Below are 288,358 nucleotides of genomic sequence, written 5' to 3' on the forward strand. Positions count from 1 at the left end.
AAGCCAGTGGAGAGAGCGGAGGAGCGGGGTGACGTGAGAGAATGACAAAACTTGCCCACAAGAAGGACCGTCGGCCCACTTTCCTGTTCAAGTGAACACAGCACAACAAGGTGAGTCCAATAATGTATTGTATGCTGCTGCATAAATTATGTCATATGCAAGGGAGATATGTATACTGTAGCTAAGGAAGTAATACTAAGCGTATGTTGTGTACTAAGCTGTTGGTAGCCTATGTGCCTCACCCTACTGTTTTAGAGAAATGTCATCATCTAATTTTGTAAGAGCTTTCATTGTCTGTTTATATGCCCCCTTTATTTATCCTACGGTTCTGACTTGGTGTACAGGGAGAATACTATAAGAAAAGCCCATGTTCTGAATTCTGTCACTGTACATTTCAAAAGTGCTGAACAAATAGTTATATTGACTACGTCTTTCTTAGCTCGCTCATTAATGTCTTTATAGAAATTACGGATTGCCTCTTATCCCCTTGTCGTCCCCATATGCCACAGCTTGTACATCTCAATTGTCAGTAGAAACCACATTTGTTTAAGCAAGTCAGCTATGTTTTCTAAAATGGCAGTAAATGAGGCTGAATGAACTGTTTCCCTGCCAGACAAGGCTCTGCTGATAGCCAGGTATAGCAGTGGTAAGGATTCACTCCATGGTGCTGAAGAGAAAGCTCTGCTGTTGGGACAGCTTTATATAGGCCCTAACTGCTTGTCATTATTATAGTGCAATTCATGAATTGTTTAGTGGCTTTGCTGGCATGCAAATATAAACTTTTTTTTTTTTTTTACTTTGCCCCACCAAGATTTACATGCTATAATCGCCATTGGGCAGTGATCATTTCCCTGTCATGCAACATGGATGTGCAACATAGATCTTCACGTACTGTAGCAGTCAAAAGTTTGGACACACCTACTCAATCAAGGGTTTTTCTTTATTTTTACTATTTTCTAAATTGTAGAATAGTAGTGAAGACATCAAAACTATGAAATAACACATATGGAATCATGTAGTAACCAAAGAAGTGTTAGGGAGACATGTCCTTGAGTGGCCCTACTCAACTGTAGCATTGATTGATAAGAGGTTCCTTTGTCTTCTTCAACCTCGTGTTGCGTTTTGGGGTCATGACTAATCATAGACCTCGGCAGCAGCGCGTGGTCATCCTCTGGTATGTTAATTCTTAACTCAAATGCTTTATACCCTCGGGGAGAAAGGGGCGTTTCCGTCTTGCTGGCACGCTCTCTGGGTTCCCTGGGGCGTAGCTAGTTACGAGGCAAGGTATCACAATTTACTATGATCTCGTTTAGATAACAACTAAAATCACAGTCTCATTGTCACGAAAACATTCTCTTTAATCTGGATATTTTCTACACAACGTAAAGTATGTAAACATCATAAACCCATTATGAAAACTCTTCAAGTTACAATGTTTTTGTCATAACGTCTTCATTTAACACATCTTTTCATGAAATATATTCTTCCCGTGTCCATTGTTTAATGTTGTAGTTTTGGGCTGTAAACTCTTCATAAGGCACACAAAGACATTCCAATCGCTCATGCTAGAGAAGAAAGGAATCGTCTGCTGCCTTACAATTTACGAAGGGCGTGAGGTGTCATAAAACCTCCACATCCATCCCTCTCCCCCTCTGCGGGAGAGAGAGTTCTGTAGAGTTGATACACTGTAACCTGATCCTTTGGATCCTCACAGGAGAGTCATGACACAGGATTAAGTGAACTGTTGGGGAAATCTTAAGGAGATGTAGTATTTAATTATGTATTTAGTTTCCTTAGGGAGATGGGGATTTTTATTTTTTAAATGGTGCCGATAGATAGGGCAGCCGTGCTTCTAGCCCCTAGGCAACTTTGCACAGTTTTTTTGTGTTATTTCTTACATTATTAGCCCAGAATTTATTTTGTGTTATTGCATACAGCCGGGCTTTTGCATATCAGAGCGGCTGTAACTCACTTTGAAGTTTGTAGAAATGTGAATGTAGGAGAATATAACACATTAGATCTGGTAAAAGATAATACAAAGAAAAAAACATGCGTTTAAAAAACAAGATTTATCTTTGAAATGCAAGAGAAAGGCCATAATGTATTCTTCCAGATTAGGTGCAATTTAGATTTTGGCCACTAGATGGCTGCAGGTTATGTGCAAAGTTTTAGACTGATCCAATGAACCGTTGCATTTCTGTTCAAAATGTTGTATCAAGTCAGCCCAAATGTGCATAATTGGTTTATTGATACATTTTCAAGTTCATAACTGTGCACTGTCCTCAAACAATAGCAATGTATTATTTTACTGTAATAGCTACTGTAAATTGGACAGTGCAGTTAGACAAGAATTTAAGCTTTCAGTGGAGGAAAGGGAGAGTGGAGGGATATTAAGAGGCGGACCCTCAGTCTGTTGCTCTCCCTCCGCTGACCATCCGGTCAGATGCAGGCACCATCAGCCCAGTAAAATAAAAACTCAGCTGTGCCTGACAAGTAATACAACAACGGATCTATTACCGATGTGATCATATAGCCTATCTCCATTTTTTGTATATATATATTTTTTAATGGCCCAAACAACAATGCATTGGCAGGGCAAAGCTATACGGTGATAATGTATTGGGCCTATAGCTTACGGCACAATCTTCATTGCTACAGTACTGTTTTTAATTGGTTGATGTTGCATTGGCTTACGTTTTTTAATCAGTCATGTTAAAAAAAGAGTGGTAGATCTCAGCTTGCATTTTGACTCGAAGTGAACTTGACTCAGAAAAGGTTGGTGACCACTGTTCTAGAGTTTTCCCTTTTTATTTATTTACATTTTTTTTTTATTACAAAAAACACAAGGAAGGGGTAACATTAAAGTATTTGAACATGAAGGACAAACAATACAGCATCAAGACACTATCAAACATGTATCAGTCTTTCCGCAACAGAGCCATCCTTATGTGTGAGGGTGCGTGTGCATGATAGTGATATAAAATATATGTCATAGTTTCCTTTTTCATGATCACAATCTTGTGAAGCTCGAACCCTCCAAGATGCCTCCCACAGTTCCCCAATAGCTGTCCCTCAACCATTTGAGACCCCTTCCACAGTCCCCCCCCTCTCCCGGAAACAAAAAAATAAAAAATACAATTAATTCCATTCCCCACCCCCAAGAACCTCCCAATGCACCAACAACCAAGAGAATGAACTAAAGAGAAAAAAGGAAAAGACAGAAGAAAACAGCAAACAACAATGCAAAAAAATAATAAAACAAAATAATACAATTAAAACAAAGGACATCAAGGACAACTGAAAACATAACAGCAATGCCTACTTTATATGTTTGTGTGCATGTCTGGCACTATTACATGTATGTGTGTGTTCTTGTATGTGTTTATTTGAATGAGAGTGTGTGTGTATATGCATGTGTACAAACACCTGCACGGCATCAGCCTCAGGCAAACTGGTATTAGTTGTAAAAACACTGCCACTTAGTGTCATTCAAATGTACTTTTATTATGTTTTATTTAGACTTTTTTTTCCTTTATATTTTGACCATCATTCTCTCTCTCACACAGCCACTCCACTCCCACTTGTTTCCAATTCCACATACCAACCCTCAGCTTCCCTCAGCCCATCCCATCTATCTCTGCTGGCCACCCATTTCGTGTTTCTACGTAACACATATCTTTCAACTATGCTATGATGTTTAGCGTACAATTTCAATCTATCTAATCGAATAGAATCTACAAATTGCGTGTTGAAGATAAATACTTTTACTAAGAGTATTAGTATATTAGTAATTGACTGACCCGGTCTCTCCAGATCTCCTAACAGTACTATTTCTAGGGTAAATTTTAGATCAATGCTATGCGTTTTCAGCCATTCCTGAACCTGAGACCAGAAACAGGCTACCTGAGGGCAATACCAAAATAAATGGTCTATTGATTCTGTATCCTCACAACGTAATCTGCAGAGCTTCGATGATTTTATGCCCCAAATATTCAACATTTTGTCGGTGGCAAGAGTTCTATATAATAATTTTAGCTGAAAAGCACGAAGTCTTGAATCTTGTGTTGTTTTATATATCAACTCATACACCCTGTACCATGGAATCGGTACATCAAAAATCTCTTCCCAACTATTTTGCAATCTGTATGGCACAGTTGTCAACATCCTGGTTCTCAAATGAAACTGGTATACTTTCCTATTTATGCTATTTTTATTCCTCTGCCAATTTTGATCCTTTATATTGGGCAGACAGACCAGTTCCCTACCTCCTCCCACTGCCACCTGCCTCCTCCATTTTTGAGGCCATGCTGTAATCAATTGGTTGTACTCTTGGATTGAGCAGACCTTCCCATACAATTCCGATAACTCCATGAAGGATATAACTCTACCATTACAATTTACAATATAATTTAAGAACAAAATACCCTTTTCATACATCTTTCCCATAAATACAGGTATTTTATCAACCAGCACATTTGAGTTCAGCCATAATATTTGTTCTATCTTTTCAGGGGGATGAAATTGAAATTGTAGCCAGCTCTGCAATGCTTGTTTGAAAAAGACAGATACTTAAAAAAAAGTATAATTTTCAATTAATCGAAAATGAGACATGGTAATCTGCAGAAAGGTAAAAAGGCCATTTTTAAACAATGGATGAGCTTTTCTTATTAATCTACTTGAGAAGCATTTAGGGTTCAAATAAAACTTTTGAATGAGTGAAGCTTTTAGAGAGAGGTTTAGTTATTTTATATTTAATAATCTCAACCCACCCAATTCATAATATAGATATGCTCGTTTTATTTTGTCTGGTTTAGCATCCCAGATAAAGCTAAATATTTTTTGCTCATATGATTTGAAAAACTAATCTTCAGAAGTAGGCAGCGCCATAAGTAAGTGAGTAAACTGAGATATGACTAAGGAGTTAATCAGGGCAATTTTTCCATAAATAGACAGGTATTTACCTCTCCATGGTTGCAGGATCTTGTCTATTTTTACAAGTTTTCTATTGAAATTAATTGTGGAGAGCTTATTTATATATTTTGTGATATGAATCCCGAGTATATCTACTTCACCATCAGCCCATTTTATAGGTAAGCTGCAAGGTAATGTAAAAGTTGTATTTTTTAAGGATCCAATACGTAATATTGTACACTTATCATAATTAGGTTTTAGTCCAGAGAGTACAGAAAAGTTATCTTTAATGAGACATTGCAGGGATCTAGCTTGCGGACTTAACATAAAACTTGAGTCATCGGCGTACATGGACACCTTTGTTTTTAAGCCTTGGATTTCTAATCCTCTAATGTTGTTATTGGATCTGATTTTAATAGCTAGCATTTTGATGGCCATAACGAATAGATATGGTGACAGCGGACACCCTTGTTTAACCTTTTAGGGACAGACGTTCCGCTAGTGGAACGCCTCACCAATATCCAATGGTAGAGCGTGGCGCGAAATACAAATACCTTAAAAATGCTATAACTTCAATTTCTCAAACATATGACTATTTTACACCATTTTAAAGACAAGACTCTCGTTAATCTAACCACATTGTCCGATTTCAAAAAGGCTTTACAGCGAAAGCAAAACATTAGATTATGTCAGGGAGTACCCTGCCAAAAATAATCACACAGCCATTTTCAAAGCAAGCATATATGTCACAAAAACCAAAACCACAGCTAAATGCAGCACTAACCTTTGATGATCTTCATCAGATGACACTCCAAGGACATTATGTTATACAATACATGCATGTTTTGTTCAATCAAGTTAATATTTATATCAAAAACCAGCTTTTTACATTAGCATATGATGTTCAGAACTAGCATACCCACCGCAAACTTCCGGTGAATTTACTAAATTACTCACGATAAACGTTGACAAAAAACATAAATTATTTAAAGAATTATAGATACAGAACTCCTTTATGCAATTGCGGTGTCAGATTTAAAAATAGCTTTTCGGCGAAAGCACATTTTGCAATATTCTGAGTAGATATCACAGGCTAGCTAATTTGACACCCACCAAGTTTGGTGCTCACTAAACTCAGAATTACTATAAGAAAAATTGGATTACCTTTGCTGTTCTTCGTCAGAATGCACTCCCAGGACTTCTACTTCAGCAACAAATGTTGTTTTGGTTTGAAATAATCCATAGTTATATTGAAATAGCTCCGTTTTGTTCGTGCGTTGAGGTCACTATCCGAAGGGTGACGCGCGAGTGCATTTCGTGACAAAAAAAATCGAAATATTCCATTACCGTACTTCGAAGCATGTCAAACGCTGTTTAAAATAAATTTTTATGCTATTTTTCTCGTAAAATAGCAATAATTTTCCAACCGTTGTATTCATTCAAAGGCTGAAAGAAAAAAATGGAGTAGTCTCGTGGACGCGCATCTCCAGTGTCACTGTTCCCAGCCTGACCAGTAACAAACAGAGCTGCTGTACTTAGCCCAGAGACTGCAGACATCAAAAATTCCACTTTCTGGCGCCTTCTGAGAGCCAATGGAAGCCTTAGAAAATGTCACGTTACAGCACAGATGCTGTATTTTTGATGGAGATGCTACAGAAGGACAATAAATTGTCAGACAGGGCACTTCCTGTATGGAATCTTCTCAGGTTTTGGCCTGCCATATGAGTTCTGTTATACTCACAGACACCATTCAAACAGTTTTAGAAACTTTAGAGTGTTTTCTATCCAAATCTACTAATTATATGCATATTCTAGTTTCTGGGCAGGAGTAGTAACCAGATTAAATCGGTACGTTTTTTATCCGGCCGTGAAAATACTGCCCCCTATCCCAAACAGGTTAACTCCTCTTGACAATTCAAAACTCTCTGAGAAGTATTTACTATTTTACACCTGGGGTTGCAATACATTATTTTTACCCATTTTATAAGAGAATTGAAAAAATCCAGGCATTTATAAATGAAATCCAGTCTTACTTTATCAAATGCCTTTTCAAAATCCGCTATCAATATCATTCCTGGCTTCATATGTTTCATGATGTTCTATTATTTCTAGTAGTTGTCGTATATTATCTCCAATGTATCATCCATGTAAAAAAAAACGATCTGATAAGGATGAACAATACCTGGTAAAACCCTTTTAATTCTGAGTGCTATGCATTTTGCTAGTATTTTTGCATCACAACTGTCACGATTGTTGTAGTGATTGGACCAAAATGCAGCGGGGATGTGAATGCTCATTTTCTTCTTTATTACATTTACATTTTAGTCATTTAGCAGACGCTCTTATCCAGAGCGACTTACAGTAGTGAATACATACATTTCATTTTCATTTCATGCATTTTTTTTTTTGTACTGGCCCCCCGTGGGAATCGAACCCACAACCCTGGCGTTGCACACACCATGCTCTACCAACTGAGCCACAGGGAAGGCTAAATATTAAATAAATGAACACTGAACAAAAATAACGACGAAAACAGTCCTCTCAGGCACACAGCTAAACAAGAAACAACTACCCACAAAAACCCCATGAAAAACACCCCTACTAAATAGGACCTTCAATTAGAGGCAACGAGGAACAGCTGCCCCCAATTGAAGGTCAAAACAATAAACTAAACATAGAAATAGAATAACTAGAAAATAGAACATAGAAATACAAAACATAGAACACTACCCAAAAACCCCGACAACACAAAACAAACACACCCCTGCCACGTCCTGACCAAACTACAATAACAAATAACCCCTTATACTGGTCAGGACGTGACAACAACATTGAAGTTTAAGGGACCTCCAGTTTTTTAGATAGACCGGGTCTTTATATTTGGCATCTGGGTCTTGTTTTAATAATAGAGAAATCAGACCTTCCTGCTGAGTACCTGACAGACTACCATTTCTATAGGAGTAGTTAAAACAATCTAACAATGGAGCTTTTAGTATATCAAAAAATACTTGATATACCTCTACCGGTATGCCATCAAGCCCTGGGGTTTTTCCAGACAAAGGATTTAATAGCCTCAAAAAATTATTCCTTGGTAATTTGGCCTTCACACTGATCTTTCTGTACATTTGTTAATTTTCAATTTTTTATATTATTTGGAAAGAATTCCTTACCGTAATCTTCATTCAGTGGAAGAGGATGAGACGGAAAAGAGAACATCTGCCTAAAATAATTAGCTTCCTCTTTTAAAATATAATTCGGAGAATCATAGATGACTCCGTCTTCAAGTAACGAGTTTCTGCAAATTATTTTTGTTAGCGTTCCTGTATTGGAGAATCAGGAAGAATTTTGTGCATTTTTCTCCATATTCCATCCAGTTTGCTTTATTTTTGTAATAGATTACATTAGATTGTTCTTGAATAAGTTCCTGAAGTTCTTTTTGTTTTTCCTCTAACTTATTTTGTATCTCTGTAGTTGTCACACTTCTTCGTCTGAAGATATAGAGAAGTCATCGTCGGAGAAAGTGGACCAATACGCAGCGGGGTTATGTGTACTCATCTTCTTTTTATTATGGCTAAGAAGGTAACCCGAAAACAAACCATGTACACAGAAAAACCATGACGACACTTGTAAGGCACAAGGCTATACACAGAACAATCTCCCACCAAGTACTCAACAAACACATACCTATATATAGGACTCTCAATCAGAGGCAACTAGAAAACACCTGCCTCCAATTGAGAGTCCAACCCCAATTAACAAAACATAGAAATACAAAAGACTAGACAGAACATAGAAATACACTAACATAGAACAGTGCCCATAATCCCCCGGAATACATAAAACAAATACCCTCTGCCACGTCCTGACCAAACTACAATAACAAATAACCCCTATTACTGGTCAGGACGTGACAGTAGTATCATTTTTATTGCTATCTACCTGTACTATTAGTTCATGGATTTCCCTTGTTAGACTTGTTTCTTTAGCCAGAAACTGCTTTTTTTTTAATTATTGATGAATATTGAATTGAATGACCCCTGAAGGTACATTTAAAGGTATCCCAAACAATAAGTGGATTTGCTGAACCTATATTATACTGGAAAATTTCAGTTATAAATAATTTTGTCTTAGTTAAAAATAAGTTGTCCTCGTGGAAAATCTATAAGAGTTATGTGAATGCCAATAAGATGATGATCCGATCGCATTCTGTCTCCTATTAAAACTTTTTTAACCTTTGATGAAAGAGACAAGAAAGTGGTCAAGACGACTAGCTTGATTAAGTCCCCTCCATTTATATCTCACTAGGTCGGGGTTTTTTAGTCGTCAAATATCCACTATTTCTAATGTGTCCATAATATTTGTGATTTCCTTAAGGGCACAGTGATGATAGTTTGTAGAGTGATTACCTTTACGCTCCATTGAGGTACTTAACGCTGTGTTATAGTCTCCTACCATAATGATTAGATCATTTGTTGCCTGTAAGTTAAAAAAATTGGTCTAAATGTTTTCAAAGAAGTGTGGATCATCCTGATTTGGACCATATAGATTAATGAGCCAAATCTCTTTTTCGTACACTTTCATATTCAAAAGGATCCACCTTCCTTGCGAATCATTCCTGATTATTTGCACATTCAGATCGAAATTTTTGTTAATTAATATCATCACACCCTTTGAGTTCCTTTGTCCATGACAGAAAATTATTTCACCACCCCATTCCTTTTTCCACGCAACTTCATCTAAGGATGTAGAGTGAGTTTCCTGTAAACAGTATATGTTATATTCCTTTTCTTTTAGCCATGTAAAGACTGATCATCTTTTTTATAATCTGCTAAACCGTTACAATTATAACTGGCTATACTTATTTCACCCCTTACCATAACTAGATACTATTCTCAGTCTAAATTGACCATAATTAGTGCTTGTAAAGTTACTGCCGTCAGAGGTATTATAAAGGTCAAAACTAGAGCTTTCAAATGTCTGATATTTAGAATTCAAGAAATAGGTTCTAGCAATATTTTTTGTATTCCCTTGCCTGTTTGCCTATGAGCCAATGCCACAGATGTTAGATAATTGAGACAAATTATGTGTGTAACAAATCTGAGTAGGTTGATGTGTATGATATTGGATATGATGAGTGTGTGTACGATGTCTGTATAAGAGTAAGACTATAGTGTGTGATGTCCAAATAAATAATAACTCTGCCAATTTGCATGTTTGAGTGTCTATGTGTGTAACATGTAGTGCGTATAGCCTTAATATTCATAATTGTAATCCATATGGTATTACCATCATAGTTGCATCATAATTACCTTTAACATAATTGAAAAACACATCCCAGCATTTCCATAGCAATTGACGTTTCACATGATCATGAAAGAGACCTTGCATTACTCTAGAGACGGCTTCACTACAGTACAAATGTATTCCGTACAATATGTTATTATTCCATTATGCCCTTATTTTGATATCTTCCCCTTGCTTGTTGTAAACATATATAAACTTGTAGACAAATACATAAAAAAGATAGACAAACAATAAACACATTCAATTATAAAACAGTTCTCAACAATAGAGAGAGGAAGAAAAGAGAAAAGAGAGAGTGAGAGCGAGATCAGGTGTGTGTGTATGTCTAAGTCCGTATGTGTAAGCAAGCATGTAGTTGAGTACGTGTGTGTCCATATCCACTTCATAATGTTCAGATATTTTAAACAGTTCCCATACTGTCACGCTTGTCGTTAGAAATGGAGGACCAAAACGCAGCAGGTATGTGTATGCTCATCTTGCTCTTTTAATAAATACAAAATGAACACCAAAATAACAAAGAATGAACGATCAACAAAAACAGTCTGGTAAGGCACAAGGCTAAACACAGAATAATCACCCACAAATAACAAACACAAACACACCCTCATATATGGGACTCTCAATCAAAGGCAGATAGACAACACCTGCCTTCAACTGAGAGTCCCAACCCCAATTAACCAAACATAGAAACAGACATACTAGACAAATCATAGAATACCTGAAAACCAAACAGTGCCCAAAAACCCCGGAATACTTAAACCAAATGCCCCTTCAACAAAACACACCACCCCGAACCACATAAAACGAATACCCTCTGCCACATCCTGACCAAACTACAATACCAATTAACCTTATACTGGTCAGGACGTGACAGTACCCCCCCCCCCCCTTAAAGGTGCTAACCCCGGAAGCACCTTAACAAAAATAACCCCAAGCAACACCAAAAAGAAAAATTCCCCCTTACTAAAGGGAGGGAAGGGAGGGTGGCTGCCGTCAACGACGGCACTGTGCTACACCCCCCCCTCCCCAACCCACCTATCTCTGGAGGTGGCTCCAGCCGTTCCAGGCTGTCGGGGCAGTCTGGCAACTCGGGACAGTCGGGGCAGTCTGGCAACTCGGGACAGTCTGGCAACTCGGGACAGTCTGGAAACTCCTGGCAACTCGGGACAGTCTGGCAACTCGGGACAGTCTGGCAACTCGGGACAGTCTGGGCAGTCTGGCAACTCGGGACAGTCTGGGCAGTCTGGCAACTCGGGGCAGTTCAGCGCAGTCTGGCAACTCGGGGCAGTTCAGCGCAGTCTGGCAACTCGGGGCAGTTCAGCGCAGTCTGGCAACTCGGGGCAGTTCAGCGCAGTCTGGCCACTCGCGGCAGTTCAGCGCAGTCTGGCCACTCCGGCAGTTCAGCGCAGTCTGGCCACTCCGGCAGTTCAGCGCAGTCTGGCCACTCCGACGACTGTTGACTGGCGGGCAGCTCTGACGACGACTGTTGACTGGCGGGCAGCTCTGACGACGACTGTTGACTGGCGGGCAGCTCTGACGACGACTGTTGACGACGACTGTTGACTGGCGGGCAGCTCTGACGACTGTTGACTGGCGTGGCTGGGTTTACGCACTTGAAGGCTAGTGCGGGGACCGGGAACAGGACGAGTTGGACTGGGTTGACGCACTTCCGGGTCCGCACGAGAGACAGGAGCTGGAAACCCAGGGCTATGGAGGCGCACAGTCGGTCTTGATCTTACCTCCTGCACAACCCGTCTTGGCTCGATGGAACTAGTAGCCCTGTACGAGCGGGGTGCTGGTACAGGGCAGACTGGGCTGTGCAGGGGCCTGATGGTAGCCGTGCGTAGAGCGGGAGTTGGGTAGCCTGGTCCTCGGAGGCGTACCGGCGACCAGATGCGCTGCGCAGGCATCCTCCTACCAGGCTGGATGCCCGCTCTAGCACGGCACCTGCGAGGGGCTGGAACAACGCGCACCGGACTGTGCGTGCGTATGGGTGTGAGAGTGCGCTCCTCAGCGAAACATGGCGCTCTCCACCCCATACGCTCCTCCATATAACCACGGGTAGCTGGCTTCCGGCTCTTCCTTGGCCTAGCCAAACTACCCGTGTGCCCCCCCAAAAAAAATTCTTGGGGGTGCCTCTCGTGCTTCACCCTCAGCGCGTACTTGGCCTCGTACCTCCGCCTCTCTGCCTTGGCTGCCTCAATTTCCCACTGCGGGCGGCGATAATCCCCAGCCTGGTGCCAAGGTCCGGCCCCGTCCAGTACTTCCTCCCAGGTCCACTTCTCCCGCCAGTCCAACTCGAAGTCCCTCTGCTCCTTCTTCTGCTGCTTGGTCCATAGTTGGTGGGTGATTCTGTCACGCTTGTCGTTGGAAATGGAGGACCAAAACGCAGCAGGTATGTGTATGCTCATCTTGCTCTTTTAATAAATACAAAATGAACACCAAAATAACAAAGAACGAACGATCAACAAAAACAGTCTGGTAAGGCACAAGGCTAAACACAGAATAATCACCCACAAATAACAAACACACCCTCATATATGGGACTCTCAATCAAAGGCAGATAGACAACACCTGCCTTCAACTGAGAGTCCCAACCCCAATTAACCAAACATAGAAACAGACATACGAGACAAATCATAGAATACCTGAAAACCAAACAGTGCCCAAAAACCCCGGAATATTTAAACCAAATGCCCCTTCAACAAAACACACCACCCCGAACCACATAAAACGAATACCCTCTGCCACGTCCTGACCAAACTACAATACCAATTAACCTTATACTGGTCAGGACGTGACACATACCTTATTTTTTTGCGTAACCTGAAGTCCCTGTAGAATTTTCCCTATTAACGTTTCACTTTATTGTGGCAATTGTGACCGAATCAATGCAATATTAGTCACTTTTAATGCAACATAACGAAAAAACAACTGTGCAATAATTGTATTTTTTGTTATTTAATTTTTTGGGGTACTTTTTACCCCTTTTTCAACCCAATTTCGTGATATCTAATTGGTAGTTACAGTCTTATCCCATCGCTGCAACTCCCTTACGGACTCGGCAGAGGCATGCATCCTCTGAAACACGGCCCTGCCAAGCCGCACTGCTTCTTGACACACTGCTCGCTTAACCCAGACAACACTGGGCCAATTGTGCGCCACCTCATGGGTCACCCGGTTGCAGCCGGCTGCAACCAGCCTGGGATCGACCCTGGGTCTGTAGTGACACTTCTAGCACTGCAATGCTGTGACTTAGACCGCTGCGCCACTCTGGAGGTGACTATGCAGGAGATTTTGTTGTAAGCCGATCTCTTCGGAGCAGGACTCTATTACATTAACACGCACTACTCAGCCCATACTCTACACAGACCGGTGTGGCATAAACAATCAGAGCTGCAGTAGGCCTATATGCAAATAGACCATTGCCATGGATCTGTGCCATTTTACTTTTAACTGGATTGTGTTTACAGCATGAGCAGTCGTGAGTAAAGCTGCATGTAGCCACGTGTGCACATTTTGTTCACATCCTTTAGTAGTTATTGAGTTATTAACCCAGTTATAAATCATTTGTAGTCAGCAATAGGGGAATGATTGCTTTTTACAAGAGCACAAAACATGTACATTTCTAGACATATTTGAAAAGCGAGTCAGGTAAAGAGCTTTCTTTTGTCTTAAAGGGGTAGTGTTGTATTTTGAGACAGGCTTGAATAAACTAAATAGACAGAGGGTAGCATCATTTGTCTGATTTGCTGTAATAATGGTATGAGAATAATGCATTTCATTTTGTAAAGTGGCTTCTTGCATCAAACACAACATGTTCAGTCACCTTGTCTGAAGGACAAGTGGATAAACATGTTATTGTCAAGCCCTGCATGTTTGAATGTAGGCCTACATTAAACACCACACATTGGCTGCTACTGTAGGCTGAACAGCTATTTACATGTTAAAATATTTATAGGATGCATTTTCTCCATTGTTTTTGATGGTAGCCCAATCTGGTAGGCCCACATTATGACCAAATAGCCACAGTAGCCTACATGGCCACTGTTAACTGTAGCTTCCTATGCGGGTACAGTACAGCCTCGTTATTCACAGTAAACATTCACTGTTCAAGTTTGCACTCAGCAATCCTGAAATTTGCTCAGTGCTGTAAAAGAAATGAGAGAGAACATTGGTCTGGAGTCCACTTCTTGGGTGATCCAAATCAACATGGAGGCGTCGGTCAGGGTTACTCACCACACCAGGCTCAGGGTCTTTGTGAGCAGCAGCGTGGCCACACTGGACCCTGACAGGAACTCTGTGCCCAGATACGTCTTCATTGGGAAAATCTCCTACTAACTTAAGCGGCTAGTGTAAGAATATTTTAAGATAAATACACAACACAGAGGACTAAAGGTCAAGAGGGAATTAACGAATAATGGAAATTGTTATTTTTTTGTAATAGGGAATTAATTATTTAAATGGTCAGAGACACGGGAGGAATTTCAGTCCAGGACTCATAGCTACATGTGGCAAGTTCTCATTGGTCCGAATTGTTTATACATTGAGCCTGAAACAGGATACTTGTTATTTGGCCATCGGCCCAGTTTTATTGCAAGGAATTCCAATTGGTCAACATCCTGTCACTTTGTTCTGTGGAGAATCACTGAGAACAGGGAAGAATGACCATTTACTTCCCAGCATAACAACTATGATTTGTTCTCTTTGAATAAACCTATTTTTCTCCCGCTGATTTGCTTTGGGGTCTGTGTTATTGAATAATAACATCAACTGCTAACACTACCTAGAATGATTGTGTTCTCCGGCTGTCCCTGTATAAAAACTTTTTTCAGGTTAAACCTTTTCGCCAAAGGGTTCTTTGTTGGGTACCAAGGAAGAGGAAACAATATGTTGAATGTAGTCTGATCCTGATCTTTCCCCTCCAGGTGCTTGATGGACTCCCAGCTGCCTGCCGACCAGTTGGGTTTATGCGTAGAACCCAGGATGACAAGGCCTACAATGGTTATTCAGATTTTGTAAGTACACTGTATTGAGTAGTCATACACTGTGTGGCCCGATTTCAATTGGCCTCTTTAGTGTCACCATGTAAGTCTGAGCGAGTGTGCCTAAATATACAATTGTGTGTTGTCTTTGTGAGCAGTATAGTGTTTAATCGGTGATCATTTTTGATTGTGTGATTTTGTAATGTCCCAAAAAAAGGACAAAAAAAGTTATTTATTTATTTTTTCATACCTGTTTTTTCCAGGTGTACATCAATTGCCACCTTATGGCAGACCTTGTCATAGACCATGCAGAGCCTAGCAACAAGGCATGTTCTGACTTACTTCCAATTTACCCATTGTCAAGCTGAGCCCTCCTTAGATACTGTTACTGGGCTGTGACTTATCCACTGGGATAACCATAGCATTTGTTACAAGATGGTGTGTTCTTGGTCCATGAGTACATCTTCTTTCATACATTTCAGATGGCGGTTTTCTGACAAGAATGATATGATATGTGGCTAGAATAGCCAGAAGGGGGTTGATCAAGTACCCTCAGTCCAAGACTAGGCGGTTGCCGACCTGAACCTCGTGACTACCACAGGTTCTAGTGGCCGTTGGAAGAGTGGCACGAAGGCCAAGAAAGGTATATTTGGCATGTTCATCCTTCTATTCCTCTCACTGCCTCCTCAAAACGGGACTTTGGACTTTCTCCTCCAATATGGTTAAGAAGGAGGCAAGGAGATGAGTTTTAGGAATTGAAGAAAAACTAATTGAAAGAGCCATGGTGTCTTGACTGCAAATGCATTAGTGAGAAGTTGACCCTGCATGCATTTAATGAAAATGTTGTCCTTTTAGTATGGGACAGGATACCACTTTGGGCCCCATGATGGTCTTCCCAACCAAACAGAAGACTGCACCTTTAACTCCACGGGGAGGGATGGTATCCATATCCCTGGCGTCCCCTCCAGTACATGGGACAGGAGGCCCAGTCCACTGGAATGGACTTGAAGAGGTACTTTGACTGTCTGAAATGACATTATGTTGTTATACCTTATGTAAGCAGTGGTCAAAAGTAGTGCACTCTATAGGGGGCCATTACGCACACTTTTCATATCCATATATGCTACCAATTCTGGCAACACTAGCTATTACATTTCATTCCTGGACCTTATTTTGACAAATCCCAAAATGCTAGTAGTCCCTTGGGCCCCATGGTCAGACCCGACAACAAGCAAGGTTTCGTTAGCTCTACAACATATGATGGCCTCTTCAGGCAGAAAGGACTAATCGGTCCCAAGGAGGTAATGACCTTTCTGGTTTGGATGTGTGGTAATTAGGCTCTGTGCTAACTGTAGTCTCTTCTCAGAGCTGGAGCCCATCCCAGACCCTGAGTTAATTCCTGAGCCCATTGGAGACTTTGGAGCAGAGTTTACCACAGAGAAAGAGTGTCTGATTGAAGATCTAGGTGACGAGAAGGATGAAGCCAAGCCTTTGGTTGACAAGGATCATTCTAAAATTGGAACTCATGGTAAGGGCATGTATTGTATCATGGTGGGTATGTGAATTTCAAGAATGACCCCTAAAAAGCAACTAATCCCTTTGATAACTGCATATGTGGCATCGATATGAGTCAAACATTTATTCTAGTGTCAAAATTGCCTACAAAGTTTAAATAGGATAATTTTGGTCATAGTTAGTCTAAAACGGAGTTTGGAACCTCAGTGCTTCACAACGAGTAAATGAAGTTTGGATAACCATTGTCAACAAATCATGCCCCCTTTTTTTAAACTCCATGTGCAAATCTAGGTAGCTAGCTAGATAACTAGCTAGCTACCTCATTACAACTTAGTTTGGTCAAATCTCATACAAGTTTGCATTGACTAGATACTTCTGGTTATGTAACGTTATCATTTGACAGCGCTAGCGAGGCAGGCTAGCTAGCTAACGTTAGCCTACAAATCTGATTTGCAAGTTTGTAGCTCATACAAGCGTGTTCTGTATTGTCTAGGGCAAAACTAAATAATGGATGCAGATATGGTGGTAGCTAACTCATGTCTGAGTCTGATTAATACAGTGAACTAGGCGCAACAAACCATAACGGTGTCACTTGCCTGAATCAATCCAATCTGGAGCTTGTCGGTCTACATCTTGTAAAGCATAGAATTAGGGTTACCACAGCCTCAAAGTCAAAATTGGCTATATTGTAAAAATTCATGAAAACAAATATTTTGGTCTTAAAGGTTAGGCATGAGGTTAGCAGTCTGGTTAGGTTTCAAATCAAATGAAGATTTATTTTTTTGAAATGGGTGGGGTTTATGACTTTGTGGCTGTGGTAACTAGTGATGACCTAGAATTGGCTTGACCACAGTTACTGCAATGTGTGTTATGTGAAAGTTGTATTAAAAAATAACTGGTTTGATAAACTAGTAGGTTAATGACCCAGCCAAGCAGATACAAGTAGTAGTCATTTTGGTTGTGAAGTGCATTATCAAAAAGCTTTGTCCTATAACAAAATGCAATTTACCACTTGGGTGCCTATTGTGTCCCAGGCCCTCCCAGTCAACACAACCTCATAAGATGAGGAAATACATTGTTTATGAGGATTGCCTGCTGCTGCAGTTCGAGATGTCCAGTTTGCAGCCAAACATGGAGAAGACCAGTAAGAGGCCCCTCAGCATCACACAGACATGCCTTTGCTGTGAGCATTCCTAGAAATGGAACAGGGAGGACACTTGAATCAGGTTGGTGACATTTTACCAGGTCAAAGGTTAAAACAGTTCTGTGTTTTGTCTGAATTCACCTTCATAACCTAGCCTGGTGGAACCTGCCTGATCGCTTCGTTTACCATTCTATTTCTCTACACATCATGATATCTGAAGTGAAATAGAAAGGTAAATGTAGCGATCAGGATGGTTCCACCATGCTAATCATAACCAATATTGATAATGTAATCAGTGCTCTGTGTGTAACCAATCAGTATCTTTGAGGGGCCAGGAGCTGATCTACACTGCAATGCCCATCAATGGGGCGCTGGCAAAGACCTTACCTCCAGCCTCACCTCTTGCCTGTTCACCAACGGTCGTCGATGGGGAGACCAGAATTGGGTACGTTTAGTCTGACTTTTTTTTAAACTTCAACATAGTACCTGTTTGTCTGATATTAGCTATTCTAACTGCCATTGCTAATAGAACAGTGACTGTGTTCACAGAAATGTGTATGGAGCCAGCACATTGAGACTTACAAGATGAAGTCCAGACGGGCTTGATACTGATGTCTCTAAATGGAGAGACACTTAGCAGTCGGCATTAACATTTTACTTGACAACCTTTACTTGTATTGTGTTTTATTATTTAATGGTATCAGTCAATATGGGGAGGTAGAAATCGTGTGTATACTGCATCAGGTTCAGGGAACTCCTGTTTTTTACAGGACACCACACAGGAAGGTATGACCACTCTGACATGTTTGCCAAGGTACACTTAGTTTAGAATATCTACACTTAACAAAAATATAAACACAACATGCAACACTTTCAAAGCTTTTACTGAGCTACAGTTAATATAAGGAAATCAGTCAATTGAAATGATGCCCTAATCTATGGATTTCACATGTCTGGGAATACAGATATGCATCTGATGGTCATCAGAAAACCAGTCAGTATCTGGTGTGACCACCATTTGCCTTATGCGGCATGACACAACTTTGCATAGAGTTGATCAGGCTGTTGATTGAGGCCTGTGGAAGGTTGTCCCACTCCTCTTCAATGGCTGTGCGAAATTGTTGGATATTGGCGGGAGCTGGAACACGCTGTCATACACGTCGATCCAGAGCATCACAAACATGCTCAATGGGTGACATGTATGATGAGTATGCAGGCCATGGAAGAACGGACATTTTCAGCTTCCAGGAATTGTGTACAGGTCCTTGCGACATGGGGCCGTGCATTATGATGTTGAAACATGAGGTGATGGCGGCGGATGAATGTCACGACAATGGGACTCAGGATCTCGTCACGGTATCTCAGTGCATTCAAATTGCCATCGATAAAATGCAATTGTGTTCATTGTCTGTAGCTTATGCCTGCCCATACCATAACCCCACCACCACCATGGGGCACTCTGTTCACAACATTGACATCAGCAAACCGCTCGCCCACAAGACGTCATACCATCTGCCCAGTACAGTTGAAACCTTGATTCATCCGTGAAGAGCACACTTCTCCAGCGTGCCAGTGGCCATCCAAGGTGAGGATTTGCAAACTGAAGTTGGTTACAACACCAGACTACAGTCAGGTCAAGACCTTGGTGAGGACGACTATCACACAGATTAGCTTTCCTGAGACGGTTTCTAACAGTTTGTGTAGAAATTCTTTGGTTGTGCAAATCCTGGGCCGGCATGATTCTGGGCCGGAATGGTTACATGTGGTCTGTGGTTGTGAGGCTGGTTAGACGTACTACCAAATTCTCTAAAATGACATTGGAGGCGGCATATGGTAGAGAAAAAAAACATAATTCTCTGGCAACAGCTCTGGTGGACATTCCTGCAGTCAACATGCCAATTGCACCCTTCCTCAAAACTAGAGACAGCTGTGGAATTGTGTTGTGTGACAAAACTGAACATTTTAGAGTGGCCCTTTATTGTCCCCAGCACAATGTGCACCTGTGTAATGATCATGCTGTTTATTCAGCTTCTTGATATGCCACACCTATCAGGCAGATGGATTATCTTGGCAAAGAAGAAATGCTCACTAACAATGATGTAAACAAATGGGTGCACAACATTTTAGAGAAATAAGCCCTTTGTGCGTATGGAAAATGTCTGGTATCTTTTATATCAGATTATGGTACCAACACTTTACATGTTGCATTTATATTTTTGTTCAGTATAGTTTGACAATGCATTTCTGTCTTTATCATTATGTACTGTATACTAGCTAGAGCAGGGGTGGGCAAACTTTTTGGCTCAAGGGCCACATCGGGATTTTGAAATTCAACGGAGAGACGCATTTTGGGGGGGACCTCCCGAGTGGAGCAGTGGTCTAAGGCACTGCATCTCAGTGCTTGAGGTGTCACTACAGACCCGGGTTCGATCCCAGGCTGTGTCACAGCTGGCCATGACTGGAAGACCTATGAGGCATGCATTTCTGACACATTGGTGTGGCTGGCTTCCGGGTTAAGCGGGCATTGTGTCAAGAAGCAGTGCAGCTTGGTGGGGTTGTGTTTCAGAGGACGCACGGCTCTTGACCTTCGCCTCTCCTGAGTCCATACGGGAGTTGCAGCGATTGGACAAGTCTGTAACTACCAATTGGATACCACGAAATTGGGGTGAGAAAAGGGGTAATTGAAGTGGCCAGCGGGCCATACTTTGCCCCCCCCCCCATTGAGCTAGAGTAATCAGAAATATTGCCTTATTTGTTAAGAACGCTGACTTAAGAGCTTTAGGATAATATCCTTTGCAGTGTTTTACGGGGGTTTCTAATGCGTTCAAGATGGTCAGGGCAGTTCTGTCATTCTTTTTCATTATAATTGAGGGAAGATTCAGTCCAACTCAGATGTACAAATTATCAGGGGACATATTCCGTAGACTCGACCAACAAGAATGTTGCACATGGAAAGTATGGAAACTCTTTTCACATGTTCCTGCAAATCGTAACATTCCTAGATTTCTTTGGCCTGCATTGGTTTCCTGAGTTTGCAAAGCCAGACCTATCGCTAGTCTTGGTTGAATGTGAATCAGGTTATCACAAGTCCCAAGGTTCCTGATTAATCAAGTTACAGGGCATTCCTAGGAAAATTGGGCTTGCAATGTTGGACTTGTTATAAAGGGTCTTATGAGGAACAGGGTCTTAGGTCTGGTTAATATATCAGCTAAACACATATGATATGTTTGTCTGATGCCAGACTGCACAGTCGATGACGTGGCACGCAACCATTGGTTGATGCAATGTCTACGCATCTAGTCGGGCTGGAACTCTACCTTTGCTACTGTCAGAAATGCACACGAGACTGCCACAGTAACTGTTCTTCAGATTTGAACAAGCCAGATATGCGAAATTATCAGGTGACGATTCACACTATGGCTGCGTTTTAGACAAGTGGCCCAATTGTTTATTTTTTCCACTAATAGGTATTTTGACCTATTAGATCATCCCTAAAAAAAGATCTGATGTGAAAAGATCTGTGATTGGTCAAAATACCAATTAGTGGAAAAAATATCAGAATTGGGCTGCCTGTGAATACGGTCCCTGAACCCTATGGACAGTGTAGACATATGAAGGCCAATCGGCAACACACCTGATTCTTCCAATCATAGTCTTAATTATTATTATTTATTTTTTAAGGCATCATGGCAATGAATCTGGGTGGGAAACCTTGGGGAGTAATGACGGCAGGTACAGGTACAGGGTTAGGATGACTTATCTGGCAGGTGCGTTGAAGACTGACGACTTCGGGCCTTGTCCCGATGATTACAAGGATGATTCTGACCCAGTGGGAGCAAGATTTTTGGGTAGAATGTATCCTTGCCTTCTGGGTGATCCATATGTGGTGTCAGGATTGGTGGAGAAGTGGTTGGCCTGTTGAATTGGTGAAAGTAACTCTAAGTGGATTTATGATTTCCATCCAGAGGGAGCCGACACTCCGCGCCTTGGAACAAGAACTGTGACTTTCTTTGCTCTCCGCAGCAGTGCGCCATTGAAAGGAGTGATAACTGGAGTGACGCTAAGTGTTGAGGAGGACCAACAGAAATTGAGGATTCCCGGTGTTTGTGACTCCTGCCGCTTGGTGCGACACAGACCTGGTGGAGAGCGTGGTGAAATGGATACTGTCTGTCCTGATGAGTTTTGACGCAGAGTCTTTACCCAACCAAGTCAAGTTAGGATGTGTCAGTTATCCCATTTGAGTTTTTGTCCTGAATCCATTATGGTGTTTTAGATGCCAAGCTTATGGCTATGTGTAGGAGGGAGATTCCTAGATTTGAGAAGTGTGCATTAGGGCATGAGACAAAGGAACGTGTAGTATCTTTGGAAAAAGATGAGTGTGTTAACTGTAGTGGTACCCATGGTGCTGGAGATCAGAAGTGTCCGGTGATAGAAAGGCAGATTGAGGTTGCCAGGATCAGAGTAGTACAGAAGGTGTCGTATGCTGAAGCAATGAAAAGTAGTAGACGAAGATGGGTCCAGGGCGAGGGATCCTAAGAGGCTCTCTATGAGTAGGCCGAGGCCAATAGTGATCGGAAATAACATGTTTCAGTAAGGTTGGCGTTTTAGCATTCATAGCCATGGTTATTAACTGTACTGCAGAAATGGAATGTAAATCACAGAAAATATATGTTGTGGTGTCAGCTGCAGAGAAGTACATGGGTGTATGAGATTTTACTACAGAGGAGTTACAAGGTGTGTTGAATGGTCTTGTCCTGTCCTCCCAGGCTGCGGGCCTGGTGTACGATCAGATGTAGAATGGTGGTGAGGTTTTAATGGTTGTAGGGTTAGATGGTAGGGCAATTTTTATTATCTTTTGCTGTCCTTTTCCCCTTCCATTTTGTGTCACAAAGTGTAAGGAATTCACACTCCAGAATAGTTGGTGGAAACACAGGGCTAGATAAGATAAATAGATGAATAGGGTGGCCGTGACCGGCCTTACAATCCAGTACAGTAGGTATGCACCTTTCATTTGCTTGCTATCAGGGCAGGATTTCTGAATGGGTACGCAGGGCATGTTCCGGGGCCCCTAAATAGCATATGATAGCAAAATGTGTAGAATTGCAGGAAATTTGCTCTAAAACTGCAACATTTTCTCAGTCTCATGACAAAATGTGTAGAATAGCATGATTTGTTTTTTTTGGGGGGGGGGGGGGCAAATGCAGTAGTCCAGCCCTAATCCAACAATGCAAATTTAAAGAAGGTGTTTATTGGGTTCGGTAAGATGGCAGAAGCAGGTCTTCTGTTTGAAACTGATAGCGTGTTGAGTGGAGATGAGTGAGAAGGAATGGACTACTGGTAGAGTAAGTTCAAATGTATTATTATTAGTCGACCTTCTGGCTTGTAAGGAAACGGTCCACATTTTTGCACTGTTTAGTTTCAGACTGTACCAGAAGCTGGTATCACAGTCTGATTCATCAGCCTAGTCACTAACCAAGACATTGTGGCCTCTATGCCTTTTCACACTGCATTATCTTAGCACAGGGCTCATGTTAACCCTGACTTAAAATGATCCCAGGGCTACTTTGACAACCTTTCACACAAGAATTTGTTAGACCTGGACTTAGTGCAATGTGAATGTGGCTTTTGCTACAATTTGTCTTTGGCATGCTGTGATCACCAGGGGCCGGTTTATCAAAACCTTTTGTGGGTGATCAGACAGATCTGGATTCTGTAATCCTGTTTTTTTGTTATCCAGGATCAGATCGATCTAACTGTTTTTGAGACGGTTTTTGAGACTTATCGGATGGGATCATTCTGATCCATATACCACAATATCAAGATCAAAGAATCCAGATTCAGATTTTTGGATAGGTCTCTATATTGCCATCTACTGGGTGAGTTATGTTGATCCAGATACAAAGTTCAGAAAAACTTTGCTGTCTTTTTGGCTAAAGAAAATATTTTAACATAACTCACCCAATAGATTACAATATAGAGACCTGTCCAAAAGAGTGTCTCTCTTATGGAGAAAGGTCTCTCAGCGCAGTATTTTCCAGACTACAACCTAAAACAACATGGCCGCTATTGACCAAAAAACATCCACGTGGGCGTGGTCTGGTACAAAAATGGATATAAATCAGTCAAAGATCATTTTAACAATTTGGTACACATGATAAAGTTTTCCCTTTGTCCATAAATGCCATACTTAAACGTGCTGCATGGTCAATCCTACGTCTGCATTGGCCGTGCGGTATTTACGGTGATACGGCCTCTGCAAAGGTCAGGGGCATTCATACTTCTTGCATTTCGCGGAGCAGCACAGACTGTTTAGCAGAGCTTTTGTGAAGGAAGTTGTCAAGGAAGTGAGTTTGTGTTTATAGAGGACCTTCCGCCCACACCCACCGTCAACCAATCATGTCACTGCGGAGCTATACGGAGCACTCCGCATTGTTACAACATTTTTTAGGCCCACAGCGATGCGGTATGCACCTCAATTTGGCCTATGCGTGCCTCTGGAGGCTCCGCAATTGCGTCACACCCTCCACACGTATTGTCCGACCACATTTTCGATCAAGCTTAAATTGGCTTTTATCCCTATCCAGAGGATCAGAATAAACATGTTCAGTTTTGAAAAACCCAATGCTAAAATTGGTGCATGATGAACTATATGAATATAGCCAAGACAAACAAGTTTGCCTGTCAGTTATAAAAAAAAAATATGTATTGCATTACTTTTAATATAACACTTAAGTGTTAAATATTTTTAAATGTATTTCATTATATTAAAAGTAACACTTAAGTGGATGCAGTCTTTCACAGTGCCATCCGTTTTGTCACCAAAGCCCCATACACTACCCACCATTGCGACCTGTACGCTCTCGTTGGTTGGCCCTCGCTTCATACTCGTCGCCAAACCCACTGGCTCCAGGTCATCTACAAGTCTCTGTTAGGTAAAGCCCAGCCTTATCTCAGCTCACTGGTCACCATAGCAGCACCGACTCGTAGCATGCGCTCCAGCAGGTATATCTCATTGGTCACCCCCAAAGCAAATTCCTCCTTTGGCCGCCTTTCCTTCCAGTTCTCTGCTGCCAATGACTGGAACGAACTGCAAAAATCTTTAAGCACCAGCTGTCAGAGCAGTTCACAGATCACTGCACCTGTACATAGCCCATCTGTAAACAGCCCATCTATCTACCTACCTCATCCCCATACTGTATTTATTTATTTATCTTGCTCCTTTGCACCCCAGTATCTCTACTTGCACATTCATCTTCTGCACATCTACCATTCCAGTGTTTAATTGCTATATTGTAATTACTTCACCACCATGGCCTATTTATTGCCTTAACTTACCTCATTTGCACTCACTGTATATATACTTTTTGTTTTCTTTTGTTCTACTGTATTATTGACTGTATGTTTTGTTTATTCCATGTGTAACTCTGTGTTGTTGTATGTGTCGAATTGCTACTCTTTATCTTGGCTAGGTGGCAGTTGCAAATGAGAACTTGTTCTCAACTAGCCTACCTGGTTAAATAAAGATGAAATAAAAAATATTTGAAGAAAATGTAAAGCATGACTTTTAATATAACACTTTAAGTGTTCAATATTTTTTGAAAATGTACCATCTCACCGGATAACTCAAATAATTCTAAACACAAATCCATATTGTTCAGAAGTCTTCATCTGAAAATGCAATCCTAGCATCTTTCAAGCATGCTTGAAGGAAGCGAAGGCACAGTTTTCTCTTTTTGTTGGAGCATTGTCAACTTGATCTTCTCTTCAGCAAGACAAGTCAGATTTTCTGCCCTCTCAGTTTCCTTCTTAATAAGATTTCATCACTGGTGTCTTTTTCAAGACTACCTTTTTTTGATTTAAAGGTGACATTGGATGACCAAATTCTTATCCCTATCAGGAGGAACTGAATCTCATTTTTCAGTTTTGAAAAACTCCATTTCAAACATTTTATCCTACCCCGTTGGGGAAATCCTTGCAGATAACATTTGAAAAACTGGGCCCTGTAACCAGTATAATCGTAATTATAAAAATAAAAAAAATGGTGGGGCGGGGGGGGGAGGGGTGAAATCACATTATGTGGGCTCCCGAGTGGCACAGCGATCTAAGGCACTGCATCTCAGTGCAAGAGGCGTCACTACAGTCCCTGGTTCGAATCGAGACTGTTTCACATCCGGCCATGATTGGGAGTCCCATTAGGCGGCGCACAATGGTCCAGCGTCGTCCCGGTTTGGCTGGGGTAGGCCGTCATTGTAAATAAGAATTTGTTCTTAACTGACATGCCTAGTTAAATAAAGGTTACATGTAAAAAATTACAAAATACAATCTGTAGCTAGGACACATCCAAGTCCTTCAGTTTGTAATCGTTCGTGGACACAAGGTTTTGGGTTTCCAAGATTATTCCGTTTGAAGCAATGGCTCACTCATCTAAAGCAACCCTGTTAACATTGTGCATGCTGTATTCCATTTCAGGCTGTGGTTTGTGACAGCGTGACTCTTGAGTCCTGTGATTATTTTGCCCCCAGAAAATATATTTCTTATTACACAAAGAGTTAATGTGATATGTTCTGTGATTTGTCTTTGATAGACCTAATTGACAGATGTCAATCAGTCTTAAAACATTCTGTTTTGACTGATTGCATGCATCTGTGAAAGCAGGCTGGGTCAAATCCTATATATCCGAGCATTGGATAAACTTTAATATGGATTATTATTATTATTTTTTACAGCGGGTACAAGACAATTTTATTGTACATGTGAAAGTCCTATCATGAGTAGGCCTACATACTACTACGCTATCTGTTGGGATTTCAGTTGGATGTCCGGAGCAGGGAAGGGGAACTACGCTATCTGTTGGGATTTCAGTTGGATGTCCGGAGCAGGGAAGGGGAACTACGCAATCTGTTGGGATTTCAGTTGGATGTCCTGAACAGGGAAGGGGTACTATGCTATCTGTTGGGATTTCAGTTGGATGTCCTGAGCAGGGAAGGGGATATAGGGGCGTAAAGATACGCCTGTGTAGCCTATAACGTCACACGCCGCGTTGGCTACTAGCAGTGCAGGGATAGCTTTGAGCCCCCTCTTTCCCTACCCAGTTGATGCCTAAAAAGTTTTAGGAAACTCTACGAATTTCAGCGTACCTGAGGGAATTAAACTATCGAACAAAAACTGGAAAGCGACCGAATAATTAATGTATGCAAGGACAGCTGCAAGTAAACAACCAACCGAAGGATTTAAATGGTCGCGATTTCAGAAGTAGAATAGTTTGCTGAGAGGGTAACTTTACGGTCAGACCTCGACGGTCAGACCTCGTCCACTCGTCCTGTTCTAATCGGTGTGTAAAGTTCTGAGGGACCGAAAAAGGCTGGCGAAATGGCGGAAACCAAAATAATCTACCACATAGACGAGGAGGAGACGCCGTATCTGGTGAAGATCCCTATTCCTTCTGAAGACATAACACTTTTGGATTTCAAACATGTTTTGAACAAGCCGAATTATAAATTTTTCTTCAAATCTATGGATCAGGATTTCGGGTAAGGACGGTTGTTAATGTGATGATGCTTTGAAGCTGGTTTGCTACTCCAGTTATGGTTTATCTTAAATGGCCTAGGCTAATTGATGTTGGACAACTCATTTCTGTCACGAGGCATGAATTGAATTAAATTGTTCGACAAGGAAATGGCACTGATATTCAGATATTGCTTCTTAACGTATGTCTGTCCCATGTCAGTTGACCAGGAACTATTGCTGGAGATGTTGTTTTTACTGCGATAAACTGCTGACTTTGTGCACAAGGTAGTTTTTTTAGTCTCTAATAATTCCAGGGCCAGCATCATCCTACGGAATGTAAATGAGCATTCTGAAAAGGCACCACTGATTAGCCGTCAACTCCACGTGAAAAACTAGTGTTGGCGGATTGGAGCCCCGACATGACATATAAAATGAAGTTTTTGTAAAAATCGAGGAATTTCAGCACTCAATGAACAGCCTGCATTTAACACATTACATTGTCCTGTGTAAATGCAGGCTATTCTTTAGGTGCTGAAAACCGTTGTTTTTAATACTTGTATTTCATGTGGCTTCAGAACCCCAGTCTGCCCACACTAGTGGGGGCTCAACTCCATCTTAAATAAGTTGAGTTGAGTTTAGTTGGCTATGACTGAGTTGCAACGATGTTGCAAACTTTTGGCAACAATGTAACAAGTTTGGCTCTCTTAGTGAGACACAAAGTAACTGATTGTAACAGCTATCCAAACAAGTTAGGATTCAGTGAGTTGGTGCACATTAGAGAGAACCTAGAATTAAAGTATTATACTCACACATGATGTAGCTATTCAACAGCTTCCTTTATTCACCCCTGAATCCTTATTTCTGTCCATTAAATTATAATCATATATTAATACGTAGGCCTAATTATATAGTAATAACCAATAGTTAGACTGAAGGCATATCATGATCTGCTAATGGAACATGGGCCTATATTTATATATTCTATATGTGTTTTTACTGTCCCAATATGCAGGCAGTTCCTAAACTAATATATTTTCTTATGAGAGAGGCTAATTAAATGCACAACTCCCGATTCAACAGCACTGTTTAAACAGAGGATGTTCTATAGCCTATACATCTCTGGGGGTCTTAAGTCTTTCTATCCCTCTGTGTTTGAATACGTCCCAAATGGCACCCTATTCCCTATATAGTGCGCTACTTTTGACAAGTGCCCTATGGGTAGTGCAAAAAAAGTAGTGCACTATAGCGAATATGGTGCCATTTGGGAATGCAATCTCAGTGTTTGGGCTAAGTGCCAGGACTCTCCCCTCTTCACAGCAGCTGCACTTCCTCCTCACCTAAACCCCATTCCTTCTCGACCCTTAAGTAGAGTCAGGAGAAAACACACTGCCATAGACTGTCGACTTTTCTCTTTAACAAATGAGCATTTCCTGCTCTGCCTGAGGTTAGATTTGCACATTCACAGTTCCAGCGATTTAAAGCATGACCGCCATGATTTAGCAACTTCAACCATTGAAAACACACACACAGGCGCCTGAGCGATGGAGCAGCTGCATCCCCACTTTCAAAATCAGGGTGCAAACATGTTTTAGCACCCCCACTTTTTTACCAGAAAAGTATCATGATCAATTGGGTAATTTTTCATTTTCAATGATAAGTAATGTTTTGCGCTAGTCTGTATTAAAATAGATTAGTCCATAATTTTTTTTTTTACTTATAATAATTAACAGATGCCTCAAGATGAGTGGTTTTTGCCCACTGGAAAAAGTTTTCCTTCCCTCCAGGGCTACACTTTTGGTTCAGTGCTACACTTTTGGTTCAGTGCAGTTAGAAAGCACTAGTTGCACCAAATGAAAAGGCACCTGCAAAAGAAAATGTTATGTATTTTGTTGTCCTGTTACATTTGTATCATTGTTTCATGTCCAATGCACTCAGGGTGTTGCATATAATTTGAGCTGAATGCACCAGGGGCACATTTTTTCACTTTTCCTGTAAGAACCATGATGAGCACAGGCATGTGATTATGTCTAATATAACGTGATTGAATCTGCGAGGAAACAAATTCCCCAAGCTGTTTACAGGCATTTTAAAAGCTGCAAAATGTATCTTTTGTGGGAAACGTAACCAAATTCACATAGAACAGCTCTATAACTCACATTTCTATGTGTACTATTTCTATACTTCTCATTTTTGTGTCTTACTTTTGGTTTTGCACACCAAGTGAAAATACAATATTTTTGGTTATGGAAAAGATATTTCCAGTGGTTTAGATGGTACAATGATTCTCTACAGTATACTTGCTTGATTTGTCACAAACAAAACTAGGTGAACTATTAGAATTTTAGCAATTAGGAAATGTCAGTGACGTCTGCATAGTGCACCTTTAACGCCATTATGTATTTTTGCCATCTATTTTCCCAACGTCAATTAGTTAAATCACATTGTTAAAATGTTTTCATTCCGTTACAAAAGTAAGTCCTAGCTGAGCCCCATATGCAACTTCATTGTGGCCGCTTCGCCCTTACAATGTAGCCAAACTGTGTCTGTGCCTAAGTGCAATATGTTAAAAGCACAGGATATGTGTACCTTGATTAAACGGCTCTGCTAAGTAATATTGACCAAATAAGCCAATTTTCTACCCTAGTTGCATCAAATATTTATGCTGCTGAGACAATTTTATACATTTTCTTGGTGACACTATGACAGCGCTTCGAGCAAAAAAAAGTCCATGTCGGAGGAAGGAAGTACAATTTTTTTTGTTGTTTTTAGCCAGAGATGATGAAAAACTTCCAAATACTGTAAAACTATTTTGTTGAATATGGTTTGGAAAAAATCTGCCGTTTTGTCTTGACAATGTTCATTTGCTTTGACTCTAATGTTCCATAGGCCTACATGTGCGTCTGAAGATGGACAAGCGAAGGTTTTGAAAAGCAAAGGTATTTTCAAGCCAAGGTCGAAGGTATGCGAGCACACGCGCCAGCCAAACCAAAGCATTAGGAAGAATTGGTTAGCCTAGGGCTACGCTTTAAGCCCCCTAATCATAGACGGGTTCCACACACAAAATATGCAAAAACATAAGTTTGATAAATAAACAGAATCATTAAGCCTAGGCCTACTCACCAAACAGATGTTGTCCATAATTCATCACCATGCCCTGTTCAATTCTGAAGAACAGGCATAATATACTAAATCGAACGTCTGCATATCGAAATACATTTTGGTTTGTTACCCTGCATTGTTTTTCTTTCAACTCGCCAAATGGAGCCACGTTTCAAACGATCACTCTGGGAATAACTGTTCCAAACACAAGATGTGAATAATTTCGCATTGCAAACTTTTTTCATTTGGAAAAATATTCTGTTCTATTTCATTCCTGTTATTGTTTTATTTACTATAAATAGGTGTCTTGACTGCGATAAGGGCTCTGGGAAATAAGAGTGCCCTGCCTGCTAAATGAACAAAACAAGGCTATGCCATTCCATAGCCTTCTACAAGAAAGCACCACTGCTGAAGTTACTGCCTTTTTAAAGTGTTCAAGGATATAATAAACCAGTCGATCCACTACATGGACAAAAGTATCATTCCAAAATCATGGGAATTAATATGGAGTTGGTCCCCCTTTGCTGCTATAACAGCCTCCACTCTTCTGGGAAGGCTTTCCACAAGATGTTGGAACATTGCTGCAGGCACTTGCTTCCATTCAGCCACGAGCATTAGTGAGTTCAAGCACTGATGTTGGGCGATTAAGCCTGGCTCACAGTCGGCGTTCCAATTCATCCCAAAGGTGTTCTATGGGGTTGAGTTAAGGGCTCTGTGCAGGCCAGTCAAGTTCTTCCACACCGATCTCGACAAACCATTTCTGTATGGACCTCGCTTTCTGCACGGGGGCATTGTCATGCTGAAACTGGAAAGGGCCTTCCCTAAACTGTTGCCACAAAGTTGGAAGAACAGAATCTAGATGTAATTGTATGCCGTAGTGTTAAGATTTTCCTTCACTGGAACTAAGGGACCTAGCCCAAACCATGAGAAACAGCCCCAGACCATTATTCCTCCTCCACCAAACTTTACAGGTGGCACTATGCATTCGGGCCGATAGTGTTCTCTTGGCATCCGCCAAACCTAGATTGATCTGTCGGACTGCCAGATGGTGAAGCGTGATTCATCACTCCAGAGAACGTGTTTCCACTGCTCCAGAGTTCAATGGCAGCGAGCTTTACCCCACTTCAGCCGACGCTTGGCATTGCGTATTTTGATCTTAGGCTTTTGTGCGGCTGCTCGGCCATAGAAACCTATTTCATGAAGCTCCCTACGAACAATTATTGTGGTGACGTTGCTTCCAGAGGTAGTTTGGAACTCTGTAGTGAGTGTTGCAACCGTGGGCAGACTATTTTTACGTGCTTCAGCCCTCGACAGTCCCATTCTGTGAGCTTGTGTGGCCTACCACTTCGCGGCTGAGCACCTAGACGTTTCCACTTCACAATAACAGCACCTACATTTGACCGGGCCAGCTCTAGCAGGGCAGAAATTTGACGAGCTGACTTGTTGGAAAGGTGGAATCCTATGATGGTGCCACGTTGAAAGTCACTGTGCTCTTCAGTAAGGCCATTCTCCTGCCAATGTTTGTCTATGGAGATTGCATGGCTGTGTGCTCGAATTTTATACACCTGTCGGCAACAGGTGTGGCTGAAATAGCGAAATCCACTAATTTGAAGAGGCATCCACATACTTTACGGTTTCAATAAATCAGTCTTAAATGGCACTTGTTTATTTGACTGAAGATACGGGGCAATTTAGCAATTACGATTTATCTGTAATGGTTATGATACATAAGGCACTGTTGGCGTGTAGGCCTAAATAAATGTGCATGTATTTGTCTCGCCTTGTGTTCTAAAAAAAGATTTACTCGAGTTCATATTTATTGTGGCAGAACCGAAGAAAAATTGTTTTGTTATTTTCAAAAATATGGATTTCCCCTGTGAAGAAAGTGTAGAATTGTAGGAAATGGTTAAAAAAAAATCATTTTGCATTGATGCAAATACTATTTGACAGAAATGCATTTGACCGTCATTCTTCTTGGTCTATAGGTTAATTTGCATAATATAGTGTGGGTATTTTTGTTAGTCATCATGAGGCCCATCTTATTTATCCAACACAACTATCACACTCTCACATTATTGAGCCTATTTTGAGTGGGATGTTTGCTGGTTGCTTCTGAAGTAAAACATGCTTCTATAAGTCAGTTTATTGTGCAACAATTCTAAATGCAATTGCATGTTAACAGTTTTGGTGCATGACTAGAAAGAGCTAGGCCTATTACTATTTTCTCAACTCAACTGGTACCCTAATTGGAGCGCGCCTCCCTTCATAAAAAAAAATCGCCCGTTTCCAGCTACTATAGTCATTTACAACATTAACAATGTCTGCACTGTATTTCTGATCAATTTGATGTTATTTTAATGGACAAAAAAATAGCTTTTCTTTCAAAAACAAGGACATTTCTAAGTGACCCCAAACTTTTGAACGGTAGTGTATATGTGTACATTTATTTTGCAATGCTCGCGCACACGACGCGTCTGGTTTGGTCAGCATGTTCCCGATATGCCATTTCTCTCCTGTTCTATTGGTTTTCATATCAACTTTCTTCCATTGTCCAGAAGCCAAAGGCATTATCCTAGTCATATTAGCAACTCATCCTAGTTGTTGCATCTTTAGATTCCCCCTTTAAGTTTCTAACAGAGATTTTCATTTTTGTCACATATGGAACCACTCAAGTGTGCTATTTAGGGTTTTCCGCAAATTTGCTTTTTAGCAAATGTTTGAAAATGCTTCATTACAGGATTGCATGTTCCGTTAAGAAATAACCATAATCTATATGTGATTTCTGTCATGCTGAGCACCGTGAATGGATGCCCTAAAGGGTTACGCACCCAATGCATATGGGTCTGTTAAATTTGTCCGGCGCCACATTTTCTTAAAGGAAACCCTGATACACACACTACATACAAAAGCTATTTTCTACCTCAGACAAATCTTATTATGCCATTAGTCTGAGTGCTGGCCTCCCTGGTAAGTTACATTCCCTCCCATCTACAACAGGCTAATTTATCTCCTGGATAATACAGCTATACTGGAGGCCCCCTGACTGTACATTTAACTTATGGACTGCTGACATTCATTAGGCTATGAGATAAATAGGGGGAAGACCATAATGGAGAGATTGTAGGCTTTCAATATCTGTCTGCTCTACAACGTCCTGTAGCTGCCTGTTACCATGTACAACTACACAACTTTCTCTAGTCTCTAAGGCTGCGTTTACACAGGCATCCCTATTCTGATCTTATCCCATTATGCCACCTGTCCCTGGTGACTTTCTTCAGCAAAGATGTCTGACAAAACGTGTTCAGTTTGTCTGTTGAATCTTAAGTTCATACAAATATTTACACGTTAAGTTTGCTGAAAATAAACGCAGTTGACAGTGAGAGGACATTTCTCATTTTTTTCTGAGTTTATAAGCCTTCCACAACCATAAGACCCACTAATAATTTTATTATTTTCTCAAAATACTTTAACCTGCTTCTTTTTTTTTTTTTTTCTTAATCACTGATCTGGCTTTCAAGTCTATGAAAATGCCCGTTGCACATTCACTAATATTGACTCACTTCTTGTAGCAGGCATTAAGCTATAGAAAATTAACACAGGTCTCTACAATTTCTGTCTCCAACTGTTTGAAAAGCATCTTAGCCTGTCCACTTTGTTCAGATTTTGAAATCAAGTGGCCTACCTTATTTCTCAGAAAGAGAACGAGTTGCCATTTCCATATATAATTGTTTTATGCTTATTGCACATTTATAAAAGACTAGACAACTAGTATAAGTCTTTGGCTAAAATGCTGCTAGCAGTACCCCAATGCCGTGCGCGACAAATTGAGCATTCATTTTCCAGATTCAATATTCATTTATACTCTCGTTTTAGTTGTCTGCTCTGCACGCATTTTGAGTAGTTGAGACATAACTTTTCTAACGAAACCCTTTTTAACTTCTCTATTACAGTAAAATAATGTCTCAATGTGTTTGTCCATATGACCGATCCTGTTGGACCGAACATCAAATGCAGATAGCGAGTTGAAACTGCTTGTCAGAGAGGAAATTGTAATCTCTCAATTTTGTTGGGGTGAGAGGCAGGGGAGGGGCTTGATGTGTGTATACCATAGAGGAAAAGACGAAGCGAGAGGTTTCACTAAAGCTAAAATCTGTCCAAAAATAAGCCCAATGTGTTTCTATGGGCTTATTTTGGACCTAAACTTGTCGCCTGCCTTCCCGCCTTTGGGACAACAAGTCCCTTTGTTAGGGCGGAGATGTGCACCTCTTCTTTACATTTCACCAGAGATCTATATATAGAGGTGTACACAGCACAGAAGGAGCGAAAGATATGAGACTAAAAATACAACACGAGAACAAGCGGCCGTAAATACTCATAAAAATAATAAAACCATGATTATTTTTGGAATATTGCGCAACAACATGAATTCAAATGAATCAAATAAATTAGATATCGCCCAGCCCTACTTAATTCCCTTCAAAAATTTGTCAAAACCATTCGGTAAAGTTGCAGAACATTATGCATGGTATTTTTCTTTACCTCTATCATTTAGAGGCATGTGAAATTGACCAAGCAGTTGGATTTTAAGTGAGACAACAGCAGATCTTGACTTTTCTCGTCCAGAGTGAGGCGTTTTATTTGCAAGTGAAGATAATAGCCCGTGACTGTACAATATAAATAAATACTAACATGCTCTAGAGCAAGGGTTTTTAAACGTTCTTGGCCAGGGACCCTCTCCCATCATATGTTAGCAAAAAAACAAACATGTCTTATATTCAGGCAGAGCCGCCGGAAAACATGTGGCGAGACAGCATTTGTCCCAGTAGGCCTACTTTTCAATCTGCACACCACTTTAAAAGCAGTAGCACCAACCCGGCCAGATAGCATACTTGTCAGCACATTTTTGTATTCCAGTTCAAAATGTACCTGCACTGTCGTCGCAGACTACCATGTAAAAACCATTGAAGACTACACGTAGACAAGCGTGCTATTTGTGCAATATGATTGGCCGTTCATTCAAGCACCAATATGCTCCAGCAAATCACCACTTCTCAAGCAGAGCTACGTTCACACAGCGCACACGAGCTGTCCTGAGCAAAAAAGAAATCCCCATCAATCTACTCGCTGAGTTTATTTATTTTACTTATTTTATTTAACTTTTCTAACTAAAGTAATCTTACAATAGTGAACATTCTATCAATATGCTGGTGACTGTTGAGTCTGCAAAAAGAAACCTACAAAAATACACTAGCATTTGTCGTGGTTAGCCTGCTGTAGCCAGGTCGATGTCATTTCCAACGCCATTGTCTTATTTTGAGATGTAATTAAAACAAATTCTCAATGACATACTTTAGAAACAAAAATAAATGGCATTTAATACAATGCAATTCTAAAGAATAGAGTAACGACTTACATTGCTAAATTATATTAAATAGCTTTTTAATTCATATCATAATAACCAAATATTGCCTATTAATAGCTGCATATAGAGAGAAAGCAGGCAACCTATAGGCTCTGCATGACCCCAATGCATTTAAAAACTACACCATGTCCAGGCCAGTGAGGGGGAAAAAGTTATGTTGGACCCTGTTAAAGCTTACGAATAGGACAGAGTTTTACCTGACCAGGTCATGATTTTCAGGAAAAACTCCAGGTCCCAGAAGATGCTTACGAATTTTGACACACCACTTTGGAACCTGTTTCTGCCTTCTCTGTCATCATGTGAATGATAATGGCTAGTATAAGTAATCAGCATTTTAAATTGAATAGATTTGTTAGAATATTTCATTACTGTGACCTCCCCACAGTTCATTATAAGAGGAAGTGTAAACTAACAGTCTATTAGTTAGAAAGGTATCTTGGCGGCGTAAGGAATTTTGCTGTTCTAAAGCAATTTTTATGCAATTCAACACTTTCATTGTGCTGAAAGAACATTTTGCAGTTTTGAAGAATTGATGGAAATGTTCTATGTATTTTGCCATGGCTAATGCTGTGTTCCTCTGTTCATAACACAATCAATGGCATGTGCTCTGAACCAATGCTGTCCCTAAGACCGCACTCAACGAGCTGTAGAATAATGATAAATAATTTATGATAATGGCGCCGAAAGCGGTTTGACGACCCCGTAACTAATTGTGCTATTTTGTATATCTTTTTTTGCGTTATTTAACTTGTACATGTTTCTGCCACCGCGTCTTATGACCGAAAAGAGCTTCTTGATATCAGGGCAGTGATTACTCACCCCGTACTGGAGGAATTCTTCTTCAACAAGTCGGAAGGATTTACTCCAGACACCCGACAAGGCCCTCATCCCCATCATTCACAGGAGGAGAAGATGGAGCTATCATGGACACAGGTCCAGGTGCCTTATAAGGATCCGTCGCCGAGAGGGTAATCTACCTTTTACCATCGGTCCTATTAGCCCATTTACAATCAATCGATAATAAAATAGACGAACTACGAGCACGTATATCCTACCAACAGGACATTAACTGTAATATCTTATGATTCACAGAGTCGGCAGAACGACGACATGAGTAACATACAGCTGGCGTGTTAAGCTTTTCCGTCAGGATAGAACAGCAGCCTCTGGTAAGACAAGGGGCGGCGGCCTATGCATATTTGTAAAAAAAACAGCTGGTGCACGAAATCTAAGGAAGTCGAGAGGTTTTGCTCGCTTGTGGGAGAGTATCTCATAAGCTGTAGACCACACTATTTACCAAGAGTTTACATCAATATTTTTCATAGCTGTCGATATACCACTGCAGACTGACACTGGCACTAAGACCGCACCCAATGAGCTGTATACGGCCATAAGCAAACAGGAAAACACTCATCCAGAGGTGGTGCTCCTAGTAGCCGGGGACTGTAATGCAGGGGAACTCAAGTCAGTTTTACCTAATTTCTATCAGCATGTTAAATGTGCAGGGAAAAAATCTCTAGACCACCTTTACTCCACACACAGAGACGCATACAAAGCTCTCCCTCGCACACTATTTGGCAAATCTGACCATAATTCTATCCTCCTGATTCCTGCTTACAAGCAAAAACTAAAGCAGGAAGCACCAGTGACTCGGTCAATAAGAAAGTGGTCATATGAAGTAGATGCTAAACTACAGTCCTGTGACTGTTATGCTAGCACAGACTGGAATATGTTTTGGGATTATTCCGATGGCATTGAGGAGTACACCACACCAGTCACTGGCTTCATCAATAAGTGCATCGAATAACATTGTCCCCACAGTCACCGTACATACATACCCCAACCAGAAGCCATGGATTACAAGCAACATCCACACTGAGCTAAAGGGTAGCACTCCCGCTTTCAAGGTGCGGGACTCAATCAATCACATTTATTTATAAAGCCCTTCTTACATCAGCTGATGTCACAAAGTGCTATACAGAAACCAGCCTAAACCCCAAACACCAAGCAATGCAGATGTAGAAGCACGGTGGCTAGGAAAAACTCCCTAGGAAGGCAGGACTCTAGGTAGGAACCTAGAGAGGAACCAGGCTCTTACTACCCTGAGACAAGGTCGAGTATAGCCCACGAAGATCTCCCCCACGGCACAAACCCGAGGGGGGCACCAACCCAGACAGAAAGATCACGTCAGTGACTCAACCCACTCAAGTGATGCACCCCTCCTAGGGACGGCATGGAAGCGTGCCAGTGACTCCGAGGCAGAGAATCCCAGTGGAGAGAGGGGAACCGGCCAGGCGGAGACCGCAAGGGCGGTTCGTCGCTCCAGTGCCTTTCCGTTCACCTTCAAACCACTGGGCCAGACTACACTCAATCATAAGACCTACTGAAGAGATGATTCTTCAATAAAGACTTAAAGGTTGAGACCGAATCTGCGTCTCTCACATGGATAGGCAGACCATTCCATAAAAATGGAGCTCTATTAGAGGTCAACCGATTAATAGGCACGGCCGATTTCAAGTTATAACAATCGGTAAACGGCATTTTTGGACACCGATTATGGCCGATTACATTGCATTCCACTAGGATACTGCGTGGCAGGCTGACCACCTGTTACGCGAGTGCAACAAGGAGCCAAGGTAAGTTGCTAGCTAGCATTAAACTTATCTTATAAACAATCAATCTTCACATAATCACTAGTTAACTGCACGTAGTTGATGATATTACTAGGTTATCTAGCTTGTCCTGCGTTGCATATAATCAATGTGGTGCCTGTTAATTTATCATCGAATCACAGCCTACTTCGCCAAATGGGTGATGATTTAACAAAGGCGCATTTGCGAAAAAAGCACAATCATTGCACGAATGTACCTAACCATAAACATCCTTTGCCTTTCTTAAATCAATACACAGAAGTATATATTTTTTAAACCTAAATATTTAGTTAAATGAAATTAATGTTAGCAGGCAATATTAACTAGGAAAATTGTGGCACTTCTCTTGCATTCATTGCACGCAGAGTCAGGGTATATGCAACAGTTTTGGCCGCCTGGCTCGTTGTGAACTAATTTGCCAGAATTTTACATAATTATGACATAACATTGCACAACCTTCAATGTAACAGCAATATTTAGATTTAGGGTTGCCACCCATTTGATAAAATACGGAACGGTTCCCTATTTCACTGAAATAATAAACGTTTTGTTTTCGAAATGATAGTTTCCGGATTTTACCATTTTAATGACAAAGGCTCGTATTTCTGTGATAATTATATTATAATTAAGTCTATTTGATAGAGCAGTCTGACTGAGCGGTGGTAGGCAGCAGCAGGCTCGTAAGCATTCATTCAAACTTTACTGCATTTGCCAGCAGCTCTTAGCAATGCTTGATCTCAGCCTATCAACTCCTGAGATTAGGCTGGCAATACTAAAGTGCCTATTAGAACATCCAATAGTCAAAGGTATTTGAAATACAAATGGTATAGAGAGAAATAGTCGACGCTTCATAATTCCTACAATAACTGCAACCTAAAACTTCCTTACTGGGAATATTGAAGAACTGGGAATATTGAACCACCAGCTTTCATATGTTATCATGTTCTGAGCAAGGAACTTAAACTTTAGCTTTTTTACACGGCACATATTGCACTTTTACTTTATTCTCCAACACTGTTTTTGCATTATTTAAACCAAATTGAGCATGTTTCATTATTTATATAAGACAAAATTAATTTTATGTATTATATTAGGTTAAAATAAAAATGTTCATTCAGTATTGTTGTAATTGTCATTTATTATATAGTCCGTAATAGTTTTCAAGCCCTGCCGGTGTAGTAGAATTCAATCTTAATCCTGTATTGATGCTTTGCCTGTTTTATCGTTCATCTGAGGGGCAGCGGGATTTCGTACAAGCGTCTGTATTAGTGTCCTGCTCCTTGAAAGCGACAGCTCTAGTCTTTAGCACGATGCGCATGTTGCCTGTAATCCATGGCTTCTGGTTGGGATATGTACGTACCGTCACTATGGTGACGAGGTCATCGATGCACTTATTGATAAAGCCGATGACTGAGGTGGTATACTCCTCAATGCCATTGGATGAATCCAGGAACATATTCCAGTCTGTGCTAGCAAAACAGTCCTATAGCATCCGTGTCATCTGACCACTTCCTTATTGAGTGAGTCACTGGTGCTTCCTGCTTCAGTTTTTGCTTGTAAGCAGGAATCGGGAGGATAGAATTCTAGTCAGATTTCCAAATGGAGGGCGAGGTAGAGCTTTTTATGTGTCTCTGTGTGGAGTAAAGGTGATCTAGAGGTTTTTTTTCCTCTATATGCACGTGACATACTGGTTGAAATTAGGTAAAACAGATTTAAGTTTGCCTGCATTAAAGTCCCCAGGCTCTAGGAGCAGCGCTTCTGGATGAGCATTTATTTTTTTGCTTATGGCCTTTATACAGCTCGTTGAGTGCGGTCTAAGGGCCAGCATTGGTTCAGAGCACATGCCCATTGATTGAGTTATGAAAAGAGGAATACTGCATTAGAAATGGCAAAATGCATAGAATAGCTGGAAATAAGCTCGATATTCTAAAATATTTCACACACAAAAAAGCCCCCAGAATATTTTCCAGAAGGAGAAGAAAATGATCATTTTCGGACCTCCTGCAGTACCTCTTTGAAAAAAATAAAAAAGTTATATTGGAATTGTGCCTGTTGTTCACACATGTATCTGCCCTCTCATTGGCTAGAATGGTCCCACCTGATTTCTCTTCCTCCCACTGCCTTCCATCTTTTGAGGACATGTATTTACATTGTAAGAGCAGTCATTCGACTATCTTGTCAGTATAATAGATAATCCATTTTTTAGATGAAACCAAAGATTATCTTCAACCTAGACTCGAACAGATCAAATCAGTTTATTTGTCACGTGCGCCGAATACAACAGGTGAACCTTACAGTGAAATGCTTACTTAAAGGCTCTAATAGTGTAAAAAAAGATACCCCCTTCTCAATCAACAGGGAAATACAAGGTAATCATTTAAATTTTTACAGCTTTGCCTTAACGTTTTGTTTGTTAAACATTATCACATTGCACTTGTTACTTTTGATCAGTAAATACACAAACATAATGAGTTATAACAATGGGCGAAGCACAGCAAAAGCTTTCCGCGACGCACCAACTACCGGCGCTCCCAACTCAAACTCCTAATACATGTTCCTTCCTTTACAGGTGACCAGCAACAATCGAGGACATCTCTAACCCACATTGTTATCAATAAATACATGTGCTTATCATAAACTGTAAATCCTCCTCGGTGTCCGGTTATTCATAATATCTTTAGCTCAAGTGACGGAGGACATGGGACGATAATCACAAGGCCATACACAGAAAAATGCCTTCTCTCACACAGTGACAGGCATGGACAGGCACCCGGGCATTCCAACAAAGGAGAGATGGGTGGATAAACCCATACAGACCAAATAATACGCATCCACAACCCAGACAGGAGGGAAAGGAATATGTAATGGAAGCACCAGAAGAGGGAGAAGGAGTGTGTTTGTGTGTCTAGAGATGCTGTTGTGTGATAGTGACATTTAGGTCTGGTTTCACAAACCAAGTATGTAAGGTAATAACTATGATACTAAAAGTACCTATTTGAAATAATAAAGAAAGTAGGCTCTATATTTCATCCAAAACGTTTGCATTATAGACTTAGCAATGCACAATTCATCCATTATTGTTTTTGAGATAATGTTGTAGGTCTGAGTGATGTGCGTATGACATCCACTCTGCCTGAAGCATGGGCAAATGAACAATGGCATGTTTGAGATCTCTCGCTCTCTGTATGTGTGGTATGTCTATAGTGTGTGTGTGGTATGTCTATAGTGTGTGTGTGGTATGTCTATAGTGTGTGTATCACCCATCTCTCGATCTGTGTTATGTCCGTAGTGTGGTGAAGGAAGAGATTTCGGATGATGCTGCCAAACTACCTTGTTTCAATGGGAGAGTTGTGTCATGGGTAAGATGCTGACTTTCCCCTTTCTTCTACTGATTGTGTTGCATGGCACTTTGTCCACCCAGTCAGTAGTAACCTCAATACTTCTCACTTGTGTCAATGATTACAGACAACGCTCAATACAGAATTGAGTTCTTTATCAAGAATAATAACTTGGATCTTGTTTTCACTGATGTGGTCCTGCTGATGTTTGATTTGACAGCATGCTAGTTTGGTGGTAGGTCAGCAAGCATGGCGTTTGCTTGTGTGAATAGGTCAGTTTTTCTACTTTGTTTCTGTTGCCCCCCCCCCCCCCCCCCCCCTTCTCTAGCTGGTATCCTCAGACAGTCCCCTTGCGGAGCCCCCTCTTCCCCCGGTGGAGGTCTGTACGGAGTCCTTCCTCCCGTCTCCCCCCCTGCCTCCCCTCCCGGTGGAGAGGACAGGGGGCATCGGAGACTCCAGACCCCCGTCGTTCCAGTAGGTTGAAGCCCTACAACATAGCCTGATCCACACACACACACACGGCTGGGAGTTAAGTAAATGCAATAAAAAGTGGCAGCTCCAGTGAATAATCTAATGATTGAATGGTACAGTGGATTGGGATTGTGAGAAGAACATTTTAGAGGGAGAACAGGAAAAATGCTGACTACTTTCATCAGGATGCCTTTACGATATGTCAAAAGAGGAAACTGAGACATGGAGTTGTTTTTCTGTTCATGACAATGGCATTCTAAAACATCCTCCACATTCTCTTCCCCCTTGTTCTCCCCCTTCTTTCTTCCTCCAGTCCCAATGTGGCGGGTAGTGTTGAGAACCTGGATGAGCGTACTGAGACAGAGTCAGTGGTGTCATTCAGAAGGGAGAAGCCCAGAAGGAGGGAAAGCATGGAGCAGCATGGTCAGTAACTGTTTGAGTGGTCCAGTTGGTAAGAAAATTGCTCGAAACGCCAAGGTCGGGGGTTCAATTCCTGCAGGCATTACATACATTTTTAGGATGTGTATGTGACTAAGTCTCTCTGGATAAGAGCGTCTGCTAATGACTAAAAAGGTTAATTGTACGGCCTCCCGAGTGGCGCAGTGGTCTAAGGCACTGCATCGCTGTGCCACTAAGAGATCCTGGTTCGAGTCCAGGCTCTGTCACTGCCGGCTGCGACCTGGAGACCTATGGGGCGGAGCACAATTGGCCCAGCGTCGTCCGGGTTAGGGGAGGGTTTGGCCGGCAGGGATGTTTTTGTCCTATCGCGCATTAGCGACTTTGGTGGTGGGCCAGGCGCAATGCACGCTGACACGGTCGCCAGGTGTACGGTGTTTCCTCCGACACATTGGTGCGGCTGGCTTCCGGGTTAAGCGGGCTTTGTGTCAAGAAGCAGTGCAGCTTGGTTGAGCTGTGTTTCGGAGGACGCACGGCTCTTGACCTTCGCCTTCCGAGTCCGTACGGGAGTTGCAGCGATGGGACAAGCCTGTAACTACCAATTGGATATCATGAAATTCGGGACAAAAAGGGGTACTGTCGCTTTGGCAAAGTGGCATATAAGTGATATGCTCTAGTCTAGGTACTAAAGGAGTAATGTTTGGACGATGCTCATGTCCCCCACGATCGTCCTTATCTCTGTTGTCCCTCTGCTCTCCAAAGGGCCGCGGATGAACGGTCAGAGCCGTCGGGAGCGCCACCTGGCAGGCTACGAGAGTGCCTCCACCATCATGAGCAGCGAGCTGGACACCACCAGCTTCTGTGACTCGGATGATGACACGATGAGCAGGTGAGACACACACACAGAGCATGGGCCGTCAACCACAACTGTTTAATAACTTGAACTTATTTGGCCCAGCATCACCACTTTGCCTATATAATTTATATAAATGGTTAACAAAACAAGCCCTAAGATAGAGCCTTGGGGAACCCCTTATGTGATATCCAGGAACCTAGATTTTTTTTACTGTTTTACATTGACACCGAGTTGTGTTTGAGATATAGTTGCTGAGCCAATTACAGGCTTCCTTAGGAAACGGTTAACACCTCCATTCTGGCTTTCTCCCCTCAGGTTCAGCAGCACCACAGAACAGAGCACAGCCTCTAGGCTACTGAAGCGCCACCGCAGACGACGGAAGCAGCGTCCCACCAGGCTGGAGAGGGTACTGCAGCTACTGCTTTTAATATATAATATTTATCTAGGAACATACAGTAATTCTGAGAACATAAGACTATATGATAGTTACATGTTATGGATATGAAATATGTAGGGGACTGCAGTAGGGGCCAGTTTGTGTTTCAGTATACAGTACCAGTCAAAGGTTTGGACACCTACTCATTCCATTGTTTTTTTTATTTTGACATTTTTACATTGTAGAATTAAAGTGAAGACATCAAAACTATGAAATAACACTTATGGAATCATGTAGTAACCAAAAAAAGTGTTAAACAAATCAAAACATATTTTATATTTCAGATTCGTCAAAGTAGCCACTCTTTGCCTTTATGACAGGTTTGCACACTCTTGGCATTCTCTCAACCAGCTTCACCTGGAATGCTTTTCCAACAGTCTTAAAGGAGTTCTCACATAAGCTAAGCACTTGTTGGCTGCTTTTCCTTTACTCTGCGGTTCAACTCATCCCAAACCATCTCAATTGGGTTGAGGTCGGGTGATTGTGGAGGCCAGGTCATCTGATGCAGCACTACATCACTCTCCTTGGTCAAATAGCCGTTACACAGCCTGGAGGTGTGTTTTGGGTCATTGTACTGTTGAAAAACAAATGATAGTCCCACTAAGCGCAAACCAGATGGGATGATGTATCGCTGCAGAATGTTGTGGTAGCCATGCTGGTTAAGTGTGCCTTGAATTCTAAATAAATCACAGACAGTGTCACCAGCAAAGCACCACCACAACATCACACCACCTCCTCCATGCTTCGCGGTGGGAACCACACATGCGGAGATCATCCATTCACCACCTCTGCGTCTCACAAAGACACGGCGGTTGGAACCAAAAACCTCAATTTGGACTCATCACACCAAAGGACAGATATCCACCGGTCGAATTGGTGTGGTCTCTTCCTCTTATTGGTGTCCTTTAGTGGTTTCTTTGCAACAATTTGACCATGAAGGCTTGATTCGCGCAGTCTCCCTTAAACAGTTGATGTTGTGATGTGTCTGTTACTTGAACTCTGAAGCATTTATTTGGGCTGCAATTTCTGAGGTTTCTGGTAACTCTAATGAACGTATCCTCCTGTGGCGGTCCTCATGAGAGCCAGTTTCATCATAGCGCTTTGTTTTTGCGACTGCACTTGACGAAACTTTAAAGTTCTTGAAATGTTCCACATTGCCTGACCTTCAGGTCTTAATGATGCACTGTCATTTCTCTTTGCTTATTTGAGCTGTTCTTGCCATAATATGGACTTGGTCTTTTACCAAATAGGGCTATGTTCTGTATACCACCCCTACCTTGTCACAACACAACTGATTTGCTCAAAGGCAATAAGAAGGAAAGAAATTCCACAAATTAACTTTTCAGGTGACTACCTCATGAAGCTGGTTGAGAGAATGCCGAGAGTGTGCAAAGGTGTCATCTAGGCAAAGGGTGGCTACTTTGAAGAATCTCAAATATAAAGTATGTTTTGATTTAACACTTTTGTGGTTACTACTTGATTCCATATGTGTTATTTCATAGTCTTGATGTCTTCACTATTATTCTACAATGTAGAAAAGTGAAAATAAAGAAAAACCCTGGAATGAGTAGTTGTGTCCAAACTTTTGACTGGTACTGTACATTTAAAAACATTACAATACATAACAGATTTCACAACAGGTGTTGATGGTGTACAGGCTATTAAATGGATTTATTAGATTTTAGACTATTCAAATGTGGACCTTTCATCAGCAGCTTGCATGTGTGGAACCCCTTTATAATAATTAACTGTGAATTACTGTGACACCAGCAGTTAATTACCAGCTGACAAAATTTGTGTCGACAGCTTTCCACAGTGATGCTGGCCCATGTTGGCTCCAATGCTTCCCCCAGTGTCAAGTTGGCTGAATGGTCCACCACCCAAAGGACATTCTTGATACACACGGGAAACTGTTGCGTGTGAGAACCAGCAGCTCTGCAATTTGACATAAACCGGTGCACCTACTACCATACCCTGTTCAAAGGCATTTAAATATTTTTGTCTTTCCCATTCACCCTCTGAATCGCACACATACAAAAGCCATTTCTCAATTGTCTCAAGGCTTAAAAATCCTCCTTTAACTTGTCTCCTCCCCTTCATCTACACTGATTGAAGTGGATTTAACAATTGACATCAATAAGGGATCATAGCTTTCACTTGGATTCACCTGGTCAGTCTGTCATGGAATGAGCAGGTGTCCTTAATGTTTTGTATGCTTGGTGTAGGTGATGTAATAGTACGTGTTTTTTTTTTAGGTTTTTGTTTTGCTGTGTTTCAGGCGTCTTCGTTTAGCAGTGTGACAGACTCCACCATGTCCCTTAACATCATCACTGTTACTCTCAACATGGGTGAGTGCCCCCTTCAATTGCTCCCCTCCTTTTCGCTTCTTTCTTATTCCTTTCTTCTCACTCCTATCACCTCACGCTCTTCCATTGCCTTATCTCTACATCAGGCTCACGTGCTAGCTTATCTGTAAGGTTTAGTTTTTCTTATCTGAAATAAAATGGAATAGGATAAAAATACTATCTGTTAGCTGATGTACGGTTTCCCCCGTGCAGATAAATACAACTTCTTGGGCATCAGTATCGTGGGTCAGAGCAACGAGAGGGGTGATGGGGGTATCTACATTGGCTCCATTATGAAGGGAGGGGCTGTGGCTGCTGATGGGCGGATCGAACCAGGAGACATGCTGCTGCAGGTGACACACATACAATAAGTTGTCTCTTACAGCTGGAAAGCTCTTTGTTTAAGGTCTAACCTCTCATGTTGCTTCATCTCAGGTGAACGACATCAACTTTGAGAACATGAGTAATGACGATGCTGTCCGTGTGCTGAGAGAGATTGTACATAAACCTGGGTAAGGCATCTCTTTCCTGTATGCACAAACTTTCAGTCTGTGTCTTGGTCTACAGTTGAAGTCGGAAGTTTACATACACTTAGTCATTAAAACTCGTTTTTCAACCACTCCACAAATTTCTTGTTAACAAACTATAGTTTTGGCAAGTCGGTTAGGACATCTACTTTGTGCATGACACAAGTCATTTTTCCAACCAACAATCGTTTACAGACAGATTATTTCACTTATAATTCATTGTATCACAATTCCAGTGGGTCAGAAGTTTACATGCACTAAGTTGACTGCCTTTAAACAGCTTGGAAAATTCCAGAAAATTATGCCATGGCTTTAGAAGCTTCTGATAGACTAATTGACATCATTTGAGTCAATTGGAGGTGTACCTGTGGATGTATTTCAAGGCTTACCTTCAAACTCAGTGCCTCTTTGCATGACATCATGGGAAAATCAAAAGAAATCAGCCAATTGTTTTTATTTCACCTTTATTTAACCAGGTAAGCTAGTTGAGAACAGGTTCTCATTTACAACTGCGACCTGGCCAAGATAAAGCAACGCAATGCGACACAAACAACAACACAGTTACACATGGAATAAACAAGCGTACAGTCAATAACAGAATAGAAAGTCTATATACAGTGTGTGCAAATGGCGTGAGGACGTAAGGCAATAAATAGGCCATAGTAGCAAAGTAATTACAATTTAGCAGATTAATACTGGAGTGATAGATGAGCAGATGATGATGTGCAAGTAGTGATACTGGTGTGCAAAGAGCAGAAAAGTAAATAAAAACAATATGGGGATGAGGTAGGTAGATTGGGTGGGCTATTTACAGATGGGCTATGTACAGCTGCAGCGATCGGTTAGCTGCTCAGATAGCTGATGTTTAAAGTTAGTGAGGGAAATATAAGTCTCCAGCTTCAACGATTTTTGCAATTCATTCCAGTCACTGGCAGCAGAGAACTAGAAGGAAAGGCGGCCAAAAGATGTGCTGGCTTTGGGTATGACCAGTGAGATATACCCGCTGGAGCGTGTGCTACGGGTGGGTGTTGTTATCGTGACCAGTGAGCTGAGATAAGGCAGAGCTTTACCTAGCATAGACTTATAGATGACCTGGAGCCAGTGGGTCTGGCGATGAATATATAGCGAGGGCCAGCCGACTAGAGAATACAGGTCGCAGTGGTGGGTGGTATAAGGGGCTTTGGTAACAAAACAGATGGCACTGTGTTAGACTGCATCCAGTTTGCTGAGTAAAGTATTGGAAGCTATTTTGTAGATGACATCGGCAAAGTTGAGGATCGGTAGGATGGTCAGTTTTAATAGGGTAAGTTTGGCGGCGTGAGTGAAGGAGGCCAAGACCTCAGAAAAAAAATTGTAGACCTCCACAAGACTGGTTCATCCTTGGGAGCAATATCTAAACGCCTGAAGGTACAAAGAAGCCACTGCTCCGAAACCGCCATTAAAAAAGCCAGACTACGGTTTGCAACTGCACATGGGGACAAAGATCGTACTTTTTCTAGTAATGTCCTCTGGTCTGATGAAACAAAAATATAACTGTTTGGCCATAATGACCATCGTTATGTTTGGAGGAAAAGGGGGGAAGCTTGCAAGCCGAAGAACACCATCCCAACCGTGAAGCACGGGGGTGGCAGCATCATGTTGTGGGGGTGCTTTGCTGCAGGAGGGACTGGTGCACTTCACAAAATAGATGGCTCATGAGGAAGGAAAATTATTTGGATATATTGAAGCAACATCTCAAGACATCAGTCGGGAAGTTAAAGCTTGGTTGCAAATGGGTCTTCCAAATGGACAATGACCCCAAGCATACTTCCAAAGTTGTGGCAAAATGGCTTAAGGACAACAAAGTCAAGGTATTGGAGTGGCCATCACAAAGCCCTGACCTTAATCTCATAGAAAAATGGGCCAAAATTCACTCAACTTATTGTGGGAAGCTTGTTGAAGGCTACCCAAAACGTTTGACCTAAGTTAAACAATTTAAAGGCAATGCTAACAAATACTAATTGTGTGTATGTAAACTTCTGACCCACTGGGAATGTGATGAAAGAAATACAAGCTGAAATAAATCATTCTCTACTATTATTCTGACATTTCACATTCTTAAAATAAAGTGGTGATCCTAACTGACCTAAAACAGGGAATTCTTACTAGAATTAAATGTCAGGAATTGTGAAACAGAGTTACATTTATTTGGCTAAGGTATACGTAAACTTCCGACTTCAACTGTATGTGTGCATGCCTTCTGCTCCTTCTACAAAGATAATTATCCATCAATAATATAATACTTTTAGCGAAAACACTTCTGTTACAATCTGTACAAACTGAGAATAGAAAGGTTCACAACTTTTGTGAAACGTCACAGCAAAGTTGAAAAATATATGGCAAATAGAAATACAATATGGATGGTGTTAAGAGATCGATGGGAGGGGTTGAGTGGAGCTGAAGGGTGGCATTAAAAACAAGTTAACTAATGTAAAATATACTTTCCGATAATGGAAAATGTATTTAAAAGAGCTGTGTGTATACATGCATACACACACAAGATTTCAGACCCCTTGACTTTTTCTACAATTTCTTACATTACAGCCTTGTTCTGAAGTGGATTCAATCTACGCACAATGCCCCATAATGACATCACAATACCCCATATTGACTAAGCGAAAACAAGTTATTACAAAGTTTTGCAAAAGTACAAAAAACAGAAATACCTTATTTACATAATTATTCAGACCCTTTGCTATGAGACTCAAAATTGCACTTAGTTGCATCCTGTTTCCATTGATCATCCTTGACGTTTCTACAACTTAATTGGAGTCCACCTGTGGTACATTCAATTGATTGGACATGATTTGGAAAGGAACACACCTGTCTATATAAGGTCCCACAGTTGACAGAGAATGTCAAAGCAAAAAACAAGCCATGAGGTCGACGGAATTGTCTGTAGAGCTCCGAGACAGGATTGTGTCGAAGCACAGATCTGAGGAAGGGTACTAAAAAATTTTTGCAGCATTGAAGGTCCCCAAGAACACAGTGGCCTCCATGTGGTTGTTCCACTGGATATCATAAGGTGAATGCACCAATTTATAAGTCGCTCTGGATAAGAGCGTCTGCTAAATGACTTAAATGTAAATGTAAATGGAAGAAGTTTGGAACCACCAAGACTCTTCCTAGAGCTGGCTGCCTGACCAAACTGAGCAATCGGAGGAGAAGGGCCTGTTCAGGGAGGTGACCAAGAACCCTATGGTCACTCTAACAGAGCTACAGAGTTCCTCTTTGGAGGCCTTCTGGAAGGTTCTCCCATCTCTGAAGCACTCCACCAATCAGGCCTTTAGGGTAAAGTGGCCAGACTAAAGCCACTCCTCAGTAAAAGGCACATGACAGCCTGCTTGGAGTTTGCCAAAAGGCATCTAAAGGACTCTGACCATGAGAAACAAGATTCTCTGGTCTGATGAAACCAAGATTGAACTCTTTGGCCTAAATGCCTGACTTTTGACTGGTACTGTATATATTATATACATTTACAAAAAAATATATGGGGGTTGAAAATGATGCAGACAATGACATTGATGGAAGCTACAATCCATCTGCAATATTAAAGCTGATCTACCCCCTAAAACAAAAGAGAAGAAAATAAAGATAATTATCTCGATGTCTCCCTCGCTTTCACTCTTTCTCCTTTTCTCTCTCCACCCAGACCTATTATCCTGACAGTAGCTAAATGCTGGGACCCCTCACCCCAGGGCTACTTCACCCTCCCACGCAGTGAGTAACCTGTTATATCTCCTAGGCTCTTTCTCAGTTCCTCTTTCCTTGATTCCTTGCATCCTCTCTCCTCACAACACACTCAAGGTCGAAGATCCAAAGTCCCTTCCCCTCTGACCTTCTCTTTTTGAGAACGAGGAGAGGGAGGATGTGAGAAATCGAGCAGACTAACTGCAAAAAGAGCCTCGGCTGAGAAATTCACCCAATGGTAGAGGAGACGACAACCCCTCATAGTGTACACCCCCATTGTTCTTCCAGATGAGCCGATCCGGCCCATAGACCCGGCTGTGTGGGTGAGCCATTCTGTGGCCCTGACAGGGGCCTACCCTCCCTACCCCGGCAGCTCCTCTCTCAGCACCATCACCTCCAACTCCTCCGTGACCGAGACAGAGCGTGAGTCCCTCTGCCCGTCTCTGGCCCACAAAGGTAAGGTCTGCTTTTATTTACTACACTGTATGTTTGAGTCTTCTCGTGTCTTTCTCTCTCTCGCTTTCTGTCTTGTAAGTCTCAAGTTTTGTCATTTTGCTCATTGATCTCTGTTGAAGATTTAAGTCAGGGTTTCCCAAACTTGGTCCTGGGCCCCCAGCACTACTCAGCTGATTCCAATAGTGAACTAATCATCAAGCTTTGATCATTTGAACTAGCTGTATAGTGTTAAGGCAAAAAACTACATGGGGACCTGAGGACCGAGTTTGGGAAACGCTATTTTAAGTTCTCTCTTCTCCCTCAAGTGTTAAGTTCTGTCTACCTTAGTTGTTGATAATGAATAGATTTTTTTGACAGTCTGTTTCTCTTAATCTTACCCTCCTCTCCTCCCCTCATCTCTCTCCAGGTTTTGATGACTTCAACCTGTCCCTCCACTCTGACATGGCGTCGGTGGCTAAGGCCATGGCCTCCCCAGAGTCTGGTCTGGAGGTCAGAGACAGGATGTGGCTCAAGATCACCATCCCCAACGCCTTCCTTGGTGAGAGAACTGCTTCCAGATCTGTTTGTGCTGTATAGCCAACTTCTAGGGTGCTGTTGTATTTGGATTGGAAAGAAGGGTTATATCGTTGAAAAGTTATAACTAGTATTAGGGTTTAATGAAAAATATATAAATAATAATAATAATACCAATGACTGGTATCCCAGGACTTCCCGACCAAGCACCTTCCAGTTTCCCAAGAACAATATTGACAGGTACCGTGGACCAATAATATTAAACATTTATGCCTCACAAAAAAAATACAAAATGTGCACGTGCAAATAGCTGCATGCATGAACCGGACATATCAACTTTTATTTAACTTATTTTACTAGGTAAGTTGAATGAGAACACATTCTCGTTTACAGCAACGACCTGGGGAATAGTTACAGGGGAGGTGGGGGAATGAATAAGCCAATTGGAAGCTAAGGACGATTAGGTGGCCATGGTGGTATGAAGGCCAGATAGGAAATTTAGCCAGGACACTGGGGTTAACACCCCTACTCTTACAATAAGTGCCATGGGATCATTAGTGACCACAGAGTCGGGGCACCCGTGTGTCACGGTCGTCGTATGAATGAGACCAAAGCGCAGCGTGTGTATCGTTCCACATCTTTATTTAACTGTGAAACTATGCAAGACATACAATAAACAAAAAACAACAAACCGTGACGAAGAGGTGCAACATACACTAACTCAAAATAATCTCCCACAAACACTAGTGGTATAAACAACAACTTAAATATGATCCCCAATTAGAGACAACGATGACCCGCTGCCTCTAATTGGGAATCATATGCAAACCCCAACCTAGAAAAAATAACCTAGAACACAACAAAAAACTAGACAAAAACCCCAACATAGAAAAAAACTAGAACCAACAAAGAAATAAATGCACTAGACCAAACCCCCAGTCACACCCTGACCTACTCTACCATAGAAAAATACAAGCTCTCTATGGTCAGGACGTGACACCGCGTAACGTCCCATCTGAAAGACGGCACCCTACACAGGGCAATGTCCCCAATCACTGCCCTGGGATATTTGTTTAGACCAGAGGTAAAAGTGCCTCCTACTTTCCCCCCAACACCACTTCCAACATGAACTGGTCTCCCATTCAGGGACCGACTAGGACCAACCCTGCTTAGCTTCAGAGGCAAGCCAGCAGTGGAATGCAGGGAGGTATGCTGCTGGCAAACTCTCTGGCGTCATTCATAGCCTACATTAGACCAGCCATCACGATTCTAGCAGCCTACCATATTTAGCCTACTCAACATAATGTCAATAGAAAACATCACTTACTTGCAAGACTTCTATAAATTGCTGTCATGTGTAGGCTACTCATGACGCAGTTACTGAAGGCAGTCTCATCTCACATTCACAGATCACTTTATGGCACTGGTAGAAGCTCAAAATATGACCTGCAGCTACTCACTGGTCACAAAATGACTGGTATATTGTGAGTACAACCGTGCCTCTAGGAAATATATATTTGGAACATTGTTCCATGATGTTAAAATAACAAAAGTGAGTGCACGGCTAGCAGATAGTGGCTATCAGATACCATAGACTTCCAGTCATTGCACTAACCCTACTTAGCAACTTCCTTCAAACTGCATGCAGAGACATACAAATGGTGTCCATGAGTTCATCTGACTTAGGGGAAGTACATATAGGGCCTCATTACCAAAATCACAAAGTGTCCCTTTAAACTGGCTGGGCCTAATATAGTGAATAAGAGGTCATACAATACGTTTTGTAGTGATTCATATGTTGTTGATGTGAAGAATATTTGCTGGTCTGTGGTGTGTAATGAGGAGCAACCAGACTTGACACATTGCTTATTTCAGTTACAAATAAGCATGCACCCATTAAGAAAATGACTGTTAAAACTGTTAAGTCCTGTTGGATTGATGAAGAATTGAAAAATTGTATGGTTGAGAGGGATGATGCAAAAGGTATGGCAAATAAGTCTGGCAGCCCAACTGATTGGCAAACATACTGCAAATTAAGAAATCATGTGACTAAACTAAATAAAAAAAACTATACTATGAAACAAAGAAATTATATAAAGAATAATAGTAAAAAGCTTTAGAGCACCTTAAATTACATTTTTTGGGGGAAAATCATTCCATCATTCATTGAATCAGATGGCTAATTTAAACATAGGGATGATATGCCAGCAACAAATGCTGACACTACACATCCAAGTATATCTGACCAAATTATGAAAGGCAAGAATTGTACTTTTGAATTCCGTGAAGTCAGTGTGGAAGAGGTGAAATCAACAATGACAAGCCACCGGGGTCTGACAATCTGGATGGAAAATGACTGAAGATAAGATGATATTGCCACTCCTATTTGCCATATCTTCAAGTTAAGCCAACTAGAAAGTGGGTGCCCTCAGGCCTGAAGGGAAGCTAAAGTCATTCCGCTACCCAAGAATAGTAAAGCCCCCTTTACTGGCTCAAATAGCTGACCAATCAGCCTTTTACCAACCCTTAGTGAACTTCTGGGGAAAAAAACTGTTCGACCAGATAGAATGTTATTTCACAGTAAACAAATTGATACCAGACTTTCAGCATGCATATAGGGAAGGACACTCAACAAGCACAGCACTTACACAAATGACTGATTGGCTGAGAGAAATTGATGATAAAATGATTGTGGGGGCTGTCTTGTTAGTCTTCAGTGCGGCTTTTGACATTATCGATTATAGTCTGCTGCTGGAAAAACGTATGTGTTATGGCTTTACACCCCCTGCAATATTGTGGATAAAGAGTTACTTGTCTAACAGAACACAGAGGGTGTTCTTTAATGGAAGCCTCTCAAACATAATCCAGGTAGAAGCAGGAATTCCCCAGGGTATCTGTTTAGGCCCCTTGCGTTTTTCAATTTTTACTAACGACATGCCACTGGCTTTGAATAAGGCCAGTGTGTCTGTATGCAGATGGCTCAACACTATACACGTCAGCTACTACAGCGACTGAAATGACTGCAACACTTAACAAAGAGCTGCAGTTAGTTTCAGAATGGGTAGCAAGGAATAAGTTAGTCCTAAATATTTCCAAAAATAAAAGCATTGTATTTGGGACAAATCATTCCCGAAACCCTAAACCTCAACTACATCTCGTAATGAATAATGTGGAAATTGAGCATGTTGAGGTGACTAAACTGCTTGGAGTAACCCTGGATTGTAAACTGTCATGGTCAAAACATATTGATACAACAGGAGCTATAATAAAGCGCTGCTCTTCCTTAACAACACTATCAACAAGGCAGGTCCTACAGGCCCTGGTTTTGTCGCACCTGGACTACTGTTCAGTCATGTCGTCAGGTGCCACAAAGAGGGTCTTGGGAAAATTGCAGTTGGCTCAGAACAGGGCAGCACGGCTGGCCCTTAAAAGTACACGGAGAGCTAACATTAATGACATGCATGTCAATCTCTCATGGCTCAAAGTGGAAGAGAGATTGACTTCCTCATTACTTGTTTTTGTAAGAGGTGTTGACAAGCTGAAGGTACCGAGCTGTCTGTTTTTAAAATACTCGGACACCCATGCATACCCCACAAGACATGCCACCAGTACTACTTCACAGTCCCCAAGTCTAGAACAGACTATGGGAGGCACAGAGTACTACATAGAGCCATGACTACATGGAACTCTATTCCACATCAGGTAACTGATGCAAGCAGTAGAATCAGATTTTAAAAAACAGATAAATGTACACTTTATGGAACAGCGGGGACTGTGAAGCAACACAAACATAGACACATGCATACACACACGCACTATACACACGCATACACACAAATTTTGTGTTGTAGATATGTGGTACTGAAGTAGGGCCCCGAGGTCACACATTTAGTGTGTTGTGAAATCTGTTATGAATGTATTGTAATGTTTTTAGAATTGTATAACTGATCCATAATAAATACAAATACACTAGGCTTTAAACAAATTGCGTTTAACAGAACTTTAACAGAACCTTGAGTTGATAAAGTTTTGACAAAAACAATAACGGGGTGGTTCAAGAGCAGCTTTTAGCCGTCGTATATTGGACATATACAGCCATATAGAGCCACTCCACATCCTCCTGATGTGGAGTGGCTTTACCAACCCACGGGGGGTTCTAGTGTGGGGTTCTAACGGATGATTGATTGGCAGGTTCAGATTTGGTGGAGTGCCTCTACCAACACATCGGGAGGTTCTAGTGTGGGGTTCTAATGGATGATTGATTGGCAGGTTCTGATGTGGTGGAGTGGCTCTACCAACACATCGAGGGATTCTAGTGTGGGGTTCTAATGGATGATTGGAAGGTTCTGATGTGGTCGAGTGCCTCTACCAACACAGAGGGATTCTAGTGTGGGGTTCTAACGGATGATTGATTGGCAGGTTCAGATTTGGTGGAGTGGCTCTACCAACACATCGGGGGGTTCTAGTGTGGGGTTCTAATGGATGATTGATTGGCAGGTTCTGATGTGGTGGAGTGGCTCTACCAACACATTGAGGGCTTCCAGGACCGTCGTGAAGCCAGGAAATATGCCAGTAACCTACTGAAAGCTGGCTTCATCCGCCACACGGTCAACAAGATCACCTTCTCAGAGCAATGCTACTACATCTTCGGTGACTTCAGCGACTGTGAGAACTGTGAGTAAAACAGCACAAGCCTTTGTGGCTAATTGCCCATAGGCCTGTTGTACTGTACTACAGAGATGGGCAACAGGTGGCCATCCCTGTATTATGATTATTTTGGATAAATAAAATTGTCAATCTGTGCGGCACTCCTTTGAATTCCGAAATCCCGATGTGGCCCTCGAGCCTTAAGATGTTGCCGTGCCTGCTGTGCTACATTAGCTTTACAGTTTCGTTGCTGTTTGCTGTGAATATGTATATTTGCCATGAACTTTTTGCTGTTTTATTTTGTGAGAGCTCTGATAAAATGTCCTATGTATTGAAATTGAAGGTCAAATGATGCATCCTACATCACTGATTATAACTGTACCGTTACTCTATTCTCTCTTCCTCTCCCAGACATGGCAAACCTCTCCCTGAATGACAACGACGGTTCTAGTGGGGCCTCAGACCAGGACACCCTGGCCCCCCTGCCCCTCCCGGGGGCCACACCCTGGCCCCTGATGCACACGTTCCCCTCCTACCAGTACACTTCCAACCCCTACTCCAGCCAGCCGCCCCCCTACCATGAGCTTTCCAGCTACAGCTACGCGCCAGGCAGCACGGGGAGCCAGCATAGCGAGGGTGAGACTGGAGGGACAGAGGGAGGGGGTGGGGTGGTGTGTATGTATACTGAACAAAAATATATGTAACATGCAATAATTTCAAAGATTTTACTGAGTTACAGTTCATATACCGTAATTTCCGGACTATTAAGCGCACCTGAATATAAGCCGCACCCACTGAATTTAAAAAATATATATTATTTTGAACATAAATAAGCCGCACATGTCTAAGCCGCAGGTGCCTACCGGTACATTGAAACAAATGAACTTTACACAGGCTTTAACGATACACGGCTTGTAACAAAAATAAATAAGCTTTGACGAAACACGGCTTGTAACAAAACATTTAAAATTAGCAGTAAACAGTAGCCTACCAAGAAAGTCATTGCTCCAGACCAAGCTCCCGTGCAGCAGCTCTATTTCCTTTTCCAACAGCCAGATCAATCGCCTTCAACTTGAAAGCTGCATCATATGCATTTCTCCGTGTCTTTGCCATGATGAGGGTGACAAAATGACTACCGTAATCAGAATGATGAGCGCGCTCGATTTAATCTAAACAGTAAACAAAAAAGTTGTTTGACCTTAACCCGTTCGGCAATTTCATTGGTCTAATGAAAGCTTCATGCCGCCAAAAAACTGAGCACGTCAAAGAATGTTTTTATTTTTTGAAAGCGGGAAAAATCCATATATTAGCCGCGTCATTGTTTAAGCAGCGAGGTTCAAAGCGTGGGAAAAAAGTTGCGGCTTATAGTCCGGAAATTACGGTAAGTAAATTAATTAAGCCATAATCTATGGATTTCACATGACTGGGAATACAGATATGCATCTGTTGGACACGGATACCTTTTTAAAAAATGTAGGAGCGTGGATCAGAAAACCAGTCAGTATCTGGTGTGACCACCATTTGCCTCATTCAGCACGACACATCTCCTTCACATAGAGTTGATCAGGCTGTTGATTGAGGCCTGAGGAATGTTGTCCCACTGCTCTTCAATGGCTGTGCAAAGTTGCTGGACATAGGCGGGAACTGGAACACGCTGTTGTACACATCGATCCAGAGCATCCCAAACATGCTCAATGGGTGACATGTCTGTTGAGAATGCAGTGGATGAAAGAACTGGGACATTTTCAGCTTCCAGGAATTGTGTACAGATCCTTGCGGCATGGGGCCTTGCATTATCGTGCTGAAACATGAGGTGATGAGTGGATGAATATCACAACAATAGGCCTCTGTGCATTCAAATTGCCATTGATAAAATGCAATTGTGTTCGTTGTCCGTAGCTTATACCTGCCCATACCATATCCCCACATAACGTTGACATCAGCAAACCTCTCTCCCACACGGTGCCATACACATGGTCTGCGGTTGTGAGGCCTGTTGGACGTACTGTAAAATTCTCTAAAACAATGTGGCTTATGGTAGAGAAATAAACATCCAATTATCTGGCAACAGCTCTGGTGGACATTCCTTCAGTCAGCATGCCAGTTGCACGCTCCCTCAACTTGAGACATCCATGGCATTGTGTTGTTGTGACAAAACTGCACATTTTAGTGGCCTTTTGTCCCCAGTACAAGGTGCACCTGTGTAATGATCATGCTGTTTAATCAGCTTCTGGATAAACCACACCTGTCAGGTGGATGGATTATCTTGGTAAAGGAGAAATGCTTACTAACAGGGATGTAAACAAATTTGTGCTCAATTTGAGAGAAATAATATTTTTGTGCATATGGAAACTGTATTTGATATTTTATTTCAGCTCATGAAACATGGGACCAACACTTTACATGTTGTGTTTATATTTTTGTTCAGTGTAATACATGTGTTATGGATGAATAATAAAAGATTTCAGAGTTATAGTTGTTAAAGTGTTTTCCTGACAGGCCATACTCAGAAACTTGAAGATTGTAGGGTTATGCAAGGGTTAAAAAATGTCTAGTTTGAATCAGAGCTATAGATAGCCTCTGTATGATTCTGGTTAGACATTGATTTTAGAATGTACTCAGCTTTTCTGGGGTGCCTGTTTTCACATCGTCCTGTCTTCTCTCCCCCAGGGAGCCGGAGCAGTGGCTCCACCCGGAGCGAGGGAGAGAGACGGAGGGGAGGGAAAGGCGGAGGAGGGGTGGGCAGTACTAGCGGCCGGGATGAGAAGTCACCGGTAGACGGAGGCAGGGACTCTCGCTCAGGAAGCGGCAGCGAATCAGAGTATTCTGTACGGAGCAGCCTGAGGAGGGGGGAACACGGAGGCTCGGCCACCCCCAGTGAACACAGCCACTATAGCCACGTCAGCCAGCGCTCACACCACCGTGCACCCCCTCCACACCTCCAATTCCCACAGGGCATCCCCCTTTCATACAACCCCATGATGCTTATGATGGTCCCCCAGCACCCTCACGTGCACCCACACACCCTCCAGGGCGTGGGGCAGACAGGGCCCTTGATGTCGGGCCTGCCCCCTGGCACCACCCCCGGGGGACCTCCAGGGGCACCCCCAACCCGTGACCTGGGTTCTGTGCCCCCAGAGCTCACCGCCTCGCGCCAGTCCTTCCACCTTGCCATGGGAAATCCCAGTGAGTTCTTTGTGGACGTCATGTAGGAGTGGAGACACTACAGAGGGCTGAGTCCCAAATGGCACCTAATTCCCTACATAGTGCACTACTTTTGACCTGAGTCCAATGAGCCCTGGTCAAAAGTAGTGCCCTCTGGGACTGACCCAGAGGCTGTATATAGGGAAGTTGGTGTCCAGAATCAGAAGGATGCACGCTGCAGCATAAGGCAACAGAGCGGTACCAGCAACATTCACAAGTTGCTTTGATTCACTTGAACTCTTGGAAAGCTTTAAGAGCCTAAACCCAGCCCAGACCATTCTCTTTCTTTGTGATGTCATTGGTTAACCAAGGTTTTATTAGGTGTCTCCTCATCTGACAGGAATCAGTTACCTCTAGATCTCTACCTTATCTTACAAGCTGGTAAACATCTAGAGGAAGCAAAGATAAGTAATTCCTGTCAGCTCAGGATTCAGCTAATAAAAACCTTAAATTGAGTTTCATCAAGGGTAATAGGAATAACCTATATTTCTCTGTTGTTCAGACAGGAACATAGGTCATTACGTCAATTTGTACAATATGAAAACAGAATAAATTTCACTTCAAGTAATTGTACATAATTCAATGTGCCACGCCATTATGACCACTGTCACATAGCTGTGATCATGTTTTAGAACCTCCTACTTAGGAGGTTAATTGTTGTGGTGTTCTTGGAATATGGTACTAAAACACTACCAGCTGGAGAAAAAGTGTACATCATTTATCTGTTAATTGAAATGGATGAATTCATGCATTCCCATTTGATCTACTGACATACAGCAGTAGGGATGTTTTTATGAGAAGTTCTGTTGGGTTTGTGTTTACATGCACTCACGCTCAGGGCCTGTATTCACAAAGCAAGTAGGTAGGCTGATCTCGGATCAGGTGCCCCTGTCCATATAACTGTATTCATTATGATTTGACAAGACTCTGATATGATTTATGAATAAGGGCCCAGGTATTGTGGAGGCCTCCTGTCCTCTGCGGTAACTGTTGAGCCCCCTGATACTGTTGTGATTTGCGCCTTACTGGTCAGTCAGCTTGATGCAGTGTGTGAATTGGGCCGGTACACACAGGTACTGATTACAGGCCCCTCAAATACTGTACTGCTTTAGTACTGGCCACTCTTATCTTGGCTTAAATATATGATGAGTACTGGCACCCAAAATGACTACTGTACCGGCACCTATTTCAGTTCACTTCAAGCACTGGGTGGATGACTGGGAGATGGAAGCTGGTACAGACCGACAGACTGAAGTATTTGGGATAGCAGTTGGTGAGGGTAAAATAATGTAGCCTGGTTAAACCAGACTGAATGCTATGCTCTCACCATTGTTTTGAGTGCTGCATTCAGTCTGGTTTAACCAGGCTACAAAAAATGAAAAATAAACAAATACAAAATAGTTGATATAGCTCTGATCTCACACTCCTACCCACATTTTGTTTTTTAACTGAGTGACATACACCTTTTTTTATGTATACATTTATATAATTGTATTAAAGGTGCTTGATGAAGAGAATAGTTATGTTTCTTAGTATGGCACAGTCAGTAATGCATTGTCATATTTGCTTGTTTGTCACTTTTACATTTGTACATTTTAGTCATTTAGCAGACACTCTTATCCAGAGAGACTTAGTGCATTCATCTTAAGATAGCTAGGTGGAACAACCACATATCAGTCATAATAAGTACATTTTTCCTCAAAGTAGCAAAGTCTGCGCTAGTAAGGGGGAAATTGCAATTGTATTACAGTTTAAATACAACTCTACCAAATTTAAAGTGTTTTCCCCTTTATTTTTAGATAACAATTTTGTGTATAAGCATTAATTGTATTTTATAACTGAACTTCAATGATGGTGGCAAAAAAATGTTTGAGAATTGTTTTTAGAAGAAGCCTAATTTGGCTTTAGACGCTGTCCTTGAATAAAATAACATGGTTATATACTGAACAAAAATATAAATACAACATGCAACAAGTTTAAGATTTTGCTCAGTTGTAGTTCATGTAAGGAAATCAGTCAATTGAACTAAATAAATTGGGTCCAACTCTATGGATTTCACATGACAGGGCAGGGGCGCAGCCATGAGTGGGCCTGGGAGGGCATAGGTCCATCCACTTGGGAGCCAGGCCCAAATCAAATGTATTTGTCACATGTGGCGAATACAACCGGTGTAGACCTTACCGTGAAATGCTTACTTACAAGCCCTTAACCAACAATGCAGTTGAAGAAATAGTCAAGAAAATATTTACTAAATGGAATTAAATAAGTAACAATGAAAATTACATTAATGAGGTTATATACAAGGGGTACGGGTACAGAGTCAATGTGCAGGGGTACAGGTTAGTCGACGTAAAAGGTTACAATGTATAGATCATAAACAGTGAGTAGCAGCGGTGTAAAAACAACCAGGGGTGGCCATTGATTCATTGTTCAGGAGTCTTATGGCTTGGGGGTAGAAGATATTGCCAAAGAAGATATTAAGTCTTTTGAACCTCGATTTGGCGCTCAGTTACCGCTTTCCGTGCGGTAGCAGAGAGAACAATCTCTGACTTGGGTGGCTGGAGTCTTTGGCAATTTTTAGGGCCTTCCTCAGACATCACCTGGTATAGAGGTCCTGGATGGCAGGAAGCTTGGCCCCAGTCCTGTAGCATCCGTGTCATCTGCCCACTTCCGTATTGAGCGAGTCACTGGTACTTCCTGCTTTAGTTTTTGCTTGTAAGCAGGAATCAGGAGGATAGAATTCTGGTCAAATTTGGCAAAAGGAGGGAGAGGTTTGTATGCGTCTCTGTGTGTGGAGGGAAATCTTAATGCCACAACATACAATGATATTCTAGACAATTTTGTGCTTCCAACTTTGTGGCAACATTTTGGGGAAGGCTCTTTCAGCTTGACAATGCCCCCATGAACAATGCAAGGTCCATACAGAAATGGTTTGTCGAGATCGGTGTGGAAGAACTTGACTGGCCTGCACAGAGCCCTGACCTCAAACACATCGAAAACCTTTGGTATTAATTGTAACGCAAACTGCAAGCCAGGCCTAATCACCAAACATCAGTGCCCGACCTGACTAATAGTCGTGGCTGAATGGAAGGAAGCAAGTTCCTGCAGCAATGTTCCAACATCTAGCGGAAAGCCTTCCCAGAAGAGTGGAGGCTGTTATAAGCAGCAAAGGGGGAACCAACTCCATATTAATGCCCATGATTTTGGAATAAGCTGTTTGAGCAGGTGTCCACATACACTAACATGACATTTACATTTACATTTAAGTCATTTAGCAGACGCTCTTATCCAGAGCGACTTACAAATTGGTGCATTCACCTTATAATATCCAGTGGAACAACCACTTTACAATAGTGCATCTAAATCTTTTAAGGGGGGGGTTAGAAGGATTACTTTATCCTATCCCAGGTATTCCTTGAAGAGGTGGGGTTTCAGGTGTCTCCGGAAGGTGGTGATTGACTCCTATGACCAAAAGTATCAGTACACTCGTAAAAACTTAAGCATAACAAAGCTTCTATTTGATCAAATAAGCCATTACATTTTTTGTTGACCAAATTCGACACTCATTGACATACAAAAACTCCTTGCTTGGTGAGAGAAAAAACCACCTGCTGGAGAAGACAGATTTTGGGCCCAGTTATCCCTCTCGCTTTGCCTCTTCCTCTCTGGCAACTTCACTATTGATTAACTAGATTCAGGTTCACTCAAACATTTTAAGCATTGTCTTTCAAATGATAGTTACAGCTGATTTGGGAATTTTATATCGATTCACTCTCAAATATTTGTCATCTGATATATTAGTTTCTACGGAATTCCAGAGAGGACATGTTAATAACAAAATATACACTGAACAAATCTATAAACGCAACATGTAAAGTGTTAGTCCCATGTTTCATGAGCTGAAATAAAATATCCTAGATGTTTTCCATCAGTACAAAAAGCTTATTTCTATCACAAACTGTCATAAACCGTCTCAGGGAAGCTCATCTGCATGCTCGTTGACCTCACCTGCGTCTTGAATTGACTGCAGTTCGGCGTTGTAAAAGACTTCTGTGGGAAAATGCTCACCTTCTATGGTCATTAACACACTGGAGAAGTGTGCTCTTCACAGATGAATCCCAGTTTCAACTGTACCGGGCAGATGGCAGACAACTGATACATATCGGTAGTCCTGGTCAGGTGAAATCCATAGATTAGGGCCTAATGAATTTATATAAATTGACTGATTTCCTTACATGAACTGTAACTCGGGTAACTATTAGAAATTGTTGCATGTTGCGTTACTTTTTTTCAGTGTATTTCCCTCGTTATGTCGATCACGACTAATTTATCTTATGATCACTACATAAAAGTTGTTTTGTCGAACACAAGATAAGCAGAAGTACCACAAATCATCCATTCATTTGTTCAGGTGCAGGATAACCACATCATCATGTGGCTGTTGTTTGTTCGCAATGTAGGGCATTTAAGCCCTGAACGATGCCTGACAGGCAACCTGTCTCCCAGACTGTGTGCCACTCCCAAGACCATAGCCCATTGCATGCAAGGAACAACCCAGCCAACTTGGCTAGTCTTGTGAGCTAGCTAGGTAGTCTTGTTAGCTAGCAAGCTAGCTTGTTATCTATGCTGGTTATTATCGAGCAGAACTGATATATGTATAATTGCAAGGGGCACTTCATGTTTTGTGGATAATATTTACATTTACTGTGGGTGAGCTCCATTCCTGGCAGGCTGATCAGATTCAATAGCAGCCTCCGAGGCTGATAAGTCAGGATGCTGCCTTGTAGGCTGTTTCATATGTACGGCTTCTTGCAGACAGCCGGCCGGGCGCATGCACACTGACTTCGGTCGCCAGTTGTACAGTGCGGCTGGCTTCCTGGTTACGAGAGCAGTGTCAAGAAGCAGTGCAGCTTGGCAGGGGAGTTGCAGCGATGGGACAAGACTGTAACTACCAATTGGATATCACGAAAATGGGGAGAAAAAGGGGTTAAAAGTACAACAAAAAAATGAAACTGGTATACTTTTTTATTTAACCAGTTTTGGTCTTTAAAGTAGGGCCGACAGACAAGTTCCTTACTTTTCCCCCCTTCATAAGACTCCTGAATAGCTAAACAGGTGGCTACCCAGACTGTTTGCATTGCCCGCTCCCCCCTCTTTTACACTGCTGCTGCTGCTCTCTGTTTATTATCTATGCATAGTCACTTTAACTCAATCTACATGTACATATTACCTCCATTACCTCGACCAACATGTGCGCCCGCACATTGACTCTGTACCAGTACCCCCTGTATATAGCCTTGCTACTGTTATTTTTTTCTTAACACATTTTTTTTAACTGCATTGTTGGTTAAGGGCTTGTAAAGTAAGCATTTCACTGTTATGTCTACACCTGTTGTATTCGGCACGTGACAAATAAAATAAGATTTGATTCCACTCGCCTCTTCCATTTTTGCGGTTAATGCTGCAATTTTGGGTAGAGCAGATATCTCCATATTTTTATTACCTGCATGTGTGACAACTCCACCAGTCCTATTTATCATATAATTTACAAAGTTTATATAATTTTAAAAAATGTATTCCCCAAAATAAATATTTTTTATCAATTAGTATATTTGAGTTTAACCATAATATGTTGTATTATTTGTTCTGTCTTTTCTGGTGGATTAAACTAAAATTGCAACCAACTTTCTGTGGCTTGTTTTAATAATAGCTATACTTTGGAGATGATTTCATTTTCAAATAACCGAAAGTGAGAGGTGGTCATCTGAATAATGGGAAAAGGGCCATTCTTGAACATTCTGACTAATCTGCTAGATAACCAGCTCAGATTTACCTTTTGTATGACTGAAGCCTTTAGTGAGAGGTCTAATGCTTTAATATTTCATTTCTGCCCTCTGAATTCATATTCATTATATAAATAGGCCAGTTTAAATTTTGTTTGGATTGCCATTCCAAATAAAATATATTTTTTGCTCATATAATTTAAAAAACAGGTCGCTAGGTAAAGAAAATAGGTCAACTGGGATATGACTAAAGAGTTAATCAGAGTGATTTTCCACAAATAGACAGGTATTTACCTTTCCATGTTAGCAAGATCTTATCTATTTTTGCTAACTTTCTATAAAAATGTATTGGAGTGAGATCATTTATTTATTTCGGGATATGTATACCGAGTATATCCACATCACCACCAGACCATTTTATTGGTAAACTACACAGTAATGTAAAAGTTCTATTTTTAGTGATCCAATACGTAATATAGTACACTGATCATAATTTGGTTGTAATCCAGAGAGGTTAGAAAACGTATCTAGATCCTCCGCTCAACGTCGCTGCTCTACTAACCACCGGTCCTGTCAACCCACATTTACGCATACCTGGCAACCATCATTACGCACACCTGGACTTCATCCTTACCTTGACTATTTCCCCTTTATTTAGCCCTCAGTATTCAGGCAGTATTGGTTTTGTTCACGTTCAGTACGTTTTTCCTGTTTTTAATCGGCTTATGCTCATTATTAAACTCACCTTCTGAACCTGACTCCTAGCATATACGTTACACCTTCGCATTTAAGCCCTGCATTTCTAGCCCCTTGATATTATTGTTGGATACGATTTTAATAGTTAAGACTTCTAAAGGCACATTTAAAAGTGTCCCATACAATAAGGGGATCTGCTGTACCTACAGTACCAGTCAAAAGTTTGGACACAACTACTCATTCAAGGGTTTTTCTTTTTTTTACTATTTTCTACATTGTAGAATAATAGTGACAACATCAATACTATGAAATAACACATATGGAATCATGTAGTAACGCGCTTCTACACCTGCATTGCTTGCTGTTTGGGGTTTTAGGCTGGGTTTCTGTACAGCACTTTGAGATATCAGCTGATGTAAGAAGGGCTTTATAAATAAATTTGATGTAACCAAAAAAGCGTTAAACAAATCCAAATATATTTCAGATTCTTCAAAGTAGCCACCCTTTGCCTTGATGACAGCTTTGCACACTCTTGGCATTCCCTCTACCAGCTTCACATGGAATGATTTTCCAACAGTCTTGAAGGAGTTCCCACATATGCTGCGCACTTGTTGGCTGCTTTTCCTTCACTCTGCGGTCCAACTCATCCCAAACCATCTCAATTGGGTTGAGGTCGGGTGATTGTGGAGGCCAGGTCATCTGATGCAGCACTCCATCACTCTCCTTCTTGGTCAAATAGCCCTTACACAGCCTGGAGGTATGTTGGGTCATTGTCCTGTTGAAAAACAAACGATAGTCCCAATAAGCGCAAACCAGATGGGATGGCGTATCGCTGCAGAATGCTGTGGTAGCAATGCTAGTTAAGTGTGCCTTGAAGTCTAAATAAATCACTGACAGTGTTACCAGCAAAGCACCCTCACACCTTACAAAGAGACGGCAGTTGGAACCACAAATCTCAAATTTGGACTCATCACACCAAAGGACAGATTTCCACTGGTCTAATGTCCATTGCTCGTGTTTCTTGGCTCAAGCAAGTCTCTTCTTCTTATTGATGTCCTTTAGTAGTGGTTTCTTTGCAGGAATTCAACCATGAAGGCCTGATTCACACAGTCTCCTCTGAACAGTTGATGTTGTGATGTGTCTGTTACTTGAACTCTGTGAAGCATTTATTTGGGCTGCAATTTCTGAGGCTGGTAACTCTAATGAACGTATCCTCTGCAGCAGAGGTAACTCTGGGTCTTCCTTTCCTGTGGTGGTCCTCATGAGAGCCAGTTTCATCATAGCACTTGATGGTTTTTGCGACTGCACTTGAAGAAACGTTCAAAGTACTTGACATTTTCTGGATTGACTGACCTTCATGTCGTTTCCCTTTGCTTATTTGAGCTGTCCTTGCCATAATATGGACTTGGTCTTTTACCATCTAGGGCTGTCTTCAGTATACCACCCCTACCATGTCACAACACAACTGATTGACTCAATGGCAGTAAGAGGGAAAGAAATTCCACAAATTAACTTTTAACAAGACACCACCTGTTAATTGAAATGCATTCCAGGTGACTACCTCATGAAGCTGGTTGAGAGAATGCCGAGAGTGTGCAAAGGTGTCATCAAGGCAAAGGATGGCTACTTTGAAGAATCTCAAATATAAAATATGTTTTGATTTGTTTAACCCTTTTTTTGGTTACTACATGATTCCATGTGTGTTATTTCATAGTTTTGATGTTTGCACTATTATTCTACAATGAAGAAAATAGTAAAAAATAATGAAAAACCCTTGAAAAAGTAGGTGTGTCCAAACTTTTGACTGGTACTGCATGTTATGTCGGAAAAAAATAAGTTATAAAGTCTTCTGTCCTAGTTAAAAACAAGTTATCATCCAATAGGCTTTGATTACATTTCCAATGACATAAGAAAGTAGACGACAAGGTTGATTAAGCCTCCTCCATGTATATCTCACTTGGTCAGGATATTGAAGCCTCCATATATCCACTAGTTCCAATATATCCACGATATTCATGATCTCCTTAAGTACATGAGGGTGATAGTGTGATTTCCTTTACGGTCCATTGAGGTATTTAAAACCATATTATAATCTTCCACCATAATAATAGAGTCTTGTATTGCTTGTAGGTTTGATAAATTATTATATGTATTTTCAAAGAAGCATGGACCATCATTATTTGGACCATATAGATTAATGAGCCAAATCTGTTTATAGTCTACCTCTACCTCTACCACATCTACCTTGTGGATCTCTTAAGACAATTTGCACATTCGGATCAAAATTATTATTAATGAATATCATCACCTCTTTTGAGTTTCGTTGCCCATGGGAGAAGTATATTTCACCCCCAGTCCTTTTTCCACACAACTTCAGATGTATTTTTTGTGAACTTGTTCTGATAGCCTTTTGGTAAAGTTCTCCATGTTTGTTGTCAAGGAAGCAAATTTGTTTTTATACAGGATGTACCGCCCCCACCTACTGTCAACCAATCATGTCAATACGGAGCTAACCGGAGATATGTGGAGCCCTCCACATTGTTACAACATTTGGGAGGCTCATGGCATCACCGTACTGAGCTCGATTTGGCCTTCGCAAGCCTCGGAGGCTCCGCACATGAGTGAGACCCTCCACACAGAGCCTCTGGACCACCATGTTCGGATCAAGCATAAATGGGCTTTAATCCTGCTGTAGAATTCATTCCAGCCAGCAAGAAGGTCAAAGGAATTAGTGACTAAAATGAACCAGTCACTCAGAAAAAAAGAATAATGACTCGAGTCAGTAAAATTAGTGGTTCAAAAAGAACGAGTCATTCGCGAACTGCACATCCCTATTGTTCACACGCATATCTTTGGGCAGATACGCGCTAAAGTCCAACTTCAAAACATAAATGAACCAAAAAAAAATGTTACAATATACAGATCAAAAACATGAAAACAACCCATTTATCATGTTCTGTGTTGTCAGGAAGCCACGACAATTAATTGGTCAAAACGTAGAGTACGCCTTCAACCAGCGTAGCCTAGTGGTTAGAGCGTTGGACTAGTAACCAAAAGGTTGCAAGATCGAATCCCCGAGCTGACAAGGTACAAATCTGTCGTTCTGCCCCTGAACAAAGCAGTTAACCCACTGTTCTTAGGCCGTCATTGAAATAAGAATGTGTTCTTAACTGACTTGCCTAGTTAAATAAAGGTAAAAAAAACAGAACCGATAATTAAAAACACAACATTTGAATAATCAAATCATTATTCAAATTCTCATTATGTAATATTTCCTTAGACAATAAAAACAAAAAACAAAATAATTTATGTTGTTTGATTTCAGATTCAAATAAAATAAAAGAGGCAGCAGGGCTCTTTTCTCGTGTTTTATCTTGTCATGTAATAGGAAATATTAATTAGACAAAAAGTACAACTAGTTTCATCCACATTGCCACACTTCATAAATACTGCACCCTCAACTTCAAAACTCCTAGTTATACAACCATGTAACTTAAAAATTCGCTGGAAAGAAACTTGACAATTATTTATTGTTTTGGTGAATAGTCATGACTGGTTCAGTCTATCTGTCGTGTGGTAAAACAAGGATTATATTGGTGCTTATACCTTGATCACACCAACAGTATTTTGGTGCATCAGAAGGACATTCCTTTCCAATGGAATGCGGCATTAGCCTTGCAGCATTGCTTTGCAGAGGAAGTTCTGTGTGGTGAATGTGTTGGAATTATCGAACATATGCGTCAAACTGTATGCGTGCGGCTTGAGAGAAATTGTAGCAGACGGTGAATGTTGAACTTTTGTTGTACACATATTCAGATGATGTGTTCTATTTTGCCCAAATGTACTATCGGTGTGATCAAGGCGTGACAGAAATGGTAGCAGAAAGTTAATGATACATTTTTGTTGCACACATATCCAGATGACCCTGTGTACCATTTAGCGCATCACACTTTCGGTGTGATCAAGGCGTTAATCAGGATGCAAATTCAGTTTTGAGATCCACAGGAGTCATTTGCGTAGCTGGACGTTTCTGACTGGTCTTGGAACTATGACAACTGGATGGGATATGTAGTGATTTTGCCAACACAGCCTATGCCCCTTAACCTTTTTTAAACTATCGCATTTGTTGATTTAAATCGGAATGTATTAGTATAATGAGTAATCCAGGAATGGAACAAGCTAATTGGCTCGAGAAAAGTAGATAAAATAGAAACTCTACAGAGCTACAATGAATTGCTAAATTACCTCTGGACACGAAGGGTCTACGGAGCTCCTCCTCATGACGCTATGCAGCCTACACTTCCGTATTTCCGCTGTGTCATGTGCATAGATTTCAAGAAGCTAGACAAGTCTTCCGTATGCGCTGTCTAGACCCGGTGTGTCTAGAATCCTGTTTTCTATGCTGTGGCCATTTTCTTCAGTGGAACGTTTTCTAGGTTACACAACGGCAGTAGAATACTTGAATTAAGCCACAGGTTTTGACTCAGAAGGACAAAGTCGTCCATTTGGAGCGCTTATTCGGGACACAAGATCATACAGATCTCTTTAACCTAATTCTGAAGATAGTTAAGGCGGTCGTTCAATATGCTTTTGGGCAAAGTGAGCTTGACTCCTGCTTTGTGCACAGCACTTCGTATCTCCCCTGCCTTTTCCGGGTAAGTAAATACGTTCTCACTGACAAAACAGCTTTAAAATGATTTATTTCTATACATTCAATCATTTTCAATTCGTATTTCTATTCGTGTAGGATTCAGCAGCAGATCGGAGCAGCCGCCACGCAGAATGCCCGCCTCTATGCTTCTTCTCAGGCTGCGGAGGTAGGCAATGTAAGGACGGGGCAATGTAAGGACAGGGCGCTGTCATAAAAAAGAACTCACAGCCATGCACTCGTTTTCCTGGTACAATTGGAAACATTGTATCAATGATCAAACATTGTAACAGTGATTATTCTAAGCAGGAGCGTTTGTTGCCATCTTGACAGCTCATAGGTAATGTGTTGAAACAAACGATTCTGCGTCATAATGTTGTATTAATAAAATGTTATCCAAATTAGATAATAAAGTGTAACTGACAAAAGGATGACATTGCTTCCAGTGGAGGTAACCTATATGGACCTACCATATCCATCAGGATATGTAATAGCATCGAGAAGTGGGGGAAAGTTCACCGTGGACTCACGTGACTCCAATGTAGGTTATAGGTGGTTCTGAGTTCTATTTCCATTCAATGATAGACAGCAGGACATAGCCAGGTCACACAGTACATGTGTCTGACCAATGACCATGTCAATAGAGTACATAATAACCATAAAACCTAGTGGTCAAACAGGGAAATGGTTCCAATTGTTTTTCCACCATACATTTTTCCCATAGGGGATTGTAGAAACACTTAAAATAAGGGCTGTTGGGTGTAGGCTTACCCTGGCGTGAAGTTTTGATAACCATGTAAATCTCTCTCGGACAAGGTGACTTTTATCAATATATTTTCCTGTATTTACCTCCCAAAAATAAAACCCTAATGTGGCTATCATAAAGGATATTTTCTCCAAACAATTTGAGGGAGTGTGCACATGTGGCTATTCTGTGTTGAGTGTTAACAAAGAAACAGGTCCTCCTTTATGCTTAATTTAGAGTTATGTAACTTTAGTTGTCATACATATGTTGGGCTATATGTTTTGATTTTTAATACATTGTAAGGCTGCATGATGTGACTAATGATGATTTGAAAAAAGTCACTTAAAAGGCATGAGCTCTACTTAGTTTTTTGCACAGGCTGTACACAACTCATCAGTCTCTCATTCACAATTTGACAAGCACTTAATAATGCCTCAATTTCCCCAGCTGCATATGTGTGGCCGTAATGCCCCCTAAAAAAAAAATCCATGCCTTTTGCGGTCAGTGGCCGTTGTGCCCTTGGGCTGAAATAATAATAATTATAATTCCCTTCTGGCTGCGTGCCAAAGCAGCTCTCATTCACATGGTTCTCTGTCACACGATTGGGTCTTTCTCACAGGCTAGTGAGAAAGTGTGAAGACTGACATATCGGAGACGCAACTGCACACATCCTTATCCCATTCCAAGGTGCATATTGGAAGAACTGTCCACATTTACTTTTCGTCAGCCAACAAGATGAGTAGGCCTAACGAACAGCAAAAGTGCTAGCCTATGTAAATCTACTATCCCCCATAGTACAAAAGTTGACCTATTCTGTGCAATAAATAATATTCCAAACATAGTCTGGGATAGTTGTGGGATGCGATAGATCCCAAATTAATACAACCACTAGCATCAAAAAACTATTTTACGCAATGTGGCTGATGCAACAGATCAGAACGTTTAGCTTAAAATGTTGATAAACTATTAGGCTATTTCTACACATTATAAGCGCAGCAATGCGCACACCGCAGTAGGCTAGAAGCATGAATGTCCCATTAGCTTGAAAACACCATTATCAAAAGTGACCCAAATGAGATTATGCATGTAATGCTTTTATTATAAAGGTGCGTTCTTATGGTGAAAATTATCGTCCCGAAACTTGAAACTCACGCTCTGTGTATGTATGCCAGTTAGGCTCTACACCCATTGTAAAGCGGATTAATGTGCTTAATTTTAAGAAGTTATTTGGCTACTAGTTGTGATACAAACCTTATCAAAACATATAGGACTATGGGCTGGGCTACATGAGGTGTGATACTAACCTTATTAAAACATATAGGACTATGGGCTGGGCTACATGAGGTGTGATACAAACCTTATCAAAACATATAGGACTATGGGCTGGGCTACATGAGGTGTGATACTATGATTTGAAAAAGTTGCAAAAAAAGGCAAAGGGCTGTTTTTTGCCTTAAGCTGGGCATCATTCACAAGTGATGGGCTATTGTTGTCTGCCATCACACTATTCTCGATTTAATCTTTACATACACTAAATAATATATGTGTGAAATTAGTTTTGATTTAGAATGGACCATTATCATGCACATGTCTTAACAGGGGCAGCTGAAAAATACATGTCATCTCTACACTTAAGTAATGAATGTAGCATGTTTTTCCCATGGTTCATTTTCATGCCAGCCAGGTAGTCTATACTCCTGTTGTAAAGATAAGCAGTGTACTTAATATTAGGAAAGTTGAGAAATAAATATAGTAGGCCAAGCCTATAGAAAGCTGATGGGATCCTCTTTTTAATACATCACACTTTCTCACGAAATTGCATAGCCTATAGAACTGTTGCGCAACAGGAGCTCATGGGCTCTCATTAAGTGTTTGATTAGATTTGATAACATTTGCATTGATGACAGAGTTATTAGAGGGACAATAGAGTGCTGAGTACCAGGCAGTTAGCAAGTTTGGTAGGCTACTAATGACCATCAGCAGCATCAGAGCTTGGAAAAGCCTAATTACTGTGATTAAACAGTCACATGGAATTAGACTGCCTTCATGACTCGTGACCAGCGGTGTGGCGGTAATACTGTCACCGTAACAACCCTAATCAAAACGTCACGACAGGGTGAACCTACACAAAACACAGCCCTTATTTTAAGCCTTTCTAAAATCCCCTATAGGAAAAATGAATGGTGGAAATACGATTGACCACTAGGTTTTATTAGCGATTTCAGGCCATGTTGAACATTTGTTTTTGTTGACTGAGTGAATAAAATGGCACCTCTGAAATAAAATTCCTCTCTCTACAGTTTATTATTGTGCCCCACGATGGAATCGGGGAGTTGACTGGGGATCTTTCTGTCTGTCCGTTTGTTCGTACGTTACTCACACGTGATATTTGAGAGCACTGGCCTGATTTTGACAACTTGGGTGAATGATGCGTCTTGCCATAGACATCTGGCACTTACAAAATATCACTGGTATGCCAGATGGTGGCGCTATAACAAGTCATGAAATTCGGTACATATGGTGCTTTCACTTCAACTGGGAACTCGAAAACAAGAGGTCAAATCATGACGTCAGTGATCTCCAGGTCGGAAAGTCAGAGCTCTAGAAAGATGCCCAAGTTTCCGACTTGGAATTTTGAGTTGGATGACGGTTCAAAAAAAAAATCCCACTAGGAGCTTGTTTTTTTTCCCCCCCAGAGTTCCCAGTTGTCTTGAATCTGACAATAGGTCCCTCTCCTCACAAGGAACAAATTTGCCTCATGGACCCATACGGTCCGCCATGATGGATTTTCTGCCATTAACAATTTTGTGAAAAACACTTAAAACGCTACTCTTCTGGCACCGAATGACCGATCTGCATGAAACTTGATATGTGGCATCTATGGACAACTGTCTCTCAACGCAATATTTTATAGACTAGTACTGAAAACATCATGGCTGCTATTGACCAATAAACAGTCACATGGGCATAGTCTTAAAATATATAAATCAGTCAAGGATATTTGTTTTGTCACACAATGTGGTACACATGTTCCAAACACTGTCAAGACTTGACATGTGCAAGAACATTCATATCAACCACACGGTGGTGCTATAATGGACACATGTTTATAGCTCTTGATTTTTTTGACTCGAGGCATAAATTTGGCACACGTTCAGGGATATGAGTCTTGCTAACCCACTCGATATCCCAGACACCACTGGCCTTGGGTGAATGATGCGTCTTGCCATAGATATCTGTAATTTACAAAATTACACTGATAGGCCCAAGGGTGGCACTATAGTAATCAACTGAAATTCCGAACATATATCAAGCATGTTGTCCCATTTTGAGCTTAAAGTGTTGTGACTAATTGCCCCAAGACTGGGCGCGGCACCATTCGTGGGGGACATGTTTAATGTTGCCTTGTTTTTAAATGAACACTCAGATTCTTAAGAGTAATATATTATTGTTTCTTTCATATTTAATCCTTGTGTATAGGAGCAGGGTCTTCTACTGTAGCTTTGACAAACCCCTTCGCTATTGTTGCCTGTTTCCCCTGTCTAAAGTACTGTACCACTCCATTCAATTATCCTCATCCTACCTATCAATAATCCATCGGAAATTCAGTTCTTTCAGTCCCTATCTCTCTAACATATTGTAACCGTAGAATTAGAATGAGATTATATTTCTATGGTGGTAATCTCTTCCCTCTTCTCTCTGTATGACATTGCTTGTTTGTGTTTGTCTCTCTACAGGCAGTGCTGGACAAACAGGCTGTTGGCACCGCCACAGCAACCAAGGCAGCCACTGCCAAGAAGGCACAGAGCGTGGTATGAGTGGAAGACTTATTTTTGTCATAACAACACTCATATTCACCCCTGTGTTTTTAGATCAACCTTCCTCCCTATAAAGTACTGCTTTACTGAACTTGTCCATACTGGATGAGGCTACTGTTTGGGTCTCCATGTTTTAAAGTTCAAGATCAACAATTATGACTGAGCTGCGCTTAGATCCCTCTGAAATGCGTTAGAAAGTACAGTATGCATTTCCTGCTTTTTTGTGACAGTTGATGATAATCAACATAACTCCATATATCTCTTGTAGGAGTCCCAGTCTTTTGCTGTCAACATGTTCAAGGGTCAGATCAACCCCTCACAGGTCTTTCCCTTCCCCTCAGGTGAATGGACTAGTCATGTTTAGCTGTCAATGCATACATGTGTTGTTATGCAGCCACTTAGCTATTATGTAAAGGAGAGATGTTGGAACAACTAACGGTTGTGGACTTTTTGCTGTTTTCCAGTGATGAACGAGGAGCAGATCCAGTTCCTCCAGGAGTTAGTCCCACCCGTTTCCAAATTCTTTGAAGTGAGTTTCAATTCACCTTTTCTTTTTTTGTGACCAAATGTTTATTTTATTTTACAAATAGTAAACCACAGCACATATTTCCTCTTAAGTTATTCAAGCTACATTTCTTCACTGCCACTAGATTTGTCATCAGGGTCATGTTCATTAGGGAACACCGTAGCAAAATGTTTCTCAGCGGAAAACGAAAACAAGCTTTTCTTATTGGACAAGTTCAGATAGTTTCGATTATTGTCTGTTTTGGAACGTATTCCTCCATTTCATTACTACTGAACATGACCCAGGTTGTAACTGACCTCTGTCTCTTGGGCTGGCTCATGGGTGCTGTAGAATAAATATACATACATACATACATACATACATACAGTTGATGTCGGAAGTTTACATATACCTTAGCCAAATACATTCAAACTCAGTTTCACAATTCCTGACATTTCATTCTAGTAACAATTCCCTGTCTTAGGTCAGTTAGGATCACCACTTTATTTTAAGAATGTGAAATGTCAGAATAATAGTAGAGAGTGATTTATTTCATCACATTCCCAGTGGGTCAGAACTTTACATACACACAATTAGTATTTGTTAGCATTGCCTTTAAATTGTTTAACTTGGGTCAAACGTTTTGGGTAGCCTTCCACAAGCTTCCCACAATAAGTTGAGTGAATTTTGGCCCATTTTTCTATGAGATTAAGGTCAGGGCTTTGTGATGGCCACTCCAATACCTTGACTTTGTTGTCCTTAAGCCATTTTGCCACAACTTTGGAAGTATGCGTGGGGTCATTGTCCATTTGGAAGACCCATTTGCGACCAAGCTTTAACTTCCTGACTGATGTCTTGAGATGTTGCTTCAATATATATATTCAACATAATTTTCCTCCCTCATGATGCCATCTGTTTTGTGAAGTGCACCAGTCCCTCATGCAGCAAAGCACCCCCACAACATGATGCTGCCACCCCCGTGCTTCACGGTTGGGATGGTGTACTTCGGCTTGCAAGCCTCCCCCTTTTAACCTCCAAACATAACGATGGTCATTATGGCCAAACAGTTCTATATTTGTTTCATCAGACCAGAGGACATTTCTCCAAAAAGTACGATCTTTGTCCCCATGTGCAGTTGTAAACCGTAGTCTGGCTTTTTTTTTATGGCGGTTTTGGAGCAGTGGCTTCTTCCTTGCTGAGCGGCCTTTCAGGTTATGTTGATATGGGACTTGTTTTACTGTGGATCTAGATACTTTTGTACCCGTTTCCTCCAGCATCTTCACAAGGTCCTTTGCTGTTGTTCTGGGATTGATTTGCACTTTTCGCACCAAAGTACGTTCATCTCTAGGAGACAACGCGTCTCCTTCCTTAGCGGTATGACGGCTGCGTGGTCCCCGTGTTTATACTTGCGTACTATTGTTTGTACAGATGAACGTGGTACCTTCAGGCGTTTGGAAATTGCTCCCAAGGATGAATCAGACTTGTGGAGGTCTACAATTTTCTTTCAGAGGTCTTGGCTGATTTCTTTTGATTTTCCCATGTTGTCAAGCAAAGAGGCAGTTTGAAGGTAGGCCTTGAAATACATCTGCAGGTACACCTCCAATTGACTCAAATGATGACACTTAGCCTATCAAATGCTGCTAAAGCCATGACATAATTTTCTGGAATGTTCCAAGCTGTTTAAAGGCACAGTCAACTTAGTCAACTTCTGACCCACTGGAATTGTGATACAGTGAAATAATCTGTCTGTAAACAATTGTTGGAGGTTTGTTAACAAGAAATTTGTGGAGTGGTTGAAAAACGAGTTTTAATGACTACAACCTAAGTGTATGTAAACTTCCAACTTCAACTGTATATATGGTGTGCTGTAGGAGGTGAATGACCCAGCAAAGAATGACTCCCTGGAGAAGGTGGAGGACAGCACCATGGAAAGCCTGAAAGAGATGGGGGCCTTTGGCCTGCAGGTCCCCCAGGACCTGGGGGGCGTGGGGCTCACCAACACACAGGTGAGAACATACACCTTTATCTCTATACACACAGTCTTTTACAACTAACCTTGTGGGGACACACAATTCAAAACATTTTTATTTTCCCTAACCCGTACCCTAGTTTCTAACACTAAACCCCATTGAAATAGCATTTGACCTTGTGGGGATAACAAAATGTCCCTGTTTCGTCAAACTTTTGTTTGTTTACTATTGTTGTGGGGAATTCTGGTTCCCAACAAGTATAGTTAAAAACACACACACACTGACCTGGGGGGCGTCAACACACAGGGACGCAGACACACACACACACACACACACACACACACACACACACACACACACACACACACACACACACCTTAAGAGCTATACCCCAACCAGGATGCAGGTAAGCAGGGATACCCTTTTACCTCTATACAGTAAGAACACACTCTATTCAGAGTACTGTACCAACACATAATACACAGGTTAGCAGAAATACCAGCACACGTGCGCAAGGATGCATATACAGTGCCTTTGGAAAGTATTCAGACCCCTTGATTTTTCCCCCCCACATTTTGTTATGTTACAGCCCTATTCTAAAATGGATGAAATAAATATTTTAATCCTCAGCAATCTACACACAATACCCCATAATGACAAATCGAAAACAGGATTTTAGAAATTTTTGCTAAGTTTTATTTATATATATATATATATATATATATTTCTGTAAGTATTTAGACCCTTTGCTTTGAGTCTCGAAATTGAGTTTAGGGTCATCCTGTTTCCATTGATCATCCTTGAGATCTTTCTACAACTTGATAAATTCAATTGATTAGACATGATTTGGAAAGGCACATACCTGCCTATATAGGGTCCCATAGTTGACTGTGCATGTCTGAGCAAAAACCAAGCCATGAGGTCGAAGGAATTGTCCATAGAGCGCCGAGACAGGATTGTGTCGATGCACAGATCTGGGGAACGGTACCAAAATATATCTGCAGCTTTGAAGGTCCCCAAGAACACAGTGGTTCCATCATTCTTAAATGGAAGAGGTTTGGAACCACCAAGATTCTTCATAGAGCTGGCTGCCAGGCCAAACTGAGGGAGAGAAGGACCTTGGTCAGGGAGGTGACCACGAACTCGATGGTCACTCTGACAGAGCTCTGGAGTTCCTCTGAGAACCTTCCAGAAACCCAACCATCTCTGCACCACTCTCAGGTGCCTTTATGGTACAGTGGCCAGACGGAAGCCCCTCAGTAAAAGGCACATGACAGCCCGATTGGAGTTTGCCAAAAGGCACCTGAAGAATCTCAGACCATGAGAAACAAGATTAACTGGTCTGATGAAACCAAGACTGAGCACTTTCTGACCTGAATGCCAAGCGTCCTCTCTGGAGGAAACCTGGCACCATCCCTAAGGTGAAGCATGGTGGTGGCAGCATCTTGCTGTGGGGATGTTTTTCAACTGCAGGGACTGGGAGATTAGTCAGGATCGAGGGAAAGATGAACGGAGCAAAGTACAGAGAGATCCTTGATGAAAACCTGCTCCAGAGCGCTCAGGACCTCAGACTGGGGTAAAGGTTCACTTTCCAACAGGACAACGACCCTAAGCACACAGCCAAGACAACGCATTAGTGGCTTTGGGACAAGTCTCTGAATGTCCTTGAGTGGCCTAACCAGAGCCCGGACTTGAACCCGATCGAACAGCTCTTGACCTGAAAATAGCTGTGTAGCAATGCTCCCCATCCAACCTGACCGAGCTTGAGAGGATCGGCAGAGAAAAATGGGAGAAACTCCCCAAATACATGTGTGCCAAGCTTGTAGTGTCATACCCAAGAAGACTCAAGGCTGTAATTGCTGCCAAAGGTGCTTCAACAAAGTACTGAGTAAAGGGTCTGAATCCTTTATGTAAATGTGATATTATTATATATTTTTTTAATACATTTGTACACATTTCTAAAAACCTATTTTTGCTTTGTCATTATTGGGTATTGTGTGTAGATTGCTGAGGGGGAAAAATATATATATTTTAGAATAAAATGTGGAACATTTCAATGGGTCTGAATACTTTCTGTAGGCACTGTAAGGTGTTGGTGGTGTAACTGCTGTTTGAAGGATGCTACCATAAAGTTCAAGCCATGTCTTAGACCACTGGATAAAGAGTGATGTGCCCGTAGTAGAATATCCATCCCTATGTCGAAACAAGTCGGCATGAAACTGAGCTATGTATGTTGCTTTTGATAAGGATGGCTGCAAAATAACCTTCAAGACTCAACAATTTTTTTTACCTTTGTGTCCTCTGACAATAGTACACCAGACTGGTAGAGTGTACTGTGTAAATTAAGTACGCTAATGTTTTAATGTCCTTTTTATTGAACAGTATGCCAGGCTGGTGGAGGTCGTGGGCCAGCACGACCTGGGGGTTGGCATCACTCTGGGTGCCCACCAGTCCATCGGTTTCAAGGGCATCCTGCTGGTTGGTAGTCCCGCCCAGAAGGAGAAATACCTACCCAAGCTGGCCACAGGTGAGAGAGAGAGGCGGCAGGTAGCCTAGTGGTTAGAGCGTTGGTCGAATCCCCGAGCTGACAAGGTAAAAATCTGTCGTTCTGCCCCTGAACAAGGCAGTTAACCCACTGTTCCCCGGTAGACCGTCATTGAAAATAAGAATTTGTTCTTAACTGACTTGCCTAGTTAAATAAAGGTAAAATAAAGAGGCTGGAATGGATGTTTCTGATCACTATGCACTATTCCAGCTTTGTCGTTACTCTCTCTTTAGTCATTTTATTTGGTTCCGCCTATGTATTATTATACCTAGACTGTAATTCCACGTATAAGGCATTTAAAATCTGTTGTCCTTATTTCTCTTCTTTTTCTTCCTCCTTTTCTTTCCTCTTTTTATCTAGGTGAGACCCTGGCTGCTTTCTGTCTGACTGAACCAGCCAGTGGCTCTGACGCTGCGTCCATAAAGACCCTCGCTACCCTCTCTCCCTGTGGAAAACACTACATCCTCAATGGAGGCAAGATCTGGATCAGGTACTGCAGGACCACCAACATTGTGCTATCATTTAGTATGGCAAACACACTGTTTAGCGTGGTTTATGTCTGTACACATTCATAGCTACATTGGAAGTCGGAAGTTTACATACACAGCCAAATACATTTAAACTCAGTTTTTCACAATTCCTGACATTTAATCCTAATAATATTAGGGGTTCCTAATATAGACTTGTGGTTGTATACAGTATTGCTATTGTTTTCTTTGACTTATCCTGACTGTGTGTCTGTGTTGTCAGTAATGGTGGTCTGGCTGAGATCTTCACAGTGTTTGCCAAGATGCCCATGATGGATGAGAAGACAGGACAAATGAAAGACAAAATCACAGCCTTTATCGTGGAGAGGAGCTTCGGAGGAGTGACACAGTGAGTGGTGGATGGAGGGATGGGTGATGGATACAGATATGGAAGGGTGGAGAAAGGGAGGAATTGGAAGAGGGAGGTCTGAAATGGGGGAATTTAAGTAAGAGTATGTACTGTATGTTTCTTGTTAGAAGCTTCACATGATTGTTGATTTAATGACTATCCCAGTCTCTATATTACTTTTCTGTCCATCCACAGTCTTGTTTTTAGTGAATATTTTAAGAAGTTTTTGTTCTGAAGATGCACATCCAAATTTTAAACAAGTTGCAGACTAAAAGACAAAACACCTCGACAACAGCCAGTGAAATAGCAGGGCACTAAATTCAAAACAACAGAAATCTCATAATTAAAATTCCTCAAACATACAAGTATTATACACCATTTTAAAGATAAACTTCTTGTTAATCCAACCACAGTGTCCGATTTCAAAAAGGCTTTACGGCGAAAGCAAACCATGCTATTATCTGAGGACAGCACCCCATCAAACAAACACAGACAATCATAATTCAACCCACCAGGCACAACACAAAAGTCAGAAATAACATAATGCATGCCTTACTTTTGAAGATCTTGTGTTGTCACTCCAATATGTCCATTAAACATCACAAATGGTCCTTTGTTCTATAAATTCTGTCGTTATATGTCCATTTATTTGGCGCGTTTGATCCAGAAAAACACCGGTTCCAACTCGTGCCACATGACTACAAAATATCTCATAAGTTACCTATAATCTTTGTCCAAACATTTCAAACCACTTTCCTAATATAACTTTAGGTATTTTTTTAACGTAAATAATAAATAAAATTTAAGACGGAATAAACAGCGTTCAATACCGGAGGAAAACAAAGTGGAGCGTGCTTTCTGGTCACGCGCCTCTATCAAACAGTACACTTCACTCGAGCCTTGTTCTGAACAGCCATACTTCTTCATTACACAAAGGAAAAACATCAACCAATTTCTAAAGACTGTTGACATCCAGTGGAAGCGATAGGAACTGCAAGCAACTGCCTTAGAATTCTAGATTCCCAATGAAAACCCATTGAAAAGAGAGTGACCTCATTTATTTTTTTCCTGGTTGGTTTGTCCTCGGGGTTTCGCCTGCCAAATAAGTTCTGTTATACTCACAGACATCATTCAAGCAGTTTTAGAAACTTCAGCGTGTTTTCTATCCAAATCTACCAAATATGAATATCCGAGCTTCTCGGCCTGAGAAACGGGCAGTTTTTTAATTTGGGCACGCTTTTCATCCGGACGTGAAAATACTGCCCCCATCCCAAAAGTTCAATCCCGTCCGCTTAACCCGAAAGCCAGGTGCACCAATGTGTCAGAGGAAACAACCGCCTCAAGGAGTCGCAAGAGCACGATGAGCCAAGTTAAGCCACCCCCGGCCAAACCTTCCCCTAACCCGGACGATGCTGGGTCAATTGTGCGCTGCCCTGTGAGACTCCAGGTCACGGCCAGTTGTGACACAGCCCGGGATCGATCCCGGGTCTGTAGTGACGTCTCAACACTGCGATGCAGTGCCTTAGACCGCTGCTACACTTGGAAGGACCTAAACAAACACTCTTATCCAGGTGACATATTGTCAATGCATTCATCTAAGGTAGATAAGACACAACAACGTGACTACATGTATCGTTAACATTTCATTACCTTCTACCTCCTCCAGCGGTCCCCCTGAGAAGAAGATGGGCATTAAGGCGTCCAACACGGCGGAGGTGTACTTTGAGAATGTCCCTGTACCCATTGAGAATGTCCTGGGGGAGGTAGGTGGCGGCTTCAAGGTGGCCATGGCCATCCTCAACAACGGGCGCTTCGGCATGGCCGCTGCCCTCTCCGGCACCATGAAGGGAGTCATCACCCAGGCTGTGAGTAACGCTGTGTGGGACTATCCAAATAAAGTGTTACCTCTATTTGCCCTTCAGTTGAGTCTGTCCTAGTCTCGTTGAAGCTCTGTTACTGTATTGGTTTTAGCACTTCTTGACCTCCCATACTGACTCTTGTCCTGTCTCTTTGCCCAGGTGGACCATGCAGCCAACAGGGTCCAGTTTGGCAGTAAGATCCACACCTATGGAGCTATCCAGGAGAAGTTGGCACGCATGGCTATGCTGCAATATGTCACTGAGGTACACAGAATATCTATTGATTGATAATCGATTTATATCTTGCTTTTCCACACACTCAAAGCTCTTTACATAGTATGAGGAGAAACTCACCTCAACCACCACCATGTGTAGCACCCTATGGGTGATGCCGTGGCAGCCATTTTACTTCAGAATGCTCACCACACTTCAGCTGACATGGTATCAGTGGAGGCTGCTGAGGGGGTGACGGCTCATAATATTGGCTGGAACGGACCAAGTTGAATGGCATCAAATACCTGGAAACAATGTGTTTGCTGTATTTGAAACCATTCCAACTATTCTGCTCCAGCCTTTACCACGAGCCCATCCTCCCCAATTAAGGCGTCACCTGTGCATGGTATGCTTACAGCCACTGGCAGAAGGAAGCAATCACATAATACACATCATAATCCATTACTCAATCAATCAACCAAATGTATTTATAAAGAACATCATCAGATGTCACAGTGCTATACAGAAACCCAGCCTAAAACCCCAAACAGCAAGCAATGCAGATGTAGAAGCACGGTGGCTAGGAAAAACTCCCTAGAAAGGCAGGAACCTAGGAGGAAACCTAGAGAGGAACTAGGCTCTGAGAGGTGGCCAGTCCTCTTCTGGCTGTAGAGATTATAACAGTACATTGTCATTAAGGCCAGATTGTTCTTCAAGATGGTCAAACGTTCATAGATCACCTGCAGAGTGAAACACTAATCAGTGGTTGTAGAGGGAGCAACAGGTCAGCACTTCAGGAGTACATATCAGTTGGCTTTTCATAGCAGGGCATTCAGAGGCCGAGACAGCAGGTCCGGGATAAGGTAGCATGTCCGGTGAACAGGTCAGGGTTCAATAGCTGCAGGCAGAACACCTGACTATGCTGCTGATCCAGTTGACTGGGGATGGGGACAGCCAGGAGTCATCATGCCAGGTAGTCCTGAGGCATGGTCATAGAGCCCAGGTCTGCTGGGAGAGGGCGAGAGAGACATGGGAGAATTAGAGTGAGCATACTTAAGATCACACAGGACACCAGATAGGACAGACTGAGCCTAGCCCCCCCCACACACACACAGACTATTGCAGCATAGATACTGGGCACTTAGACAGGCGGGGTTGGGGGGCATTGTGGCCCCATCCGACGTTACCCCCGGACAGGGCCAAACAGACGGGATATAACCACACCCACTTTGCCAAAGCACAGCCCCCACACCACCAGAGGGAGATCAACAGACCACCAACTTACTACCCTGAGACAAGGCTGAGTATAGCCCACGAAGATCTCCCCCACGGCACGAGCCCGTGGGGGAGGACCTACTACAGAGATGAGTCTTCAGTAAAGACTTAAAGGTTGAGTCCGAGTCTGTGTCTCTCACATGGGTAGGCAGACCATTCCATAAAAAATTTAAATCTATAGGAGAAAGCCCTGCCTCCAGCTGTTTACTTAGAAATTCTAGGAACAATAAGGAGGCCTGATTCTTGTGACAGTACATATAGGCACAGTACCAGTCAAAAGTTTGGACACCTACTCATTCAAGGTTTTTTTTTATTTTTTTTATTTACTACATTGTAAAATAATAGTGAAGACATCACAACTATGAAATAACACAGATGGAATCATGCAGTAACCAAAAAAGTGTTAAACAAATCAAAAATCTATTTTATATTTGAGATTCTTCAGAGTAGCAACCCTTTGCCTTGATGACAGGGAGCTTCTTTTGGTGTCCTACTGTGATTTTCATGCCCTCTTCTCCCCTCCCCTTTCTTTCAGTCTATGGCCTACATGATCAGTGGGAACATGGACAGTGGATCCAAAGATTACCATATTGAAGCTGCCATCAGCAAAATCTTTGCCTCTGTGAGTACAGCACTGTCTGGTTTTATCCTGTCCTCTTTTAACAATTTCACAACTATTACTTCAATTGTGTACATTTTCCATAAGAAATAATACATTGCAAAATGAATGCATTTTCATAAGAAACTTCAGGACACACAATGTATTTTTGAATCAGTCAGAAAATGTATTGATTGATCCAGAAGTGCATAGACTGTAAATACTAAAATAAGACGATTAGTGTGTTTTCTGACTGTAAGACAACAGTTGCCTGCCCAGAATGCAACCCACTTTGAAAGGCTTGACTTAACAAAAGCCCATTGAGATGTGCACGATTCAAGACGGGTGTGCTTCACACTAGAGGTGTCCAAAAAGTTCGATCCGTTCTGGATCCTTGGCTTTCCCACCCGACCAGATATGCATAAATACATTTTTAAAAAACAGAACTGTTCTGAATGGACCTGAGGACAGTCAGACCCGTTCCAAAAAGGCCTGAGGAAAAACGGATCCAAACAGACCCGTGCTGGTTCGGATCTGAGAGACCGGTTCAGATTCAAGAGTAGAAGGGGAGAGAGAGGGAAAGAACCCTCCTCAACAAACAAGCGATATTGGCCAAATGATCCACAGTTACGTGTCCTTAACTGTCTTTATAGATGTACTATTGTACATCTATTGTAAAGTGGTTGTTCCACTGGATATCATAAGGTGAATGCACCAATTTGTAAGTCGCTCTGGATAAGAGCGTCTGCTAAATGACATAAATGTAAATGTCTTTAACAAAAGAAAATCGATATGTAGCACACTGAAATTTATTGGTTTTTACTTTCCTTAAACAATGGTTCAGCTGTCTGACATTTGAGCGCTGAATGCAACAGGGCATTCATTGTATGCCTATGGGTCTAGGCGTCCACTGTATGATATGAATATTTACAATCTAAATCTAAAGGAAGAGAAGTTTAGGCCTAGAGCGACCGAGAGAAAAAGAGCAATATACCAGCGCCATGTTCCCAACACCGACATGCATTTCTTTATAGGGAAAGGGGGATACCTAGTCAATTGTACAACTGAATGGGGAACAGTGGGTTAACTGCCTTGCTCAGGGGAAGAACGATAAATGTTTACCATGTCAGCTCTGTGATTTGATCCAGCAACCTTTCTGCTATTTTTCAGATAGGTGTACAGAAGGAGGCTAATTTGTACATTTTCAATCAGCTTATTTTTTATAAAGATGAGCATTATATTGTTAGATTAAAGGAATGAAACATTCTTCCTCACCTCACTGTCGGAGAGTTCGTTGGAACGCTGTTGCGCACATCCTTCATAAGCCTGCCTAGTTAAGCCTAATAAGACATACCACACCAAACCTTCACAAGTTTCTTAACTTTATTAGGGTAATATCAAGTCTACAAGTCAACTAAATGTTTATAAGGAAAATACGAACAGGTTATTATATTGCGTCATTAAGTTTTGCATCTCGCCTTAGGTTTTTCCTTTCCATGATTTGAGTGAGAGTAGCCCTGTAAGCCTACCGGTAATTCTATTATATTGTGGCAAACACCACATTAACTTAATTTGGCCAATGAAAATGGCTCAACAGAACTCAACAAATGTCAGCAATTGCTAAGGCCATTTATTTTCCAACAGCCCTATTTTTAACCCATCTCTAACTAAATATAGCACAAAATTTAAAATGACAGTTCAAACTTAATTTAGCCAATAAAAATGTATCAACAAAATTAAACAAAACACTTTTTGCATATATAAAGAACTGGTTTCGATTCTTGAATACATCTACAATAATAATAGTAATGATTATAGGCTAATGATAAAACAAATGATAATAAATACGAAAATAAATGCGTTTGAAAATGTGCATCAAACCTGAATAGCGAGTAGCACACAGTCTATTTGGCCGGGCCAACATTCTTCTTAACTTTGTCCTCTAAAACCTGTCCCCAAGGACATTCCCCTTGTAGGCTTCTTTTCACTATAATCTTCCTCCTCTAACTTGTATTTTACTTCAATGAAAAAGGCCTCCATCTTTGCTATCAACAGTAGCTAAGGCTCCTTTCACTTGCGCGCTCTCTCTCTCCTCAGCAGCAGGAACATGTGACGTGAGCAGCCGAAACCAGTTTCAGCTGGACATAAGCTATACGTTTTGTTGTGTTGCAATTGGCTGACGCCGATAACAACACAGTTCTCATCCACTCGCATACATTCAATTAACTGAGCATGGTTCAGTCAGGTCCAGTCGGTAAATCCATTTTAATTGCACATACCTGAGACTCATGGCAATTATATCAAACTGACCCAGATCCGAGACAAAAGTCAGAATTTAGGACTCGTACCCGCTCGGGTCCAGGGTCGGATATCGGATCTGTCGGACCCGTGCCTCTACTTCACGCTGCTACAACAGCAGAGAAGTTTAGCCTGGCGCTCCAAGGCTCCTGGTTGTTGTGGAAATTGACCCACTACTACTGTTTACTTTGTGCATCTATTCTAGGTCATCTCACTGAGTCTACCTTTAAACCCAACCTAACTTGTGGCTTGCCCCATCACCTTATGCACTACTGCCCCACAGTGGCAAGAAGTGACATCCCCAAAAACACACAAACTACACAACACATAAATAACTCCTAGCCTCCCACGCATTGGCTATTTTCTGTCCTTAACACTCAAACTGAAACTAAATAATATAAAAATGAAATAAAAATGTTTTTGTAAAACAAAATAATCTTAACTAATAGAAATAAAAACGAATACAGTGGGGCAAAAAAGTATTGTCAGCCACCAATTGTGCAAGTTCTCCCAGTTAAAAAGATGAGAGGCCTGTAATTTTCATCATAGGTACACGTCAACTATGACAGACAAAATGAGAAAAAAAATCCAGAAAATCACATTGTAGGATTTTTTATGAATTTATTTGCAAATGATGGTGGAAAATAAGTATGAAAATTACAGGCCTCTCATCTTTTTAAGTGGGAGAACTTGCACAATTGGTGGCTGACTAAATACTTTTTTGCCCCACTGTATAAAAGCCCAAAACTATAATAACCTTGGCTCTCTCTCTCTCGTGTAGGAGGCTGCCTGGGAAGTGACTGATGAGTGTATCCAGGTCATGGGAGGAATGGGCTTCATGAAGGTGAGTCTGCATCACTGGATGGCTGCTGGGATTGTTGGGATTGTTGGGGGTGGTTATGTGTGTGTCGTACATAGAAATATAATGGTTTTATACAGGGGTGAAAATAGATAGAATTTCTTCCCAGTATGCGTATGCACAAAAAAAAAATTATGGGCCTAATAGAATGACATATAGAATCCCCATTAATTCAATAGGATCTCTGTGGACCTGGAAGTAAATATTATTTTTACATTTTTTGTAACAATATTTTTATTGGAATTTCACAATTTTCACCCAAATTAAGAGATGCAAAAAAAAACAGCACACACTTACACACACCTGTATGTATGTATATATATATATATATATATATATATATATATAATCTCATCTTCTCCGCCACTCTCACCCTGTCTCCGTCATTGTATCTCTCAATACTTACATTTGAAACGAACATACAGACAGAAATTAAACACAAAAGCTCAGTTTAAATAAAGAAGTTATTAATAAAGAAGTCCAACACATGGAACGTACAGTGTAATTCTGAAACAAATAGATCACCACCATTCTAAGAGAATCCTTGCAGCATAATAGCTGATACCTCAGGTTCTAGGTCATTTAGATAAGGTTCCCATACTTTGTAGAAGTGATCTGTTTTACAATGTGTTAGGGTGCCTGTGTAAGTTTTACATTTAAGACACTGAGGAGAAGAGGAAGAGGGGCTAAAAGCATGCCTGTGATCTGGGGATATATGCAATCTGTGTATTATTCTTAATTGGATTGCTCTAGTACGATTACAGATAGATATTGTTTTTGCATATCTCCAAAATGTCCTCCCTCATCTCTTCGTCAATAGTAACAGACAATTCTTTCTCCCACACTTGTTTCACCCTCTGTGTGTCAACAGTAGAAAAGGACATTAAAGCATCATAAAACAAAGTTAGACATTTTCCTTTGTGGGGGAAAAAAGCATTAATTCAATGACAGACACGTCAGGTTGCCAATTAAGGTGGTGCTCTTCAAAATATAATGTCTTACTTGTAGAAAGAGGAAGTCGGTATTTCTCAACCATCTGCTCAAATGACAATAAAATCAGCAAATAAATCATTTAGTCTGCCCATGCCCTTATTAAGCCAAAAGTTAAAGCCAGCATCCAGCAATCCTGGACCAAAATCTGGGTTGTTAAGAATTGTGGTAAGAGCAGAGGTTTGTTTGGACCTTCCCAAAAAACATTGAACTGACCTCCATGCTTTGAGTGTTAAGTGGAATGGGGTTATTGCAGTGATCCTTTACAGATTTGAAGCTTCTGAAAAATAAAATATCCTGTAAGGAGTATTTAGGAAAAAAAGTCTCAATGTCTAACCAAATAGAGGAGTCAACAGTTGTGATCCAGATAAAGCCTGCATGACCTTTTTTAATGTGTCATAAACTTGATGGATCACTCACATAACAGAGGACGAAACAGAAAAAATGTCTGATTAAAACTGCAGTTCCTCACAATAAAATGACAGCTCTTAATAAGGATTGTTTAAAAAGAAGACCAGCTCTATACAACATTAAAACATTGTTTTGAGCTGTCAAACAATCAATTCAGTAGGCTCCTGTAAGCTTGCCTACCTGCGGGCATTCGTCCACTCTAAAATAATTCCTGCAACCGTACAGTGCACTGTACACCCGCCATTTTAATGAATGGAAAAGACATCTGTTACAAACACAAAAAAATCTAATGAATGAAATTCAGTGATTGTAATTTATTAGGCCTACCTACACTTGTAACCTGAATTGATGTGCCATCTGCTGTCTGTGCGTTTCAGTCTCAGCCACTCATCTCTGCCTTTGGCACGATGAGAACAGAGACATTCTACAAACTGCATTGTGGAGTGTATTCTACATGTTTTCAAGTCCATTCGCTCATGTTTCATGCGACTGACATGGGGTAATGATAAATAATAGCCTAGAGTTTTTGGCATCTTTGTTTTAACTATTGTGATAGACTCATGTTCGACTGGTACGGCGTACTTTCATCCCTGGTTTAATGTCAGCGTCTTACATAGAAATAGATGTAGATCACTACAATGGACATTGTTGGTGTGTAGACATGACTACAGAGAGGCGCTATTGTTTTACGCTGGGTGTGTGTACTTACTGGGAGTGACTAGGAGTGGTGCCTTTGAAGACTGACGTCTAATGGCTGTTTCCTGTGGTCTGTATCCAGGGCTCTGGTGTGGAGAGGGTGATGAGGGATCTTAGAATCTTCAGGATCTTTGAGGGAACCAACGACATTCTCAGACTGTTTGTGGCTCTCAACGGATTCCAGGTACACTACATGTCACGCTTTTTGTCTGAATGATCATACTGTCTTTGTATTTGAAATAGAAATAGAATTTAGTCTACCCAATATATCAAATTTCAAATCAAATGTATTTATATAGCCCTTCTTACATCAGCTGATATCTCAAAGTACTGTACAGAAACCCAGCCTAAAACCCCAAACAGCAAGCAATGCAGGTGTAGAAGCACGGTGGCTAGGAAAAACTCCCTAGAATGGCCAGAACCTAGGAAGAAACCTAGAGAGGAACCAGGCTCTGAGGGGTGGCCAGTCCTCTTCTGGCTGTGCCGGGTGGAGATTATAAAAGAACATGGCCAAGATGTTCAAATGTTCATAAATTACCAGCATGGTCAAATAATAATTATCATAGTAGTTGTCGAGGGTGCAACAAGTCAGCAACTCAATAGTAAATGTCAGTTGGCTTTTTCATAGCCGATCTTTGAGAGTATCTCTACCACTCCTGCTGTCTCTAGAGAGTGGAAAACAGCAGGTCTGGGACAGGTAGCACGTCCGGCGAACAGGTCAGGGATCCATAGCCGCAGGCAGAACAGTTGAAACTGGAGCAGCAGCATGGCCAGGTGGCCTGGGGACAGCAAGGAGTCATCATGCAAGGTTGTCCTGAGGCATGGTCCTAGGGCTGTGAGAGTGAGAGAGTGAGAGAGTGAGTGAGTGAGAAAAAAACCCCCACTGCAGCATAAATACTGGAGGCTGAGACAGGAGGGGTCAGGAGACACTGTGGCCCCATCCGATGATACCCCCAGGCAGGATATAACCCCACCCACTTTGCCAAAGCACAGCCCCCACACCACTAGAGGGATATCTCCAACCACCAACTTACCATCCTGAGACAAGGCCGAGTATAGCCCACAAAGATCTCCGCCACGGCACAACCCAAGGGGGGGGGGGGGGGCGCCAACCCAGACAGGAAGACCACGTCAGTGACTCAAGTGACGCACCCCTCCTAGGGACGGCTTGGAAGAACACCAGTAAGCCAGTGACTCAGCCCCTGTAATAGGGTTAGAGGCTGAGAATCCCAGTGGAGAGAGGGGAACCGGCCAGGCAGAGACAGCAATGTTGTAGTAATTATATTCCTATGGCGTTTTCTATGTCAGTGTGAGATATGGAGAGTGAATGGTATTGATCTTCCTGTTGTTTCCAGGATGCAGGGAAGCACCTGAAGTCTCTACAGAAGGCTCTGAAGAACCCTCTGGGCAACGCTGGGCTGCTGGCTGGAGAGATGACCAAGAGGGCCAAGAGGTCAGTGTGTAACACACTGTTTAAGAAGCCCACTTGTCAACACACTAGGGCTGACCCCATTTAGTCGATTGTTTGGTCGACCGAGATTTCTTTAGTCGAGCAGTAGCAAAAAAACAAATACAAAAAAATATCATGGTGTACAAGACACATGTCTGATTTGCGCTGAGTGGACTGATCCATTGTGGAGGCCGTGGGGATGGCTCAGTCCAAGACGTGCTACTGTAATTGTATATGGATATATTACATAAGAATGATGGTGTAACACTAATAAAAATGATATTATTTTAAAACAAATGCGCTTTCTCCCCCGTTGGATAGCGGTCGCTGTCCACGGTTCTGAAACACATCAGTGCGCTGTTGAATTGGCGACTTTTCCTAGACCATGTTTTTATGTGCATAATAGTGAAGTTAACCAGCATATTGGTGTTGAGAACAATGCGGCGGAGGCAGCAGCAGAGGGAGATGAGAAGCCCTTGACTTATTGTCTAAGAAAAGTGAGGAGAGGGGAAACCCCAACATAATTAGGTCCTATAATTAAGTCTAACTGTTAATGTGCCTGGCTTTATAAATCATCAATATATAGATCTACAGCAATAAGACAGATCCTGCTTCTGTTGCCTGTTTGAATGTTTCTTTAATAGCCTACTGATGAGCATCAAGTCTAGGACAACATGTCAAGTAAACAATTTCACAAATTCGGCTGTTTTAATCTTTACTTTGCTGTAATAAAGGCTACACTTTATTTTATTTTTTAAATTTTAGAACAGCCTCTGGTATTATTTGTAATTTATTTACTGTTTACACTGTTCTAAATTGTTGGAATATAAAAAATATTTATAATAATAACAACAACTCTCTTTTTTATTGTTATTATTTGTATAATAATTAATGTCATTATCATTAGGAGTCTTAGTAAGCAGCCTTGTATAACCACCGTCGAGCTGTAGGCCTAAGAGCACATCCTGTTTAGTCTTTAATACCATAACTTACTTAGGTCTATATTTCAATACTTCTATAGGCTACTGTATCAATAAATCATTCATTTGTTCATGTCATTCATGATTTGAAATGCAATCAAGCATTTTAGTTTTAAAAGGAAATAAATTGAATAAATAATAATTGAATTGCCTTGAATAATTAGCTTACCGTAATTTCCGGACTATTAAGCGCACCTGAATATAAGCCGCACCCACTGAATTTAAAAAATATGTATTATTTTGAACATAAATAAGCCGCACATGTCTATAAGCCGCAGGTGCCTAACGGTACATTGAAACAAATTAACTTTACACAGGCTTTAACGAAACACGGCTTGTAACAAAAATAAATAGGCTTTAACGAAACACGGCTTGTAACAAAAAATAAAACATTAGCAGTAAGCTTTAGTTGTCTTTTTGCACTGAGTCAATTCCTCACGCTGCTGTTTCCAACGTCTTATCATCGACTCATTAAGACCAAGCTCCCGTGCAGCAGCTCTATTTCCTTTTCCAACAACCAGATCAATCGCCTTCAACTTGAAAGCTGCATCATATGCATTTCTCCGTGTCTTTGCCATGATGAGGGTGACAAAATGACTACCGTAATCAGAATGATGGGAAGTTTGAGAGCGCTCGATTTAATCTAAACAGTAAACAAAAAAAGTTGTTTGACCTTAACCCGTTCGGCAATTTCATTGGTCTAATGAAAGCTTCATGCCGCCAAAAAACTGAGCACGTCACAGAATGTTTTTTTTTTTTAGAAAAAAAATTGAAAGCGGGAAAAATCCATATATTAGCCGCGTCATTGTTTAACCAGCGTCCAGGTTTGGCTGGGGTAGGCTGTCATTGTAAATAAGAATTTGTTCTTAAGCCGCGAGGTTCAAAGCTGGGAAAAAAGTTGCGGCTTATAGTCCGGAACTTACGGTAAACAATAAATAAACCTTTTAGATTTTGGAAATTTAATTCACGAATGAATTCAACTGTTTTTAGTCTTTGCGGTAATAAAGGTGGACAATCAGAACTGTTGTCCAGGAGTTTCACCCCATTGTCATGATCGATGGTTTCAAGTTTGTATCCGTAAATTTTTTTGACAAGCTGATCATAACAAAAAAGAAAATACTTCTACATTTCCCGCAGTGTAAATACATTGCAAATAGGCTCGGGATAACTCCTGACAAAGTTGGGTAGTTGAAGTTCAGTGCTTAAATAGCCAAATTGATTAGTCACAGGAATCAGGACTAATAAAGCCAATGTAATGGCCTGTATTACAAACGGTGGGCCTACCAGATGGATGGGCATTCATAAAATTACATTGTGGGCCGACATGGTAGGCTACAACCTAGTAAGCACGAGCAAACATCTTTTTTTGGTCCTGTCTGGATGTTGCTTTTTGGTGCTTTACAAACGGTAGGCTTATCACAGATGGGCGTTCATCAAATTATTTTCAGGCAAAACTGTAGGCTACACCTTTTGGACTGTCATTTTTTTGGTCTCACTTATGGAGAGTAACATTTCCAACCAGAATAACCTATATTTGTTTGGCGAACTCCAAGGTCCTCTGGTAATACTAGTCCCAGCGAATCGACATCCCTGTGTTTTGAGAGAAATGCTTGCGTTTGACAGATGTTGCTTGCGGTTTTCACAAGAAAACAACAACTGATTGGATAAATTGAAATAAGTGCTGTGCATAGGCTGCATGTAGGCCATTCATATAGAGTTGATAAACTTTTACAGTGAATGCTTTGTTTGTTTTGTGCTTTTCATTTGAATATTACCAAATGCATCAGTAAGAAATATTGAGCCTATTTAATGCAACCCTTGCTGTTAATAGATGGCAAAGCAGCAGCATACAACTGACCTAAACACTTGGAAAGGATAAGTTGCTTTCTCATCCATAGCCTTAAAATGCATCTCAAGTGCAATTGCACTGTTTACCTCACATCTGAAGGCTGGGGGGAATTTAGGACGTACTGTGGCTCGCTAAAAAATCTTAATGATTATGATCACACTTCCTCAATTCAAATATTATGGCTACACTAAAGGAGAGATGGTTTAGAAACTTGGGAAGAAAGCTGGAGTTCTCAGTGTGACCTTATCACCTGGACATGTTGAAATACTTTATCTTCACGCCTTCCTATCCGAATCATCCTCTGGAATAAGGGACATTCTGGAGTAATAATTACATGACAAACGTTCTCTAGTAATACTAGTCCAGTGCGAACAGGTCTTAGGTTACTTGCATGCGTCACGTAAAGAGAGCAAGGGTTAAGGGAATGTTTTTCCTAAACAAATGAGGGATTTCGAAAACAACTTCAGTCAGAAATGGCTGTAATTATGTTGCAGCTTCAGCAACATGGACAGCGCGATTAACACTTTGATGTTCTGTTGTGGTCGCAACAGCAGGGAGGAGAGAGAGACAACGGGTGCTAGTCAGTCACTCGCTGTCTTTTCTTTTTAGCACAGCAAGTCTGAGCCTGGCCCGGCACAATCAAATCAATTGCTGGTCGGACTCTCTCTAGTCATTTGTGTGTCTTAATTATTTCATCAGACAGTGTGCTTAAATCATCAGACAAGCTCAGTGAATATAGTTGATGTGATTCAACCACATAGGATGTGTCAATATATGGAAAAATACATGTTTAAAAATGTCAACCAATCGATTGGTCGAAAGAACAGACAACTCTTGGTCGACCAATTTTTATTTTATTTTACTCGGACAGCCCTACAACACACACTCCCTAACCATCTGTCTCTTTCTTGTTATCCAGGAGGGCAGGTCTGAGCACTGGCCTCACTCTACAGGGATCAATCCATCCTGAGCTGTCTCACAGTGGAGATCTGGTGAGAGAGATTCAAAGCTTGCATTGACCTCCGTGGCTGTATGTATCCATCCGTGCCATAATGTCACTGTAAGTCTAAGACTCCCAGTTGATTGACGTCTGTATTTCTTCCAGGCTGTTAAAGCTATCGAGCACTTTGGAGTCACTGTTGAGGATATGCTGCTCAAACACGGCAAGAACATCCTCCGTGAGTATTGATAATGCACTGTCAACCTACAGTACATAAGAAGAACTAAATGTGTGAACCTGATTTAAGGATACCCAACTTTGGATCCTTGAAATTTGGATCCTTGAAATTTGTGGGAACGTAGGTTTTTGTTTTCCCATTGGTTCTGGGAACAAAGTCATACATTTCCTGACTAATAAAACTAAATATTTTTTAAAAGCTCTGAGAACGAAAGTGAACATTTTCCCCTGTTCTGGGAACATCAATTTTTAGGTTGCTGGGAGGTTATGAGAACCAGGATGAAGGTAGCATGTCAAGTTTTTTTTTTTTTTTTTTTTTTTTACTGTTACAAAGCTGTACATTTTTGTCTATTCAAACAGACCCCATAACAAGTGAGAGGATAGAGAAAGGTTTTGTTGAAGCTCAGAATGGAATGTATGTTTTTAAATAATTCTTAGAACGTTATTTGAGCGTTACTAATGTTTTCTTGTGTTTGTTATGGAAAGTTTTCTGAATGTTCTGAGAACTTGAGTTTAAAACGAACCATGAGGAAACCTGCAGAAAACGGTGGTGGAAATTCTACCTTTAATTAATAATGAGGAGAGGCAAAATCAATAATCAATCAAGGTATTACTTTTATAAAAAAAGTATAATAAGGAGGCTGGTCGTGCCACCCACGCAGGTGAAATGGAGTGAGAGCCTCCTGTACAGGATCATTTATATAGTCAAGCTACCCAATGCAAGCATCTGCAGTGTGTGTGTGTGTGTGTGTGTGTGTGTGGGGAGACAACTGGGTGAAAAGGTTGCCTCAGTCTGTCGCACCTGTGTGAGGACAATATGGCCAGAATGACAGGAAGTCACTCCAGACATACTACCTCTAAAAGTAGCTCAACGGTTCCCCCAAGCTGGGCAAGCGAGTGCCTTTAACTGTCGGCCCAGATGATGTATGGTTGTACTGGTCACACACACAAACTATGAATCTTTCGCCCAGAAACAGGCTCCAAACAGAACAATAGCTCTGTCACGGGTGTGCAGAATTGAACACTTTTAATTTAACACTGCTCTGTCTTCAGTTAAGCTAAGAGGAACCAGTTAGTTTCTGGCAGTTCTTGGCTGAGCGGCCAGATATCATGGGGTCATTCTACACACACAGAACAGTTACAACAGGCCTCTTATTAATGCGCAGACACACTTTTCTATCTTATGAGTTATTTTCTTTGACAATCTCAAGCCCAACGTCTAGGCTTAAAGACAGATATTTCAGTACACAAGCATTAGTAAGGTTTAACTTCAAAATGCCCTCAAAACGTTATGCAGAAGTACTGAAATTCCCACAGAAGAACGTTTTCACATTCTCTGAATGCTCTGAGAACATGCCTTTTAAATAGAACCATGAGTAAACCTGTAGAAAATGTTATGCTGCTAGCTGGGTATCCTGCACCATACCCAGAACGTTGTGGGAAGGTTGTATGTAAAATAACCATAGGACAACACGCTCTAAGAAACATATGGTTCTCAGAACATTATGTGCTAGCTGGGTAGTGTTTAATGGCCAATATTATGTGGTTGTATTCTAATGTTATTTCTCCTCTCCATTGCAGATGAGCAGTTTGTGCTGAAGAGAGTGGCAGACAGTGCCATTGACCTGTATGCTATGGTTGTTGTCCTGTCCAGGTAATACTGATCCTTACTAAACATGTTTTATTTGTAGAAATGCTGTATTAGAATCTGTATGTTGTCTGGTGTTTATTATACTGTACGGCATGTTCTTTGCTTTTGTGACATCAACGTTGCTCTCTGGTCCACTCTTACCCAATGGGTCGTTCCACTTCAAAAAGAGGATTTCCACACCCACCATCTCAGATTGCTCAGAAATAATTTGTTGTTAGAAACAAATGAGATTAACATTCCTGCATCATTATTTAGTTGAAATATAATTGGATCTCTGAGAAATTTAACGGAAAATTCCCCCCAAAAACGATATTTTGGTATTTGTTTCATTAGTCCCAAAATGTTTTACATGTCAGCCATCAAGATCTACAGCATCATACAAGCTGCATTTCTGTATTTTGAAAGTTATAGATCTTGATTGTTGACATGCAAAACGTTTTGGGACTACATCAGCAATTGACTAATGAAACAAATACCAAAATATAGTTTTTGGGTGGAATTTTTCTTTAAGCTGTTTAAATGCTTCCAAATTGGCCGTTTTTTAATTTATAGGAATCATATAATATTCAGTAAATATAGTACCAAACATCCGATTTGGACAAAACCTTTTTTCTAACACTGAGTTAGACGAGGAATCCCACCACACCCCTGCCAATCCCACCCCAACAACGAGTATGTAGTATCAGTTCTCTATGTCTGACATGTAGTATGGAGTTGCGGCTCAAAGTATTGTTTCTTCATCCTATGTAATGTATTCTCAGTGAAATTATTTTTCTCTTCAGAGAAATTAGTCATCAAATTTTATGTCACATGTGCCGAATTTCAATGGGTGTAGACTTTACCATGAAATATTTGCTTATGAGCCCTTCCAAACTATGCAGCGTAAAAAAAAGAAATAAAAATAGTAACACAAAGAATAAAATACACAATAATGGAGCTATATACAGGGAGTACCAGATCAATGTGGAGCTATATACAGGGAGTACCAGATCAATGTGGAGCTATATACAGGAGGTACCAGTACCAGATCAATGTGGAGCTATATACAGGAAGTACCAGTACCAGATCAATGTGGAGCTATGTGCAGGGAGTACCAGATCAATGTGCAGGGGTATGAGGTAATTGAGGTAGATATGTTCATGAAGGCAGGGTAAAGTAACTAGGCGTCATTGAAATGTAGATTTATGTCCCATCCTACATGCTGATATTATCAGATTCTGAACACCAAAGGGTGCTATTCCTGCGATTAGGTGAAAAAATTGTTTTTAATCCCTCCCCAGTATTAAAAATTCTAGTTTCATGTCAGGTTAAACAGCAGTTTTCTACTAGAGCTGTCTTCTACCTCTCCACTGTTTTGAGAGAAACGTTCTGCTGTTCACTGCAGCTGCATCGATTTTCTAGTCCCAAAGCCAGCCAGGCAAAGACCCCGCCAGCTCTGAGCAGTCCACATGGTCCTAAAGCCAGCCCTTAAACCGCTAAACTGCATTTGACTTTTAATCAGAATTGGAATGATTTTAGTAGCCAATTTTTTTTACAAATTGTTGTTAAGTTAGGGTATGGTGACTGGGAGCGGCAAGTAGCCTAGTGGTTAGAGCATTGGACTAGTAACCGAAAGGTTGCAAGATTGAATCCCTGAGCTGACAAGGTAAATATCTGTCGTTCTGCCCCTGAACAAGTCAGTTAACCCACTGTTCCTAGTCCGTCATTGAAAATAAGAATTTGTTCTTATTAACTGACTTGCCTAGTTACATTTAAAAAAAAACGTTTATTTTTTATTATTATATATATTTTTTTAAATACTCTGCCATACCAAATTGATGCCTGTGCCTGTAAGCAGTCTATTAACAAGGTACACTACATGACCAAAGGTTTGTCAAACATCTCATTCCAAAATCATGGGCATTAATATGGAGTTGGTCCCTCCTTTGCTGCTATAACAGCCTCCACTCTTCTGGGAAGGCTTTCCACTAGATGTTGGAACATTATTGCGAGGACTTACTTCTATTCAGCCACAAGAGCATTAGTGAGGTCGGGCACTGATGTTGGGCAATTAAGCCTGGCTAATCACCCAGTCAGTGTTCCAATTCATTCCAAAGGTGTTCAATGGGGTTGAGGTCAACGCTCTATGTAGGCCAGTCAAGTTCTTCCATGCCAATCTCGACAAACCACATTTTCTGTATGGACCTCGCTTGTGCACGGGGGCATTGTCATGCTGAAACAGGAAAGAGCCTTCCCCAAACTGTTGCCACAAAGTTAGAAGCACAGAAAGGTCTAGAATGTCATTAATTGTATTCTGTAGCGTTAAGATTTCCCTTCACTGGAATTAAGAGGCCAAGCCCAAACCATGAGAAACAGCCCCAGACCATTATTCCTCCACCAAACTTTACAGTTGGCACTGTGCATTGGGGCAGGTAGCGTTCTCCTGGCATCCGCCAAACCCAGATTCGCACTGCCAGATGGTGAAGCATGATTCATGACTCCAGAGAACACGTTTCCGCTGCTCCAGAGTCCAATGGCGGCGAGCTTTACACCACTCCAGTCTACACTTGTCCTTGCACATGGTGATCTTAGTCTTGTGTGCGGCTGCTCGGCCATGGAAACCTATTTCATGAAGCTCCCGACGAACAGTTCTTGTGCTGACGTTGCTTCCAGAGGAAGTTTGGAACTCTGTAGTGAGTATTGCAACCGAGAGCTACACGCTTCAGCACTCAGCGGTCCCGTTCTGTGAGCTTCTGTGGCCTACCACTTCACGGCTGAGCCGTTGTTGGTCCTTGACATTTCCACTTCGCAATAACAGCACTAACAGTTGACCAGGGCAGCTCTAGCAGGGCAGAAATTTGAGGAACTGACTTGTTGGAAAGGTGGCATCCTATGATGGTGCAACGTTGAAAGTCAATGAGCTCTTAGGTAAGGCTATTCTACTGCCAATGTTTGTCTATGAAGATTGCATGGCTGTGTGCCTGATTTGTATGCACCAGTCAGCAACGGGTGTGGCTGAAATAGCTGAGTCCACTAATTTGAAGGGGTGTCAAAATACTTTTGTATATACAGTGCATTCGGAAAGTATTCAGACGCCTTGACTTTTTGTTACGTTATAGCCTTGTTGAAAAATGTATTAAATTATTTTTGTCACTCAATCTACACACAATACCCCATGATGAAAAATCAAAACTAGGGTTTTAGAATTTTTTGCACATTTTTATATAGAAAACTCTACTTGGTTTACTCAGTACTTTGTTGAAGCACCTTTGGCATCAATTACAGCCTCGAGTCTTCTTGGGTATGACGCTACAAGCTTGGCACTGTATTTGGGGAGTTTCTCCCATTCTCTGCATATCCTCACAAGCTCTGTCAGGTTGGATGGGGAGCTTCACTGCACAGCTGTTTTCATGTCTCTCCAGAGATGTTTGAGTCTCGGCTCTGGCTGTGCCACTCAAGGAAATTCAGAGACTTGTCCTGAAGCTACTCCTGCATTGTCTTGGCTGTGTGCTTAGGGTCGTTGTCCTTTTGGAAAGTGAACCTTTTCCCCAGTCTGAGGTCCTGAATGCTCTGGAGCAGGTTTTCGTCAAGTATCTCACTGTACTTTGCTCCGTTCATCTTTCCCTCGATCCTGACTAGTCTCCTAGTCCCTGCCCCTGAAAAACATCCCCACAGCATTATGCTGCCACCACGCTTCACTGTAGAGATGGTGCCAGGCTTCCTCCAGATGTGACGCTTGGCATTCAGGCCAAAGAGTACAATCTTGGTTTCATCAAACCAGAGACTTGTTTTATAGTCTGAGAGTCTTGAGGTGCCTTTTGGCAAACTCCAAGCAGGCAGTCATGTGTTTGATTGATAGAGTGCTGCAGATATGGTTGTCCTTATGGAAGGGTCTCCCATCTCCACAGAGGACCTCTAGAGCTCTGTTAGAGTGACCATCGGGTTCTTGGTCACCTCCCTGACCAAGGCCCTTCTCCCCGATTTCTCAGTTTGGTGGCCAGCTCTAGGAAGAGTCTTGATGGTTCCAGACTTCTTCCATTTAAGAATGATGGAGGCCACTGTGTTCTTGGGGACCTTCATTGCTGCAGAAACGCTTTGGTACCCTTCCCCAGACAAAATTCTGTCACAGAGCTCTACGGACAATTCCTTCGACCACATGGCTTGGTTTTTGCTCTGACATGCACTGTCAACTGTGGGACCTTTTTTATATAGACTTGTGTGTGTGCCTTTCCAAATCATGTCCAATCAATTGAATTTACCATGGGTGGACTCTCAAGGATGATCAATGGAAACAGGATGCACCTGAGCTCAAAGGGTCTGAATACTTATGTAATAAGTATTTCTAAAAAAACAGTTTTCGCTTTGTCATTATGGGATATTGTGTGTAGATTAATGAGGATTTAAAAAAAAAAAAAATGGTAATGTAACAAAATGTGGAAAAAGTGAAGGGGTCTGAATACTTTTTGAATGCGCTGTATAGTGTATGACAGCAACCCATGCTTTGGTTTTGTTGGAAACTGTTTCAAATTATAGCTTTTTAGCGTTTGTGGTACAAATCCAATGCAAGTCAATGGTACATATATTAGCATTTTTACGATTCGTGTTCAAATCAGGCTAAAGTAACTCAATTATGCTACTTATAGATGATTTGGATATGAAGCGGGAAATGCTAATAATATATACCATTGACTTGCATTGGATTTGTGCCACAAGTGCTAAAATGTTAGCATTTGAAACAGTGGCCAGGAAAACAAAACCAAAGCTTGGGTTGCTGTCATACCTTGTCCATAGACTAAGGAAACCAATATGTTGTTTTGTAATTTGAGTAAACTATCCCGTTAACATTGAGGGGGAACAGCACCATCTAGAGGTCAGAACCTGGTAAAATCAGGATATGGGATGGGAATTAAACCGAATAACTTCAATGACAGATTTCTCTGAAAAGGATAAAAAATTTAAAAATCCCCGAGGATGCATTACTTAGGATGACTAAACAATACATTATATGAATCCTATAAATTAAAATGGGCAATTTGGATCGAATCAATTAGCTTAGATTCTCAGAAATGTTGTTGCAGGAATGCTAATCTTATCTGTTTCTAACTACAGAAACTATTTCAGAACAATCTGAGATGGTGGGTGTTATGGCTTGGAACGACTCCAGTAGAAATATAGGTTGCCATTTGTGTAACATGCTATATTCTGTGAAAAAGATGAAAGCATGAATTGGAATGATATTTCCTTCTCTCTTTCAGGGCATCCCGCTCTCTGAGCCAGGGTCATGCCTCTGCCCAGCATGAGAAGATCCTGTGTGAAACCTGGTGTATCGAGGCGAGTGTGTCTCTCACACACATACACACATACATACATGCATGCATGCATACATACATACATACATACAGCTCTGGAAAAAATTAAGAGACCACTGCAAAATGATCAATTTCTCTGGTTTTACTATTTATAGGTCTGTGTTTGGGTAAAATTAACATTTTAGTTTTATTCTATGTACTACTGACAACATTTATCCCAAATAGAAATATTGTCATTTAGAGCATTTATTTATTTGCAGAAAATGACAATTGGTCAAAATAACAAAAAAAGATGCAGTGTTGTCAGACCTCGAATAATGCAAAGAAAATAAGTTCCTATTCATTTTTAAACAACACAATACTAATGTTTTAACTTAGGGAGAGTTCAGAAATCAATATTTGGTGGAATAACCCTGATTTTTCAATCACACCTTTCATGCGTCTTGGCATGCTCTGTTCCAGTCTTTCACATTGATGTTGGGTGACTTTATGCCACTCCTGGTGCAAAAATTCAAGCAGCTTGGCTTTGTTTGATGGCTTGTGACCATCCGTCTTCCTCTTGATCACATTCCAAAGGTTTTCAATGGTGTTCAGGTCAGGAGATTGGGCTGGCCATGACAGGGTCTTGATCTGGTGGTCCTCCATCCACACCATGATTGACCTGGCTGTGTGGCATGGAGCATTGTCCTGTTGGGAAAAACCAATCCTCAGATTTGGGGAACATTGGCAGAGCAGAAGGAAGCAAAGATAAATCTGCCCAATTCCAGCCTTGCTGAAGCACCCCCAGATCATCATCGATCCTCCACCAAATTTCACATTGGGTGCGAGACCTGGAGAGTCCTACAAGCCACAGTGTCTCGCACCCACTGCGAAATTTGGTGGAGGATCGGTGAAGAGGACAAGTACATTAGTGTCTAGTTTGAGAATCATACGCCTCACAAGTCCTCAACTGGCAGCTTCATTAAACAGTACCCGCAAAACACCAGTCTCAACGTCAACAGTGAAGATGCGACTCCGGGATGCTGGCCTTCTAGGCAGAGTTGCAAAGAAAAAGCCATATCTCAGACTGGCCAATAAAAATAAAAGATTAAGATGGGCAAAAGAACAGACACTGGACAGAGGAACTTTGCCAAGAAGGCCAGCATCCCGGAGTCGCCTCTTCACTGTTGACGTTGAGACTGGTGTTTTGCGGGTACTGTTTAATGAAGCTGCCATTTGAGGACTTGTGAGGCGTCTGTTTCTCAAACTAGACACTCTAATGTACTTGTCCTCTTGCTCAGTTGTGCACCGGGGCCTCCCACTCCTCTTTCTATTCTGGTTAGAGCCAGTTTAAGCTGTTCTGTGAAGGAAGTAGTACACAGCGTTGTACGAGATCTTCAGTTTCTTGGCAATATCTCACATGGAATAGCCTTCATTTCTCAGAACAAGAATAGACTGATGAGTTTCAAAAGAAAATTATTTGTTTTTGGCCATTTTGAGCCTGTAATTGAACCCACAAATGCTGATGCTCCAGATACTCAACTAGTCTAAAGAAGGCCAGTTTTATTGCTTCTTTAAACAGAACAACAGTTTTCAGCTGTGCTAACATAATTGCAAAAGTTTTTTTTAGCTTTTTAAAATAATAAACTTGGATTAGCTAACAGAACGTGCCATTGGAACACAGGAGTGATGGTTGCTGATAAAGGGCCTATGTAGATATTCCATAAAAAATCAGCCGTTTCCAGCTACAATAGTCATTTACAACGTCTACACTGTATTTCTGATCAATTTTATGTTATTTTAATGGACACTTTTTTTAGCTTTTCTTTCAAAAACAACATTTCTAAGTGACCCCAAACTTTTGAGGTGTTAGAGATATAGATATATATCTCACACACACGCACACAGTGGCAAGAAAAAGTATGTGTACACTTTGGAATTACCTGGATTTCGGCATAAATTGGTCTTAAAATTGGATCTGATCTTCGTCTAGGTCACAACAGTCAACACGTAGTCTGCTAAAACTAATAACACACAAATTATTGTATTTTTCTTGTCTATATTGAATACATCATTTAAACATTCACAGTGTAGGTTGGAAAAAGTATGTGCACCCCTAGGCTAATGACTTCTCTATAAGCTAATTGGAGTCGGGAGTCAGCTAACCTGGAGTCCAATCAATGAGACGAGATTGGAGATGTTGGTTAGAGCTGCCTTGCCCTATAAAAAAACTCACAAAATTTGAGTTTGCTATTCACAAGAAGCATTGCCTGAACCATACATCGAACAAAAGAGATCTCAGAAGACCTAAGATTAAGAATTGTTGACTTGCATAAAGCTGGAAAGGGTTACAAAGTATCTCTAAAAACCTTGATGTTCATCAGTCCATGGTAAGAAAATTGTCTATAAATGGAGAAAGTTCAGCACTGTTGCTACTCTCCCTAGGAGTGGCCGTCCTGCAAAGATGACTGCAAGAGCACAGCGCAGAATGCTCAATGAGGTTAAGAAGAATCCTAGTGTCAGCTAAAGACTTACAGACATCTCTGGAACATGCCAACATCTCTGTTGACGAGTCTACGATACGTAAAACACTAAACAAGAATAGTGTTCATGGGAGGACCACAGAAGAAGCCACTGCTGTCCAAAAATAACATTTGCTGCACGTCTGAAGTTTGCAAAAGTGCACCTGGATGTTCCACAGCACTACTGGCAAAATATTCTGTGGACAGATGAAACTACAGTTGAGTTGTTTGGAAGCAACACACAACATTATGTGTTGAGAAAAAAAGGCACAGCACACCAACATCAAAAACTCATCCCAACTGTAAAGTATGGTGGAGGAAGCATCATGTTTTGGAGCTGCTTTGCTGCCTCAGGGCCTGGACAGCTTGCTATCATCGACGGATTAATGAATTCCCAAGTTTATCAAGACATTTTGCAGGAGAATATAGGCTATCTGTCCGCCAATTGAAGCTCAACAGAAGTTGGGTGACGCAACAGGACAACGACCCAGAACACAGAAGGAAATCAACAACAAAATGGCTTCAACAGAGGAAAATACGCCTTCTGGAGTGGCCTAGTCATTGTCCTGACCTCAACCTGATTTGAGATGTGGCATGACCTCGAAAGCTGTTCACACCAGACGTCCCAAGAATATTGCTTAACTGAAACAGTTTTGTAAAGAGGAATGGTCCAAAATTCCTCCTGACCGTTGTGCAGGTCTGATCCGCAACTACAGAAAATGTTTGGTTCAGGTTATTACTGCCAAAGGAGGGTCAACCAGTTATTAAATCCAAGGGTTCACATACTTTTTCCACCCTGCACTGTGAATGTTTACACGGTGTGTTCAATGAAAACATATAATTGTGTGTTATTAGTTTAAGCAGACTGTGTTTGTCTATTGTTGTTACCTAGATGACGATCAAATTTGCATCCTGTAGCTCTAACTCCAAAAAGTTCTGGGACACTGAAGTCCCTGGAGAATATGAGCACCTCCTCTCAGCTGCCCACTGCACTGAGGCTAGGAAACACTGTCACCACCGATAAATCCACAATAATCGAGAATTTCAATAAGCATTTCTCTACGGCTGGCCATGCTTTCCTCCTGGCTACCCCAACCCCGGCCAACAGCTCCGCACCCCTCGCAGCGACTTGCCCAAGTCTCCCCAGCTTTTCCTTCACCCAAATCCAGATGGCAGATGTTCTGAAAGAGCTGCAAAACCTGGGCCCGTACAAATCAGCTGGGCTAGACAATCTGGACCCTCTCTTTCTAAAATTATCCGCTGCCATTGTTGCAACCCCTATTACTAGTCTGTTCAACCTCTTTCATATCGTCCAAGATTCCTAAAGATTGGAAAGCTGCTGCGGTCATCCCCTTCTTCAAAGGGGGTGACAATCTAGACCCAAACTGTTACAGACCTATATGCATCCTGCCCTGCCTTTCTAAAGTCTTCGAAAGCCAAGTTAACAAACGGATCACTGACCATTTCGAATCCCACCGTACCTTCTCCGCTGTGCAATCCGCTTTCCAAGCTGGTCACGGGTGCACCTCAGCCACGCTCAAGGTACTAAACCATAACATAACCGCCATCGATAAAAGACAGTACTGTGCAGCCGTCTTCATCGACCTGGCCAAGGCTTTCGACTCGGTCAATCACTGTATTCTTATCGGCAGACTCAACAACCTTGGTTTCTCAAATGACGGCCTTGCCTGGTTCACCAACTACTTCTCAGAGTTCAGTGTGTCAAATCGGAGGGCCTGTTGTCTGGACCACTGGCAGTCTCTATGGGGTACCACAGGGTTCAGTTCTTGGGCCGACTCTTTTCTCTGTATATATCAATGATGTTGCTCTTGCTGCAGGTGATTCCTACGCAGACAATCCCATTCTGTATACATCTGGCCCTTCTTTGGACACTGTGTTAACAATCCTCCAATCAAGCTTCAATGCCAAACAACACTCCTTCGGTGGCCTCCAACTGCTCTTAAAGTAAAACTAAATGCATGCTCTTCAACCGATCGCTGCCCTCACCTGCCCGCCCGACTAGCATCATTTCTCTGGACGGTTCTGACTTAGAATATGTGGACAACTACAAATACCTAGGTGTCTGGTTAGACTATAAACTCTCCTTCCAGACTCATATTAAGCATCTCCAATCCAAAATGAAATCTAGAATCGGCTTCCTATTTCGCAACAAAGCCTCCTTCACTCACGCTGCCAAACATATTCTCGTAAAACTGACTATCCTACCGATCCTCGACTTCGGCGATGTCATTTACAAAATAGCCTCCAACACTCTACTCAGCAAACTGGATGCAGTCGATCACAGTGCCATCCATTTTGTCACCAAATCCCATATACCACCCACCACTGCGACCTGTATGCTCTCGTCGGCTGGCCCTCGCTACATATTTGTCTCCAAACCCACTGGCTCCAGGAAATCTATAAGTCTTTGCTAGGTAAAGCACCGCCTTATCTCAGCTCACTGATCACCATAGCAACACCTACCCGTAGCACGTGCTCCAGCAGGTATATCTCACTGGTCATCCCCAAAGCCAACACCTGCTTTGGCCGCCTTTCCTTCCAGTTCTCTGCTGCCAATGACTGGAACATATTGCAAAAATCGCTGAAGTTGACTTATATCAACAGTCAGAACCTTATATCTCCCTCACTAACTTTAAGCATCAGCTGTCAGAGCAGCTTACTGATCGCTGCACCTGTACATTGCCCATCTGCCTCATCCCCATATTGTTATTTACTTTTTTTGCTCTTTTGCACACCAGTATTTCTACTTGCACATCATCATCTGCACATCTATCACTTCAGTGTTAATCTCCTAAATTGTAATTACTTCGCCACCATTGGCCTATTTATTGCCTTACCTCCTTACTCCATTTGCACACACTGTATATAGACTTTTCTATTGTGTTATTAACTGTACTTTTGTTTATCCCATGTGTAACTCTGTTGTTTTTGTTGCGCTGCTGTGCTTTATCTTGGCCAGGTCACAGTTGTAAATGAGATCTTGTTCTCAACTGGCCTACCTGGTTAAATAAAGGTTTAAAAAATGTCTTCTTTTTTTTAACCTTTATTTAACTAGGCAAGTCAGTTGAGAACTTGTTCTTGTTTTCAATGACGGTCTACCGGGGAACAGTGGGTTAACTGCCTTGTTCAGGGGCAGAACGACATTTTTACCTTGTCAGCTCGGCGATTCGATCTTGCAACCTTTCGTTTACTAGTCCAACGCTTTAACCACTAGGCTACCTGCCGCCCCTATGACCAATGTATGCAGAAATCAGGTATTTCCAAAGGGTTCACAAACTGTTTCTTGCCACTAGTGTGTGTGTGTGTGTGTGTGTGTGTGTGTGTGTGTGTGTGTGTGTGTGTGTGTGTGTGTGTGTGTGTGTGTGTGTATACACTGTACATACACATGTCTGATCTCTGCCCCCCATCCCTCCACCAGGCCTATGACAGGATCATGAAGAACGTCAAGGACCTGAAGTCTAGTTCCACCACCCAAGTCTTTAAGAACATGAAGGCCATATCTGCTGCCGTAGTGGAGAATGGAGGCACCGTCGCTCCTCACCCTCTGGGTTTCTAAACCAGCTCATAGTACATTTATAACATTACCAGAAACATACTACTCCCTGAGAGAGAGGTCCTTTTCACACTACTGATCCAATCCAAGCTGTACTGTACTGGCTGAAACCATGCTAGAAAGGAAAATGTGAAACCAAAATCTGAGCCAGTATGGTTTGGGTCGGCACGATAATGCGAAAAGGCTAAGAGAGCGCTCTTCTATGGGAGAATCTCCACTGCATACTTCTCATGTCCTCGCCTCTTTCTCAAAGCCCATTGGAGGAGGTCAGAGGGGGATGTAACTTTTCTCATCCAATGGGTCTTGAGAAGGAGGCGAAGAGAGAATGCAAGTAGTATGCAATTGAGATTCTCCCATTGTCTCAAAGACCCTCTGCAGAAAAAACGTAATTCTTCAAGCCTCAACGTCACAATGCATCACAAGCCAGGCGGATCAACTATCCTTCCACATGGTTCTGACTGTTGATTTACTGAATGTAAAGTCTGTTTTACTTTTACTATATTTATGGCCTTTTAAATAATATGTACTGTGATCTTGATATCTGTCCAGGATCTCATTTGGAACTAACCATATGTGTATGGTGGTATTTATCAAATGACTAAGATGTGGGGAAAGACAAAGTTAGTTTGTTGAAGGTTTTTGTATTAAGTTGAGATTTGGTTCTGGGTTGCTGAGACTGTTTGGGACAATTCTGAGGAAGGACAGTTTGAGGAAGTATAGTGACATCAGCCTTGTATCTGGGATCTTTGAATGCAACACTTTGCGTTCATTGTGACTAAATTCTCTCTACCTGTCAATAATTTGATATGTACAGAGTTGTGTGTGTGTGTGTGTGTGCTGCACTCACAAATGGCCTCCATCTGAAATGGCATGCAAGGGAAAATAGGGTGCCATTTCAGAGTCACCCATGGTCTCTCCCCTACTAGTTCTTTGTTGAATATTCTAATGTCCTTTGACAGTTGACCTTGGTATTGTGGTCAGGTGTCAATACGTCACATTCCGTGCAATCAACCATCTGCCCTTCTGTTTTCTCTGCTTTTCAAATCACATTTTATTTGTCACATACACATGGTTAGCAGATGTTAATGCGAGTGTAGTGAAATGCTTGTGCTTCTAGTTCTGACCATGCAGTAATATCTAACAATTTAACAACACCTGCCTTATACACACAAGTGTAAAGGAATGAATATGAACATATAAATATATGGATGAGTGATGGCCGAACGGCATAGGCAAGATGCAGTAGATGGTATAGAGTACAGTATATACATATGAGATGAGTAATGTAGGGTATGACACATTATATAAAGTGGCATTGTTTAAAGTGACTAGTGATACATTTATTACATCCAATTTTTCATTATTAAAGTGGCTAGAATTGAGTCAGTATGTTGGCAGCAGCCACTCAATGTTAGCGATGGCTGTTTAACAGTCTGATGGCCTTGAGATAGAAGCTGTTTTTCAGTCTCTCGGTCCCAGCTTTGATGCACTTGTACTGACCTCGCCTTGTGGATGACAGCGGGATGAACAGGCAGTGGCTCGGGTGGTTGTTGTCCTTGATGATCTTTTAGTTTTTTTCACCACTTCACTCGTTTCTGCACGGTGATCATTTGTTCCCTACTGTTTTATGTATTCTACATTTCTCTTCATATGGATTGGAAAGGATTGTACTCACAGTTTTACGTAAGTATTTTTGGGGACAGACTGTTTAAGTCTACTGTCACAACCATACAGTCACTTTTTTGACAAGCCTGCGGGAATAGTGGTGCAGCGCACACACTCAACCACCAACAAACAACTCTAGTGCCTGATATTCCAATTGCCTTCGCCAGGGGTTGCAGGTCTATTTCTAAAATTCATTTAATGATCATACCGGTGTGTCGTGTTGCTGAATATGTACCATAATCAATAGAGATTGGCTTGTGGCTACTTCTTCGATCATGTTAATGTCAAAATGAATGTAGCATTGATGATAATAAAGGAAGAACTTGTGTTTGGTCATATTGTTTTATATTTTCATTATAAACATACTGTAAGAGACAAGTTTCCCTGCTGTTAGACAAACCGTAGGACTTTTAACAAAGACGGTGCTTAATGAGTTAATATAACATACAAAGAAATGGATGAAAGGAATTGTACAGTATATGAAAGACGCATCATAAAAAGTATAACTTAATATTGTCCACAAAAGGAATGGCGCTGCTTCAGTTCTGTGAAGATCGCTACTCTGATGGCTGTGGCTCTTCACAAAGGATTTCAGATAGGTCTTGTTAATCACAGTGCAGATAAGTACATGGGGAGATAGTTACACCAGAGGGGTTCAGCAGGTTTGGGCTGCGTTCCGATTCTCTACCCTTCTCTAGAAGTGTTCACTCCCCCCATGCATTTTAAGGCATTGGATTTGGTCAAGCATGGAGGCAGTGGCAATTTTAGCATGTGGGGCAAACTAAAACATATATTCTTTATATTTTAATGCATGCCAGCAAAGCCACTACACAATACATTAATTTCACTATAACGGTAACAAACGGTGCCCACAAACTTTTAGGGCCTACATAAAGCTGTCCCAACAGCAGAGTCCCAACACCTTACCACTGCTACACCTGGTTATCAGCGGAGCCTTGTCTGGCAGTGAAACAGTTCATTCAGCCTCATATACTGCCTTTTTAGAAAACATAGCTGATATGGCTGACTTGCTTAAACAAATGTGGTTTCTACTGACAATTGAGCTGTACAAACTGTTGCATAAGGGAACCTACGAGAGAATAAGAGGAAATTCGTAATTTCGTTTAAGACATTCATGAGCGAGCTAGGACGGATGTAGTAAAAACTATTTGTTCAGCACTTTTGAAATGTAGTGACAGAATTCAGAACATGGGATGTTCTTGCAGTATTCTCCCTGTACACCAAGTCAGAACTGTAGGACAAATAAAGGGGGCATATAAACAGAAAATGAAAGTTCTTACAATATTCTATGATTACATTTATCTAAACAGGTTATAGGCTACATGTGCACCATCAAGTCAGAACAGTAGGTAAGTTATGAGGGATATTACATAATTTATGCAGCAGCATAGATTTTTGGACTCTCAACTTGGAATTCCGCGTTGGATGACTATTCAAAATTATTTTCCCAGTCGGAGCTAGTTTTATCCGAGTTCCCAGTTGTCTTGAACTCACTGAAGTCGTAGATTTCCGAGTTTCCAGTTGTTTTGAACGTGGCAGAAGTCATGCTGTATTGACAGCATAGCCAATGTATTAAAACTTTTCTGGCCCATGGCGTTACCCCCTTTTCCGTGATATCCAGTTGATATTTAGGATATTGTCTCATCGCTGCAACTCCCTTACGGACTAGACTAAGGTTGAGAGCCAAGCCACACTGCTTCTTGACACACTGCTCGATTAACCCGGAAGCCAGCTGCACCAATGTGTCAGAGGAAACACTGTCGAGCTGACAACCGAAGTCAGCTTGCAGGTGCCTGGCCGCCACAAGGACTTGCTAGAGCACGATGAGACAAGAACATCCCGGCTGGCCAAACCGTCCCCTAACCTGGTTTGGGTATGTCATTTTAGGCGAAAATTGGCAAAAAGGGTCCGATCCTTAAGAGGCTAGCTGGCTATGACTTTCCAACAAAACACTGGAACCCTTCCAAGTCAAGGTAAGCTTATGGTATTACTAATTTATTGCCACCAAGGCCCACTGGTGTAACTGCTTATGGCCTCCCGAGTGGCGCAGCGGTCTAAGGCACTGCATTACAGTGCTAGAGGCATCACTACAGACCCAGGTTCAATCCCGGGCTGTATCGGGAGTATTGGCTGTGATCGGGAGTCCCTTAGGGCGGCACACAATTGGCCAAGTGTCGTCTGGGTTAGGGGAGGAGTTGGCCGGGGGGGCTTTACAAGTAGGCCGTCATTGTAAATAAGAATTTGTTCTTTAGTGACTTGACTAGTTAAATAAAGGTTAAAAAAAAATAAAAATACTGACTGTACACTAACGTTACTGCATGATTGTAGCGGGTTTACTTACACGTTAGTTCTATTAGCTATAGGCTGTGTGTAGCGGTTTGGCTTGGAAAGCTTTTTTCACCTGGTCACATACAGTTGATGTGCATTGGAGTCCACAAGTGAAGGAAAGAGGTGAGAGGAGGAGAGTGCATAGATGTGAGAAGGAATACAACGTGGCTGCTGTGAAAGTGAACTGTGTTTACGCGTGATCAGGGGTGTATTCATTCCACAGATTCTGTTGAAACACGTTTCTTAAACGGAACAAAACAGGGATAAACATACTTGAATTTGTCCAATAGAAACTTTTGTTTGCAAATGTTGGACTAATGACTACACCTTGTATCAGCTAGATGAAGGCAAGAGTGTGCAAGGTGTCACTGTCTGTCCATGTGTCACTGTCTGTCACTTCAAATGTGTCTCTTGACCTGTGTGCACCTACGTTGTAAGCTTTCATTCATAGGCTAGGTTGTAGAACCCTCATGATGGGTACAGGGAAAATTCTAGTATCATGTAGTAGCCTAAACCTATCCGATGTTACATTGCGCTGGAATATGAATGACAGTCATCCAATATGCTGTAATAGAAATAAGGCCATGCTCATGAAAGAAATCTTCCTCCCTCAACTTAAACGGCACTGACCGCCGCTGGGCTACAGGGTGTTCTTCCCCAGTGAGGTAATATCAGAAGTCAGACCATGGTCATCACCAGGGGCTGCAGTCCGACCAGGAACAGCTGAACTATAATCTACACCACCAGAGGCAATTCTTCTGCTCTTGAAAAAACCCTTCTGAGAAAAAAAGCAACAATCTTTAGTCAATATATATTTATATGGTTGTATGATGTATACATAATGTTGTTCGTACAGACAGACAGCCTTGGAGAGGGAATACACTCCCTCCTCCCCACTCAAGAACCACTGAACCAGACAGGGTTAGGATTGTGGTTGCGGTTGGGGTTGAACTGGGATGCGGACATGAGGCTAGGGTTATGTTAGGATTTAGGGTTAGAGAAGTGTCTCACCTTGTAGAGAACCCCAGAGATTATCGTCAGTAGCAACAGTGAAAACACAACACTGATAGAAGCAATGAGAGCAGTGTGGGATTCAGGGGTTGTCTCCAGAATGGACAGAATCTAGAAGAGAGATATGATGGAGTGAGTGGAAGAAATAAGAACGATCATTGTCATGAAGACACCTGTCCCAATCCCATTAGAAGTTCAGAACGAGAAAGTGTAGGCTTTATAGAAATAATGCGCTCAAATTGAAAACCATGAAACAAAATAATATGAATTTCTATCAGCCTAATCGAGGTGTAGATTACATCTCACATTCCAATGTTTGAACTTGTAAACAAGACTGCATGGGATTCCTCTTAACACGACTCCATGCAACCAATGGCAATGTCCACTTTAGGTATAATGCCAGGAGCCGCTTGTGGATTTGACAGCTCTAACGCAGTTCCAACCGCCACAACAACCACTATGCAGATGTCGGCTAAAGAGGATCTGATGGAATAGAGCCCTTAGAGAGCATTTGAAATGATTGGCTCACCTTCACACTCTGAGAACCAATGGCAGGGTACTGGGAGTAGACACTCTGGTCGAAGGACAGCGACCCCCAACTGACCACCTCCACCTGCACCGCTGAACCCTGGGAAACAAACAACACTACTGAAACTGAACCACAACAACTCATAACGTGAATCTCGGCCTTGATTCAATCGGGTGGAGCGCTAACCCGCGTGGGCATTTTGGCTGTGTTGGAGGTGGAACTGCGGTAGAAGCTGACGAATAGGTGAGCGGCTGGTCTTGTGTGTCACAAACCACTCCCTTCCGTATTATCCCTACCGTGTTAGAAGTTCAAAATGGCGATAGAGAGTGTAGGGCTCGATTCAATCCGTATCGCCAAAGTTTATCACTATAGCACAATAGAAATTTAAAGACAATGATCGTGCGATAGCGGAGACCGTATTCACGGTAAATGCTGGATATGTTGGCACAATCAGAAATTACCTTTAAAGGGAGTGTAGCACCTATTTCTGAGAAGCCCCGGAGCCAGGCTTTCTTTGGAGGGGTGGATTGTGGATTTTGCTCAACAGGATTATAAATGTTTCTTGCAATAGCTAGCTATTCTCTTCCTCCATTTCTGAATGAATTTGCGGCTATTTCTTTCTTGCTGGCAAAATAAGTGAGCTAGATTTGGTTTGTGCTCTGCCATATGTCGATAACATAGTTAGATTTGTCACTAGTATGGGCTAGTAAATATCCTAAACCCAGCCCGCTAGACAGTCATAGATCGTAAGGGTGTCAACTTGTGAATATTATAGAAAAATTCTCACAGATGTTTTCCATGTACAGTAGGCTGCAGGTAATATGTTCCTCCACCGTGTGAGTCATATAAATGAAGATCTTTCTGGCTGTCTTCTTGGTTTTTGTATATGTGAGGAGCTCCGAGCACTGCCATTTATACATTGATAAAACCTATTGAGAAGAACTAGGTAAATGTGTAATCCGTCTGGAGAAGGGGATTGTGAATACACATTGTTTTAGATGATTTTTACTTATGATCCCTGGAGATGAATGTTTAACCAGCCTTTATTCAGAAATGTTATTGTATGCCCTAGTAATTTGCAGGGAGGCATTTGAGGCCCGGCCTTTTCTCAGTTATATTTAACAATTTGTATCATGTTAAATATTAGCCACTATTGGGAGCCACTGTCAGTATTACACACATACATTTATAACTGTCACTTCAGTGTTAGTTTCCTTCAATTTGTAGCCTACATTTATTTATAACTGTCACTTCAGTGTAAGTTTCCTTCATTTTGTAGCCTACATTTATAACTGTCACTTTAGTGTAAGTTTCCTTCAATTTGTAGCCTACATTTAGCATCATTCCATTCTGTTTACCTTTCTTTCCTCTGTCACATCTGTGTAGTTGTTATTGATGGTCGCTAGCAATGGGTCATATTAGGCTAACGTTGTGCAATATTTGGGAATATGTAGGCTATTTGAATCATTATGAAACTCAGACTACATGTAGCAGCTTAAACCTGGCGCACGGTTCACGACGACGAGACCGTTGTCATACATTTCAATAATTATTGAATATTAGTGTAAATCTATAGGACTATTGTCCAACCTCTATTGTCCACCTTCCAATATTTCATGCATTGAACATTAATATGGCAACTTTCAGGATGAATCAAACCACCCTATTTTTTATGATTCATACTTTCCTAACCCTAAAATGTGTCTAAATAAGAGTATCAGAGTCTTTTTTCTACCAGTTTGTGCTGAAACGGAGACAAATATTCATATATTTAGATGCTTTCTTTTATTGATCCCTATATTCTGAACCCGTTCTCTCTATGTTATTCTAGTGAGTCTGTTGCCAATATTCTAATTAAAAGGTACACTTTAACCTGTTGGGGGTAGGGGGCAGTATTGACACGGCCGGATAAAAAACGTACCCGATTTAATCTGGTTACTACTCCTACCCAGTAACTAGAATATGCATATACTTATTACATATGGATAGAAAACACTCCAAAGTTTCTAAAACTGTTTGAATGGTGTCTGTGAGTATAACAGAACTCATATGGCAGGCAAAAACCTGAGAGGATTCTGAACAGGAAGTGGCCTGTCTGACAAGTTGTTGTTCATCTTGGCTCTTTTTATTGAAGACTGAGGATCTTTGCTGTAACGTGACACATCCTACGGCTCCCATAGGCTCTCAGAGCCCGGGAAAAAGCTGAATGATATCGAGGCAGCCCCAGGCTGAAACACATTATCGCTTTTGGCAAGTGGCCGATCAGAGGACAATGGGCTTAGGCGCGTGCCCGAGTCGACCCCATGCTTTATTTTCTTTCGTCTGTTTACCTAAATGCAGATTCCCGGTCGGAATATTATCGCTTTTTTACGAGAAAAATGGCATAAAAATGGATTTTAAACAGCGGTTGACATGCTTCGAAGTACGGTAATGGAATATTTAGAATTGTTTTGTCACGAAATGCGCCATGCTCGTCACCCTTCTTTACCCTTTCGGATAGTGTCTTGAACGCACGAACAAAATGCCGCTATTTGGATATAACTATGGATTATTTTGGACCAAACCAACATTTGTTATTGAAGTCCTGGGAGTGCATTCTGATGAAGAACACCAAAGGTAATACAATTTTTCTTATAGTAAATCTGACTTTGGTGAGTGCTAAACTTGCTGGGTGTCTAAATAGCTAGCCCTGTGATGCCGGGCTATCTACTTAGAATATTGCAAAATGTGCTTTCACCGAAAAGCTATTTTAAAATCGGACATATCGAGTGCATAGAGGAGTTCTGTATCTATAATTCTTAAAATAATTGTTATGCTTTTTGTGAACGTTTATCGTGAGTAATTTAGTAAATTGTTAGTAAATTCGCCGGAAGTTTGCTAGTTCTGAATGTCACATGCTAATGTAAAAAGCTGGTTTTTGATATAAATATGAACTTGATTGAACAAAACATGCATGTATTGTATAACATAATGTCCTAGGTGTGTCATCTGATGAAGATCATCAAAGGTTAGTGCTGCATTTAGCTGTCTTCTGGGTTTTTGTGACATTATATGCTAGCTTGAAAAACGGGTGTCTGATTATTTCTGGCTGGGTACTCTGCTGACATAATCTAATGTTTTGCTTTCGTTGTAAAGCCTTTTTGAAATCGGACAGTGTGGTTAGATTAACGAGAGTCTTGTCTTTAAATAGCTGTAAAATAGTCATATGTTTGAGAAATTGAAGTAATAGCATTTCTAAGGTATTTGAAAATCGCGCCACAGGATTCAACTGGCTGTTACGTAGGTGGGACGATTTGGTGCCACCTGCCCTAGAGAGGTTAACATCCTTATCATTTATCGCCCTCCAGGTTCCCTTGGAGAGTTCATCAATGAGCTTGACGCCTTGATAAGTTCCTTTCCTGAGGATGGCTCACCCCTCACAATTCTGGGTGACTTTAACCTCCCTACAACTCATTTCTCTCTGCCTCCTTCTTTCCACTCCTCTCCTCTTTTGACCTCACCCTTTCACCGTCCCCCCCTACTCACAAGGCAGGCAATACGCCTGACCTCATCTTTACTAGATGCTGTTCTTCAACTAATCTCACTGCAACTCCCCTCCAAGTCTCCGACCACTACCTTGTATCCTTTTCCCTCTCGCTCTCCTCCAACACTACTCACTCTGCCCCTACTCAGATGGTATTGCGGCGTCGCAACCTTCACTCTCTCTCTCCTGCTACTCTCTCCTCTTCCATCCTATCATCTCTTCCCTCTGCTCAATCCTTCTCCAACCAATCTCCTGATTCTGCCTCCTCAACCCTCCTCTCCTCCATTTCTGCACCCTTTGACTCTCTATGTCACCTATCCTCCCGGCCGGCTCGGTCCTCCCCTCCTGCTCCGTGGCTTGACGACTCATTGCGAGCTCACAGAACAGGGCTCCGGGCAGCCGAGCGGAAATGGAGAAAAACTAGCCTCCCTGCGGACCTGGCATCTTTTCACTCCCTCCTCTCCACATTTTCATCCTCTGTTTCTGCTGCTAAAGCCACTTTCTACCACTCTAAATTCCAAGCATCTGCCTCTAACCCTAGGCAGCTCTTTGCCACCTTCTCCTCCCTCCTGAATCCTCCCCCCCTCCTCCATCTCTGCGGATGACTTTGTCAACCATTTTGAAAAGAAGGTTGACGACATCCGATCCTCGTTTGTTAAGTCAAACGACACCGCTGGTCCTGCTCACATTGCCCTACCCTATGCTTTGACCTCTTTCTCCCCTCTCTCTCCAGATGAAATCTTGCGACTTGTGATGGCTGGCTGGCCGCCCAACAACCTACCCGCTTGACCCTATCCCCTCCTCTCTTCACCAGACCATCTCCGGAGACCTTCTCCCTTACTTCACCTCGCTCATCAACTCATCCCTGACCGCTGGCTACGTCCCTTCCGTCTTCAAGAGAGCGAGAGTTGCACCTGTCATGACGTTGGCCTGTGGGTAAGGTTTATGACCCCCCCCCCCCCCCCATAAATACCTTTCTCCCTTCCCCTCTCTGAATCTACTGAAGGACTTGAATAGCCTGTGTTAACCTGTTATGGCTAGGGGGCAGTATTTTCACGGCTGGATAAAAAACATACCCGATTTAATCTGGTTACCACTCCTACCCAGTAACTAGAATATGCATATACTTATTACATATGGATAGAAAACACTCCAAAGTTTCTAAAACTGTTTGAATGGTGTCTGTGAGTATAACAGAACTCATATGGCAGGCAAAAACCTGAGAGGATTCTGAACAGGAAGTGGCCTGTCTGACAAGTTGTTGTTCATCTTGGCTCTTTTTATTGAAGACTGAGGATCTTTGCTGTAACGTGACACATCCTACGGCTCCCATAGGCTCTCAGAGCCCGGGAAAAAGCTGAATGATATCGAGGCAGCCCCAGGCTGAAACACATTATCGCTTTTGGCAAGTGGCCGATCAGAGGACAATGGGCTTAGGCGCGTGCCCGAGTCGACCCCATGCTTTATTTTCTTTCGTCTGTTTACCTAAATGCAGATTCCCGGTCGGAATATTATCGCTTTTTTACGAGAAAAATGGCATAAAAATTGATTTTAAACAGCGGTTGACATGCTTCGAAGTACGGTAATGGAATATTTAGAATTGTTTTGTCACGAAATGCGCCATGCTCGTCACCCTTCTTTACCCTTTCGGATAGTGTCTTGAACGCACGAACAAAATGCCGCTATTTGGATATAACTATGGATTATTTTGGACCAAACCAACATTTGTTATTGAAGTCCTGGGAGTGCATTCTGATGAAGAACACCAAAGGTAATACAATTTTTCTTATAGTAAATCTGACTTTGGTGAGTGCTAAACTTGCTGGGTGTCTAAATAGCTAGCCCTGTGATGCCGGGCTATCTACTTAGAATATTGCAAAATGTGCTTTCACCGAAAAGCTATTTTAAAATCGGACATATCGAGTGCATAGAGGAGTTCTGTATCTATAATTCTTAAAATAATTGTTATGCTTTTTGTGAACGTTTATCGTGAGTAATTTAGTAAATTGTTAGTAAATTCGCCAGAAGTTTGCTAGTTCTGAATGTCACATGCTAATGTAAAAAGCTGGTTTTTGATATAAATATGAACTTGATTGAACAAAACATGCATGTATTGTATAACATAATGTCCTAGGTGTGTCATCTGATGAAGATCATCAAAGGTTAGTGCTGCATTTAGCTGTCTTCTGGGTTTTTGTGACATTATATGCTAGCTTGAAAAACGGGTGTCTGATTATTTCTGGCTGGGTACTCTGCTGACATAATCTAATGTTTTGCTTTCGTTGTAAAGCCTTTTTGAAATCGGACAGTGTGGTTAGATTAACGAGAGTCTTGTCTTTAAATAGCTGTAAAATAGTCATATGTTTGAGAAATTGAAGTAATAGCATTTCTAAGGTATTTGAAAATCGCGCCACAGGATTCAACTGGCTGTTACGTAGGTGGGACGATTTGGTGCCACCTGCCCTAGAGAGGTTAACATCCTTATCATTTATCGCCCTCCAGGTTCCCTTGGAGAGTTCATCAATGAGCTTGACGCCTTGATAAGTTCCTTTCCTGAGGATGGCTCACCCCTCACAATTCTGGGTGACTTTAACCTCCCTACAACTCATTTCTCTCTGCCTCCTTCTTTCCACTCCTCTCCTCTTTTGACCTCACCCTTTCACCGTCCCCCCCTACTCACAAGGCAGGCAATACGCCTGACCTCATCTTTACTAGATGCTGTTCTTCAACTAATCTCACTGCAACTCCCCTCCAAGTCTCCGACCACTACCTTGTATCCTTTTCCCTCTCGCTCTCCTCCAACACTACTCACTCTGCCCCTACTCAGATGGTATTGCGGCGTCGCAACCTTCACTCTCTCTCTCCTGCTACTCTCTCCTCTTCCATCCTATCATCTCTTCCCTCTGCTCAATCCTTCTCCAACCAATCTCCTGATTCTGCCTCCTCAACCCTCCTCTCCTCCATTTCTGCACCCTTTGACTCTCTATGTCACCTATCCTCCCGGCCGGCTCGGTCCTCCCCTCCTGCTCCGTGGCTTGACGACTCATTGCGAGCTCACAGAACAGGGCTCCGGGCAGCCGAGCGGAAATGGATAAAAACTAGCCTCCCTGCGGACCTGGCATCTTTTCACTCCCTCCTCTCCACATTTTCATCCTCTGTTTCTGCTGCTAAAGCCACTTTCTACCACTCTAAATTCCAAGCATCTGCCTCTAACCCTAGGCAGCTCTTTGCCACCTTCTCCTCCCTCCTGAATCCTCCCCCCCTCCTCCATCTCTGCGGATGACTTTGTCAACCATTTTGAAAAGAAGGTTGACGACATCCGATCCTCGTTTGTTAAGTCAAACGACACCGCTGGTCCTGCTCACATTGCCCTACCCTATGCTTTGACCTCTTTCTCCCCTCTCTCTCCAGATGAAATCTTGCGACTTGTGATGGCTGGCTGGCCGCCCAACAACCTACCCGCTTGACCCTATCCCCTCCTCTCTTCACTAGACCATCTCCGGAGACCTTCTCCCTTACTTCACCTCGCTCATCAACTCATCCCTGACCGCTGGCTACGTCCCTTCCGTCTTCAAGAGAGCGAGAGTTGCACCTGTCATGACGTTGGCCTGTGGGTAAGGTTTATGACCCCCCCCCCCCCCATAAATACCTTTCTCCCTTCCCCTCTCTGAATCTACTGAAGGACTTGAATAGCCTGTGTTAACCTGTTATGGCTAGGGGGCAGTATTTTCACGGCTGGATAAAAAACATACCCGATTTAATCTGGTTACCACTCCTACCCAGTAACTAGAATATGCATATACTTATTACATATGGATAGAAAACACTCCAAAGTTTCTAAAACTGTTTGAATGGTGTCTGTGAGTATAACAGAACTCATTTGGCAGGCAAAAACCTGACAAGGTTTCAGGCAGGAAGTGGCCTGTCTGACAAGGTGTCGTTCTTCTTGTCTCTGTTTATTGAAGAGTGAGGATCTTAGCTGTCCCGTGACACTTCCTACGGCTGCCATAGGGTCTCAGAAGGCGGTAAAAAGCTGAATCGTGGCTTTGCAGGCTCTGGCTGAAACAAAGTAGCGCGTTTGGGTAGTGGCTGGTTACAGTACTGTGAGACTCAGGCTCGTGCCCGCCTCGACCGAAAGCTTTGTTTACTTTCCTCAGTTTAGCTAAAAGGAGATTCCTGGTCGGAATATTATCGCTTTTTTACGAGAAAAATGGCATAAAAATGGATTTTAAACAGCGGTTGACATGCTTCGAAGTACGGTAATGGAATATTTCGATTTTTTTTGTCACGAATTGCGCCATGCGCGCGACCCTGATTTACCATTTCAGATAGTGTCTGGGACGCACGAACAAAACGCCGCTATTCGGATATAACGATGGATTATTTTGGACCAAACCAACATTTGTTATTGAAGTAGCAGTCCTGGGAGTGCATTCTGACGAAGACAACAAAAGGTAATGAAACTTTTATAATAGTAAAGCTGATATTGGTGAGTGCTAAACTTGCCGGGTGTCTAAATAACTAGCCCGTGATGCCTGGGCTATGTACTTAGAATATTGCAAAATTTGTGCTTTCACCAAAAAGCTATTTTAAAATCGGACATATCGAGTGCATAGAGGAGGTCTGTATCTATAATTCTTAAAATAATTGTTATGCTTTTTGTGAACGTTTATCGTGAGTAATTTAGTAAAATGTTAGCGAATTCCCCGGAAGTTTGCGGGGGGGTATGCTAGTTCTGAACGTCACATGCTAATGTAAAAAGCTGGTTTTTGATATAAATATGAACTTGATTGAACAAAACATGCATGTATTGTATAACATAATGTCCTAGGGTTGTCATCTGATGAAGATCATCAAAGGTTAGTGTTGCATTTAGCTGTCTTCTAGGTTTTTGTGACATTATATGCTAGCTTGAAAAATGGGTGTCTGATTATTTCTGGCTTGGTACTCTGCTGACATAATCTAATGTTTTGCTTTCGTTGTAAAGCCTTTTTGAAATCGGACAGTTTGGTTAGATAAAGGAGAGTCTTGTCTTTAAAATGCTGTGAAATAGTCATATGTTTGAAAAATGGAAGTTTTTGTATTTTAGAGGAGTTTGTATTTCGCGCCACGCCCATCATTGGATAATGGAGCAGGTGTTCCGCAAGCGGAACGTCTAGATGTAAGAGGTTAAATATAGAGAGTCTGGGAACATCAAACAAATGGGGAAAGGAACCATATTTTGTTAATAAAACCAGTTGGAAATATGCTTGATAACGTAATGAGTATGGATTTCATTTCAGTTGTCATCTGAGACATTATGATTGATGACAGGACGACATAAACTGTACCTGAGAAAGTATACGCCCTCTAGTTATCAGAGTCACATGGAATTGATATGCAATTGAAATGTTTGTTAGGAGATGAAATGTAATTTTAGCTTCCAAATGAGAGAATTGGGTTTTCATAAGGAAAGTGCCCTGCTTGATCAGTGGCCCAACCCTGTGAAGAGACAGGGGTTATAAACGATGAAACACCTCCCTCCCCCTCTCCACTATATCAGCCTTTGACGAAAAGATAAGCACGTTGTTACAGTACGGGAGGTCTGCAGCCTCTACGTTAGAAGGACACACATGTCAAGGACAGAACTAAGCCAACCTCGGCGTGAGCTTTGGTGGCGAATGGTATGAACTTTGAGCTTATTCACTACAGAAGTGATACTTCCTAGCCGTTGAGTTCGCAGCGGGCTAGGAAAGGCTAGGAAAGGACGGACGACGGATCCAGTCTAACAACCAGACGAAGATACCACCACGTATCCAATTTACCACCAGAGACATTCTTCCGAAAACAGGGAGATCTGTTGGCCAACCCGGCCAGCATCTACGACCAATCTACCGAAGCGCAGCTCAGAGTAAATATTTATTGTATTTTCCTTTTCCAAATGGGCGGTAATTTAGAATGCATAAGATAATGTATTTACGATAGCATAGCTGCTGTTTCTCTGTTCCTAAATCTTCCCGCTCTTTCATTCAAGCCCAACCCCCTTTCCTTTGTGTAACCAGCCGTCATATCTGTTCCGTCTACCGGGACGTTTTCTGTATGACATCATTGTATTCTGTGTATTTGTAATTCTGTGTGATTAGTTAGGTATTTAGTAAATAAATAATTAAACCCAATTTTGTATTGCTGATTCAACTTGTTAGCCAGGGTTCGTGAAGATAGCCAAGAATTTACAACTTTCATTATGAGACTGAAAATAAGACAAGGGTTAATATTGACTGCTATCGATGTAAAATATTACAAAGTATTTTAAGAGTTTATTCGGAAGATAACAGCTCTATAAACGTTCTTCCGTGGTGCCCCGACTTTCTAGTTAATTACATTTACATGATTAGCTTAATCAGGTAATATTAATTACAGAGAAATCATTTTATAAATTAGCATGTCATATCACTTAATCCGGCATAGCCAAAGACACGACACACCCCTTCTCAAAAAACCTACACTCGATCCCTCCGATGTCAACAACTACAGACCAGTATCCCTTCTTTCTTTTCTCTCCAAAACTCTTGAGCGTGCCGTCCTTGGCCAGCTCTCTTGCCATCTCTCTCAGAATTACCTACTTGATCCAAATCAGTCAGGTTTCAAGACTGGTCATTCAACTGAGACTGCTCTTCTCTGTGTAAAGGAGGCTCTCCGCACTGCTAAAGCTAACTCTCTCTCCTCTGCTCTCATCCTTCTAGACCTATCTGCTGCCTTTGATACTGTGAACCATCAGATCCTCCTCTCCACCCTCTCCGAGTTGGGCATCTCAGGCGCGGCTCACTCTTGGATTGCGTCCTACCTGACAGGTCGCTCCTACAAGGTGGCGTGGCGAGAATCCGTCTCCGCACCACGTGCTCTCACCATTGGTGTCCCCCAGGGCTCAGTTCTAGGCCCTCTCCTATTCTCGCTATACACCAAGTCACTTGGCTCTGTCATATCCTCACATGGTCTCTCCTATCATTGCTACGCAGACGACACACAATTAATCTTCTCCTTTCCCCTTCTGATAACCAGGTGGCGAATCGCATCTCTGCATGTCTGGCAGACATATCAGTGTGGATGACGGATCACCACCTCAAGCTGAACCTCAGCAAGACGGAGCTGCTCTTCCTCCCGGGGAAGGACAGCCCGTTTCATGATCTCGCCATCACGGTTGACAACTCCATTGTGTCCTCCTCCCAGAGTGCTAAGAGCCCTGTCGTTCTCCGCTAACATCAAGCCGGTGACCCGATCCTGTAGGTTCATGCTCTACAACATTCGCAGTACGACCCTGCCTCACACAGGAAGTGGCGCAGGTCCTAATCCAGGCACTTGTCATCTCCCGTCTGGATTTCTGCAAATCCCTGTTGGCGGGGCTCCCTGCCTGTGCCATTAAACCCCTACAACTCATCCAGAACGCCGCAGCCCGTCTGGTGTTCAACCTTCCCAAGTTCTCTCATGTCACCCTGCTCCTCCGCACACTCCACTGGCTTCCAGTTGAAGCTCGCATCTGCTACAAGACCATGGTGCTTGCCTACGGAGCTGTGAGGGGAACGGCACCTCCATACCTTTCGGTCTCTGATCAGGCCCTACACCCAAACAAGGGCACTGCGTTCATCCACCTCTGGCCTGCTCGCCTCCCTACCTCTGCGGAAGCACAGTTCCCGCTCAGCCCAGTCAAAACTGTTCGCTGCTCTGGCACCCCAATGGTGGAACAAGCTCCCTCACGACGCCAGGACAGTGGAGTCAATCACCACCTTCCGGAGACACCCGAAACCCCACCTCTTTAAGGAATACCTGGGATAGGATTAAGTAATCCTTCAACCCCCCCCCCCCCAAAAAAATATATTGATATACTATTGTAAAGTGGTTGTTCCACTGGATATCATAAGGTGAATGCACCAATTTGTAAGTCGCTCTGGATAAGAGTGTCTGCTAAATGATGTAAATATAAATGTAAATGTACAAATTACCTCAAACCTGTACCCCCGCACACTGACTCGGTACCGGTACCCCCTGTATATAGCCTCGTTAGTAACCTGTACCCCCGCACACTGACTCGGTACCGGTACCCCCTGTATATAGCCTCCACACTGACTCGGTACCGGTACCCCCTGTATATATAGCCTCCACACTGACTCGGTACCGGTACCCCTGTATATAGCCTCCACACTGACTCGGTACCGGTACCCCCTGTATATAGCCTCCACATTGACTCGGTACCGGTACCCCTTGTATATAGCCTCCACACTGACTCGGTACCTGTACCCCCTGTATATAGCCTCCACACTGACTCGGTACCGGTGCCCCCTGTATATAGCCTCCAGACTGACTCGGTACCAGTACCCCCTGTATATAGCCTCGTTATTGTTATGTTGTGTTTTCTTTTTATTATTTTTTACTTTTTTGGTAAATATTTTCTTAACTCTTCTTGAACTGCACTGTTGGTTAAGGGCTTGTAAGTAAGCATTTCACGGTAAGGTCTACACTTGTTGAGATCGGCGCATGTGACAAATTTGACACTGCCAAAACAACCGCTATGCGGGTGTCGTCTGACGCGGATCTGATAGAATCTAGCCCCTCATCTGCTTGACATGGACCCATACCAGAGCAATCTATATATAGCTGCCTCATCTAGCCCATACAACACCTATGCTTACATACCTTTCATGTTGTTGAATAATGTATGTATGAAGTTACGATTATCCTTACCTCTGAGCTTCTACTGATATTCCCAACAAACTTGAAGATGGTTGGCTGATTGTTGGATGACAGTCCTATTGTGCAGCCAACCAGATGACAGATGACCCCACTACAGTGCTGTGGTAGACCCAATCATAAGGGTTAGAGTAGAAATGACTGTACTTGTAATGACAAGTGATTAGAGAAACACCCATATTTCTGTTTAGTTTATGTCTCTTTTAGAGGTCTATCTCACCTGATAAAACAGAGTGTTTTTTTCCTGTTTAGAGAATACCTCCTTCCTCTCACACTTTCCTCTGCTGTTATCCTTTGGCATAAACACAGACGTGCACACAAAAATAAGAACACGTATAATGCCAGACATATGCTACTAACCAAATACCATATCCTGCCACTGGTACTTCATGCTGATTGACTGAGGAAAGTGCTGCTTGACTATTATAGATGCTGTCAGATGACCTGTGTCTGCTACAGACCAGGCACAAAACAGAAGTAAATGCTTCAAGTGAGTGAAACACGAAGGTACTATCTAAACTTGCCCAATAACAAAAACAAATTTTCGCTTCCAATGTCAAAAACGTGTACCCTAATGAAAAGGACCCAGGCTGCACTCACTGTTTGAAGAAGAGACACATTCCACAGGTAACCAGAGGCCAACTCCACTGGAATCACAAATGTTACATTGACCGGTGCTGCAACATTTCCTATATTCTCCACCTCAGAGATGGAGATAGGACATGGGGAGATATAAAAGGATGGATACTGAAAGAAGTATCATTGAAATACTAACAGATAGAGATAGACATGTATACAGAACCAGTAGGCAGCAGTACCATGTACAGTAGGATTTATTCCTACCATGTATATGTGCTCCAGAAGTTTGTTGTCTGGGAAAGTTATGTATTGGGAGGAGTATCCTCTGAAATATAATGATAAGTAAAGATCATTTATCCTGTCTCAGTCACTATTGTCATATTGAAACTTTGTCTGAAGAGGAAATTGTATGCACCCACCCTTTCACAACAATATTGATAGGAAGTTTGACATCTACAGAGGAGCTTGCATAGTTATCCTGAAGGGTGCCCTGCCCTTCATTATCACTGTAGGACAGAAGAATGAATACACAAACAGTGTTGACGTTTACCATGACACAAATTATGATCTACAAATTCTGATTAGATAGATGAATGGAATAGAGTAAAATAGAAAATAATAATTTCATTTTTTCCCCATCACTGGTTAAGTTCTATCCGTAGAGATGGTGACTCACGTAGTAACAAACACATTTAAAGCCAGTCTTTCTCTCATACAGGATGGCTCAAACACTGTGAATGACATCAACACTGTCACCTGGGGGAAGGGCAGAATCAGATCAAAATATTTTCACTCTCAGCTTTACAAAAATTCAGTAGGCTGAATGATATTTACCCGTGCCCCCTGTCTCAGGACAGTAGAGCTGAGGGGACACACTGTGTGTGTGATGTTTTCTAGTCCTGTGGTGTTCGACACACACCAAACAGCCACCTGGCCTGGTCCTGATGGCTATAACAGATTGAAATATTACCTGTGACATGATCAAAACCAAACTAAACCAGCTGATGAAAGCAAACACTTTATCATATCTCTATCCCTCCATCCTTCCCACCCCTGCTCATAACTAAATCCATCCCATCCTTTCATCCCTCCATCCTTCCCACCCCTGCTCACAACTAAATCCATCCCATCCTTTCATCCCTCCATCCTTCCCACCCCCGCTCACAACTAAATCCATCCCATCCTTTCATCCCTCCATCCTTCCCACCCCCACTCACAACTAAATCCATCCCATCCTTTCATCCCTCCATCCTTCCCACCTCTGCTCACAATTAAATCCATCCCATCCTTTCATCCCTCCATCCTTCCCACCCCTGCTCACAACTAAATCTCTCCATCACACCCCTTCATATATCTCTCTAGCCCTTCATCCTACACCTGCCTCCATCCCTCCCGACAGTGGTGGGTTTTACCCGTTTGGCACGAATGAAGGTTATGGAGGAGGGGTGGACCAGTGTCAGCTGAGCCTCAGAGGAATCCTCTCCACTGTTAGCCACCTCTACAGACACTTCTACTGGGAAACCTTGGCTACACACCACCTCTGGACTGGAGAAGATAGGAGGGGAGAGAGAGACCGTTTAGCAAACAGTTCAATTAATACAATGAAACATTTGACAAATATTTGACATATTTCACCTGGTGACGTTGACTGATAAGTCAGAGACACACACATGGTCCTCGCCACAAACCTTCTCCAGCAAGATCTGAAAGAAACAATCACAAACTGCTGCAAAAACTTCTACATTTTTTTTTACATTTATTTTATTTTAACTTTATTTAACCAGGTAGGCAAGTTGAGAACAAGTTCTCATTTACAACTGTGACCTGGCCAAGATAAAGAGTAGCAATTCGAACACATACAACAACACAGAGTTACACATGGAATAAACAAACATACAGTCAATAATACAGTAGAAAAACAAGTCTATATACAATGTGTGCAAATGAGGTAAGATAAGGGAGGTAATGCAATAAATAGGCCATGGTGGTGAAGTAATTACAATATAGCAATTAAACACTGGAGTGATTGATGTGCAAAAGATGAATGTGCAAGTAGAGCTACTGGGGTGCAAAGGAGCAAGATAAATAAATAAATAAATACAGTATGGGGATGGGGTAGTTGGATGGGCTATTTACAGATGGGCTATGTACAGGTGCAGTGATCTGTGAGCTGCTCTGACAGCTGGTGCTTAAAGTTAGTGAGGGAGATATGAGTCTCCAGCTTCAGTGATTTTTGCAGTTCGTTCCAGTCATTGGCAGCAGAGAACTGGAAGGAGAGGCGGCCAAAGGAGGAATTGGCTTTGGGGATGACCAGTGAAATATATCTGCTGGAGCGCGTGCTACGGGTGGATGCTGCATGGTGACCAGTGAGCTGAGATAAGGCGGGGCTTTACCTAGCACATTCACAGACACGCAACCAAATTACACACACACACAGACACACACACACACAGAGGGCTCACCATGTGTGCAAAAGAGGTTGGGTTGTCTGGGCTCAGGACTGACTTCAGTCCTCCTGTCCCTGGTACCTCCTGGCCCTCCACAGCCATTTGAACAGACAGAGGCACCTCACGGTAGTCTGATATACACTCCTGGAGGACAGACCCAGAGAACACACCAAAACACTCCTCAAATAAACACCCCAAAAACACACTAAGCATTTACCAAGTGCAGACAGACTGGGAGAAGTGAGGTGTAAATACAAACCCATACAAGTTGTACAACCATTGTATGGTGTCTCCACAATGGTCGTGTAAATTTGTTTTGTGCAGACAAATTCATAAAATAAATGTCTGTCGTATCACACCCATTATGTCAAATGCATTGTACATTCACAGTCACATTTTAGTTATTTAGCAGACACTCTTATACAGAGCGTCTTGCAGGAGCAATTAGGGTTGCTCAAGGGCATAATGACAGATTTTTCACCTAGTCGACTCAGGGATTCAAGCCAGCGAATTTTCGGTTACTGGCCCAACGCTCTTAACCACTGGGCCAGCTGCTGCCTCTGCCCCCCTGTACAACCTGAGTGTGTATGGAGCCAACTACATACATGCAACATAATGTACACATATGCACCTAAAGGATGCACACAGGGACAAAACTCACATCAACATGCACTAATTTAAAATCAAATAAAATGTTATTTGTCACATGCACCTTTAGACAACGGGTGTAGTCTTTACCGTGAAATGCTTACTTTTACAGTTTGGGGAAGGCCCTTTCCTGTTTCAGCATGACAATGCCCCCGTGCACAAAGCGAGGTCCATACAGAAATGGTTTGTCGAGATCGCTGTGGAAGAACTTGACTGGCCTGCATAGAGCCCTGACCTCAACCCCATCGAACACTTTTGGGATGAATTGGAACGCCGACTGTGAGCTAGGCCTAATCGCCCAACATCAGTGCCTCACTAATGCTCTTGTGGCTGAATGAAAGCAAGTCCCCACAGCGATGATCCTACATCTAGTGGAAAGCCTTCCCAGAAGAGTGGAGGCTGTTATAGCAGCAAAGGGGGGACCATCTCCATATTAATGCCTATGATTTTGGAATGAGATGTTCAACGAGCAGGTGTCCACATACTCTTGGTCATGTAGTGTATGTGTGTGGGTTTTGTGTGGAGAGTGTCAGTGTAGTGTGAGTGTGTATATAGTGTGTATGTATAGTCTTGTGAGTGTGCATAGAGTCAGTGCAAGATAGGGTCAGTGCAGATAGATGAAGTAACCATTACATTAACTACACTCAACAAAAATATAAACGCAACATGTAAAGAGTTGGACCCATGTTTCATGAGCTGATAAAAAAAAAAAATCACAGAAATGTTCCATACGCACAAAAATCGTATATCTTAGTTTTTCGTTTTACCTCCCTGTTAGGAGTGGCATATCAAGAAGCTGATTAAACAGCATGATCATTACACAGGTGCACCTTGTGCTGGGGACAATAAAAGACCACTTTAAAATGTGCAGTTTTGTCACACAACACAGTGCCACAGATAACTCAAGGTTTGAGGGAGAGTGCAATTGTCATACTGACGGCAGGAATGTCCACCAGAGCTGATGCCAGATAATTGAATGTTAATTTATCGACCATAAGCTGCCTCCAACGTTGTTTCTGAGAATATGGCAGTACGTTCAACTCGCCCCCCAATCGAAGACCACGTGTAACCACGCCAGCCCAGGACCTTCACATCTGGCTTCTTCACCTGTAATACCTTTTGTCTGTAATACCTCCCTTTTCTGGGGAAAAACCCATTCTGATTGTCTGGGCCTGGCTCCCCAGTGGACCTTCCTCTGAGTATATCTTCCTCTGTAGCGCTTTGTGGTCAAGGGTTGTGCAAGGGCCCATGCCAAATCGTTTCAGCTTCCTGAGGGGGAGAGGCGCTGTCTTTTTTACTTAAAAAAAAAATGTAACCTTTAACTAGGCAAGTCAGTTAAGAACAAATGTTTATTTACAATAACGGCCCACCCCAGCCAAACGCTAACCCGGACAATGCTGTGTCAATTGCGCGCCGCCCTATGCGACTCCTAATCACAGCCGGCTGTGAGATGCAGAGCCTTAGACCGCTGCACTCAGGAGCCCCAGTGATGTGTATGCCAAGGAACTTGAAGTTCTGAACTCACACCACTACAGCCCCATCGATGTGGATGGGGGCATGCTCTCCCCTCTAGCCCACAATCAGTTCCTTGGTTTTAATGACATGGAGGGAGAGATTGTTGTCGTGGCACCACACTGCCAAGTCTCTGATCTACTCCCTGTAGGCTGTCTAATCACTGTTGGTGATCAGGCCTAGCACCATCGTGTCATCAGAAAACTTGATGATGGTTTTGGAATTGTGGATGAACAGGGACTACAAAGCACACAACAGCATGGAGGAGGTGTTGTTGCTTATCCTCACCCCCTGGGGCCGTCCCATCAGGAAGTCCAGGATCCTGTTGCAGAGGGAGGTGTTCAGTCCCAAGGTGCCCAGCTTAGTGATGAGCTTGGATGGGACTATGGTGTTGAACGCTGAACTGTAGTCTATTTTTATTTATCCTTTATTTAACTAGGCAAGTCAGTTAAGAACAAATGCTTATTTACAATGACGGCCTAGGAAAATTCAGTTAACTGCCTTGTTCAGGGGCAGAACAACAGATTTTTACCTTGTCAGCTCGGGGATTCGATCTTGCCACCTTTCGGTTACAAGTCCAACACTCTAACCAGTAGGCTACCTGCCGCTGTCTATGAACAGCGTTTTCACATAGTTATTTCCCCTCTTGTCCATGAGTGTGAAGTGCAATTGAGATTGCTGTGGATCTGTTGGGGCAGTATGTGAATTGGAGTGGGTCCAGGGTGTCTGGGATGATGGTATCAATGTGTGTCATGACCAGCCTTTCAAAGGACTTCATAATTAAAGATGTGAGTGCTACAGGCTGATAGTCATTAAGGCAGGTTACCTTGGAGTTCTTGGGAACAGGGACAATGGTGGTCAGCTTGAAACATGTTGGGATTACAGACTTGGACAAGAAGAAATTGAAAATGTCCGTGAAGGCAGTTGCCAGCTGGTCTGCACATGCTTTGAGAATGTGCCCTGGTATTAAGTCTGTTCCGGCAGCCTTGCGAGTGTTGACTTATTCAAATGTTTTACTCACATCGGCTACAGAGAGCGAGATCACACAGTCACCCAGAACGGGGGCTTTCACGCAAGACTCAGTGTTGTATTCCCCAAAGCGAGGATAAAAGGCATTTAGCTCGTTTGGCAGTTCTGTATCGTTGGGCATTTTTTTATTTAACATCTCACGGCTGGGTTTTCCTTTCTACTCCATTATCGTCTGCAAGCCCTGCAAAATACAACGAGAGTCGGAGCCAGTGTAATAGGATTCCACCTTCGTCCTATATTGTCCTTTTGTCACGTCCTGACAGGTAATAGGGGTTATTTGTATTGTAGTTTGGTCAGGACGTGGCAGAGGGTATTTGTTTTATGTGGTTCGGGGTGGTGGTTTGCTTGGAAGGGTGTTTGATTTATTATTTCCAGGTTTTGGGTTATGTTCTATGTTCTCTCTAGTTTAGCATTTCTATGTTAGGTAATTTGGTGTTGGACTCTCAATTGGAGGCAGGTGTTTGTAGTTGCCTTTGATTGAGAGTCCTATATATAGGTATGTGTTTTGTTTGTGTTTTGTGGGAGATTGTTCTGTGTATAGCCTTGTGCCTTACCATACTGTTATTCGTCGTTGTGTCTTTTGTGTACGTGTTTATTTAGTTTTTTTCCTTCTTTGTCCTATTAATAAAGAAGATGAGTGCACATTTCCCCACTGCGTCTTGGTCCGCTTTATCCGACGACAACCGTGACACCTTTTGCATGTTTAATGTCTTGTTAGAGGTCGTAGCGGGCTTTCTTGTCTATGTCCTTGTCCGTGTCCCGTTTCTTGTAAGTGGTAACTCTAGCCTTTAGCCCAGCTCGGATATTTCCTTGTAATCTATGGTTGTAACGGTTGTCGTCGGGAATGGAGGACCAAAACGCAGCAGGAATGTGGATGCTCATCTTGATTTATTTTAAAATAAAGTGAACACCAAAATAACAAACAATGAAGAACTCACGAACAACAAAACAGTCTTGTAATGCTCACACAGGCAAAACAAGAAACAATCTCCCACAAACACTAAACCAAACAATTACCCATATATAGGACTCTCAATCAGAGGCAACGAGAAAGCACCTGCCTCCAATTGAGAGTCCAACCCCCCATTAACCTAAACATAGAAATATACCAACACAGAAAGAACATAGAAGTACAAAACATAGAACATAAACCAAAACCCGGAAATAATAAATCAAACGCCCTACTAAATAAACCACCACCCCGAACCACATAAAACAAATACCCTCTGCCAAGTCCTGACCAAACTACAATAACAAATAACCCTTATACTGGTCAGGACGTGACAATGGTTTTTGGTTTGGATACAGTGGGGACAACGTCGTCTATGCACTCATTGATGAAGCCTGTGACTAAAGGTGGTAAATTTCTACACACACATAGAAAGTGGTGTGAAGCTACCACTGACCGGGATACTGAGGGAGAAGTTGTGGCAGGCAGTGCCTGTAACTGTTTCATCCCAGCTGGAGGATGTTGATCTGGGATAGAAGAGCAGACGGGCTGGCCTGGTCCTGGTCTGATCCTCCAGTAGATCCACTGTCACAGACACTGACGCCTGGAGAGAAGCTAGGGCAGAGAAACATACCAGTTACAGCAGTGATATTTGTCCAGATTAATGGACAAACAAACTGAGCCAATATAACAAATTCCTCTCATTCCAGTAATACAACTCAAAGTAGAGTGTGTTATGCTGTGTGTTGTAGTGTGGAGATAATCTGTACCCTGTATGTTTCCCACGTGGGCCCCACTGACAGTGACACACAGAGTGGCTGTGGTTACGGGAGTGTTAAGGGCCATGGGGCCGGCACAGTGGAAGGAGTTCTGGGAGATCATGGGAGGGTCCATGGTGACAGACACCAACACACGCATCACTGGCTGGGACCTGGGGTGGACAAGAGGACACAACAGATCAAACGGTCAAAGACTCTACTACTACTACAGAAACAATGTCTACTCTTTCCATTGAATTTTTATGTTGCCCTGCTCTAAACCATGTCAAATCAGGGGGTCCAAAACATTGAGAAACATTGGATCACCTTGTGTCTTTTAAACATGCTCCCTCCTCACTGTCTGCCCTTTCACCTATCTCCCACTGTTTATACTCTGTCTGTCAATAAAGCATGAAAAAATACGGAAAGAGAGTGACTCTCCCATATGCCATATTATAAAATGGGTTGTTTAGATCCTGGATGGTGATTGGTTGATATGCGAGAGTTGTGGGACAACAACTACCGCAAAATACCATGACGTGTTAATGTCATAATTCCACTATCCACCTAGCCCAGGCAGGAAATTCAAAAACTGAATCTCCATACTATTTGGATTGCGACAGTTGGGGGTTATATAAAGCTACCTGCCTGCCTCTACGACCTGTGCAACAATTAGTGCGACCCGTCATTCAGGGTAGGTGGGGGAGAGCCCCACCTGTTTTGAGCGCAACCTGTTTAGCAAAAATAATATATACACTACAGGTCAAAAGACTTAGAACACCTACTCATTCAAGTGTTTTTCTTTATTTCTACTATTTTCTGCATTGTAGAATAATAGTGAAGACATCGAAACTACAAAATAACACATATAGAATGATGTAGTAACCAAAAAAGTGTTAAACAAATCAAAATATATTTTATATTTGAGATTCTTCTAATGGCCACCCTTTGCTTTGATGACAGCTTTGCACACTCTTGGCATTCTCTCAACCAGCTTCATGAGGTAGTCACCTGGAAAACTTTTCCACCCATATTATCTTTTACCCAATAGGGCTATCTTCTGTAAACAACCCCTACCTTGTCACAACACAACTGATTGGCTCAAACACATTAAGAAGGAAATAAATTCCACAGGAACACCTGTTAATTTAAATGCATTTAAATGCATTAAGCTGGTTGAGAGAATGCCAAGAAAGTACAAAAGTGTCATCAAGGCAAATGGTGGCTACTTTGAAAAATCTCAAATATAAAATATATTTTGATTTGTTTAACCCTTTTTTGGTTGGGTCAATATCACTAAAAGTGTTATTTTTTGTCCTCAAGATAAATCATTCAAAATCGTATATAAAAAATATACACTGGATCAAAATTTCAAATTTTCAAAGGATCCTTAAGTGTGTATGCCTTCATGGTAATAGAAGCATAATGACATAGATTTCAAAGTAAATGTTATACATTTTAGACTATTTTATTTCAGTGGAAGGAAGCAGTTTTTCAATGTCCCAAGTGCTGCTCAACTTCAACGAGAATAATTTGGAATAATATTATACATTAAAAAAAAACATTTCCTAATTTTCCAATTTTCTTCATTAAATGTTATCTTGTGTATAGTCTTTCTATGTTAAATGCTGCACTTTTTATAAGAATATTGACTATTTTCTGTACGTCCTCAAAGTCGTTGTCCACCCTGTTACATTGTGGTTACTGGCACTAAGAAAATATATATTTTCTACAATGACGTCACAAACAGGAAATTATGTCACTTCCTTGGCGGGAAAACAACTGTAGTGAACCTGGTGAGTATCTAGGTTTCATAGTATTATATTTTCATCATTATATGTTGGTGATGTGATGTGAGAAAGCATAACATGTCCACCCTGTTAAGCAAAAATACAAAAGATGTTAATCGAATTTCATAATTTCTAAATATATTTGTCCAACAATGCAAATTCCTTTTCAAGTGGCAGCCATTATCCTAGCTTCATCATAATCACTTGGGGCATAGTTGCTATTTTTTTGCTCAAAATATCCACCCTGTTATTTTCCACTCTGTTATCCATGTACACGTAACAGGGTGGACATGCACTCAACAGGGTGGACAAATGGATATCTTGCAGTAATGTGTTGCAAAATATGTGTTTTTGTTCATAAATTGTATTACATAATTCCAGTATATATAGCATGTATAGTATTTAAAGACTAAATACATATCAGCTGAATCAGGTCTTTCATGAAGGAATGGCACCTCCTCTTAGTCAAGCTGAAAGACAGCGGCAATACAGAGAACGACGTAATGCTGACCCAGAAAGGAGAGAGTATCTAGAGAAAGAGAGGGAAAAATGGAGGAAAGATAAAGAGACAGGGAAGAAGAAGGCAATAGCTGAACTCAGTGACAGGGTGCAGCCTGCAGAAAGGAAGAAATAGAGATTCAAGAGGTATGCAAGGATTAGGGGAGAACAGGCATGTGTATTGCCTCGTTCAACAGTTAAAGCTTCGCTGAGACATCAGAATGTGACATCACCTATTAAGAGGGCTCTTCTCTTTCACACATCTCCCATTAAAGATATCAAAACAAACTGTGTTTGGGGACCTTTGCTCTTTTTTGACAAGGAAGGGAAGCAGAACAGAAACAGAAATTAAAAGTAAAGTGAAGGATTTCTTTCTCCGGGATGATGTAAGTCGTATAACGACCAGCCACAAACAAACCATCACACGACTAAAGAACAAAATGCTGAAGAGGCTTCTTACTGACACAATGAAAAATCTGCACAGCAAATCCCTGTCTGAGGAACTAGGTCAGTTGTCCTATACCACCTTCTGCCGCCTCAGGCCATTTGGGGTTGTTACGCCCAATGAAACTGATCATGAAACTTGTCAGTGCAAAACCCATGAGAATTTACAGTTCATGGCAAATTCTCTTCACAGCCTTAGGCTTTTGTCCACCAAAAACCTTGAGGACATGGTCAACTCAAGTATGTGTGACCTGAAATCAAAACTATGTGCTTATGGTGAATGTAAGGATTTCTTCCTCACCACTCATCCAACTCTGAAACCTCCTGGGAATGTAGTTCCTCTGACACAATGGACCTTGGAGAAGATCCAAAAAGATGAAGAGAAGTGCTCCATGATAACCGTGAAGAGGGAGGTCACAATAACAGAAACTGAACTGGTCAGTCAGTTTCAAGATAGGCTCGCCATGTTTAGGCAACACATCTTTAATATCAAGTGGCAATACAGGGCCTATAGGGAGCTTAGGGAGAGACTGAAGAACAATGAATGCTTGCTGCACATTGACTTCAGCAAAAACTATTCATGCAAATACAGTGAAGAGATCCAGTCCGTGCATTTTGGAGGATCTCACCAGCAAGCCACTCTCCACACTGCAGTGCTCTACACTGCTGCAGACCAACCACCAAATGTTTTTTGCTCCATTTCACCATCACAGAGACATGATCCACCCACCATTTGGGCCCACCTTGATCCGGTTCTTGCCATGTTGAAGCAGAGGTACCATGAAGGCAGTCGGCTACACAATACAAGCAAAAAGGGAACTTCTACCTACTCGCCACAGAACCACACAAACAAGGCTTTCAAGAGGTCAACTGGAATTTCTTTGAGGCCAGCTATGGCAAGGAGGCACCAGATGGTGTTGGAGGGGCCCTCAAGATATGTGCAGATAGAGCAGTGCACCATTGAAAGGATATCCCAGATGCACAAGCCCTGTACAATGTCTTAAAGGGTCTTAACTCCTCTGTGGAGATGTTCTTCATTACTGAGAGTGATGTTGAGGCAAGAGCAGAGGTAACCCTCCTTCCTCCCCATACACACATACATACAACTTTATTGTACAGTAGCTGGTTGTGTATTGAAATGTATAAGGTTTTTGTTACTCTTTATATCATATGCTATCTCTTCTCATCTCAGATGCTTGCCTTAGATGCCATTGAAGGAACGATGAAGATTCATCAGTTTATCAGTGTCTCACCAGGCCAGATAAAATACAGGGACATTACTTGTCTGTGCAAGAAGGATAGTGGCATGTTGGACTGTCCTTGTTTTCAGCTCAAAGAGGCAACTCTGGGTGACCCTGCAGCATCTAACCAGCTCTCTGCATCTCATGACAAGGCTGACACCACATGCTGACCTGGCACCATTGAACTTAATCACGTAGGGGAGTGGTGTGTTGTCAATTATGACCATGAAGGATACCCTGGGATCATCATGGATGTAGAGGAACATAACATTAAGGTGAAGTGCATGCACCGGAATGGCATCAACAAATTATTCTGGCCAAGTCCAAAGGAAGATATTTGTTGGTACTCTGATGCACAGATAATTTGTCTGATGCCAGAGCCACAGGCTGTTAATAAACGCTCTGTGCAGATGGAAAAATCCACCTGGAAGTATGTGGAAGAGCATTTGGGGTGAAAAGGGGGAGAGATGAAAAGAGGGGGAGCGAGAGAGGAAGAGAGGGACAGGAATGTGTTTTAATGCTAATTCCAATGATTTTGTACCGGCAATGTATTTTTGTGTTGTAGTTTTTCACAATGAATATGTAACTAAATAGCAGTTCAAATGTTGTTACTACATGAATTACTATGTAGATGTCTATTCAGTGTTGAGTATTCAGTGTTGTTTAATTTATGTTCTGTCCCCTTATAGCTGTCCACCCTGTTATCTTGGCATCTTTTTCAAATTAATTCAGTTACATTGTCAAATATCAAGGATTTGTGTCATGTATTTTAAAGAGTAAGACATGGCCAACACCACACAATTATAAACTTGGATAAAATATAATGAATACCAATATATCTCAATTTAGAATGATAATGTGCAAATTAGATGAAGTTCTGTATAAAACCACACATTGTATACAAAATCTGTTATTTCTTTATAATTTGACCAGAACAAATGGACAGGGTTGACAAGGGGACACAATAGCTTAATGAAAATGTAAATATTATTAAAATAGTCCAATGCAGTAATTAAAGACAGTTTAGTGCATGTCCGTAACAGGGTGGACATATCTTATGGCTGATTCACTGAAAATGTGTTTATAATTATAAAACATGTTTTTCTACAAGTCAAATATTTATTTTTTATAGTAAAACATAAAAGGAATACAAATTCTGATTTTTATTTTTAAATGTTGCATGGTACAGTTTTGTGATATTGACCCGGTTACTACATGATTCCATATGTGTTATTTGATAGTTTTGATGGCTTCACTATTATTCTACAATGTAGAAAATAGTACAAATAAAGAAAAACCCTTGAATGAGTAGGTGTGTCCAAACTTTTGACTGGTACTGTATATGTATATATATATATATATATATATATATAATATATATATATATATATATGCAGTTTTTTGTTGTTGCCTGTTTTGATTGTTATTTTGGCAAACAATGTAATAAAAATAGATGATTGAGTTAAAAATAGATCATTGAGTTAATAAAGCTGCGTACAGACATGGTCTCTTTTTAGCTTTCTTGTTTCAGCCTAGTTCAGTGCTTTCTGTGGTGGTGGAGCAGCTCCAAAATGCAGGTGTTTTAGCCTAGCCCAGTGCTTTCTGTGGTGGTGGGGCAGCCAGTGGAAAATACAGAGCATAGTGGTTGGCAATGTTCTCTAGTTGCGCCGTGATTGGCTCCGTGTTCTGTCACTCATGGGGACACTATGTCGCCGCAAAACCTACAGGGAGAGCTTGAAAATTCAAGCCCCTTGGGTGCTGCCAAAAAGTTACATTAGAAGTGTCCATCCAAGGCTCAAGGTCATTGGCCACATATAAAATGAAGTCAAATCACTTTATATCTATTGTAGCTTTGATTGGTCTGATGATGCCAATATCATATTTTCAAGATCTTAGCTAGCAAGCAAGACAAGCAGTCATGGCGTCGATAGAGATGGCAGCTTCGCTTCCAGTCCTTAGGAAACTATGCAGTATTTTTTATTTTTTTATGTATTATGTCTTACATTGTTAGCCCAGAAAACCTTAAGTGTTATTACATACATCCGGGAAGAACTATAACTCCCAGGGCATTCAAACTGATTCCAGAGGCCGACCAAAACAATGCCGTCGGAGAAGAGGGAGCCGGAGCGGTCTTCTAGTGAGGCTTCGGATGTGCGCACACCACCCACCGCTTCCGAGTATATTACTCGCTAGTGTCCAGTCCCTAGCTAACAAAGTCAACGAAATTAGTGCAAGAGTTGCTTTCCAAAGAGATATCCGGGATTGTAACATACTCTTTCACGGAAACATGGCTAGCTTGGGACATGCTGTCGGAGGCAGTACAGCTAACGGGATTTTCAGTGAATCGCGCGACAGGAATAAAGATCTCTTCTGTAAGAAGAACGGCGGGGGTGTATGTTTCATGATTAACGAATCATGGTGTAATTGTAACAACATACAGGAACGCAAGTCCTTTTGTTCATCTGACCTAGAATTCCTCACAATCAAATGCCGACCGTATTATCTCCCAAGAGAACTCTCCTCCGTTATTGTCACAGCCGTGTATATCCCCCCACAAGCGGATACCAAGATGACCATCAACAAACTTCACTGGACTTTATGCAAACTGGAAACTATATATCCTGAGGGCATTTATTATAGCTGGGGATTTTAAGAAAGCTCATTTGAGAACAAGGCTACATAAATTCTATCAGCATATCGATTGCAGTACACGAGCGAGTAACTCGCCTCACCCCTCCACCACCCTCATTTTGGCAAATCTGACCATGACTCCATCTTGTTGCTCCCCTCCTATAGGCAGGAACTAAAACTGGGAGCGCCCGTGCTTAAGTCTAGCCAGCGCTGGTCTGACCAATCGGATTCCACGCTTCAAGATTGCTTCGATCACGTGGACTGGGATATGTTCCAGATAGCCTCAGATAACAACACTGACATATACGCTGATTCGGTGAGCGAGTTTATAAGGACGTGTATAGGAGATGTTGTACCCACTGTGACCATTAAAACCTTCCCTAACCAGAAACCGTGGATTGATGGCAGCATTCGCGCAAAACTGAAAGCACGTACCACCGCATTTAATCATCGCAAGGTAACTGGGAATATAACCGAATACAAACAGTGTAGTTATTCCCTCCGTAAGGCAATCAAACAAGCAAAGTGTCAGTATAGAGACAAAGTGGGGTCGCAATTCAACGGCTCAAACACGAGACATATGTGGCAGGGTCTACAGACAATCACGGATTACAAAAGGAAAACCAGCCCCGTCGAGGACATTGACGTCTTGCTTCCAGACAAATTAACAGTGCCACTGAAGCGAACCGCTACCAAAGACGGTGGGCTCTCCTTCTCCGTGGCCGTTGTGAGGAAAACATTTAAACGTGTTAACCCTCGCAAGGCTGCCGGCCCAGACAGCATCCCTAGCCTTATCCCCAGAGCATGCGCAGACCAGCTAGCTTGTGTGTTTACATATAATGGCATTACATATAAGCACTTGGCCTCTCCCAGGACCACACAATTAACCAATTGGCAATTACAACCAATAAATGAGTTCTACAATGTAAAAGGCAATTTCCACATCCATTGTTACATTAGTAGATTTGTCTTTATCAGATAATGATACGCTACATGACCAAAAGTATGTGGACACCTGCTCGTTCGAACATCTCATTCCAAAATCATGGGCATTAATATGGAGTTGGTACCCCCTTTGCTGCTATAACAGCCTCCACTCTTCTGGGAAGGCTTTCCACTAGATGTTGGAACATTGCTGCGGGAACTTGCTTCCATTCAGTCACAAGAGCATTAGTGAGGTCGGGCACTGATGTTGGGCGATTAGGCCTGCTTCGCAGTCGGCGTTCCAATTCATCTCAAAGGTGTTCGATGGGGTTGAGGTCAGGGCTCTGTGCAGGCCAGTCAAGATCTTCCACACCGATCTCAACAAACCATTTCCGTATGGACCTTGCTTTGTGTGCGTGAGCATTGTCATGCTGAAATAGGAAAGGGCCTTCCCCAAACCGTTGCCATAAAGTTGGAAGCACAGAACTAAGGGGCCTAGCCTGAACCATGAAAAACGGACCATTATTCCTCCTCTACCAAACTTTCCAGTTGGCACTATGCATTCCGACATGTAGCGTTTTCCTGGCATCCGCCAAACCCAGATTCATCAGTCTGACTGCCAGATGGTGAAGCATGATTCATCACTCCAGAGAATGCGTTTCCACTGCTCCAGAGTCCAATGGCGGCAAGCTTACACCACTTCAGCCGACGCTAGGCATTGCACATGGTGATCTTAGGCTTGTGTGCAGCTGCTCGGCCATGGAAACCTGTCACGCCTGCTCCCGCTCTTCCTCTCTGGTGCATCAGGCTCCCACGCCTCAGCCGGTTTGTCAGGCTCCGACGCCTCAGCGGGATCATCAGGGTTTCACGCCTCAGCCGGGTCGTCAGGCTCCCACACCTGTGCCAGCTCGCCAGGCTCACACGCCTCTGCCTGTTCGTCGGGCTTCTACGCCCCAACCGACTTGTCCAGCGTCCATGCCTTGCCCGGCCCGTCAGGCTCGCCCAAGTGGGATGCCAGGTGGCGCCCCTAGAGGGGGATGGGTACTGTCACGCCTGCTCCCGCTCTCCCTCTCTGCTGCTCGAGGGCACCAGGCTGCCCTTCATTATGCACACCTGTCGCCCTCATTATGCACAGCAGCGCTCATTGGACTCACCTAGACTCTTTCCCTTTGTGGATTACCCCGTCTATAGCTGTCTGCTCCCCCGCTCGATCCCTGCATCAGCATTAATGTCATTATGTGTTCATGTCCAGACGCGGTCCTGTCCTGTTTCATGTCCATTGTTCATTAAATGTTCACTCCCTGTACCTGCTTCTTGTCTACCAGCGTCAATCCTTACAAAAACCCATTTCATGAAGCTCCCGGCAAACAGTTCTTGTGCCGACGTTGCTTCCAGAGGCAGTTTGGAACTCTGTAGTGAGTGTTCCAACCGAGGACAGACAACTTTTACGAGCTACATGCTTCAGCAGTCCCGTTCTGTGAGCTTGTGTGGCCTACCACTTCACGGCTGAGCCATTGTAGCTCCTAGACCTTTCCACTTCGCAATAACAGCACTTACAATTGACCGGGGCAGTTCTAGCAGGGCAGAAATTTGACGAACTGACTTGTTGGAAGGGTGACATTCTATGACAGTGTCACTTTGAAAGTGACTGAGCTCTTCAGTAAGGCCATTCTACTGCAAGTGTTTGTCTATGGAGATTTCATGGCTGTGTGCTAGATTTTATAGACCTGTCAGCAACGATGTGGCTGAAATAGCCAAATCAAGATTGCTTCGATCACGTGGACTGGGATATGTTCCAGATAGCCTCAGATAACAACACTGACATATACGCTGATTCGGTGAGCGAGTTTATAAGGACGTGTATAGGAGATGTTGTACCCACTGTGACCATTAAAACCTTCCCTAACCAGAAACCGTGGATTGATGGCAGCATTCGCGCAAAACTGAAAGCACGTACCACCGCATTTAATCATCGCAAGGTAACTGGGAATATAACCGAATACAAACAGTGTAGTTATTCCCTCCGTAAGGCAATCAAACAAGCAAAGTGTCAGTATAGAGACAAAGTGGGGTCGCAATTCAACGGCTCAAACACGAGACATATGTGGCAGGGTCTACAGACAATCACGGATTACAAAAGGAAAACCAGCCCCGTCGAGGACATTGACGTCTTGCTTCCAGACAAATTAACAGTGCCACTGAAGCGAACCGCTACCAAAGACGGTGGGCTCTCCTTCTCCGTGGCCGTTGTGAGGAAAACATTTAAACGTGTTAACCCTCGCAAGGCTGCCGGCCCAGACAGCATCCCTAGCCTTATCCCCAGAGCATGCGCAGACCAGCTAGCTTGTGTGTTTACATATAATGGCATTACATATAAGCACTTGGCCTCTCCCAGGACCACACAATTAACCAATTGGCAATTACAACCAATAAATGAGTTCTACAATGTAAAAGGCAATTTCCACATCCATTGTTACATTAGTAGATTTGTCTTTATCAGATAATGATACGCTACATGACCAAAAGTATGTGGACACCTGCTCGTTCGAACATCTCATTCCAAAATCATGGGCATTAATATGGAGTTGGTACCCCCTTTGCTGCTATAACAGCCTCCACTCTTCTGGGAAGGCTTTCCACTAGATGTTGGAACATTGCTGCGGGAACTTGCTTCCATTCAGTCACAAGAGCATTAGTGAGGTCGGGCACTGATGTTGGGCGATTAGGCCTGCTTCGCAGTCGGCGTTCCAATTCATCTCAAAGGTGTTCGATGGGGTTGAGGTCAGGGCTCTGTGCAGGCCAGTCAAGATCTTCCACACCGATCTCAACAAACCATTTCCGTATGGACCTTGCTTTGTGTGCGTGGGCATTGTCATGCTGAAATAGGAAAGGGCCTTCCCCAAACCGTTGCCATAAAGTTGGAAGCACAGAACTAAGGGGCCTAGCCTGAACCATGAAAAACGGACCATTATTCCTCCTCTACCAAACTTTCCAGTTGGCACTATGCATTCCGACATGTAGCGTTTTCCTGGCATCCGCCAAACCCAGATTCATCAGTCTGACTGCCAGATGGTGAAGCATGATTCATCACTCCAGAGAATGCGTTTCCACTGCTCCAGAGTCCAATGGCGGCAAGCTTACACCACTTCAGCCGACGCTAGGCATTGCACATGGTGATCTTAGGCTTGTGTGCAGCTGCTCGGCCATGGAAACCTGTCACGCCTGCTCCCGCTCTTCCTCTCTGGTGCATCAGGCTCCCACGCCTCAGCCGGTTCGTCAGGCTCCGACGCCTCAGCGGGATCATCAGGGTTTCACGCCTCAGCCGGGTCGTCAGGCTCCCACACCTGTGCCAGCTCGCCAGGCTCACACGCCTCTGCCTGTTCGTCGGGCTTCTACGCCCCAACCGACTTGTCCAGCATCCATGCCTTGCCCGGCCCGTCAGGCTCGCCCAAGTGGGATGCCAGGTGGCGCCCCTAGAGGGGGATGGGTACTGTCACGCCTGCTCCCGCTCTCCCTCTCTGCTGCTCGAGGGCACCAGGCTGCCCTTCATTATGCACACCTGTCGCCCTCATTATGCGCAGCAGCGCTCATTGGACTCACCTAGACTCCTTCCCTTTGTGGATTACCTCGTCTATAGCTGTCTGCTCCCCCGCTCGATCCCTGCATCAGCATTAATGTCATTATGTGTTCATGTCCAGACGCGGTCCTGTCCTGTTTCATGTCCATTGTTCATTAAATGTTCACTCCCTGTACCTGCTTCTTGTCTACCAGCGTCAATCCTTACAAAAACCCATTTCATGAAGCTCCCGGCAAACAGTTCTTGTGCCGACGTTGCTTCCAGAGGCAGTTTGGAACTCTGTAGTGAGTGTTCCAACCGAGGACAGACAACTTTTACGAGCTACATGCTTCAGCAGTCCCGTTCTGTGAGCTTGTGTGGCCTACCACTTCACGGCTGAGCCATTGTAGCTCCTAGACCTTTCCACTTCGCAATAACAGCACTTACAATTGACCGGGGCAGTTCTAGCAGGGCAGAAATTTGACGAACTGACTTGTTGGAAGGGTGACATTCTATGACAGTGTCACTTTGAAAGTGACTGAGCTCTTCAGTAAGGCCATTCTACTGCAAGTGTTTGTCTATGGAGATTTCATGGCTGTGTGCTAGATTTTATAGACCTGTCAGCAACGATGTGGCTGAAATAGCCAAATCCACAAATTTGAAGGGGTGACCATATACTTTTGTATATATAGTGTATGTAGGAATAAATTCCTTTGTAATCTTTTTTCTTACTGAGTGTTTATGAACCTACCTCAATATGAAAGCGGCTCCTTTAGCTCCCACCACCATATCAGCCAGTCCATCTGAGTTCAGATCCCCAGCAGAGTGCACCGAAACTCCAAAGAACTGCAGCCCTCTACCCGCTCTCCCGCTCACTCCCTGGATCCTCTGGATGTAGGGAGAGAGTAAGGGGGGGAGAGAGAGAGACAGTGTGAGAGAGATAGTGAGGTCCTCCTATCCAAACTATCCTCCCTTAACCTGTTGGGTCTAGGGGGCAGCATTTGCACGTCTGGATAAAAAAAAATTACCCGATTTAATCTGGTTACTAATCCTACCCAGTAACTAGAATATGCATATACTTATTATATATGGATAGAAAACACTCTAAAGTTTCTAAAACTGTTTGAATGGTGTCTGTGAGTATAACAGAACTCATTTGGCAGGCAAAACCCTGAGACATTTTCTGACAGGAAGTGGATACCTGATGTGTTGTATTGACTTTAAACCTATCCCATTGAAAAACACAGGGGCTGAGGAATATTTTGGCACTTCCTATTGCTTCCACTAGATGTCACCAGCCTTTACAAAGTGTTTTGAGTCTTCTGGAGGGAGATCTGACCGAACAAGAGCCATGGAACGATGATGTCCCATTAGACACCTGGCGCGCGAGTTCATGTTGGGTACCCTCGTTCCAATACGTTATAAAAGAGTATGCATTCGTCCACCTTGAATATTATTCATGTTCTGGTTAAAAAAGGCCCTAATGATTTATGCTATACAACGTTTGACATGTTTGAACGAACGTAAATATATTTTTTCCCCTCGTTCATGACGAGAAGTCCGGCTGGCTTAGATCATGTGCTAACAAGACGGAGATTTTTGGACATAAATGATGAGCTTTTTTGAACAAAACTACATTCGTTATGGACCTGTGATACCTGGAAGTGACATCTGATGAAGAGAATCAAAGGTAATGGATTATTTACATAGTATTTTCGATTTTAGATCTCCCCAACATGACGTCTAGTCTGTATCGCAACGCGTATTTTTCTGGGCGCAGTGCTCAGATTATTGCAAAGTGTGATTTCCCAGTAAGGTTATTTTTAAATCTGGCAAGTTGATTGCGTTCAAGAGATGTAAATCTATAATTCTTTAAATGACAATATAATATTTTACCAATGTTTTCTAATTTTAATTATTTAATTTGTGACGCTGACTTGACTGCCGGTTATTGGAGGGAAACGATTTCCTCAACATCAATGCCATAGTAAAACGCTGTTTTTGGATATAAATATGAACTTGATAGAACTAAAAATGCATGCATTGTCTAACATAATGTCCTAGGAGTGTCATCTGATGGAGATTGTAAAAGGTTAGTGCATCATTTTAGCTGGTTTTATGGTTTTGGTGACCCTGTCTTTGACTTGACAAAACATTACACACAACTCTTGTAAATGTACTGTCCTAACATACTCTAAATTTATGCTTTCGCCGTAAAACCTTTTTGAAATCGTAAAACGTGGTTAGATTAAGGAGATGTTTATCTTTCAAAGGGTGTAAAATAGTTGTATGTTTGAAAAATTTGAATTTTGACATTTATTTGGATTCAAATTTGCCGCTCTTGAAATGCACCTGCTGTTGATGGAGTGCACCACGGGTGGCACGCTAGCGTCCCACCTAGCCCATAGAGGTTAATGAGTCAAACATGAAGGATATACTGCTCCTCCCAGACCTGGCCCAAATCCCCATCATTCGTATGAAGTGGAGACGTCAATACAGAGGTCGAAGAGCCGGATGCCTTGCGAGACTGCGTCGGCGAGTGGATAATCTGCCTTTACCCTTCGTTCTACTGGCGAACGCACTTGAAAATAATCTGGATGAGCTCCGTTCAAGACTATCCTATCAACGGGAAGTTAAAAACTGTAATATCCTATGTAATAAAACAACACAACGCACATAAAAGCTTAATAATTCCTAAAAGTCATGTTAACTGGCTGATATTGTCTCATAGAACAAAACATAAAAGATCTCATAAGCCTGTGTTAACCTCAGGCCTTATTTTCTTTCCCCATTCATTTTGCCCATAGGAATGTTGGTTATGTTGTTGAATGTTGGAATGTTGTTGCTAGGGACTCTTTTGGAAGAAGCTAGCTAGCTAACGAAGAACAACAAAGAATATCTAGTTAACAGAAGAAAAGAAAGAGAAAATCAGGACAGAAGAAAAAGGATATCAAAGTGAAACAGTTCTCTAAAGACACAGGAGACAATAATACAAGAAACAACACTTCTGTAGCTTGTCAACTATGTGTCTGTCTATCCCTGTTCTCTCCTCTCTGCACAGGCCATACAAACGCTTCACACCGCGTGGCTCCTGCCACTCTAACCTGGTGGTCCCAGCGCGCACGACCCACGTGGAGTTCCAGGTCTCCGGCAGCCTCTGGAACTGTCGGTCCGCAGCCAACAAGGCTGAGTTCATCTCAGCCTATGCTACCCTCCAGTCCCTAGACTTCCTGGCGCTGACGGAAACATGGATTACCACAGATAACACTGCTACTCCTACTGCTCTCTCTTCGTCTGCCCACGTGTTCTCGCATACCCCTAGAGCATTGAGCCAGCGGGGTGGTGGCACTGGAATCCTCATCTCTCCCAAGTGGACATTCTCTCTTTCTCCCCTGACCCATCTGTCTATCTCCTCATTTGAATTCCATGCTGTCACAGTTACCAGCCCTTTCAAGCTTAACATCCTTACCATTTATCGCCCTCCAGGTTCCCTTGGAGAGTTCATCAATGAGCTTGACGCCTTGATAAGTTCCTTTCCTAAGGATGGCTCACCTCTCACAGTTCTGGGTGACTTTAACCTCCCCACGTCTACCTTTGACTCATTCCTCTCTGCCTCCTTCTTTCCACTCCTCTCCTCTTTTGACCTCACCCTCTCACCTTCCCCCCCTACTCACAAGGCAGGCAATACGCTTGACCTCATCTTTACTAGATGCTGTTCTTCCACTAATCTCATTGCAACTCCCCTCCAAATCTCCGACCACTACCTTGTATCCTTTTCCCTCTTGCTCTCATCCAACACTTCTCACTCTGCCCCTACTCGGATGGTATTGCGCCGTCCCAACCTTCGCTCTCTCTCTCCCGCTACTCTCTCCTCTTCCATCCTATCATCTCTTCCCTCTGCTCAAACCTTCTCCAACCTATCTCCTGATTCTGCCTCCTCAACCCTCCTCTCCTCCCTTTCTGCATCCTTTGATTTTCTCTGTCCCCTATCCTCCAGGCCGGCTCGGTCCTCCCCTCCTGCTCCGTGGCTCGACGACTCACTACGAGCTCACAGAACAAGGCTCCGGGCAGTCGAGCGGAAATGGAGGAAAACTCGCCTCCCTGCGGACCTGGCATCCTTTCACTCACTCCTCTCTACATTCTCCTCTTCTGTCTCTGCTGCTAAAGCCACTTTCTACCACTCTAAATTCCAAGCATCTGCCTCTAACCCTAGGAAGCTCTTTGCCACCTTCTCCTCCCTCCTGAATCCTCCTCCCCCTCCCCCCCCTCCTCCCTCTCTGCGGATGACTTCGTCAACCATTTTGAAAAGAAGGTTGACGATATCCGATCCTCGTTTGCTAAGTCAAACGACACCGCTGGTCCTGCTCACACTGCCCTACCCTGTGCTTTGACCTCTTTCTCCCCTCTCTCTCCAGATGAAATCTCGCGTCTTGTGACGGCAGGCCGCCCAACAACCTGCCCACTTGACCCTATCCCCTCCTCTCTTCTCCAGACCATTTCCGGAGACCTTCTCCCCTTCCTCACCTCGCTCATCAACTCATCCTTGACCGCTGGCTACGTCCCTTCCGTCTTCAAGAGAGCGAGAGTTGCACCCCTTCTGAAAAAACCTACACTCGATCCCTCCGATGTCAACAACTACAGACCAGTATCCCTTCTTTCTTTTCTCTCCAAAACTCTTGAACGTGCCGTCCTTGGCCAGCTCTCCTGCTATCTCTCTCAGAATGACCTTCTTGATCCTAATCAGTCAGGTTTCAAGACTGGGCATTCAACTGAGACTGCTCTTCTCTGTGTAAAGGAGGCTCTCCGCACTGCTAAAGCTAACTCTCTCTCCTCTGCTCTCATCCTTCTAGACCTATCTGCTGCCTTTGATACTGTGAACCATCAGATCCTCCTCTCCACCCTCTCCGAGTTGGGCATCTCCGGCGCGGCCCACGCTTGGATTGCGTCCTACCTGACAGGTCGCTCCTACCAGGTGGCGTGGCGAGAATCTGTCTCCGCACCATGCGCTCTCACCACTGGTGTCCCCCAGGGCTCTGTTCTAGGCCCTCTCCTATTCTCGCTATACACCAAGTCACTTGGCTCTGTCATATCCTCACATGGTCTCTCCTATCATTGCTATTCAGACGACACACAATTAATCTTCTCCTTTCCCCCTTCTGATAACCAGGCGGCGAATCGCATCTCTGCATGTCTGTCAGACATATCAGTGTGGATGACGGATCACCAGCTCAAGCTGAACCTCGGCAAGACGGAGCTGCTCTTCCTCCCGGGGAAGGACTGCCCGTTCCATGATCTCGCCATCACGGTTGACAACTCCCTTGTGTCCTCCTCCCAGAGTGCTAAGAACCTTGGCGTGATCCTGGACAACACCCTGTCGTTCTCCACTAACATCAAGGCGGTGACCCGATCCTGTAGGTTCATGCTCTACAACATTTGCAGAGTACGACCCTGTCTCACACAGGAAGCGGCGCAGGTCCTAATCCAGGCACTTGTCATCTCCCGTCTGGATTACTGCAACTCGCTGTTGGCTGGGCTCCCTGCCTGTGCCATTAAACCCCTACAACTCATCCAGAACGCCGCAGCCCGTCTGGTGTTCAACCTTCCCAAGTTCTCTCACGTCACTCCGCTCCTCCGCTCTCTCCACTGGCTTCCAGTTGAAGCTCGCATCCGCTACAAGACCATGGTGATTGCCTACGGAGCTGTGAAGGGAACGGCACCTCCATACCTTCAGGCTCTGATCAGGCCCTACACCCAAACAAGGGCACTGCGTTCATCCACCACTGGCCTGCTGGCCCCCCTACCTCTGAGGAAGCACAGTTCCCGCTCAGCCCAGTCAAAACTGTTCGCTGCTCTGGCACCCCAATGGTGGAACAAGCTCCCTCACGACGCCAGGACAGCGGAGTCAATCACCACCTTCCGGAGACACCTGAAACCCCACCTCTTTAAGGAATACCTAGGATAGGATAAAGTAATCCTTCTAACCCCCCCCCCCCCTTTAAAAGATTTAGATGCACTATTGTAAAGTGGTTGTTCCACTGGATATCATAAGGTGAATGCACCATTTTGTAAGTCGCTCTGGATAAGAGCGTCTGCTAAATGACTTAAATGTAATGTAATGTAATGAATGGCTGAATGAACCAGATGTAAGTCATTTACGGTTTTTAGGACTACAAGCTGGCTAGCTCTATACATTAATAGGTCAGTTTAAATTCTATAACGTAAATTCTATTACGTAAGTCTATCAACTTTCTATAAGTGAAAGAGAGTCTGTTAGTGAATTATCACTGATCAATGATTTGGAGGAAACCAAACCACAGTCGTTCTTCTCCCAGCATGTCACATTTTCTCCCCTTTGGTAAGCTACTGTTTAGGCCTATACTACTGTAAATATGAATGACACCTGGAATATAAAGCTATCCTGTATATTATAAGCTATTCTGTTTGAGAATTTTCTAGACAAATCTCTATAGCAATAAAGAGCAGAAGATGTCTAAACTGATGCAAAAAGGCACATAGCTAAGTGCAGTCAGGCTATCCGGAAGGCCAAAGTTAGTTACTTTAAGGAGCAGTTCTCTCTCTGTGGGTCTAACCCCAAGAAGTTCTGGAAAATGATTAAAGACCTGGAGAACAAACCCTCCTCCTCACAGCTTCCCATGTCCCTTAAAGTTGATGATGTGGTTGTTACTGACAAGAAGCACATGGCTGAGTTCTTTAATCATCATTAAGTCAGGATTCCTATTTGACTCAGCCATGCCTCCTTGCCCGTCCAACATTTCCTCATCTCCCACCCCTTCTAATGCGACTATCCCGATGCTTCTCCCTCTTTTTCCCCTGCCCCGCTACAAAGTTTCTCCCTGCAGGTGGTCACTGAGTCCGAGGTGCTAAAGGAGCTCCTTAAACTTGATCCCCAAAAACCATCTGGGTCAGATGGTTTAGACCCTTTCTTATCTAAGTTTGCTGCCCCCTATCATTGCCAAGCCTGTCTCTCCTTTCTGGGGAGGTTCCCATTGCTTAGAAGGCAGCCCCTGTTCATCCTTTATTTAAAGGGAGAGATCAAGCTGATCCTAACTGTTATAGGCCTATTTCTATTTTTCCCTGTTTATCAAAAGTGTAGGAAAAAATTGTCAATAATCAATTGACTGGCTTTCTTGATGTTTATAGTATTCTCTTGGGAACGCAATCTGGTTTCTGCTCAGGTTATGGATGTGTCACTGCAACCTTAAAGGTCCTCAATGATGTCACCATTGCCAATAATTCTGTGCAATATTGTGCTGCTTTTTTTATTGACTTGTCCAAAGGTTTTGATACGGTAGACCATTCCATTCTTGTGGGCCGGCTAAGGAGTATTGTTGTCTCTGAGGGCTTTTTGGCCTGGTTTGCTAACTACCTCTCTCAAAGAGTGCAGTGTATAAAGTCAGAAAATCTGCTGTCTCAGCCACTGCCTGTCACCAAAGGAGTACCCCAAGGCTCGATCCTAGGCCTCACGCTCTTCTCAATTTACATCAACAACATAGCTCAGGCAGTAGGAAGCTCTCTCATCCATTTATATGCAGATGATACAGTCTTACACTCAGCTGGCCCCTCCCCAAATGTTACATTTTTTTTACATTTTAGTAATTTAGCAGACGCTCTTATCCAGAGTGACTTACAGTAGTGAATGCATACATTTCATTTCATGCATTTACATTTTTATTTTTTTTGTACTGGCCCCCCGTGGGAATCGAACCCACAACCCTGGCGTTGCAAACACCATGCTCTACCAACTGAGCCACAAAGCTTGAAACTGGTCATCTCTGTATACCCGTCACAAGACCCACAGGTTCTGCCAGTCACATTCTGATAAAGGTCCCCAAAGCACACACATCCCTGGGTCGCTCCTCTTAGGCCTCACTCCCCCCTATCGGAGATATCTACTGCAGCCCTCATCCTCCACATACAACACCCGTTCTGCCAGTCACATTCTGATAAAGGTCCCCAAAGCACACACATCCCTGGGTCGCTCCTCTTTTCAGTTTGCTGCAGCTAGCGACTGGAATGAGCTGCAACAAACACTCAAACTGGACAGTTTTATATCAATCTCTTCATTCAAAGACTCAATCATTGACACTCTTACTGACAGTTGTGGTTGCTTTGTGTGATGTATTGTTGTCTCTACCTTCTTGCCCTTTGTGCTGTTGACTGTGCCCAATAAAGTTTGTCCCATGTTTTGTGCTGCTACCATGTTGTGTTGTCATGTGTTGCTACGTTGCTATGTTGTTGTCTTAGGTCTCTCTTTATGTAGTGTTGTGTTGTCTTTCTTGTCTTGATGTGTGTTTTATCCTATATTTATATTTTATTTATATTTTTAATCCCAGCCCCCATCCCCGCAGGAGGCCTTTTGCCTTTTGGTAGGCCGTCATTGTAAATAAGAATTTGTTCTTAACCTGTTGGGGCTCGGGGGCAGTATTGAGACATTTTGAAAAAAATATGTGCCCATTTTTAACTGCCTCCTACACCAACTCAGAAGCTAGGATATGCATATTATTAACACATTCGGATAGAAAACACTCTGAATTTTCTACAACAGTTTTAATGGTGTCTGTAAGTATAACAAAACTCATATTGCAGGCAAAAACCTGTGAAAAATAGATCCAAAAAAATGTGAATTTTGTGACTGTACTATTTAGTGTCATTGTTTTATAGATACCATAGTGAGAAAGGATTCATTTCGCAACACCTACGGCTTCCACTAGATGTCAACGATCTTTATAAAGTTGTTTGAAGCGTCTATGATAAACAGAGAGCAAATTAGAATGCAAGGAAGTTGACATGTCATCACTTCATTTTTTTGCGCCTGCGCATAAATCTGAGAAGCGTGAGTTTGTCATCATTGTTTATCTAGACATAGGATAGGTTGTGTGAAAATATTACTGATGTTTAACGTTAAAAATGGACCAAAAGATTAATGCTAAACAAGGTTTGACATGTTTGAACGAACGTAAATAGATTATTTACTAGTTTTTTTTAGCTTTTCGGCGTGATTTTACACCCCCCCCCCACCACGTTTTGTGGGAGCATAATGAACGCTAAGTACTTGGTGTTATTTGGACATAAATTATGAACTTTGTCAAAAGAAACCACATTTGTTCCGGACCTGGGATATCCTGGCAGTGCCTTCTGATGGAGATAATCAAAGGTAAGGGGATATTTACAATGTTATTATCGATATTAGATGATGCTAACTGTATAGCATAGCTTATTGTTCTTAGCATAGCACCCCGTTTATTGCAAAATGTGATTTCCCAGTAAAGTTATTTTGAGATCTGGCCATTCGGTAGCAATTACGAGATGATAATATATTATTCTTTGAATGACAATATTATAATTTACCAATGTTTTCGAATAGTAATTTTGTTATGTTCACCGGAAGCATTTCAGAGAAGAAAAAAAATCTGAATTTCACGCTACTGTAAAATGCTGTTTTTGGATATAAATATGAACTTGATGGAACAAAAAATGCATGTATTGTATAACATAATGTCCTAGGAGTGTCATCTGATGGAGATTGACAAAGGTTAGTGCATAATTCTAGCTGGTTTCTGCTTTTGGTGACGCCTGACCTTGAATTGAAAATGGATGTTTGTACTTTTGTGGCTATGTACTGTCCTAACATAATCTAACTTTATGCTTTTGCCGTAAAGCCTCTTTGAAAATCGAACAATGTGGTTAGATTAAGGAGATGTTTATCTTTTAAATTGTGTAAAATAGTTGATTGTTTGAAAAATTGAAATTATTAGATTTTTGATGTTTTGAATTTCCAGCCTTGTTAGCAATCCCGACTCGGGATTCATTGCTAACCTGTAGCCCCAACAGACATTTCGGTGATGCCCAACTGAGGAACCAAAACCTCGCAAGTGCCCTCAGAAGGGTCCAGGTGGTGGTTGGTAAAGCCCCAGGAGACCAGCCTTTGGTGACTCGTTACTTTTCCGTTTGTCAAGGGCTACTCTACTGGGTTACAGAAGTAGGTGAAGACCCACGTTACTGTCAGCGGTGTCCCACCTGTCACCAGACTGCCCCAGTAGGGCATACCCAAGCTCCTCTCATTCTGCTACCCATCATTGAGACCCCATTACCCCCTGGGTGATGCCCAGTGTGTGCAAGCATATGCACAAGGCACAAAGAGTACAACAATGGACTTACGACCGCCCAGCGCAAGCATGTGAGATCAATCCTGGTGACCATGGGCTCCTCCTTCTCCCTACCACAGAAAGCAAGTTCCTCACCAGGTGGAAGGGGCCCTATGAAGACATCAAAAGCTGAACACTGTATGCTGGAAACACTTGGTTTGTTATTTTAACTAAACATAACCAATCTTTGTTAAACATAAATACCGAACTTGTTTTGCATGGATTCCAGGACGCAGTTAGCTTTTAACAGATAGGTCCACTATTTCTTGTCCCAGAATCCCGCTTAACTGACAGGTTAAAGTCTGCTTGAAAGAGCTGCTAACCTAGCTAAGCTGCTAGCCACCAAGCTAACGAAACTAGTCACATGAGTTTTCTAATGGAGCCCTCTTTGTCTAGAGAAGTAAATTTAACGGTTCCAGCGCTGTAGGAGCTGTATATACTATGCTTTGTTTCAGGACAAACTGGATCACTCAGAGTTCCAATGTGGCAATTGTTTGCTTGCCGAGGATTAAAGGCTTGAGGTGGCTTCCTTGATCCCGCAGGTCGCTAGCCTACGTAAGAAACATTTTCTGTGCCGGTGGCTGGGCGGCGCTCGCGCTTGTTGGATGCATCTCCGCTTTGTCGTTATCCGACTGGCCGGTGTTGCCTGGAGTTTGTTTTCTAGGGGAGCCATCTCCTGCCTTTCCTCCCCCGTCTGATAGCGGGGTCGCAGGAGCACAGCAAGAGGAGCATGGCAATCAATGATGGTCGTATGTCACGAGCCGTGGAAGCCGAAGACAGTGGCCTCCCACAAAGCAATCTACACTCCCAACGAGAGGCCTGGAGCGGATACAAACAACTAATAGTTTCCCCACACTGGAGCCTGATCTTCCTGCACCTTTGTCGCTGGAGATACTTCTGTCTGCAAACGCTGTGCCTACTCCTTCCCCTACGATTTCGAAGTCGACGTCAGCAACCTTCCTTCCCTGCTCTGGATCAAGCGGGGCTTCTCCATCTGTTGGAGGCCTGCACCAGGCACCGGGAGCTACGGGCTCAAGTTATCCTGCCTCTCGCCCGTCCTTAAAGGGTTCTCCGAATCCTGTGGAGCGTGGGAGTGGGCGGATTTCCTCATCCTTCTCGCCAGCCGTGATTTTGGGCAGCTCCATGGTAAGAAATGTTACTGTTCCTGGTGCAAAAACAATGTCCTATCCCGGAGCTCGAGTAAATTCTATTACTAAGCTGCTCCCGAATGTACTTCGCCAGGATATGGACATTGATTCTATCGTAGTCCTTGTGGGTTTTAATTATATTATGAAGGGCAGCTCTGAACAGTTTAAATTGGATTTCAAAGTGCTGATTGACTCTCTACCAGACAATAACAAAAGACCCATCATATCTGGCCCTGTGCCCTCTCTGAATCGTGGCATTGAAGGGTTTAGCAGGATTCTTTCTCTTCACAACTGGCTACGTGATTATTGCAGCTCAATGGGTGTAACTTTTGTTGACAATTTCGATACCTTTTGAAAGCAAAACACGTTTTATAAGGAGGATGGGATCCATCCAAGTCATTTGGGTTCCTGGATGCTTTTGCAGCATTTATAAGTAAGTCGCTCTGGATAAGAGCGTCTGCTAAATGACTTAAATGTAAATGTAAATGTAAATAAGGCTGTGTTGAGACAATGACTTATCAATGACCCAAACCCAGCTCAGTTAATCCCTACCATTGTATCGCTGAGACACAATGTAAGTAAACTAATTTATGTCCCTCTTACTGCCCTCAATGCCTCTGCTGATCCTATCGCTATTGTATGCAGCAATCATGTGCCTTTGAACCAGATTTGTGACCCGTTTCAGGAAACTAGGCGTATGTCGCGGGTCACTACCTCACAGGAGAGCCGTTTGAACATAAACTTTGATTCTTTTTAGCAAAATGCATTTTTTGGCAGAAATGCCTTCTCGAACATGTGAACTTTCATGTGCCTTAATAACAAATGTGTATGCCATCTGTAAATACGAATACAATTGTTAAATTGCGAGCCGAGTTGGTTTATCCAAAGAAAAAGCCAGCAACCCTCCCACTAGCCATGATTGGCTGAGATAATGAGTGGGCTGGACATGCCGAGAGATGAGTTTGGATTGGTCTGCCATATAGCACACATCCGTCTATTTGAGCTGGTCAGTACGTCTACGGAATCCTAACTAACGCTGCTCTTTTTAAAATGTATTGTGTATTAAAACTGCTGTTAGCTAGCTAACATTGAACCTGGTTGGTTAGCTACCTGCAGATTCATGCAGGGTAGTAACATCATGAGTTGTGATTATGGTTCATTGTTTAGCTAGCTGGCTTGCTAGCTAACGTTACGTCATGAGTGGTGATTATGGTTAATTGTTTACGTAGCTAGCTACATATCTTAACAAAAGACTCTGCAAGTAACCATTTTGGGTACGTTTGTAAATTCAGTCTGGCCATCTACTCTGATTTCAGAGCACTCTTGCCAGAGAGCGCAGAATAACTGATGATTTACGAATGCTCAACACTTCTTGAATATGGCCGGTGTCAGTAAACTCATCGGCCAGAGCGTCCGGTGTGCGCTCTGAACGTGAAAAGCTCTGAATTTACGAACGGACAATCTGACAACACAGTTGCAGTCACCAAAGCTCTGGATAACATAACAACCTAACCAGCTCTGCTTGGGCAAGTAATGCTCAGTGAGCTGTTCGCTTTCACTTAGATGTCTGGAAGTAGCTAGCAAGTTAGCTTGGGTGCTTGACTGCTGCTGTTAGTACATTCGGATCAACCCTTAAAGAGATGGGTGGGGCTAAAGCTTACGAGGGTGTGAACGATGCTGAATGGGTGTAGACAAAGAAGGGCTCTCCAATAGTAGTACCAAAACATTCAAAGACACTTTTCTCAAAAGTGAGTTTAGAAGTTAATCAACTTTCAAAGCAAAATTACTTTCCCATTGTTCCTCAACTGTAGTGTATGATATACCATTTTGTAGCTCTGAGTCTTTACTTTTATCCAATGTAAAAAAACACAATTTCAAATTTTGCTCCATAAGATCGATTTGAGCTGGTCGGTCACATTTGTGCTGTTAGCACTGAGGCGGTGTCCCCTGGTAGGAAGTCCACTGTGTGCAGCTCACCCTGCACTAACATAAATAACATGCAAATATCTACTTCAGCTAAGCTTCCCAGTAAAGCAATGAAAACAAGCAAGCATCCCAGAAAAGTGCTCAAAATAGCCCACATTAACATATGTTGCTTAAGAACCAATCTTGTGCCTATGAAACATTGGAGACTAAATATAGTTAAAATTTTGTCAACAATCGAAGCCAACCCTGTCTGTTTTGCCCCATAGTTGTGCATGCATCGGTTTTGTTGGAAAACAACCAACCCATCTATACAGCACAGGCGGTTGGTGGAACCTTAATTGGGGAAGAAAGGCTCGTGGTAATGGCTAGAGTGGAATGGTATCAAATACAACACATGGTTTCCATGTGTTTTATTACCATATGTAGACTCAACAAATTTTGATCAGATAGTGATATTTTTTTATTTTAAATGTATTTTACCTTTTTATTTAACTAGGCAAGTCAGTTAAGAACAAATTCTTATTTTCAATGATAGCCTAGGATCACTGGGTTAACTGCCTTGTTCAGGGGCAGAATGACAGATTTTTACCTTGTTAGGTCGGGGATTCGATCTTGCAACCTTTCGGTTACTAGTCCAACGCTCTAACCACTAGGATACCTGCCGCCCTAATCAATTGGTGGCCTATAGTGGTTGCAATTGAGATCAGCTGTGCGGGTGATTTTAGAGCATATTATTGGTATAACAAAAGATCAGCTGGTGATAATCTAGTGGCCATCGATGGTTGCAATTGTCCCTGTGTGTTATGGGGGATGCAGTGTTTAGAACAGAATAATATAACAGAATGAAAGTCAGGTTGAGACAAAAACCAATATACAAAATACATACAAGCTTTTAACTTATTTCAGAATGTTTAGACAGAAACAAAGAGGGCTGTCTATTTAGTACTGACCTGGCTGTATTTGGCCTGGATGCCCCAAGGGCGTCCCAGGAAGATGTAAACACTCCCATGTCCTCTGTCCTCCAGTGGGGCTCCTACAGCCAGCTCCGGCAACCCGTCCCCATTCAGGTCTGGACAGGGGGACAGAGACGTCCCAAACTGACCATGGACGTTCCCCTGGACTCCACGCAGGGTGAGGGAGCAGTTGGGTGCCTAGAATGGAATCAAATCGAATTCAGGTAGGCATCCGCGCTTCAGCAAACAAAGGAGGTAGGATGGGTGATCAATAACAGTAATACAGTGATACGGCTTACACAATATAAACGGCCCAAATTGATTGAATTGGCAGCAGTAGTGTGGCTGAGCGGGTATAACACAATTTGATACAGTTTCAAACTAACTATGACCAAAAAAACAGTGAAATGACTCTTGATAATACAAATGACAAGGAACTGATATACAGTGCATTCAGAAATTATTGACTTTTTCCACATTTTGTTACGTTACAGCCTTATTCTAAAATTGATTTTTATTTTTAAATTCCCTCATCAATCTACACACAATACCCCTAATGACAAAAGTAAAATAGTTTTTTTGAAATCTAGGCAGATTTATAAAAAAAAGCAGAAATATCACATTTACATAAGTATTCAGACCCTTTACTCAGTACTTTGTTGAAGCACCTTTGACATCGGTTACAGCCTCGAGTCTTCTTGGGTATGATGCTACAAGCTTGGCACACCTGTATTTGGGGAGTTTCTCCCATTCTTCTCTGCAGATCATCTCAAGCTCTGTCAGGTTGGATGGGGAGCACCGCTGCACAGCTATTTTCAGGTCTGTCCAGAGATGTTTGATCGAGTTCAAGTCTAGCTGGGCCACTTAAGGAAATTCAAAGACTTCTCTCAAAGCATGTCCTGCGTTGTCTTGGCTGTGTGCTTAGGGTCGTTGTCCTGTTGGAAGGTGAACCTTCTGAGGTCCTGAGTGCTCTGGAACAGGTTTTCATCAAGGATCTCTCTGTACTTTGCTCCGTTCATCTTTCTCTCGATCGTGAATAGTCAGGACTGGCTTCCGTCTGGCCACTCTACCATAAAGGCCTGATTTGTGAAGTGCTGCAGAGATGATTGTCCTTCAGAAGGTTCTCCCATCTCCACAAAGGAACTCTGTCAGAGTGACCATTGGGTTCTTGGTCACCTCTCTGACCAAGGCCCTTCTCCCCCGATTGCTCAGTTTGGCCGGGTGGCCAGCTCTAGGAAGAGTCTTGGTGGTTCCAAACTTCTTCCATTTAAGAATGATGGAGGCCACTGTGTTCTTGGGGACCTTCAATGCTGAAGACATTTTTTGGTACCCTTCCCTTGATCTGTGCCTCTGAACAATCCTGTCTCTGAGCTCTACAGACAATTCCTTCGACCTCCTGGCTTGGTTTTTGCTCTGACATGCACTGTCAACTGTGAGACCTTATATAGACAGGTGTGTTCCTTTCCAAATCATGTCCAATCAATTGAATGTACCACAGGTGGACTCCAATCAAGTTGTAGAAACATCAAGGATGATCAATGGAAACAGGATGCACCTGAGCTCAATTTCGAGTCTCACAGCAAATCTTCTGTTTTTTAGGCTGTAATGTAAAAAAAAATTGGGAAAAAGTGAAGCAACACACACACACACACACACACACACACACACACACACACACACACACACACACACACACACACACACACACACACACACACACACAGGAAGCTGTAACTGCAATTGTGCAATGTGTGTCTGAAATTCTCCAACGGCCACGTTTCGCTGCTTTGTGTGCCACTTACTCCTCACAAACAGGTTAGGTCCAGCCAACTGACTCTACTTCCTCCAGAACCAGTTAACTTCCGCTTGAATGACTCTTAACCGTTTGTAGGAGTAGTCTTCAAACTAAAAGCGTCCTAAGTCTCCCCTAGGTCCAGTCCTTCCAAGCAGAAGAAAATTAGGGCTGATGTATTCTATGCAGTCCTCCCGGCTCTGAGTCCTGGCATCTATGGGCCTTTCATTGGCAAGGTTAGCAGCCATGAACATAAATGTTTGAAACTCACTCCATGTGAAGAGTCCTTCTCCTCTCATATTGTGCAAGGCCCGCTTCACAGAGCGAACAGCTGCTTCTGCAGCACCCTTCCTGTGAGGGGAGTCTGCTGGGTGGATCTTCCAGCTCCACTCTGTTTCATGCTTTGAAGCTTCATTTTCAAGCTCAGATGTACTTTGTTGATCCAATCACCTTCACTCTTTGCGGAGCAAGTCTTCCTTCGCGGTGGCTTATCAGTAGCTCAATGCTCTCCGGTCTCCTCAGATCTCCTAGACTGACTTCTGGGAAGAACTTCTTGAGTTGCTCAGGTTTGATGACTCTGTGGATGTTGGCAATTTCATTCAAACCATAGCAGACAAGCTCATAGGCTCTTTCTGTGCCTCTAGGCATTTTGACCCTCACTCTGAGGAGATATCTTCTGGTTTTAACCTTCATGGCCATCCCCCCCAACTCCATGGACGACTAAAGTGATGTTTTCACTTTGAAGATTTAATCTCCTGGCAGCTCTGTGGGTGATATAATTTGTGTCCGATGCCAAGTCGATCAGGGTTCCAATTTTTTTGTCCTGCATTGGCAGTTACCTCGAGCAGCATTAGAATAACTGGCAATTCTTCTACTGCACTTGACACAATCTCTCCAAGCTGGATCTTTTCAACACAGTTTGTCTTTGCGGTGATGTTGGTAAACACTCTCTTGAATTTGTCCGCCATCTCTGGGGAGAGTTTAGATACAAATTCCTCCTGCTCCTCAGTCCGCCTATGCCTTCTCACATTGAATTGTCTTCTTTCTGAGTCACTCCTCTTGAAGTCTCCCTTCAGGCATAGAAAAAAATGGTGGTCTTTTTTACAGTTTCTGTTCCTGCACAGGTATGTCTCTTTCATCATCTTCTCCATGACAGACCAAGCACCTCTTGCAGGCCCCCAGCTTTTCTACAGCAGCCAACTTTTCCACCGGCTTCAGTTCCTTGAAACGCTTGCAAAATAATATATTTTCTGTGCTTTTCATCTCCACAGTGGACCGCGTGGACGCATATTTCCTCTCCATGCAAGCATTTCTCTTTTCTGGCCTTTCACTCACTCCCAGCTGCTCCAGTTTTTCAAGAATTTCCTCTTATGTTTTCAGGAATTTAAGAACGTTCCCAAAGTGATTGTCTGGTGTGACATTATTCCTCGGATTAAACCTCTTATGGACAGCGCCTGGCGCGAAATACGAAAAACCTTAAATGCTATAATTTCAATTTCTCAAACATATGACTATTTTACACCATTTGAAAGATAAGACTATCTAACCACGTTGTACAATTTCAAAAAGGCTTTACAGCGAAAGCAAAACATTAGATTATATCAGGAGAGGACCCAGCCAGAAATAATCACACACCCATTTTTCAAGCTAGCATATATGTCACAAAAACCAAAACCACAACTAAATGCAGCACTAACCTTTGATCTTCATCAGATGACACCCCTAGGACATTATGTTATACAATACATGCATGTTTTGTTCAATCAAGTTCATATTTATATAAAAAAACAGCTTTTTACATTAGCATGTTTTGTTCAGAACTAGCATACCCACCGAAAACTTCCGGTGAATGTACTAAATTACTCACGATTAACGTTGACAAAAAACATAACAATTATTTTAAGAATTATAGATACAGAACTCTTTTATGCAATCACGGTGTCAGATTTTAAAATAGCTTTTCGGTGAATGCACATTTTGCAATATTCTGAGTAGATAGCCCGGCCATCACGGCTAGTAAATTTGACACCCACCAAGTTTGGCCCTCACCCTCAGATTTACTATAAGAAAAATTGGATTACCTTTGCTGTTCTTCGTCAGAATGCACTCCCAGGACTTCTACTTCAACAACAAATGTTGTTTTGGTTCGAAATAATCCATAGTTATATCCAAATAGCTCCGTTTTGTTCGTGCGTTCAAGTCACTATCTGAAGGGTGACGCGCTGGCGCGTTTCGTGACAAAAGATTTCTAAATATTCCATTACCGTACTTCGAAGCATGTCAAACGCTGTTTAAAATCAATTTTTATGCAATTTTTCTCGTAAAATAGCGATAATATTCCAACCGGGCGACGACGTATTCGTTCAAACACTGAAAGAAAAAAATGGAGTCAGCTCGTGCATGAGCGCTCCAGTGTCATTGTTCCCAGAAGGACCACTCACCAAAACCCCTGCTGTTTTTCGCCCAGAGACTGCAGAGCTATCATTCCACATTCTGGCGCCTTCCTAGAGCCAATGAAAGCCTTAGAAAATGTCACGTTACAGCACAGAAGCTGTATTTTTGATAGAGAGGCTATAGAAAGACAAGAAATGGTCAGACAGGGCACTTCCCGTATAGAATCTTCTCAGGTTTTGGCCTGCCATATGCGTTCTGTTATACTCACAGACACCATTCAAACAGTTTTAGAAACTTTAGAGTGTTTTCTATCCAAATCTACTAATTATATGCATATTCTAGTTACTGGGCAGGAGTAGTAACCAGATTAAATCGGGTACGTTTTTTATCCGGCCGTGAAAATACTGCCCCCTATCCCAAACAGGTTAACCATGAAGACAAGCCACTCTCTCTTGATGTTGTCAGGTAACTTGCTTTCTATGAATCTGATCACTAGAGGGTTGTTGATGGCTCCTGTGTTTCCAAGCTCTGTGAGGTCATCCAGGGCCTTCTCTATAGTTTGGATCATAGAGCTCCATTTTTATGGAATGGTCTGCCTACCAATGTGAGAGACGCAGACTCAGTCTCAACCTTTAAGTCTTTACTGAAGACTTATCTCTTCAGTAGGTCCTATGATTAAGTATAGTCTGGCCCAGGAGTGAGAAGGTGAACGGAAAGGCTGGAGCAACGAACCGCCCTTGCTGTCTCTGCCTTGCCGGTTCCCCTCTCTCCACTGGGATTCTCTGCCTCTAACCCTTTTACAGGGGCTGAGTCACTGGCTTACTGGTGTTCTTCCATGCCGTCCATGGGAGGGGTGCGTCACTTGAGTGGGTTGAGTCACTGACGTGGTCTTCCTGTCTGGGTTGGCCATGGCGGAGATCGTTGTGGGCTATACTCGGCCTTGTCTTAGGACGGTAAGTTGGTGGTTGGAGACATCCCTCTAGTGGTGTGGGGGCTGTGCTTTGGCAAAGTGGGTGGGGTTATATCCTGCCTGTTTGGCCCTGTCCGGGGGTATCATCGGATGGGGCCACAGTGTCTTCTGATCCCTCCTGTCTCAGCCTCCAGTATTTATGCTGCTGTTATAATATCCACCCTGCACAGCCAGAAGAGGACTGGCCACCCCTCATAGCCTGGTTCCTCTCTAGGTTTCTTCCTAGGTTTTTGGCCTTTCTAGGGAGTTTTTCCTAGGGAGTTTTTCCTAGCCACCGTGCTTTTTTCACATGCTTTGCTTGCTGTTTGGGGTTTTAGGCTGGGTTACAGCACTTTGAGATATCAGCTGATGTACGAAGGGCTTTATAAAAATACATTTGATTGATTGATGTGGATAACTTTCCTAGGCTGATTTGCCCTTAAAGCAGGAATTTTCTCCAGATCCTCCATTATCTCCAAGGCAATTGTAGACTTGTTTCCATATCTGTTCTCCAGCACCCTGAACATGTCCTCAGCAGTGTTGTAAGAAGACAAACGGAGGCCTCTGCATATCCTCTCATCTATACTGTCAATGAGTTGGATCCTCTTTACTTCGACTGAGCCTGTTGGTTCCCCCTGCTTTTGCAAACTCTCCCAGTCTCTTCTCCATCAATGGAAATTCCTTTTATACCCACTGAACCTGGGTAGACAGATTGGCTTTATCCTCAGTGTCGGTTGTGGAGCTGGCATGGGCACCTGCGGCACTCTCCCTCTGTCTCTCTCCTCTTCTGCAATTCTTTGTGCTGTGAGAAATTCTGCCCTCCTTGCTTCAAGGTTGTTACCGAATGCCTTCAGATCCTTCACTCTCCCTCCCAGCCTTTCCTTTTCTGCCACTGGAATCCACATCTCCCACTCTGCTAGGCTTGCGATTGCACAGTAGCTCAAAGCCATCTCTGTTTACAGCGGTAACAGGTATCTGAGCAACTCCATCACAGGCTGTCTCGGCTTCATGGATTGCAGACCTCACCTCATTTTCGCCGTATCTAGGCCATAGATTGGACTGGACCATCTCCCTGACTTCATCCAATCGAAGCATCGCATTCTTGGAATGTCTTCTCAAGTTCAGTCTGCTTCTCCTTGCTCAGTTCAGCTTCTTCACCCTCATCGGATCCAGCTTCAATGTCTGCCAGAAGGCCAGCCCTGTACTCGTCATTTGTCTCACTGACCGTCCTCGCCTCCAACTTGAGCTTCTTGAACTCCTCTTGTAGTTCTCTTTTAGTCATGTGCTTTGCGACTCTGCTGAGGAAGTTTGCTGCTTGGTAAAAGTTATTTTTTGCTTCAGCTCCTTCACTGTTATTCCAAGAGCTTCCAACGCCATGTTGAGGTGTCAGTCAATACTCCTCTCTGCGACGACAGCGTTCCTGACTTCAGGCCGTTAATCCTTTTGTCTTCACTGCCACGCGGTTATCAACTGTCAAGTTGTGTATGGTTCACACTGCAGCTCTTTGCCCAAACTTGAAAAAGGCCTCTTTAAGGACTGAAGGATGCAAGGAACAACTCAATTTTCTTCTGACTTCTTTTATTTATTTAGTCAGTTAGTTAGTTAGCTAGCTAATTAGTTAGGTTGATAACAGGTTGAGTCTCCAGAATCCTAAATGAGCTGAATGTGTATGAATGAGTCTCCTCTTCCATGAAGGACTTCCAGTGAAATGCCTTTTCACCAAACATTTCACCACCTGCTATCACAAAGGTGCACCAGTATATATGTTCCCCAGGGAAACACAAGCTAATGATGGGTTCCACAATGCATACACTCTTCCGCCCCCTGCTGGTGTTTTATCTTTGAAATCTGTTGAAAATGTGAATGCCTTGAATATGAATACCTGTCTTTTGACACACACACACACACACACACACACACACACACACACAAACACACACACACACACACACACACACACACACACACACACACACACACACACACACACACACACACAGGAAGCTGTAACGGCAATTGTGCAATGTGTGTCTGAAATTCTGTACTGTAGTATTTGAGTGTTTTGTAAGCTGTATATGAACACAGCAGTGTTGGTTAGAGTCATTCAGACGAAAATAGTCAACCTGAATCATAACCATTCATGAATTGATAATGCACATTTTCAGTTTATGAATTATATTTCAATTAATCTACTACTGAATTGGTTGGTTTAGTATGATATTGACCAAAACATAGATCTGCAATACAGTGTTCTATTTAATTCCGTCCTTCGTGTAAGTATGGGGTGTTATGTAGCCACTCTTACTCCAGTCTCCAGCGTACAGACGTGGACCTCTCCCCCAACATCCTGGGTGTGATACCAAGGAGCCCCAACAACTAGCAGCCCAGCACGGCCCTCCCCTGGCCCAGCATGGCTCTCTAACACACACAGCTCTGCCCCGAAGTAGGAACCAAGCTAGGGAGATAGAGAGAAACAGTGGAGGGAAACATTATTAGGTAAAGAGCAACATGGTAATGACGACTTTGCATTCTGGTTGCCTTCTTAGGGTCTTCTGATTTCCCCATAGGCTGTGGTCAATAGGGCATAGGGTGCCTCTCTGGTCTTTCTCTCACCTGAGAACCAGGTATCCTGTGAGTGACAGTCCACTCCTGTTGGAGAGGATCCCTCTGGAAGACCAGGACCAGCCCAGTATGGTTGAACCTGGGAGCTCCTGCAAAATATATACTGCCATTCACTGTCTCTGCCACTGCCACTGAGTAACCTGTACAGACACATACAGCATATGAGTTCAAGTTTAATAAGCTTATTTGACATTTGCAGGTATTAAAAGTAATACATACAGTGCCATCAGAAAGTGTTCAGAACCCCTGACTTTTTGTTACATTACACCCTTATTCTAAAACGGATTTTATATAATTTTTTCCTCAATCAATACACACCCCATAATGATGAAGTGAAAACAGGTTTTTAGAAATGTTTGCAAATGTATAACAAATTTAAAACAGAAATAAATAAATAAGTACTCAGACCCTTTGCTGTGAGACTCAAAAATGAGCTCAGGTGTATCCTGTTTCCATTGATCATCCTTGAGATGGGACTTTAATGCAGGCAAACTTAAATCAGTTCAATACGGAAGTGGTCAGATGGCGCGGATGCTACACTACAGGACTGTTTTGCTAGCACAGACTGGAATATGTTCCGGGATTCATCCAATGGCATTGAGGAGTATACCACCTCAGTCATTGGCTTCATCAATAAGGGCATTGATGACGTCGTTCCCACAGTGACCGTACGTACATATCCCAACCAGAAGCCATGGATTACAGGCAACATCCACATCGCGCTAAAGGCTAGAGCTGCCGCTTTCAAGGAGCGGGACACTAATCCGGACGCCTATAAGAAATCCCGCTATGCCCTCAGATGAATCATCAAACAAGCAAAGCGTCAATACAGGATTAAGATTGAATCCTACTACACCGGCTCTGACGCTTGTTGGTTGTGCCAGGGCTCTAAAATTATTACGGACTATAAAGGGAAACCCAGACACGAGCTGCCCAGTGACGTGAGCCTACAGGACGAGCTAAATGCTACCATGCACGACAGCACCAGCTTTTTGGTTGACTGTGTGATAAAGCTCTCGATAGCCAATGTGAACAAGACCTTTAAACAGGTCAACATTCACAAAGCCGCGGGGCCAGAAGGATACCCAGGATATGTACTCAAAGCATTCCGCGGACCAACTGGCAAGTGCCTTCACTGACATTTTCAACCTCTCCCTGACTGAGTATGTAATACCTACATGTTTCAAACAGACCACCATAGTCCCTGTGCCCAAGGAAGCGAAGGTAACCTGCCTAAATTATTACCGCCCCGTAGCACTCAGGTCAGTAGCCATGAAGTGCTTTGAAAGGCTGGTCATGGCTCACATCAACACAATCCTCCCGGACACCCTAGACCCACTCCAATTCACATACCGCCCCAACAGATCCACAGATGACGCAATCTCAATCACACTCCACACTGTCCTTTCCCACCTGGACAAAAGGAACACGTATGTGAGAATGCTGTTCATTGACTACAGCTCAGCGTTCAACACCATAGTGCCCACAAAGCTCATCACTAAGCTAAGGACCATGGGACTAAACACCTCCCTCTGCAACTGGATCCTGGACTTTCTGAAGGGCCGCCCCGAGGTGGTAAGGGTAGGCAACAACACGTCTGCCACGCTGATCATCAACACTGGGGCCCCTCAGGGGTGTGCACTTTGTCCCCTCCTGTAATCCCTGTTCACCCACGACTGCGTGGCTAAACACGACTCCAACACCATCATTAAATTCACTGAACAATGAGACAGCCTATAGGGAGGAGGTCAGAGAACTGGCAGTGTGGTGCCAGCACAACAACCTCTCCCTCAAATGTGAGCAAGACAAAGGAGCTGATCGTGGACTACAGGAAAAGGTGGGCCGAACATGCCCCCATGAACATCAACTGGGCTATAGTGGAGCAGGTTGAGAGCTTCAAGTTCCTTGGTGTCCACATCACCAAAGATCTATCATGGTCCAAAAGTTCTACAGCTGCACCATCGAGAACATCCTGACCGGTTGTATCACCGCCTGGTATGGCAACGGCTCGGCATCTGACCGTAAGGTGCTACTGAGGGTAGTGCATACAGCCCAGTACATCACTGGGGCCAAGCTTCCTGCCATCCAGGACCAATATAGTAGGCGTTGTTAGAGACTTGTCAGAGACTCCAGTCACTCAAGTCATAGACTGTTTTCTCTGCTACCGCACGGCAAGCGGTACCGGAGCGCCAAGTCTTGGACCAAAAGGCTCCTTCACAGCTTCTATCCCCAAGCCATTAGACTACTGAACAATTATCAAATCGCCACCGGACATTTACATTGATCCCCCCCCCCATTTGTTTTGTACACTGCTACTCGCTGTCATCTATGCATAGTCACTTCACCCCTACCTACATGTACAAATGACCTCAAACCTGTACCCCCGCACACTGACTCAGTACCGGTACCCCCTGTATATAGCCTCCACACTGACTCGGTACCGGTACCCCCTGTATATAGCCTCGTTATTGTTATGTTGTGTTACTTTTTTTTATTTTTTACTTTTTGGTAAATATTTTCTTAACTCTTCTTGAACTGTGCTGTTGGTTAAGGGCTTGTAAGTAAGCATTTCACGGTAAGGTCTACACTTGTATTCGGCGCATGTGACATAAAGTTCGATTTGAAGTGTGAGAACAGTGCGCTGGCGGGATGTCTGGAGTCCCATATTGTCTTTTTGGCCCTAGTGAGGGATCTGACTCCGTAGATGGCACCGATAGAGGGGAGGATAGTTGATTATCTCTGCAGTGCGCACTACCCTCTGAAGCCTTTTTCAGTCTTGTGTGTTGGTGTTACCATACCACACGGTGATGGATCCAGCCAGGATGCTCTTTCCTGGCAATGATAAAAGTTGACTAGAATGCCTGCACTCACGCCAAACTTCCTTAGTTGCCTTAGGAAATTGAGATGTTGCTGTACCTTCATCACATCATTTGTGTTGGTTGACCATGTCATATTGGACGAGATGCTTGAAACAGTCCACCGGCTCCATGTCATATTGGACGAGATGGTTGAAACAGTTCACCGGCTCCATGTCATATTTCACGAGATGCTTGAAACAGTCCACCAGCTCCATGTCATATTGGACGAGATGCTTGAAACAGTCCACCAGCTCCATGTCATATTGGACGAGATGCTTGAAACAGTCCACCAGCTCCATGTGATATTGGACGAGATGCTTGAAACAGTCCACCAGCTCCATGTGATATTGGACGAGATGCTTGAAACAGTCCACCAGCTCCATGTCATATTGGACGAGATGCTTGAAACAGTCCACTAGCTCCATGTCATATTGGACGAGATGCTTGAAACAGTCAACCAGCTCCATGTCATATTGGACGAGATGGTGGAAACAGTCAACCAGCTCCATGTCATATTGGACGAGATGGTTGAAACAGTCCACCAGCTCCATGTCAGTGCCATTAATGCTCATAGCAATGTGATTTCCCCCATGCTTCCTGAAATCCATAATCATCTCCTTCGTTTTCTTTGCATTTAGCTCAAGGTTGTTTCACTGCACCATGCTGTTAGACACTTCTTGTCTATATGCTGTCTTGTCACTGTTAGTGATAAGCCCTATGACGGTAATATCATCTGCAAACTTTATGATCTGATTGCTGTCACTTTGGGCAACACAGTCAGAGGTGAGTAAAGAGTACATCAGAGTACAGTAGAGCACTGTGCCCACACATCTGTGAACAGTTACAATAGGCACCACATAAACAGGCTATCATTCTATAACCATCCAGAACCAACACTGAACAGAACATGAAAGAAGTGCCTATAGAAATAGTGACTATAGTGATATACATTACAGTTTCATAAAAACAAATGTCTCTGTCCCGCACCAACACAAAATAGAGATGAGATATGAGCAATCATTTTGAGTGGTGATACATTAGTAGGTTCTCTATCTGGTGTCAGTTTCTGAACATCTCCAGTATATCTATATAATAAGTTGCTGACATGTCATATTTGTAGTGAATACATGTTTCCTCACCACATGCTTCTCCTTCTCCTTACACTGCTCTTTTGCTCAGTAGTGGTGGGAGATTGTATACATACAGTACATAGTTCTGTAGGCATAGTTCTGCATGTCTTTTTGACAATATAGGCATACACTCCTCTCACGATTATCTGTTGTCTAAGTGCCGGTATTATTTAGATTTTATAATAGGTGATGTTGGTATACTGGAATTGGTGATGTCTTTTGTAAAAGCTTGAGTAGTGTATTTCCCATAGTCCTTCATTCTCACCCAGATATGAGTTCTGCATGTCTGTCTCCAGTGCAGAGGCATTGATGAACGTGGCATTCACTCCTCTGGCTGCCTCCACAATGCCCCCAGACCATGAGTATGACCCTACTGCCCCAAACAGAGACACACCCTTCACAGGAGAGAGAAAAGTACTTCATGTGTTACTTTACTTAACCATACTTTACTTTTAAACTGTAATATGATGTAAAGTGATATAAATATTTAATGGAAGTAGTACAAATGCTCTTTTAATAAGCAAGAACTCTCCAGACCCTGCTGAAATGGGAAGCATTACATTGGTTAAACATGACATTAACATTGAAAGGATATTCTGTAATAATCAAAAACAATAATATTGGCCTTTAGTAGACACTTTCTAGACAGAGAGCAGTCACTAACCCCAGAGAGAGTGGTACTAAAGCCTCCCTGGGACAGTTCCTGTTTAAAAGACCTGGAGTTGGTCGAGTTAGTTCCTGAACATGCAAAACAAAGAGAATAATCAACAAACCAATATACCAGTTTCCTAGACAAAAAGCATTTTCAAACTGTTATAATTCACATATTACACAAACTTCCAAATTAGGTGTCTATGTAAAAGGTACACATTCCTTATCCAATGTTTAAATTAAGATATAGTAAATACTGTAGTTATCATTTCAATGGATAGGCTGTGTTTTTTAAATACAAATCCTTTTCTACCTTCAATTGCAAAGATCTTCTCCCTAAGCTCATTCTGAATGGATTTCAGAGCATCAAAACTGTTTGTCTCAAATACAAAGTTTGGGAAAGACGCAATCTCCTCAAGCTCTTGTCTAGAGAATTGCTTCCCAACCTGGGATGGGGAAGGAGGGAGGGAGAGAAAGAGGGGGAGGGGAGAGAGCAAAAAAGATTAAGATGGCACTTAAAATGAAGACCAATCTAACACTTAACAGCCATATCATCTTACCAGAAGTGCCAGAGGAACACCACAGCTTTGTCCGAAATGGCACCGTATTCGCTACACAGTGCACTACTTTTGACCCTATGGGCTCTAGTCAAAAGTAGTGCACTATATAGGGAATAGGGTGACATTTTGTATGCAAGTAAAAGATTCATGAAATCACCCCAATGGCAAATCTGATGACGGCCTTCATCTCGGCCAATGGTATGACAGAGTTAAAGGTCTCTTTAGGGTCGTTAGATTTGCCGTCTGTTATCACAACCAACAGCTTCCTGGAATGTTTCCTCATCCCCCGTTCTTCTGTCATCATCTGTTCTCTGAGGACGGGGACAGTACAGGACAGAGTAGAGACAGTGTAGCGGGAGGGGAGTGAGACAGGGACTTTTAGAGTACTTTAGAGTAGACTGATTCAATTAGTGACCCTCCTGGCAATCGTGAGCAGCACAAATATAAAAGGCCTGTCTCTAAGAGGCCAGTTAGACATTACTCTGCTTTTGTGCTGGTAGTGTCTCCCTGTTGCAACTTGTAATAAATTGGATTGATTATTGATTGACTTTACCAACGACTGCTCCCCCTTTTGGTAGGACGTTACTGTAAATAAGAATGTGTTCTTAATTGACTTGCCTAGTTAAATTAAGGATAAATAAATACAAATTGGATACTACAGTTTTATTAATCGTTCATATGAGCCATTTTTTCACTAACACCTCTGCATTTACCAAAGAGATCAACCGTTGACTCACAGAACATAGCGGATGGCTGATGGGGTGTATGTCGCCTCCTGGAAATGGTCCACGGATCGCATCAGGGTGTCAGGGTTAGGGTCAGACACAAAGTCCTCAAAGTGGAAGACAGCACTGGTGTCTGTCGAATACTGAGCAACTGCCACCTGGGAGGAGTGGACACACATTTATGGTTCCCATTGAGACCAATGTCCAAAGAGTCAATACTAGCATACTATTTAGAACAAAGCTAGTGTATTGGGCATGCATTCTACTAGTGTGGATATTGGAACAGAGTCAATAGATACCAATAAGAAAGAGGGTGGTATAATCAGTAGTTCTGCGTGACAGAACGGACAGACATGGACACAGAGAAGGTCCATACACCCACCTGTGTACGGGGGGCAGTGAACATCCGAATAATGTTTTTGATGAAGTCGATCATGGTGACAAAGTCTCTGGTTATGATACTCTGAGATCCGTCAAACAGAATCACTGCATCCAAGCCAAACTCACGGCACTCTGCAGCACAGAACAGATTGATTTTGGTTGGTTGATAGATTGGATTTATATAGCACTTTCACAGAAAGAAACATCTTGTCCCGTGTAATGCAAACATGTTCGTTTTTGAAGTCAGTTACAGTTATTATCACAAAACCTGAAGTAGACATCAATTGAATACAGACCATGTCATCCTCTAAAACAAATAGTATAACCTTGAAAGGCAGGCTTCAGTGTTTGTGAGACCGTAAGCTGTGGTCCCAGCTCAACACAAAGTCCTTGGAGGTAGTTTAGAGTATCACAGCCATGGATCCGACGTGGTCCACACACCTAGCTCAGAGAAATGGAGAGGAGACTTTACAACAATGCCATCTCAGGAATGGCTGGGCCCAAACAAAGAATACATAGAGATCAGTGGAAGCAACCACATGGCGAATCAAGTGAGTTAATTAGCATTACTCAGTTCATGTGTCAGGTCATAGGTCATAGCTCACAATGTATCTGAGTCAGGTCATACTGTGGGTCACAATGTATTTACTGTAAATGGCACAAGAGGGTAAGCACGTAGCACAGGATGTTTGTGAAGAGCAGCTAGTTCCTGATTCTAATTGCAGAGGGGAAGGGAAATTGAAAGGGCCAGTTTTCAAGCCCAAATTCATAAGGTCAGAACTGAAATAGCACTCTGACTTAGACAGTGAGTCAAGGATGTGCAACTCACCATAGCTCTGTCAGCATTACAAGCTAGTGACAATCCTAATGAAACTCCTGGCTCCACTAAAATAAAACAAAATAAGTGAATATAGATGGATTTAACATACAATTATACGAACATACAAGATTTTTTTATCAAAAATAATTTTGCACCAATTTGTCAATACAAGCCTACTAAAATCTGAACCTCAGCTTGACATAAGCACATTAGGTAAGTGAAACATTCCCACAAATCATGCATGAGACAAAATGACAACACAAAATAACAACACCCACACAAGATGTGAGACTAACCAGTGAAGCAATTGTTGTGTGAAAAGAGGAAATGTATACTGGACTTGAGAATTACTATAACTGAACATAACACAACAGCAGAGCTTTATATATATATATATATATATATATATATATATATATATATATATATATATATATATATATAAATATAAGAGAGAGAGAGAGAGAGAGAGAGAGAGAGAGAGAGAGAGAGAGAGAGAGAGAGAGAGAGAGAGAGAGAGAGAGAGAGAGAGAGAGAGAGAGAGAGAGAGAGCTGACTGGTCCACACAAACTGGTTATAGTGAGCATGCATCTTACCTTGTACAGGTAGAGCTTTGCAAGTGCCACTGTCATAAGAACATCCGTAAACCACTCCTGTCCCATTGTCTTGAAAAGGAGCTGTGACCAACACACTACAGAGAGAAGAGGGGATGGAGAGAATAGGGGAGAGGTTAATTGGTTATGTTTTAAATGCTCATGAAAGTGTGTAACATTTCCTGTTTTAAGAATATATTGTTCAGTGACTGCTAGCAGTAGCAGCTCTGCTTCCGTGGGCTCATAGACAGTGCTAACATGGCTTAGATTGTAGGATTTTAGAGCATAAATTATAACAGCACAAAGTAAATGTGCGTCTGTTAAGTCAGAACTTCTGGGTCTGCTGAGCAATACACTAGCTAGAACCTTCTCATCGTGTATCTGGTAGGACAAAAAAGCATGGCCAATTTTGTTTCCCCCCATTTTGTTAGTCAAGTTCTACTGTAGGTGACAGGGCGACATGTTGTGAGGACTAAAACAGCATGCAACCAGGTGTATCACAAAGCATGATGAAATGAATTAACCAGCTACAGTAATTTTGAGAAACATTGAGAAATTGTTTGGCCGATTTTCTGGGCAAATTAACCAGTTATCTACCTTTAAGCAGCTAGCTATGGCTCACTGGTAGCTTGCTAGTTAGTTAGCTTCCAATTTCAAGTCTTTCGAAACCATTATCCGTCTAACTGGGAAATATGAAGTTATTTCAAAATGAAAGTCTTGTGACACTATGATAGCTAGCAATCCCCAGTTAGATCATGTGTTTTCACTTATTGCATCAACATGTTTGATTTGATCTCCCTGGTTTCCACTAGTTGCCACAAAGTCAAAATTGGCTATATCGTACAAATTCCTGAAAACAAAAATGTACGTTTTGGTCTTAATTTAAGGTTAGGGTTAGGCATAAGATTAGCAGTGTTGTTAATATTAGGGTTAAGCGTAGGGTTAGGTTGAAAATCAATCACATTTGTGACCGAATTCAGGAAACTAGGCGTATGTCGCAAGTCACTACTTCACAGGAGAGCCGTTTGAACTTAAAAAAAAAAGTTTTAATCAGAAGTTGTTGCCAGAAATGCCTTCTGGAACATGTGAACTTTCATGTGCCTTAATAACAAACTCGTATGCCATCTGTAAATATGAATAAAATTGTTAAATTATGACCCTTGTTGGTTAAACCACAGAAAAAGCCAGCAACCTTCCCACTAGCCGACATGCCGAGAGAGGAGTTCGGATTGGTCTGCTATATAGAAGGATTCTGTGGTCAGTCTGTGTTGGTAATAATGTCGAACGCGGCTTTTAAAAAAAAAATATTGTGTAGTGGAGCTGCATAAGTGTTGCTCTCCACTTTCTGGAGGATCAAGTTTTGAAATCAGTGGAATTTGAGTATGATAGCTAAAGAGATGGAGGAAACACCTGTCTCCAGATTACATCTTCAAACTAAGGGCAACCGTGGCATGGTCTTCATGACAGGGAGACGCCTCCATCATGCATGATGTATATGTGTAAGATAGTATAGTGTTAGCTAGCTACATTTTCAGATATTACACGTTTCTAATTTTGACTAAGTGGTTTCATTTCAAGCGTGTACTGTTAGCTAACTAGCTAACGTTAGCTGGCTGGCTCCCTAGCTGACGTTATTATTCGTATCCAAGAGCCGTTTGCTTTTCTAGTTAGAGCCTAATGTTAGCTAGCTAACATTGAACCTAGTTGGTTAGCTCCCAGCACTGTGGCATTGTTGGTACTGTGTTCATTGCTGTTTAACTAGCTAACGTTGGCTGGCTAACTCGTTAGCTAACGTTATGTGACGTTTGTACAACACCCGTTGAATATGGCCGGTGTCAGTACACGTCTGCAAAAAAATGTAATGAAATTGTTGCCAGCAGAGCTGGTTAGACTGTTTTCATGTTATCCAGACATTTTTTTTTTTTTTTTTTAATCTTTATTTTAACAGGGAAAACAGACTGAGACCTGGATCTCTTTTACGGCTGTGACCTGTGTAAACATGTTGACATGTACAGTTTTAGGCATACAGACAAGAACATTTCAAACATACAAAACAAAGACACAATTCAACAGAAACAATCACAGACAACATCATATTGATCCTCCATAACATTTTTGAACATAAACAAATCATTGGCCAGAGCGTCAAGTGTGCGCTCTGAACGCTCCTAGAGCGAAACGAGATGGGTGGGGCTAAAGCTTAAGAGGGTGTGAACGATGCTGAATGGGTGTAGACAAAGAAGAGGTGTTCACATTTTAAGAACATACATTTTAGAAATAGGCAAGCTTTATGACTTTGTAGCTGTGGTAACTGGTGACGACGGTTCTCTCTGGCTGCTCGTTCTATGTAGTATAATATAATTTGTTCAAAACATTGGCAGCATGTGTAGCAGTTGTCATTTGTTTTTTTACATACAAAAGGGAAATGTATTTTTATGCTGTTGTTCAAACGCACAGATCACTTTATATATCTTTTCAAAGAATCTACCGGTAGTTTGAAAACTTGGCATCATATATCTGTCATGCTGCTTTGTTTACAAATCCAACCACCTCACACCCTGGGTATTTAGCCAATCAGCGGACATCACTGGTATCAATAAAGTTACATTGGACAAAATCATTAGAGGACAGTGATGAAATACTGATAAAATACTGTTTGTTGACGTTTTAGGCCTATATTCAATCTAGACGTCGGTTGTTGGTTAGCTAGAATTTTAGCCATATTAGCATTAACATGAAATCAGTCAAAACACCTGAAAACAAGACAAGGTATCAAGAACAAGATGAAACGAGCCACCTACGATTCCCCACATGGCAGTTTCTTCTCATTCTTCCTAGCAATCTGGCCATCCAGAATCACAATAATACACTGACTTCTGCCCCATGGAAGCGCCATGGGGGCTTTCAATCTTCAATAGCTCTTACACAAAGTGTGCCATGACTATGCAGGGAATTTCAGCCACAGATTAAACAAACAAAAAGCAAGGAGGTTTTCCAATGCCTCGTAAAGAAGAGCATCTATTTATAGATGGGTAAAAAAAAGTAGACTTGAATATCCCTTTGAGCATGGTGAAGTTATTCATTACACTTTGGATGGTGTATCAATACACCTAGTCACTACAAAGATATAGGCGTCCTTCTTAACTCAGTTGCCGGAGAGGAAGGAAACCGCTCAGGGATTTCAACATGAGGCCAATGGTGACATAAAAACAGTTAGTGTTTAATGGCTGTGATAGGAGAGAACTGAGGATGGATCAAGAACATTGTAGTTACTCCACAATACCAACCTAAATGACAGTGAAAAGAAGGAAGCCTGTACAGAATAAAAAAAATATTCAAAAACATGCATCCTGTTTGCAATAAGGCACTAATGTAAAACTGCAAAAAATGTGGCAGAGAAAATTAACTTACCGTAAATTCCGGACTATAAGCCGCAACTTTTTTCCCAGGCTTTGAACCTCGCGGCTTAAACAATGACGTGGCTAATATATGGATTTTTCCCGCTTTCAAAAGATTTTTCTCCAAAAAAACACATTCTGTGACGTGCTCAGTTTTTTGGCGGCATGAAGCTTTCATTGGACCAATGAAATTGCCGAACGGGTTAAGGTCAAACAACTTTTTTGTTTACTGTTTAGATTAAATCGAGCGCTCTCAAACTTCCCATCATTCTGATTACGGTAGTCATTTTGTCACCCTTATCATGGCAAAGACACGGAGAAATGCATATGATGCAGCTTTCAAGTTGAAGGCGATTGATCTGGCTGTTGGAAAAGAAAATAGAGCTGCTGCATAGGAGCTTGGTCTTAATGAGTCGATGATAAGATGTTGGAAACAGCAGCGTGAGGAATTGACTCAGTGCAAAAAGACAACTAAAGCTTACTGCAAATTTTTTATTTTTTGTTACAAGCCGTGTTTCGTTAAAGCCTATTTATTTTTGTTACAAGCCGTGTTTCGTTAAAGTCTGTGTAAAGTTCATTTGTTTCAATGTACCGGTAGGCACCTGCGGCTTATAGACATGTGCGGCTTATTTATGTTCAAACTAATATATATATTTTTTATTCAGTGGGTGCGGCTTATATTCAGGTGCGCTTAATAGTCCGGAAATTACGGTAGTCCTAAATCCAAAGCGTTATGTTTGGGGTAAATCCAACACATCACTGAGTACCACTCTTCAGTACCACTCTTTCAAGCATGGTGGTGGCTGCATCATGTTATGGGTGTGCTTGTCATCAGCAAGGACTAGGGAGTTTTAAAGGATAATAAGAAACCGAATAGAGCTAAGCACAGGCAAAGAAATCCTAGAAGAAAACCTGGGTCAGTCTGCTTTTCAACAGACAGTGGGAGACAAATTCACCTTTCTACAGGACAATAACCTAAAACACAGGGTGAAATATACACTGGAGTTGCTTTTTTAACTTTGTTTAAATAGTCAAGTCGGTTAAGAACTAATTCTTATTTACAATGACAGCCTAGGAACAGTGCGTTAACTGCCTTGTTCAGGAGCAGAACAACAGATTTTTACCTTGTCAGCTCGGGGATTCAATCTAGCAACCTTTCGGTTACTGGCCTAACGCTCTAACCACTAGGCTACCTGCCACCCTAAAATGACATTGAATGTTCCTAAGTGGCTTAGTTACAGTTTTGACTTAAATTGGCTTGAAAATCTATGGCAAGAATTGAAAATGGCTGTCTAGCAATGATCAATAACCAACCTGACAGAGCTTGAAGAATTAAAAAAAGAATAATGTGCAAATATCGTACATTCCAGGTGTGCAAAGCTCTTAGAGACTTACTCAGAGAGACTCAGAGCTGTAATCGCTGCCAAAATGGATTCTAACATGTACTGACTCAGAAAAGTTCAGCAAAAATGTTTTCATTATGGGTTACAGTGTGTAGATCCATTTTGAATTCAGGCTGTAACACAACACAATGTAGAATAAGTAAAGGTGTATGAATACTTTCTGAAGGCACTGTATATATGGGGTGGCAGGTTGCCTAGTGGTTAGAGCGTTGGCCGAGTAACCGAAAAGGTTGCTAGATCGAATCCCTGAGCTGACAAGGTAAAAATCTGTCATTCTTCCCCTGAACAAGGCAGTTAACCCACTGTTCCTAGGCTGTCATTGTAAATAAGAATGTGTTCCTAACTGACTTGCCTAGTTACATTTTTTTTAAATATAAAAAAAAAAAATCATAGTCATGGCACGCTTTGTGTAAGAGCTATTGAAGATTGAAAGCCGTAAAATGTTTTTCTTCTTTAAAAATAAAATAAATAAAGTAAACGTGGATCTGTGTCGATCCTACACCGGTTCAGGATATATCATTATCATAGTCGTGGCACGCTTTGTGTAAGAGCTATTGAAGATTGAAAGCCGTAAAATTATTGTTATGTCTTTTTTTCACAAAAAAAGGTGTGGTTTGTTCTCCATCCACCCCTAATTCAGAATACACCATCTTCATAGTCCAAGACCATAGTCTTGGTTCAATATCTATTGATGAGAGAAAACCAAATATCCAATATAAACACATTTTTACCTTGGTAGACTTGTATACCTTGGTAGACATATCCTTAGTCATGAGAGAAATGTGCAGTATGAAAGTGTAAACCATTTTCTGATGAACATTCCCACCAGTGGGAGAGTGTCTTCACCATCAATTCCTCCTTTTTCTCAAAACAGATGAGTAACATATTGAACAGAGCACTGTTTAATAGTCTAAATCTTATCCTGGTGTCATACAACCACAGTGATATTATGATGATTAATATCCAATTGTGAGATCTGAACCCTGTGGTTTGACTGTTTAATGATTAGTAACTTGCCTGCTGTCTCCCTGCGCCGGTCCAAACTGACAGACACGATAACCGAAATGGGACCCTGCTGCCTCCGAGTCCGGGACACTTAATGTTCTGGGATAGCGAATGTCGAAGCTGAACCCCACTGTCAACGGTGCGACTGCAACAACAAAAAACGAACAAACACATTTGAATTTATACTTTTTTTTTTACAAAAGTGTCTACAGCAAGTATGATAGTCAATTGCTCAGGCAGGCCAGGTGAAACTCTTAACTATAACTCTACTATAAATGTATTCTACTAATACAATGTAGATTTGGCTATATAACCTTACATTGCAAAAGTCCCAGTAAACACCAAAACTGGATGTGTTCCAGTTTGTTGTCCATGTCGACTGAAGTCCGCGCTACAGTCCTCGCATAGTTGTGAACGCAGAGAAGATGAGGAGAGCACCGGCTCGAAGAATATCTGTGGTGAAACCTTTCACGATAATGAAGGAGTGATTCGCTCCATAAATGCGCCTTTTTTTTTTACAGGGACGTTCTAAAAGGATTACAACTGTCTGTGACCGCCACCCGGTGGTGAGAGCTGACTGGTGCAGGAGAGACTGAGGAGAGGATGGGGGGAAAAACGTGACTTTGTTCTATGGAGGGGTGGGCAGGGGTGCACAATGCATAGCTCCAGCTCTGGGTCTACTCTAAAGCACTTTATCTTGTAAAAGGGGCCATCCAATGTGATTTGATGGATTGATCAATTGATCGGTTGGTCGGTTTGTTGGTTGGTTGATTGGTTGGTTGGTTGGTTGGTTGACTGATTGATTGGTTGGACAGCTCCCGTCCTCAAGTGCAACAGTGTGACTTGACCTTTTGTGCACTAGAGGGCGGTGTCTCCTTTTCTTGAAATAAATAGCTGACGCCAGGACTGGAGGACATCCCTTCTTGCAGAAGTTTGTAGTATATTTTCTGTTATATTGTTGTTGTGATGTGAAAATAAATGATAATCACTAAAGAGAGTTCACCAGAGAGTTCACTAGCTGTCTTAGCGTGACAAAGACTACAACATGCTGGGAAAGTTTTGCTGAATATACTATTTCCTTACTTCACGAGCACAAGTAAGAACTGAAGTGAAATCATATTTAACAGTGGTCTGCTTCCCATCTTACAAAATACTGTTTATTCTCAAATAATTTTCTCCTCAGTGAGACGTAGCTTAAACTGAACCAGAGAGGTCTCCAGTCCTATCCAGTTGGGTCAGTTACTGTAACGTCTATTATTCACGTTTCAGTTTCAAGTTTAAAGTATTATTAGTCTTGTTTTTTTATTTTTATTTTATTTTTTTACCTTTATTTAACTATGTACGGGATACACATGGTATACATCGTCCAATGAAATGCTTACTTGCAGGTTCCTTCTCAACCTCATATTGTAACTGTCAGTGGAGAGACGCAGTCAAAGGTTGCCAGGTATCAAATCTATTGTCCCTGTTAATCTCCTGTATAACAAACCAAACAGGCTACAGTTAGTAACTACTCAAACAACCCACACTATCCCCCCTCTTCTCTCTCTTCCCTCCTCCTTCCCCATTTTCTCTGTGTAACAAAACAGAGTGTAAAACACACATTGTGCGCTGGCATGTTTGAGCACATCGTTGTGCCTGAGTCACTGTGGACAGAGAATCCAGCCAACGTCACTGGTGATGACCTCACACACACTCTGACACCCACCATGTCATTATGTTAAACGGTGAAAAATGCAGTTTGACTGGTCATGGAAAACTCTGAGTCACTTGATTGAACTCCTTGTCTTTGTTCCCTCCAATAACCATTTGTATCAGTATTTGCTATACTGTTCACCGGACATGCTACCTGTCCCAGACCTGCTGTTTTCAACTCTCTAGAGACAGCAGGAGCGGTAGAGATACTCTCAATGATCGGCTATGAAAAGCCAACTGACATTTACTCTTGAGGTGCTGACTTGTTGCACCCTCGACAACTGTGATTATTATTATTTGACCATGCTGGTCATTTATGAACATTTGAACATCTTGGCCATGTTCTGTTATAATCTCCACCCGGCACAGCCAGAAGAGGACTGGCCACCCCTCATAGCCTGGTTCCTCTCTAGGTTTCTTCCTAGGTTTTGGCCTTTCTAGGGAGTTTTTCCTAGCCATCGTGCTTCTACACCTGCATTGCTTGCTGTTTGGGGTTTTAGGCTGGGTTTCTGTACAGCACTTTGAGATGTCAGCTGATGTAAGAAGGGCTATATAAATACATTTGATTTGATTTGCTATATGAGGTGGGAAGCTGGAAGGTCACAGAAGTTGTGAAGAGGTTTGTCAAGGTAGAGAGAGAGAGATATTTGGATTGAGAGAAAGAGAGAGAGGAAAAGGGAGAGAGAGGGTATACGATCCTGCCAGGTCACAGGCTTGGGGACACAGAGATAACAGGGGGTACAACAGTGTCTGTGTGAGGCATTTGGCCCAGCAGAATCAGCATGAGAGAGAGAAAATGAAAGATGGCTTGAAAGAAGTATGGGGGAAGAGAAAGTGAAAAGGAAAGATTTAAAGAGTGAAATAGATGGATTGAGAAAGACAGAACGACAGAGAGAGAAAGAGATGGATAAAAAAGGCAAGATGATAGAGAGAACGGGAGAGTGAAATAGATGTGAGAGAGCAAGAAAAAGTTTGAAAGAGAGCGAGTCGAGTCAGGTTGTGTGGATGTGGAGACAGTGTGGACCTAGCTTGTCTCTCTGGTTCTCCTGTTGACTGGCTCTGTCTGAGGTAGGGCGGGCCCTCACACAGGACCCATTGTAGAGGCCTATAATCTCTATCCTCATGGTTCTGTTCATGTACCTTGTTCAGGTCCCCTCAGATGACCCCTAGCCAGGAGGGAGAGGCTACAGAGACACTCTGGCTTTGTCAAGTCCTGTATCATTGTAGGTGTATTGTATCAACATCTTATGTGGACTAACCGGTGCCCCCGCACATTGACTCTGTACCGGTACCCCCTATATATAGCCTCATTACTAACCTGTACCCCCACATATTGACTCTGTACCGGTACCCCCTGTATATAGCCTCATTACTAACCGGTGCCCCCGCACATTGACGCTGTACCGGTACCCCCTGTATACAGCCTCGCACCTGTTATTTTACTGCTGTTCTATTTTTTACTAAACACTTATTTTTCTTAAAACAGCATTGTTGGTTAAGGGCTTGTAAGTAAGCATTTCACTGTAAGGTCTACACCTGTTGTATTCAGCGCATGTGACCAATACAATTTGATTTGACTTGAGACGGACTGTCCGGCATCCACAAATCTGGTCACTTTGCTAAGACACAAGTCTAAATGTTTCTAAAAACTGGCTGTTGTGTTTCAGGTGTAATATGGGAGTGTATAATACCTTCTACTAGAAGGTGTAATGTATAGGCCTCATTTACTTTGACAGCAATATTACATCCCTGCGGGGTTTATACAGTTGAAGTCGGAAGTTTACATACACCTTAGCCAAATACATTTAAACTCAGTGTTTCACAATTCCTAACATTTAATCCTAATAAAAAATCCCTGTCTTAGGTCATTTAGGATCACCACTTTATTAAAAAAATGTGAAATGTCAGAATAATAGTAGAGAGAATGATGTATTTCAGCTTTTATTTCTTTCATCACATTCCCAGTGGGTCAGAAGTTTACATACACTCAATTAGTATTTGGTAGCATTGCCTTTAACTTGTTTAACTTTGGTCAAACGTTTTGGGTAGCCTTCCACAAGCTTCCCACAATAAGTTGGGTGAATTTTGGCCAATTCCTCCTGACAGAGCTGATGTAACTGAGTCAGGTTTGTAGGCCTACTTACTCACACACGGTTTTTCAGTTCTGCCCACAAATGTTCTGTGGGATTGAGGTCAGGGCTTTGTGATGGCCACTCCAATACCTTGACTTTGTTGTCCTTAAGCCGTTTTGCCACAACTTTGGAAGTATGCTTGGGGTCATTGTCTATTTGGAAGACCCATTTGCGACCAAGCTTTAACTTCCTGACTGATGTCTTGAGATGTTGCTTCAATATATCCACATAATTTTCCTCCCTCATGCTGCCATCTATTTTGTGAAGTGCACCAGTCCCTCATTCAGAAAAGCACCCCCACAACATGATGCTGCCACCCCATGCTTCATGGTTGGGATAGTGTTCTTCGGCTTGCAAGCCTCCCCCTTTTTCCTCCAAACATAACGATGGTCATTATGGCCAAACAGTTCTATTTTTGTTTCATCAGACCAGAGGACATTTCTCCAAAAAGTACAATCTTTGTCCCTATGTGCAGTTGCAAACCGTAGTCTGGCTTTTTTATGGCAGTTTTGGAGCAATGGCTTCTTCCTTGCTGAGCGGACTTATGTCGCTATAGGACTCGTTTTACTGTGGATATAGGTACTTTTGTACCTGTTTACTCCAGCATCTTCACAAGGTCCTTTGCTGTTGGTCTGGGATTGATTTGCACTTTTCGCACCAAAGTACGTTCATCTCTAGGAGACAGAACGCGCCTCCTTCCTGAGCGGTATGACGGATGCGTGGTCCCGTGGTGTTTATACTTGCCTACTATTGTTTGTACAGATGAACGTGGTACCTTCAGGCATTTGGAAATTGCTCCCAAGGATGAACCAGACTTGTGGAGGTCTTGGCTGATTCCTTTAGATTTTCTCATGATGTCAAGCAAAGAGGCACTGAGTTTGAAGGTAGGCCTTGAAATACATCCACAGGTACACCTCCAATTGACTCAAATGTCACGATTGTCGTAGGAATGAGCGGACCAAAGTGCAGCGTGTGTGTCGTTTCACATTTGTATTTATACTGTGAAACTATGCAATATATAAATACACTGAAATGAAAATAAAAAAAACGTGACGCAGAGATGAACACAAACACAACTCAAAATGAATCTCCCACAAACCCAGGTGGAAATAAACCCTACTTAAGTATGATCTCCAATTAGAGACAACGAGAACCAGCTGCTGATCCCAAACAAAACCAACATAGAAATACAAAAATAGAACATGAACATAGAAATACAAAACATAGAAAAGCGCCCTGACCTACTCTACCATAGAAAATAACATCTTACTATGGTCAGGACGTGACAGTACCCCCCCCCCCCCCCCCCCCCAAAAGGTGGGGACTCCGACCACACCTAAACAAAACAACAACAAATTCCCACCCCCAAAAAAAAAAATAAAAAAAAAGGGAGGGCAGGGTGGGCATAACCCCCGCTCCGCCCGGTGCTTCAGTACCACCGGACCGTGGATCGTCAGAGGAGGAACCGGACTGTAGATCATCGCCGGAGGCTCTGTGCTACAGGCCGCCGCTGGAGGTTCCGGTCTGCAGGCCGCCGCTGGAGGTTCCGGTCTGCAGGCCGCCGCTGGAGGTTCCGGGCTGCAGGCCGCCGCTGGAGGTTCCGGGCTGCAGGTCGCCGCAGGAGGTCCCGGGCTGCAGGCCGCCTCAGGAGGTCCCGGGCTGCAGGCCGCCTCAGGAGGTCCCGGGCTGCAGGCCGCCTCAGGAGGTCCCGGGCTGCAGGCCGCCTCAGGAGGTCCCGGGCTGCAGGCCGTCTCAGGAGGTCCCGGGCTGCAGGCCGTCTCAGAAGGTCCCAGGCTGCAGGCCGTCTCAGGAGGTCCCGGGCTGCAGGCGTCTCAGATCGAGTGCGGGGAGCAGGAACAGGACACACCGGACTGGGAAGGCGCACTGAAGGCCTAGTGCGTGGAGCCGGGACAGGTGGCACCAGACTGGTGACACGCATTTCAGGGCGAATGCGAGGAGCACCGGGCTGTTGAGACATACTGGAGACCTGGTGTGTATAGCCGGTATCAATTGTTACGGAACTTCCACACACTTCTCAGGACGAGTAGGGGGAGCTGACTCAGGTGGCACCAAACTGACAACACGTTCCTTTGGGAAAAACTTGTGCATCCTCCACCAACTCAACAACTCTCCCCTTTCCCTCTTCTCCCTCTTCTCCCGGATTGGCTCTGGTTCACTCCTCGGCTCCGCCGACTGCTCCATGCGCCCCCCCAAAATTTTTTCTTGGGGTTGCTGTAGCCTTCCTTCCCAACTTCGTAGCTGTCCCTCCTTCATTGCTTCCGCCTGCTTCTCTGGCAGGCTCTTTTCTCCTGCCACTATTTCATCCCAAGCCCCGGATATACTCCTCCTGATCTCATAAGACCAGGATGCCATTACCTCCTGGGTACAATGCTTGGTCCTGTGTTGGTGGGAGATTCTGTCACGGTTGTCGTTCCACATTTTTATTTCTACTGTGAAACTATACAATATATAAATACACTGAAATGAAGAAAAAAAAACGTGACGCAGAGATGAACACATACACAACTCAAAATGAATCTCCCACAAACCCAGGTGGAAAAAAACCCCTACTTAAGTATGATCTCCAATTAGAGACAATGAGAACCAGCTGCCTCTAATTGGAGATCATCCCAAACAAAACCAACCTAGAAATACAAAACTAGAGCATGAACATAGAAATACAAAACATAGAAAAACACCCCCTGTCACACCCTGACCTAGAAAATAACATCTTACTATGGTCAGGATGTGACAAATTATGCCAATTAGCCTATCAGAAGCTTCTAAAGCCATGACATCATTTTCTGGAACTTTCCAAGCTGTTTAAAGGCACAGTCAACTTAGTGTATGTAAACCTCTGACCCACTGGAATTGTGATACAGTGAATTATAAGTTAAATAATCTGTCTGTAAACAATTGTTGGAAAAATGACTTGTGTCATGCACAAAGTAGATGTCCTAACCGACTTGCCAAAACTATAGTTTGTTAACAAGAAATTTGTGGAGTGGTTGAAAAACAAGTTTTAATGACTCAAACCCAAGTGTATGTAAACTTCCGACTTCAACTGTTTGTCCTTTGTGTTTGTGTCAAATAGATCAAATCAGGGTGTGGTGTGAAAAAAATTATGTTAGTTTGACAGGTAGCATGAGCTGCGTGTGTGTGTGTGTGTTTGCCTGTGTGTCTGTTTGTCTGTGTGTGCACTTGCAAATGTGTTTGTGTATGCATGCGAGTGTGTGTGTGTGTGTCTAACACAGTATTTTGCGCACGTGTGTGTGTGGCGAGCCTCCATGGCGGTGCCACGTCTATCCAAGGCTGTCGTCTTGGAGATGATGATATAACAGCACGAAGACATTAAAAGAGACATGCCTGGGCAGAGCTAAACACCCTAGCTATCAGGTCAAGCTATATAAGGTATGCTACTAGGAAAACATCTGTGGAAAACTATACTAGGTACCATGTAGGTACTAGGCACATTGCTATGGAAAGCTACAGGCGATAAGCATTGCTGCGGAAGGCTACACTACCGGTATGCTACTGTAGGTACATTGCTATGTAAAGCTACAGGTAGTAGGGACTGGGGGTTGAGGTATACTTAAATTATAGGTATCAGAGATTGAGGAACTAGTTAAGTATTTGCTGTACTCCCGTGGACACTTACTGTACAAGGTACAGAGACGTGGTGTGATCATAACAATATACAGGAAAAGTCATTTTGTTCACCTGACTTAGAATTCCTCACTATCAAATGCCAACCGCATTATCTACCAAGAGAATTCTCTTCGATCATAATCACAGTCGTGTATATCCCCCCCAAGCAGACACATCGACGGCCCTGAAAGAACTTCATTGGACTCTATGTAAACTGGAAACCACATATCCTGAGGCTGCATTTATTGTAGCCGGGGCTTTTAACAAGGCTAATCTGAAAACAAGGCTCCCCAAATTCTATTAGCGTATCGATTGTGCTACCAGGGGTAGCAAAACCCTAGACCACTGTTATTCTAACTTCCGCGACGCATATAAGGCCCTCCCCCACCCTCCCTTCGGAAAAGCTGACCACGACACAATTTTGTTGCTCCCAGCCTATAGACAGAAACTAAAACAGGAAGCTCCCGCCCTCAGGTCTGTTCAACGCTGGTCCGACCAATCGGATTCCACGCTTCAAGATTGCTATGATCACGTGGGATATGTTCCGCATTGTGGCGAACAACAACATTGACGAATACGCTGATTCGGTGTGCGAGTTCATTAACAAGTGCATCGGTGATGATGTAACCACAGTGTCTATTAAAACATTCCCCAACCAGAAACCGTGGATTGATGGCAGCATTCGCGCAAAACTGAACGCGCGAACCACTGCTTTTAATCAGGGCAAGGTGACCGGAAACATGACCGAATACAAACAGTGCAGTTATTCCCTCCGCAAGGCAATCAAACAAGCTAAGTGTCAGCACAGAGACAAAGGGGAGTCGCAATTCAACGGCTCAGACACGAGAGGTATGTGGCAGGGTCTACAGTCAATCACGGACTACAAAAGAAAAACCAGCCCCATCGCGGATCACAATGCCTTGCTCCCAGACAGACTAAACAACTTTTTTGCTCGCTTTGAGGACAATACAGTGCCACTGACACGGCCCGCTACCAAAACCTGCGGGCTCTCCTTCACTGTAGCCAATGTGAGTAAAACATTTAAACGTATTAACCCTCGCAAGGCTGCAGGCCCAGGCGGCATCCGCGTCCTCAGAGCATGCGCAGACCAGCTGGCTGGTGTGTTTACAGACATATTCAATCAATCCTTATCCGAGTCTGCTGTCCCCACATGCTTCAAGAGGGCCACCATTGTTCCTGTTCCCAAGAAAGCTAAGGTAACTGAGCTAAATGACTACCGCCCTGTAGCACTCACTTCCGTCATCATGAAGTGCTTAGAGAGACTAGTCAAGGACCATATCACCTCCACCCTACCTGACACCATAGACCCACTCCAATTTGCTTACCGCCACAATAGGTCCACATACCTCCTGCGAGTCCTGCCCATCACCATCAGCTACAATCATTTACAAACAAACGTCCTGCGAGTCCTGCCCATCACCGTAAGCCAAAATCATTTACAAACATACCTCCTGCGAGTCCTGCCCATCACCGTCAACTAAAATCATTTACAAACATACCTCCTGCGAGTCCTGCCCATCACAGTCAGCAAAAATCATTTACAAACATACCTCCTGCGAGTCCTGCCCATCACCGTCAGCTAAAATCATTTACAAACATACCGCCTGCGAGTCCTGCCCATCACCGTCAGCTAAAATAATTTACAAACATATCTCCTGCGAGTCATGCCCATCACCGTCAGCTAAAATCATTTACAAACATATCGCCTGCGAGTCCTGCCCATCACCGTCAGCTAAAATCATTTACAAACATACCTCCTGCGAGTCCTGCCCATCACCGTCAGCTAAAATCATTTACAAACATACCGCCTGCGAGTCCTGCCCATCACCGTCAGCTAAAATCATTTACAAATTAACCTCCTGCGAGTCCTGCCCATCACCGTCAGCTAAAATCATTTACAAACATACCTCCTGCGAGTCCTGCCCATCACCGTCAGCTAAAATCATTTACAAACATACCTCCTGCGAGTCCTGCCCATCACCGTCAACTAAAATCATTTACATATAAACCTCCGGCAAGTCCTGCCCATCACCGTCAACTAAAATCATTTACAAACATACCTCCTGCGAGTCCTGCCCATCACCGTCAGCTAAAATCATTTACAAACATACCTCCTGCGCGTCCTGCCCATCACCGTCAGCTAAAATCATTTACAAACATACCTCCTGCGAGTCCTGCCCATCACCCTCAGCTAAAATAATTTACAAACATACCTCCTGCGAGTCCTGCCCATTACCGTCAGCTAAAATCATTTACAAACATACCTCCTGCGAGTCCTGCCCTTCACCGTCAGCTAACATCATTTACAAACATACCTCCTGCGAGTCCTGCCCATCACCGTCAACTAAAATAATTTACAAACATACCTCCTGCGAGTCCTGCCCATCACCGTCAGCTAAAATCATTTACAAACATACCTCCTGCAAGTCCTGCCCATCACCGTCAGCTAAAATAATTTACAAACATACCTCCTGCGAGTCCTGCCCATCACCATCAGCTAAAATCATTTACAAACATACCTCCAGCGAGTCCTGCCCATCACCGTCAGCTAAAATCATTTACAAACATACCTCCTGCGAGTCCTGCCCATCACCGTCAGCTAAAATCATTTACAAACATACCTCCTGCGAGTCCTGCCCATCACCGTCAACTAAAATCATTTACATATAAACCTCCGGCGAGTCCTGCCCATCACCGTCAACTAAAATCATTTACAAACATACCTCCTGCGAGTCCTGCCCATCACCGTCAGCTAAAATCATTTACAAACATACCTCCTGCGCGTCCTGCCCATCACCGTCAGCTAAAATCATTTACAAACATACCTCCTGCGAGTCCTGCCCATCACCCTCAGCTAAAATAATTTACAAACATACCTCCTGCGAGTCCTGCCCATTACCGTCAGCTAAAATCATTTACAAACATACCTCCTGCGAGTCCTGCCCTTCACCGTCAGCTAACATCATTTACAAACATACCTCCTGCGAGTCCTGCCCATCACCGTCAACTAAAATAATTTACAAACATACCTCCTGCGAGTCCTGCCCATCACCGTCAACTAAAATAATTTACAAACATACCTCCTGCGAGTCCTGCCCATCACCGTCAGCTAAAATCATTTACAAACATACCTCCTGCAAGTCCTGCCCATCACCGTCAGCTAAAATAATTTACAAACATACCTCCTGCGAGTCCTGCCCATCACCATCAGCTAAAATCATTTACAAACATACCTCCAGCGAGTCCTGCCCATCACCGTCAGCTAAAATCATTTACAAACATACCTCCTGCGAGTCCTGCCCATCACCGTCAGCTAAAATCATTTACAAACATACCTCCAGCGAGTCCTGCCCATCACCGTCAGCTAAAATCATTTACAAACATACCTCCAGCGAGTCCTGCCCATCACGTCAACTAAAATCATTTACAAACATACCGCCTGCGAGTCCTGCCAATCACCGTCAGCTAAAATCATTTACAAACATACCTCCTGCGAGTCCTGCCCTTCACCGTCAGCTAACATCATTTACAAACATACCTCCTGCGAGTCCTGCCCTTCACCGTCAGCTAACATCATTTACAAACATACCTCCTGCGAGTCCTGCCCATCACCATCAGCTAAAATCATTTACAAACATACCGCCTGCGAGTCCTGCCCATCACCGTCAGCTAAAATAATTTACAAACATACCTCCTGCGAGTCCTGACCATCACCATCAGCTAAAATAATTTACAAACATACCTCCTGCGAGTCCTGCCAATCACCATCAGCTAAAATAATTTACAAACATACCTCCTGCGAGTCCTGACCATCACCATCAGCTAAAATAATTTACAAACATACCTCCTGCGAGTCCTGCCCATCACCATCAGCTAAAATCATTTACAAACATACCGCCTGCGAGTCCTGCCCATCACCGTCAGCTAAAATCATTTACAAACATGCCTCCTGCGAGTCCTGCCCATCACCGTCAGCTAAAATCATTTACAAACATACCTCCTGCGAGTCCTGCCCATCACCGTCAGCTAAAATCATTTACAAACATACCGCCTGCGAGTCCTGCCCATCACCGTCAGCTAAAATCATTTACAAATATACCTCCTGCGAGTCCTGCCCATCACCGTCAGCTAAAATCATTTACAAACATACCTCCTGCGAGTCCTGCCCATCACCGTCAGCTAAAATCATTTACAAACATACCTCCTGCGAGTCCTGCCCATCACCGTCAACTAAAATCATTTACATATAAACCTCCGGCGAGTCCTGCCCATCACCGTCAACTAAAATCATTTACAAACATACCTCCTGCGAGTCCTGCCCATCACCCTCAGCTAAAATAATTTACAAACATACCTCCTGCGAGTCCTGCCCATTACCGTCAGCTAAAATCATTTACAAACATACCTCCTGCGAGTCCTGCCCTTCACCGTCAGCTAACATCATTTACAAACATACCTCCTGCGAGTCCTGCCCATCACCGTCAACTAAAATAATTTACAAACATACCTCCTGCGAGTCCTGCCCATCACCGTCAGCTAAAATCATTTACAAACATACCTCCTGCAAGTCCTGCCCATCACCGTCAGCTAAAATAATTTACAAACATACCTCCTGCGAGTCCTGCCCATCACCATCAGCTAAAATCATTTACAAACATACCTCCAGCGAGTCCTGCCCATCACCGTCAGCTAAAATCATTTACAAACATACCTCCTGCGAGTCCTGCCCATCACCGTCAGCTAAAATCATTTACAAACATACCTCCTGCGAGTCCTGCCCATCACCGTCAACTAAAATCATTTACATATAAACCTCCGGCGAGTCCTGCCCATCACCGTCAACTAAAATCATTTACAAACATACCTCCTGCGAGTCCTGCCCATCACCGTCAGCTAAAATCATTTACAAACATACCTCCTGCGCGTCCTGCCCATCACCGTCAGCTAAAATCATTTACAAACATACCTCCTGCGAGTCCTGCCCATCACCCTCAGCTAAAATAATTTACAAACATACCTCCTGCGAGTCCTGCCCATTACCGTCAGCTAAAATCATTTACAAACATACCTCCTGCGAGTCCTGCCCTTCACCGTCAGCTAACATCATTTACAAACATACCTCCTGCGAGTCCTGCCCATCACCGTCAACTAAAATAATTTACAAACATACCTCCTGCGAGTCCTGCCCATCACCGTCAACTAAAATAATTTACAAACATACCTCCTGCGAGTCCTGCCCATCACCGTCAGCTAAAATCATTTACAAACATACCTCCTGCAAGTCCTGCCCATCACCGTCAGCTAAAATAATTTACAAACATACCTCCTGCGAGTCCTGCCCATCACCATCAGCTAAAATCTTTTACAAACATACCTCCAGCGAGTCCTGCCCATCACCGTCAGCTAAAATCATTTACAAACATACCTCCTGCGAGTCCTGCCCATCACCGTCAGCTAAAATCATTTACAAACATACCTCCAGCGAGTCCTGCCCATAACCGTCAGCTAAAATCATTTACAAACATACCTCCAGCGAGTCCTGCCCATCACGTCAACTAAAATCATTTACAAACATACCGCCTGCGAGTCCTGCCAATCACCGTCAGCTAAAATCATTTACAAACATACCTCCTGCGAGTCCTGCCCTTCACCGTCAGCTAACATCATTTACAAACATACCTCCTGCGAGTCCTGCCCATCACCATCAGCTAAAATCATTTACAAACATACCGCCTGCGAGTCCTGCCCATCACCGTCAGCTAAAATAATTTACAAACATACCTCCTGCGAGTCCTGACCATCACCATCAGCTAAAATAATTTACAAACATACCTCCTGCGAGTCCTGCCCATCACCATCAGCTAAAATAATTTACAAACATACCTCCTGCGAGTCCTGACCATCACCATCAGCTAAAATAATTTACAAACATACCTCCTGCGAGTCCTGCCCATCACCATCAGCTAAAATCATTTACAAACATACCGCCTGCGAGTCCTGCCCATCACCGTCAGCTAAAATCATTTACAAACATGCCTCCTGCGAGTCCTGCCCATCACCGTCAGCTAAAATCATTTACAAACATACCTCCTGCGAGTCCTGCCCATCACCGTCAGCTAAAATCATTTACAAACATACCTCCTGCGAGTCCTGCCCATCACCGTCAGCTAAAATCATTTACAAACATACCTCCTGCGAGTCCTGCCCATCACCGTCAGCTAAAATCATTTACAAACATACCTCCTGCGAGTCCTGCCCATCACCGTCAACTAAAATCATTTACATATAAACCTCCGGCGAGTCCTGCCCATCACCGTCAACTAAAATCATTTACAAACATACCTCCTGCGAGTCCTGCCCATCACCGTCAGCTAAAATCATTTACAAACATACCTCCTGCGCGTCCTGCCCATCACCGTCAGCTAAAATCATTTACAAACATACCTCCTGCGAGTCCTGCCCATCACCCTCAGCTAAAATAATTTACAAACATACCTCCTGCGAGTCCTGCCCATTACCGTCAGCTAAAATCATTTACAAACATACCTCCTGCGAGTCCTGCCCTTCACCGTCAGCTAACATCATTTACAAACATACCTCCTGCGAGTCCTGCCCATCACCGTCAACTAAAATAATTTACAAAAATACCTCCTGCGAGTCCTGCCCATCACCATCAGCTAAAATCATTGACAAACATACCTCCTATAAGTCCTGCCCATCACCGTCAGCTAAAATAATTTATAAACATACCTCCTGCAAGTCCTGCCCATCACCATCAGCTAAAATCATTTACAAACATACCTCCAGCGAGTCCTGCCCATCACCGTCAGCTAAAATCATTTACAAACATACCTCCTGCGAGTCCTGCCCATCACCGTCAGCTAAAATCATTTACAAACATACCTCCAGCGAGTCCTGCCCATCACCGTCAGCTAAAATCATTTACAAACATACCTCCAGCGAGTCCTGCCCATCACCGTCAACTAAAATCATTTACAAACATACCGCCTGCGAGTCCTGCCCATCACCGTCAGCTAAAATCATTTACAAACATACCTCCTGCGAGTCCTGCCCATCACCGTCAGCTAAAATCATTTACAAACATACCTCCAGCGAGTCCTGCCCATCACCGTCAGCTAAAATCATTTACAAACATACCGCCTGCGAGTCCTGCCCATCACCGTCAGCTAAAATCATTGACAAACATACCTCCTGCAAGTCCTGCCCATCACCGTCAGCTAAAATAGTTTACAAACATACCTCCTGCGAGTCCTGCCCATCACCATCAGCTAAAATCATTTACAAACATACCTCCAGCGAGTCCTGCCCATCACCGTCAGCTAAAATCATTTACAAACATACCTCCTGCGAGTCCTGCCCATCACCCTCAGCTAAAATAATTTACAAACATACCTCCTGCGAATCCTGCCCATTACCGTCAGCTAAAATCATTTACAAACATACCTCCTGCGAGTCCTGCCCTTCACCGTCAGCTAACATCATTTACAAACATACCTCCTGCGAGTCCTGCCCATCACCATCAACTAAAATAATTTACAAAAATACCTCCTGCGAGTCCTGCCCATCACCGTCAGCTAAAATCATTTACAAACATACCTCCTGCAAGTCCTGCCCATCACCGTCAGCTAAAATAATTTACAAACATACCTCCTGCGAGTCCTGCCCATCACCATCAGCTAAAATAATTTACAAACATACCTCCTGCGAGTCCTGACCATCACCATCAGCTAAAATAATTTACAAACATACCTCCTGCGAGTCCTGCCCATCACCATCAGCTAAAATCATTTACAAACATACCTCCAGCGAGTCCTGCCCATCACCGTCAGCTAAAATCATTTACAAACATATCTCCTGCGAGTCATGCCCATCACCGTCAGCTAAAATCATTTACAAACATACCGCCTGCGAGTCCTGCCCATCACCGTCAGCTAAAATCATTTACAAACATGCCTCCTGCGAGTCCTGCCCATCACCGTCAGCTAAAATCATTTACAAACATACCGCCTGCGAGTCCTGCCCATCACCGTCAGCTAAAATCATTTACAAATATACCTCCTGCGAGTCCTGCCCATCACCGTCAGCTAAAATCATTTACAAACATACCTCCTGCCAGTCCTGCCCATCACCGTCAGCTAAAATCATTTACAAACATACCTCCTGCGAGTCCTGCCCATCACCGTCAACTAAAATCATTTACATATAAACCTCCGGCGAGTCCTGCCCATCACCGTCAACTAAAATCATTTACAAACATACCTCCTGCGAGTCCTGCCCATCACCCTCAGCTAAAATAATTTACAAACATACCTCCTGCGAGTCCTGCCCATTACCGTCAGCTAAAATCATTTACAAACATACCTCCTGCGAGTCCTGCCCTTCACCGTCAGCTAACATCATTTACAAACATACCTCCAGCGAGTCCTGCCCATCACCGTCAACTAAAATAATTTACAAACATACCTCCTGCGAGTCCTGCCCATCACCGTCAGCTAAAATCATTTACAAACATACCTCCTGCGAGTCCTGCCCATCACCGTCAGCTAAAATCATTTACAAACATACCTCCTGCGAGTCCTGCCCATCACCGTCAACTAAAATCATTTACATATAAACCTCCGGCGAGTCCTGCCCATCACCGTCAACTAAAATCATTTACAAACATACCTCCTGCGAGTCCTGCCCATCACCGTCAGCTAAAATCATTTACAAACATACCTCCTGCGCGTCCTGCCCATCACCGTCAGCTAAAATCATTTACAAACATACCTCCTGCGAGTCCTGCCCATCACCCTCAGCTAAAATAATTTACAAACATACCTCCTGCGAGTCCTGCCCATTACCGTCAGCTAAAATCATTTACAAACATACCTCCTGCGAGTCCTGCCCTTCACCGTCAGCTAACATCATTTACAAACATACCTCCTGCGAGTCCTGCCCATCACCGTCAACTAAAATAATTTACAAACATACCTCCTGCGAGTCCTGCCCATCACCGTCAACTAAAATAATTTACAAACATACCTCCTGCGAGTCCTGCCCATCACCGTCAGCTAAAATCATTTACAAACATACCTCCTGCAAGTCCTGCCCATCACCGTCAGCTAAAATAATTTACAAACATACCTCCTGCGAGTCCTGCCCATCACCATCAGCTAAAATCATTTACAAACATACCTCCAGCGAGTCCTGCCCATCACCGTCAGCTAAAATCATTTACAAACATACCTCCTGCGAGTCCTGCCCATCACCGTCAGCTAAAATCATTTACAAACATACCTCCAGCGAGTCCTGCCCATAACCGTCAGCTAAAATCATTTACAAACATACCTCCAGCGAGTCCTGCCCATCACGTCAACTAAAATCATTTACAAACATACCGCCTGCGAGTCCTGCCAATCACCGTCAGCTAAAATCATTTACAAACATACCTCCTGCGAGTCCTGCCCTTCACCGTCAGCTAACATCATTTACAAACATACCTCCTGCGAGTCCTGCCCATCACCATCAGCTAAAATCATTTACAAACATACCGCCTGCGAGTCCTGCCCATCACCGTCAGCTAAAATAATTTACAAACATACCTCCTGCGAGTCCTGACCATCACCATCAGCTAAAATAATTTACAAACATACCTCCTGCGAGTCCTGCCCATCACCATCAGCTAAAATAATTTACAAACATACCTCCTGCGAGTCCTGACCATCACCATCAGCTAAAATAATTTACAAACATACCTCCTGCGAGTCCTGCCCATCACCATCAGCTAAAATCATTTACAAACATACCTCCAGCGAGTCCTGCCCATCACCGTCAGCTAAAATCATTTACAAACATATCTCCTGCGAGTCATGCCCATCACCGTCAGCTAAAATCATTTACAAACATACCGCCTGCGAGTCCTGCCCATCACCGTCAGCTAAAATCATTTACAAACATGCCTCCTGCGAGTCCTGCCCATCACCGTCAGCTAAAATCATTTACAAACATACCTCCTGCGAGTCCTGCCCATCACCGTCAGCTAAAATCATTTACAAACATACCGCCTGCGAGTCCTGCCCATCACCGTCAGCTAAAATCATTTACAAATATACCTCCTGCGAGTCCTGCCCATCACCGTCAGCTAAAATCATTTACAAACATACCTCCTGCGAGTCCTGCCCATCACCGTCAGCTAAAATCATTTACAAACATACCTCCTGCGAGTCCTGCCCATCACCGTCAACTAAAATCATTTACATATAAACCTCCGGCGAGTCCTGCCCATCACCGTCAACTAAAATCATTTACAAACATACCTCCTGCGAGTCCTGCCCATCACCGTCAGCTAAAATCATTTACAAACATACCTCCTGCGCGTCCTGCCCATCACCGTCAGCTAAAATCATTTACAAACATACCTCCTGCGAGTCCTGCCCATCACCCTCAGCTAAAATAATTTACAAACATACCTCCTGCGAGTCCTGCCCATTACCGTCAGCTAAAATCATTTACAAACATACCTCCTGCGAGTCCTGCCCTTCACCGTCAGCTAACATCATTTACAAACATACCTCCTGCGAGTCCTGCCCATCACCGTCAACTAAAATAATTTACAAAAATACCTCCTGCGAGTCCTGCCCATCACCATCAGCTAAAATCATTGACAAACATACCTCCTGCAAGTCCTGCCCATCACCGTCAGCTAAAATAATTTATAAACATACCTCCTGCAAGTCCTGCCCATCACCATCAGCTAAAATCATTTACAAACATACCTCCAGCGAGTCCTGCCCATCACCGTCAGCTAAAATCATTTACAAACATACCTCCTGCGAGTCCTGCCCATCACCGTCAGCTAAAATCATTTACAAACATACCTCCAGCGAGTCCTGCCCATCACCGTCAGCTAAAATCATTTACAAACATACCTCCAGCGAGTCCTGCCCATCACCGTCAACTAAAATCATTTACAAACATACCGCCTGCGAGTCCTGCCCATCACCGTCAGCTAAAATCATTTACAAACATACCTCCTGCGAGTCCTGCCCATCACCGTCAGCTAAAATCATTTACAAACATACCTCCAGCGAGTCCTGCCCATCACCGTCAGCTAAAATCATTTACAAACATACCGCCTGCGAGTCCTGCCCATCACCGTCAGCTAAAATCATTGACAAACATACCTCCTGCAAGTCCTGCCCATCACCGTCAGCTAAAATAGTTTACAAACATACCTCCTGCGAGTCCTGCCCATCACCATCAGCTAAAATCATTTACAAACATACCTCCAGCGAGTCCTGCCCATCACCGTCAGCTAAAATCATTTACAAACATACCTCCTGCGAGTCCTGCCCATCACCCTCAGCTAAAATAATTTACAAACATACCTCCTGCGAGTCCTGCCCATTACCGTCAGCTAAAATCATTTACAAACATACCTCCTGCGAGTCCTGCCCTTCACCGTCAGCTAACATCATTTACAAACATACCTCCTGCGAGTCCTGCCCATCACCGTCAACTAAAATAATTTACAAAAATACCTCCTGCGAGTCCTGCCCATCACCGTCAGCTAAAATCATTGACAAACATACCTCCTGCAAGTCCTGCCCATCACCGTCAGCTAAAATAATTTACAAACATACCTCCTGCGAGTCCTGCCCATCACCATCAGCTAAAATCATTTACAAACATACCTCCAGCGAGTCCTGCCCATCACCGTCAGCTAAAATCATTTACAAACATACCTCCTGCGAGTCCTGCCCATCACCGTCAGCTAAAATCATTTACAAACATACCTCCAGCGAGTCCTGCCCATCACCGTCAGCTAAAATCATTTACAAACATACCTCCAGCGAGTCCTGCCCATCACGTCAACTAAAATCATTTACAAACATACCGCCTGCGAGTCCTGCCCATCACCGTCAGCTAAAATCATTTACAAACATACCTCCTGTGAGTCCTGCCCTTCACCGTCAGCTAACATCATTTACAAACATACCTCCTGCGAGTCCTGCCCATCACCGTCAGCTAAAATAATTTACAAACATACCTCCTGCGAGTCCTGACCATCACCATCAGCTAAAATAATTTACAAACATACCTCCTGCGAGTCCTGCCCATCACCTTCAGCTAAAATCATTTACAAACATACCTCCAGCGAGTCCTGCCCATCACCGTCAGCTAAAATCATTTACAAACATACCTCCAGCGAGTCCTGCCCATCACCGTCAGCTAAAATCATTTACAAACATACCGCCTGCGAGTCCTGCCCATCACCGTCAGCTAAAATCATTTACAAATATACCTCCTGCGAGTCCTGCCCATCACCGTCAGCTAAAATCATTTACAAACATACCTCCTGCGAGTCCTGCCCATCACCGTCAGCTAAAATCATTTACAAACATACCTCCTGCGAGTCCTGCCCATCACCGTCAACTAAAATCATTTACATATAAACCTCCGGCGAGTCCTGCCCATCACCGTCAACTAAAATCATTTACAAACATACCTCCTGCGAGTCCTGCCCATCACCGTCAGCTAAAATCATTTACAAACATACCTCCTGCGCGTCCTGCCCATCACCGTCAGCTAAAATCATTTACAAACATACCTCCTGCGAGTCCTGCCCATCACCATCAGCTAAAATCATTTACAAACATACCTCCAGCGAGTCCTGCCCATCACCGTCAGCTAAAATCATTTACAAACATACCTCCTGCGAGTCCTGCCCATCACCGTCAGCTAAAATCATTTACAAACATACCTCCAGCGAGTCCTGCCCATCACCGTCAGCTAAAATCATTTACAAACATACCTCCTGTGAGTCCTGCCCTTCACCGTCAGCTAACATCATTTACAAACATACCTCCTGCGAGTCCTGCCCATCACCGTCAGCTAAAATAATTTACAAACATACCTCCTGCGAGTCCTGACCATCACCATCAGCTAAAATAATTTACAAACATACCTCCTGCGAGTCCTGCCCATCACCATCAGCTAAAATCATTTACAAACATACCTCCAGCGAGTCCTGCCCATCACCGTCAGCTAAAATCATTTACAAACATACCTCCTGCGAGTCCTGCCCATCACCGTCAGCTAAAATCATTTACAAACATACCTCCAGCGAGTCCTGCCCATCACCGTCAGCTAAAATCATTTACAAACATACCGCCTGCGAGTCCTGCCCATCACCGTCAGCTAAAATCATTTACAAATATACCTCCTGCGAGTCCTGCCCATCACCGTCAGCTAAAATCATTTACAAACATACCTCCTGCGAGTCCTGCCCATCACCGTCAGCTAAAATCATTTACAAACATACCTCCTGCGAGTCCTGCCCATCACCGTCAACTAAAATCATTTACATATAAACCTCCGGCGAGTCCTGCCCATCACCGTCAACTAAAATCATTTACAAACATACCTCCTGCGAGTCCTGCCCATCACCGTCAGCTAAAATCATTTACAAACATACCTCCTGCGCGTCCTGCCCATCACCGTCAGCTAAAATCATTTACAAACATACCTCCTGCGAGTCCTGCCCATCACCATCAGCTAAAATCATTTACAAACATACCTCCAGCGAGTCCTGCCCATCACCGTCAGCTAAAATCATTTACAAACATACCTCCTGCGAGTCCTGCCCATCACCGTCAGCTAAAATCATTTACAAACATACCTCCAGCGAGTCCTGCCCATCACCGTCAGCTAAAATCATTTACAAACATACCTCCTGCGAGTCCTGCCCATCACCGTCAACTAAAATCATTTACAAACATACCGCCTGCGAGTCCTGCCCATCACCGTCAGCTAAAATCATTTACAAACATACCTCCTGCGAGTCCTGCCCTTCACCGTCAGCTAACATCATTTACAAACATACCTCCTGCGAGTCCTGCCCTTCACCGTCAGCTAACATCATTTACAAACATACCTCCTGCGAGTCCTGCCCATCACCATCAGCTAAAATAATTTACAAACATACCTCCAGCGAGTCCTGCCCATCACCGTCAGCTAAAATCATTTACAAACATACCTCCAGCGAGTCCTGCCCATCACCGTCAGCTAAAATCATTTACAAACATACCGCCTGCGAGTCCTGCCCATCACCGTCAGCTAAAATCATTTACAAATATACCTCCTGCGAGTCCTGCCCATCACCGTCAGCTAAAATCATTTACAAACATACCTCCTGCGAGTCCTGCCCATCACCGTCAGCTAAAATCATTTACAAACATACCTCCTGCGAGTCCTGCCCATCACCGTCAACTAAAATCATTTACATATAAACCTCCGGCGAGTCCTGCCCATCACCGTCAACTAAAATCATTTACAAACATACCTCCTGCGAGTCCTGCCCATCACCGTCAGCTAAAATCATTTACAAACATACCTCCTGCGCGTCCTGCCCATCACCGTCAGCTAAAATCATTTACAAACATACCTCCTGCGAGTCCTGCCCATCACCATCAGCTAAAATCATTTACAAACATACCTCCAGCGAGTCCTGCCCATCACCGTCAGCTAAAATCATTTACAAACATACCTCCTGCGAGTCCTGCCCATCACCGTCAGCTAAAATCATTTACAAACATACCTCCAGCGAGTCCTGCCCATCACCGTCAGCTAAAATCATTTACAAACATACCTCCTGCGAGTCCTGCCCATCACCGTCAACTAAAATCATTTACAAACATACCGCCTGCGAGTCCTGCCCATCACCGTCAGCTAAAATCATTTACAAACATACCTCCTGCGAGTCCTGCCCTTCACCGTCAGCTAACATCATTTACAAACATACCTCCTGCGAGTCCTGCCCTTCACCGTCAGCTAACATCATTTACAAACATACCTCCTGCGAGTCCTGCCCATCACCATCAGCTAAAATAATTTACAAACATACCTCCAGCGAGTCCTGCCCATCACCGTCAGCTAAAATCATTTACAAACATACCTCCAGCGAGTCCTGCCCATCACCGTCAGCTAAAATCATTTACAAACATACCGCCTGCGAGTCCTGCCCATCACCGTCAGCTAAAATCATTTACAAATATACCTCCTGCGAGTCCTGCCCATCACCGTCAGCTAAAATCATTTACAAACATACCTCCTGCGAGTCCTGCCCATCACCGTCAGCTAAAATCTTTTACAAACATACCTCCTGCGAGTCCTGCCCATCACCGTCAACTAAAATCATTTACATATAAACCTCCGGCGAGTCCTGCCCATCACCGTCAACTAAAATCATTTACAAACATACCTCCTGCGAGTCCTGCCCATCACCGTCAGCTAAAATCATTTACAAACATACCTCCTGCGCGTCCTGCCCATCACCGTCAGCTAAAATCATTTACAAACATACCTCCAGCGAGTCCTGCCCATCACCGTCAGCTAAAATCATTTACAAACATACCTCCAGCGAGTCCTGCCCATCACCGTCAGCTAAAATCATTTACAAACATACCTCCTGCGAGTCCTGCCCATCACCGTCAACTAAAATCATTTACAAACATACCGCCTGCGAGTCCTGCCCATCACCGTCAGCTAAAATCATTTACAAACATACCTCCTGCGAGTCCTGCCCTTCACCGTCAGCTAACATCATTTACAAACATACCTCCTGCGAGTCCTGCCCTTCACCGTCAGCTAACATCATTTACAAACATACCTCCTGCGAGTCCTGCCCATCACCATCAGCTAAAATAATTTACAAACATACCTCCAGCGAGTCCTGCCCATCACCGTCAGCTAAAATCATTTACAAACATACCTCCAGCGAGTCCTGCCCATCACCGTCAGCTAAAATCATTTACAAACATACCGCCTGCGAGTCCTGCCCATCACCGTCAGCTAAAATCATTTACAAATATACCTCCTGCGAGTCCTGCCCATCACCGTCAGCTAAAATCATTTACAAACATACCTCCTGCGAGTCCTGCCCATCACCGTCAGCTAAAATCTTTTACAAACATACCTCCTGCGAGTCCTGCCCATCACCGTCAACTAAAATCATTTACATATAAACCTCCGGCGAGTCCTGCCCATCACCGTCAACTAAAATCATTTACAAACATACCTCCTGCGAGTCCTGCCCATCACCGTCAGCTAAAATCATTTACAAACATACCTCCTGCGCGTCCTGCCCATCACCGTCAGCTAAAATCATTTACAAACATACCTCCTGCGAGTCCTGCCCATCACCCTCAGCTAAAATAATTTACAAACATACCTCCTGCGAGTCCTGCCCATTACCGTCAGCTAAAATCATTTACAAACATACCTCCTGCGAGTCCTGCCCTTCACCGTCAGCTAACATCATTTACAAACATACCTCCTGCGAGTCCTGCCCATCACCGTCAACTAAAATAATTTACAAAAATACCTCCTGCGAGTCCTGCCCATCACCATCAGCTAAAATCATTGACAAACATACCTCCTGCAAGTCCTGCCCATCACCGTCAGCTAAAATAATTTACAAACATACCTCCTGCGAGTCCTGCCCATCACCATCAGCTAAAATCATTTACAAACATACCTCCAGCGAGTCCTGCCCATCACCGTCAGCTAAAATCATTTACAAACATACCTCCTGCGAGTCCTGCCCATCACCGTCAGCTAAAATCATTTACAAACATACCTCCAGCGAGTCCTGCCCATCACCGTCAGCTAAAATCATTTACAAACATACCTCCAGCGAGTCCTGCCCATCACCGTCAACTAAAATCATTTACAAACATACCGCCTGCGAGTCCTGCCCATCACCGTCAGCTAAAATCATTTACAAACATACCTCCTGCGAGTCCTGCCCTTCACCGTCAGCTAACATCATTTACAAACATACCTCCTGCGAGTCCTGCCCATCACCATCAGCTAAAATAATTTACAAACATACCTCCTGCGAGTCCTGACCATCACCATCAGCTAAAATAATTTACAAACATACCTCCTGCGAGTCCTGCCCATCACCATCAGCTAAAATCATTTACAAACATACCTCCTGCGAGTCCTGCCCATCACCGTCAGCTAAAATCTTTTACAAACATACCTCCTGCGAGTCCTGCCCATCACCGTCAACTAAAATCATTTACATATAAACCTCCGGCGAGTCCTGCCCATCACCGTCAACTAAAATCATTTACAAACATACCTCCTGCGAGTCCTGCCCATCACCGTCAGCTAAAATCATTTACAAACATACCTCCTGCGCGTCCTGCCCATCACCGTCAGCTAAAATCATTTACAAACATACCTCCTGCGAGTCCTGCCCATCACCGTCAGCTAAAATCATTTACAAACATACCTCCAGCGAGTCCTGCCCATCACCGTCAGCTAAAATCATTTACAAACATACCTCCTGCGAGTCCTGCCCATCACCGTCAACTAAAATCATTTACAAACATACCGCCTGCGAGTCCTGCCCATCACCGTCAGCTAAAATCATTTACAAACATACCTCCTGCGAGTCCTGCCCTTCACCGTCAGCTAACATCATTTACAAACATACCTCCTGCGAGTCCTGCCCTTCACCGTCAGCTAACATCATTTACAAACATACCTCCTGCGAGTCCTGCCCATCACCATCAGCTAAAATAATTTACAAACATACCTCCAGCGAGTCCTGCCCATCACCGTCAGCTAAAATCATTTACAAACATACCTCCAGCGAGTCCTGCCCATCACCGTCAGCTAAAATCATTTACAAACATACCGCCTGCGAGTCCTGCCCATCACCGTCAGCTAAAATCATTTACAAATATACCTCCTGCGAGTCCTGCCCATCACCGTCAGCTAAAATCATTTACAAACATACCTCCTGCGAGTCCTGCCCATCACCGTCAGCTAAAATCTTTTACAAACATACCTCCTGCGAGTCCTGCCCATCACCGTCAACTAAAATCATTTACATATAAACCTCCGGCGAGTCCTGCCCATCACCGTCAACTAAAATCATTTACAAACATACCTCCTGCGAGTCCTGCCCATCACCGTCAGCTAAAATCATTTACAAACATACCTCCTCCGCGTCCTGCCCATCACCGTCAGCTAAAATCATTTACAAACATACCTCCTGCGAGTCCTGCCCATCACCGTCAGCTAAAATCATTTACAAACATACCTCCAGCGAGTCCTGCCCATCACCGTCAGCTAAAATCATTTACAAACATACCTCCAGCGAGTCCTGCCCATCACCGTCAGCTAAAATCATTTACAAACATACCTCCTGCGAGTCCTGCCCTTCACCGTCAGCTAACATCATTTACAAACATACCTCCTGCGAGTCCTGCCCATCACCATCAGCTAAAATAATTTACAAACATACCTCCTGCGAGTCCTGACCATCACCATCAGCTAAAATAATTTACAAACATACCTCCTGCGAGTCCTGCCCATCACCATCAGCTAAAATCATTTACAAACATACCTCCAGCGAGTCCTGCCCATCACCGTCAGCTAAAATCATTTACAAACATACCTCCTGCGAGTCCTGCCCATCACCGTCAGCTAAAATCATTTACAAACATACCTCCAGCGAGTCCTGCCCATCACCGTCAGCTAAAATCATTTACAAACATACCTCCAGCGAGTCCTGCCCATCACGTCAACTAAAATCATTTACAAACATACCGCCTGCGAGTCCTGCCCATCACCGTCAGCTAAAATCATTTACAAACATACCTCCTGCGAGTCCTGCCCATCACCGTCAGCTAAAATAATTTACAAACACACATCCTGCGAGTCCTGCCCATCACCGTCAGCTAAAATCATTTACAAACATACCTCCTGCGAGTCCTGCCCATCACCGTCAGCTAAAATCATTTACAAACATACCCCCAGCGAGTCCTGCCCATCACCGTCAACTAAAATCATTTACAAATATACCTCCTGCGAGTCCTGCCCATCACCGTCAGCTAAAATCATTGCTGTGTGTGTCACTCAACACTTTCTCTCTTCCTTCACTGATGATTCTGTCTGCGCGCACTAGTGTCCTGCCGAGCATATCTTTACTCAATGTTCCACCTAGAAAGGAGCCACTTTCTAGGTTGAATGGGGGATGGGGGTACTCTTTGCCTGGTCCAGTCAGTATGCCCCCTCCGCAAAGAGGGAGAGAGAGAAAGAGCGAGAAAGAAAAAAAGAGAGACCGAGAGAGAGAGAGAGTGAAAATGTGACACACAATCACTTTCACATTCTGATTATCATGATCTGCCAGTTTGTCAGTATGCTGAGCAGGATTCACTACACTCTATATGAATTGATGTTTATTTTTCAAATGTACTTTATCATGTTTCAGAATTCTTTCAGTAGTTATAAATATCTGAGTTCTAAATCCTACTATTGAATGTTGATAATAGTATATTTATTTAATTGTGAGTTCCTTTTAACAGTGACATGGCGGCAGGAATCCTAGCGGTTAGTGAGGCGAGCCAGCAACCGGAGGGTTGTCAGTTTGAATCCCGGGTCCGACAGGAAAAATCTGTTGAGAATGAGCTGGTAACCAGAGGGTTGCAGGGCCAAATCCTAGATGCCATTACCTGCCATTGTGCCCTTGAGCAAGGCACGTAACCCCCCACAACAACAGCTCCCCAGGCACCCACTGTGTCAGCCCTCTGCACATCTTCAAAGCCTGTATATATACAGTAGCTTTGGAAAGTATTTAGACCCCTTGACTTTTTCCACATTTTGTTACGTTACAGCCTTATTCTAAAATGGATTAAATCAATACAAATACTCAGTAATCTACACACAATACCCCGATAATGACAAAGTGAAAACAGGTTTTTAGAATTTTTTGCAAATTTATTCAAAACCAAAATCACAAATAACTTATTTACATAAGTATTCAGACCCGTTGCTATGAGACTCGAAATTGAGCTCAGGTGCATCCTGTTTCCATTGATCATCCTTGAGATGTTTCTACAACTTGTTTGGAGCCCACCTGTGGTAAATTCAATTGATTGGACATGATTTGTAAAGGCACACACCTGTCTATATAAGGTCCCACAGATGACAGCGCATGTCAGAGCAAAAACCAAGCCATGAGGTTGAAGGAATTGTCCGTAAAGCTCTGAGACAGGATTGTGTCGAGGCACAGATCTGGGGAAGGGTACCAAAAAATGTCTGCAGCATTGAAGGTCCCCAAGAACACAGTTGCCTCCATCATTCTTAAATGGAAGAAGTTTGGAATTTCCAAGACTCTTCCTAGAGCTAGCTGCCAAACTGAGCAATCGGGGGAGAAGGGCCTTGGACAGGGAGGGAACCAAGAACCCGATGGTCACTCTAACAGAGCTCTAGAGGTCCTCTGTGGAGATGGGAGAACCTCCCAGAAGGACAACGATTTCATGTCTGGAGGAATGGTGGTGGCAGCATCATGCTGTGGGGGTGCTTTTCAACGGCAGGGACTGGGAGACTAGTCAGGATCGATGCAGAGATGAGCAAAGTACAGAGAGATCCTTGATGAAAACCTGCTCCAGAGCGCTCAGGACCTCAGACTGGGGGCGAAGGTTCACGTTCCAACAGGACAACGACCCTAAGCACACAGCCAAGACAATGCAAAGGGGATTCGGGACAAGTCTCTGAATGTCCTTGAGTGGCCCACCCAGAGCCCGGACTTGAACCCAATCGAACATAGTTGGAGAGACCTGAAAATACCTGTGCAGCAACGCTCCCCATCCAACCTGACAGAGCTTGAGAGGATCTGCAGAGAAGAATGGGAGGAACACCCCGCATACAGGTGTGCCAAGCTTGTAGCGTCATACCCAAGAAGACTTGAGGCTGTAATTGCTGCCAAAGGTGCTTCAACAATGTACTGAGTAAAGGGTCTGAATACTTATGTAAATGTGATATTTAAAAAAAAACATTTCTCAAAACCTGTTTTTACTTTGCCATTATGGGGTATTGCGTGTAGATTGATGAGGACAAAAAACGATGTAATCCATTTTAAAATAAGGCTGTAACCTAACAAAATGTGGAAAAGGTCAAGGGGTCTGAATACTTTTTGAAAGCACTGTATGTGTATGTATGTGTGTCTTTTGGACGGGTTGGGTTAAAAGCCTTGTGTGCAGTTTACCAATAAAGTGATCTTATCTCTTAATGTGTGAATAATATAAACTCTGATTCATACTATCCTGAATACACAGGATAATCAATTGGCTATTGTCCACAATAAGCCCAATGTATATAGTTAATTGTCTAAATGGGGTAGGGCCATTGAATGGACTTATTGAAACTATGTGTTAAAGGTCCTGCCTTATAGTAATTACACACAGGCTTTGTGACTGAACACCCAGGTATAACTGCTTTGTCTTTTTCATTGTTGATGATGACTACAACATAATGCCTTGGTTGTGTAACACACTGTAAGAAGTTAACTTTATATGTTCCTTAAACAATATTGATTCAGTTTGTTTCTTTTACGAAAGCAGCTTGCGCATCTGCTCCAGTACTCTTTAATCCTTAAAATAATATTTGCACGGCACATTGTTTCCTTGTTCGATTGAAAAATTACTTTTTTCCCCACGTGTGCGCTGAGGGCATGTACCAGCAGTCTTACATCAGGAAGGGGCCAATTAAACTTTTTTTTTTTTCTTCAACCGCCAGGTTACCATGGGGACCAGAGTAACATGTTGCACATCAATGTCAACACACGTGCTGAGCGAATGGAAAAAAAAGCGGAATGTAAGATAGGAAGAGTGGAGGAGAGGAGAGAAGATACAGTTGAAGTCGGAAGTTTACATACACTTAGGTTGGAGTCATTAAAACTCGTTTTTTTAACCACTCCACACATTTCTTGTTAACAAACTATAGTTTTGGCAAGTCGGTTAGGACATCTACTTTGTGCACGACACAAGTAATTTTTTCAACAATTGTTTACAGACAGATTATTTCACTTATAACTCACTGTATCACAATTCCAGTGGGTCAGAAGCTGACATACACTAAGGTGACTGTGCCTTTAAACAGCTTGGAAAATTCCAGAAAATGATGTCATGGCTTTAGAAGCTTCTGACAAGCTAATTGACATAATTTGAGTCAATTGGAGGTGTACCTGTGGATGTATTTCAAGGCCTACCTTCAAACTCAGTGCCACTTTGCTTGACATCATGGGAAAATCAAAAGGAATCAGCCAAGACCTCAGAAAGAAAATTGTAGACCTTCACAAGTCTGGTTCATCCTTGGGAGCAATTTCCAAATGCCTGAAGGTACCATGTTCATCTGTACAAACAATAGTACGCAAGTATAAACACCACGGGACCACGCAGCCGTCATACCCCTCAGGAAGGAGACGCGTTCTGTCTCCTAGAGATGAACGTACTTAGGTGCGAAAAGTGCAAATGAATCCCAGAACAACAGGTACAAAAGTATCTATATCCACAGTAAAACGAGTTCTATATCGACGTAGGTCTGCTCAGCAAGGAAGAAGCCATTGGTCCAAAACCGCCATAAAAAAGCCAGACTATGGTTTGCAACTGCACATTCGGACAAAGATCGTACTTTTTGGAGAAATGTCCTCTGGTCTGATGAAACAAAAATAGAACTGTTTGGCCATAATGACCATCGTTATGTTTGGAGGAAAAAGGGGGAGGCTTGCAAGCCGAAGAACACCATCCCAACCGTGAAGCATGGGTTGGCAGCATCATGTTGTGGGGGTGCTTAACAGCTTTAAGGAGACGTTGTTAAACTGTGCTGTTCTTGGTCATCCGGATTTCACAAGGCCGTTGATCCTGTCAATTGATGCCTCCCTGGACAGGTTGGGCGCTGTACTGTCTCAAATACCTGCTGGTGAAGATAGAGCACGTCCCATCGCTTTTGCCAGTAAAACATTGAGTGGCTTACAAAAAAGATATCCACAGACTTGAGATTATGGTCTTGAAATGGAGTGTGTGTGAAAAGTTTAGCCACTGGCTCAAGGGACATTCATTTACAGTTTGGACTGATAATAATCCCCTCACATACATAATGACGAAACCAAAACTCGACGCCTGCGAGCAACGATGGGTAGCCAAATTGGCGCCCTACTCATTCGATCTGAAGCACATGGCAGGTACAAAGAACGTTGTGGCTGATTCCCTCAGTAGGGACCCATTTGCCAAGTTAGTTAGTCACAGGTCGATCAGTGAGAACTATGTCAGTCTGCTTGCTGAAGCCGATGCTATAGGAGAAGATTGGATTCAAGATGTGTTTCGCTTAAAGGTCCAGTCACATAGTGAAAAAAACAAGCAGAGACAATCTCTGGAAATCATTCTGACAGCTGTCCTTTAACCTGTGGCTCTGCAGTAGTGAAAGCGATCTGTGAAGTCTATGATCAGTGGGATGTAGCAACCGAAGCTCGAGCAGTACAGTTAGTGCAGTCTGTGCAACAACTCATATCTCCATGCCAGGACTCCCTTCCTGTGATCTCTTTTGAGGAGCTTCAGTGGAGTCAAGAACTTGATCCTACGATTTCTAAGGCTATCCTGTTTGTCAACCGCAAAATACGTCCTTCAAGACGAGAGAGGGATGGATTTGATTCACAACCCTTGCACTCGTCAAGCAGTGGGAAAGGCTCAGGATCCAAGATGGAGTGATTTACTGGGTGACAAAGGATCCCCTGAGCAAACAAAAGAGACATCAGTATGTGCTGCCCAAAAATATGAAGGAGAAAGCATTGAGTGGTGTGCATGACCTTGCTGGCCACCAAGGGCAAGCTAGAACTCTTCATTTGGCAAGGCAGCATTTCTTCTGGCCCAAGATGGAGCATGATGTGAAGGAGTATGTAAGTGCTGTCGGAGATGCATCCTGGCTAAGTCTCCTGAGCCATCTGCTCGAGCTCCCCTCAAAAGCATCAGAACCTTTGCACATATGGAGTTAGTATGCCTCAACGTTTGTGGTGCTGAGGACAACAAGCAACGCTCAGTGGATGTATTGGTTTTGACAGATCACTTCACCAAGTTAGCTCACGCCTTTCCATGCTCAAATCAAACGGCAAAGCAAGTTGCCAGAAAGATATGTGACAACATATTTTGTGTTTATGGATTTGCTGAGCGGATCCACACGGATCAAGGGGCCAATTTTGAGAGTGAGCTAATCACAGAACTTCTCAAGCTCTCTGGTGTCGCCAAATCACACACAACTGCGTACCATCCCCGGAAAGGTTCAATCGAACTCTGGGAAATATGCTTCGCTGACTCCCTCTAAAAGCTAAAGAGAAATGGCCGCAGCAGATACAAACTCTAACGTTTGCCCACAATGCTACTGTACACAAAACCACTGGCTATGCTCCATTCCAGCTCATATTTGGTCACGTTCCGAGACTCCCTGTTGATTTAATGTTCAAGCAAGTTTTGAGGGATCCTGTGGTTGTTGACTATAGTAGCTATGTCAAAACACTGATGTCTCATCTCCATGAAGCAGCGAGCATCGCTCAGCGGCATACAGATAAAGAACAACAGAAACAGGCCAAACATTATGACAGAAAAGTCAGAGGCACTCACCTGAACAAAGGAGACAGAGTGCTTCTCGCTAACAAAGGAGAAAGGGGAAAAACAAAACTTGCCGACAAGTGGGAAGCTAAGGTGTACACGGTCATTGACAGAAACCTACATACACACATATATAAGCTGGTGGATGATAAAGGAAACACCAAGGTGGTACATCGGAACCTTCTTCTAGACATCAGCTTTCTGCCGGTAGAAACGCCCAAGGATGATTCTTGTGAATCTCAAACAGATGGAGCTGTAGATCCAGAGTGTGAGGGTCAGAATGGACCTTTTAGACTCTGATGAAGAGGAAAGCTCTGGAAATATGACCAGTTCATGGATACTCAGTGGAGTAGATGACCCTGCAGGTCAGGAATCTTCGGAGAGACAGGAGACAGTCAGAGATAAGATGTAGCAAGAACAGTCAGCATACAGCTGCAGGGAACATTCAAATCAAGACGGTCAAGCTCAGCTATCTTTCGATAATGAGACTGCCTTTAGCATTCCTGACTATGACAGGGTAGCTGTAGTCCCTTACACAGAACCTTCAGGTATTCCTGACTCAGTTGCACCAGCTGATTTAGCTAGTGACCAAGACTTACAAAGACCGGGTTCACGTGATTCGCAAGATGTGGTTAGAACACGCACTGGCTCTTATTGAGACAATGGCTCAGAGATCATTCACTATGGAGGGCTTAGCCACCAAACTGGGAAAGAAGTTCCAGTCTCTTCTAACTCTGTTTTAAAAAAGGGTTTTCTTTATTTCTTCTGTTGTTCTGAGGAATATTCATGGATATGTAAAGCCATCTAAGTGATGTGTAGAATGGTGTCAAGGGATAATGTGACGTGAGGACGAGTGTTGTATGATGTACTTGGCATCGTATTTGTCTAGGAGGTTCTCAGGCCTGATCAACCTTAGATTCCTCTGAATCTGCCCAGCAGATGGCTTGTATAGCAGAGACCAAAGATGAGATATTGGTGTTCACTTGTGCCAGTAGTGACTAAGTAGAGTTTGTTGTCCCTTGTGTTCCATATCTTGTTTGATATGCATACAGGACTTTGGTGAAATTCAGGAGGGGTGAATGTAACAGGTGTAAAATATACTTTATGTATTTCACCGAAAATCCCTCATATTTATTTTTAATTTATTATTTTAAGGTTATTTTAAGATGTATTACATTACTTTCAAGAGTGAATTATTTTATTGTATTTCTTTTCTAAATTGTGTTAATGCTGTGATGTCATCAACGGGAGCCATGCTCTTAGTCCTCAGTTTGCTCAGAGCGTGATGAGGAGAGCTATGTGTTATGTATGCTCTGGTCTTTTGAATGCACATGTTCGCAAATTCACAAGAAAAGACAAGCAAAAGTTATATCGTCACTGATTTAGTGTTGCATTACTGTTTATAGGAATATATATTCATGTGAATGAGGATAATGTTCGAGTGCAACTTTGCAAGGCTAGCTCAACTATCGTTAGCTTTGTGGCAGGAGAGGGTCTCTTTCAGGTGCAGATATTGTGAGTTTTTTTATTATTTTCTCATGGGTTTTCTGCATTGTCTTTTGTCTTTTATCAGGCGAATATACTTGTATGGAGTCCAGACTGCAGCAGTAACATTTGCCTTGTATTTGTATCCATTCCATGGATACAATATGTTGTGAAATGTGACAATTTTGTATTTCATGTTTAATGTACCTAGTTAGCTGTCGTTCATTTTGTTACTTGCCCGGGCATGTCAAAAATGGCATTGTTGCTCCATTAGTATGCTTCAGGTATTTTGGTACAATAGTACTCTCTAAGAAATATTTAGCACTTATTAGCAAATTATTAGTGTATTGGTGTACAACGTTTATAAAAAGTCTTTTGAAAATGTTGTACAATGTATTTTTTGTTGATACGCTTACTACTGAGTTTGCTCAGCATGTGATGAGGAGAGGCAAATATACATGTATGGAGTCCAGACAGCAGCATTAACTTTTGCCTTGTATTTGTATCCATTCCATGCAGTCATTAAAAGAGAGACAACTGGCTGAATTGTGTCCAGAGCCTTATCTGCCACCTACACCTTACCAGAACACAACGTAGAAAGGTGCTGGTACAGAACCGGTTACATGTATACCTTTTTGTTTACAAATACTAGATACAGCGGGGGGGGGGGGGGGGGAAGTATTTGACCCCCTGCTGATTTTGTACGTTTCCCACTTACAAAGAAATGATCAGTCTATAATTTTAATGGTATGTTTATTTGAACAGTGAGAGACAGAATAACAACAAAGAAATACAGAAAAATGTTATAAAATGATTTGCATTTTAATGAGGGAAATAAGTATTTGACCCCTCTGCAAAACATGACTTAGTACTTGGTGACAAAACCCTTGTTGGGAATCACAGAGGTCAGACGTTTCTTGTAGTTGGCCACCAGGTTTGCACACATCTCAGGAGGGATTTTGTCCCACTCCTCTTTGCAGATCTTCTCCAAGTCATTAAGGTTTCGAGGCTGACGTTTGGAAACTCGAACCTTCAGCTCCCTCCACAGATTTTCTATGGGATTAAGGTCTGGAGACTGGCTAGGCCACTCCAGAACCTTAATGTGCTTCTTCTTGAGCCACTCGTTTGTTGCCTTGGCCGTGTGTTTTGGGTCATTGTCATGCTGGAATACCCATCCACGACACATTTTCAATGCCCTGGCTGAGGGAAGGAGGTTCTCACCCAAGATTTGACGGTACATGGCCCCGTCCATTGTCCCTTTGATGCGGTGAAGTTGTCCTGTCCCCTTAGCCGAAAAACACCCTCAAAGCATAATGTTTCCACCTCCATGTTTGACGGTGGAGATGGTGTTCTTGGGGTCATAGGCAGCATTCCTCCTCCTCCAAACACGGAGAGTTGAGTTGATGCCAAAGAGCTCCATTTTGGTCTCATCTGACCACAACACTTTCACCCAGTTGTCCTCTGAATCATTCAGATGTTCATTGGCAAACTTCAGATGGGCATGTATATGTATTCTTGAGCAGGGGGACCTTGCGGGCGCTGCAGGATTTCAGTCCTTCACGGCGTAGTGTGTTACCAGTTGTTTTCTTGGTGACTATAGTCCTAGCTGCCTTGAAATCATTGACAAGATCCTCCCGTGTAGTTCTGGGCTGATTCCTCACCGTTCTCATGATCATTGCAACCCCACGAAGTGAGATCTTGCATGGAGCCCCAGGCCGAGGGATATTGACAGTTCTTTTGTGTTTCTTCCATTTGCGAATAATCGCACCAAATGTTGTTACCTTCTCACCAAGCTGCTTGGCGATGGTCTTGTAGCCCATTCCAGCCTTGTGTAGGTCTACAATCTTGTCCCTGACATCCTTGGAGAGCTCTTTGGTCTTGGCCATGGTGGAGAGTTTGGAATCTGATTGATTGTTTGCTTCTGTGGACAGGTGTCTTTTTTACAGGTAATAAGCTGCGGTTAGGAGCACTCCCTTTGAGAGTGTGCTCCTAATCTCAGCTCGTTACCTGTATAAAAGTCACCTGGGAGCCAGAAATCTTTCTGATTGAGAGGGGGTCAAATACTTATTTCCCTCATTAAAATGCAAATCAATTTATAAAATTTTTGACATGCGTTTTTCTGTATATTTTTGTTGTTTTTCTGTCTCTCACTGTTCAAATAAACCTACCATTAAAATTATAGACTGATCCTTTCTTTATCAGTGGGCAAACGTACAAAATCAGCAGGGATCAAATACTTTTTTCCCCCACTGTAGCTAGCTAGTATGGTGTTCTATGCTTTTCAATGCTACTTTTTAAGGATTTAACTAGCTACAGAAGCAGAAGCAAACATGTCTTTCTACGAATTAGAAGAGCTTGAACTGCTCTTACTACTCAGGAGGAAAAATAAAAAACAAACAAGGGAGAAAATGAAATACTCGTCCACTGAACACTACGAGAGGGTAGTGCGACCATATCCAGGTAAGAGATGCTAAATGCATGTGACTATACTGTCCATATGGTGTGAAAATTATACTAATTATATGCCTCACATAAAAGTGATCTAGCATCCCAGTAAGAGGATAAGGGCCTATGTCCAAAGCATAGGCTACACAGTTGTTATAGTACACATTTAATAGCCTTCATGTTCCTGTTCAATACTAATGGAAACGCTCCTTTTATTCAAAGATTCTTCTGGCCTTGATGTGCACAACAACCTCAAGGACTACTTCCTCACACCACCTGTTCCAGTGTCTTTCCATTATGCTGCTATCACAGGTGGCACCCTACAGTAAATGTTAATGTTGGTGTGGTTTGGAAAATATGTTCTCTACCTCTGGGTGATGACTGTTTATATGTCATGTTGTGAGCTTGACACTTGGTTTTGCTGTTTGGATCTTGCTGTTTTTCTTATTCACACTTAACATATCACAGTAAAGGGCAAAGTGCCAATTTCAGTATGCATTGGTGGGGATATTTAAGACCAACCGAAAGCTAGTTTTAGCGGTAACATGGTTGGTTATGGTATGGATTTTGACAACGGAAGCACAGCCAACTTTTTTATTCTAATTTTGTTTAATTTCATTAAAAACCAAGCTTAGCCTCCCCTCCTTTCAATAAAGGCATTATTTTGTCCTGCCCAATGCGTTCGCCAAGTAGTCAAGACTATCAATAAAGGGTTTGGCTTGTGAGACCGCTATGAAATAAATCTTAATCCCCAAAGCTTTAATCAAAGATCAAGTTTGGCAGCAGCAAAACAGTGAGCAGACATCCCCTATTTATCTATGTATTCCCTCCATACTTACAGTGCCTTGCGAAAGTATTCGGCCCCCTTGAACTTTTTGACCTTTTGACACATTTCAGGCTTCAAACATAAAGATATAAAACTGTAATTTTTTGTGAAGAATCAACAACAAGTGGGACACAATCATGAAGTGGAACGAAATTTATTGGATATTTCAAACTTTTTTAACAAATAAAAAACTGAAAAATTGGGCGTGCAAAATTATTCAGCCCCCTTAAGTTAATACTTTGTAGCGCCACCTTTTGCTGCGATTACAGCTGTAAGTCGCTTGGGGTATGTCTCTATCAGTTTTGCACATCGAGAGACTGACATTTTTGCCCATTCCTCCTTGCAAAACAGCTCGAGCTCAGTGAGGTTGGATGGAGAGCGTTTGTGAACAGCAGTTTTCAGTTCTTTCCACAGACTCTCGATTGGATTCAGGTCTGGACTTTGACTTGGCCATTCTAACACCTGGATGTTTATTTGTGAACCATTCCATTGTAGATTTTGCTTTATGTTTTGGATCATTGTCTTGTTGGAAGACAAATCTCCGTCCCAGTCTCAGGTCTTTATGTTTGAAGCCTGAAATGTGGCAAAAGGTCGAAAAGTTCAAGGGGGCCGAATACTTTCGCAAGGCACTGTAACTGGCAGACCGCGGACCTATTGACCCCGTTCTGGATTAAAAAAAATTCAGCCCCTAGTATCATATAAACACACATAAGACATGGAAGAATGCATAGAATTGCGGGAAATGAGCTTAAAATCTGCAACATTTTCTCTCTGCCAACAAAAGGGGTGTGAACAGTTTGGGGTCGCATGGGTTGCGAGGTGGAGGTTTGTTACTATCCATCCAGACCTTTGCCACCTCGGAAATGTGCGTGACCGGACCTTCTCAAATAATACTTGTGTACCCCTGATGTAGGCTATTACATTATTTTTGCCAGCTCCTGTTATTATATAACCTTATTATTACCAGCTAGTTTGATTTGAATGATGCAGCAACAATACCTGGTCGGCTTTTCGGCCTCCTGCTCCGGTTCCTAGAGGGAAGTGTGAGGTGATGCAGAGGCTCACCTCGTAGGGGGATTTTTTGCACTACTGCTGAGCTGTGGTGGACTTACAGTCGCCGAATCATCACCCAGGTGGGTGCTACATTTCAGTCGTGGACGATCCAGCCTGATCTACGGAGGAGGAGGTGTGAACATCAAAGACGACGAGGTGCCGTGGCTGTCAGATGTCTGTCAGATGTCTCTCTCTGCCTGGCTGTACCGTCAATGCTCCCTCCGCTCAAGATACTACCTCTCTGAACTGCCTATTATCTTAAGCTGTGGAAGATCATCGCTAAATAACTGTCAGATAGATGTCTGTCAGATGTCTCTCTCTGCCTGGCTGTGCCGTCAATGCTCCCTCCGCTCAAGATACTACCTCTGAACTGCCTATTATCTTAAGCTGTGGAAGATCATCGCTCAATAACTGGCAAATCTTCCTACATTTCTTTTGTTAAAGTGTTTTCTGTTTGTTTAGTTTTTTAAGCAACTTTGGAGATTCAACCTGTAATGAAAAGCACTATATAAAATACGTTATTACTGTTATTATTTTGGAAGTGTGTAAAAACTCCTCCATATAGGATATATGCCCATCATGAGAGAGATGAGATAATCCGGTGACACTCTTACGTAGAAACATTTCAGTTATTTTCCTGTAACAATTGCTTGTTTTCTATTTCCTTTGTTAAAAAGTCCTTATTAGGCTACCCTTACCCTACTATAACAAAAGCTGGTTCAACAGCAATGCGTCTGGTGTCTTTCTTATCCTGGCCATGCATTAGCCAAGTAACCTATACATAAAATGTTTCTAAATTGTATATATCATAAGGCTTTTGCTGACATGGTTTTGCATGATTCACAATTCACATGGGCATACCTGCAGTGCATACTCCATTCGGCTTGTATCATTCCCATTTCCAAAGGGTGCCTCTTGTCTGGTTACCAAAGATTAGCTCCTCCAAACATATTTAAATTATTCAGTCCTATAATGCAGTATCAACGGAAGGTCTAACCTGTATATCTTACTTATTGAGAACGTATCTCACATATGCAATAGAATTCACAGCAGCCTAGTATTTTTTATTTGAGGAGAAGTGCGATGAGAAAAGACCTATAGTCATTGAAGCTAATTACAACAATGTAAGCATATTGAGCAAACACTGGATGTTTTGTTTTTACTGTTGCTATCACTCATTACTGTGGCCTATGCTATTTAATAAACTGTAGTACCAATCCACAATGAACTAGGACAGAATATTTAATGCCCCCAGCCAAATTGTACTTGATGACAATGCAAAGACCGTCAATAACCTACAGAACATGAGACAAATGCATGCAATATTAAGCCATACGGAACACCTTGATTGACCAGTGAGTGGCCAAGCCCTCTTCACAACTACAATTTGTTTATGTATCAAAACCCAGGCCTTTCGCGCCACTGTAAACTATTGAGCTCATAATAATGGTTGTGAAAATAGCAAAACTATAGACAATAAGGACAAACCCCTAAGATATGAACCTCATCTAAATAGCTCATGTACAAAGCGGTAACATTTTATTGAGTGACTGATTAAGAACAGTAATATGTTCTGCCACAAGTACAAATAACCAGACAAAGACATTTGCAGACCTTTTGCAAGATATGCATTTTTTCCCAGGTGATAATCACAAGAAGAAATATCACGAGAACAAAATAGTACAATGTAAAATACAGGGTGCCAATAAGAAGACTGTGCTCTGAGAAATGTGATTAAAGGGGAAATAAGAGAGAAAACACAAAAGCAAAACCAGTAAATTACCCACCACCTAACATGTGAATGAGAAAATAGCAAATGCCAAAAAACATGCAACCCCTAGTAAATTACCCACCAATTTTGGGGGTGAGATGGAGGGCTCTGTCTCACTCAATAGAGGATGGAGCAGACACACTGTACTGATTAATGACCTTGTGAAAGTACATCGTCATGTCCCAGATAAACAGACGACGTTGGTCAGAAGGAAGACAATCCATCCATGGTACCATGACGTCGTAGACAGCCCTCGCTTGACACCGCCAAGCTTTCTTTATTTCCTCAATCTGCTGCACAATATCAGTGTCCAAAGGATCCTCAACTGTCTTCCTCTTCCGGCCACTGGAGCTGGGTCGGGGAGTTGGGGCGGAGGTTGACGGAGTGCCAGGGCAGAGACCGGGGGAGCGTCTGGGCGGAGCATTAGGCGTTAGTGAGAGGGACCAGGGACGTGATGAACCAGGCCGGGGAGATGATGAACCAAGGGGCAATGAATCACTTGTAGATGGGCCCTTATGGCTCAGATCTGTCTCTGGGCTATCCACAATGCCATCCCCCACCATCACCTACAAGCAGATGGTGTATACTTTAGAATCTCCAGGGGCACCTTTGAGTTAAAATTCTCACTCAAAATAACAGATTTCATAAACATCTTAATCTAACTAACAGATGCTTGAATTAGCCCTGCCACTCATTATGATAACAACACAGGCACAGGATATTTCCCACTCACAATTTTTCCCATCCAGAAACGAGCTGATTTCACATGTTCTAACTAGGTCTACTAAACATAAGATCAGAAACATACACATACACTGTACAAAAGGACAAGAGTACATACTGTATCTGGCATATTGGTGTCTTTCTGACAATGTTTCACGTAATCACAAAGCCAACCCAGTTGTTGGACAATCAGCAGCAGCAGCACTCCTTGGCTCCTTCACCTTTTTCAGATAGCGAACATACCGGTCCCAAATGGTTCTCCATTTTTCTTTGCTATCAGTGTTCAAATTCTGTGACATCTCCCTCCATCTGTTATCTTGTCCGAATACAACTACATCAAGGATAGAAGAGGTTGTGGTATCGTCTCACCTCCTCGTACAGATGCTCCTCAAGGCTGGACAGAGATATAAGCAAATGTTGAAATAAAAGCACAAACAAAGGACACTTGGAAGTAGAATAGCAAGTAGCAGCAAAGCAATTTTTCTAACTTTGCATCATCTTCTAATGTTAAATAATACACATTGGCTGCTAAGCCAATTATATTATATGACTGTTGCCTCTTGTTTAAGTTTATTGTGATTGTAATGATGTTTGTTTTTGATGATAATTATTAGGTGAAGATCTCTAGCTACAATGGTATCTTCAACCTAGCATAGCTTTTTTTTTACTATGCAGTGCAAGCTAGCTTGACTTGCTACCAAGTTGAGGAAAAAGTAACATATACTGAACAAAAATATAAATGCAAAATGTTTCATGAGCTGAAATAAAATATCCCATTTTCCATATGGACAAAAAGCAAATTTCTCTGAAATTCTGTGCACAAATTTGTATACATCCCTGTTAGTGAGCATTTCTCCTTTGCCAAGATAATCCATCCACCTGACAGGTGTGGCACATCACGAAGCTGATTAAACAGCATGATCATTACTTAGGTTCACCTTGTGCTGGGGAAAATAAAAGGCCACTCTAAAATGTACAGTTTTGTACTTTGCCGCAGATGTGTCAAGTTTTGAGGGAGCATGCAATTGGCATGCTGACTGCAGGAATGTCCATCAGAGCTGTTTCCAGAGAATTGAATGTTAATTTCTCTACCATAAGCTGCCTCCAATGTCATTTTAGAGTATTTGGCAGTACGTCCAACTGGCCTCACAACCGCAGACCACGTGTAACCACGCCTTCTTCATCTGCGGGGAAGAGCACACACCCGGACAGCTGATGAAACTGTGGAGTATTTCTGTCTGTCATAAAGTCCTTTTGTGGGGAAAAACAAATGTAATTCTGGTTGGCGGGGCCTGGCTCTCCAGTGGCTGGGCCTAGCTCTCCACTGTGTAGGCCTAGCTCTCCAGTGGGTGGACCTGGCTCCCAAGTGGGTGGGCCAATGCCTTCCGAAGCCCACACATGGCCACGCCCAGTCATATGTAAACCATAGTTTAGGGCCTTATTTCAATTGACTGATTTCTTTATATGAACTGTAACTAAGTACAATTGTTGAAATGTTTCATGTTGCGTTTATATTTTTTTCAGTATATTTATCATGTCTTGAATGAAAAGGTCATATTTTGCAGTCTCCCAAAATAAATGTGATTTCTGATGAGACAGGCTCTCCTCTATCTTGCATTACAAACACTACACTCTGTTCAGTACCTGGGCAATAAAATATGTCACAATGTAAACGGGGCATTACAAGGAGCCATTGGAGCGTTGCAATGCAATTTTTTTAGACAAAAAACGACATTGCAACACTGCAATATGCTCCATACCTTCTGTCTCAGTAGTGTGTGGATTTACTTTAAGCCTGTGTGAGTGTTTGTTTGTGATTATGCGTGTGTGTTTGTGTACGTGTGTATGTGCTCATGCGTGTGTGTGTGTTTGTGGGTGTGTGTGTGTGTACATGTTTACAAGCCTCCATACTTGTGTGTGTGTGTGTATGTCTATGAGTGTGTGTGTGTGTGTGTGTGTGTGTGTGAGATGCGGGCGCTCAGTAGCTCCCCGTGTGGAATTACATTGGCCCATTGTGTCCCAACAACACTCCCAACCACAGATGGTGTGTGGCTGTTTCCACAGCCAAGTACCAGGCTGTATTATGGGAGCTGACTCTAGTGTAGTTTCCACTACCAGGTAGCCTTCTCGCTCTATTGCAACAGCCAAAGAACTTGATGTCTGGTAGATACTTTAGCCCAAACAACTACCTCTTCCCCTACTGTATTTATTTATTTATTTTGCTCCTTTGCACCCCATCTACTTTGCACTTTCTTCCACTGCACATCTACCATTCCAGTGTTTTACTTGCTATATTGTATTTACTTTGCCACCATGGCCTTTTTTGCCTTTACCTCCCTTATCTCACCTCATTTGCTCACATTGTATATAACTTATTTTTCTACTGTATTATTGACTGTATGTTTGTTTTATTCCATGTGTAACTCTGTGTTGTTGTATGTGTCGAACTGCTCTGCTTTATCTTGGACAGGTCGCAATTGTAAAAAAAAAATTAAATACTGTAGCTCGCTCTATTGTAGTTTCCACAGCCAAGTATCTGGCTCCATTGTAGTTTTCTTTTTCCGTAGACACCTGAAACCCCACCTCTTTAAGGAATACCTGGGATAGGATATAGTAATCCTTCTAACCCCCCCCCCCAAAAAAAAAGATATAGATGTACTATTGTAAGGTGGTTGTTCCACTGGATATCTTAAGGTGAATGCACCAATTTGTAAGTCTGCTAAATGACGTGAAGGTAAATGTAAGTGTAGTTTCCACAGCCAACTCCCTGGATCTATTGTAGTTTCCACAGCCAAATCCCTGGCTCTATTGTAGTTTCCACAGCCAACTCCCTGGCTCTATTGTAGTTTCCACAGCCAACTCTCTGGCTCAATTGTAGTTTACACAGCCAAATCCCTGGCTCTATTGTAGTTTCCACAGCCAACTACCTGGCTCTATTGTAGTTTCCACAGCCAAATCCTTGGCTCTATTGTAGTTTCCTCAGACAAATCCCTGGCTCTATTGTAGTTTCCACATCCAACTCCCTGGCTCTATTGTAGTTTCCACAGCCAAGTATCTGGCTCCATTGTAGTTTTCTCCTTCCATAGACACCTGAAACCCCACCTCTTTAAGGAATACCTGGGATAGGATATAGTAATCCTTCTAACCCCCCCCCCCCCCCCCCCCCCCGAAAAAAAATGATATAGATGTACTATTGTAAGGTGATTGTTCCACTGGATATCTTAAGGTGAATGCACCAATTTGTAAGTCTGCTAAATGACGTGAAGGTAAATGTAAGTGTAGTTTCCACATCCAACTACCTGGCTCTATTGTAGTTTCCACAGCCAAATCCCTGGCTCTAGTGTAGTTTCCACAGCCAACTCCCTGGCACTCATGTAGTTTCCACAGCCAACTCCCTGGCTCAATTGTAGTTTACACAGCCAAAGCCCTGGCTCTATTGTAGTTTTCACAGCCAACTCCCTGGCTCTATTGTAGTTTCCACAGCCAACTCCCTGGCTCTATTGTAGTTTCCACAGCCAACTCCCTGGCACTCATGTAGTTTCCACAGACAGGTAGGTTCCTGAATCTATTGCAGTGGCTTGAGCAAGCTTTCTGAACCAAGTGTTTCCAACCCACAGGCATAACTATGATTGATTAAGTTTGGTTTGATTGAAACCCTGGAGCCTGAGATGAATCAGATAGATGGCAACAGTTTTCTGCAACACCTGATTGTGTAGTATGGATCAGACCAAGGAAAGGTACATAAAAGGTACAAGGAGTATGTGCCGCAGGACCCTATTGATCCCAGTCAAAACCACCCTCACACTCCTCTCTGCCAACTCTGCTTTACAGAGCAATCCACACACACTTCCAGTTATATACTGCCTCTGGTCTGCCAGTCTTCCAACTCTCCTAAACTACAGTAGAGACACACAGCCTGGGGTCTAAAAGTCGTTTGGGCATGAAAGAGAAACTAAGAGACTGCCACATAGTAGATAGCGTTTGATATGAACACAAATCTGTGATGAAAGCCATCTGGTGTAGTGATGATTAAAAGTAGCATCATGATCTTTGACATACAGTATCATCATTACTCAGTTGGCTCTGCATTTCAGGAGTGGGAATATATGATTATGATTAAGTTATGGTGTGATTTGTGGAACCATCTTTAGTGGGAAGATTCACAAAAAAACGGTTAGATAGAATATATTACAGGGATTTACCTATATATGTACTTTTAGTACATCTTCAGGTCTCAAAGTATCAGTTTACGAGAGAGAGAGGAGAGAGCGCTAAAGTGAGATTAACTCTGTATTGTTGCTGCGTGGCTGTGTAAACTCAAAACAAACCTCAGACATGAGGATTCCCACACTCTGAACAGGGGTTCTTTGTCTCCTTTCTCATCCTTTCTTCTTCAGTTGGGTCCTCTACACCTCCCTCTGAGGCTGATTAACATCCCTCTCCTTCCTGGAGCAGTTCAGAATTGCACCACCACCAGGAGTGAACAAACACACACATTGTTCTTATTCTTTGAACCACGCACGCACGCACGCACACACATGCATGCGCACACACACACACACACACACACACACTACACAAGGATCTTTCTGGAGGTTTTATTGACACGCTGGTGACAGGAAGAGGGCTGAGTCAGACATTTTATATTACAATACATATCACTGTGTGTGTGTGTGTGTGTGTGTGTGTGTGTGTGTGTGTGTGTGTGTGTGTGTGTGTGTGTGTGTGTGTGTGTGTGTGTGTGTGTGTGTGTGTGTGTGTGTGTGTGTGTGTGTGAGTGAGAGAGAGATAACAAAACCTAAAAAATACAATCATGAAATTTGTTTAAAATGCAATGGTAAATATGTTTTACAGTGGTAAATATGAAAATAAAAGCTTCCAAATTAAACTAACACCCCCACCTCTCTGTCATGGTTTAAACCATTTATTTCTACGTGGCTACACAAGTGGTCTCTCTGTCCACGACGCTGTCCACGACGCTGTCCACTCAGTAGGGCTGAATTTTGGCCCCAGCTGAGCCCCTTTAAATGCATGGATTTTCATTTGTGCTTGCTCATTTTGGCCGTTTGTTTGCCATGTGCCCTTGATAAAATGATCCTTTATTCTAATGCATTAGATATATCCGTTGATTTATCATTGTTTGCTCTTGTCAGTCAGCTGTTTAGCGGGCTCACTCGCGAGTACTGGTATTCTCCGTGGCCAGAAGAAGTAGACCATTGATTTAGATTTATTATTTTCTATCAATATTTGTTTTCTTTCCTGGATCAGCTGATGATGGTCGCCAATATCACTAGACAACTAGCCTACAGCTAGACACCAATCTGCATCCAACCCATCCAACATTGACCGTAGGCCTATAGTTGACTCTTTCAGTTAGACGCATTCGATTTTGCAATGGCATAGGCCTACATTATTTTGGGTTTGTGTGCCCATGAGAACTCTTTTCACAACAAAACATAATTAAATTTTATGTAGGCATAGTTACACTTACATTTTCAGAGTTCTCCAAGATCCAGGAGTCGTACAGGGTTTAAGTTCAATGTTCTAATTCAATTGTTAAATGCTTAACAATTACAAATAACACTGTCATAAATGTCATTAATGTAAGGAAAGAAAGGTAGTGTTTTATGTCACACGATCTGTGAACACTCCAAGCATTCAACTCATGAATTATGGACAACTCATGAACTAGGGTGTAAACATGATTTGATTCAACTCGTGTATTATATTGAATGTAGGCATCCTGTTCTGCGTGTGTTCATGTATGTAAAATTGCCTCGGCTGAGAAGTAAGGCTACCGGCAGTTTAGGCCTAGTGGAGGGTAAATGCAGCTAAACGCAGTTTACTCACCTTTTTCAGAAAATGCACTGAAAGTATAGGGAGCACGACTTTTTCCACCACTACATCACTGGCTACCGGTGGGCCTATTGGAAGTTCATGGTAATACACATTGTAGCCTAGTCTAGTAAATTGACCATGTGTGTTAGGGTGACCATCCAATTTTTCCCAGGACAGTTTCAGCCCTATTTCAGGTGTCCTCAGTAGGTTTGTGTTGGGAAAACAGATGAACCAAACACTCAGAAAAGGTATTTACATATCAAAATACATTTAATGAAGCTTTCCCAGTGGTGCAGATATGAGAAATGATATGTGGTTGAGTAAAGAAGGAGTGCATGTTTACATTAACTAAAGATATGTTACTATTCCTTCATCTGTACATACACATTCCTTAGAAATTAGATATAATCTACATTTTTATTGAAGTTTTAGCTTTTAATCTGAGTTATTTTCTAAAATAAAATATTATTTGATTTTCGATTTTCTAATATATGCATCTAAATTATAATATTTAGCATTTGATATAAAAAACAATTCCTTATCATGATTTTCTGGGTTGCATAGCTGCCGACAGTTGGACCGGTGCAATCAGTAATACACAGACAGTGATATTGTTTGAACTGTGTTCTCTACAGTAGTGATAATGAATAGTTATCTCATTCAGAATGACTATGCAGTGCGGGGGTTAAATTAGCGTGTTGCGTTCCTACAGACCTGTGTTCACTTCACTCTGCGTCATGTGACCCCATTTGCTTTGTGACGTAAATCCCTTGGCCTATCTCACCTGAAGGAATTCCAGCATTTCCTGAACCCAAATATGGTCACATCCCATTGGATTCCTGCACCTGGGAGGTTGAGACACTTCCTCTTTCTTAAAGGGACAGGTGCATCCTGTGGGTCCACACTCTGACTCTTGTTTTTTGCACTGTTGTTGAGAGAGAGAGAGAGAGAGAGAGAGAGAGAGAGAGAGAGAGAGAGAGAGAGAGAGAGAGAGAGAGAGAGAGAGAGAGAGAGAGAGAGAGAGAGAGAGAGAGAGAGAGAGAGAGAGAGAGAGAGAGAGGATTTTGCCAGTGATGTAAGTTTGCTAAGCAAATACCCGAAGTGGTATTGCATTACTATCATGATGATTAAACCTGTGGAAAGCAAAGAGTGTTTCTTCTCTTCCCACCAAGATTCAACCACCTTCCATAAAACCACACTAAATACACTATAGATTATTTGAGAAGACAAGTTCCCATACAATGCAATGGATTATAAGATTTGTGAGAATTAGAGCAACACATTTCCAAATGTCTCTTCCCAAATAAAGAGTGGGAGAGACGCCTTGCCGCCACATGATGTATGAGTTGTATAGTATACTCTATAGGTATACTCACATTCTAAACTCAGCAAAAAAAAGAAACGTCCCTTTTCAGGACCTTTTCTTTCAAAGATAATTCGTAAAAATCCAAATAAACTTCACCGATCTTCATTGTAGGGTTTAAACACCGTTTCCCATGCTTGTTCAATGAACCATAAACAATTAATGAACATGTACCTGTGGAATGGTTGTTAAGACACTAACAGTTTACAGACGGTAGGCAATTAAGGTCACAGTTATGAAAACGTAGGACACTAAAGAGGCCTTTCTACTGACTCTGAAAAACACCAAAACACCCTGCTCATCTGCGTGAATGTGCCTTAGGCATGCTGCAAGGAGGCATGAGGAGTGCAGATGTGGCCAGGGCAATAAATTGCAATGTCCGTACTGTGAGACGCCTAAGACAGCGCTACAGGGAGACAGGACGGACAGCTGATTGTCCTCGCAGTGGCAGACCACGTGTAACAACACCTGCACAGGATCGGTACATCCGAGCATCACACCTGCGGGACAGGTACAGAATGGCAACAACAACTGCCCGAGTTACACCAGGAACACACAATCCCTCCATCAGTGCTCAGACTGTCCACAATAGGCTGAGAGAGGCTGGACTGAGGGCTTGTAGGCCTGTTGTAAGGCAGGTCCTCCCCAAACATCACCGGCAACAACATCACCTATGAGCACAAACCCACCGTAGCTGGACCAGACAGCACTGGCAAAAAGTGCTCTTCACCGACGAGTTGCAATTTTGTCTCACCAGGGGTGATGGTCGGATTCGCATTTATCGTCGAAGGAATGAGCGTTACACCGAGGCCTGTACTCTGGAGCGAGATCAATTTGGTGGTGGAGGGTCCATCATGGTCTGGGGCGGTGTGTCACAGCATCATCGGACTGAGCTTGTTGTCATTGCAGGCAATCTCAACGCTGTGTGTTACAGGGAAGACATCCTCCTCCCTCATGTGGTACCCTTCCTGCAGATTCATCCTGACATGACCCTCCAGCATGACAATGCCACATGAGGCATTGTCATGATTTCCTGTCTTGCAGGAAATCACGCACAGAACGAGCAGTATGGCACTGCTCGTTCTGTGCGTGATTTCCTGCAAGACAGGAATGTCAGTGTTCTGCCATGGCCAGCGAAGAGCCCGGATCTCAATCCCATTGAGCTCGTCTGGGACCTGTTGGATCGGAGGGTGAGGGCTAGGGCCATTCCCCCCAGAAATGTCCAGGAACTTGCAGGTGCCTTGGTGGAAGAGTGGGGTAACATCTCACAGAAAGAACTGGCAAATCTGGTGCAGTCCATGAGGAGGAAATGCACTGCAGTACTTAATGCAGCTGGTGGCCACACCAGATACTGACTGTTACCCCTTTGTTCAGGGACACATTATTCCATTTGAGTTAGTCACATGTTGTCAGAGGTGCGTACTGGCGGCAGAGAAGTCAGACGCAGGAGAGCAAAACTGTGTTTCCAACGGCTCAGTTTAATCATCAAAACCTACCGGATACAGAACAATGAAAATGAATGGTTACATAACCCAACGCACACCAGAACATAACGTGCACAAGCACTGACAACAAACAATTTCTGACAAGGACATGGGGGAGAACAGAGGGTTAAATACACAACATGTAATTGATGGATGTCCCGATCGTCATAAAGGACGGACCAAGGTGCAGCGTGAATTGAGTTCCACATCTTTATTTAAAGTGAAACTTCAAAAAACAATAAACAAACAACAAAACGTGAAAGCCATGGTGCAACATGCACAAACACAAAACAAAACAATATCCCACAAACACAGGTGGGAAAAGGACCACATTAAGTATGAATCCCCAATTAGAGGCAACGATCATCAGCTGCCTCCAATTGGGAACAAGACTCACACCAACATAGAAATTCTAGACTAGAACACCCCCTAGTCACGCTCTGACCTATTGCACTATAGAGAACCCCAAGGGCTCTCCATGGTCAGGGCGTGACAGTACCCCCCCCCCCCCCCAAAGGTGCGGACTCCGACCACAAAACCTGAACCTGGATGGGGAGAGTTAGGGTGGGCAACTAACGTCGGTGGCGGCTCCGGTGCGGGACGTAGCCCCCGCTCAGACCGCAGATCTGGCCTTGAAGCCGGGACTGGACGCCGTGCCTGGACTGAGCACCGGCGCAGAGGAAGGCTCCGGCCATGGAGTGGGACTGGACGCCGTGCCTGGACTGAGCACCGTCGCAGAGGAAGGCTCCGGCCATGGAGCGGGACTGGATGCCGTGCCTGGACTGGGCACCAGCGCAGAGGAAGGCTCCGGCCATGGAGCGGGACTGGACGCCGTGCCTGGACTGAGCACAGGCGCAGAGGAAGGCTCCGGCCATGGAGCGGGACTGGACGCCGTGCCTGGACTGAGCACCGTCGCAGAGGAAGGCTCCGGCCATGGAGCGGGACTGGACGCCGTGCCTGGACTAAGCACCGGCGCAGAGGAAGGCTCCGGCCATGGAGCGGGACTGGACGCCGTGCCTGGACTGAGCACAGGCGCAGAGGAAGGCTCCGGCCATGGAGCGGGACTGGACGCCGTGCCTGGACTGAGCACCGTCGCAGAGGAAGGCTCCGGCCATGGAGCGGGACTGGACGCCGTGCCTAGACTGAGCACTGGCGCAGAGAAAGACTCCGGCCATGGAGCGGGACTGGATGCCGTGCCTGGACTGGGCACCGGCGCATAGGAAGGCTCCAGCCATGGAGCGGGACTGGACGCTGTGCCTGGACTGGGCACCGGTGCAGAAGAAGGCTCCGGCCATGGAGCGGGACTGGACGCCGTGCCTGGACTGAGCACCGGCGCAGAGGAAGGCTCCGGCCATGGAGCGGGACTGGACGCCGTGCCTGGACTGAGAACCGGCGCAGAGGAAGGCTCCGGCAATGGAGCGAGACTGGACGCCGTGCCTGGAATGGGCACCGGCGCAGAGGAAGGCTCCGGCCATGGAGCGGGACTGGACGCCGTGCCTGGACTGGGCACCGGCGCAGAGGAAGGCTCCGGCCATGGAGCGGGACTGGACGCCGTGCCTGGACTGAGCACAGGCGCAGAGGAAGGCTCCGGCCATGGAGCGGGACTGGACGCCGTGCCTAGACTGAGCACCGGCGCAGAGAAAGGCTCCGGCCATGGAGCGGGACTGGATGCCGTGCCTGGACTGGGCACCGGCGCATAGGAAGGCTCCAGCCATGGAGCGGGACTGGACGCTGTGCCTGGACTGGGCACCGGCGCAGAGGAAGGCTCCGGCCATGGAGCGGGACTGGACGCCGTGCCTGGACTGAGCACCGGCGCAGAGGAAGGCTCCGGCCATGGAGCGGGACTGGACGCCGTGCCTGGACTGAGAACCGGCGCAGAGGAAGGCTCCGGCAATGGAGCGGGACTGGACGCCGTGCCTGGACTGAGAACCGGCGCAGAGGAAGGCTCCGGCCATGGAGCGGGACTGGACGCCGTGCCTGGACTGGGCACCGGCGCAGAGGAAGGCTCCGGCCATGGAGCGGGACTGGACGCCGTGCCTGGACTGGGCACCGGCGCAGAGGAAGGCTCCGGCCATGGAGCGGGACAGTACGCCGTGCCTGGACTGAGCACCGGCGCAGAGGAAGGCTCCGGCCATGGAGCGGGACTGGACGCCGTGCCTGGACTGAGAACCGGCGCAGAGGAAGGCTCCGGCAATGGAGCGAGACTGGACGCCGTGCCTGGAATGGGCACCGGTGCAGAGGAAGGCTCCGGCCATGGAGCGGGACTGGACGCCGTGCCTGGACTGGGCACCGGCGCATAGGAAGACTCCGGCCATGGAGCGGGACTGGACGCCGTGCCTGGACTGGGCACCGGCGCAGAGGAAGGCTCCGGCCATGGAGCGGGACTGGACGCCGTGCCTGGACTGAGCACAGGCGCAGAGGAAGGCTCCGGCCATGGAGCGGGACTGGACGCCGTGCCTGGACTGGGCACCGGCGCAGAGGAAGGCTCCGGCCATGGAGCGGGACTGGACGCCGTGCCTGGACTGGGCACCGGCGCAGAGGAAGGCTCCGGCCATGGAGCGGGACTGGACGTCGTGCCTGGACTGGGCACCGGTGCAGAGGAAGGCTCCAGCCATGGCACTGGCACAGGAAGCTCCGGGCCGTGGACCGTCACTGGAAGTTTCGGACCGTTGACCGTCACTGGAAGCTCCGGACCGTTGACCGTCACTGGAAGCTCAGGACTGTGAACCCTCGGTGGAAGCTCTGGACTGTGAACCGTCGCTGGAAGCTCCGGACTGTGAACCGTCGCTGGAGGTTCCGGGCAGTAGACCGTCGCTGGAGACTCCGGACTGTGGGGAGCCGGCAAAGGACGTACCTGGCTGGGGAGGCGCACTGGAGGCCTAGTGCGTGGAGCCGGCACAGGTGGCACCGGACTGATGACACTCTCTTCAGGGCGAGTGCGGGGAGCCGGCACAGGACGTACCGGGCTGGGGAGGCGATCTTCAGGGCCAATGCGCTGCAGAATACACCTAACTAACATCTCTCTCCTCTCTCTCTCCTCCAACAGCTCCATCGACTCACCGATGGTCTCTGGCTCTCCCCATGGCTTGACCGACAGCCCCTTGTGCCCCCCCAAAAAAATTGGGGTTTCTGTGGCCGCAGACCCAGGCGTCGTCGCTGTCCTTCCAGATTCCGTGACTCCCTCCAAGGAAGAGTCTCGCATCCACCCATTATTTCCTCCCATGTCCAGCTCTCCTTTACCTCTATGGTACGCTGCTTGGTCCTGTAGTGGTGGGATATTCTGTCACGATCGTCATAAAGGACGGACCAAGGTGCAGCGTGAGTTGAGTTCCACATCTTTATTTAACTCTTACATCTAGACGTTCCGCTAGCGGAACACCTGCTCCAATATCCAATGATAGGCGTGGCGCGAATTACAAATTCCTCTAAAATACAAAAACTTCAATTTTTCAAACATATGACTATTTCACAGCATTTTAAAGACAAGACTCTCCTTTATCTAACCACACTGTCCGATTTCAAAAAGGCTTTACAGCGAAAGCAAAACATTAGATTATGTCAGCAGAGTACCCAGCCAGAAATAATCAGACACTCATTTTTCAAGCTAGCATATAATGTCACAAAAAACAAAACCACAGCTAAATGCAGCACTAACCTTTGATGATCTTCATCAGATGACACACCTAGGACATTATGTTATACAATACATGCATGTTTTGTTCAATCAAGTTCATATTTATATCAAAAACCAGCTTTTAACATTAGCATGTGACGTTCAGAACTAGCATACACTGCCGGTGAATTTACTAAATTACTCACGATAAACGTTCACAAAAAACATAACAATTATTTTAAGAATTATAGATACAGAACTCCTCTATGCACTCGCTATGTCCGATTTTAAAATAGCTTTTCGGTGAAAGCACATTTTGCAATATTCTAAGTAGATAGCCCGGCATCACAGGGCTAGCTATTTAGACACCCACCAAGTTTAGCCCTCACCAAAGTCAGATTTACTATAAGAAAAATGTTATTACCTTTGCTGTTCTTCATCAGAATGCACTCCCAGGACTTCTACTTCAATAACAAATGTTGGTTTGGTTCAAAATAATCCATAGTTATATCCAAATAGCGGCGTTTTGTTCGAAAGTTCAAGACACTATCCGAAAGGGTAAAGAAGGGTGACGCCCCCGACGCGTTTCGTGACAAAAAAATGCTAAATATTCCATTACCGTACTTCCAAGCATGTCAACCGCTGTTTAAAATCAATTTTTATGCAATTTTTTCGTAAAAAAGCGATAATATTCCGACCGGGAATCTGTGTTTTAGTACAAAGAGAGAGAAAATAAAAACATGGGGTCGCCTCGTGCACGCGCCTCAGTCTCATTGTCCTCTGATAGACCACTTACCAAAGGCGCTAATGTTTTTCAGCCAGGGGCTGGAATTACATCATTCAGCTTTTTCCCGGGTTCTGAGAGCCTATGGGAGCCGTAGGAAGTGTCACGTTACAGCAAAGATCCTAAGTTTTCAATAAAAAGAGTCAAGAAGCCCAAGGAATGGTCAGAGAGGGCACTTCCTGTACAGAATCTTCTCAGGTTTTTGCCTGCCATATGAGTTCTGTTATACTCACAGACACCATTCAAACAGTTTTAGAAACTTTAGGGTGTTTTCTATCCAAAGCCAATAATTATATGCATATTCTAGTTTCTGAGCAGTAGTAATAACCAGATTAATTCGGGTACGTTTTTTATCCGGCCGTGAAAATACTGCTCCCTAGCCCTAACAGGTTATCCTCTCTAGGGTATGTGGGACGAAATCGTCCCACCTACTCAACAGCCAGTGGAATCCCGTGGCGCGTTATTCAAATACCTTAGAAATGCTATTACTTCAATTTCTCAAACATATGACTATTTTACACAATTTTAAAGACAAGACTCTCGTTAATCTAACCACACTGTCCGATTTCAAAAAGGCTTTACAACGAAAGCAAAACATTAGATTATGTCAGCAGAGTACCCAGCCAGAAATAATCAGACACCCATTTTTCAAGCTAGCATATAATGTCACATAAACCCAAACCACAGCTAAATGCAGCACTAACCTTTGATGATCTTCATCAGATGACACCCCTAGGACATTATGTTATACAATACATGCATGTTTTGTTCAATCAAGTTCATATTTATATCAAAAACCAGCTTTTTACATTAGCATGTGACGTTCAGAACTAGCATACACTGCCGGTGAATTTACTAAATTACTCACGATAAACGTTCACAAAAAACATAACAATTATTTTAAGAATTATAGATACAGAACTCCTCTATGCACTCGCTATGTCCGATTTTAAAATAGCTTTTCGGTGAAAGCACATTTTGCAATATTCTAAGTAGATAGCCCGGCATCACAGGGCTAGCTATTTAGACACCCACCAAGTTTAGCCCTCACCAAAGTCAGATTTACTATAAGAAAAATGTTATTACCTTTGCTGTTCTTCATCAGAATGCACTCCCAGGACTTCTACTTCAATAACAAATGTTGGTTTGGTTCAAAATAATCCATAGTTATATCCAAATAGCGGCGTTTTGTTCGAAAGTTCAAGACACTATCCGAAAGGGTAAAGAAGGGTGACGCCCCCGACGCGTTTCGTGACAAAAAAATGCTAAATATTCCATTACCGTACTTCCAAGCATGTCAACCGCTGTTTAAAATCAATTTTTATGCAATTTTTTCGTAAAAAAGCGATAATATTCCGACCGGGAATCTGTGTTTTAGTACAAAGAGAGAGAAAATAAAAACATGGGGTCGCCTCGTGCACGCGCCTCAGTCTCATTGTCCTCTGATAGACCACTTACCAAAGGCGCTAATGTTTTTCAGCCAGGGGCTGGAATTACATCATTCAGCTTTTTCCCGGGTTCTGAGAGCCTATGGGAGCCGTAGGAAGTGTCACGTTACAGCAAAGATCCTAAGTTTTCAATAAAAAGAGTCAAGAAGCCCAAGGAATGGTCAGAGAGGGCACTTCCTGTACAGAATCTTCTCAGGTTTTTGCCTGCCATATGAGTTCTGTTATACTCACAGACACCATTCAAACAGTTTTAGAAACTTTAGGGTGTTTTCTATCCAAAGCCAATAATTATATGCATATTCTAGTTTCTGAGCAGTAGTAATAACCAGATTAATTCGGGTACGTTTTTTATCCGGCCGTGAAAATACTGCTCCCTAGCCCTAACAGGTTATCCTCTCTAGGGTATGTGGGACGAAATCGTCCCACCTACTCAACAGCCAGTGGAATCCCGTGGCGCGTTATTCAAATACCTTAGAAATGCTATTACTTCAATTTCTCAAACATATGACTATTTTACACAATTTTAAAGACAAGACTCTCGTTAATCTAACCACACTGTCCGATTTCAAAAAGGCTTTACAACGAAAGCAAAACATTAGATTATGTCAGCAGAGTACCCAGCCAGAAATAATCAGACACCCATTTTTCAAGCTAGCATATAATGTCACATAAACCCAAACCACAGCTAAATGCAGCACTAACCTTTGATGATCTTCATCAGATGACACCCCTAGGACATTATGTTATACAATACATGCATGTTTTGTTCAATCAAGTTCATATTTATATCAAAAACCAGCTTTTTACATTAGCATGTGACGTTCAGAACTAGCATTCCCACTGAACACTTCCGGTGAATTTACTAAATTACTCACGATAAACGTTCACAAAAAACAACTATTATTTTAAGAATTATAGATACAGAACTCCTTTATGCAATCGCTATGTCCGATTTTAAAATAGCTTTTCGGCAAAAGCACATTTTGCAATTGTCACGAGCTGGCTCAAGAAAGCAGGAGAGGTAGAGTCAGGCGCAGGAGACAGAGAATTCTTGACCACACTTCTTTATTCCAGAAAGTAGATATGGTCGGCAAAAAATAGGGACGCAGCCTTTAAATACTTCTGCGGTGGTGAACACAACGAAACCAACCACAGGCAGAGGAAAACCAGCACACGTTCCTCAAGCACACAAAACGGACAAGAAACATAATCACGCACAAACACAGACATCCTACGCTAAACTAAATAACCCCCCCCTACTAATAACTAACCCAAAACAGGTGCGTGCCTACCTAGACCTAACCAACAGAAAGTGAAACAAAAAAGGATCGATGGCAGCTAGTAGGCCGGCGACGACGACCGCCGAGCTCCGCCCGGCCGAGGAGGGGCGCCACCATCCGTCGGTGTCGTGACAGCAATATTCTGAGTAGATAGCCCAGCCATCACGGCTAGCTATTTTGAACCCCACCAAGTTTGGCCCTCACCAAACTCCGATTTACTATTAGAAAAATTTGATTACCTTTGCTGTTCTTCGTCAGAATGCACTCCCAGGACTTCTACTTCAATAACAAATGTTGGTTTGGTTCAAAAGAATCCATAGTTATGTTCAAATATCCTCTGTTTTGTTCGTGCGTTCAAGACACTATCCGAAGGGTGACGAAGGGTGACGCGCCCGACGCGTTTCGTGACAAAAAAATCTAAATATTCCATTACCGTACTTCGAAGCATGTCAACCGCTGTTTAAAATATATTTTTATGCGATTTTTCTCGTAAAAAAGCGATAATATTCCGACCGGGAAACCCTGTTTCAGTTCAAAGACGAAAAAATTTAAACATGGTGTCGCCTCGTGCACTCGCTTCAGTCTCATTGTCCTCTGATCGACCACTATCCAAATGCGCTAATGTTTTTCAGCCAGGGGCTCCAAAGGCATCATTCACCGGTTTGCCGCCTTCTGAGAGCCTATGGGAGCCGTAGGAAGTGTCACGTTACAGTAGAGATCCTCAGTTTTCAATAAAGAGAGTGTAGAAGCCCAAGAAATGGTCAGACAGGCCACTTCCTGTAAGGAATCGTCTCAGGTTTTTGCCTGCCATATGAGTTCTATTATACTCACAGACACAATTCAAACAGTTTTAGAAACGTTAGGGTGTTTTCTATCCAAAGCCAATAATTATATGCATATTCTAGTTTATGGGCAGTAGTAATAACCAGATTAAATCGGGTACGTTTTTTATCCGGCCGTGCAAATACTGCCCCCTATCCCCAACAGGATAACATACGATGGGGAGTCAACAACCAATCCTATTCACCTGAAGTTAACTGAAATCACGCCCAACGGGCCAATGGATAACGAGCCCGCCCTTCGAAGCCCCACCTTCCTGGTTATAATAGCGGGGCTCACATCCATTTCCTAATTTCTTTGCTCTTCAGCTCGCCTGAAGGAAGAACGTGTCACTCAATTTACAAACTTTTCAAGTACACGAAGGCTACGAGATTCAGCTCCGACTTAGGTGTCTGTTAGTGTGGAGAAAGTACTCGCCCCCCTAAATGTTGCAAGTTTTGGGTCTTGGGATCGGTTTTTGGGTTTTCTAACAACCCACTACTTTCTGCTCTGCTTGTGTAGCCAGTGCTTCCTTGCTTGAGTAAGATAGCCTGTGGTAAGAGTAAGTTCAAAAAAGCTAACCAGCCGAGTTTGAACATACGACTGTGCCCTATGGCATATGGTTTCACAATGAAAATTAAAGATACTCACTAGTGCTGTCCTGTTTGCCTGGGGTGGAAACACGCTCAGGAGGCCTTGGTTCAGACCAGTTCGTGTGACCATTTTCTCCGGCTGGGCTCAACTTCCATTGGGAGACGGGCTGACTTTTGTGAGGAAGATTGGTGGTCGGAATTGATAGGGGAGGGGTGTCATCTCAGCCGAGTTAGCTCTTTACGTTTTTTATGGCAGTGTTCAGAGTCACTGATTGACTCTGGAGGGTTTTCAGACTGTGTATTGGGTGACATCACTACGGGGAGAGATTTTTCAGGTGTTATTCAGGTGGATTTTTCAGGTGTTATTCAGGTGGTCCTCATGTCAGAAGTACAGAGTGGTTGGTACAGCGATACTTCTTAGTTCCCAAGAGCAATGGAACATTGTGTCCCATACTGAACTTGCATGATTTAAAAAAGCACCTCAAGGTTCAAAATGCTCACCCTTTGCCGGCTGTTGTAATCTGTGCATTTCAGCGATTGGTTCACGTCCATAGATCTGAAGCATGCATATTTACATGTCCTATACTTCCTCCCCTCTCCCTTTTGACGCACCTTTTCTATCATGGTGGCTTTAGCACCGGTGTGGTGCCAGTTGATCAGCGTATTGGCCTATCTGGACGATTGGCTGGTCGAGGGAACAGGTGGCACTCCACGCTGCCATGCTGGTTTCCCATATTCAGTCACTGGGGTTCATAATGAATCACCAGAAAAGTTGTTTGACTCTGGCTCAGCACATTCAGTTTCTGGGATCCGTTCTGGACTTGGTTCTGAATCATGCGTTTTTGTCCCAACAGAAGAGGTTTGTCGATGAAGCAGTGCGCGTATGCGCATTATCAAGTCACATCAGGTGCCCTGATGTTTTGGAATTGCGATTAATTGAGTTCTGACTTTTCAGGGTCGCAAGGTGTTGTTCTTGGAACCATGGGTTCTATAGACTTGGGCCGCCATGGTCGATGTTAGGCAGTGTTTTGTCTGGGTTACCACAGTTTCTCTGTGGGTTTGAGCCTTGGGTTGCCTTAATGGCCGGCAGCGCACCGAGAGCACATTATCAGGGTTTGCACAGTTTCCTGTGGGTTTGAGTCTTAGGCTGCCGTTGTTCATCGACTTAGGTCGATGCTATAAAGCATGTGTGTGGGCTTTACCAAGTCACAACAGGTGTTCTGTTGTTTTGGACATGCTGTTCCTTGTACGAGTTAAGGTAAGTATTGTTCTTGGAACCATGGGGTTAGGGTTAGGGAACGTACAGTTATGAATATAACTACTGTTCCCTGAAGGAGGGAACGAGGTATAACATATTTTGGCCCCCTGCCATTAAGGGGTTTGGGCTCGCTGAAGAGTGGTACTGGATTGTGGAAATGGATGCGAGCTCCAGTATTATAGCCAGGAAGGCGGGGCTTCCGAGGGCGGGCTCGTAAGCAATTGGTCTGTTGGGTGTGATTTCAGTTTGCGTCAGGTGAATAGGATTGGTTGTTGACTCCCCATAGTACTGTATGCTATTCTTCGTTCCCTCGTTCAGGTAACAGTAGTTATATTCATAACTGTACATTTCAATGGGGTTGAAGTCCAGAGACTGAGATGGCCATCGCAAAATGGTTGCCTCTGCCAGAATGCTGAAACTTGGCAGCAAGTGGATCTTTCAACAAGACAATAACCCAATGCACACATAAAAATCCACAAAGTAATGGTTAATTGACCACAAAATCAACATCTGGACTTCAACCCCATTGAAAATGTACAGTTATGAATATAACTACTGTTACCTGAAGGAGGGAACGAAGTGTAGCATACAGTACTATGGGGAGTCAACAATTCTGGGCCTGACTGTAGATATGTACTGTATGGCTCTGGTGCATACCAAAGGGCACAAGGCATCACTGATTGAAAATGTCTCTGGATTGTCTGCCAAGGAAGACAGTGAATGTCTCAACCAGGGAAATAAAAACGTAGACAAACAATATCTTGGAACCTATCAAATACAGTATCTTTATGGCCACCAGTAAGTTTACCCAATGTTGTGCAATCTGTCTGCCAGTTGATGAGGTCCACCAACAGCCTTGGTAACAGACACACCACACACACACACACACACACACACACACACACACACACACACACACACACACACACAGTGATACGTATTGTAATAAAATGTCTGTCTCAGCCCTCTTCCTGTCACCATTGCGTCAATAAAACCTCCAGAAAGATCCTTGTGTAGTGTGTGTGTGCGTGTGTGTGTGCATGCGTGTGTTTGTAGACTAAAGATAATGGTCTTTATATGCAAAACTTTCATGGCCAGTGGCAACACAGGGACTACATCCCAAATGGCACTCTATTGCCTATTTGGTGTACTACTTTTGACAAATGCCTTGGTCCAGTTCTTACGACGATCGTGACAGGTTGGATGAGATTGAGAGGTGGTAATGAGCGTGAACAGGCTGGACGGGGCAGCTGACTGGGCAGCTCACAACGATAAACAGCTGCCTCTGATTGGAAACCATACCAGGCCAACATAGATATAGAACAACCTAGATTACCCACCCTAGTTACCTAACCAACATAGAGAATAAAAAGCTCTCTGTGGTCAGGGCGTGACAGTACCCCCCCCCCCCCCCAAAAGGTGTAGACTCCGGCCGCAAAACTTGACTCTATAGGGGAGGGTCCGGGTGGGCGTCTAGCGTCGGTGGCGGCTCCGGTGCGGGACTTTGCCCCCGCCCAGACCACGGGTCCGGCCATGGCCGGGGTCCTCCACTGCCCGGACTGGGCCTCGGTGCAGTGGAGGACCCCGGCCATGCAGCTGGGTTGAACGCCGCACCCGGACTGGGCACCGGCGCCGAGGAAGGCTCCAGCCATGGAGCGGGACTGGACGCCGTGCCTGGACTGGACATCGGCGCAGAGGAAGGCTCCTGCCATGGAGTGGGACTGGACGCCGTGCCTGGACTGGGCACCGGCGCAAAAGAGGGCTCCGGCCTGTGGATCGTCGTAGGAATATTCCGGACTGTGGACCGTCGTAGGAGGTTCCGGACTGTGGACCGTCATAGGAGGTTCCGGACTGTGGTCCGTCGTAGGAGGTTCCTGACTGTGGACCGTCGTAGGAGGTTCCGGACTGTGGACCGTCGCAGGAGGTTCCGGACTGTGGACCGTCGCAGGAGGTTCCGGACTGTGGACCGTCGTAGGAGGTTCCGGCCTGTGGACCGTCATAGGAGGTTCCGGACTGTGGACCGTCGTAGGAGATTCCAGACTGTGGACCGTCATAGGAGGTTCCGGACTGTGAACCGTCGCCGGAAGCTCTGGACTGTGAACCATTGCCGGAAGCTCTGGACTGTGGACCGTCGCCGGAAGCTCTGGACTGGGGACCGTCACCGGAAGCTCTGGACTGGGGACCGTCACCAGAAGCTCTAGACTGGGGACTGTTGCCGGAAGCTCTGGACTGGGGACCGTTGCCGGAAGCTCTGGACTGTTGATGCGCACTGGAGGCCTAGTGCGTGGAGCCGGTACAGATGGCACCGGACTGGTGACACGCTCTTCAGGGCGAGTGCGGGGAGCAGGCACAGGACATGCCGGACTGGGAAGGCGCACTGGAGGCCTGATGTGTGGGACCGGCACAGGTAGCACTGGACTGGTGGCACGCTCTTCAGGGCGAGTGCGAGGAGCTGGCACAGGACGTACTGGGCTGTGGAGGCGCACTGGAGACCTGGTGCGTAGGGCCGGCACAAATCGTACCAGAACGATGACACACTTCGCACGGTGAGTGCGGGGAGCTGGCACAGGATGTACTGGGCTGTGGAGGCGCACTGGAGACCTGGTGCGTAGAGCCGGCACAAATTGTACCGGAACGATGACACATTTCGCACGGCGAGTGTGGGGAGCTGGCACAGGACGTACTGGGCTGTGAAGGTGTACTGGAGACTTGGTGTGTAGAGCCGGCACACATGGTACCGGACAAATGATACGCTCCTCAAGGCGAGTGCGGAGAGATGGCACAGGACGTACAGGGCTGTGGAGGCGTACTGGAGACCTGGTGCGTGGAGCTGGCACAGTTTTTACCAGACTGCTAGCACACTCCTCAGGACGAGTACGGAGAGCTGACTCAGGTGGCATCAAACAGATAACACGCTCCTTAGGGCGAATGTTGTGCATCATACACCAACACAACAACTCTCTCATTTCTCTCTCCTCCAATTTCTCCATCAACTCACTGACGGTCTCTGACCCTCTCCATTCACTCTCCTCCAATTTCTCCCTCTTCTCCCAGATCAGCTCTGATTCGCTCCTCGGCACCGCCGACCACCCCGTGTGCCCCCCCTCCCCCCAATTTTTTTGGGGGGGCTGTCCTTTGGGCTTTCCTTGTGGCTGCGAACCCTGGCGTCGTCGCTGTCCTCCCCTATCTCCTTGCGTCTGCTTCCAAGGAAAGCTTTTGTGTCCCTCCATGATTTCCTCCCATGTCCAGGATATCTTCTCCTCCTTGATCTCATCCCAAGCCCAGGATACCTTCTCCTCCTGGGCACGCTGCTTGGTCCTGTTGTGGTGGGATCTTCTGTCACAATCGTTGTAAGAACTGGACCAAGGCACAGCGTACATAGCGTTCCACATCTTTATTATAAAGTGAAACTTCAGCAAAATACAAAACAATAAACGAACCAACGAAACGTGACGTTCTGGAGTGCTCACAGGCAACTACACAAAAACAAAACAAGATCCCACCAAACACAGTGGGGAAATGGCTGCCTAAATATGATCCCCAATCAGAGACAATGACAAACAGCTGCCTCTGATTGGGAACCATACCAGGCCAACATAGAAATAAACAACCTAGATAACCCACCCTAGTCACACCCCGACCTAACCAACATAGAGAATAAAAGGCTCTCTATGGTCAGGGTGTGACACAACCAGTGCTCGACTTGGACTGAAATAGGTTCCGGTAGTCATTTTGGGTGCAGGTACTGTTTATATCTAGGTGCAGGAGCTCCTCAAAACCTTAGAGATGATATTCTAGAAGAGGAACAGGAGCTCAAGCAGTAGAACATTTGTGCTGCCAGTACTGGTTGGTAGAGCATGGCGCTTGCAAAGCCAGTGTTGTGGGTTCAATTCCCATGTGGGACCACTATGGGAAGAAAGTATGGAAATGTATGCACTCAAATGTAAGTCGCTCTGTATGAGTCTAAATTACTAAAATGTGAAAGGTAGATGTACTCAGCTCTGGTGAGCTCCTGCCAAAGTCAAGCACTGCATCCAACTCTCATTCACTCTCTCAGGGCTTTATAATGATAATGGGCTTCCGTTCTGGCCATGGGCCCAATGAGTCAGTGAAAAAGACCCACATCTGATTCATCAACTTTTACTTGGAAGACAGGAAGTGTGTGTGTGTGTGTGTGTGTGTGTGTGTGTGTGTGTGTGTGTGTGTGTGTGTGTGTGTGTGTGTGTGTGTGTGTGTGTGTGTGTGTGTGTGTGTGTGTGTGTGTGTGTGTGTGTGTGTGTGTGTGTGTACCTGCACTCCTTCACGTTTGACCATACCACACAAGATATTAAAAATGACACACAAAACCCCTCTCAAACTCTTTTTGTCAACCAGCCCTACTTCATTCTACAGTACAATAGCTTACAGGGCCTGGATCAGCTCTGGCTTGATTTGCCTGTTGAGTAATGATCTGCTAGCACTTACCAGTTTGTTCAGATCAATGCAGATTCTTGTCTTATTGAAAGAAACCCAGTTTAGCAGCGCCGCAGTCATTCCTGAGAACAATCAGAGACTATTCAGGGCTGAAGGACAAGGGCACCCTCCCTCTGTCAACATCAGGCTCAACTCAGGAGGCCACAGCCAAACCAAGATTGTGTCCTAAATGGCACTCTTTATGTTGCACTGCTTTTGACCAGGGCCTATAGGGTTCTGCTCAAAAGTAGTGCACCATGTAGGGAATAGGGTGGCATTTTGGATGCATTCCAAGGCTCTCTGTACCACTGTAGACCATATCCACTGTACTTATTCACTGTACTGGTAAGAAGTCAAGGTATGCCTATGAACAGCATATAACAAATTATTACGTAGCTGTATGAGTATTGAATTGAGTAAATGTCTGCATATATTTGCTAATATTAATGAATACAAAAAAATGTCTAATGATTTACTGAAGTTTACTGATTAACACACTATTCATACATGTAACTCAGTACTGTGCACCACCCTCCTGAGAACTCTCCTATACTGTGGAGGGTGAATCATTGTATATACTGCTTCTGATCAATAATGTAGGAACGCTTTACATTATTTAAAGCTTTAACATGTAATCCTAACATGCAGGAACATGGATAAATATTGTGCGTTTTGTGTCAAGGAAGGGTTGCAGCAATACAGTCCTTCTATAGTAAGAGATGATAAATCATCCTTAAACATTATGACTGGAAAGAATGCAGGTGTGTGTGGAGCTGAGTGGGTGGAGGGGGGTGTGTGTGTGTGTGTGTGTGTGTGTGTGTGTGTGTGTGTGTGTGTGTGTGTGTGTGTGTGTGTGTGTGTGTGTGTGTGTGTGTGTGTGTGTGTGTGTGTGTGTGTGTGTGTGTGTGTGTGTGTGTGTGCAGCCATATGCTTATCCCTGTAACTCAAGTCGAGCAGGTAAGCACGGGTAACCACACAATCTCATTCACACACAAACACACACACAGAATAATGGGCTGTGGTATACCCTCCATCAATCAAGCAGTCTACCATGCAAATCTGATACCAGCCATGTAAACAAACAACCAGGCACTCCTCTTATCCACTCATTTTACTAAATTGAGTTTTGGTTCAAACTATACACTGCATTGGAGACAGAGAAGTACAATAGTTATTTTTTTAAAACAGCACACTTTATGGATGCTAAAGTTCTTGATTTTTCACACTCTAACCTACACAGAATAACTTTGGTGTAACGCCCTGGCCATAGAGAGGGGTTTTTGTTCTTTATTTTGGTTAGGCCAGGGTGTTACATTGGGTGGGCGTTCTATGTTCGTTTTCTAGGTTTTTTGTATTTCTTTGTTTTGGGCCGTGTGTGGCTCCCAATCAGGCACAGCTGAAGTTCGTTGTTGCTGATTGGGAGTCACACATAAGGAGCATGTTTTTCCTTTGGGTTTTGTGGGTAATTGTTTCTGTTGAGTGTTTTGCACCTGACAGGACTGTTTGGCTGTCAGTTTTCTCGTTTTGTGTAGTGTAGTGTTCTTTATTAAATTATAATCATGATGAACACTATCTCCGCTGTGCCTTGGTCTACTCTCTCTCCCGACAGCCATTACATTTGGTTAGACCTGTTGGGCTACAAAAAACTCCTATTGTGATTTGTATGTTTAAAAATACGTTTTTCATCAATACAATGATGCACCCCTCATTTTGGTCATTTGGGGTAGTTGTAGTGCTTCATTGAATTATGCTTATCTCTACTGGTAGACAGAGCTCTAATTGACCTTTGTATCAGCATGGCAAGCATATGTGTTGACACCCCAGGTCAGGGGTCCTTAGCTTTGATGGTGATTGTCTGATGGATCAGATAGGGGGCCAGGGCTGGTGGCTGCTCACTGTCTGTCTGATGAGAGCAGATAGCCATCAGATATGGTTCCATCAACTAGAGCTCCTCTAACAAAGGAGCCAATGGAGAGAATCAGAATACCACCAGGGTACTGAACTCCACCCCCTTAGAAAAGATGTCTCTAAACTCATCCCCTGAACTTGACTATGGATTTATCTCATCTTACATCAGAGGGGGTGGGTTCACCTGTCATAACTGTAGTTCAGGTAGAGTAGAGAGAGACCTAAACATCAGAACCATAGGTAACTTCCACAAAGCTGTGAACGATCTGAGAGACAAGGCAAGAAGGGCCTTCTACACCATCAAAAGGAACATAACATTTGACATACCAATTAGGATCTGGCTAAAAATACTTGAATACGTTATAGAACCCATTGCCCTCTATGGTTGTGAGGTCTGGGGTCCGCTCACCAATTGAAACTCTGCATGCAGAATTCTGCAAAAACATACTCCGTGTACAACGTAGAACACCAAATAATGCATGCGAAGCAGGCCGATACCCGCCAATGATCAAAATCCAGAAAAGAGACCTTAAATTCTACAACCACCTAAAAGAAACCGATTCCCAAACCTTCCATAACAAAGCCATCACCTACAGAGAGATGAACCTGGAGTCCCCTAAGCAAGCTGGTCCTCCAAGCTGACACCACAGAGCCCCAGGACAGCAACAGCAACACAATCAGACCCAACCAAATCATGAAAAAACTCAAATATAATTACTTGACGCATTGAAAATAACTTGCAAAAAAAGAGAGCAGGCAGAATACTTGACCACTGTGACTGACCCTAACTTAAGGAAAGCTTTGACTATGTACAGACTCAGTGAGCATAGCCTTGCTATTGAGAAAGGCTGCCGTAGGCAGACCTGGCTCTCAAAAAAAGATAGGCTATGTGCACACTGCCCACAAAATGAGGTGGAAACTGAGCTGCACTTCCTGACCTCCTGCCAAATGTATGACCATATTAGAGATTATTATTTATTATAATTATCCTTCCGATTATTTCCCTCAGATTATACAGATCCACAAAGAATTTGAAAACAAACCCAATTTTGATAAACTCAGATGTCTATTGGGTGAAATACCACAGTGTGCCATCACAGCAGCAAGATGTGTGACCTGTTGCCACAAGAAAAGGCCAACCAGTGAAGAACAAACACCATTGTAAATACAACCCATATTTATTTTCCCTTTTGTACTTTAACCATTTTCACATCGTTACAACACTGTATAAATAAAAATATGACATTTGAAATGTCTTAATTGTTTTGGAACTTCTGTGAGTGTAATGTTTACTGTTAATTTTTATTGTTTATTTCACTTTTGAATTGAATTGAATTGAAAGAGAGAGAGAGAGAGAGAGAGAGAGAGAGAGAGAGAGAGAGAGAGAGAGAGAGAGAGAGAGAGAGAGAGAGAGAGAGAGAGAGAGAGAGAGAGAGAGAGAGAGAGAGAGAGAGAGAGAGAGAGAGAGAGAGAGAGAAAGAGGTGGAATGCAGTGTCTGGTTTCCTCTCTTCTTCCCACACTACTTCCCCATCCACTCCATTCAAATGGATGAATGAAAAATTACAATATCTGCTCACCCTCTCTAATTATCCACATATGCACACACACACACACACACACACACACACACACACACACACACACACACACACACACACACACACACACACACACACACACACACACACACACACACACACACACACACACACACACACAATTAAAGTGGTTGACCTGGTTTCACCTTTGTCTAACTCCAAGATGTAGAAAGATGCTCACCATTGAGTTTAGCTGCTGTAACCTGATAAAACTACAATACATACTATGACCTTACATTATTATGCATAGACATTACTTTATGATGTGTGTAGTCAGTGTACAACACATGCCATTATGCTGTGTATGTACCCTAGTTGGTATTTGCATAATTAATTTACCTGGACAGACATTGGTTTCCCAGACAGACAGAACATGGTGGACCCTTATTTACCTATTATTTTTATATTAAATCATCCACCTGTCTGGAGATACAGTAGATAGAGGACTTACCTGTACAGTAGGATGATGCCTTTACCTAGTGACAGCCAAACAAAGTTAACTTAATTCCCATTACTAGTCGCCTCTTACTCGAGTTACTCTCATACCTGTATAACTTCTTACCTGCGTTAACTTCTTACAATCCAAGTCTTGGCTTAGACTTGGGGGCGACAGGTAGCCTAGTGGTTAGAGTGTGGGGCCAGTAACTGAAAGGTTGCTGGGTTGAATCCCGAGCTGACAAGGTAAAAATCTGTTGTTCTGCCCCTGAACAAGACAGTTAACCCTCTGTTCCTGGTAGGCTGTCATTGTAAATAAGAATTTGTTCTTACCTAACTTGCCTAGTTAAATAAAGGTTATGGTAAAAAAAAATGTGTGCCTCTTGTATCCTCTTTATATCAGAGCCCTGGCACCATTTATATCACATTCTTGACTACAGTGTTCTAATTCTAAAGCACAAGAATGCCAATCTACCACTATTATGACGCAATATAAACACTATGCATTTCTAAGGCCGGTCTGTTCTCACAGGAACTATTTATCTGAGTCCTGAAGCAGGCATTTTCTAGTCAGGTTTAAGGTTATATTTTCTGTTTTCTATTAATATGTTGTGACAGCCAGTTCATTATTTACTATGATTCAGGTTTCACTGGCTTTTCTCTTCCTACTGAAATACACACACAAACCCTCAGGAACACAAATATGTGTGCCTGTGTGTGTCTGTATGAGTTTGTGTGAGTGCGCTTGTGTGTGTGAAATATCTATGTTATAACTGCTGTTTATGAACTAAAAAGCATGCTTGTTCTTCCAACATCATTCCCCTTTCTCTCTCCTTCACCATTATGTAGTTTCCTCATCACCCATGTGTAAAACACCTACGGCACAGGTGATTGGGGTAGAGGACACTCCCTCGCTTGAATTGGCTAATGTTTTTGTCAATCATGACTTCCAGGTCTCACTTGGCTTACTTGAGCGCAGGTAAAATGACCTGTGAGCCAGTGAGGGATTTGGAATTACTGCGCGCACCTGGGTCCGACAACGACGCGCTTATCACGCAACAGTTGTCAAATCTATATGTACTTTACATAAGTTATATTTATAAAGGAAGCGCTATTTGAATACGTTTTATCGGAGAGATAACTATGGCAACTAGTATAGGACTGGCCATGAATCCTCCACACACAGAAGAGAGGGCTGTTTTCACGCAGCTGAAACCTGTGCGGATGTCTGGAGCCGACGGCGCAGAGGACTCGTCCGTGTTTGAGGAAGTGAAACCCGCGGTGAGAATTACATCTTAACCCAGTGGAGGTAGCCCAGGTGCGGCCAGGGGCTCCACCGTATTCAGCCCTTCTCCTTGGTTCATATTTTGTAGTCAGTTGAACAGTTGAACAACTCCCACTCAAGAAATAGCCTCAATGCGAAAACTGTAGAAATGGATCGTTCCATTCAGGTGTCCCTCGCTTTTCTCCTATCACAATAAACCTATTCGTATCATGCATAACAGTGAAAAACGTATTTTATTGTTTTTGGGAGAAAGAGCACATGTAGGCCTATTCAATATACAGGATTTTCCATATTCCAAAAAGGTTAGCCTATGGAAAAGCCTATAGCATTGTTACCCACGGGCTACTCGACGCAAGCACGATTCCATAGCCTACTAATATAATAATGTTGTTGAGTAGGCCTACAAATTGAATCGTACTTTTTCTGTTCAAGTTTTGTCAGTCTGTTCATTATAAATTCATATTTCTCGTGCGTTTCATTCGTTTGAAGATTATTTTATAAATATATGTATTTATTTAGCTGGCACTTTATCGACAACGAAGGAAGTGTGCAATAGAACCGAATAGGGTTAAAGTGAATACTTTTACTTAGCTCTGTGGGAAACAGGATCAAGGTGCAAGTAAACTGTATAATATAATTTAACACATCGACAAATATTTTTTTATGGTTCAAGACCAAACGGATTAATTCAACCCTTAATTTGGCCACGTTTTTCTTATACATATGTCCATATTATTATTACTAATGTTAGTCAGCATTTGCACATGCATTGCAACATACTCCACGTTCTCAGTAGATTCTCACTCATCATCTTTATTGTGAGAATTTGATTTGCCTTGCAATGATCTGTCTTTCCTTGCTGATTTTAAGAGGATGTACCCCAGATCCCGACCCCTTCTGGTGTCGTGTTTCCCCAGCAACATCTGGCTGAATCTCAACCGCTCAACGGGATCTGAGGGTGTCCAGTTACCGTTGATGCTCTGTTTTGGTCAAGGAGATCACTTTAGAATTCACAGCAATTCATTAATGTGGATTTATGTTATCATATATAGCCCCTGGTGTGTTTAACCTAGTTATGATTGTCATTTACTGTCTTTCTTCATGGTTGGATTTAGGTTAATGATAGATATAATAGGAATATGGCCCATTTCCTTTCAGACAATATTGCTATCAAAAGTTCAAGAAGCATAGTTTTACTTTTTGAACTGGAATTTACGAAGTTGATTAAGTTACTATTCATTATTAGTAATTAAGGGCACTGTCATTAGGCTAGTTTCTCTAATATATGCCCACATTCCCTAAAGGACAGGGCACTGGGTTCATATTAACTAAATATAGGGAGATTTTGCCTCAGAGACATGTCTTTGTGTCAAATAGGAATTGATGCTTTAAGGCAGTCTAATGATGTTGCCTTCCCTGCACTGAAGATTCTTAAATGTTTTTTCCTCAGCTGTTAACGTTCCTTGGATAAATCTTGCCGATAAAGAACCTTTGAGTTAAGTGTGGGGTTGTTGAAGGGGCATCTATGATTCTTCAGAATTCTAAAGGATCTGGAAATGTATGTGTCCCTTTTCATAGCACAGCAAATTGGTCAGTGTTAACTAAATCAAATCAAATCAGATGTTATTTGTCCCATGCTTCGTAAACAACAGGTGTAGACTAACAGAGAAATGCTTACTTACCGGTCCTTTTCCAACAATGCAGAGTTAAAGATACATATTAAAATAGAGATGAGGAATAAATACACAGTGAATAACAGTAACGAGTAAAAATAGCATGGCTATATACAGGGAGTACAAGTACCGAGTCAATGTGCAGGGGTACGAGGTAATTGAGGTAGCTATGTAGAACTAGTGTTGATTTTTCAGTGTAACATTTCTAGTGTTGATTCAACAGTAAAATTAACACTGTAAAAGGTTAAATTAAGACTCTGTGTTGTTAAATAACCCCATTGTTGGTGTTAATAATAACCATAGTTGAACCAAAACCACAGCCATCATTATCATATTTCCTAGCATGCTCTGTTGCAGGATGATTTTTAGAATTGTTTGATTTTTATCTATGTTTTTGCATGTACATTTATTAATTAATTAATCTTACGCTACTCACATATAAATAACATATATTTTTCTAAACTATTACGTGGACTCATTGTACCCGTTACTGAAATGGTTGTTTCAGTTTAGATGTTTATGGTAGCCTCATATCTTAGTCTTCCTAACCCTGGCAGTCCTAAAAAAAAATATCTAAATGTTGGCTATCCCTACTCTGGCTGGATTCCAGTAGGATTTACACATCACTTTGGAAACCATCATAATATGACTTGCAGGCCTGATGTGACCTGTAAACTATGAGTTTCAGGCCACTGTATTAGGGTAAACTAGGCCCTTAAACCATATTTTGAGGGCCTAAGAATTTCTGTCTGGAATTTGAGGCCTAGGAATTTCATTTTAATGACAACATATTTACTTGGGATTTCACTTTGTGAAGGCCACATGACTAAACATGAATTAATGCAGCAACCATTCCTCTGTCCCTAGCAAACACAGACATGGGTGGTACTGGTAACGCTAAAATTCATTCGAAAGGCTTCCTGGGAAATATTCAAATAAGGCTTAAAACCCTAAAGCAGGGCTATTAAAATCTGGTCCTGGAGTGCTGAATTATTTATGGTTTGGGAAATTTGTATGGTTCTTCAAAGAACCATCCAATTCATGGTTCTTCAGAGACCCTAAAATAGTTCCCCTATGGCATCGCTCTCAAGAACCTTATTTGGTTCCAACTAGCGCCTTCATTTTTAAGAGTGTGGCCATGCCTGTCGTGACAGCAGTATGCAGTTAGACCTGTCTATACAGGGCCCTGCTCTATGGGGCTGTTAGGCTGCTCCGTTTGGTTTGTACTGCCACATATACCAAACCTGCCAAATGCTATCATGGAAGAGGATTACAATAGAAATAAGTTGTAAACTTTCTTGTGTTTATCCTCAATGATTCTTAATCATTTTGTATGTGTACCTTGTTTTAAATGATCAAATAAACTAAACAAAACGAGTGCGCTTATCCCTAATCTATCTCTATACTGCTTGGGGCAGGAGGTGGGTGATACAATACCAAGCTAGGCAAAGTAACTGCAGACCAGGGGAGAAAGGCTGATGGATGAGCCTATGTTTCTCTGTAGTTGGCTACTGTCGTGAACCTCCAGTCACTGTGGTTGAATGTGCTCAAGTCAAAAAGGTATTCCAATGACCTTATCTGATTTAATGAAGCACTGTAGTTTCATTGTGTGAAGAGCTATAGAATGTTTACATTCTATAGCTGTTACAATGTCTCTGGTTGCACTGACGCCGTTTAGTTACATGGGATTTGTAGATATATTGGTGTAGTTACCCGTAACTGCATAGTAATTACAGAGGAATTAAGGAACTTTTGAGGCAGAATTTAGACCTATCTTTCTTCATTCCCCTAGGTTGTTTTAGGCCACAGTCAGACTTAAACAGGTAACTTTAGAGACAGAATTTAGACACATTTTTCAGATAGTCAGTGGGGTTTAGTTTGACTAGCCATTTGACTGCTAATGCAATAGAGCCCATTTGCATCGGGTCTACAGGTCTGCCCCATTCTCCAACAGTCACCCCTGGCACACATCCATATAACTACACTAGCTAGTGAAAGGAAACCAAAAGTGTTTGGAGGGAACGGTGTATTACTTTTGAAATGAATCTGTTTCATTCATAGATACATTTATGTTTATTTTTTGTGTTGTATATATTCTATCCAGCATGTGTTTTTATCTCATACTAGATCAGTCAGAATCTTGAGAAGTGGACATTTTATTTTGAGCAGGAGATTTGTGCTGTTTCATTGAGATGAGAGGTGAGTTGTATTGTGGGTAAACAAAGCACCAGGGAGTTGCACCAACCGGGGTGATGCTGGGGGTGCTTCCCCACGAACAGCCATTCAATGGTACGCTCCAGTGCCTTATCATCATGGTGGGACACAGATCACACTCTCTGTAGTAAGTAGACTAGATGCTTGATACTAGACATGATAGACTTACAGTACCTACCTACCTACTGCAGTGCATCGACTTTACCATGACCACATTGAACACTTGTTAGAATGCTCATTGGAAGCTTTTAGCTTCCCCAGTGTTCTGGTGTTTGATGTGTTAAAGATGAGTTTTTCTCCTTGCTATTCTCTTTGCGTAAAATGTAGTTTGGTTAACTGATTGATTTTAATGCTGTGTCTTTCTAGCCTGCTGTGGCATCCTTCTCTAAAACCAACTGAATCTTTTGTGGCTCTATGAAGGTTTACAGTGTAGACAGTATAAGCACTAACTTGTGTTGATTAATCGCTCCTCTCTCTGTTTGGGTTTTTGTGTTATCATCCCTGTCAATAAACAGACTGTATATGGCCAGACTATGCTACACTACCAGTCAAACTCTGTGGCCAGACTACACATGTCATTACCAGTCACAGTGGTTTCCTATATATCTCAATACTCATACTCCATGGCCAGTCTAAACAAGTCACAACGCTTTGACTTTCTTTGACCAGACTGCATGTCACCACCAGTCAACAGCAGTGGTTGAAAAACTACCCAATTGCTATACTTGAGTAAAAGTAAAGATACCTTAATAGAAGTATTACTTGAGTAAAAATCTAATAGTATTTGGTTTTAAGCATAGTTAAGTATCAAAAGTAAATGTAATTGCAAAAATATACAAAACTATCAAAGTAAAAGTATATGTCATTTCAAATTGCTTATATTAAGCAACCCAGACGGAATATATACAGTCATTTTTGTTATGGATAGCCAGGGGCACACTCCGACATAATTTCCAAATGAAGCATTTGTGTTTAGTGAGTCTGCCAGATCAGAGGCAGTAGGGATGTTCTCTTGATAAGTGCCTAAATTAGACCATTTTCCTGTCCTGCTAAGCATTCAAAATATAATGAGTACTTTTGGTGTCAGGAAAAATGTATGGAGTAAAAAGTACATTATTTTCTTTAGCAATGTAGTGAAGTAAAAGTGCTCAAAAATATAAATAGTAAAATAAAGTACAGATACCCCATAAAACTACTTAAGTAGTACTTTCAAGTATTTTTTACTTAACACCACTGGTCAGCAGTCTAAGTCTGGGTTTCCCAAACTCGATCCTGGGGTGCCCTCTGGGTACTCATTTTGTTTTTGTGCCCTAGGGAAAAACACACTGAGTTTGGGAAACTCATATGACACGACATTGTTTTTCACAAACCAAGATGACTGATTGTCCTCAAAGTGACGGTCCTAAAAAAGCCAAAACAACCCGTCTTATCATCATGCCAGTAGCCATAAAACATCCTTCCAGTATCAAAGTTCTCTCTCTCCCTCTCTCTCTCTCTCTCTCTCGCCATGGCTATCAGCCATCGTTTATAGAGATGATCCCAGGAAACATACACACCATTTCCTAATCCACTGTTCCCCAGGCACTGTTGATGTTGATTAAGGCAGCCCTATGCACCTCTCTGGGTTAAATGCGGAAGACACATTTCAGGTATTTCCCTTTAATAAAGGATCATTAGTGAGTAGACAGGACCATTTGTTTTGTCATAACGAGAGAAAGGTTTGTGGGATATCCTGACCCTTGACCTCTGAGCAGGTAAGGAGGAGGATAGTCTATGGGCCACAAGGAACTCTTGAGTGGTGTTGTTGGATGCTGATTTGTATATTAGTTGCAGATAGATTTGCATGGCTAACAATGGTCTGAAAGGCATTTTATTGCATAATCGTATTGTTGGACAGCATAGTTGCTATAGTTACTCATAGTTAACCTTGGTGACTTGGTATGAAATGTGACATTAGTCATCTTTCATTGCACAAAATTGACTTGGCTGGTATTTTGACTATAGTTTAATATCTAAACTAAATATCTGAACTCAAAATCACAGTCATGGTCATGGACCTTAAGTGTGAAAACCCCCCTGTGTGCGTCCCAAATGGAACCCTGTATTCCCTACATAGTGCACTACTTTTGACCAGCCCTATGGGCCCTGTACTATGTAGGGAATAGGGTGCCATTTGGGACGTAGACCCTGACTCTACCCCATAACCCAGAAAAGAGCTGATAAGAAGTTGGCTCTTTTCTTCTCTTCCCTCCTCTTCTCTGTTATCTGGGCTTTGGCATGTAGCAGTTGTCTGGTCTACAATCATTAACAGACGCAGTCTTGGGCCAGGGTTTAGTGCTACTCCATTCTTCTTCTGATACAAAGGGGATGGACAGAAGAGGGGGGAAAGAGGGGGAGGAACCAGGGTTGTGTTCATTAGGACACACAGCAGAAAAAGTTTTACATTTTGCAACAGAAAATGAACGTTTGTTATTGTAGTCCCTCCCTATTTCAGTATGTTTTCTTCCATTTGTTGCCTAATGAACAGGATCCAGGGCACTCAGGCCAAGTGGAGGCTGCTGAGGGGTGGATGGCTCATAATATTGGCTGGAACGGAGCAAATGGAATGGTATCAAACACCTGGAAACCATGTGTTTGATGTATTTAATATCATTTCACTGATTCCACTCCAGTCATTACCATGAGCCCATTCTCCCAAATTAAGGCACCACCAACCCCCTGTGCTCTGGCCAGAGGGGGGACACTGCCAAGGGCGCTGGGTTAGCCTGCCTGCCAGCACCCGAATAACACAAGACCCGTTTGTGCCCTGTCCTGAAAAGGAGTAGCTTCAAACAGGAGGAGCTCTCAATACGAATCCATTTCAGTTTCTCTCCCTGGTCAGATTGCACTGATGTCAGAAGGGGGTGTGGGGCAGAGGTGCTTGAGAGAGATGGTGGGGTTCACTAGTGATAAATGGCCCATTATATTCTGGAGGCAAACACACGCACACACAGACACACACTCACACACAGGTTGAAGTGCCCATAAAGCGATAGCCCTTCAAGAGTTTGTGTATAAAAACACATCAACGCTGGGGTTGCTAGGGAAGAGATTGGGAAATATATAATACAGCCAGTGTTGACATAGCTGGCACTTCAAATAGCTGTGGAGGTATAATAGGCCTGATGAAATGTCCTCTCCCCTTCATTGTACCTGCTGTCGGGTTAGCCATTATGTACAGCTGGATAGAGCCTCAATATATCAACAGCTCATTGAATCATTTGTACACAACCAATTGGCTGGGCTTTGCCTTGGATTGGCTCTTTGTGCTCCAGTGTTTGGCCTCAGTAACTCATAGAACCAACAGTGGTATGTTTGAGTTGCAGCACATTTGATTTAGGCTACAGTTCTTTATTTAGCTGGCATTCATTTGTAACTTTCCTAGTAAAATAGTACTAGCTTAATAAGTCCTCTTTTTGCTTCTTGGGATTCATTTTAACAAGCCCTTAGGTACAACCTAGTATCTAAATGAAAAGCTAGTCAATCATCTATAGTTACAATGGTTTAGTTTGGAGAACTTTCAGTTTTTCTCTTTCATTTATCATCTCTCTCTTCTCTCGCTCCCTCCCTCTCCCTCTGTAATCTGAAATGATCTAGCTGTCCCATGACATCTCTGGTAGAATCAAATTAGTTCTCTCTGTTCTATTTATAAATGCCAGCGGAGGCAGTGTAGTGTTTGTGTTCGCTCCTTCTTTCTCATGCCCTCACCTTTGTTTTGGCTGTGTGTTTACTTAGCTAGCTAACACTGCACCCTGCACAGACATGTCCTGTAGGGCTGGCAGAAGGCTAAGTAAGCCATGGCTAAATCATTTCAGATTTCATGGGGGGAGGGGGAGAGAAGAGAGACATGATAAATGAAAGTAAAAACATCAAAAACAGACAGGGTTACAGTGCACTTGTTTCTGGTGGCTTTTCTGCGCTAAAGGACAAACACCATGCATTGTGTCTACTTTTAAATGTTTTCCCTTTTAAGTTACCTTGTAGCAGCACACATTTAAGGCAGGCTTTCCATACATCTTTCACTCCATCGTTCCCTCCCTTCCTCTGATTCTTCCATGGTGGTGAGCTCCATTGGTAGGTTGGAATGTGAGGAATGAAAGGGGGAGGAAGGAAGGGAGAGAGGTTGGATGCTGGGAGGAAGAGAGACCTGATACCACCAGTTCTCCTGGCGTCTCTCTCTAACTGACACACCCAGACAGACTGAGAAACGTTAGAGACAGATACCCCCTCCATCCTCCTCTAGCTTATGTACCATGTCACTTCCACCTTTATACCAACACAATCCCACATAGTGACAGAATCAATAAAAAGCAACTACAGGTTAAGCTGAGAGATTTTTAAAGAAATTGAATGAAAAAGTGAATTTGTACCCCAACAAGAGACTCATCCTAGATGCACGAGTGCCTACCTTTTCAACTTTGGCTCTGTATTGAAACACGGCTCACTCTCTCTTCCTTCTCTCTCTAGATCCGGTTGGAGATGGAGAAATACCTCTCCCAGACCCCAGGCAGCCCCCTCATTCCTCCCTCCATGGCCCCCACAGACAAGAAGAACCGCAGAGAGAGCGCCTCGTTGGTGGACGAGTACTTCTCAGAGGAGAAGCCCAACACGGCCCCATACAGCGTCAACATCAACCTCATCCTCCCCAACACCACCCACCTCCGCACTGGCCTGTACCGGCCCAACAAGCCTAACCAGCAGCACCACCAGGCCCACCAAAATCACCTACACCAACACATCAAGACAGAGCCGGGTGTGGATGTGCCAGTGCCCTGCTCCATACAGACCATCCAGACCTTGCCTGACTTCACATCTGTCTTCAGCATGCCCCAGACCGTCAACACCATGTTTATCAAACCCGACATGGCCGCCGGTGGCCACCCAGTTTCAGACACACACACAGAGCTGTACATTGGCCCCCAGAAACCACAGGTCTACCAGATGCCTGTTCCTGTCAGTGGAGCTGACCTCACAATGACCCTCTCCCACAGCAGCCAACCAGGGACCGGCGGAGCCAGCAACGGTAGAACCATGATAAACCTGAACAGCGTCTCCTTGACGACGGTGGGTCACGGCGGTGGTGACTCGTCGTTTGCGATGCCGGAGCATTTCTACCACCACCACACCACCGCATCACCCCAGTCCCAGCCCCACAGCCTACCTCCCTCACCCCCCAACTCCCAGCCGGGTAGTCCTGAGAACCAGGCAGAGCTGCTCACCCCTCCTCCCCCATACCAGGCCTCCACGAGGCTGGGATTGAAGGTCACCCAGATGTCCCACCACTCCATGCTCATGGCCCACGGACAGGGGGTGCTGACGGGACCCAGGTACAACCGACGGAACAACCCAGAGCTGGAGAAGAGACGGATCCACTTCTGTGACTTCCCAGGTGAGCCCCCTGATACTGGATGGATGGAAAGGAAAGGGAAAGGGGGATACTGGATGGATGAATGAATGTGCCCTCCCAAAGTGCCCTTTTGCTCATTGAAAGAGGTACTTTGCAAAAGGCTAATGTGCTAAAGACTAAACCATGTATGGTCACAGATACAGGAGATGAGTTTCATGATTCTGTTAGTTTGCTTACCGAGACATGGTGAAATGAAATACCGTAGAGGTCAATGTTGAATACTGCTCCATTGTCAGTGCAGTGATACTAACATCTCTTTTCCCTTGTAGGCTGCACCAAGGTTTACACAAAGAGCTCTCACTTGAAAGCACACCAAAGGACACACACAGGTAAGGAAGAGTAACTTCCTCTATACACTTACACCAATAGAGACACAGACATACGCACGTGTACAGTACTGAATAAGGAGGGCATAATGAGACTATATTGGTTATGTTAAAGGCTTGACACCAAAGCAAAAACATGGAGGCACTATGGACGGAGGAAAGAAGAGAGACAGATGGGAGAAAGAGAAAGAAAGAGAGAGATGTGTTCTAAACTTCTTAACAGATGTTTTCTTATTGTGCTAATGCATGCCCATACAAGCCATACCAGGTTTCCCCCAGCCCAGAGAAAGAGAGAGGAATGGAGGGAGGGAGAAAACACAGTTGTGGTGGACTGGGCCAAAACCTGTTCTTCCTGCTTTTTACTCCCTATTCAGAGAAAAGAGGGGAGGAGCAGGGAGGAGGGAGAAAAGAAGGGAGGGAGCTGGGATAACGAAAAGAGAGAAGCAGTTTCGATGTAGTCACTTCTGTAAATGGACACCTCTGGCTGACAATTTTAGGGATTACTCATTCAGAGGATGAGCGACAGAACAGAATGAAGATTCTGGAGAAAATAATCTGTTGGATTCCATGATAGAACGTATCCAAGCTCTGAGTAGCCTACAATCTGATTTCACTCTCAGTCATCCAACCAGTCAATGATAGACCTGGGGCTGTATGGCAGGTCTATCCTAAATCAGCACTCCCTCTCTGAGTCTCCTGATACATACGGCTCCAGGTCGCTCACATGTCTTGGGAACTACTAAATCTAGATACTAGATACTTAACCATTTGGCCTCTTCGTGTGTGTGTGTGTGTGTGTGTGTGTGTGTGTGTGTGTGTGTGTGTGTGTGTGTGTGTGTGTGTGTGTGTGTGTGTGTGTGGTGTGTGTGTGTGTGTGTGTGTGTGTGTGTGTGTGTGTGTGTGTGTGTGTGTGTGTGTGTGGACTGAGGCATACCTGGCTGTTCACCATGTACAGATGTCTCTTTTGTCTCTGAGATATTTCCTGCTGCATTTACCCACTTCATAAGTATCTACTGTATTCTAGTCAAGGCCTATCCTATATAACTACTGCTGTACACACCTTTTATATTCATATACTGCCCATAATGTCTATACACACCATCATATACAGTACCAGTCAAAAGTTTGGACACACCTAATCATTCCAGGGTTTTTCTTTATTTGTACTATTTTCTACATTGTACTGTGGAATAATAGTGAAGACATCAAAACTATAAAAGGACACATATGGAATCATGTAGTAACCAAAAAACGGTTAAACAAATCAAAATATATTTTATATTTGAGATTCTTCAAAGTAGCCACCATTTGCACACTCTTGGCATTCTCTCAACCAGCTTCATGAGGTAGTCACCTGGAATGCATTTCAATTAACAGGTGTGCCTTGTTTAAAGTCAATTTGTGGACTTTCATTCCTTCTTAATGAGTTTGAGCCAATCAGTTGTGTTGTGGCAAGGTGGGAGGGGGGGGGGGGGGGGGGGGTATAAAGAAGATAGCCCTATTTGGTAAAAGACCAAGTCCATATTATGGAGAGAACAGCTCAAAATAAGCAAAGAGAAACGACAGCCCATCATTACTTTAAGACATGAAGGTCAGCCAATCAGGAATATTGAAAGAAAGTTTCTTCAAGTGCAGTCGCAAAAACCATGAAGCGCTATGATGAAACTGGCTCTCATGAGGACTGCCATAGGAAAGGAAGACCCAGAGTTAACTCTGCTGCAGAGAGTAAGTTCATTAGAGTTAACTCCCACCTCAGATTGCAGCCCATTTGAGATGCACACATTGTCTGTTTCAGGAGAGATCAGCTGATGATAATCTAGTGCCATCGATGGTTGCAATAGGCCCCTTGTTATTGGATTCTATTCCAATAGGGAACATTCTGTAGGTTACCCGTTAGCCTTCATTGTCACACAATGAAAGGTGTGAAAACCCATAATAATGTGTTTCCATGGCTGAGTTGATGAGCAGATTTGGGCCATCAGTTGATTGACAGATGTAGGCCTACTGTAGAATGATAAACTTTCCTCCAGTGTGGATGCTGACCCACGTTTTCTAGTTAGGCTATGGGTGATTTGTGGATATAGTTCTGGTCTTTGGTGTGGATTGTAAGCCTGTATTGTGTCGTGTTAATATTTCATTTTGTAAAGCTGTCAAGATGTTTATGCATTTGAGCCTATACAAAAACTATTTTGTTGAGCTGACCCTTTTCTTTGATGTGTAAATTATTAGACTATTCTTTTTACGTCTTGATAACATTTCAATAAATGTAATTAACTTGTGGGCCTCATGAGGATGAGAGGCGGAGCGCGCTGCTTAGACCACTGAGCTAAGGAAGTTCCCAATGCTCTAGCAAGCACTAAGAATGCTATGAATACTGATGATACTCAGGCACTTCGTTTTTTATCGTTTTGTTGTTAGCCTTCCCCAAACAATAGCCCTATCCTTAAGCACTCAGAATAAAACTGTTAACCTTTGAGTTGTTTCTGTTTTAACCACGTGGAATGAATGCACCAAAAGTAGACGTTCCTCCATGAGTCAAAGGACAGTGGGCTTGATTCGAACCGACTCTGGCATTTTTAAAGAAATGATAAAATAGTTTGACAACCCTGTTTGTAAGCTTTTAAATGGTATCAAACGCAACCGTTTATCTTTGAAGACATGGATATACAAAATGGGTAAACGTTGAGGACCTCTAACTCCTAAATGTTTTGGCATTCAAGTCCAAAAAGTTACTTTCTGACCACTTTTAGTATGGGCAAATATGTATAAAACGTTTTATTCAAATAAATAGGGGTGAGGTCAAAAAGTGATTGAAATCAAATGGAAAGACCCATTTTTCACCCGATTCTACATGTAAAATCAGTGCTCTCTCAGTTTGCAAATCATGTTCAGAGGTGTAAGTACTCTTGGCAAGCAAATGGTATTGGTGTCTGAGCTGAGTAGCTTACAGTACTACATCGCATTGGGAAAGTATTCAGACCCCTTTACTTTCTCTACATTGTGTTACATTACAGCCTTATTCTAAAATGGAGGAAATAAAACATGTTCCTCATCAATCTACACACAATACCCCATAATGACATTTTTGCAAATGTATAAAAAAATAATAACAATTGATTGGACATGATTTGGAAAGGCACACACCTGTCTATATAAGGTCCCACAGTTGACAGTGCATGCCAGAGCAAAAACCATGTCTGCAGCATCGAAGGTCCCCAAGAACACAGTGGCCTCCATCATTCTTCAGTGGAAGAAGTTTGGAACCACCAAGACTCTTCCTAGAGCTGGCCGCACGGCCAAACTGAGAAATCGGGGTAGAAGGGCCTGTTCAGGGAGGTGACCAAGAACCCTATGGTCCCTCTAACAGATCTCCAGAGTTCCTCTGTGGAGATGGAAGAACCTTCCAGAAGGACAACCATCTCTGCAGCACTTCACCAATCAGGCCTTTATGGTAGAGTGGCCAGACGGTCAAAGATAAAAGTCAAAAATAAAGTCAAAATAAACAAAACAAAACGTAAGTTTGAATGACACTGAGGGGCAACGCTGTTACATCCAGTGCCTGTTTGCCTGAGGCTGATGCCGCGCAGGTGCTTGTACGCGTGTACACATGCATATACATACGCTCCTATTCAAACACACACACGGACACACACACATGTAAATAGTGCCACACATGCAGTCAAACGTATACAGTTGTCCTTACTGTTTTGATTTTTGCTCTCCTTGGTGTCTTTTGTTTTTGATAGGTTTTTTTCTGTTTGTTTTCCTTAGTTTTTCTCTTTTGATCATTTTGTTGGTTATTGGGGGATAATGGGTTGGGGAATGAAGGGAGAGGAGTCATTTTTATTTGATTTTTATGGAGGGGGGGGGGGGGTCTTGGAGGGTTGGTGGCCTGGCAGTTGGGCCAATCGAACATCTCTGGAGAGACCTGAAAATAGCTGTACAGAGACGCTCCCCATCCAACCTGACAGAGCTTGAGAGGATCTGCAGAAAAGAATGGGAGCAACCCCCCAAATACAGGTGTGCCAAGCTTATAGCGTCAAGAAGACTTGAGGCTGTAATTGCTGCCAAAGGTGCTTCAACAAAGTACTGAGTAAAGGGTCTGAATACTTATGGAATTGTGATATTTCAGGTTTTTTTTATATACATTTTAATTAAACCTGTTTTTGGCTTTGTCATTATTGGGTATTGTGTGTAGATTGATGAGGAAAAAAACAATTTAATACATTTTAGAATAAGGCTGTAACGTAACAAAATGTGGAAAAAGTCAAGGGGCCTGAATACTTTCCAAATGCACTGTATCTTGCTGATGAGGCCCCCTGCCCTCTTAACAAACAGAAACAGTTTATAAAGCTGCGAGACTCACAAAGAATGTCCTGTGGATGGTTTATGGGCTTTACAGAGAGTTGGGACTGTTTGCTGTCTTTCAGTAAAACCGTGTAGGCACCATCATAAAACAGACAATGGCCCTTCAGGAGAGAAGAATGTGCTTGTGTGTGTGCACGCGAGTATGTGTTCTACGTACGTGCATTTGACATGCGTGCATGTGTATGTGGCAATGTTAGGCTGATAAAAACTCAACCGTTGCACAACTGCCACCTGACCAAATAGCTGAAGTGTATTATTGGGATGCTGTCAGTTAAACAGCTCCCTTATCTAGGCCTCAGCAACATTCACAGTATCACAGCCCTAACCTGTGTTTTGGAGAACAACCAATTGCACCTGACGGACACTAATACTTTTGACCAAGGCAACATGTTTGATCTGTGGGCCTGTATGTGCAGGGCTATCTCATTATATTGTTTACCAATGCCATAATGATGGCAAGGAGGGGAAGGTGATGCTTTTGACCCAGAGATGAGAGCAGAGCTAGACTGAACTTAAATACACCTGCCTACACTGCTGAAAGACACTAATAACAGCCTGAACTCCCCAAAACACACACATACCTTACCCTCCACCCCTGGCCCCTCTCACCCAATGCCCCCATGACCCTCTGGGCCCCGGCTTCAGTAGTGATTGTCAATTAGCTGTTTTTAATGAGTAATACTCTCTATCTAATCAGTACTCATGGCGTCCTTCCTTACAACAACAAAAACATGTGAAATGTGTAGTTGAAATGGCTGTTTTTGCAAGTTGAGCTTAAGTTGAAACCATATTTTCAAACGTGTTATGTTAACACCACCTTTTCTCATGTGAGGAGAAGAGCATGTTTTCACCTCACAGGAGAAGAGCATGGTTTCACCTCACAGGAGAAGAGCATGGTTTCACCTCACAGGAGAAGAGCATGGTTTCACCTCACATGTGAAATTGCAAGTTCACATTTGAAAAGCATTAACATGTGAAAATTACATTTGGAGTTTCACATTTAAAATCTCACTTTCACATGTGGAATTGCAAGTTCATATGTGAAAAAAAATACATTTGAAAATATAAATCTCACGTGTAGAATTGCATGTTCACATACGAAAAACTTTCACATGTGAAAATCAAATTTGCAGTTTTACATGTGAGAAACTTTCACATGTGGAATTGCAAATGAACATTTGGGGGTGAAATAGTGTTATTCTCCTCACATGTGAAACCAGAGGGCGGCACACAATTGGCCCAGCGTCGTCTAGGTTAGGGTTTGGCCGGGGTAGGCCGTCATTGTAAATAAGAATTTGTTCATAACTGACTTGCCTAGTTAAATAAAGTTCAATAAAAATCAATGAAAAATACACAGTTTAACAGGGTGATTGAATGGTGTTCAACATACACACTCATGAACGCACACGCAGCTAAGGAATTAATTCAAGAAATGTCTGTCCCTTATTTTAAGGTCCACCCTGTTAAGTGAACTGAACTGTTTTAATATGGTGAAACTACACCTTTTAAAATATTTATTTCAAAAGAAACATTGAACATCTAATAGTAAAATCACAATGTAAAAGCAGCTGAGGTGGTTCTACCCTTTTGGGTCATTTTCTGGTGTTTTGTTGTGGAAAACTGAACGGGTCAAGCTTAAAACATCAACCCTGTTACCCATAGATAGACAGGCTAGAAATGTTTTAACAATTTACATTTTACCTTCATTTTTTGGTGTAAAGCTTGCATTCAATTGCCCCTCCCTGTTGCGCAAAACAAGCTTCTATTCCCCGTCACAAGGGGGATGAAATCGTTATTTATTTGTCACATAAAAGGCCCTTAAAATAGTCAATAGAAAATGTGTTTTTATGAAGTTGATCGTGCTCTATCGCTCTATCTATCCATCCATGCACTGCTTTGGAGTCTTACTTAGAAAGATATTCATAACTCTAGGGCTACAGTTTTGTGTTCTTTCAGGCTCTTTCTCGTTCTGTCCCCTTGGGGAAACATTTTCCTGTGTGTCAACATCAAAATCTTATCAAAGCTTACATTTAGTATCCATTCAACATGAGTTTACGCTGAACCCATATAATACTCTCTGAGTGAATAGCCAGATGTTGGTAGGGGATGTACCTGCTTTAACATGCCCACTGGTGGGTGTGTGTGTGTGTGTGTGTGTGTGTGTGTGTGTGTGTGTGTGTGTGTGTGTGTGTGTGTGTGTGTGTGTGTGTGTGTGTGTGTGTGTGTGTGTGTGTGTGTGTGTGTGTGTGTGCCACACCCTGTTGAAGACATCACTGCCAACACAGTTGTGAAATAAATGAAAATAGTGAAATGAATAGTCTACAACTCTCATCTCTTTCTCAAAACAACTGTACAGGACATTCTTCTCTGTCTGTCACATTACAAAGTGTCACACATCCCTGTCTTAACAGCCACACAGGCTTCACCAGTTTTGACATACCCATAGTCATAGGACAGACAGTGTATTTATGTCTTCTCTCTCTCTCTCTCTCTCTCTCTCTCTCTCTCTCTGTTTCAGGAGAGAAACCTTACCGTTGCAGCTGGGAGGGCTGTGACTGGCGTTTCGCCCGCTCTGACGAGCTGACGCGACATTACCGTAAACACACGGGAGCCAAGCCCTTCAAGTGTGTGGCCTGCAGTCGTTGTTTCTCCCGTTCAGATCACCTGGCCCTACACATGAAGCGCCACCAAAACTAAACACACACACACACACACACGCTACGGCCACCTGAAGCATCACCAGAACTGAGGGACATCATCCTGAAGCCCCCAGAATGCATTGCACTGCACTGCATAAGGGCTGCGGATGGACTGCCTGACTGACGGACTTATCCTCCTTTTCAAACTCCTTATCATGAAAGATTTTACACCATCTACAACAATACAATGATCAAAATGTCTGCTCCTCACGTCACTACTATCGGGAGGTATGGACTTTCAAAGAAATAGCGGGCCACGGACGACCAGCCTCCAATTGCCCCACGTAATAATGGATGCACATTGTATGCCTGTCTGTCTGTATATATAGTTGTGTATAGTGTGTTGTTGTGTGTGTTTCTGAAAAGCAAAGAATTTATTGACATTTATACTTGACTATTATTTTTTTTACACATCTGCAGTTGAGATTTCATACCAATCATGACCGTGTTGGATAATACTTTCAAGTCACATGAGCTTCCTTATATGGTATCATATATCTTCGTGACAAATCAACAGAATACTCTGGAAAATGCTGTTGGACATTGTCTTACATTCATAATAACTCGTTTCTATTCGGGTGCCTGAGAGCCTGGAGCGTTTAACCATGTTTATTATTCTTTCTGTAACCACGGAGACAAACCTCTTTGATAGGGGCTCGTAACAACATCACATTATCCTACATCTATTTACAGTTTCATCTTCAATAGTTTGTTCAACAGTTCATACATATATTATAACTTCTTATTTTGATAATTGTGTTTTAATGTTAATTAGTCTTGTCCTGCAACCTCACTATTTATGTATAATAATTATTGAGTTGAATTTACTACAGCTCAAAAGACATTAGTTAACCACATTACTTTGAAATTAGAATCGTCCCCATGCAGATTTTGATATTTACAAATCAGTTTTTTTTATTATGTATTGTAGCCTGATAAGAGTTGAACTAAATGATTAGAGAACATGTTTCATACAGGTCATCATGTTCAAAGATATTGGCAGCAGGATACGAGACAATGCCCAACCCCTCCATGGAAATGTCACCTTTATTACACTGTTAGTCACGGTAATGATTCATTAACATAATGATGCTGGATGGACCCTTTTTTACATGTTTTTTAAACATGAGGGGACATACAGTACATTCATACATATCGGTCAAACCAGTGGACATACATTTAGGGGGAGTTTCCCGGATACAGAATAAGCCTAATTCTGGACTAAAAAACTAAATAAATGGAGAATCTCCAGTGGTGTCCAGGGAACTTTCCCTTTCTGCTGTCAGTTGTTTTACCTGTCAGATATGATTGGCTGACCTTTGGCCTTTGATAGTTGTAAGGCTGGTAACGGTTTACCCTAAGTTGCCCTTATACCTATGTAATAACTGTAGTAAAGGGTTTAAATCATATCAGTTTGGGCATATCCCCAGTTGGTTTTATACTCTGTGTCTGTCTTTCTGAATGGAATCTGTCTCTCCTCTCTTATGATCTTATCAATGTTTAGACCATTAAGCATTCTTCCAGCCTGTACTGTCGGCTACCTTTCTATAGCCTTCCCACTAGTACTGAGTTTCTGTACTTATTGTTGAACATGGAGGGACAAATTCCTGCCCCCCTAGTGGATGTACATTAAACAAGGCGAACTTCCTCTCTGGGTGGAACGCAACGATGATGTGGACAAAAGTGCGCGCTGCCCCAAAAAAAACAGACTCAGTCCTTGCACATGCATGCATGTCGATCGACTGAGTGAAGCTTGTAGCAACCTTAAGCCTAGCCCTAGACTAAAGAGCACTTTGAATGGTTGTTCATGAAGCAAGGTTTTTTAGTTGAGGACTCGGAGTAGGCTTAATCTGGGTCCAGGAAACCATCTAGGAGTATTCAACACTTATGATGCCACTAAATGATACATTTCTGTCTTTCTGACAGAGAGACTGTTTTGTTTTAACTCACTGAATGACTAAAGCACTTCCTTCACTCTAGGAACAAGTTCTCTGTGTTAACTTCCTTCAATGAGAGGGAGGTATGATGAATCACTGTATATACTGTCATTTTTAATAGAAGACTTAAGTTGTGAATGTTTTTTTTCTCTAGTATAGGATCTTTTTGCTATGAACAAAAGGGGATTCTAGGTTGGTTTTTAATGGCTGGTTATTCATTTGGACACTTATTGTGTGTACGGTATGCAACAGAATCAGTTCTGTACAACTTGTTTGTGTATTTCATTCATTTTTTGTTTGTGCAAAATCCTGAAAATGAATAAAGAGATTACAACTAGATACAGTATGTTTTCGTGTTGATGTTTTGAGGTGGGCCTTTTTTAAATGTTTTATGCTAGGTATGACTTTCTGTTCGTTATCTTAGAGCTATCTGCGATGAGATAGGCGGAGTGACTCTCAGTAACATTCACATGGAATGATTGACAGCATCCAAACCTGACATCAGAAATAGGGTAAGTAGTTATTTGGACTTCCACTTTCATGAAAAACATCTTAATTCAGAGTATTACAACTATAGGCTACATTAGAAAGAAAGCAGTGTTTGTAGAAATATAACATACAGATACAGTTATCTAGTCCACATGATAGAGAAGCATCAACATCCTTAAAACCCTAATACATTGCTTTGAACGAAATGTCTTCCTATAGCATTCTGAGTGATGTGCCTGTGCACTGCTGAATATGACCAAAGGGCAGGTTTCTCTTAGATCACTTGATAGAAAAATAGTTTTTCAACTAATGGTCACATAAAGAGCATAACTTAATAGGTGAGATATTAACCTTGGCCTACAATTTCCATGCCCCCGCGGAAATCGAATTAACTTAATAAAAAATCCCCATCAAAGTCTCTCTGTTTAAACTAGAGATTTTTGCATGGGCTGCATCTCAATCCACCACATCCACCAATATCGCCCTTCCACATCTGCGGTGAAAGGTGGCAGAGCTAGAGCGGTGTTTGTCAGACCATGAGACATCCCGAAAATTGGTCTGTAGCGTCCATACTGTTTGGCCTACTATTATGACACCTCTGCGGAAAGCTGAGACTCTCATGAACACGATGGTATTCTCAGTTTTGCTCTATGACGCCCACAAGACTCATCTTAATAAGGTCCCTGGTACCAGTTTAAAAAATAAATGGTAGTACAGTGGATTCGGAAAGTATTCAGACCCCTTCCCTTTTTCCCCATTTTGTTACGTTACAGCCTTATTCTAAAATGAATTAAATAAAAATGTTTCTCATCAATCTACACACAATACCCCATAACGACAAAGCGTAAACAATTTTTGCAAATTTATTACAAATTTAAAACAGAAATACTTTATTTACATAAGTATTCAGACCCTTGGCAATGAGACTCAAAATTTAGCTCAGGTGCATCCTGTTTCCATTGATCATCCTTGAGATGTTTCTACAACTTGATTGGAGTCCACCTGTGGTAAATTCAATTGACTGGAGCTGATTTGGAAAGGCATACACCTGTATAAGGTCTCACAGTTGATAGTGCAAGTCAGAGCAAAAACCAAAGTCAGTTGCAGGAGAGCAGAGATTTGTGAACAGGCGCACACTTTATTGAGGCAAAAGTGCAAAACGCGCAAAATAGTCACAAAAATTATGTTTAACAATAAACATCTTTGTGAAATACCACGGAAAAAACAAACCAGTCTGCCGCGTCAACAAATAACACGTAACACAAACAATCTTTCACAAAGACATGATGGGGAACAGAGGAATAAATACATGTAGATTGATTGGGGAATGAAAACCAGGTGTGCAGGGAACAAGACAAAACAAATGGATACATGAAAAATGGAGCGGCGATGGCTAGAAAGCCGGTGACGTTGACCGCCGAACACCGCCCGAACAAGGAGAGGAGTCGACTTCGGCGGAAGTCGTGACAGGATCGAGGGAAAGAACAGAACAAAGTACAGAGGGATCCTTGATGAAAACCTGCTCCAGAGCGCTCAGGACCTCAGACTGGGGCAAAGGTTTACCTTCCAACAGGACTTTCCGAATGCGCTGTATGTATATATGTGAATAGTTTAAGTGCTTAAAATAAGGGAATAAATACATGTAAAAAGTAAATCAAATAGTTTCTTGATCTTTGTTATATCTCTCAGATATACAGTAGGACAGACACTTCAGAACAAATTTCCTTTAGTCCCCCAAAACAGCTATCTGTTGTTCAATGTAGTGAATCTGTTATTTAATGCGTTTCTATTGGCTAATAGCAGTAATGCCAAATTCAATGTTTCATCCAATATTTTTTTTGTATATATATTTTTGTATACCTTGAGGAGTCTTAAAATAAAAAATAAAATAGCTAAATATTCCTTGGTATGACCATCTTAAAACAATTCCATATGTTAGCTTAGAACCCCTCCTCCAGCTTAGAAAGCTTTGACTCTAGAGAGATATTATTAAGAGAAGGTTACTGATGGTTTTTAACTTATCAGCGTAAAACACAGAGTTAATAATTGTCTCAACATTGACTTTTACACTATTATCGCCCAGGTAGGTTCCAGATTCTTTATTGTCTCTGGCCTGCGTGTTCCAACTGGTGAAAGGAGAGATTGCAAACAGGTCTGTGGAGCTTTGGAACACAAAAGCCCTGAATGAAAAGACTGCAACTGCGGAGGAGAGAGCGGAGAATAGACAGAGAGAAAGACAGGAGGGTGGAGTCCCTCCCTTCAGTTAGCTGCTGACATGAAAAATTATAATTATGTTGATGTCAAGATCATTCATAGCAGGGATCCTGAACACGATCACAGGTGATTACCAGAGGCGGGCTACGCCCTGTTGTTAAAGGGAGAGTGTGTGTGTATGTATATGTGTGTGTGTGTGTGTGTGTGTGTGTGTGTGTGTGTGTGTGTGTGTGTGTGTGTGTGTGTGTGTGTGTGTGTGTGTGTGTGTGTGTGTGTGTGTGTGTGTGTGTGTGTGTGTGTGTGTGTGTGTAAGCTGTGGAATTGTACAGAAAGACACCTATCTTGCGTTTCATTAACCTTCAAAAAGAAGAGCACGTAATTTTGTCTCCAGTGCCTTTAGACCCAAAGACTGCAGCACCAACTAGTACAGTAAATATAGGGATTGTAAGTTTTAAGCTTCTCTACCATTTGAAACATACACTATCTTCACAGAAAATAGAGACATTAAAAAGGTGCTTCTTTTCTCTAGCCAGGTTCCAGATCTGTTTGTACTGTTTTGCCAACTCATGTTTGGCGTGACGACCATAGGAGTTGGCAGTACACCACAAACAGATCTGGGAGAGGCTATATTTTCTCCAGAAGAAAGGCACCATCTCCCTCCTCACATGGTGTACTTGACTGGAGGCCAGAGGCGTGGATAAAAAGCCTACAGGTTTAACTCTGTTCTGTTCATTCCAGAGTTCAGGGTGATTAGCACGGTAGTAAAGACCCATCCAGTTAAAACATGTCTAATTCCTGCCCCATGACGCCATTCACACATACCATGCAAATCTCATAGAGAACTCTCTGGGGAACAAGCACTAAAACATACTGCTGCTTTCAGAAATAAGTGAGGTAGCTAACTTTAGAGTGCATTCAATATGGAATGCTAGAACTGGAATAAGAAAAGATGACCAACGTCAGGGTTACTCAGAAGCAAGGAATCGTATAACATGTCTTGCTCAAAGGAGCAGTTTTCATTCAGAAAAGCAGCCCCAAGTCTTCCCGAGTGGCGCAGCGGTCTGAGGTACTGCATCGCAGTCCTGAGGCATCACTTCAGCCTCGGTTCGATCACAGGCTGTGTCACAGTCAGCCGTGTACGGGAGACCCATGAGGCGGCGCACAATTGGCCTAGCGTCGTACGGGTTAGGGGAGGGTTTGGCTGGTATTTCCTTGTCTCATCATGCTCTAGAGACTCCTTGTGGCATGCTGGCGCCTGCAAGTTGACTTCGGTCATCAGTTGGATGGCGTTTCCTCCGACAGCTGGCTTCTGGGTTAAGAGAGCAGTGTGTCAAGAAGCCATGCTGCTTAGGAGGGTTGTGTTTCAGAGGATGCAAGGCTCTCGACATTCGCCTCTCCGAGTCCGTAGGGGAGTTGCAGTGATGAGACAAGACTGTAACTACCAATTGGATACCACAAAATGAAGGAGAAAAAGGGGTATAAAATATATACATATATTTTTAAAAGCAGCTGCCAACCACAAAATAACCTCACATGACGTGACCCTGATAGAGAAAGAGGGTGAGAGCCTCAGCGGTGTCACATTTTAAAGGTGTGGTGTATCAAAGCACAACACAAAAGAAAAGACAAAAGCTGTTCACAAATCATGAACAGATGGCATATGGGAACAGAGGCAGAGATATGTCAACTTCACCTCTCTATCATAACAACCTTCAGTGCTTTCTACCTGGTCGGTGTCCCAAATGGCATTATATTCCCTATATAGTGAACTACTTTTGACCAGGGCCCATAGGGATCTGGTCAAAAGTAGTGCACTTTGTAGGGAAAATGGTGCCAATTGGGATGCATCCCAATTGAGTTAGGATCAGTATTTCTATTCAGGTGCGCTGACTCTTGTAGCTGAATAGGCAATAGTACAGTACCCCAACTTGAATGAACACAACCCAACATGTTGAAGTATGCAAAGTAGACTACTGAACAGTTCAACATGTCAGTGAATATGCAATGGCATTTAAGACATATTCCTGAACTAAAAAGAGCAATTCAAATGTAGATTCTCAATTAAGCATGTTTTTAGTCCAGGACTAGTTTTATTCTGGGCCCAGGAAACAGGCCTCTAAGATTCATTGCACTGTAAACAATTCTCACTACTTTACAATGATGCAACCCCTCTGGTCCGTATCAAACTGGGTTGGGTTCCATTCATGTTTAAATGTTCTATGTCGCCTACTCTGTCTGCCTCTATTAAATCATCATGTGTCAGGTACACTGTTAATGATTGGCCGACCTGTTGGCCAGTGAGACGCCATAAAACCTGGGTCTGTCAGCCACCTGGATAACTCCCTCTCCAGTCGTACACAGACCATAAAACCTGGGTCTGTCAGCCACCTGGATAACTCCCTCTCCAGTCGTACACAGACCATAAAACCTGGGTCTGTCAGCCACCTGGTAGGATAACTCCCTCTCCAGTCGTACACAGACCATAAAACCTGGGTCTGTCAGCCACCTGGTAGGATAACTCCCTCTCCAGTCGTACACAGACCATAAAACCTGGGTCTGTCAGCCACCTGGATAACTCCCTCTCCAGTCGTACACAGACCATAAAACCTGGGTCTGTCAGCCACCTGGTAGGATAACTCCCTCTCCAGTCGTACACAGACCATAAAACCTTGGTCTGTCAGCCACCTGGATAACTCCCTCTCCAGTCGTACACAGACCATAAAACCTGGGTCTGTCAGCCACCTGGATAACTCCCTCTCCAGTCGTACACAGACCATAAAACCTGGGTCTGTCAGCCACCTGGATAACTCCCTCTCCAGTCGTACACAGACCATAAAACCTGGGTCTGTCAGCCACCTGGTAGGATAACTCCCTCTCCAGTCGTACACAGACCATAAAACCTGGGTCTGTCAGCCACCTGGATAACTCCCTCTCCAGTCGTACACAGACCATAAAACCTGGGTCTGTCAGCCACCTGGATAACTCCCTCTCCAGTCGTACACAGACCATAAAACCTGGGTCTGTCAGCCACCTGGTAGGATAACTCCCTCTCCAGTCGTACACAGACCATAAAACCTGGGTCTGTCAGCCACCTGGTAGGATAACTCCCTCTCCAGTCGCACACAGACCATAAAACCTGGGTCTGTCAGCCTGGTAGGATAACTCCCTCTCCAGTCGCACACAGACCCTAAAACCTGGGTCTGTCAGCCACCTGGTAGGATAACTCCCTCTCCAGTCGCACACAGACCATAAAACCTGGGTCTGTCAGCCACCTGGTAGGATAACTCCCTCTCCAGTTGCACACAGACCATAAAACCTGGGTCTGTCAGCCACCTGGTAGGATAACTCCCTCTCCAGTCGCACACAGACCATAAAACCTGGGTCTGTCAGCCACCTGGTAGGATGACTCCCTCTCCAGTCACACACAGACCATAAAACCTGGGTCTGTCAGCCACCTGGTAGGATAACTCCCTCTCCAGTCGCACACAGACCATACAACCTGGGTCTGTCAGCCACCTGGTAGGATAACTCCCTCTCCAGTCGCACACAGACCATAAAACATCAACCTATCTGGAGAGCAAACAGGGGAGGGGTCAGCACAGGTCCACTCAGGGACGTACATTCACAAGTACACATACAATTTCAATGTATTATTCGAGTTTCTGCAAACCAACCTATTACCTCTGCCATAGTGTCTGTTTCTGAGCATAAATATATATACAGTTGGAGTCGGAAGTTTACATACACCTTAGCCAAATACATTTAAACTCAGTGTTTCACAATTCCTGACATTTAATCCTAGTAAAAATTCCCTGTCTTAGGTCAGTTAGGATCACCACTTTATTTTAAGAATGTGAAATGTCAGAATAATAGTAGAGAGAATCACTTATTTCAGCTATTATTTCTTTCATCACATTCCCAGTGGGTCAGAAGTTTACATACACTCATTTAGTATTTGGCAGCAATGCCTTTAAATTGTTTAACTTTGGTCAAACGTTTTGGGTAGCCTTCCACAAGCTTCCCACAATAAGTTAGGTGAATTTTGGTCCCTTCCTCCTGACAGAGCTGGTGTAACTGAGTCAGGTTTGTAGGCCTCCTTGCTCGCACACACCTTTTCAGTTCTGCCCACAAATTATCTATAGGATTGATGTCAGGGCTTTGTGATGGCCACTTCAATACCTTGACTTTGTTGTCCTTAAGCCATTTTGCCACAACTTTGGAAGTATGCTTGGGGTCATTGTCCATTTGGAAGGCCCATTTGCAACCAAGCTTTAACTTCCTGACTGATGTCTTGAGATATTGCCTCAATATTTCCACATGATTTTCCTTCCTCATGATGCCATCTATTTTGTGAAGTGCACTAGTCCCTCCTGCAGCAAAGCACCCCCACAACATGATGCTGCCACCCCCGTGCTTCACGGTTGGGATGGTGTACTTCGGCTTGCAAGCCTCCCCCTTTTTCCTCCAAACATAACGATGGTCATTATGGTCACACATTTCTCCAAAAAGTACAATCTTTGCCCCCATATGCAGTTGCAAACCGTAGTCTGGCTTTTTTATGGCGGTTTTGGAGCAGTGCCTTCTTCCTTGCTGAGCGGCCTTTCAGGTTATGTCTATATAGGACTCGTTTTACTGTGGATATAGATACTTTTGTATCTGTTTCCTCCAGCATCTTCACAAAGTCCTTTTCTGTTGTTCTGGGATTGATTTGCACTTTTCGCACATAAATACGTTCATCTCTAGGAGACAGAACGTGTCTCCTTCCTGAGAGGTATTACAGCTGCGTGGAGCCATGGTGTTTATACTTGCGTACTATTGTTTGTACCTATGAATGTGGTACCTTCAGGCGTTTGGAAACTGCTTCCAAGGATGAATCAGACTTGTGGAGGTCTACAATTTTTTTCTGAGGTCTTGGCTGATTTCTTTTGATTTTCCCATGATGTCAAGCAAAGAGGCACTGAGTTTGAAGGTTGGCCTTGAAATATATCCACAGGTACATCTCCAATTGACTCAAATTGTGTCAATTAGCCTATCAGAAGCTTCTAAAGCCATGACATCATTTTCTGGAATTTTCCAAGCTGCTTAAAGGCACAGTCAACTTAGTGCATGTAAACTTTTGACCCACTGGAATTGTGATACAGTGAATTATAAGTGAAATAATCGGTCTGTAAACAATTGTTGGAAAAATGACTTGTGTCATGCACAAAGTAGGTTTACATTTTACATTTTAGTCATTTAGCAGAGGCTCTTATCCAGAGCGACTTACAGAAGTGAATGCATACATTTCATACAATTTCATACATTTTTTTTTTTTCCTGTGCTGGCCCCTCGTGGGAATCAAACCCACAACCCTGGCGTTGCAAACACCATGCTCTACCAACTGAGCTAGATGTCCTAACCGACTTGCCAAACCTATAGTTTGTTAATAAGACATTTGTGTAGTGGTTAAAAAAATACGTTTTAATGACTCAACCTAAGTGTATGTAAACTTCCGACTTCAAGTGTATAGCATGAGAGTTGGACAGAACAACTTCTGGACAAAAAACATCTCCTGATGGAATCATAATTGACAGCTTGACAGTCTGATGACTGAGATGAGGCAACCTTTGAGTTAGGACGCACGCACGCATGCGCCTGCGCACGCACGCACGCACGCACACACGCACACCCACCCACCCACCCACCCACCCCCGTGGGAGATGAGTGGCGGGACAGACAGTCAGCCAATTTCTATAGTGGTAGATTGCTGCCAATATTGTTGTAAATAAAGACTTCCTGAAAGGGCAGAAACAGACAGGAGAGTTGTGGCTGCGTGTTAGGCAGGTACACAAGTACAATACAACAATAGTGTTGAAATACCGCAGCGTCATTCTCTGTAATAGGGCTCCCCCTTGTGTTTGAACATGGTACTCTCATGCAAGTTATTCTTCCCACTCTTTATCATAGGCGACTGTGCCAACAGTCACTCTTAACTGTCATACTTCTTCTTTTCAAATAATACTTACAGGCCAACATTTTCGTATTACAATAGAATTGTGCAAAGTGCAACCAATACCGTAAACCTTGCTATAATCTTGCAGTAAGATTTAATTAAAAACGTTTCTTCAACAATGTGTGCTATGAGGCACTTATTTAACTAGAATTTATTAAACTGAGCTACACATAAATAGTCACTTCTTTATAATGCACATTGTTGAAGAAAGTTACGCAGACAGATTTCTATGAGGTTTATAGTAATTTTTGCACAATCCTTTGAGCCAGGTGAAACCAGCCTGATTGCTGCATTCACCATTCTATTTCACTTTATATAATGGTGAACACATTGATTGTGCTAGTTCCACCGGACTACAATTATTTTGCATTAGGAAAATGAAAACCCTATTTTCATTCGGCTAGTAGAGCATTTTTAGACAATGGATTTAGAAATGGATAACCTCAAAAATCTTCACTTGAACTGAATTGGTCAACTCCCCATCCCTCCTGCATCAATTACTATAATTGGTATCGTTTTGGGTTGCAGCAGTTCAGTGTTGTGGCACTCTAGCTTCGCCCACTCAGAGGGCTGTCAGAAAACATACGGTTACAGGGCCTTCAGAAAGTACTCACACCCCTTGGCTTATTACACATTTTGTTGTGTTACAGCCTGAATTTAAAATGGATTAAAGTGAGATGTTGTGTCACTGGCCTACACACAATACCCTTAATGTCAAAGTGGAATTATGTTTTCAAAATGTTTACCAATTAATTACAAATAAAAAGCTGAACTGTCTTGAGTCAATAAGTATTCAACCCCTTTATTATGGCAAGCCTAAATAAATTCAGGAGTAAAGACAAGTCACATAATAATTTGCATGGACATACTCTGTGTGAAATAATAGTGTTTAACATTATTTTTTAATGTCTATCTCATCTCTGTACCCCACACATACAATTATCTGTAAGGTCCCTCAGTTGAGCAGTGAATTTCAAGCACAGATTCAACCACAAAGACCAGGGAGGTTTTCCAATGCCTCGCCAAGAAGGGCACCTATTGGTAGATGGGTAAAAAAAAAAATTAACAGTCAATGAATATCCCTTTGAGCACGGTGAAGTTAATAATTACACTTTGGATGTTGTATCAATACACCCAGTCACTACAAAGATACAGGTGTCCTTCATAACTCAGTTGCCAGAGAGAAAGGAAACTGCTCAGGGACTTCACCATGAGGCCAATGGTGACTTTAAAACAGTTACAGAGTTTAATGGCTGTGATATAAGACAACTGAGGATTTATTAACAATACTAACCTAATTGACAGAGTGAAAAGAAGGAAGCCCGTACAGAATAAAATATTCCAAAACATGCATCCTGTTTGCAACGAGGCTTATAAAGTAATACTGTAAAAAATGTGGACAAATATACTTTTTGTCCTGAATACAAAGTGTTATGTTTGGGGCAAATACAACACATTACTGAACACTACTCTCCATATTTTCAAGCATAGTGGTGGCTGCATCATGTTATGGGTATGCTTGTAATCATTAAGGACTGGGGAGTTTTTCAGGATTAAAAGAAACTGAATGGAGCTAAGCACAGGCAAAATACTAAAGGAACCTGGATCAGTATGCTTTCTACCAGACACTGGGAGATGAATTCACCTTTCAGCAGAACAATATCCTAAAACACAAGGCCAAATCTGCACTGGAGTTGCTTACCAAGAAGACAGTGAATGTTCCTGAGTGGCCGAGATACAGGTTTGACTTAAATCTGCTTGAAAATCTATGGCAAGACCTGAAGATGTTTGTCTAGCAATGATTAAGAACCAATTTGACATACCATGAAGAATTTTGAAAAGAATAATGGGAAAATGTTGCACAATCCAGGAGTGGACTTACCCAGAAAGACTAAAAACAGCTGTAATCGCTGCCAAAGGTGATTCTAACATATATTGACTTAGGGAGTTGAATACTTATCTAATCAAGATATATTAGTGTTTTATTTTTCATATATTTTTTACACAGTTCAGTAATTTGCAACTTGATAAGAGCTATTGATAAGAGCTAGGTAAATCAGTAATCCGTTTGGATAAGGGAATTGTAAATATAAATGACACTTGTTTTAGATATATTTGTCCTCAAAATTGAGACAAATGTGAAACCAGTCCTAATGAAGCATAACTGAAGCATGTCAACATATCAACTTTCCCACAGTAAAGTTTATGAAATGCTGTGCCATTACACAGAATTGAAATTGCATGGCCTTTTAACTTGCTGGAATGGGCACTCTCGAATGTCTTAATTATAGGCTACCCCGACTTTCTCTGTTTCCTAATTCGATCATGTTAAATATTAGCCACTATCAGTATCTAAATGTAGACTAATTAAATCGTTATGGAGCGGAGCACAGACCAAGTCGTAAAAGTTGGAACCTGACTCATGGCGTAATACTTGACTATGTCATCACACAGTTCCATGGTTAGTGCAGGCAATAGACGAGGGTATAGCCTACTATTGTACACTATTCTTCCTGTTATAATTCTATGTACACTAATCTTCCAACATTACCATGGGTTAAAGACCTGATTGTGGCAATTTTCCACCGATTTCTTTCATTCATTCGTAAAGGCTCTCCAAACCTGTTTTTGATGATTCATAAATACTTTCCTAACCCTAAATAATCTACAAGATCAGAGTATTTTTAAATGTACCAATTGGTGCTGTAACTGAGATGAATATTCATATATTTAGATGGCTTTCTTTCATTGATCCCTAATATTTTGAACCCGTTGTCTTGAAAGGGTTCAAGCTGGAGACCACACTATCTACCTAGAGAGTTTTCATCTGTATCTTTTGTAGCTGTTTACATACAACCACAGACTGAGGCTGGCACTAAGACAGCATTGAATGAGCTGTATTCCACCATAAGCAAACAAGAAAACGCTCACCCAGAGCCGGCGCTACTATTAGCCGGGTACTTCAATGCAGGGAAACTTAAATCCGTCTTACCAAATTTCTATCAGCATGTTAAATGTGCAACCAGAGGGAAAAAAAACTTTGGACCACCTATACTCCACACACAGAGACACATACAAAGCTCTGACCTCGCCCTCCATTTGGCAAATCTGACCTTAATTCTGTCCTCCTGATTAGTGCTTACAAGCAAAAATTTAAGCAGTAAGCACCAGTGACTAGATAAATAAAAAAGTGGTCAGATAAAGCAGATGCTAAGCTACAGGACTATTTTTCTAGCACAGACTGGAATATGTTCTGGGATTCCTCCGATGGCATACACCACATCAATCATTGGCTTCATCAATAAGTGCATCGATGACGTCGTCCCCACAGTGACCGTACATACTTACCCCAACCAGAAGCCATGGATTACAGGCAACATCCGCACTGAGCTAAAGGCTAGAGCTTCTGCTTTCAAGGAGTGGGATTCTAACCCAGAAGCTTATAAGAAACCCCGCTATGCCCTCCGACGAACCATCAAACAGGCAAAGCGTCAATACAGGACTAAGAATGAATCGTACTACACCAGATCTGACGCTTGCAAACCATTATAGACTACAAAGGGAAGCACAGCCGAGAGCTGCCCAGTGACACGAGCCTACCAGATGAGCTAAACTACTTCTATGCTCGCTTTGAGTCAAATAAAACTGAAACATGCATGAGATCACGCTCTCCGCAGCCGATGTGAGTAAGACCTTTAAACAGGCCAAAATTCACAAGGCCACAGGGCCAGACAGATTACCAGGATGTGTACTGCGAGCATGCGCTGACCAACTGGCAAGTGTCTTCACTGACATTTTCAACCTCTCCCTGTCCGAGTCTGTATTACCAATATGTTTTATGCAGACTAATTGAGCCATGACCAGCCTAATTGACTACCGACCCGTAGCACTCACGTCTGTAGCCATGAAGTGCTTTGAAAGGCTGGTCATGGCTCACATCAACACCATTATCCCAGAAACCCTAGACACACTCCAATTTGCCTACTTCCCCAGCAGATCCACAGATGATGCAATCTCTATTGCATTCCACACTGCCCTTTCCCGCCTGGACACAAGGAACACCTATGTGAGAATGCTATTCATTGACTACAGCTCAGTGTTCAACACCATAGCTCCATCATAAGCTAAGGACCCTGGGACTAAACACCTCCCTCTGCAACTGGATCCTGGACTTCCTGACGGGTCGCCCCCAGATGGTAAGGGTAGGTAACAACACATCCTCCACGCTGATCCTAAACACTGGGGCCCCTCAGGGGTGCGTGCTCAGTTCCCTCCTGTACTCCCTGTTCACTCATGACTGCACGGCCAGGCACGACTCCATCATTAAGTTTGTCAATGACACAACAGTGGTAGGCCTGATCACCGACAATGACGAGACAGCCTATAGGGAGGAGGTCAGAGACCTGGCCGTGTGGTGCCAGGACAACAACCTCTCCCTCAACATGATCAAGACAAAGGAGATGATTGTGGACTACAGGAAAAAGAGGACCGAGCACGCCCACATTGTCATTGATGGGGCTGCAGTGGGGCAGGTTGAGACCTTCAAGTTCCTTGGTGTCCACATCACCAACAAACTAACATGGTCCAAGCACACCAAGACAGTCATGAAGAGGGCACGACAAAACCTATTCCCCCACAGGAGACTGAAAAGATTTGGCATGGGTCCTCCTCAGCATCCTGACTGGTTGCATCACTGCCTGGTATGGCAACTGCTCGGCCTCTGACCGCAAGGCACTACAGAGGGTAATGCGTATGTCCCAGTATATCACTGGGGCCAAGCTTCCTGCCATCCAGGACCTCTATAACAGGCGGTGTCAGAGCAAGGCCCTAAAAATTGTCAAAGACTCCAGCCACCCTAGTCATAGACTGTTCTCTCTGCTACCACACAGAAAGCTGTACCAGAGCACCAAGTCTAGGTCCAAGAGGCTTCTTAACAGCTTCTACCCCCAAGCCATGAGACTCCTGAACATCTAATCAAATGGCTACCCAGACTATTTGCATTGCCCCCCCCCCTTTACACCGCTGCTACTCTCTGTTGTTATTATTTATGCATAGTCACTTTAATAACTCTACCTACATGTACATACAGTGCCTTGCGAAAGTATTCACCCACCTTGGCATTTTTCATATTTTGTTTTCTGACAACCTGGATTTAACATTGATTATTGGGGGCTTTGTATCATTTGATTTACACAACATGCAAAAAAAAGAACAGAAAACAAAAAGAAACTACAGCTGCAAGTCTCTTGGGGTACAGTGAGGGAAAAAAAGTATTTGTTCCCCTGCTGATTTTGTACGTTTGCCCACTGACAAAGAAATTATCAGTCTATCATTTTAATGGTAGGTTTATTTGAACAGTGAGAGACAGAATAACAACAAAAAAATCCAGAAAAACACATGTCAAAAATGTTATAAAATGATTTGCATTTTAATGAGGGAAATAAGTATTTGACCCCTCTGCAAAACATGACTTAGTACTTGGTTGCAAAACCCTTGTTGGCAATCACAGATGTCAGACGTTTCTTGTAGTTGGCCACTAGGTTTGCACACATCTCAGGAGGGATTTTGTCCCACTCCTCTTTGTAGATCTTCTCCAAGTCATTAAGGTTTCGAGGCTGACGTTTGGCAACTCGAACCTTCAGCTCCCTCCACAGATTTTCTATGGGATTAAGGTCTGGAGACTGGCTAGGCCACTCCAGGACCTTAATGTGCTTCTTCTTGAGCCACTCCTTTGTTGCCTTGGCCGTGTGTTTTGGGTCATTGTCATGCTGGAATACCCATCCACGACCCATTTTCAATGCCCTGGCTGAGGGAAGGAGGTTCTCACCCAAGATTTGACGGTACATGGCCCCAAAGCATAATGTTTCCACCTCCATGTTTGACGGTGGGGATGGTGTTCTTGGGGTTATAGGCAGCATTCCTCCTCCTCCAAACACGGCGAGTTGAGTTGATGCCAAAGAGCTCCATTTTGGTTTCATCTGACCACAACACTTTCACCCAGTTGTCCTCTGAATCATTCAGATGTTCATTGGCAAACTTCAGACGGGCATGTATATGTGCTTTCTTGAGCAGGGGGACCTTGCGGGCGCTGCAGGATTTCAGTCCTTCACGGCGTAGTGTGTTACCAATTGTTTTCTTGGTGACTATGGTCCCAGTTGCCTTGAAATCATTGACAAGATTCTCCCGTGTAGTTCTGGGCTGATTCCTCACCATTCTCATGATCATTGCAACTCCACGAGGTGAGATCTTGCATGGATCCCCAGGCCGAGGGAGATTGACAGTTCTTTTGTGTTTCTTCCATTTGCGAATAATTGCAACAACTGTTGTCACCTTCTCACCAAGCTGCTTGGCGATAGTCTTGTAGCCCATTCCAGCCTTGTGTAGGTCTACAATCTTGTCCCTGACATCCTTGGAGAGCTCTTTGGTCTTGGCCATGGTGGAGAGTTTGGAATCTGATTGATTGATTGCTTCTGTGGACAGGTGTCTTTTATACAGGTAACAAACTGAGATTAGGAGCACTCCCTTTAAGAGTGTGCTCCTAATCTCAGCTCATTACCTATATCAAAGACACCTGGGAGCCAGAAATCTTTCTGATTGAGAGGGGGTCAAATACTTATTTCCCTAATTAAAATGCAAATCAATTTATAACATTTTTGACATGCGTTTTCTGGATTATCTGTCAGTGGGCAAACGTACAAAATCAGCAGGGGATCAAATACTTTTTTCCCTCACTGTATGTGTCTATAAGCTTGGAACATCTCGCCACTGGGATTTTTGCCCATTCTTCAAGACAAAACTGCTCCAGCTCCTTCAAGTAGGATGGGTTCCGCTGGTGTACAGCAATCTTTAAGTCATACCACAGATTCTCAATTGGATTGAGGTCTGGGCTTTGACCAGGCCATTCCAAGACATTTAAATGTTTTCCTTTAAACCACTCGAGTGTTGTTTAGCAGTATGCTTAGGTTCATTGTCCTGCTGGAAGGCGAACCTCCTTACCAGTCTCAAATCTCTGGAAGACAAACAGGTTTCCCTCAAGAATTTCCATCCATCGTTACTTCAATTCTGACCAGTTTCCCAATCCCTGCCGATGAAAAACATCCCCACAGCATGATGCTTCCACCACCATGCTTCACTGTGTGGGTGGTGTTCTCGGGGTGATGAGAGGTGTTGGGTTTGCGCCAGACATAGCGTTTTCCTTGATGGCCAAATAGCTCAATTTTAGTCTCATCTGACCAGAGTACCTTCTTCCATATGTTTGGGGAGTCTCCCACATGCCTTTTGGCACACACCAAACGTGTTTGCTTATTTTTTTATTTTCTTTAAGCAAAATTGAGACATCTGTGGCATTGCAAAAGTGCACATTTAAGAGTGGCTTTTTATTGTGCCCAGCACAAGGTGCACCTTTGTAATTATCATGCTGTTTAACTTTGGGATTGGTGTCCTGTCTACGGGACGGTTGAGCTAACGTAGGCTAATGCGATTAGCATAAAGTAACAAGAAACTTTCCCATAGAAATATCTGATATTGGCAGAAAGCTTAAATTCTTGTTAATCTAACTGCAATGTCCAATTTACAGTAGCTATTACAGTGAAAGAATACCATGCTATTGTTTTAGGAGAGTGCACAGTTTTGAACATGAAAAGTTATTAATAAGCAAATTAGGCACATTTGGGCAGTCTTGATACAACATTTTGAACAAAAATGTAATGGTTCATTAGATCAGACTAAAACTTTGCACATACTCTGCTGCCATCTAGTGGTCAATATATAAATTGCAACTGGGCTGGAATAATACATTATGGTATTCCTCTTCCATTTAAAATTGATGGTCCAAAAAAATGGTTTTAAACGGTTGTTTTTTTCTTTGTATTATCTTTTACCAGATCTAATGTGTGATATTCTCCTACATTCCTTTCACATTTCCACAAACTTCAAAGTGTTTCCTTTCAAATGGTACCAAGAAAATGCATATCCTTGCTTCAGGGCCTGAGCTACAGGCAGTTAGATTTGGGTATGTCATTTTAGGCGAAAATTGAAAAAAAGGGGCTGATCCTTAAGAGGTTTTAAAGTGGTCCTATGGACAGATACTCCAATCTTCGCTGTGGAACTTTGCAGCTCCTTCAGGGTTATCTTTGGTCTCTTTGTTGCCTCTCTGATTAAATGCCCTCCTTGCCTGGCACGTGAGTTTTGGTGGGCTGCCCTCTCTTGGCAGGTTTGTTGTGGTGTCATATTCTTTCCATTTTTTAATAATGGTGCTCCGTGGGATGTTCAAAGTTTTTTAATTTTTTTATAACCCAACCCTGATCTGTACTTCTCCACAACTTTGTCCCTGACCTGTTTGGAGAGCTCCTTGGTCTTCATGGTGTCGCTTGCTTGGTGGTGCCCCTTGCTTAGTGGTGTTACAGACTTTGGGGCCTTTCAGAACAGGTGTATATATACTGAAATCATGTGACAGATCATGTGACACTTAGATTACACACAGGTGGACTTTATTTAACTAATTATGTGACTTCTGAAGGTAATTGGTTGCACCAGATCTTATTTAGGGTCTTCATAGCAAAGGGTGTGAATACATATGCACGCACAACTTTTCCGTTTTCTATTTTTTAGAACTTTTTGAAACAAGTCATTTTTTTCATTTCACTTCACCAAATTGGACTATTTTATGTATGTCCATTACATGAAATCCAAATAAAAATCTATTTAAATTTTAGGTTGTAATGCAACAAAATAGGAAACACGCCAAGGGGGATGAATACTTTTGCAAGGCATTGTATTACCTCAACTAACCGGTGCCCCCGCAAATTGACTTTTGTACCGGTAACCCCCCTGTGTATAGTCTCGCTATTGTTATTTTACTGCTGCTCTTTAATTACTTGTTACTTTTATCTCTTATTCTTATCCTTATTTTTTTTAACCGCATTGTTGGTTAGGGGCTCGTAAGTAAGCATTTCACTGTAAGGGCTACACCTGTTGTATTCAGCATTTCACTGTAAGGTCTACACCTGTTGTATTCAGCACATGTGACTAATACAATTTGATTTAATTTGATTTGATATACTGTATTCTACTGAGTCTGTCGACAAAATGTTAACTAAAATGTACACTGGATTTAAAGGGATGGCTTAAGATAAATGTACCAAACGAAAACTCCACTAGAAAATCTGTTGGCCAGCAAGTGGGATGGTTTTTGGTAGTTTAATTAATTTATAAAAGTGCATGCAAGGGAACCATGTCGCAACTTCATAAGGTAAGTCTGAATATCAACTACTGAGAAGTGTGTAAGAAAGGCAGAATTTCCTAAATTGGAATCAGCCACTTGAAACTAATGCCAAATGTACAGTCACGTCCGAAATTATTGACACCCTTGATAAAGATGAGCAATAATGACTGTATAAAATAAATAATAAAAATACTGAGCTATATTGTATGCTTAAAACAATTGGGAAATTATATTTTTTATACTAATACAAAAGTGCTCAAAAGTGAGACTTTTTTTCTCTAAAAGATAGGGGTCAAAATTATTGACACCCTAAAGATTCTTGTAAATAAAGTAGTCAAAGTTTTATATTTGGTCCCATATTCCTAGCACGCAATGACTATTTCAAGCCTGTGACTCTACAAACTTGTTGGATGCATTTGCTGTTTGTTTTGGTTGTGTTTCAGATTATTTACTATGAATTTCTATTGGGCACAAAATAATGTATTGTGTCATCTTGGAGTCACTTGTATTATAAATAAGAATAGAATATGTTTCTAAACACTTCTATTAGTGTGGATGCTACCATGATTAGAGATAATCCTGAATGAATCATGAATAATGATGAGTGACAATGTTAGAGCGGGTCAAAGATCATACCCCTAAGCCATGCTAACCTCCTGTTATTGGAAATGGTGAGAGGTTAGTAACATTCTCACTCATCATTACTCACGATTCATTCAGGATTATTAGTAGTCATGGTAGCATCCACATTGGGCACAAAATCCTCTGAAACACAACAAAAACTAATTGCAAATGCATCCAACAAGTTTGCAGACCAACACACAGACATAATTTTTCAAATAAAGCATTTGTGTTTATTGAGTCCGCCAGATCAGAGGCAGTAGGGTTGACCAGGGATGTTCTCTTGATAAGTGTGTGAATAGGACCATTTTCCTATCCTGCAAAGCATTAAAAATGTAATGAGTACTTTTGGGTGTCAGGAAAATGTATGGAGTAAAAAGTACATTATTTTCTTTAGGAATGTAGTGAAGTAAAAGTAAAAGTTGTCAAAAATATAAATAGTAGAGTATAGATACTCAAAAAAACTACTTAAATTGTACTTTAAAATATTTTTACTTAACTACTTTACACCACTGCTAACAGCCAACTGCTCTCTCATATCTCTTCATTGAGCAGAGCAGCCCAAGAGGGGCCGTTGCTATGGAAACTCACACTCAGAGCTGCCATGAGCAGAATGCATGCAGAGTGAGCTGCCTGTACGCAGGGAGCGATCGAGTGACAGACAGAGAGGAGCAGCTAATGGATTTACTAATGGCGGAAGTTATTTATGATTTCGGGTTTCGGGCAGGGCCGGGCTTAAATTTGGTAGAAGCAATCGGGCCTGCGTAGTGTACAGCCTGAACATCGCAGGCATGAGTAGGGCTCGGGCATAAAATGAATTCCCGTGCAGGGCTCTAGCTTCGTCCTACTTCTCAGGATCGTGCTCTGTGCTCGAAATAACTCCACTGGCTAGTTTGCCGGACTGTAAAGAGCTATAAAGCTCTCTCCGTTCAGTCGCTTCATACTTCACCCGATAACTTCCCATTGTATTTCGTTCAGTTTTCATACGCAACAACTGTAGTTTAGTCTGACCACAACCACGCACTTAGAAAAAAATGGTTCTGGATAGAACCAAAAAGGCTTCTATTGCTTGCTTCATATATGGCACCCCTTAAGCTTCTATATATAACCCTTTTGTAGGGTTCTTTGATCACAACCCCAGTGGTTCTTCTTCACTGACCAAAATTGGTTCCATATAAGACCCTTGGTTTCCATATAGGGTTCTATATGGAACCAATTACAGTTCTATATAAAATCAGAGTCTATTGACACACCGGTGCCTCAATCTAAGTATCATAATAAATCCCCATCGAAATCCGTGGTTACTACATTATTCCATGTGCTATTTCATAGTTTAGTTTTGATGTCTTCACTATTACTCCACAATGCAGAAAACAGCTAAAACAAAGGACAACCCTAGAATGAGTTGGTGTGCCCAAACTTTTGACTGGTACTGTATGTGATTTGCTTCTTACTTCATGTGCAATTCGGATACAATAAAATCAGTTTAAGTGAGAGATATCTGTTTTTTTGCATTGGCTGCGTCTCAATACACCTCATCCGCCTATGTCGCCCTTCCAAATTTGCAGTGGAAAGTGGCAGAGCTACAGCTCTGTTTGTCAGACCAGGAGACATCCCAAAAATTGGTTTTCTTACAAAAACATTTGTAGCATCTGAACGGGTTGTCCTACAAACTATGACCACTCTATAGAAAAGGGAGACTCGCACAAACACAACTCCCACAAGTGTCACGGGACTCATCCAAAGGT

General features: G+C 43.0%; 4 protein-coding genes across 9 annotated transcripts; 3 read left to right on the forward strand and 1 right to left on the reverse strand.

Annotated features, from left to right (window-relative positions):
* Positions 1-26,772: 26,772 nt before the first annotated feature.
* LOC106602818 (segment polarity protein dishevelled homolog DVL-2) lies at positions 26,773-61,233 on the forward strand. 2 transcript variants are annotated; one of them, XM_014195710.3, is made up of 15 exons: positions 26,773-27,389; positions 41,828-41,897; positions 42,205-42,350; positions 42,661-42,770; positions 43,506-43,632; positions 43,915-44,005; positions 46,314-46,383; positions 46,594-46,733; positions 46,816-46,892; positions 50,599-50,666; positions 50,925-51,092; positions 51,499-51,630; positions 56,103-56,279; positions 56,664-56,888; positions 58,923-61,233. In XM_014195710.3, exons 1-15 carry the CDS (start codon positions 27,229-27,231, stop codon positions 59,462-59,464), a joined length of 2,304 nt encoding a protein of 767 aa, XP_014051185.1. In that variant the 5' UTR covers positions 26,773-27,228; the 3' UTR covers positions 59,465-61,233. The 2 variants fall into 2 exon arrangements, with proteins under 2 accessions (XP_014051185.1, XP_014051184.1); XM_014195709.3 differs by having other exon boundaries at positions 26,774-27,389; positions 50,901-51,092.
* An 8,821-nt stretch (positions 61,234-70,054) lies between these two features.
* LOC106602820 (acyl-CoA dehydrogenase very long chain) lies at positions 70,055-110,712 on the forward strand. Of its 2 annotated transcripts, none has more exons than XM_014195713.3 (20): positions 70,055-70,590; positions 70,683-70,761; positions 75,066-75,140; positions 75,415-75,487; positions 75,611-75,675; positions 77,523-77,657; positions 80,004-80,148; positions 80,527-80,656; positions 80,917-81,042; positions 82,709-82,907; positions 83,061-83,165; positions 84,925-85,011; positions 88,067-88,129; positions 90,324-90,425; positions 91,597-91,694; positions 95,440-95,512; positions 95,626-95,698; positions 97,279-97,351; positions 102,583-102,658; positions 108,577-110,712. In XM_014195713.3, exons 1-20 carry the CDS (start codon positions 70,520-70,522, stop codon positions 108,712-108,714), a joined length of 1,986 nt encoding a protein of 661 aa, XP_014051188.1. In that variant the 5' UTR covers positions 70,055-70,519; the 3' UTR covers positions 108,715-110,712. The 2 variants fall into 2 exon arrangements, with proteins under 2 accessions (XP_014051188.1, XP_014051189.1); XM_014195714.3 differs by having other exon boundaries at positions 70,056-70,590; positions 70,683-70,752.
* On the reverse strand, positions 102,764-181,484 carry LOC106602819 (integrin alpha-X). 4 transcript variants are annotated; one of them, XM_045716806.2, is made up of 30 exons: positions 181,309-181,484; positions 181,002-181,134; positions 175,187-175,281; positions 174,600-174,655; positions 174,097-174,211; positions 173,772-173,902; positions 173,402-173,547; positions 172,822-172,975; positions 172,418-172,550; positions 172,118-172,191; positions 171,719-171,848; positions 167,457-167,554; positions 167,149-167,298; positions 159,706-159,906; positions 146,267-146,403; positions 134,444-134,604; positions 134,131-134,288; positions 129,551-129,679; positions 128,724-128,791; positions 128,501-128,633; positions 127,923-128,036; positions 127,765-127,844; positions 127,508-127,594; positions 127,353-127,413; positions 127,110-127,211; positions 126,730-126,801; positions 126,504-126,611; positions 114,266-114,364; positions 113,737-113,847; positions 102,764-103,323 (listed from the first exon to the last, which is right to left on the reverse strand). In XM_045716806.2, exons 1-30 carry the CDS (start codon positions 181,361-181,363, stop codon positions 103,006-103,008), a joined length of 3,609 nt encoding a protein of 1,202 aa, XP_045572762.1. In that variant the 5' UTR covers positions 181,364-181,484; the 3' UTR covers positions 102,764-103,005. The 4 variants fall into 4 exon arrangements, with proteins under 4 accessions (XP_045572762.1, XP_045572761.1, XP_014051187.1 ...); XM_045716805.2 differs by having other exon boundaries at positions 167,457-167,605; XM_014195712.3 differs by lacking the exon at positions 102,764-103,323 and adding an exon at positions 110,351-113,500 and having other exon boundaries at positions 167,457-167,605.
* A 67,619-nt stretch (positions 181,485-249,103) lies between these two features.
* Positions 249,104-268,410, forward strand: klf5l (Kruppel like factor 5 like). The gene is made up of 4 exons (XM_014195715.3): positions 249,104-249,404; positions 257,802-258,723; positions 259,011-259,070; positions 265,954-268,410. Exons 1-4 carry the CDS (start codon positions 249,267-249,269, stop codon positions 266,130-266,132), a joined length of 1,299 nt encoding a protein of 432 aa, XP_014051190.2. The 5' UTR covers positions 249,104-249,266; the 3' UTR covers positions 266,133-268,410.
* Positions 268,411-288,358: the final 19,948 nt, after the last annotated feature.

The sequence above is a fragment of the Salmo salar genome, chromosome 04 (assembly GCF_965601325.2).
Source record: "Salmo salar chromosome 04, fSalSal1, whole genome shotgun sequence".
NCBI classification, from domain to species: Eukaryota; Metazoa; Chordata; class Actinopteri; order Salmoniformes; family Salmonidae; genus Salmo; species Salmo salar.

Excerpts from the sequence above, each read along its gene's own strand:
- LOC106602820 (XM_014195713.3), top strand. The coding sequence starts at position 70,520 with ATGCTTTTGGGCAAAGTGAGCTTGACTCCTGCTTTGTGCACAGCACTT. Across the intron at positions 75,141-75,414 it reads CCAAGAAGGCACAGAGCGTG|GAGTCCCAGTCTTTTGCTGT; the intron begins GTATGAGTGGAA and ends TATCTCTTGTAG. Across the intron at positions 90,426-91,596 it reads TGGCTCTCAACGGATTCCAG|GATGCAGGGAAGCACCTGAA; the intron begins GTACACTACATG and ends TGTTGTTTCCAG.
- LOC106602819 (XM_045716805.2), bottom strand. The coding sequence starts at position 181,363 with ATGGACAACAAACTGGAACACATCCAGTTTTGGTGTTTACTGGGACTT. Across the intron at positions 175,282-181,001 it reads CCGGCGCAGGGAGACAGCAG|TGTGTTGGTCACAGCTCCTT; the intron begins GCAAGTTACTAA and ends TTCTCTCTGTAG. Across the intron at positions 146,404-159,705 it reads TCCAGGCCAAATACAGCCAG|AGGATCCAGGGAGTGAGCGG; the intron begins GTCAGTACTAAA and ends CCCTACATCCAG.
- LOC106602818 (XM_014195709.3), top strand. The coding sequence starts at position 27,229 with ATGGCGGAAACCAAAATAATCTACCACATAGACGAGGAGGAGACGCCG. Across the intron at positions 41,898-42,204 it reads ATGGGAGAGTTGTGTCATGG|CTGGTATCCTCAGACAGTCC; the intron begins GTAAGATGCTGA and ends CCCCTTCTCTAG. Across the intron at positions 56,889-58,922 it reads GGGGAGCCAGCATAGCGAGG|GGAGCCGGAGCAGTGGCTCC; the intron begins GTGAGACTGGAG and ends TCTCTCCCCCAG.
- klf5l (XM_014195715.3), top strand. The coding sequence starts at position 249,267 with ATGGCAACTAGTATAGGACTGGCCATGAATCCTCCACACACAGAAGAG. Across the intron at positions 258,724-259,010 it reads CCACTTCTGTGACTTCCCAG|GCTGCACCAAGGTTTACACA; the intron begins GTGAGCCCCCTG and ends TTTCCCTTGTAG. Across the intron at positions 259,071-265,953 it reads ACACCAAAGGACACACACAG|GAGAGAAACCTTACCGTTGC; the intron begins GTAAGGAAGAGT and ends TCTCTGTTTCAG.